Genomic DNA, 252,560 nt, shown 5'->3' with positions numbered 1-252,560 from the left:
TATCTGTCAAGCTAAGAAGTATTTTTAGTTTGGGCTTATTTGAAGAAGCAAAATCAAGACACATTCTTACACCAAATGAAGCGAATGAAAAAGTAAAATTATTTAGAGGGGAAAAGGCAAAATGTTGACACTGTGGTTACTGATGATGCTTCTGTTTGATGACTTAAGTCAAATGGGTTGCGCTGCTTATCAGATGCAAGTGTGATTGATTCATTGGCTGAACACACAGCTTTGCAGGCCGTAGTCTGCGTTAGAAAGTCCTCGACTCCGGACTCGGTCGCCGTGCTCCTGAATAGGTCGTCTGTCTGTATCTTTGGCTGAGGACTCCGTCAGATGTTTGTGTGGCTGTTGGATGCTTTTGGATACTTACAAACACAAGGAAGTTTGTTGAGAGGTTGTAGTGTGTGCATCGCATACATTATCACTTCCCCAGAAAATCCCAGTGTTCCAGGCTCTGTGTTTTTTCACCTTCATCAGGCAAGAGTTTTAGTTGTTCTTTGCTAGGGAGAAAATATTTAAAGATCCTTGCACAAATACTGGAAAGAATGTCAAAATTAACATAATTTGAAACTATTTAAAATTATTTGGTCAGTTCTGTGCTTCTTCTTCTCCTTCTTTTTTTAAAGCCACCAGCAGGGCTAACCTCATCAAAGCTCTAGTGGTGGTGAGAGAAGTGTTTGAGTAGTGCATGTTTTCATGTATGTACATAAGTGCACTGCTATGGCAGGCACATTTACTGCAGTGATGTAGAAATGAAGTTTGTTTGACAACTTGAAAAAGGAAGTGATGTCAGGTGACTGAGCCAGCAGTTATTCAGTTGTACTGATCAGTCCTGTCACAGATTGTACACATTGTCTAGGAAGAATGCTGCAGTTTGTAGTTTGGTAGTGTGGTAATGCACTAGCTGTGTGCAGAGGTCACTCAAACTGCAATATTTTATATTATCGAACAATTTTGGTCTGCTGCACAGGATTCAGTAGCAGACAAGATTAGCAAACATTCATAGGAGGAAAGAGCAATATGACCACATTTTAGTAGTTAATCTTTAGTACAACATAGCAGGCACGTGCAGGGGGGGAGGGGGGAGGGGCTTGAGCACCCGCCCCTTTCCTGATGGGTGCCCAAAGTGCCCTTTTGTTGAGGCAACTTTTAAAAAAATATTATTTATTTATTTATTTTTTATGTGTGTGGGCGTGCGGAGTCCTGTCTGTGCCCCTCAACAATAATATATACTATTAATCACAGTTTTGCTAAATAAAAGGATCTGGCTTGCATCAGTCACATGATCACATTTAACCAATGATCGCCCTTGACGGCAGAACGCGCTGGTTACGAGCCGGGAACGAGCTCACAAAGAGCACGCGCATTTTTTGCAGTCCGGAGCTGTAGGAGAAACACAAGTTAACTCAGAGACACAGACTGATGCGACAAAACCAGTAAGTAGGTGTACAGCGTACACTGTAGTGTATAGCACACAGGAGTATTGGCTTATTACGTACACGTTGGTAAGTTGTCTTGTGGCATCTGACAAACTGAAACAAATGAGCGTGCTGTGTGTGCAACAGCGCGACAAACATTACCTGTCCTTTTATTAACTGCACATGTAGTGCTGGTCGTAGCTGCTAGCTCACTGGGAAAGGCTGTCATGGGTCTGTAGCTCTGTCCACCGTTTTAGGGAACATATTTAGTTTTAAAGTAAGTTACAGGGCTTTTCCTGCCTTTCTGGAGGGATTATATTTCACTAAAAAACGATCTAATATGCTTGTCCACATATTATTTTAAAGAACATACATTAAGAAGCAGATTATATTAGATTTATATTTTAAATAAGACAAAATTTGGATTCTACAGCAGTAAAATTATTGTATCTCTACAGTTTAAAAATGTAATAAGCTTTGCCCTGCACAGAGTGGATAGTGAAACAAATGGAATCATCATAAATACATTATTTCATATTTATTACTTCCCCCTCCTCATTGCTTTATTATTGTAGCTCTAGTAATAAATAATAATATAAGGATTCTGAATCAGCACCATAATGCCCATAGTATATACAGAATTCTGAAGAATACTGTGTGTGCGTGCATGTGTTTGTTTTATGTATATGGATTTTTTTAAAATTATTAATCATGATATAACATTGTCCAGACATGCCTGGTAAGGGCATGAGGAGGGAACAGTAGAGCTGTGTGAGGCTACTAAAGGCAGTGCTATAACATTTTTCTGTCATCATTTTATGATAGATTAAGTGCAAGAGTTGTTAGGTGTGGATAATTAGATTATAGTTTATTGCAATAGCAAGTTGTGCCTTGTTCTCACATAGACAGCAGGTGGAGAGTGATATATGAAATGATGGGATGGAAGGAAGAAGAGAAGCAAAGAGTGATTCACAGGCAGAGCCGAGTTTATTTCTCACAGTTTTTTGTTGCCTTATGGTTCCAAGCGCTGTCACCAATCTTTGCATTTTGTTATTATCTCATGATACTTGTTTAATCAGCTACCATCTCTCCTATGGACCTTTTACTGTCTACAGTCTCAGATCAACACAGCCCTGCCCTCCAGCACTATCAGCAGCAGGAGCAGCAGAAACCCCTCAACAGCAACATTGTACCCATCAGGTAAAACATCGGCTACGTTTGCTTTGCCTTGTCGCCACCTCACAACAGTGATATAGTATGATGCGATCCCATATTAGATTCTTGATGAATGTGTGTTGTTGTTATTCAGCCTGGTTCAATGTGCCCCTTTTTAACCTTGAGCACCCGCCCCTTTAAACGTCTCTGCATGGCCCTGCAACATAGACAGTGAACATCTCGTCACCTGGCAGATAACGAAGTTCCATCTTGAAGCCTTAAGTGGACCATTTTGGCCATCATCATTTTGGTGCTTTGAAGCTGGCTATGATCCGTGAAAGGTGGATCTGACTGAGGCTACGTCCACCCTAGCCCGGATAAATTTGAAAACGGTGTTTTTGTCTGAAAACGCTCCGTGTCCACACCATTGGTCCACACTATCGTTTTCAGTCGTTTTCACAGAGTTGTGCTTCCACATTGAAGCGGCCGAAAACGCTTACGTTCCAGAACTGCGTATGTGTGAAACGCAAGACGATTCGACCGTTTGCTCTTTGAAACATCCCGGCAAAATGTCGAGGGAAAGCACCGAGTTTTAAAATGGACTGATAATGAGGTGGAGTTGTTGTTGCGAGTAATACAAAAGTACAAAGTTGCAAAAGCGAGTGAGAATTAAAGAATTTGAAGAAAAGCTATCTGGAGCATGAACAGACTGATATTAATCTTTAATAGGGCTGTCAAATTTGAGAGCAAAGAAAACAACTGCTGTATAATGCCTCCGCTACCTTAGTTTAATTGGTCACATGACTGCATCACATAACTAAAATGTGTCATCGTTTTCAAGGCTCCGGGTTCGATGTCCACAATGTGACACAAAAACTGTGTTTTCAAATCTATCCGCTTTGGAGAGCGTTTTCAAAACGCTGCGTTTTCCTTGACCGAAAACACAGTCTCAGGTTACGTCCACACGTACACGGGTATTTTTGAAAACGGAGATTTTCCGTTTTTGTTTTTTAAAAAAGTCCCGTCCACACGTAAAAGTCAGAAACGAAGGAAAACGCTGCTAGGAACATGCCCAAACAGCAGGTGGCGATATATTCCTATCCGTGTAGAAATGTTGGCCAATCAGAAGTCTAGAAGCCTCGGTGGGAAAAAGTAAACAAAGTTGGGGCATAAAAGCAGAACCGAGTTGTATGTGTGGAGGGACAGTAACTGTGTGTGTATATGTAAGCATTTAAACACTGCAGAGAGTAAAATTAACAGTAATAGTATTGTAGAAATTCATTTCACCGAAACAATAACGTGGTGCACAGTGTGACGTCAAAAAAGGCGCACACCTTTGACGGTGCGTTTTCTCCTTTTTCATGTCCACACGTAAATGCAAAAATGGAGTTTTAGAAAATATCCACCCTGGCCGGAGTTTTTAGAAATCTCCGTTTTCAGTGACCGAAAACGCCGTTTACGTGTGGACGAAAGGTGCAAACGCATAGAAAAATCTGCGTTTTCAAAAATACCCGGGTACGTGTGGACGTAGCCTCAGTGTAGATGGGAGGCCAAAACGGAGAGAAAACGATGTGTTTTCAAACAAAAATGTATTAGTGTGGACATGGCCTGACTCTGACTCAAGCATCCTTTCCTTTAATGTTGGTTTAATGGCCATGAATTCCAACATGAACAATAATGATGCTGCCAATGAGATAGCATGAACTCATTAAAAAAGCATGTACTGAGGTCACAGTGTAGGTCAAGTGAGAAGTATGTTCATTTTCCTGCGAGACAATCAAACTTCTTTTTGAATCCGGAGGAGGCACCAATGCTCTCCCTGGCTTGAGTTCAATAAAGACTAAATATCAAAAGGGCCACAAATGCAGTGTCTACTGTAGAGCCGTTGCACTGGTTTGCACGAGCTGTAGTTACAGGTGTGGAATGAATCGGCAATGCATTGTCAAAAGAAGAAGCCTAAGGGGATGGATCACTCTGAATCTATTTAATCTGGGTTTTGTCAAGCCTATCCCAAGCCCTTTCACCAACCACAACATTTTTCAATTAAAGCAAGGAAAGAAAGTTTGTATGTAACTGTAGCTGTGTCCATTTTGATGGGATGTGACACTTAACAAATATTTGTTTTCACTCGATTCTGGTTGCTGGGGTTTGGATCTTTTGTGTCTCTAATGGTCAGTGTTTGATTTTTCAACAGGTAAAATTAAATATATGTTACAGACAGTTTTCTGCCTTTAAATATGGCAGCATTTCGGTGTTATTACAGCAAATTGCAACCACAACTCCAGCTTGACATACGTACATTGTTTCTCTTTTCTTTTTCTTTTTTTTTAACATTTATCTCTTGGATCGTTTTCAGACTGCAGCTCAGCCAAAAGTGGCCCAGTCTGTCTGTGAAACTGCTAATCCCGACTGGCTGTCTGACTGGCATGTCTCTTTGGAGAGAGCAATGCTGGTTTACTCACAGACAAATATTTCATTACATAAAAAAGCAGTTAGGGGGTCTTCATTAACAGAGACAGAAGGATTTGTTTTACAGGATTACCCCATTTGCATTTTTTTAATTACAGCACATGCCCACAGAACCACCTGGTTTGGGATGATAAAGGAGGCGAAGAGGAGAAACTGAGGCTGATTAGACCAGGATTCAGGATTTGTGAATATATTAAATTACATTTGGGGTGAGATCCAGCAAAGTCCTAATCACAACAGGAAGACTGTAGGGTTTCACATCTGGCTTCAAAGACTTTGACTGAAATTTCTGTTGGCATATAAACAGAAGGAAACATGGCTATTACCTGTGGAAGGGTTAAACCAAAACCATCTTTGAAGCTTTCTTCTGTGAGGTTACACAGCTACATATATACAAAATGGTGTTCTGGTAGAGTAGGTGCCTCGGTGCGTGGGAACTAGAAAATACAGCAAATGGATTTTGTCATGCTGTGTAAATAAAGCCAAAGCCAGATTCAGTTAATGGAGCATACACTGCAATCACCAAGCACGGGTGTTGGTAACACAAAGATATTTACAGTGAAAGACTGAAAACAATAAAAGCTTCATATAACACTGGAGTCGTGGTCCACCAGTACAGGACGACAGCTGGACATATAAACAGATCCATCCTCAAGCGATACTCAGGCTTCCATAAGGTTATAAGGAAATCTGCTCATGTGTGATGCAGAATGATTGTAGTTCATTCTTTAAGTGTAGGATGTGGATACAAGTAGAAAGGACTTGTTTGCTGGGTGACAGATGAAAGGGGAAACGCTTTGACAGCATGGCAAAGAGTTAAGGTTGCTCTGTTTTCCCACTGAAAAACAACACCGAGCGCCTCACCCTTCGAAGGAGACTGATTTCAGCTGCTTGGATCTGTGACGTGACACTAACTAGAGCTCGTGACCATAGTTGAGGGTAGGAATGTTGATAACTTTTGTCCTTTCTATCTAACATTGTAATCCTGGCCGGAGTATTCTCTTTCAGGATGGGACTGGCACCAAATACAGGACGCAGGGTGTTGCTGGATGATTTGATGAGTATTAAAAAATGATCTGAATAAAATGCTCTTTAAAGTCACCAGATCTGAACCCATTGAAAACACAGCTCAACCAGAGATACATATCAGATGCTGGGCTGACATGTCAGTTGGTGCAAGGGCAAAGCAAAAGGATCAGCGGGGAAGAAGATTACACATCGATGCTGGTCTCCTGTAATCTGTGAGCTTCCTGGCAAATCACAGACAACTCTAGAAATCCACAAACTACATTTTGTACTTTGTTTTTTTGTATAATCTACTTTAGAATTCCTGTTTTTGAAGATTTTTACTTTAAAAGAGGCAAATATGTCTCTTCTGCTTGCAGTACATCTGTTTAGTAAAGCTAACCCGCTTCTATCTGTGGATTAATTTACCATAAAAACATGAAAGTGGTGTTAATCTTTTTTAATCTTAATCTCCATAGGAAAGCTAATATGTATTTCCTAATATACTCCAATATTTTTGCCAGTGTTGCAGTTTTTGTTCATCCGAAGGCGGAGTCCCATTAAACTAACCAGATGACTGAAACGCAGAAGACATTAGGCAGGTAATAAATTAAATAAAATGAATTTGCATCGCGATTTTTCATTTTTGCTCCGGTTGGAGCAGCAGGAGACGCCTCCACAAAGATCTCTTTGATGAAGCAAGTCTAATTTAATTTTGACAGTAATTTGGCTGTAATAACAATCAGCATAAGCATCCCCCACCCCTCAAAAAAAATGTAATCATGAAATATGTAAATTAACACTGATGCAGCATCAACCTTATTTTACTAGTCATGGTAAGGTGACTTATGGGAGGTATGAGGCTGCATGTCAGTGGTTGTGTTACATTGCATGAGTGTCCTTACCGCAGCGCTCTTCCCAGCTGGCCCTGGGTCGCCTCAAACCACTTGGAGGGAATGTTTTGGGTACAGCTGCTCCTCATACTCCTCTTTGCTTCAGACGACAGCATCATCGTGTTAAGGAAAAAAGAAATCATCATTTATCTGATGTTTAGGTCTCATCAGAAAGATGAAGGGAGCGGGAGTGTTTCAGGATTGGTGCTAACTTCCAGTTCAACTTATGACATACTGTGGCTCATATTTAGGCTCATAATTTAACTGTGGAAACAGTCAGTAATTAGCACAATAGGACCATTGTAAGACAAAATGTGACACTTGATACTACTTTCTCAAGAACTCTAAGCACCAATTACATTTGATAACATGGAAGTGCAGAGGAGAGATCCTCCACGACTAACCTGATTTTCTGTCTCGATGACCATGGCGCCGAGGTGATTACTCAATTGTAAAAACAGAAGTAATTTTAGACATAAATAACCTCTGAGTTCCAGCTGACATGAACTCATTGGCAGCTTCTGAGCTTGAGCCTCGGAGTCTCTGGGCAGCCATCCATCAGCAGACAGGAAACGCTCCAGGGACAAACTAGCTAGACCCAGTTCTTTTTTAATGCATGACAGACCCCTGCGCTTCACGAGGCCACGAAAGGAGGCCGGAGCAGAGAGAAATGAGTCAAACAAGCAGAAAGGATCACATTGTTCTGGGGGGTCTCAGAAGGACATTATGTTTGTATGACCTCGAAACCTGGGTGTATTATAACCATTGACCTTTATGATAGAAATATTTAAAAAAATCCTCTGACAAGAAACACAAAACAAAAAAAGAAAAGAAAAAAAGAGAAATCTCTACTGTTGGATAATTTTCATATTGAACTGAGAATATAAACAGCAAGTGAAACATGATTAAAAGCTCATATGAACAATGCCTGGCACACACAAAAAAAGACCCAATGTAAATGTTTAGCTCAGGAAATCTTTATTTGATTGTAGTTTATAGCTCTTAATTGACAGATGGATTCACACAAGTTTTGGTTTGCACAATCTAGGGTCATAACTTTGATTAAACTGCAATAAAACTGCAGTTTAAAGCGATCAACAATCAATATTTCTAAACATTCCAAAATTTAAAAACAAAAGTGGAACTACTGAAGACCTGGAGGAAGGTCGTGGGTTTGAATCCACTGGCTTCCAGAGGCTTTTTTGTGTGAAGGTTAGTCGTAAAGGTTCTTACAAGTTCTCTGCCTGGTCCTCCGGTTTCCTCCCACAGTCCAAAGACGTTTGTGTTTGGTTAACTGGTGATTCTAAATTGGTCGTAGGTGTGAATGTGAGCATGAATGGTTGCCTGTCCCTCCGAGTTAGACTGGTGGACCGCCTCTCGCCCCATGAAAGCTGGGATGGGCTCCAGCCACCATGTGATCCTCAGTTGGATAAGTGGAAGAAAACTGACAGATGGCCAAGTCTGCTTTTACCTTGAGCCTTACATCTTTGATCGACTGCACCAGAGCTGGCCAGAGGTGGTTAGATGGTTAGATTTGCACAAAGGTATGAAAAGTTGTTGCCATAGTACTTGTTTTTAGGTACCACAAATACTATTGATAAAGGAAATACTGGACAATAACTACAATATTAAGTATGTGTGGGTGAAAACAGCCTGCTGTGACTTGTGAAAATAAAAAGTAAATGTAGATATTCTTTGTGCTTGAGTCAGAGAAGCAGGGAAAAGTTGGAAAACAACAAAAACACCCATTTAAATGGGACATTTAGAGGTGAGCAAGTTTTCACCGTTAACTTCATACCAACAATATCATGACGAAATCCCAAGATAGCAATTATATTACCATTATTGTAATATGTTACTTACTGTTGCAAAGCTGTATATTAGTTGGGTGGGGGGTTAGTTGTATATTACTGCAGTTGCTTTGATAAAAGGTGTATTTGATTAAAAGCTAAATTACCGGAGAAATCAAGTGCTTGTGACTGCTTTGCAAGCAAATTCATGGCAGTTTAATCCGTTCAGATATTGCTATCTGAATCAATAAGTCGGACCGACTATTTCACAGAGCAACAAATAAAAATCCAGATATTACAAATTTATAAAAGACTAGTATGTGAAAATAACATCATCAAAGCAGATCACATAAACAGAAATTATAATGGAAGGTCTCGTAGCGCTTTATCCGTGAAAGGATGAAGATGTAGCCTGTGCCTAAAAACCTGCCTGACAGTCAATGGAAAACCAGCAAGACCACAAAACTTCATCTGACAAACACGAAAAAGGAAAATAGCCCGACTGGGAGATGGATCTGATTACGAATGGAATTTAAGATCCAGCGGCTATGAAGTGATGGCACGTCAAATTATAGGGAACAAGCCCCAAACATCAATCCAGAGAGACATGAAGAGGCCAACTCCACTACCATCAGATAAGACTAAACCAATCATTTCACACAGGGAAACTGAAGCGTTGGCTGCTAACCCTATCGGGTTTTAATTAGCTGCAGTGGTCCCCGTCACTGAACACATCAATGTGATCTCGGCCGGACAGCAGCAGCGTCCACGGACGAAAAGTGAGGGATGGAGCAGAAAGAGGAATGATTAGGATGTGAGTCTGCACACACTCCTCGGCTGACATCAATTTTTATGAATACATTTATTACATTTCTCTGTGTGTATGTATGTGTGTGTGTGTTTGAGGATGGGGGCGCTGGGCGGGTGGGGTGGGGCTTTAAAGCAGGCACCATGCTGTTACCATGGCAACATGAGTCTTTGAAGTTTTTGCCCCCCCTCTTTTTTTTTCTTTTTTTTACAGCTGGATATAACAACCAGATCTGCTCTGTTCTCCTCTCAGCTTCTATCCCCTCGCTCACCCCTCTCCCACCGTCACTCCTATTGCACCATCAAAATTTTTTCTCTTTGAAGACTTAAGCCGATTCCAAGTCAAACCCAATGCTATTTCTGGCTCTATTCAAGACTGAGGCTGTGGCTTTGTGCAGTGCAGTTTTTGACATGTGAGTGCGCGAAAGATGGCAAGAAAAGGAAAAGGAAAAAAAAGAAATGAAAGACAAACATGACTCGGTGTGCTGGTGTAAGAGAGAAAACCCTGAAGACAGAGACGTATGAATGTGTGCAGAACAACAAACAAAAACAAATAGTTTAATTACAAAGCTGCCAGCTGGTCGGGACCGATAATGAGACATGTTGTTTCACTGAATGTATGACTGTGACTGTGCGTGCTGCATGCGAGTACAGACACAGACCTTTAAAAAAAGGATATCAAAAGAAAAGGAGGGGAGAGAGAGAGCAGGGAATGGAAAGAAGACGGCGGGAGCAGAGGGAGAGAAGAAGAGATGAAAGGAGGACAGGAAGAGGCGAGAGACAGGAAGAGGAAGACAGGAGGAGGCAGTAAAAACATGGCATGTTGCCTCATCATTATTTCAGATCTGTGTCGTACATAGGTAAGGATAAAATATTAATTACAACTTTTACTTTCTGCTTATACCAAACTCCATGCATGCAAGTCAGTATTCACTCCTGGATCAGTTTTATGCTAAAAACAGCTTTTTGTGGGTTTTGAGGCTTGAGTGGCCAGTGAGGGAAAAAAGCACATATGGCTTTGATTTAACAGACTTTGTTCCATTTTTTTTCAAAACATGCTCTTATGTAGATTATTACACAAGAATTTTTGTTATATATGAACGCTGACATCAGTGGATATCAGGGCAGATGTACAGGTTATTTGTATAACAAACTTATTAGACCACCTGTTACAAGAACAGGAAAACAAATATTTTTGAAATATGTCAAAAGCTTGTTTAAAATTGCAAAAATATATTGCGAGGGAATACATAATAATAGATTTAGCACAGGCAAAAAAGTATTTTAAGGACATAAAATTTGGGCAAACAGCTGGGGTGTGGGGGAGGGAGAGGCTCTACAGCCCCCCTGTAGATCTGCTCCTGATTTAGCAACAAAAGTAAGGAAATTTGTGTTTGATTAATTATTTCTTTGTTGCTTATTGGCAATAAACCTTGGAAAGGAAAACAAAGTTTGTGGGTTGCATCTATGAAAAACTTGCCAAATCTTCTATTGACTCTTGTTTTGAGCTTCTGGTGCCCCAGGTGCTGACAATCGGGGGTCTGATTGTGAGCCTGTACCGTCCTATCTAGCAAGTCCCAAATAAATTCAGCAAATAAACAGCAGTCTTGTTTTCATACCTATACTTGAGCTGGTACACTCGACCTGTCTGTAAGAAATTAATATTCAAATTAACATTTGAAATAACATCAAATGCCATTGATAATAAAATATCATTCAACCAATGAAATTAATTTATCTGTTAATGAATGCATGTAAATAGCTAATTTGGCATATTCATGGAAAAATAATAATTTGTGTTATTATTTAGTTTTAGTGTTTTTTTAAAATAGCAAATTAATAACAGAAATCTATCTATCTATCTATCTATCTATCTATCTACTAGATTAACTATTAAAGAAACATGATTACTAAAAAAATGATTTAAACATGAATGGATGGGCATTGGGTAGAAGTCTTTAAATTTGTTAGGCTCTGTGGTTTTAATATATTTATTTAAACATTCAAAAATTAATTAAAATTAATTTTAAAAAAATACATGTAAAATTTCCTTGTAATTTTGTTACACAAGTACATATACAAGATTAAGTCTGCTCAAATGGACAGGAATCTTTTTAAATGACATTGTATAAAACAAAAACATGGAAACAATTGCTGTTTTCACTGCTGCCTGCATCTAAATGATAAATTTACAGATTGGTGGCCAGCTTACAAAATGCATTAACGATGTTAATGATAAATATATATTTCACTGTGATGCAGTGGTTAGAACTGTCACACCACAGCAAGAAAATCCTGGGTTTGAATCTAGTGGCCGCCTGGGCTCCCTCTGTGTGAAGCGTGCATGTTCTCCCTGTGTCTGCACAGGCTCTCACTGAATTCAAACACGTGTATGTTAGATTAACTGGTGATTCAGGATGTAACCTGCCTCTTATCCTATGCTAGATTTTAATTTTGACCTTTTAATGTTAAGTTTATCATAGCTTTCAGGCTTCATGAACTGTAGGTGTTTAAGTAAACTGCATATATTTACTTACATATGTTTGATGTGCACGCCAGACAGAATTACACTATGACTTTACGGTCGCTGCCAAATATGATCATATCCAGTTTAAAAGACAAATCCCCCCCAAAATTGTTTAGCATTTTGACCAAAATGCCAAACTAGAGGCTTTAAACTTCCATCATTTATATACAGTATACGGTAAAGCCATCCCATCACTTACATAACTCGGGTTGCGGGGGAGCCTATTCCCCTATTCATCGCTAACAGGCCCCTACTGTGCAGACACAATTTCCCAAAATGTCAAACTGTTTCTTTTAGAATCAAGAAAAAAAGAGGCCAGACATCCATTCAAGCCTTTATCTCCAGGAAAAGGGAGACCTATCATAATCACACATCTGATCTCCACGGTGATCCTGGACATTCGGCTCAAGGTCCCTTTCAAGTCCAATGTACCCAAAACGCACTCGTTGCTTTTAATCCAAACCAAGGCTTTTCCACAAAGCAGTTTTGTTGGGACTGCAGTAATGCGTTTGTCACTGATGCAAGAACAGATAAAAAAAAGGAGCGTTTTCCAGAACACTGAGCTGTACAGTTGTATCACACCCAGACATGCTAACCATACAAACATGCATATTTTTTGTTGCCACACATTTTCACCTGACATAAAAACACCTACTGCCCACTGTTTTTCTTTTGGAATGAAGGCTAATGTTGCAGCCCAGACAATGGTGTTGCAAATAACACATTTACAGTCTCTGACTGAAGTTTTGCTACACAGCTAGAAATCTGAGGAAGAGCTAAAACTGCTTTCAATATTATGGTGAGTGTTCCCTTTTATGGCACTTGCATTGCTCCACCATGATTACATGCTGCTGAAGCATAAAATATCCCCACAGAGAGTGGATTGATTTCTGTGCAATCAGACTTTAAGAAAAATACTGGGTGGTCTATCCCATGGTCAAATGATTCATTGCACATGTCAGGGGTATCACACATAAGAATCGGAATCAGCCTGGCAAACACTCTAATCCGGCTCACTGGTTGGCTTTGGAAAATGGGAAGGAAGACATGAATTTTGGACATTTAACTGTGTATTTTCAAAACAGGTTTTACAGTTTTTCTTACTGATAAAGACCTCCTCTATAGCCATCTTTACTACACCAAAGTAATTAAAGTAATAGATACACAATTAAACGACAGAACTGTTAATGGCTTTTAATTGTATACTATAGAAATTTCTGTTTTGTTTAGTTTTTTTACAAAGTAGTATATTTTCTGTGAATATAATCAAAACTTTTGTGTTGTGTAGGATTTCTTTATCATGTTGACAAACTGAAATGTACTGCAGAAATTGTGCTCCTTTATCGCCGAGATAACATGCGTAGTTAAACTTCTTTATGACGACAAAAATTGGAAATCTCACTGGTCCAGCCCACTAGAGATCAAAGTGCGCGGTGTCTGGACCTACGATGTCAAACGGGTTTTACATCCCTGGTATGTGTCAATTTAAGACCGTTTTAGTCCAGATATAAATGAACATTAAAAAGTGGTTTTCAGATGGTCCCTGTGATAGATGGGTCACCCATGCAGGACTTAACCCGCTTTTTTTCGAATGACAGCGGGATGAGTCGATGAGGAAACAATGGTGGAATGGGTTTTCAGATGCTGTTCATTGTATTATAAATCATTCATTTTTTTATTCTAACATTATGGCTAACTGATGGCTTATTTAATCAGTAAAACGTCATATAATAGAAGAAAGAAATCTCATCACATCTTCAAATTGTCTAACCAAAATGTCAGAGGTGCTGTAGTGAAAACTCATGACTATGATACAAAATGACAGCAAATCAGTACCTTTTGAAGTGCTGGAAATAGAGTTTGTTTAAAATTTTTTACTTTTTACAGTAAACCCTTTCATGCATGAATTATGACAACCTCAATCAGGATTTTCTCTTAAGTATTCGTACTCATCTTCAGGCATGAAAAAAAGATTTTTGAACTTCATTTTTTTAAACATGTGCTTTTCAAAGAGTTTGTTACAACAGACATTTTGACTTATGAATTTGACACACAAATAAATAATATGCACAGTGTAAAAACTATAAAATAACAAATATATATATATTTTTAAATATGACAATATAATAGTCTCTGACTATATAAACTATAACACACTGATGTTATAGTTTAACATCAGTCACTGCCACCCACTGGCTGTCCAGTGGGTGGCAGTGACACATCAGTGTCCAATGTAGTAGTTTATGTGCAAGTATACCGTCAACACTGAGACAAAGACAAGAAAACAGCCTTTGAATAGCTGTCCACTGTAGTGACCACTATGCATGACAAGGTTAAAGTTACAATCCTCCATCTAACAACTGATTAATTATTTTGTTCATGCACGTTTGTAAAAATATTCTGAGAACACAACGTTCTGTTCCCTCAATAAGAGCACAGTCAAAATAACATCTGACACATTCACAATCACAGAGACACGAATCCCCAGAAGAAGACAGAAAAAGGGCGAGTCGCTGTCATTTCTTCCTGTAGACATACAGCACCTGTGGACAGTACTGTTTTTGGATCATCTGTTTTATACATTTTACATACATATAAAATACGTTTTATATATAGAATTTGATGCCCAGCAAAAAGCTTTTTTTTCTTTTCCTATTAGGGTGATTTAAAACAAGTTGGACAATCTCTTTACCAAATTAACCTCTATGCCTTTGCCTTATGTAAATATGTAAATATGTAAATGTTATTTTGTTTTTTTTTTCCCAGTCTGCAAAAGCAGAAAAGATGCAGCATTAAGTTGAATATGTAGCTTGTGCTCTACAGATATTTTTTTTTTTTTTTAAAGCTCTTATTTTGCTTCTCATCAGCCTATTAATAGTCGTGTATGTTTATGCAGGTTTGGAAAGAAATGAATCGTTTCAAAGTGACCCAGAATCTGCAGGATCCAGGGGCCCGACCAGCCTCCCCCTGCTGCCTCAGGCCAGGAGGGGCCCCAGCGTGGAGTGGGATCTTAGACTTCAGGGCTGAGTGGAACCAGACAGGGTTTTGTCAGAAAGGAGTTGAAGTGGAGATGGGAGGGGTGGGCGGGGTGAATAGGCAAAGAGTGGCAGGCCTTGCCCTTGGAGCCCCACAACTGATACACACAGATGGAAAGCATTAGCCCTCCATTCGAGCACAAAGATGGATGGATTATTAGATAGAAAGTCTGAGTGGAGTTGGAGAGGAGAGAAGGAGAAGAAGGGGGGAAAGGGGTGGGAGTGTAGGCCAAGAGACTGAGAGGAGATGATGCATTCACATGTAAAAATGTCGAAGAACTCTGACATGTAAACATGATAATTAAAAAACCCAACACATATGAGGAGGAAGGAGGAAGACCATATAGAGACCGGATCTTAGTAGAAACGGTTTGTGCTGATTCAGTTTAGACATGCTTTGATCAAGTCAACATATACAATGCATTTGTCCAGGATATTTATTCAGTAATCAAAGTCCACATATGTAACACAGGTGATGGAGTGCTTTTCCACTGATACTGAATTTTTATAGGTGAGGCACCTTTCCCCACCAAAGTGGATCAGTTTTATTCCAGCCTTTCTTGCAGTGTCACCTACAATCTGGAATCTGTATCATCCTTTTCCAACCTTTTATTAAAGCTACGAGATATTCAAGACTGAGACGCCACAAATGATTTTTTTTAAATGAACATAACTTTCTAAAATATCTCTTAGTTATAAATGCTTTGTTGTTTGAAGTCTTTACCATCACTTTCATCACGGAGGACTTACAGCCAGATCTTCTAAGCAGGTACAGTATGTGGCTTAAAAAAGATCTTTCACAGAAACATGCATGCATAAATCTGTCTTTGTGTGCATTTGTATACATTGTAAGTGAGTCACTCGCTAAAGGCTGTGACCTTAATCCCAGAGCTATTTATGCACTCTGTCTCTGCACATAAACATAGGCGTTCTCTTTACTTTTACATGCTGTGTGTGTGAAGATACCGATCTCTTAACCTCTAACAGATGTTTCTTCACTAAATCTGAGCGTAGCATTTAATACACACCTAGTTTAATTATCCACTTGGTCTACCTTAGTCATTTAAATCTCATTATTTTTTATTTATTTTTTATTTTTTTGGTTTGACCAAACAATCATACTTACTCAAAACATTTTAAGTGTAAACTAAAGGTGTAGAGATGATTATCATGTCATTACTAGAACAAATAAGTGAAAAAACAGCATGAAATGGGTTTTGCTACAAAAAATAAATAAATAAAAAACCTGGGAAAGCTAATTGCATGCTCTCAAAGTCCTGTGCTGTAAGTCCTGCCTCAATCATTGTCTTGATTAGCAAGGAGGGACATAGCAAGATTTTGTGATTAAAACTCAATAACATTACATTTGGACTGTGAACAATCAATGATATAAGTACACACGATGGGGAGGACCCAAGCCCTAAAATGCTGAGGCAGGCGAGGTAATAAAATTTAAACTTTAAACAGGAATCCAGAAACCAAGCATGAGGAACAACACACAGGGAGCACAAACAGAAAAACAGCTTGGAGCAGGGCAAAGGTGATGAGACAATAAAGATTGAATAAAAAAGGAGGGGTAAAAGCCAGAAGTGAAACTAAAACAAGGCACAGGAGGAAAAAGTAAAGCGGGACTAGTACGCCAAGACTAGTACTAAACCGAATAGGGGAACATGGATTGACAAATCTACTTATGCACGGAGGAACTCAAGACAGGGAATAACGAGGAGAGCAGAAACACCAGAAGCATCATCAGAAGAGGAACCAACATTTAAAAAAAGAAATCACACTTTAAAGCAGAAAACAGTATCTGGAGACTGGCTGGTTTATTTAAGTGCCCAGTCACCCAGACTGCATCAATGACCAGACTGTTATGTTTAAACTTGTAAACTTTTATTGATTTTGACAATCATTTCTCACAGAGCAAACTGTTCTTTCGTTCAAGATACAGTTAGTTGTTTCTTGAGATTACATGATAGATGAAAGGGTGTTGTACCTACAGATATACTTCATCCTACAGATTGATTAGTGTGTAATTATATCATACAACAAATTATTAATTATATATTCTCATAAACTATGAGAACATAAACTGTATCTATGAAGTGCCTTGAGGCGACTTTTGTTGTGATTTGGCGCCATATAAATAAAATTGAATTGAATTGAATAAACTTAGAGTTAAACCAATAAAAATACATAGTGGGAGGTTTCTGTAAGCTCCCACATTGCTGCCTTCTCCATTCTGCCTAATCACACTTTATGTATGTGGCTGAAGATCAAACACAGACATAGCACGCCAAAGGCGGAGGATATAAAAAGTCTTTGGCATTCATGTGCAGGAGAGGCAAATTTTAATTAATGCCTGCACCTTCAATCTCAAGATACAGTCCTGATCAAAAGTTTAAAATGTTTTGTCTCACTCCAATTTCTTCTTGAGGCACATTGAAGCGCTACTTGGAACCTTGTTAAGATCCAACAATGCAAAATATGATTTCTTTTTTTTAACCATTTTTCAAATGGTCTTAAACTTTTGATCGGGACTGTATATGAGTATCTGTATCACAATAAGGACTGTTTATTTTTAAAAATGACTGAACAGTGAGTGCTTCAGATGATGTTACTAACAGCAAGGTAGATAGCTTCATGGACATACAATTGCAGTGGTGGTTAAATTAATAGTTTGAACACACCTATCCCTTTACTCTCTCATCTTGACCCTCCCAGTGCGATGAGATGATGCTAGATTCCATCCTGGAAAACCAAAAGAAAAATAAAAGGCCCTCTTGACTCACTGTTCACATGCTGTCTCCATAGGAATCTTATGGTAAAGCAGACACACCTTGATCTCTCTGCTGCAATGCTGTTAAGCCAGACATTACCTCAAGAGCCATTCACTGCACTTTGCCTGTATCCCTTGCTTCCCTACCCTTTCTATTCATCTTGCTTTTCTTCTAAGACTAATACACACCTCTTCTCTTCTTTATCTTCAAAGCCCATTGCAGCCCATTTCATTCTGAAATAAAGGGGCTAAATGAGGCTTCTTTAGCAGAAAACACCCTCAGGGCTCACCTTTCTTTGGTAACGAAGGGAGTGGTCATCCTTAGTTACACAGCCTGGCTGCAGGAAGCTGCTTCTCTGGCTTTGAACCAAAGAGATTTAAGCATCAGGGCAAGTCGCACGCATCAGCTACACTTGTTTGTGTTTATTTAGACATGTTCTTGTCTGCATAGCTGTGGCAGATAATAGCTATAAATCAAACATCTGGTTTTTTAACTGAATTTTGAGGTTTGTTGCACTTCTACTCTGCTACATGTCAGATAAAAATATTATACTCTTTATATTGTCTTTTAGGTCTGTCGCCATACTGAATTTACTTGTCGCTTTTAAGATTCTGATTACATTAAACTATGGGAAAAAAAGATGTTGAAATAAAATAAAATAAAAGTTTAAAACTATTTCCCTAAACCCTTCAAAATATTTTCCATCCATCGTCTTCACTTCAACAGAAACCATAGTTCCTTGAAAAGCCACTTGAGGCTGGCTCCAATCTCACTTCCCAGAGATTCCAAAGGAACCTCCAGAGCTGAAAACTTAAGCCAGTACAGAAGGGCCACTACAGCAGTTTCGCACCAAAAGGGTGTCAGTCCCAGTTCATACAATAGATTAGAGCCCTGCACTGGGACCAGACGGTTAAAAATAGACAGCATGTCCCGAGATTGTTAGCTGGGTGGAGAGTATAACTGATCTTACTAATTATGTGATATTACTATGTGTTAATATGCAAGAGGTCCGCCCCCTAGTGTCAGATCTCTCATATGACTCTGCGGCTCAGCTCATCTTAACACAGCAGTGTTTTTGCCAAAGCACGCTGCTGTTTGCAATTAAAATGCTTCTTACGTTCACCAAACAGCAGCTTCTTTATAGAAAAGCTAATGAAGATGTGGAATATTTAGCATCTAAATATCCAGATGTTTTCCTCCAGAATCACAAAGAAGCTTAAAAAAATAGTGAATAATAGACTGAATTCAACAGATTGCCAGAAATCTGGCTGCAGATTTCTCATATTTTGAGATTGTTTTACCTTCCCACAAATGGCCAAAATAAAATTCATTCAGACACAATATTAAACAGCTTTTTAGAATTTAAGGAAAGAAAAGACGGTGAAAAGATTCAAATTGAAGGTTAACTGATTAGGGGTTTTTTTTTTTCCTAATCAGCTTGTGAGATAAAATTCAACACTCCATAAGAAGATTACATTTGCGTATTAGGTAGGAAAAGTCTGCCCAATAGAACATTATTTTTATTTTGATATTTTATGTTTCTTAACCATGATTCTAAATCACCCATGAATGTTAGCAAGAACGGTTACATGTCCACATGGTACTCTGCCCTACGGCAAATGTTGATTGAACTTCCTGACAATTCTGCATTAGCTGCAAACTTCCCCCAAAAAACTAATGGATGGAAAATAACCCTTGCTTGCACCTATAATATAGTCACCCAGAAGCTATTAAACAGGATTTTATTAAAGGACTAGGAATTAAAAAGGGTGCATTTGATACCAACATCAGTTGCTCAGTCAGCAAGCACATGGTGTATCAGTACTGGATGTACAAATTGGTTTTCTGGATGACACGATGCTGGCATCTCCCATCAGCGCAGATGTTGGTTTCTATCAAATACAGATGCCTCCTTTCTTCTCTTTTGTTTCCTGTGCACTCCTCTCTTTGGTTGCACTTGCATGCGTAGCAAATGGTTTTGGTTGATGCCTTGGGAGAAATTACATTAAATGGTGTCAGAGCGCGGAGTCTCTGATGTAGGAGTCGTGAGGGTTTACTGCTGTGCTACCGCTGCTCACAGAACACAATCACAAAACAAACTGTTCCAGACCGGCAGCAGAAAATGTTTTGAGCAGTCTGAAAGTCTGCATTGCTGCTAATGACCGACTGTCTTCTCCTCTTTTGCTGTGAACACTCGCAGGCTCATGCTTAAAGGGGTGAAGAAAGGACACCTGCACTGCAAAATGGAGCTTCAGTTTTGTTTGTTTTTTTGCATGACTAGTTCATTCAAATGACAGAATACTTATTTAGTTTGTTGGTAATTATATCTTATCTCTGCAAAAGGGAAGAAAAACATTACTAAATATTCTGATAGCATTTTCTGGTCCATGAGTTCATTAACCCTTTCAGGCCTTTAAAGGCAATGAAGCAAAACACCTAGATCAGAACTGAGCTCCTGGACAGTCTGAGGTTCAACCTGCAGCGTTGAATGGACCAAAACATAAAGTCCTAGAGGTGTTCTAGAACATTTAGGTTAGGTAAGTGTGAAGTGTCAATGATATCAATTGATCCTGGTACCTAATGGCATTCAGAGTCCTGTTGTCTAGGTTGAGCCTGTTGAGGTCATGGATATGCCTCCACAGACCATCACTGACCCACCAGCAAACCGGTTATGCTGAACAATGTTACAGGCAGCATAACATTCTCCACAACTTCTCCAAGCTCTTTCATGTATGTCACATGTGCTCAGGGTGAACCTGCTCTCATCTGTGAAAAGCAATAGATGTGGACCTGCCAATTCAGGTATTCTGTGGCAAATGCTAATCAGACTCCTCTGTGCTAGCAGTGAGCAAAGGGCCCACTAGATGATGTCTGGCCTTCAGATGTCTGTTTCTGATGTCTGGTCAGAGACATCAACACCAGCGGCCTGCTGGAGGTCAGCTCTGGCAGTTCTCTTCCCTCCTTAAACAGAGGAGCAGATACTGCGCCTGCTGATGGAATAACGATCTTGTGCAGGTCTCATAGAGTAGCCTCCTTTCTCCTGGAATGTCCTCCATGCTCGTATGACTTTACTGGCAGACACAGTCTGTATGTCTGTATATGTAGAACATTACATCTGTTATGACATTCATATGCTGGATGACAGTCACTCTGGTTCACTTATTTTTTTTCCCCAATTCAAGGTGAAAGATCTGAATTTGAGCCTGAAAGAAATGAAGTGAAGCAGACAAACACACAGCCGGAAAGGCTACACAGGAGCCATTTTTTCATCTTTGACTATTATTTCCAACTGTTTCCAGTTGTGACTACAGTAATCAAACAGCTAAAGGGCCCCACCACTTGGCCAACAGTGGTCACTGCAATTACAAGGCAAAGACGTTCAAAACTGTTCTCAGAAATGGTGATTTGGTGGCCCCCAGTGGATTCACAATGCTATTACAAGTCTGTATTCTTAAAACGCATCGATCGTAGAACAGAAGCAGCGGGATTTACCAAACATTATTTAATAAATGATTTTGCAATACAAAACATCTGTGCAAAAATATTCAGACAAAATACAAAGCCAAGGCCTCTCTTGATCAATATGCATGTAAACCTGTTATGGGTACACTGACATTGAAATATACATATACTTTTGTTTCTTCTTACCAATAAAAGACAAAAAAAAGGCACTATAATGAATTTTTGCCAAATACAAAAATACCTAAACTTGATTAAGATTCACAGTCTTGTGTACAAGTGGTTTGTGCACTGCTATATTAGTACATAGACTACATAAAAAAAGATGACTGTAGCCACAATGACGGCACCCATTGGTTGAAACCTTCACTTGAGCATTTTCACTTTTATTATTTTATTCTATTAGACTCTGTACACTCATACGGTAGCCATGCCTTATACCATTCTCTGCCTTATTAGCAATTTTGCTGTCAGTGACAGCATCCTTAACAAAATGAGAAACGTCCTGCATTAAATAAGACTTCACTGATGTCAAAAATCAAGTGAGAAGTGGACTGGACTGGAGGAGTCGCCCCCTGTTGGCCATCAGTGCAGACTGCGTTGGCCTTGCTTTTTTAAACCTGGAAGCAAAGTCCAGCTTGTATATACAGTCTATGTTAGTATTCGTACATCATTTACATTGCTGGGGCTCATGGGTAAAGATGCCTAGGTAGCTCACTCTGCTTTAGAAAAATAGAATCACAAAAACACAGAGAGAGGAAAGGCATTTGAAAAATACATCCTCAAATGATTTCAAATAGCATGGAAACAAGAGCACACCCTTCATGTTACTAATAACAGCCAACCAGCTTTACTACTGACTCACTTGAATGCTGAGGAAAACTAAAGAGCAGTAGGATTTATAAAGACAACTGAATTTGATTTTGATGCCATTTTTGCAGCTACTTTTTTCTTGTTGCTACATTTCACGTGTCCACTCACTTTACAACTCAGAAATGCACTTTATTCTCTGCATGTCCTCAGTAAAAACAACCCGGATGTGTTATTGCTGTAGTTAAAACATGTACTCAGGAACATTCGCACGATGTCACCCATAGACTGTTGACTTGACACATTACTGCTGGTTTTCTGACTTTTGTTTTGAGGGAATGAAAGAAGCTTCATATTTGGCCTCTCATAAACCCTCGTGGAAGGCTGAGGCATAGTTTGTGCGGCTACGAAACTGAGACTCACCAAACACACACGTCGTCATCCTTCACTGGGAAACAGACAAAACGGTCAGAATTGTTTTTCAGGTTGTACTTTTTCTGTTAAAAGCTGCACGTGCTGAGCTACAGAATCCTGTACATGTTAATACAGTCGCCACTTGGTGTGTTAAAAACAAGTTGCAATAATATCGCAGCACACCTAATTTGCAGTATCCTTATTTAGATAGGCAACATTCTTCTGTCTATGTACATGGCTGAGATCTCATAAGCACCTAACTATTATAAGCATTATGCATTTTAACCCTTTTACTTTTATTATTCTTCCATGTTTTGCTTCTTTTGCTTTTTTCATTTTTTTTTCTTTTTGCACAATACAGACGTATAAATACAAAGAAGGGAACAGAACAGGACGAGGTATCCAAATTAAATTTTGACTTTCCCATCTCCAAAATGAAATCCGTAAAAACTTTCGGAAAAAACATAAAAGACTGTATCCAATCAATTATGCGGCGAATGAAGTGTTTGCCCTGAGAACGGTTGGAAGGAAGCGAGTGCTTTGTGATGTCTTTTGTTCATCTGCAGAGGGCCCTCTTGCCAGCTCTGAAGTTAGATGCGATGTCTCCGGAGAAACAAAACTGGGGGGAAGGATGATGAAAGAAATGATACTTAAAGGGAGGCCGATCAGATAAACTTCCAGCTTTACTGTGTCCGGTGTTCTTGTTGCAGACGTCTCAGATAGCGTGATGAAGTTGGAAAATAAAAAAAAACAAAAAAAACAAAAACAAAACACACATTCAGCTGTCATTCTCAAAGGGACTTCTTAGCACCTGCATTAGTACTTTCATAGCTGTTGGCAGCATGGGTATTATGCATGCTAACATAAATGTTACTGATTAGTTTATGAGGGTCAAGGAGGCATCATTTATTGGAGCAGGCCACTGTTGATTGTTTTTATAAAGTTACTCGCCGTTTCAATTCGCGCTCCCTTGGATATTTGATTTTTTGTGTTGACAAGCAAGCCAATGAACTAGTTTAGAAAAAAAGGCACCTGAAAGTCATCACATGAATATCCATGTCTGCCTGACATCCTGTAGGAAAAAAGTCCATCGAGTGGGAATTGTTTCGTTTTTTTTTTGTCTGATTGGAACACAAACCGCTGAATAAGGCCACGGGAAGAATGTTTTCACCTTTAAAGTGTTTTACTTAATAAAAAGTTCATTTGAATATATATCTTTGTATTTCATTCATTCATTCAGGACCTATGTACTGTATTTACACAGAGGTTAAAATAACATTTTCAAACCATGATAGTAAGTATGCCTCCTGTAAACAGTAAGGCATGAGTCAGACAGCTGCTTATATAGCCTGCTTAGTGTTTCTTGGATACCCAGATGTGTGGCACGCTCCATCTCTGTTGGGTCTCGGTAAGACCAGAGAAGAACTGTGACGCTGCGCCACTGGCTGAAGCGCTAAACGTCTCATATCTGGGTTCTAAGCTCAAAGAGGTTGAATATTTACAGGTCTGCAGTGATGACTGAGTCGTTATACATCAGCACATCAGAGTCAGGGGTGAGCAGTGCTGACGTCTGAGACACGTGGTCCACCATCCCCTTTTGGGAGATTTGTCCGTACACCTGAGCCGACCCTCCGCCGCTCCCCGGCATGATGCAGTGGGACAGCAGCGGCGTGTTGGCGTCATGGTTGGAGCCCGTAGTGGAGGGCACGCCGCTAACGTGACCCGTGCTGGTGGAGCCGCTAGCGCTGCTGGGGGAGCGGCTTTTGGGAGGGGGCAGGTGGTGCTGGATTACCCTAGTAGGCGGAGCTGGGGGTGCAAAGTGAGCTGGGAATGCTGCGTATCCTGGCGGGATTGGGTATCCGTTGACTGGGATAAAGCGCTGGTGGGTTTGGGTCACGGCCATGGGCGTCCATGCTGGAACTGCACCCATTTGTCCCGGCGCGGGAATAGCCTGGGCTGGGTAGAGGTACCCCGCGGCGGCGGCAGCAGCGGCAGCATAGCGTGGGTTGCTAAGGTTGCTGACGGGGCTGGCGCTGAGCGAGGTGGTCTGAGTGGTGGCGTTGCCTCCTCCAGAGGGCGTGCTGGAGCTGGCGTGGGACGACAACCCCTCCCAAGCTCGCAGGCGGGCGTGAATATCCTTGAAGCGCGGCCGACGTGCTGGTCCTTCCTGCCAGCACTCTGTCATCAGACCATAAAACCTAAAAGCCAACAGAGTTATTTCATTACCACAAACAGCAACAATCAGACTGCTTCTAAAACTATTTGAATTGAATACTCTAAACTAACCCTAATACCAGAGTCCAATAAAGACACTTGCACACTTGGGTTTCACCATTAGCTGGATGCACTATCTTCTTGTATGCTTCTCATATTGCACCGGTAATTGCAACATACCTTGGTGGGCAGTCTTCGGGGCAGGGCAGCAGCTGCCTCTTTCTCACCATCTCCATCACTTCCTGGTTCGAGAAACCATAGTAGGGCTGTAGCCCGTAGCTGAAGACCTCCCACAGCACAACTCCAAATGACCAGATGTCCGAGTCTGTGGTGAACTTTCCCGAAGCGATGGCCTCAGGGGGCATCCAGCGGATGGGCAGCACAATTTTAGGCTGGAGGCAGTAGTAGTCTGAGGAGTAGATCTCTCTGGAGAGACCCAGGTCAGAAATCTTGACGTGGAGCTGCTCGCCTACCAAAATGTTCCGAGCTGCGAGGTCCTTGTGAACGTAGAAGTGGCTGGCCAAGTACTCCATCCCAGCAGCCACCTGGTTCACAATATTTAGAAGGTGTTTGAAGGAGCAGTGAAAGGTAGACATTAAAACACTGATTTTAATTCAAAGTTTCTACATGAGCGATTGAGATCCGTACATCAACATTTCGTGTAAATGGTTCGTGTTTAAATGGAAGGCACAACAGTACTTCTTCCACTACGCTTGTAGCCAACGACGAGGATGTTTTTAGATCATACCTGTATGGCCATATGCAGAAAATCTCCATGATCCAGGCTGGATTTCACCGTGCCGTCCTCGTCGCTGCTACAGCCGACGTCTGAGTGTGGCGAACGCATGATGAGGAACTCGTGGAGGTCACCTTGGGGCAGAAACTCAAACAGCATGCAGACCGGCTGCTCCTGGGTAACCACACCCACCAGGCACACCAAGTTGGGGTGCTGAAGCTCGGTCAGCACTGCGGCCTCCTTTGATGAAGTCGGATAAATAATGGTGAATTTCAAAGAAACAAACAAACAAAAAAAAGGTGGCCGGCAGGTTGATTTCAAAATTTACTGGAAAAGTGGATATTTACAAAAGACGTGGGAGTTTAATGGAGGAACTGAGTCTGAAACTGTGTGGCTTTGAAAGGCGATTATAAGAAGATCACCCAAGCTGGTTTCACAAAACTCATTGATCACTTTTGAAATTGAGTCGATGGCAGTACCACTTTAAAACGTGGGCACAGTTCAGGTCTGCCTCGCTTTCTGTAAATGGAAAGTGAGGATTACGTCTAACACATGCCGACTGCCTCAATCCGCCGTCACATCTAAATTTATCTGGACAACCTTCCACCAAGTTACAGTTTATTTTGGGAGCTATTTCCAGAGAACTCATCTACAGTTGAGCGGTTCAGCCGTCTCCAATCTTTCACCGCGTCTACCTTCTATAGACATACAACAAGCCGTGCTTGAAATCTTGTGGGCCTAGACGCCTTTCCTCTAAGAAAGCAGCCACATATAGTTTTTAGCAATAGGATATTTTAGTGGTACATTTCACTTTCCAACTCTACACAAAGACGACTGATGTGGCTTCATTATTGTATATATATATATATATTTTTTATGTCTGTTGTAAAAATGGTTAATTTAGAAACATTTCTTACTTGCTGGAAGTCAGCCCACTGCTGGGCATTGGAAATGTCTTTGAGGGTCTTTATGGCCACAAGCTGGGCCTGGTCCATGCCCGGCAGATACAGATGACCTTTGTAGATCTTCCCTAGAGTACATTCTCCGAGCTCCTCCATGAAACGGACAGCTGATAAGGGAAGCTCCTTGGCCTTGCTCTACAGAAAGAAGAAGGAGGAAAAAAAACACATTCAACAAAAATGAAATCATTACTTTCTTTGTCAGGTCAGCAGCCTTTCATCACCGCTGTCCTTGTAGGGAAAAGAAAACATGATGTCGCTGCTTTCAATCTGATGTAGGCGAACTGCCTAATATAACACCAAATCTGTGTTTGAATTGTAGAAGAAAAATAAAACTATAGCTCAGAGCTGATAATTCCCGCAATCAGACTCGGCCCATTACATCAGCCCCCTAATCGCCCCCTTCACGCCTCTGGAAAGCGATGTGGGAAAATTGCGAAATCTGGCAACATGTCGCAGCTTAAAAATGTCATGTGGCTGACAGGTTAAGCAAAATTTGGGAAGATGAGGCAATTAATTCTCTTGCCAGTAAACCAATCAGCTGCAACAATAGCAGAAAACAACGTAGCGCTCCCTGTGAGGGATGACTTTGCTTTTTCATCTTTTGGAACTCACTGAGGAGTGCTCTGACTGGAATGCTGGGTTACAGCACATCTAAATACAACAGGAATGAGCTGGGCTGTGGGGTTAGGAGAAGGTCAGGCACGTTTTGGAATTCATTTAAAGTAAATTGCAGTCAATTAAACTCATTTCCTCATTAAGATAAAGAAAACGAATGATTCAAATGGAGAAAATGCAGTTCAGCAGTTCCCCACAAACACCACAGCATATACACTGTGTAAATGCCATCTGTTAGAAATTAGTCACCTTAATAAGTATATTTAGTGTCAGATTTCTGTGTAAAATAGTTGAGAGGAAAGCAGATCGCTTGTTTAAGAATTCATGAGGATTGTTCATCAGATGCCCCCCCACCTTACCATCTCTCAAAAAAACCCTGAAATCCAGGGAAAATGGCCTTCTTCAAAGGAAAGTTTATAAGAATTTATTTTTTATATTTTATGAGTGATTATTTTTTTATTTTTTAGGGGGCAAAGTCTGTGAGCTACACTTCTGAAAGTGTGAGCACAGACTTTCAAACTTCAGCTCAAGTTAATCCAATTTGGATGTCCGATCTCTACCAGCAGCTTGGGAGGCCTGTAGAGGAGATGGGACCCACATTTTGTTTACAGCTTCACATGTGCAAAGCACGTAATAGACTTTAAAATGGAGCAAATCAGCTGAACACTTCACAGATATTAAAGCCTGATTATGGGGGAAAAACACATTTTCATCCATCTTCAGTGTGATAAGTCCCAGGTATGATGCCATAACGTTTTTTGAGTCTCTTATCCAAAATTTGTGACGGTATTTTCATTTCTCAGTATGAATTTTTTCTTTCTTTATTTTTTTTACATAACGTCTTATTTAGGAATGCACCGATACCGATACTGGTATCGGGTATCGGGGCCGTACTGTAAAATGTGTGTGTACTCATACTCCGTTAACCGCTACCATGAACCGATACTAACTTATTTCATTAATCAGGGGTGGCTTGTCATTTCTGTTGTAGTTTTTTAGATTGGCCACTAGGGGGACATCCCACACTAAACAGGCACAGGGTTAGGTGAGTGAGACTGAGTGAGCTCCAGATAAAAAAGAGAAACTGGAGGCTGCTGTAGCTAGACTAAACAAAATGTCAGCAGTGTGGACCGGAACAGCCAACTTTAACTCAGGTTTTGGAAAAGCGATGAAAAATGTCAAGAGAAAATCCACGGGCAGTTAAAATAACAGAGGCTCTGACTCATTTTATCGCTCTGGATGACCAGCCACTGCCGGTCGTGGAAAATCAGGGAGAAAATGGTGCCAAAACTTTCTGAAGAGGTAAAGACAAGCAGTGTGTGGGCGATGTCAGTTCTTGGTTTAACGGCACAGTGGACCGATGATCCACGGGCAGATGAGGAGTTTGTTCGTCAATGCCGAATACTTAAGTTATTTTGTTTGTTTGTTTACATTATGGACACTCTGCAATGTTTATTTTATTCTCAAACCTAATTTGTATTTATTTTATTCCAAACAGAAGTGTTTATTTATTATTCTGAAAGCTCGAGACAGTGACAATAGTTCAGTGATATTTTGTTAAATTACATTGTGGAGACTCTGCAATAATTTAACAGAAGTGCTTATTTTTCACTTGAAATTTTTTTGTGGTCATTTTTATTAAGATTTTATTTTTTATCGGCAGAGAATAAAATAAAACCTGTCTTCCAATTCATTGTATTTGTGTGTGCGTGTGTGTGCGTGTGTGGTAGAAGTATCGGTTTTTGTACTCTGTATCGGCAAGTACTTAGATCCAAGTATCGGTATCGTATCGGTTTGAAAAAATTGGTATCGTTGCATCCCTAGTCTTATTACAATGTGTTTCTTTCCCCTGATTTTTTCTTCAGGCAAATCTGTGATGTCAGGTTTCTGTGTGTGTCTTCTTTTTTTTTATTTTCATCATTAAGATTAGTCTTCTTTGCAACCAGAGCATGACCACGGTTGATAATCATACCGACCAATCTCATTAGAACAGCACCAACAGATGACGGTGGGGATGTTGGGGACTGAATATTTTTTATATAAAGTCGATGGTGCCAAACTGCCACTCGTGTCTATGCTTGGGAAGAGATAAAAGGTGCAGAAAGGTTGGCAGAGATTTCCAGATTCCAGGAACTTTGAGATGAATAATGAAATTCCTCTGTGAGGACACATGCGCTCACACACTCACACATGCACACTGTCTGTACGAGCTCTGAGGGGGGTGGTGAGAGTGTGTGTTGTGCATGATGTGAGACACAGATGTTTTTAGTTATGGGTTTTTTCCCCCTGTCTTTCCTCCCCACACCCAAACCCTCAGATCCTCCTCGCACCACCACAGATTTCTATGTGTGTGTCTAAATGGGCTGTCATAGGCAGTAACCCTTGGGTGACCCCCTGCATGCAAAGCCTGTTAGGTAGCAGCTTAATCCAAGACAAAGCTGCAGATAATGAAAACAGGAAAGAAAGACATTTGACTTAGTAAAACGTCTAAAAGTCAGAATATTTAGCCCATATAAAAACGTTTTTAAAAGACAGAAATCACACAGCCGCTCCCTTTTATTACAATTTTCTTGTAGATCTGTAAAATTTAGCTACAAGGTTGAATGGACGCATGAGGGCGGGGCTTTGGTAATCTTTCAGCTGATGGTTATGCAGTCTGCTATATTTCAGAACCAAGTTGGCAACAAAGACCATTTAAAATCAACTGTATAATCCCATGACTGCACGGCTGTCACTCTCCTGTAAACGTAAGTCTTTGCAGACACAAGGTCTTCATGTAAACAGCAAGGAGAGACTCCCTTTTTAGGTCAGTGAAACATTTATTCCAGTCCCCCTCCCAAAAAACCCTCAGAAACAAAATAAAGCAAAGATATTAATGGATTCTGACGCTTCTGTGACATCTGCGATTCTCTCCGTGGCTCTTCGCTGTAATACTATACGCCTTACCTTGAGCATCAGCTCAAGTGTGCCCAGCAATACATGCTGTCTAGATAAACCCCCAACCCTCCGCCCTCAACCACCAAAATTATGTGGAAAAAAAGATGTGCTTACATGATATGACAGAGTGTGCAACCTTGAAGGCAACATGATACTCATGCTGATGTGAGCTGTGTGTTTTACTGGGAGACCATGATATACATTACAAAAAAGAAAAAAGCTCCAGTGGGATTAGGATGGACAGAAGCATAGCAATGCAAAAAAAGATGGATTAAGTGAGAGGACCAAGGATAAGGAGAAGTGTAAGGGAAGGGTGCGGAAAAAGAGACAGTGAGAGATAAACAGGAGGGAGGTGGTGGGCTGCAGTTGAACATTCCTGAACCTGCTGAGCTCTGATGACAGATCTGATGCTTTGTCTGAGACAGGTCGTTTCTACACACACTCAAGCCAGTAACCCCGGCATGCCGTGACATATCCCTAATGACACACAGAGGGCTGTGCCAGTGTTTTGACTCCTTCTGCAGTCTGTTTGCATGCCAAATGACGGCCTCTTTACAGTCATTACACAACAGCGTGATGATGCACTTAGTGTCCACTTCAAAATCGTGAAGGCCACTTCCCCTACCAGTGGTAGACGCCCTCAGACATTGGTGCATTGGTGGGTCTTTGTGTCCGGGGGTGGGCGCCCAGGTACACACCGGGGCTCGCTCGGGCCACTTCGGGGGTGGGGTGCCCTCGGCCTCTCGGCCTGGGGCTCGGTCACTCTGGCGCATTGCAACCCCCCCTGGCTTCTGCTCCGCGGCTGCTAAGTGACCCCTCATCTGGGACTCTCCTCAGCTCTTTCTGGGATAGTGGCGCAGCTGCCCCTCTGTTGGTCTTCCTTGGTCTCTTGTGTTCTGGGGGCCTCTGGATGTCTGGAGTTTTGATCTCCTTCATACCTGCTTCATGCCCTGGTGGACGGGGCTGTGCCCCCCCTCCAAACCCTCTAGCAGATCATTACATGAAGGAACCTTTTAAATACAAGCGCATCCATGCTCACAGGTTTACACACGGGTGCTCACACACACAAACGACACCCTTTTTGGCTGCTACCTCAAAGCACACTGTGCGCTGTCGATCTTACGTGCTGCACAATAATGTTTAATGTTTAGTATTTACTGTCATATTCCCATATATCATTGCGATGTTGTTTATTGTATTGCTCTCGTTTTCTTCTGCTTGTTTTCTTTTTTCTTTCTCAACAGGTGATCCAGGTGATTGATATATGTATTTTTTTTGTCTGCTTATTTAGTTGGTTTTTGTTTTTTTGCCCTTTATCACCGTCCCTCTTCTCTGCTGTTTTTTTTCCCCCTCTTCCTTTCTCCCTTTTCTTTTCCTCATTCAAGTCTGTCCCGTATCTAGCAAGTGAAAATAAAAAAAAATTAAAAAAAATAAACAATAAAAGGTGAATCAAATAGACCATTATGGCAAGGCTGGGATGGTCAATTTGGTAAAGTAAATCCGTTGGGCATCTTTCCTCGCCTTTAGACAAAAAGTGTTCTATATCTGCAGAAATAAACGGTAATCTGCAGGATTACCAGGAAGGCCCTCCGTCATTTATTCCCCACCCTGAGTGCCATCTGCTGCGACTGTAACGCTCCCTACCTTAGGCTTGTATGGAGTCGCGAGCATGGACATCTCAACGTTCTGGCCGCGGACGGGTTTGGGTTGGCGCGTCACGGGAGGCCTGGAGGACTTCTGGTTGTTGCGGCACACGCAGATGAAGAAGAAGAGCAACGCAATGGCTAAGGGGATTACCACGCTGGGAACCAGGATGTACAGGATCTCAATGCCAGACTCCTTATGGTCTACACAGATGGAACATCGAGAGAGGGGAATCAATGTCATTTCACACGTCACACATGTGTCACAAAGGCAACATCGCAAACTACGATTTAAAACTAGCTTCTCACCACAGAGGGGTATGTCGCAGAGCTCCATTCTGACCCCCTCATCTAGTGTGAAGCACCAGGGGGCCTCGTGTTTGTTCCCTGGGTTGCGGCAGTACGAGTGGCCTCCGTTAAGCTCCGGGTAGCGCACAGCCTGGTAGTTGTGGCTGTGAGGATACTGGGAGTTCCACGGCTGACACTGACGCCCTGACTTGGTTATGCTTACCGTCCCTCTGTAGTCTACCCCACTGTTGTTATAACATTTGTGATCTGGTGGAATATAACAGACAATGACGTTTTAGCAGAGTCAACACAGTAAATCATTACAATTGCCACATGAGCATGTCTCACTCTTGTTAATAGGCTCTGTCATAGGGATCCCGATCCTCAGACAGTTGGCGGCCTCGGGGCTGTCGGAAGCAGCCAGGTCATCGCAGTTTGGCAGTTTCAGTCTCTTCAGTATTATCGGGTTGGAGCGGGCGATGATGTACTCGGTTTTACACAAGTCGTTCTCCAGGATCTCACATTCGTCCTTACAGAGGTCACGGGGTTTGTCGGACCCCGAGCTGCGGTCGCACGTCGGGAAGGCAAAGTGGCAGAGGGAAGGGATGGCGAACTGCGAGCAGCGGTCAGACAAATGGTTGGACGTCCCGATCATGGTGAAGGCCGCTGGGAACGAGAGGATTCAATTTCAGTTGCTTGAAAGTTGCTAAATAACGAAGAATTAGGAGACTGAATAAAAACAGAGAATTTCATACTTTAATTGACTCGCGCACAGCGATGCTGTTCACTTATTGCAAACGTGTGCATTGCTGCGGCTGTCATTATCACTACGGCGACTACGATGAAGAGGAGACGCGAATAAAAAGCGTCCAAGTGAACCTGACAACCATCCAAATGTTTCTCCAGCACATGTTGCTTGAGTAAAAAGGATCATAAAGATCAGTGAGTGTGACATTAAATTCAAGATGCTGAATCTGGACTCTGATATGATTTACAGTCCTACTGTTGGCCTGTTACGACTCTGTGGCGCCATAAATCTCAATTATCACTCGTCCTTGATGTTTCAGATCAGGCTCTGGATTCATGGCCTGCGTCATTCCCTGAACTGTTGCACGGATATAATCAATAATGACCTCTGAGGACAAACGCATGCATACGCATAAAACAAAAAGCACACACGCTGAGACACAGACGTGAAACAACGCTGGAAACAGTGTGTCAGCCACATGTGATTCATACTGAGTCAAACTCCCTTTGAACTCTCTAAGTGACGTTCTGATTCCTTCCTGGAGCATATTAATTATGATTACCTTCTGAAAAATCTGAATTTACACAAAGTTTTTATTGAATTACTACATTTTTTTTTATTTTTAGCAGCAAATTATGTCTCTAAAAGACATAAATGATGTCTCTAAAAGAAATAATTTGCTCCCATTTAATTAAATCTACCAAAAATGCAGGTGTCATCTGCCATCAAGAGCAAGGACAGAAGAAGAAGCGGCACGTATTCCAATTTTTCAAACAAAGCATAAAGAAATGACTTTTGGCTCAAGACTTTTGCACAGTACTGTATGCCCTTTGGTCATTGATTGTGTTCAGTTTTCTTTCTTGCATCTGCAGGAACTAAATATTTAGTAACATGGAATCATCTTCATCAAGTTAAGCCTGTACACACTAAGAAAAATCAGTGTATTTTAAATCGTTTGTCATGAATGAATATGTATTTATGATGGATGTAAAAGTAAATTTAATCTATTCTCAAAACATTAATTCGATTTGTGTTGGCTCGAAGGAGGTTTAGCCCGCTCAAACTCACCTGTGATCTGGGTCTCAATCTCCCCCTGCATCTGCAGCGAGTCGACAAAAATGCTGCGGTTGCCGATGAAGCGGGCGCAGGCTATGCCTCTGTACGGCTGGCAGAATCCATCTTCAGGAAACCCGTTGCTGAGAGGTCAGAGAGGCGAGAAAGAGAGGCTGCTTTTAAAGTTCGTCTGAACAACACGAATCAATTTCATCGACTCTTTCACAGGAAAACCACTAGAGGTCAGTCTACATTAGCATATCCCACAAGACCAACCAGTTCCACTTCTGTGGAGGGAAAGGCTGCTCCTTGGTTCCTTTGCTTGGCTACAGATCAGGTAAACTCAAAGGCACATATCTAATACACATAAATGTCCCTATTCACGGTAAACTGCTTTAAGAATTAATATCTCATGTCGGACTTTATTCGTGTTGCGTCAGAGAGTCGTCACTCTGAGCCACAATTTAAAACATATGAAAGGAGAAAGAGAGCAACCTTGTTTTTACAGCTATACAACTCCACTCAGTGAGCTTCTTTTGGGGCATTTCTTTTAATTTCCTCGTTAATGTAACGATTCTTATCCCGCTTAACACAGTCATCACCATCCTCTCCCCTTTCTGTCTCACTCTCTGTGCTTTTTTATTCTTTCTCCATACACACATGCACACTAACACACACACACACAAAGCCCACACTCACCGGCAGACCACTCGCTCAGTGTGAGATCACTTTGTCATGCGCTTTAAGTCATACCATATGGGACGTTAAGACCAGGCACAACCGCAATATGTGGTATAGGCGCGTCCATGATGCCACTGCATATATGAAGTATATCCTCATGGTGCAGACCTGCTGCCTGAGTAATGGCGAACAGAAGCAGCTAGACTATGACATTTTTAATATATTTAACTTAAAGTGCAGCCAATCACAGCTAAGACACAGGCCTCAGCTGTGATTGGCTGAACAATAACACCATCAAACATTTCGACTCTGATAGGTAAGGTGGCCCCGAGAGGTCGATCGGACCGCAGCTTATGAAAACACCAGCAAATAGAAAAATGCTGAAAAAGCACACAAAATAAAACTGAATAAAAAACCCAATAGAAATAGAAAAAAGTTGCTAATAATCACAAAACAACACACAAATGTTTTTGGGGAGACAATAATGTGACGGAAGAGTTGCACAAATGACAAGCCAACAGTAGATGGCCAATAGCAAACTACCTACAGTATTATATGAAGTGTGCAATTAAAACAACAATATACACATAACACTGATGAATCCTCAACTGCTTTTAATGACGCCTCCGTATTTTTTGATTTCTGTCTGTTCTGTGGCTGGTCCGTCACATTATTGTGTCCCCAGAAACATTTCTGGATTTTGTTTTTTCTACTTCTGTGTTTTATTCAACTCCCGTTGTGTTTTCTGCGCTTTGGCTGCATTTTTCTATTTACTTAGTGTTTCCTTAACTTGCAGTCTGTTTGACCTTTCAGGGCCACCATATATGGGGGTTTAAAAAACACTATTGTGTAGCAGCCTAGTGAGAATTTAACTGCTTCTCTACTTCTTTTGCACATCATTCTTTTATTACAGCTTCACAGAAACGTCACTTTTGCTAATGAGAGTTGGATGGTTTACAAGAGATGGTACAAAGTGCGAAAAGCACTAATTTTACTCCACAAGCTGTAAAAATCGCACACACATTCCCCCATCCTGGTTTGGTGTGAGTGTGAGGTCAGTAGGTTACCTCTCTCTGTGGAGTGTTAAGTGACTGAAGGGCCAAGGTCAGTTAACCCCCTTTCCCTGTCTGTGCAGATCTTAAATGGGCTTTCCAGACATGGACACACACACACACACTCACACACACACTAACAGACATGACTACCAGGGCAGCGGTCTGCATACTGCCGATTCCTCAGAGATAGGGTAACTTTACAACTTAATGCAAGTTTAAACAGATTTTATCCCCGGAATATGTAATTTCCTACTAAAATATGCGGTAATAATGACTTCATGCTTAGCACCCCTTTAACAAGCCGCAAATGCACAAACTGATACTCCTTTGGATGTTTTTCACCCTTTTGGGGAAGAGCTGCCTGTGTTTAGGTGAAAGCAATAAAGGGAGTGTCTGGTAATTGTAAGCAGTGATAATTGAATAATTTGAGAGACTTACAATTGGTTAGGTTCCTGCCATTTTTGAACGTAATAAAGCGGAACATAAAAAAAGGTAGCTCTGGCATGAGAAAACATACACAAACGGGATAAAGAGCGAGGGCTGGAGTGTGTCCAGGCAACCCAGAGGTTAGTTTGGTTGTGCGTCACAGAGAACGGTGGACACAAACATCCACACTAGCATGAAGCCACACACAGACAAGCAAATGACAAGGGAGAGGAGACGATCCACCGCAGTGCAGCCAGATCCCCGCGGGCAAATTATAACTACTGCAAGTCAGAACGCCCTAAACCAAAGCGGCACAGCTCGAATCCCAAGTCGCCCTCACTGGGCTTCCTGTATTTTAGCTTCTTTCACTGGTTTCCAAATCAACGTAGCTTCCAAGACCATGTCTAAGAAGATGATTAAAGCATCTCATCTGGTAGGGAAGGAATGGAGCATGTTCGAAGAGCGATAGACACATCTACGAAAACCTAATCACTGTGAGACATCTGAGGTTTTCCGAAAACCTCTCTCGGTGTTTTCGTGTCCATTTATTTTCTCATGTGTTTGTGTGTGTCAGTGTAAGCTATCCAGAGCAGGGGAAAGCCAAGCGCGGTTGCTATTTGTGTAAACAGTGAATAACTGTTCAGGCCTTTGATTTTACACACTAACGCCACGGGCCCTCTGTATAATGTTTTATAACAGTTAATTACAAAGGGAGCCTTCTCCGTTCCAGACTCGATCTATAATCCAGATATAAACAGAAAGACGAGCCTCACCACAGAGCCTAAACAAGGTGCTCAAGACACTGATGCATTGTCCAATTACATTTTTTCCGACCTCATTATTTATTCAGGGAAGAGCTTGCTGAGCAGCCATGGTCTTTTTCCACCCAACACCCAGGTTAACATCCACAGTATTAAATAGAGACTAGTATTTACCACACCTGTGTGCTAAATACATTTGCACAATAGGTGTGTAGAAAAGATATAGAGTTCAACTCATGCGATTTATATGTGATTCAAATATTTATTTACTTTTTTCATGCTCGAAATAAATAAATAGGGAGATGGATATAAATGGAACATCTAGCTCATGTGAGCTACATGAAGCAACCCTGAATTGGACAAATGGAGGACGTTGGTTGGATGGATGGTTGTTGAAGAATGAAAGTACAAAAGTACAAAAACACCTGCGTACATGTTGTTATTACCTGGTTGGACCCCATTATAACCGTCCTTTCAAAACAGCTTTAATTCTTGGTGGCACAGATTCAGCGAGGTGCTGAAAAAATCCCCTGAGATTTTATCCATACTGGCGTGAGAGCATGAAGCAGTTGGTGCAGATTTTGCTCCCCTTCCACCGCATGCCAAATTGGACTGAGATCTGACAGTGTTGTGTGTCAAAATCCCAGTATATCAGCAGTTTCAGCACATCTAGCACCAACAACCATGCCACAAGTCTTCGTTCAGCTTTCTTTTCCATTCCGATGCTTGGTTTGAATTTCTGCAGCTCATCTTGACCATGTCTGCATGGATAAGGGTTAGCTATTTGTTAATGACCGGTTGAGCAAGTGTACCTAATAAAGCGGGAGTTGAGTTTTATATAAATTTGAAAGCATCCAATAAGAGAACAAGACTGATCCTATCCATACTAACTATTTTGGCACTGTTATAAAAACCAAGCTAACACTGCTTTATGTTTTCAGGACGTCTCACTCAAAATCCCAAATGTAAATCCACACGGTGGTGCTAGGAGATTGTCAAATACATAATCTAACATCTGCATATTATTGCATGGTAATCCATCTAATAGGTGTTGAGATGTTTTAATTTGAACCAATGTGGTAAACCATTCCTCAGACTCAAACAGCAGCTCTGGAGTCATTCTGCAAACTAAAATTACGATTGTATCCTCATATGATCAGAAAGTATGACTGTACAAACACTACAAGGAAAAGAACATGGGCATATTTACAATATTGTGTCTTGAGCCACTTCAAATTTCTTTATGTTTTGCTAGCAAAATTGGAAATAGGTGCAGGGATATATTCAAACATGTGCAAACCTACATGGAAATAAAGTATAGAAAGCAAAAACAGAGTTTGTACAATTGTAGTGTGAGAGTCAATATTTGGTATTTGGCCACCTTTATTTTTCCTCACTGCCTGAATTCCCTTTGGCATCTTTCTTATAATTTCTTTAAGTAGTCTTCAGGAATAGTTTTCCTTGAAGGCCATTTAAGCTTTTTGTTTGATGTTGCTTCAACTAAATAAATGGGAACAATTGCTACAGGCTGCTAGCCCAAAGTTGCAATTTCAAATTGGTACCTTGCTAAGTTTTCGATTATGTTTTGACACAACACTGATTCATCATTTGAGTAAGGTGCCTTTTTATGCTTGAACAAGCCATAGGTCAGCAGTCAGTTGCTTGAACTGGTCAGGTGCACGGACTTCATTGTGAAAAAGCACCGAGAATCGTTGCTCAAGACCACTTTAATAAACATCACAAGAAAGTCTGGCTCCTAGAAGCAAATTCTAAAGAAATTAGGAGCGGCTCGAAACCTTTGCACTGTACATTTTCAGTTTTTCATAGGCAGAAACACACGTGCTTGGACAATGAAACATATGAACCACAAACTGATGATAGGATGGAGTGGGCTCGTTTTGATGTCTTCTCTCTGATCTCTTGACTAATACTGTGTCAGAACATCAGTACAATGACACAGACACGTTCCGGGATTTAAGGGCTGTGGTTTAACACAAACATAGAATTATCAGGAAAGGGAGAGTTTTCAGTTAAGGAAGAATGTTAAAAATGTTGAGTCAACTCTGAATATCTCTAATAAGTTGTTCAATCTGGCAAAACAGCTGGATTTTTTAAACCATATTCATCAAAACATCCAAAGTTCTCAGTATTTCCACAGATCCCGCAAACTCTCCCAGTTCCACTTTCCAATGTGATGACTCGTCTTCACTCTTATCTGCTTTAACTTTTCCGTGACGATTTTTATTCATCAGTGGGACACATGGCAGTGAAGATGTTCGACCAATGTACACAGAACATGAACACAGCTCAAAAAGGCTGTGACACGAATGAGCACACACTTTCTTTACTCCAGAATATGACAAGTGGCCTCGTCCTAGTCTCATCTGAGGATTAAACTTTGGTGTAGGGTTCTGATAATGAAAGAAACCTTTAAGCCTTGAGGATATAAGCTCGAGTGTTTCCGCATAAGAAGTCTGTGATGATGGGTTTGTGCTGAGTTGTGGGGTTAAAGGGATGTGAATCTCAATGCTCTTTGTTGGAGCATGCTATGGAAAGGAAAGGATTTGAGGATGATGAGAAGGGGGAGGGGAAATCCTGATGACATTTTAGATTTTAGGGTTTTGTTTCCATTAGCTGCTCCGGGTGCTGAGTGAAGAGGAGATGAGCTGCTAGCAACATGAGGTCACAGCTGTTGTATCCTGATTAGGGATGCCCCTAAACTAGTTTTTATTTAATCACTCTCATCCTGGTTTGACAGGAATAATAAATGCTTTGACAGAATCAGGAGGTCTAACATGACCAATAACTTTTTGCTGCTCTAAACCTGCAAATTTAGTTGATAATGTACCTTTTTGTTACCAGCCCATTATACATATTACGTTGCATAAATTCATAATTGTCATGTTATTGTGTAAAATGTAAAAGAAGCCAAAGTGCAATGATCATCTAAAGCCAAGTTTAAAAAAGTACATAACAAATTTTTGAGAGTCAGAAAAGAAGGTGACTGGTTGGATATGCCCAGTAAAGCTCATGAGTTGTATTGTATCACTTGAATACAACTGTTTGCAAATTTATGTATGTGTTAGACGCTATGTATGTTTGCAACAGATTAAAGATGCCCAACAACGAATCAGACGGCACTTGTGCATCTGGAGAGAGAGCTCTAAGTCTCAGTTTTTCAATTTGTCTGTGCAGCAGGTGGAATATACGCGCATTCGTCAGCAACGGCTGCAAGCTGGCGATTCACATGTTGGGCTCTCTCCATTGGTGTGCACTCGTGATTTCATTACCACAGTAGAGCTGTGTAATGATCTCTTACTGACAGGGAGCCAAAATGGCCACCAGAGGCTGAGGCTGACTGGGATCTGTGATTGCCAGTGGCCTGTGACCACACTGGGAATGAACAGCAAGTGAGGGCAAACTGAGGCACTGCATCAGGATACAATGGAGAAAGAAGGCCCTCTTGGTCATCATGTTACTGCTGCTCGCTGACTGCAACAATAGAGGCTTCTGTCAGAGAGAAGGAAACTAACAGAGCGCTAAGAGAAGAAGGATGTAAGAACAAACATGAGGGATTAATTTGAGCTGGTGTGCATTTTTTTAAAAAAGGGAAAAAAATAAGGAGGCTTCTCTGAAAACAAAATCAAAATCACAGTTTTTTTCCATCCAGCATAGCAAAACTTTGGTAGTATGGTCAAAACTGCCTGAATGCTAAGCTTGATTAATATAGCCATCAGTATGAGGGTTTATTGGGTGCCAAAACCATGAATGAAGCTTTATAATACTAGGAGGAAGAAGGTTTCTTCTTCTGTGGTTTTGTATCACAGTATTAATATAAACAGTAACGGGGTAAACAGTACAAATGGGGAATTCAGTGTCTGCCGTTTACAGATGATCCAGCTGTTATTTTACTGCCTGCCTGGCTACCCACTCAGTCTGGTATCATTTAAATAAATGGGGAGGCTGCACACAGACAGTGGGTCTAAGGCAAAGTGTATAAAACATGGATGTGTCACTGGTTTGGTTTGTGGACTACTGTTTTGGAGCCTCTATGGCCTTTTAAGAGACAAGTAAACAAACACTGGAGTGACCATATAAGCTATGAGCTAATGCTAGCTAGGTTAAACAGGATGATGCAGTGGAAACAGACACAGCTAATTATGTGCTAACATACAAAGAAAATCTCTCTCTCTCGATATTTATCTCACTGTGACTGTAACCAGGGTTTAGACATTAGAATTTCTCTCCTAATGAGTCATATTTAAGGTGTAGCATCTGTGCTCCACTGACCAGCAGAAAAGGCTACACTTCTGAAGAGACCAGGTGCCAAAGAATCAAACCACTTCACTTTGAAAAAATTTCCTCTTTTACAAGAGCAACTTTGTGTCAATAAATATGGAAGATGAGTGTTGTTTATATAAAACAATGAAATAAGACGACAAAATAGAGAATTATTCCTAAACAAAGTTACTTACTCAATGGCTTTGACCCTTTGAATATTTTTACTCTGGCTTCATTTTTCAGTCTCATTGCTTATCGCTTGGTCTGAACATAGTCTACAGTCGCAGTCTTTGTTTCTCTGCTAATGCCAAATATAGAATTCTTGCACATACTTCAACTGATTTTTACTGAAAAGCCAGTGCAGTGATTAGTGACTTTGAAAAATAAAAGCTAAAGCTTTCATTAAACTGTCTGTTTGAATAACTCTTGAATTGAGATAAAACCTAGAAAATTATTTTTGTAAACACTTCACTGAATGCAACTTAGATACTTATCTTATCTATAATAACGCAAAAATGATTCCCAGATATAGATGCTGGTGTTGCACTGCACTCTGCTATAAGACCCAGAAACGTTACAAGAGTTCAACATGCAGGAAAGGAACCGACATCAATCCCATCACTCCTCACAAAACTCCTGACGTGGTGACATCACTTTCCCAGAGGGCAGAAGGGACTCAGAGGTCCTGGAGGGTGGAGGGTTTGGGCAGTGAAGGTGTCAATCTGTCTGTCAATTAGGAGTATAGGAGGCAATATGTCTGCTTAAGCCTGACATAAACCCAGTGGTTTTTCGGCAGACGCGTACATACAAACAAACAGAGCTCAGGGGTCACAGAGTCGAATTTGCTGCCTGAGGAGGAGAGGGCTGGAGGGTTTTCGCTTGAATAGCCACTTGAATGCCTTAGCAAAAACTACAACCCAAAGCAAAGGAAAGATGAAGAAGAACATTAAAATGAGGGTCAAAGATTAATAAAATACAAAATACAAAGAACCTGGCAGCTTTGATATCTGAAAAATAGAAATGTTGATAATTTTCAGAACATCTAAAGTCGTTTAAGCAGGAAGGACCAGCAAAATGGGAAAAACAGCCTAATAATGTTTGACTTCCATGTAACAAAAAATTAGGGCTCTGAATTCCAAACTGTCAGTTGAGTATAACAAATACATCAGTTCGTAATTTATTTTCGTAAGAAGTCTTCTCCCCCCGGAGAGCTATTACAAATTTTATTCTTGTTTTCCATATCTCTGTTGCAAATAGATTCCTGACTTTATTTTTTTTCTGAATAGCATTCCTTGAACTGACTCCAGGCTGCCGGCAAACATCCGTGTGGAAACAATAATGATGAGAGAAGTAAGGAAAACAGGAAATAAAGAAGAGTGAAACAAGACTGCCAGGAGCAAACCTGCTTCTACCCCCCCCCCCCCCCCCCCCCCCCCCGCCCCCCGGACACACAGATATATACACACACACACTTTTGTGCATGATTTACGACAGCTTGTAGCCTAGATCACAGATCCCAATCTGAACACACAGAGACAGACACTTAAAAAAGACAGGAGGACACATGTTTTGGCTAACTGGCTACTGACGGTGCTTAAGGAACAAGAATGTGCATGTTTGAACACAAGCACGGCTTCCTGAGGAAACTGAAATAATCCTTGATGAGAGCGAGCAAGAATCACAAAAGACACGGAGAAAGGTAACGCTGTTGTGAAGCTCATAAATAATCCGTCGTTAAACACACTGGGGACTGTATGACAGAGAAAACACACAAAAAGACTCATGTTCAGTTTAAGGACATCCACCTTAAACGACATTCCTGTAACTAAACAAAGCTTCTAATGAACTGCTGACAGTATGTTCTGTATGCCTTTGTCCACTGGATACATTTTCTGCAATTCCCACGAAAAAAAAAGCATTACAAATGATAATACACTTTATTTATATAGCACCTTTAAAAGCAGTTTACAAAGTGATTTGCCAAAAGTGCAAAGCACTTTAGAAAGGTAGAAAGGTTTCAGGTGAAAAGGAAGGTGAAATCTATCTACTGCAATGTAAAAAAACCCAAACAAACCCTAACATCATTAACCCTTTCAAAAATACATTCAAAAACATATCACATGGCTCTTGGGATGCACTAGCGAAATGAAAATGTCAAGGAGCTATAACTGAACCTGTGACTTTAAACACTGTTCTGGGGGTTAGAAAGATAGTCTAAGACACCGGTCTCCAACCTTTTTTGCGCCACGGACCGGTTTATGCCCGACAATATTTTCATGGACCTTTAAGGTGTCGCGGATAAATACAACAAAATAAAACTAGTACCGGTACCGAAAAAAAGAAGATTTATTCATAACACACGTGAAAAGACCAAGGAAAACTGAGTTAACGATAAAAACAATAACAAAATAACGCTGAAAACCGATAAAAACCCTGAAAACTATACATTTCACACCTGAGCCTCAACTCTCGCGGCCCGGTACCAAACGACTCACAGACCGGTACCGGTCCGAGGCCCGGGGGTTGGGGACTGCTGGTCTAAGAAATAAATTTGAGAAAAGGGATACTCTTCAACTACATGTTGATAACAGATGTCATAAAATACATGTAGATTTTTTCTTTCTTTTCTTTTACAGCCTCTTTTTAATTTACTGCTTGATATATTCAGTCCGGGTGCGGTGTTGAATTTGGCTCTTTGTCCTTGTAGGAGGTGATAGAGTGAACAAAGCTGTAGCATGTTTGATTAACAATGAAAACCAGATCCTCTGTGCTAAAATCTGCAGTAAGAGCAGTTAAAAGGAAACAACAGTAAAAAGTGTCAGAAATCAATATGCAAAATACTGGATTTTGATCCCAGTCACTGAAAATATATCTTTGGTTCACTTTATAAATTCCTTTTTAGGATGAATGAACAATTGTTATCCAATGTGATCGGGTGGAAACCCCTTTCCTTTGCTATACACATCAGCCGTGTTGCTGTTTCTCGACACATTTTACATTCAGAGTATCCAGGCATTTTGTCTGGAGTTCCTGGGAACTACAGGCAAGTAGTAATATGTTGATGAAACTGAAGCACACAACCAAACTTAAGGAATGCGAATACAACAGAAAATATTTATTGGAATGCTCCAGAAATCACTGGCAGCTATAATAGTACAACATTCACCTGCTGTGTGACAACTGGTGTAAAGCACAAATCTTGACACAGACATAAGAACTTACAGGCACACTCAAAAATGGTTTTGCTGAAGGTATTTTAAGGGATATGACTTGTCTTCAAGGTCCAACCTTCCAATAATAAGATAAGTTAAGGCTCCTGCACTCGTGGAAACAAACACAACTATTCATTTGGTGAAAGCGCCAGGCAAACCCTCTCTCAGCTGTCGTATATATTTACAATGTGCTTGATATATGTGTACGTATGTGCAACTTTGTGTATGTTCACAGAACCTTTTTGTGATGGAGGAAACATTATAGTATTCCAACAAACCAAAAGGTTTCTGTGCATGCACGAACCTCGCCGACTCACATGAACTGCTTATCAGCCGAAGCTGCATTATAACAAAGTCAAAGTCCCTCTAGAAGCACGCCATCGCAGAACACCACTAGGCACATATTTGGGGAGTTATTCTGAAGCATTAGCTAAATTAACTTTCATTTGATTGTTTACTTAGACATGGAAATGGCATGTATGGAATCACAGGTCAAATCAGATGAAAACTGTTTAAAGTGTTTGCTGGCTTGGCTGCAAAAACAACCCTCCTTGCTGTTTGGGGGATTTCCCCATTAATTTAAAATAGGAATTCTGTGTTTATACCAAGAGACATGAAGTCAAAATGATCTCCTAATAGCAAAGAATTTTAGCTCTTATTGAGGCGGTCAAGTCCTCAAGATTTTCTGATTAACAAATGCAACTTTTTTTTAGATTCTAACATTTTATAAAAAAAAATGGATATCCTGATATATCTCTGCTTTTCCACATATTACTACATCGTGTATATAAAAAAAATCACTTAACACACTTAAAATAAATGTATTGAGTGGGTTAACTTTTGGAGGCTTTGTTTATTTTTTTATTTTTTTGGACTGACGATGATGTGAAAGTGTCAAAGTGTATCATTAGAATGTATCAAAGTGCTGCAGAAAGCATTATCAGTGGTCAGACAAAGCAATGGCAATGGGGAAGGGTGAAATCAAAAAGGTATGCGATCCCAGTTGTAATGCTTTTGGCAAATTCATTTGTGACTCATAAGACTCAGTTATGAACATGGGTGTCTGTGTGTCACACAGACTAAGAGTTTTCATGCTAAGACTGGGTCAGCAGCATTTTATAAAGTCCACTTTAAAATTGCTAAAGTGCAGGATCAGTGTAAACTCTAAGCATGCAATATATCTCTTACAGTCTTTACAAAAACAGAGCTGAACACAGGCTGGAAAAAGAAACCCAATTTAATCAGTTTTGTCACCGGGCTCCAGCAGCCCAAATTTGCTCATACTTGAGCTCACCCTATCCTGGCTCAACTAAGATGAGTTTGACATCATTTCACAGAAGTGAATGAATCTGATCAAAACAGAAAAACATACGTAATCTGGGCTCTCTGCCTCACACTGACACTAATAAAACTGTAGAATTGGTCCAGTGAGGTTGCGTTCATCTAGCTTTTCAAGAAAATCCAGAAAAGGAGACTTTATCAAAACCCTGAATGCCCTTCGTCTCACATGCATGCAATTTGGTGGGCGCCAGGACTAATAAATGCTAAACTGATTGATAAACTGACCTGAACTGATGGAAGATAATAACACTCTCAGCGCAAACTGCATTGATCACATTAAGTGCTGCATGCCATCTGGCTTTCGCTGGAAGGACAGCGACCTAAACTGCTAACAAAAGCCTCTATATAACCTCGAAATAGACACAACGTACACTGTGCCCATTTGTTTCTCTCACACACCACCAAGGCCAAAGAAAGAGCACTTTCTCTGCATACAGTTCCCTTTTTTTTCTGTGCAAAAGTGTATATGTGTGTGTGTGTTCATGGGAGGTTTAGGGCAGAGTTCAGGGAAAACCCAAATACCCTGTGTAGACCTTCTAACCCTCAGGGAGAAACTGTGATTCACAAAATCTCTCTCTCTCTCTCTCTCTCTCTCTCTCACACACACACACACACCTTAAAACACAGACTTTACCAGATCTGACCTTGACCAGACCTGCCAACGGGATCACCAACACACATACACAAGGAAACCTGGGAAACAGGAAACAGGAAGTGGGCCCTGTCCAAGCATGTGTGCGAAAGCTCCGTTAATAAAGAGTGGTGTATGAAAACTCATAATGTGTGTAAAGACAGACGTGTGTCGCGTCTAATGCCTAATAATGTAAATTGCTTTAATGGCTAAGGCCGTCTCCAATTTATGCCCCCCCCCTCCCCGTGTGTGTCGGGCAGCATTTAGGTGGGGCTTGTGGGAGGGAGGCTGTGGTGGGATCTCTGATTTCAAACAGCCGCTGGTGCTCTGGGACCAGGGCATGTCAAAAGGGCCCGTCCCCGATGAGCCATATTAGGGCCCTGATCCCCAATCAATCAGCACCACGCTAAAAAGAATCCCAAACAAGACGGCAATTAAGCCCCGCCGAGGACTTAACTAAACACGTGAGAGAGATAGGCTTTGTAAGAGTAACTCTGTGGGCACTTCTTTGACTCGGTTTGTGAGTGTGCATTTTTGCATTCCTACTTGTGGGGAAAAAGGTCCCAATCTATGCAAAGTACAGAGGTTCAAAATGTCCCTGCAGAACAACCTTTGTTTTTCAAAGTGGAACAGTAAACACACTCATATTTGAACACGAAGCATCAGAGCGCCTACTGATTATGTTTTGACAACTAGACTAGAAGCTGAGTCTGATATGCAAATGCAGGTAAAAAGGAGACCTTTAATATGCTATAACTTGCTTTTGACCATTGAACCTTTAACTATAATGCCCTTTTTTGAAAATTTCACCAGTGAATTATCAGAAAACACATATAACCATTATCTGGACCAGTGTTTGCTACAGTTATTCTCTGTTAGGGATCCCCGTGCCCTGTTTTACACCCCTGCTCTATGTCATAGACACTAAACTGAATGATAGAGTTCATGACTTTAATGGTCAACGTTTGTGAGAAATAAAAGCAGTTCTGAACAAATTTGGGATTTTGGTGTTGGTGTTTTTTAAGAAACCTAAAATGTGTTTGTGGCCTTGAAAAATTAACACAACCATCTGTATTTATAAAGCGTGGGAGCACAAATGCTGGATAAAAGGACACAATTTTTTTAGATGAGCTTAAAAGTTTAAGCTACTCCCTGAAGGCCTGTAACTCGGAAAAAATTAAACTAAACTAAATTCACTGTGTGCAAACACACACACGCACCCTCCTACACACACCAGCTTATTTTAATGGGGTCAGGCTGGAGGATTTGATTGGCTTTCATGGAATGACCCAAACATGGACAGAATACCTTTTTATAAATTTCGCCAAGAAAGTTTCCCCGCTTCATGTTCCACGTTTTGCAGATAAGCATAAGCAATATGAGGACTGTCCACCAGCTACGGCTCTTACCCCAATTAAACTGCAAGCAGGTTGAGAAAACTCACAGAGCCATTTGCGTGCAAGTCCGAATGGCAAGAAAAAAGACTTTCAGTGTGACAGATGTGCTCCCCCTACTCCTAAAATTAAAACAGAGAGAAGAGCCCCATGTGTTAGTCTGAAGCGCTGAAGAAAATCAGCATGTGGTCGAGAAGAAATGCATCCAAAAATTGAGAGGGCCTGTCATCCCCTCAGTCTGAATGGGTGCAATGCTTGTGGTGTAGAGCAAATCATAATCAGTCCTGGCCAGCATCAGAGAACCGCAGCCGTGTTGACACTGGCACCGAGGTGCGAAGAAGTGAAACCAAAATCCAGGGTTTCTCAATACAGCACACAAGTTCACAGTCTCAGTAAGAGTCTATTGTGACCAAAAACAGCACATGCACTATGCTGCGGGCTGGGGGGGTTTAATGGGCGAGTGGAGGAGAGGTTTTGAAATGGCAGGCCTGCATATGTCTCTGAACTAACAGGACACTTTTTTGTGCCTTGTTTCAGAGTTAGCATGCATTTGGGGGTTTGTTAATATCAAATAAGGCAACCAGTTAGCCAAACAGCATGTTCACCTTCTTCCTGAAGCTAAGAAATAAAGTTTGTATGCTGAATGCGACTCTATCGCCAGGGGTTGCTAGCATAATGACATAAATAAAGGAAGCAGCTACCCTGGCTTTGTCCAACACCACAGATTCACACTTTATATGTTGATTGTGTTATCTGTAAAACAGCTAAAGTGATTTAAAAAAACAAAACCCAGATTGTAGGGTTGCAGGAGGTTATGTGTGGTGCTTTCTGGGAGTCCTGAAGGCAGTTGATGCATTTCAGTGTTTTCAATGGACTAAACAAACAGTTTGGATTTTGTTTACTTTGGACAGCAGCAGGCTGGCTCATTCCCTGTTCTCAGTTTTGATGCTAAGCTATGTTAACCAGCTGGTGCACATTCACATTCAGCAGGCTGGTCTACTCATTGTAAGGCACCTTAGTAGCTGTGCAATAACAAGAGAGAGTTTTAAGGAAACTTGCCATATGTGGAAAAATTTAATTACCCAGAGTTTCACTGGAAGGCAGCAGATAAAATGTGAATGCACCACATAAAATACTGCAGTCAGTGTAAAAAAAGAAGCAGCTAGTAACCACAAAGACAATAGGTGAGCCTAAACTCAAAAGAAATGCTTACTGAGAAGATAACACCCTACAGAAACGGCCCTGTACTGATTAAACTATGTGACTGCGGTCTCTTGTTGCCTAAGAGCTGGAAGATCTTGAGAGGGAAATACAAGATACAGCCTTGAGCTGAAAATCTGTAATAGATTCCCTAAATAATTATTCAATTTAAAAGCTTAATTGTGGTTTAATTTTGCATGCTTTGCTGATCGTTGCCAGATTAAAAAACCCTCGACGGCATCGCTTTATCCTCCCCCCTGCTTGCAGAACACACCTAGAAGGCAGTTCTGTACATAAAGTGTGCAATTACAAGCCGTATTAATAAATCGGTGCCAATTACACAGATGTTGCAAGCACAAACATTTCATAACAGCTGCTCTACATGAGGAAGAAAAGACTTTTCAGGGTCTCGATCAGTCTGTTTTGATTACTGCAGGCGCACGAGCCTCGTCAAGCTACAGCGTCAACTTTGTGTGGCATCTTCAAGTCGTTACACGTTATGAAAACGACTTCCTCAAACTAATTTGTCAATCAGCCCCGGCACCGTGCAGGGCGGGACACACGCACGCCACGGTCCCATCTATACAAAGTCAAATTGTTCCTGGATTTTTTTTTAACCCTTTGATGCTTTGAGTGTACAACAGGATTGCCAGCAGGCTAAAAGGCGGAGCACGCCTCCGGGCCGTTGTCTCCTCAGCTCCAAGGTCGATTTAATCTAGTGTGTTGACAGCTGGCTAATTACAGAGTCTTACACAGTGTGTTGGTTGGTTTCTTGCCACACAGCCACATGCACACTGAGATACAGAGGACATATGTATATACACACACACACACACACACACACACACACACACACATACAGGAAAAGTTAAGACTGAATGTGCGTTTACACTATATTACAGTTAAACACACCTGATTGGAGCAATCACCTCAAGTCATCAAGTGACATGTAAACGAGAGATCGACCGGCAAATTAATCGCAAGCTTACAAAAAGTAAATAAAGATATTACACACACACACACATATATACACACTCACTACAACAGAAATTTTGATACAATAAAGACTTTCAGCTCTTGATGGACACTAATGATGAGTAAACCAGCACAGCGCGTCCTTCATCGAGCGCATTCAACCGCTCACTTCCTAAAAAAGGGGGATACGTCGAAGCGAGTGAAAGGAAGATTAAGTGTAAGCAATGAGCAGAAAGGTTAGAGCTCTGACCAAATAAAAAAAAAGGAGCCAGAGAAAACAGAGCTGAGAGAATCTGTTCTCTGTTAAACCTGCCTCTCTTTTATTCTTCGGCACAGAGTGGACTGAGGAGAAAGGAGGCACAGGAGAGGGAAAGGAGGAAATAAGAAAAAAAGAAAACAGCCATTTTTGTGATTTTCTTAACTTTTTTTTTTTCTTTTACCAGCGCCGAGAGAAAAGCAGCGGGGGAAAGTTTTGCGAAATTTAAACAGCCTCGACAGCCGGGGTGCAGTGTTATTAATCTTTTCAAACAGCGAGAAAACCCCTGTATTATAAACACAGACAGAGACTCGGGGATCGGCGGCTGTGTTGCGTAAAGTGTGTTTATTGCTTCTGTCAGATTAAAAATGTGTATATCCAGTAAGTCAACATCTTTATTTTGAGGGGGGGAAACATATATAAGCTGCTGTTTCTGAAAATCTGAAAAGGAACTAGGAAATAACCAATCTGTAGGAAGATGGAAAACACAGCAGACACAAAACACCGCCAGCATTTAACTTACGTTAGTTGTGTTTCTTGTCATCTAGTAAACGTATGATCAATATTATTATGGCTCTGCTTTTGGTCTCCACCAGTATTGAGGAAAAATATCTGGTCTGCTAGTTGCTAATCGCACCTGTGTGCCTTTCACTTCCATGCAGAAACTGTATTGTGGGTTTTGGGTCAAAGCTCTGCAGAACTAAAAGGAAATGTAGAGTTGGGTGATACCTCTGTGGGTTTGGCACCAACACAAAAATCTTTCAGGTTTTATATTTTACAGCTGCTTTAACCAAATGAATGATGCAAACTTCCAAGTCATGCATTCAGTGCCTCCCTTTAGTGTTTTAACATTATAATTCAAGTTAAAAAAGGCATTTAAAGATCAGGTTCAGCCTAATGTGAGTCTCGTTCGAATGCAGACAGAAAAAAAGAGTAAATAACTGCGTCTTCCACTGTTTTAGGCTGCTTTATCGCAGCGTGGGGACTTTAGATGCTAGCTTTTGTTGGGAGTATTTAACTGCCTCTGATGTGAGCTTACATCGGAATCTCACGCCGGCTCACGCGGCTAATCACACCTGAGCGCCCCCGACCCCGACCGGACTCTGGCATCAAAGAAAAACATGCAACTCCCAAATGTTAATGGTGCCATCATCCTCCTACTCTGCTAACAGTATTTGTCTTTCACTCCCTTCGCCCCACTCGCCGTGCATAGGCAGAAAAAAAGGGAATGAATAAAGTTGGGGCGCTCTAATTTTGGCAGGCGAGACTTTTCCCCCCTCTCCCTGTGTTTGTGCAGGCTCTGTGAAAACATCTCCAAGGTGGAGAGAAGATGGAGGAGAATGTCAAGCAGGAGCCCTGACACAGTAATCTGCTTCTTAATTATGGTAACTGCTGATATAATAGTGGACTGTGGACTGAATCAGCGCTTTGGATTTGATTCGAGTCAAAAGTAAGTCACAGCAATTAGGCGTTGAAGCTTAACTTGGACAGATGACAGGTTGACCTGAAGGCATATTTTCAGATATTAGAGGAAAATACACCATGCATGGCTGTAAATATAAAGCTACAATGTTTGTACAAGTGAAATGGCTTCGATCAAAGGCTGGAAACACGGACATAGGAAGCCTCAAAAATAACACTTTCAGCTTATCACTATAAAACAATTAAAAATACAGTTCATATTGTTGCGTTGCAATTTTATTGTTGGACAATAGTAAAGGATTTCTGGTCTGTACTCGGACAAGTTAGGCCCACACTTGTCTGTTGCGCCACAGGAGTCGCCCCCTGCTGGCCACCTGCACTGGCTGCATTGGCCGCAAGCTACGTCGACGTTTTACATCTAATTTCTAAAATTTAGAGCAGCGGCGCTTGCTTGCTTTGCTGGTGTATGAAAACACAACTGATTCGTGCAACATATCCATCACATAAGACTAAATAACATTACAGGCACTACCAATGAACACTAATTTACAGTAAGTTAATATTAAAAATGTACGTATACGCTGTGGTGGGGTGTGGTATGTGGCTCAGCTGTAGGCGAGGGGTGGTGTCAGGGGAAGGCTGACCGACACAGCTGATTTTCATCGTATAATTATGCCTTCCCTATTTGAGTGGGATGCCGGGACCTGACAGGAGAGCTGTGTGTACTACACTGGAGAGAGGCGGCTGTAAGGCTGCCTAACCGGAGTGGCTGCAAAGCAGTGTGCCGTGGGTCCTTCACATCATGTACACATAACTCATCTCATCCAACTCTTAGCAAAAGTATCCTAAAATGACAAAATTTGCGATTAAGAGGGTTGCATTACTGGTATAATGTTTCGGCTGTAACCTGAAAATTAAAACAATTTTCAGGTTTCCACTGTTCAATGCCTGGAACAACAGAAACAGAAAGAATAAGTAAAGAGACATGCCACGCATAGCCACATATCCATATTTAATTACTGACCATCTATTGGTGCTGCTCATTTTTAGCTGTTGGCATCTGGAAAGACAGAAGCCCTGAAATATCTTCATTTCACCAAACCTTTAACATTCCAAAATGCCACGCTTTAAACTTTAAGATGTCTCTTTCCCTCTTTCAATCATCTACGTGTCTTTCCCCTCCCTAATTTCAGACCTGCTTTACTGCACTTCCTTCCCCTGGTCTCAGGCAGCTCCATTCAACACAAACTGCTTGGATTGTGAGCTGAAACCTCGAGGCTCTCCGCACTAAAAACCAAACCCTCGGGACACGCACTGTAATCCTTTGCACACCACAGAGTGTATACTTTTTAGTTCGGCTCAGAGGGGATGGAAATCTCAGCCCAGGCTGAAGCAAAGACAGCACAGAGGACCTGAAGTTTACGTTCAGGTTCAACAAGGTGGGTGGCGAGAAATTTTCCCCAAAATTTATGAGCAATACTTGCGGATAATTCTTCCCTACAACACCGCTGTCACTTTCAGCTTCTTGGGAGCAGGAGGTGAAAGAAAAAAAAAAAACAGTGCAGGGTAAATGAATACAATTCACACAAACTGACACGCTTCTAAACCAGATGTCTTTCAGAAAACTCTAAAGGAGCAGACGTTTTGATTGTTGAACAGCTGTGGTATGAGGTAAGTGGCCAAAGGTCACCAAGTGTCATCATTAGGTGAACTTGTCTTCTTGATGGCTGCCACCCTAACTTTACAGCTAATAAGCTGGCCGTGACACTAATGATGAGCAGCAGCCCGCCGCCGCACCTCCACTGTTGTCAAAGGAGGCACCTGTCTATTTAAATGAAGGCTGTAATGACTGTAATGACTCGAGCTCGCGCTGCTTCCGCTTGACTGCAACCCTTTCCTTTAAAAGTCGACAGAAAAGAAAACAAGGTGAGGAGAAGGTAATTTCTTCCACACCCACGGCGTACAATGTGTCTAGTTTGTTAAAGGGCTATCTCGATGAGCTTTTCAAGGCTCAGGCTGATCACTGTGTTCTGCTGGAACACCAACTTTTATCACTAGTATAAAGCCTTTGAAAGCAGTTTATAAACGTTAACAAACATTACCATAAAATGATGTGTGACTATGATGCAAGAGCAGAAACCTCATGGTTTAAAATGACACTTTGACAGTGAAAATAAATGTTTTATAGATAGCATATGGATGTATTTTAACTAGAATGCTTGAAAATTGTGGTTTTGTGTGACAACTGGAATGTTTGGCAATGTCCCAGTTATAATAACATACACTTGTTCAAGTGCTAGTTTCAAACCAAGCATCCAAAAGGGGAAGAACGGTGACTTGAATGTGGCATGATTGAAAGAGTTGATCAGCTGGTGTTTTTGCACGCAATCATCTCTAGGGTTTACAGAGAATGGTCTGAAAATGACACACAAAAAAAGAAAATGCCTTATTGGTGTTAGAGGGCAGTGGAGAATGAGCTAATGGGAAGGAAGAACTAACACAAATAAGAAAAGATACTTACTTTGTGACTATAAGGTGACAATCAACCGACAACAAGGAATAAAAGTAGGTTTTAAAAAAATAAAAAGAACTATTTAAAAGAAACACCTGTTATACCCAAGATATGCAGAAGAGCATCTCTGATCACACAACACAAACCTTGAAGGGCTACAGCAGCAGAAGACCACAAAAGGTGCCACTGCTGTCAGCTAAAATCACAACTCACCAAAATGGGACGACAGGAGATTGGAAAAATGTTCAAAGGTCTGATGAGTCGCAACTACAACGCTCAGACTGCATGGTCAGAATTTTCTATCCTGCCTTGTACTAATGGTTCAAACTGCTGGTGGTGTTCTGGTTTTTCTTGGCACAAATTGGGTACCTTACCACCAATTAAGTATTGTTTAAACATCTCAGCCTGCCTTCATAGCATAGTTTTAGGAAGGCCATGGAAACATTCCTCAGAGATTTTTGTCCATATTGACGTGACAGCATCGTATAATCGACCATACTTAGACATAATAGTAATGCCTCCCTGGAACGACTGCAGGGTGTTCAGAATGCTGCTGCTAGGCTTCTGACAAAGCATCACAAATACTCCCATGCCACTCCCCTGCTGATTCAACTGCATTGGCTCCCTGTCAAGTTCAGGGTCCAATTTAAGATCATAATCATGACTTATAGGGCCCTGCACGGTGTAGCTCCAACTTACTTAAGTGATCTTCTTCTTTTCTATCACCCCAGCAGGTCCCTGAGGTCTTGTGACCAGGGGTTGCTGGCTGTCCCGCATACAAGGTTAAAAACAAAAGGTGACAGAGCGTTTGTATCAGTGGCTCCCAGACTCTGGAACTCACTCCCTTTGAGTTTGAGATCTGTGGACTCAGTCATGTCTTTTAAAAAGCAGTTAAAAACCTATCTGTTTAAACTCGCTTTTGGTTGATTTTGTTTTGTTTTAGATTTTAATGTCTGTTTTCTGCCTCTGTAAAGCACTTTGTGATTTTATCTTGAAAGGTACTATATAAATAAAATTTTATTTATTTATTTACTTTGCTCATCAAGAATTAAAGCAGTTCTGAAAGCAAAAGAGAGTCCGATCAAACTCTAGTAAAGTGTATCTAATGAAGTGGCTGGTGATTAAATGTCAGTATGTAGCAGCAGGAGGCTAAAATCTCTTCCTCCTACTTGAAATCTCATTCAATTTTCCATTTCAGTTTATTTCCAGCACGACCGTACTGCAAAGCCAAAAGTCTCTTTGAAATTTCTTCTTTTTATTGGCGTTTCCCTTGAGAAAGTGCGTTGTGATTCTTTTGTGAACCAACTGCATCATCTGTGAAAGCTGTAATTTGGCTGCACAGGAAGACGTCAAAAAAACATGTAAACAAAAAGAAACGGCAGAAACAGATGTTTTAAGAGGGAGCGGGGCGCGTGTGCACGAGGCCGTGCATGAGGCCGCGCTCATGCCAGCGTGTGACTGGATATACTAAGTGTCTGACATGCGTTTTGTGCCAGCAGTTTTGATTCACAGGACGCCGCATGGAACATGGCAGCGAGCCTCGCCATAATGTCATTGGGGAAAATCATCCAGCTTCGTCTCTTTTGATCCTGCAAGAATCAAACGAACTGAAAAAAACTTCATAGAGGTTTTATCCAATAACCGGGGAGACGTTAAAACAAAACGAAGGAAGCATGCCAGACACAAAGAAAATTTTGATTCATGCCAGACACTAAGAAAATTTTGATTTGGGCACCATTAGAGTGCCAAGAACATGAAAATGTTTTATGGAACGTATTTTGATGCTGTCTAAAAGAATTTTGTAGAACTTGGTTTTTATTTGCCACTTAAGGCCTCCTTTAATTTTATTTGCATGTTCATATTAGAGGATTGGCATTGTGGGTGCTTTTGCTGCTGATATCAAATTAGGTGACTTTAAAGTATCATTTAACAAAAACCACTTACAAAATATGCAAGTCTTTTTAGACAGCGTTATTTAAGGGAGAGTTCAAGTAATCGACTAAGGTCACGAGAAGACAGAATTCATTCACGCTTTATACTCCTGGATCTGCTCTTTTCTGAACTCAGCTGTTTCTGTCAAATTTTAAGGCCCACTTACAAGACAGAATGACTGTAATCAGACGTTAGTGAAGGTGGGCTCTGATTATGCAGCTACCATCCATCCATCCTCATCCGCTTTATCCGAGGCCGGGTTGCGGGGGCAGCAGCCTAAGCAGAGAGGCCCAGACCTCCCTCTCCCCAGCCACCTCCTCCAGCTTATCCGGGGGAACACCAAGGCGTTCCCAGGCCAGCCGAGAGATATAATCTCTCCAGCGTGTCCTGGGTCTGCCCCTGGGCTTTCTCCCGGTGGGACATGCCCGGAACACCTCACCCAGGAGGCGCCCAGGAGGCATCCTTGTGAGATGCCCAAACCACCTCAGCTGGCTCCTTTCGATGTGGAGGAGCAGCGGTTCTACTCTGAGCCCCTCCCAGATGGCCGAACTTCTCACCCTATCTCTAAGGGAGAGGCCAGCCACCCTTCGGAGGAAGCCCATTTCTGCCGCTTGTATCCGCGATCTCGTTCTTTCGGTCACTACCCACAGCTTGTGGCCATAGGTGAGGGTAGGGACGTAGATCGACCGGTAAATTGAGAGCTTCGCTTTTACACTCAGCTCCCTCTTCACCACGACGGACCGGTGCAGCGTCCGCATTACTGCAGCTGCAGCCCCAACCCGTCTGTCGATCTCCGGCTCCCTTCTCCCATCACTCGCGAACAAGACCCTGAGATACTTGAACTCCTCCACTTGGGGCAGGAACTCATCCCTGACCCAGAGTGGGCACTCCACCCTTTTCCGGCTGAGAACCATGGCCTCAGATTTGGAGGTGCTGATCCTCATTCCCGCTGCTTCACACTCGGCTGCGAACCGTTCCGGAGAGGTATGCAGCTACCTTTGGAAACTATTCTTATAGTTGTCAAACACCATTGTTATTGATGTATATACTGAGGGGGGAGGTTGTCAAACGTCGTCTTTCTAACTTAATTATAGACTAGAAATCAGATCAATGCTTTCAATGCATTTTGTCTGTCAACACAAAAAAACAGCAGGTCCAATTTCATGAAACTGGTGGAGGGATGCACTGTGGGCATTCTGTTATGGATCTGGATCATTTTTATTCGCTTTCCTCTAAAACTGAATGAATGGCACAGGTTTCGCATTTGTTAACATTATGAACCATTATGTTTGCTGATTAAAGTTGTTGTGTGTGTAAGTAAAGTAACCCAATTTCTCCAATATGAGCATCAGTGTATTGGATGCTATATAGAGACAAAGCACTGTGTGCATCAGTGTCTGCTTTGGGCCCCAAACTGTGCGCGCATGTGTGTGTGTGTGTGTGTGACGGCCCAACAGTCCACATTCCACACCGTGGACTGAAATATTCAAATATGGACCATGTGCGTGTCTACAGTTGGGTGGAAAAGCTTTCTAGAACAAGAGAGATCTGAGCTTTAAAGGCTCATATTAAATATTCATTTAGTTCCCCATGAGACCTGTACCAATAAAATGGAAAATTACAGACCAGGCCTTGTTATAAAGTGAGTGATTACTCAATGAATATGCTTTATAGGACGTCTTAGGGTAGCTCTTTGCAAACCAGCATTGAATTGCTGTAGCTAGACACACAAATCATCGCTGTGTTTTCCACTTTCAAAACGGCATGTGCAGACTTCAGTATAAAGTAGGAATGCTCCATACACCAATACGTGTCTTTAGTTAAAATAATTATCAGAGTAAATATTAAACAAAATTACAGTGTATATTATCTCTTTGGTTTATAAGACCTGCAAGTTGCATGTTTTACTAACCTAAACCGATGAGGTGCTTGTGACCCATGCACGAGCAGGTCTTTCTTTAGTTTTAAAGCTCCAGTAATATGTAAAATGCAATTCTCTCATAATCTGCCATTTGTGTGTGGGATCTGCTCACAAATGAACTTATCTGAAGCTGTCCCTTGTATTGTGGTAATGAATAGACTGACAGAGAGAAAAATGGTTAGAGGAAAAGCGACTTACGTGGGCTCTTTTGGCAGAGACGTAGGGAGCGGATCTGGATCTGGAAAAGAAGACAAGGGGATTTTTTTACTACAGGATAAACAATATTGTTTCCAGATTTTTCTCTGTGGAAGCTGCCAGCTACAAGAGGAATCAGCTGAGATGAGTGCTGCTATGAGGAACCAGATCTCTAGGAAAAGAAATAGAAATAGGTGGGGGGGAAATGGACGGCAGTAAGTTTTTAAAAGTTTGGCTGTTTTATCAGTTTGAGATTTACAGATGCTTAGATGCTACTGGTAACAAAGTCTTCTCACCGAACTTGACAAACAGCACGCCCGTGGTGGAAACAGAGCCCTGGATGTTGGTGGCCACACACTGGAAGTATCCCGTGTCAGTAGTGTCCAGGCTGCGGATGCGGAGGCGTGATCCAAACAGCGTGGACCTGTAGGAGACCCGCCGCGGCTCCTGTACCACAGGAGCGTCGTTCTTAAACCAGCGCACAGTGGGTGGCGGGTTTCCGGAGACACGACACAAAAGCTCGGCCGTCTGGCCCACGGAGGTGGTTATGTTGTTCATGGGAGCGTCAAGGCGGATGAAGTGAGGTCCTGGTAGGCAGTGTAGGTAGGATAAAAGAAAAGAATACAAGAGAGAGAAAGAAGAGACAGATGGTGATCATGTGCATGCATTCTTTACAGATTATGAAATGTATGTATTTTCAACGGATTAATTTAGTTTTCTTTGTTCTTTTTAAATGTACTTAAAGATGTTTGTAGTGCAGTAAAAACAACTGCAAAGTGCAGTTTTTTTTTTTTGCCCTGTTGAAACCAAAACCAATTTATTATACCTGATACACACGTACACACACACACACACACACACACACATATATATATATATATATATATATATATATATATATATATATATGTATGTTTCCAGATTTATATATATATATGTATATGTATATATATATATGTATATGTGTGTGCGTGTGTGTGCGTGTGTGTGTGTGTGTATGTACGAACTAGACCATGAATGAAGAAAATCAAGAAAACTGTACTACACAGCCCAAGAACGATGACATAAATCAAACAACACTTACTATACTACCTCAGAGCCAGATATTAAATAAAACATGCTGCTGTGTGAAAAAGAAATGCGGTAAAACAAACTCCGTGTTTTCAGACACACATATTCAGAGCCTGGTTTCACAAGTTATTTTGCGGTTGCCACTGTTGTGACACCTAATTTCTCTTTTCATCATGGCTGTATGATGCCAGAGGGTTTCCCCCTCAGATTTATGTGTCTGAGCTCATGAGGCAATATCACCTGCGTTGCGGTCTTCGAAAAAAAGAAGAATCAAATTTAAAATGACTGGTTCCCAGTGTTTCGTGCCTGTTTTCATACAGTCAAAACAAACAGCTCTTGATTACTGTTATGAATGAGAGGAATGATTACAGCGAGCAAAAAGTGCCTCGCCATGGAAACCAATTCATGAAGGGTAATGCTATTAGAACACACTGCAATACAAAGATGAACTAAATCGTGATTCCCTCCAGAACCGTATTTTTCCCCTTAAGCTGGTCAGTAAAAAAAAAACTATCTGGAGGGCCACCTAAGAGTTTAATGTGCAGGAAAAACATTGGTCTTAATGTCATGAAAAACCTCTGGAAAGTTCTCTCAACCCCAAAACCTGTGTTAGGTATGCAGAAATGCTCCTGGTTACACAAACTGGCCAAGACAAACAAATGAGGAAAAACACATACAGAAGAATCTCAAATACCAGTCAAATGAAAAATGAATGTGTGTGAATAGAGAGGTTGATGGGTATAAATAGAGGCGCACACTTACTTGTGCGAGTACACCGGCACTCAGATTTTTACTACTGTATTCCATGCAAGATTAACTTCAAGGTTTTCCAAGGAATGTTAACAGAAAATTAACCGTATCAACATCGACATCTATGGAGGCGAACATGCTGATGATAGAAGAACTGCATAAAACAGCGCTCATTCATATTACAGCCTCGTTTGAATAAACTTTCCTTGGGTTGGAGTGCGGGTCAGCTTTCTTTCACTGTGAGCATCCCATGTTGTGGTTGGTGGAATGATTCATGCAGTGTCTGTACAAAAGTTGGAGGGGCAGTCAGGCAGAAGAATGTGTAGTGTAACTTAGTAAAACGTCTACAATGTAAGACGAAAAACTGCAATCAAGCAAAAGGTGTCCACCTACATATTGAGCTTCATCGTGGGCAGTCTTTGTTTAAGGCTTTTGTAAAAGAAGAGAGAAGTCATCGGAAAAAATGGAACATGTGTGTACTTTATGTTCTTTGAGTGTATGGTGTAAAAACCTGAGCACATGGCCTCTATCTCAGTGCATGTGCTTGGCAGGTTGTAGAACACACACTCACAGCTTCTTCCATAAAGACTGAGGGCTTAACACAGCACTGTGGTACTAACAAGTACCGCCCCACCACCATCTCCTCTCCCCATTTTTCACCAACCTTAATATGACCTCTTTTCTCCATGTGCTTTACACAGTCCTGTATCTCAACATTACAGCAGCGAGATCAAACCCTTCAGGAGGTCGATGCTTTTAAAGTCAGCTGGAACAATGACTGTAAACCTTCATCCAATTTTCCTTTTTATTTACTCCTCCACTCCACCGCTGATGTGTGCACTTCGTTTCCACACATAAAAACTGGAAATGCTTTAGCATGACATCACGTAGACACAATGTATGCGTCACAGGGCTTTGCCGAAAGCTGTGAACCTGTTTCACATTTATCTATGACAACGACACACACAAACAGAAAATATTCCCCGAGTGAAGCCGTCTCCGCGTGCCACTTGTTGGTTTTCATAACTTGTTTATCCAGCTGTTTTGCTACTTTGTGTTTTGTTTTACTTTTAAATTGAATTTGTCCAATCCGATTATGTTACTGTTTCTAACGATCTTAAAAGTCACGAGACGACCATAAACATACCGAGATCGGTGGCGAGATTACGTTCCGTGTCTGTTAAGTCCAGTTTCACGCACATTAGGCAATGATATTTTCTTATTTAACTTCACTGTGGAGCACTGTGTATACTCAATTTGTCGCATTAACCCTCTCGCGGCTGCAAAAAAGGTAAAAAATGTGCTCTGACCTCAAGTCTGGTGCAATCTATCACTGCCGGTCAGTCAAAATGCACTGGAAGTCCAGAAATCAGTTAAAGAGAAGAAAACGCTCTGGAATTTGTTGCTGATTTGTTTCTCAAAAGTAATTATGAGTCTGAAAGCATTCATTAAAGCAGTTAGACAGCTTTTAAACTTAAGGAGTAATAACTACGCTATTGGCATAATGTGCCTATTTCCTGATACTTGGTTTGCTTCGGGCTCTGTTTCTCTCCGTCGTTTACATTATACTGCAATTTTTATGATTTCTGTCTGTACTGAATGTTGGAATGTCAGTAATCTGGTACTTCAGGGATGTCAAATCCCGGGTCTCATACAACCCACTTAGATCTCAAGTGGGCTGGGCCACTCAAGTTTCCCCTTTCAGTCAGTGTGAACAAGTTTAACACCTCAGATATCTTAATATGAGACAAAGAAGTATAATTTTAACAGCTAGAAAATATTCTGGTAGCTCACTGCTCAGCTTTACTGTTGAGTCAAAGAAAATGTCCAATATTTTTCCATTTTAATTTTAAATTGAAATTGGAACTTTTCTGTCATTTAATTTTTTATCTATAACTTTATTACTTAGTTGTTGTATGAATGCCCTTGGAGAGGAAAGACTTTCAAATGTATGAAAACACAGTTAAAAGTCAAGTTTATGCCCTCCTTCAAAATGTCCAAAGGCATCCACTGGGCCTGATCGGAGTCTTTGGTGGGCCAATTCTGGCACCCAGGCCTTATGCTTGGCAACCCTGTTTTAGTGAGTGGACTACGTCGTATTACTGCTTTTCCATTGACAAGAGGCTGGTGCCTAATGTACAACTGCTTCCATGAATTTTCATTAGTTGAGTTGATGGAAAACAAAAATGCTCTTTGGAGCGGCGTGCCTGCACACTTCATTAGCTGTTCTAATAACTCATAATAAAGCAGCAGGGAGCAGAACGAAGAGCGAAAAAAGAAAAAGAGACAAGAGGAGAAGACAAAAGAAGAGAGGTCAAGAGGAAAAAAGAGAAGGAGGAGAAAGATGTCCCGCCAATGCCTGTGTAACAAAGCCACTCTGTATGTAATTGTCCCGTGGTGAGTGTTGTGGTATTTGGCACAAGGAGGATGCTGAAACTCAAACCCTTTCTGCGGACTGTCCCTTTAATGTGGCAGGGGAGCTAAACGGTGTCCTGTCATCAGCCTGCATTTTCCTTGCAGTAGTTTTTGCACAATCAAACGCTCACATGCAGGCACATATATGTAAACAGCCGCACACCCACACAACCGCCAAGTAGACAAACTATACGTGCTCGAAAACTGCACACATTACTCAATACCTTTTCACGACATTGTATTCTATATGGTTTCAGTGAACATACATACAGTAGGGGTGTGACCGTCGGGCTCCTGTCAACAAAACGCAGGTTCAGAAACACGAGTGGCTGCAAAGCTAACTAAACATATTCAACAGATACACTGAGGGCCTCGCACTATAGTGCTTCCAGCTTCCAGCTGTGGGTAAAGATGAAGTTAATTAAAGCTGGGTCACTATCCAGCAAAGCAACAGAGGAAAGGAAGTAAGTAAAGAAAAAAAATGGGTACAAAATGAAACAAAGAAACAGAGAGCAATAATGAAAGAAAGCCTGCAGGGAAATGAGTTCAGTAAACTATCATCACCCCTGATTTCAGCCCAGTAATGAGCCTCTTTCAGCACGATAACTTCCTGCTACTGATGCATACTGATAGAGCCACGCTACCTGAATTGTGTCTGTTTGGTCAATCAAAACCATCCCCGCCTGCAGACAAAACAAGGGGTGCAATCACCCTCCATCCATCAGATAAGAAACAGATGTAAGCACAGGAGGGCTGAGCACTAAATGACAAACACATACACATATACTTTACGTTTATAGGTTTTCATATTTGATGATGTGGAAAAATAAAGCTCTCTGGATGATTTGTTTGGATCTCATTATATTTATGACTGTTTTTGAAAAATCCTTGATTGGTCAACATAATCATAATATCTTCACTAAACTGCTCAGTCTTGTCCAGAAACTGGTGTGTGTCTGCTTTTGTGTACACAGAATTTTCTGTGGGAACGAAGCTGTGGGAGAGTTGGCGTTTCAAGAGATGAATTAAGCAAACCAGACGAAATGAGAGAGCCAAACTAAGGTTCGAGTTAAATACAAACTTTAAGTTGAGCATTTTCCAGTCAGTGTTTCTTTGTGAGAGGCAGATGTTTGCTCTTTTAGCCAAAGATAAACTGTGGAGAGGGGGTGCAATTTAACGGATACATATGGGCAACGACGTTGAGAAAGTACCCAGAAACGTATTGCATCCCACATACATCATACTTACTGATAAGTTTGTTCTCTTGCAAAAGCATTAGACTTGTCATTGAACACATGAATCCAGGGCAGCAATTCACCAGCGTCTTTACCAGCACATGTCTAGAGACCAGTTTGTGACTGCCTGGAAATTCATTCTCAGGTGAAAAATGAGTATTCCCTTATGGGTTGTAAGTGATTGCTGGAGATTTCTTGCGGGAGGTTGCTTGCTGTTGCTAGGTGAAATTAGTTCCCAAGAGGTAGACGGTGCGAAAGCGTTCTTGCGATGGCTTTGGTTGCTAGTAAATTACAGGGTCCTTACAGTGGAGCACAATGACTTGTCTGAAGTGATTGAATGACTTTGAAACTGCTGCTGCTTTTGAAGTCAAAATGGGAAAAGTGAAAGTTGTGCATTCTGATATGTGTTAGCTTCAGATGGGAAATGTTCTCCATTTCTGGTTTGCGATGCAGTTTTTCAAGTATTGCTTTAGTTCAGAGAGCAAAATGATTGTGTATGTAGACAAGTCAGCACCTTCCATGCTATCTGCAAGCAGCTAAAGCAATCATGTGGAGGTTTTTTTTCTGGGAGTTACGAGGAGACCTTTTATTTTAAAATGTTCTTCATATCAGCAGTACAGGAATCAGAATAATGGAAATGGAAATAAAGGAATAATGTTTATTTGGAGAGAAAAAATCTAAGTAACCAAGGAAGGAAGACATTCTGGTGAAGCTCAGTTCCATGCTTAAGACGATTGCTTAGAAAGAAAAATCAGAGACAAGTGAGGGAATCAGAGTCCAACTCTGTTTATATAATGTCAATAATCTGCGTTTATGAAATGAAAACTGTGCAAATCAAACACGAGAGGACTGTGGAGTACACTGATTATGCAGTGCAGAACCACAAGAGTTACTGTGCTGTTCCTCTGTGAAGCCAAGTGTTTTGGCCAGCTCTAACAAACAAGCCCACCCAGGGCTCCATATATGCTTGAAGCTAAAGACGCAACAAAGAATAAAATGGATGCTGTGCAAAGAGAAATTAAGTCATATGTTGTCCTTAACTCCATCCCTATATTTTGGAGAAAAAACAAACACAGGCATTTTTTCCACAAAAAAACTGAATAGATTTGATGCATGTCATTTGGGCTGATTGTTCTCTTTGTTCCCAGATTGCCAAGACTTTGTGGAACAATTTAATATAAAGGAAAAAAAAACATATTCTGATTGTTGAGGGTTAGGGTTAGGACTGGGCTCATTGCGATGAAAACTTAAGACCTCAGAAGTACTCAAGTGCATGTCCAGAGCCCACAAATGTTGGTAAAAACATGAGGTCAAAATGCGAAGTTTAAGAAGATGTACTAAAAGCAGCAGCACCTTGGAGACTACACTGGTATTTTCCACTTAAGAAAGAGTATATCAGAGAAAGAGAAATACAATGCTCCTGTGGCTGTATTTCCATATGTTGAGTAGATCAATGTGCAATTTGTTCTGTCAATTATCTGCTCTGGTGCCTTACACTACAGTGGGCGTCTGGGTTGCTGAAGTCAACCATGTGGAGGATGTGTAATTTTTAACACTTCATTTAAAGTAATTTCAACAGCACATGTGGGGTTACAGTTCAACACTGCGTGTGTTAATTTGAACTATGAACATGTCATCATCATGTTGTCTCTAACAGATGTGCTCATAGTTTTGCCAGAGTGAGCTTTGTTAAGAACGTCATGCATGGGTTATCTGTGGTGTGTGTGTGTGTGTGTGGTGTGGTGTGCATTTACCATCGCTAGAGGTGTTCCACACAGTGGCAGCTTGCATACTGGGATCTTGGGGGAACTCAGATCCTGTGAAGAGAGGAAATGAAAAGTAGAAAAGCAAAACTTTTATTTTTAAATGCTTAAACATTAAATGCTTTAAAAGGTTGAAGAATTGATGTCTTGCATATATTTTCCACTAGCAAAATGATGATGATGTTGATGTTAATGCTAACTACCAGTTAGCATTAACATGGGTTGTATCTGATGCTTTTGTGTGTTTTTAGTATTTATGACATAGACAATTTATTTATGGTCGGAGACTCAACAAACTGCAGTGGAGTCCACCTACTCCACTGATAAAACCACTGGTTGCAAGCAAAATGTTTGTATTCCCCAACTGGTGGGTGAGTCCTTATTGGAGGTTCCTGACTGTTGCTAGGTGATATTGGTCACAAAGAGGGTGCTACACTAAAAACTTCAAGAGGCTGATTTGCCTGCAAACACTACTGTTTTGCTGTATGTAGCGATACTCAAAAAGTAGATCACAAAGTGGAAGTAGAGGACATCTACCCAAATCAGAAATGGCACATGCCTTCTTATAGAGTGAAAACTGGGCTTCAGCACTGCAGCCAACATGTTTCAAAAAAACTTTTATTTTGAAAGCGAGTCTCTCAGTTTCCGGTTTGTGCCACACTTTTTACAATTTCCCTCCTTTTTAGAGAGTAGCTGGCGAGTGCTTGGGCCCAAGTTATCATGTTTCATGCAAACCACAATTTCCTAGTAACCAAAGCAATTGCAAAGATGTTTTTGCCAGCCGCTTGGGGATTGCACTTTTTTCTCTATCAACCTGTGGTTGCCACTGGATGACTGACCATTCTCTAGGCATATGTCACTGGGGCTTTATCAATGGATTTCCCAGAGACTGTCATCAACCTCCAGCAACCACTCACCAATAGTCGGGGAACACACGACTGGTGGTCAGCAGATGGTCATGGACGAGTCTCTAGGCCTGTGTGGCTGGGCCTTATTCACTTGACCCTACATTGTCACCATTATTGTCATGTTCCTGCAAAACATCAAGGTAACTTGACTTGTGTTTAAAACAGCTAGTTTAAAACGACAAAAACAATCAGCTTTACAGCTGCATTCTTTACACCTGAAAGCTATATCCAAATGTAATCCACATCGTTGTGACAAAGTAAAAAGAGGGTCACAGACTCAAACTTTCTGAGCCAGTGGCATGGACCTACATTTAAACAATGCTTAACCACAATTCTGGAGAAACTTTTCTATATAAAATACTGTGTACAGACACAAACGCACTGCTTCTTAAATGTAAAATAACAGTGGTGATAACGCTGTACATTTGCTAGTGCAGATCAAAGGTTTGTGTGTACAACAGGGAGCCTATCAACAAGCCGTGTGGACCTAATGCGCTCTTATTACCAGCTGAAGACAGAGCTGCTCTCTGCTTTTCATTACTGGGGAGAAGAGACAGAAGATCGGCTTCAGAGCGCAGTGCTGCAGGTCATAGGTGATTCCTAACAAATTAAACAGCCAAAAATGAAGGACTGGCGAAAAACTCTAAGCTGTTTTACCTTCACTGATTCTCAGGGCACCAGACCGCTGACAAACTTTCAGTTCACATACAACATCCCACAGTTCTAGCCGGCTACAACAGTGTGTGAGTCTGTGTGTTTTGGTGCAGGCTGGGATAGTTTAGCATGATGAATAGGCAAATGGTTGCCATCCAACTTTGGGAAAGTAACCAAAAGTCACAAACGGATGTGGAAATGCAAGCATGTGCATGGACACAGCTGAGAATTGGCTGCAAACTTAACTATACTCATGGTGCATTTGTTTTACACATACACACAAAAAATACAGAATTCCTAAACTAAAATGTCATAAATATTTTTGAATTAACAACTTGAAAACTGACAGTGCGTGGCATGCAGGGTGACAGTCAAGGAGAGAAAGTCTGCAGACAAACAGCACCAGGAGCCTGGTGACACAGGGTCACGCTAATTGGGTGATAATGTGTCAAGATGGTAACGACTATGTGGTGGTGCTTGTGAAATGAACTGTGTTAATGAGCAGCGCTTTGGGCCTCAGCACCTGTTAGTGAAGAGTCTGGAAGCTTGGCAAAAGGCTCACAACAACAGGCTCACAGTTATGGGTGTTATGTTCATGACTGTTAGAGATATGTAGCAAACCCAGAGGGCAGAAATAGAGTCAAAATGTGTCTCTTCACTAAATTAGTAGTTCTTCTGTAATGCTACCTGATTCCACAAGCTATTCTGCACTTTTGGAGTTAGAATGACTTGCTGGTTTCTTCCAGGAGGCTACTAACAGTGTCTTATGGCATGTCCCGGCCCCACGGTGAGTCTAAATTTACTCTGTGTTCTCTACTGTTAGACTAAGAAGTCTGGAGCTCTGTGCTTTACAAAGGACAGAGGAGAGTGGACGTCGCAGCTCACTAGCTTCACCGACACAAAGCTAGCCAAGGGCAGCCAGGTGAGAGTTCAATAGAAGTGGATGGTCATGGGAATATAATGAGGGAAGGGGGAGGAGGACGAAGTGCTCGTTTATGAAAAAGAAGGCACAACTGTGTACTTCTGAGAAAAAAAATGTTATCATTCCAGAAAGATTTGAAGTTTATAATTTTGTTCAAAAACAAACACTTGTGCACAGCGATTTTGCTGTTATGTCTAAGGTCTGCTTACTTCCTGTGTTTCATTTTTTTCCCACATTGTGTGCCCTTTAAAGAGAACACATCTGTTCTCTTTCATTAAGACAATCATCTGAAATATCTAGGAGAAAATGCAGAGCAATTTTGAGATTAGCTTTCTAATGTTTCTCAGCAGTGGAGGGGAGCTGTTGTATTAGATCTGTTTGTTAAAAAGGACCTAAAAATAGATCCCAGGTTTCATCAGCTGTGGTTCTGGCCATTGATTGACTCACGATATGGATACTGACTGCAAGACCCATATGTACCTCTGTACTGAATCCCTGTCTGTCAATATGAATAACCAAAAAAGAACAAAAGCATTGCTTGCATTATAATATAGGGAGGAAGAAAGCATGCACATATGTGTACCAGTCAAGTCTTTCAACCATGAACAGGCTGTTTCCAGTAACACTGTCTCAGAGTTGCCAAAATTTTAAATTACTGAGGTGACAGATCAGAAAATAGTGATGAGAAGGGAAACAGAGATAAGGAGTTTCAACAAATTCAACCTATTTTTTGCATCAGGAAATATCACATGAACATATATATCAGATAAAGGTACCTGTGTTAGCACAAATATATAATCAGCCAATCACATGACAGAAAACCCCACCCACATTTAGGCATGTACACATGCCCAAGACAACCTGCTGAAGTTCAAACCGAGCATCAGAATGGGGAAGAAAGGTGATTTAAATGACTTTGAATGCAGCATGGTTGTTGGTACCAGACAGGCTGATCTGACTATTTTTGAAATTGCTGATCTACTGGGATTTTTCCACAGAACCATCTCTAGGATTTACAGAGAATGGTCAGAAAAAGAGAAAATATCCAGTGAGCAGCAGTTCTCTGGGCAGAAATTTGTTGATGCCAGTGGTCAGGAGAATGGCCAGACTGGTTGGCGCAGATAGGAAAGCAACAGTAACTTGTAACAAACAAGGTATTTAGACGAATCTATCTGAGTGCCTGCGTCAAACGTCAAGCGTCAAGACTCTGACGGAAGCAGCTGGAGTACAGCCAGGTGCTCCTGTTATCAGCTAAGAGTAAGAAACTGAGGATACAGTTCACATGGATTCAGCATAACTGGATAACAGAAGATGGAAAAATGTTGTCCGGTCTAATGAGTCTTGATTTCTGCTACAAAATTCGGATGGTATGATGAGAATTTGGAATATCCTATCCTATCCTGCCTTCTATCAAGAGTTAAAGCTCATCTTCCCAGTTTCTGATTGCTGCTTCTAGTAGAACAAAATGCTGTTTCACAACGCTAAAATCATCTCAAACTGCTTTCTTGAACGTGACAGTGAGTTTGCTGTACTCAAATGGCCTCTACAGTCATCAGATTTCAGTCCAACAGAGATTCATATCATAGATGTGCACCACGCAAATCTGCAGCAAATGTGTGACGCTATCATGTAAATATGAACCAAAATCTTGGAGAAATGTTTCCAGCAGCAGATTGAATCTATGCCTTGAAGAATTTTCAAAGTCAAAATCAGGTTCAACCCAGACCTAGCAATGTGTACCTATCAAAGTGATCTAAGGAGCTTGGAAACAAAAGCAACTGGACTTCTTTAAGTTTCTCAAAAATAGCTCACCTCTCGTCTGAGAAGCTTGGTGGAGAGTCCAAGGTATTTAAGGCTCAGTTGGAGTTGTCCCTTAAGTGGGAAATTGACCTAGTATTGATCATGTGCCTCTTTAAACTGAGCCAAGATGTGAAAAAGGCTATTGGTCATTATCAGCAGAGGTTTTGTGTGAAGCCGTTGCGTTTATGAAGTGGCTCAGCCACTCCAAAAATGCATGGCACAACACAGAAGAGACACCTCAACAGGATAAAGGTCACATTTTGATAATATTTTTACCATTCACATTTAGGCATCTGAAATAGGGATAAGATCAGGATGCAAGTTTTGTACTACAAGAGTCCAGCTAACTTTAAGCTGTGCTTCTGTAGTTTCAAATAATTTTCATTTCAAAAGTCACAAGTTACTTTTCCAGATTTTCCAGATTTCCATATCTTCCCATTGGTTTTTATTATAGTGATGATTATCACAACTATTAAATTTTTTTTTACCTCTAAGTACTTTTGAAGGCAAGCAATTGGACTTCACTTGGAAAAATAAAACTGTGAACATATTTTCCATAGCATGTCAGAAGTGACACTTTTAAAAATTCAATTCTGGTATGGCAGTGAACGCCCATCAAAATTCTGGATACGTGACATTCTTTATTAGAGTATCATGTTCCCTTCTTGGCTGCTTTGTCATACTTTATTCCCGTTAAAGCTTTGGAACGTCCTCTTTCATTTGCAGCTGAGTGCCACTCCTAGTAGCAAAATATGCAGTAAATGGTTAACGTGAAGGTGCCTCTGAGAAGTCCAGACATCAAATCTCCACACAGAAAATTCCATGAGAGCAGCCTCTGATCCCCGTCCAGCTGTATTTGGCTTACGATGATAAAAATCAGGCAGGGACACGAGCTTAACCCCCATAAAGCTCTCCGAAATTGGTGTGACTTTACTGTCGCAGCAGTGTATGGCAATTAGTGCAAATCTTCAAACTCGAAGGCTTGGAAATGAGGAAAAGGAAGGAGTTAACAGAGAGCTAAGAAGAAAATGAGACACTAGGTTCCTCACAGGGTAAAGCTTAACCAAATCAGAAATGTTCAATTTGAGCAGTTATGCGTAGCAACTAATATGCTGTTATATGGTCTGGGGGGCTGTGTTTGGAGCCAGGGTGGTTGGTGTGGTGAGTGAGACTGATGTATGAGCTCTCCCACTCTGTTATTAGGGCCTCTCCCAAGGCCCCCTTCCATCCCTATTAGCTGGAAAACTGACCTAACTCAGGGGTTAACTGGAAGAATGGGAAACCAACCATTTTCACAGTGCAACTATGAAATATTTCTGCCTTTAAGAGATGAAAGCTACAGATGAGGAATTATAATTATTTCTTTCTACAATTTGTCTTCATCAAGTCTCTGTTTCCATTCAGCAAGTTTCTATTCCTGTTCTGTCTCTGTGATGTCAAAGAGAGAGGATGTCCTTAATGTGGTCTTCTTGAACACACCGCTACAGCTGTGGAAACAGAAGCCCCACCAACCTGCCGGTCAAGTCTTCTGTTTAAGAGGCAACAAAAAGAAGGAAGGAAAGCAGCTAGTCTCAGATACTGAATCAACGTGTAATGTAACCCCAGTTACAAAAAAGCACGATGCAATGATGCAATGATGCAATGCAATGCAAATCTCACAAACCCGTGTTTTATTCATACTAAACATATATGTGAATTGTTGAAAATTAGACATTTTAGTGAAATTTCGTGAAAAATATAAATACCCGTCTCTAAGAAAATTAGGATGGGGGCAACAGAAGGCTGGAAATGTAAGTTATACTGAAACAAAAAAAAGTGGAGGTTAACTAGAAACAGATCGGTAACATGCTTGGGTATAAAAAGAGCTTCATAGAGAGTTTCTCAGAATTAAAGATGGGAAAGGTTCACCATCATCTATAAAAACTGTATCTTTATAGTAAGATGATGCAGAAATACGGTGATCTCTGACCTAAAGATAATTTGGATGGAATCATTTGGAATCATTTGGAATCATTTGGAATTGAGAGATTAGTTTGATATGTTTCCTATGTTCTAAAATATGGGCAGATGACTGGGATTTGTTTTTATCTGTATTTAACACGGAATTGGGGTTTTAGATTAGTTGAATTCTAAATTGTGCAAAGTTTCTCTCTTAGGAAAAAACAAACAAACACAAAGCTAGTACTGAGCACGTCTCCTTTAAATGGTAAATGGCCTGTATTTATATAGCGCTTTACTAGTCCTTAAGGACCCCAAAGCGCTTTACACATCCAGTCATCCACGCACACATTCACACACTGGTGATGGCAAGCTACATTGTAGCCACAGCCACCCTGGGGCGCACTGACAGAGGTTGTGTTGCCGGACACTGGCGCCACCGGGCCCTCTGACCACCACCAGTAGGCAACGGGTGAAGCGTCTTGACCAAGGACACAACGACCGAGACTGTCCAAGCCGGGGCTCGAACCAGCAACCTTCCAATTACAAGGCAAACTCCCAACTCTTGAGCCACGATCGCCCCCATGCTCTAATGCTTCCTTACATGAAGGAAGTAGCTGTGAAATTTTTATGTCATCTACTCTTCAAAAATGTGAAGTTTTAGACAATGTAAAGTTTGAATAAAACAGCTAATATTCCAGTAATCCTTAATGAATTATTAGCCTCATACTCTCAGACTGGAAAATGAATGAAAAGTTACAATCACTAAATGGCAACAGGCAGTGAAGAAAAAGAGTGTTGAGAAGTGAGGGAGAGAGGAAAAGTGAGGGACTACAAGGCAATTACAGATAAATTGAGTGAAGATGATTTGGAAAATGTGAGTGCAGAGAAACGACAGAAAGAGAGGAAATAAAAAAGGAGAACCCTAAAAAAAAACAAAAAAAAACCCCTCAGTAAAAGAGCCGCTCGTAAAATCGACTTTTTAAGGAGTGGGCTTCTGTCCCACTGAGCAGAGTGAGGGTTTATGTTGGCTGGAGAGTTTAGAAACCACAGTGAAAAACTGTTGACATCTAAGAATCTGGTAACCTGAGCAAAGAAAGCAAAAGGCAACACAAACAAGTAGTGGGTAATGGTAACTCAAGTGGACACGTTTCAGGTTAAGCCCTCAGTTACTTACAGCAGGGTTGTACTCACAACACTGTTCAAAATATCCAGGCGCTTATGTGGTCTGCATTGTGTTGAACTTGTCCTCTACCCATGTAAGAGAAGAGTAAAGTAATCCTTCATGCAGAGTTGAATTTGCAGACATTTATATGCAATGTAAAGTTTATAAAAGCTGGAATACATGATGTTGGTAAAGTCATTTTAGAATTTTTATTACAAATGGAAGTAACGGTATGACCAAAATCATAATAATCCTAAAATAAGGTGAAACTGATTCCATTAGAAAGAGATGGGGAGGGAGTGTGTGTGTGTGTGAACGTGTGTGTGTGTGTGTGTGCTTGTATAGCTGCACCTGGGTGCTTGTGTGCAGGTGTTTGTTCCCAAGCTCGACTAAAGCGTACAAAGATATAAAAGCAGGCCTGTTTAGGAAGCATTTACTGAAGACATTATGGGGCCAAGAGCACAGGAACTACTTACTCTCTCTCTCTCTCTCTCTCTCTCTCTCTCACACACACACACACACAAACACACACACACCTGCATTGCATTTGAAAGTACTGCGCTGTAACCTTATATGAGCAAAGACAGGGGTGAGACACACAAGAGAGAGGAAAAGCAAGCTAGGCTTGGGAAGGGAGGTTTTGAGGAGGTAGATGACAGGAGGCAGCATGACAGAGGCCTTTTTGGATCAGAACAATAGGCAACAACAGGAAGGGCTCATGTTGCAGCAGACATTTGCTCCAACATGTAAAAAATTGCGGAGAAAAAAAAGGCACATTGCTTCCCATCAAAAAAAGACAAAGTGCTAAACAGGGAAAATGGTTTAATTCAAGTTAAGAATACTAAAAGTGGAATTACTGCTTTGGCTGATAGGACATTCATAATAAATTTTGGGTAAAGGTTAATTTCTTCGTTTATTTGGGTGAATTATAAATAATTTCTGAGATCATGTACAATTTACTTCACTTATTTCAAGTGAGAGTAATGTGATCACTTCTCCAGGGCCAAGATGTATTTGTATTTGCACACATAACAGTCACCAGCTCTGATTTGTACGTTATTAAAATAACATCAAATTTGCAGGCAGCACAGTAGCGCACTGCCTCCTAGAAGCTAAAAGATTCAACACTGGTCTTACATGTGAACGTGAGCGTGAATCATAGTTTGTCTCTCTGTGTGTTGACCCTGTGATAGATTGGTATGTCTCACTTATGACCAATTTCAAGCACACCGTAAATAAGCTGAAAGTTACACATATGAACAAGTAAAAGTGCTCAAGATGTCAGTTCTGCAAAAAATGATCTGGCAGTGTGAAGCTCACATCAACAGTTGTCACTTGGTAGAAAAAGGTTTGTGGATGAAGCTGAGTAAACTGTGATGCAACATTCTTAAGACAGATGCTCTTTTGAACCTGCTGGAGAAACTGAACTTTGAACTCTCTGCAGGTGAAAAGCAAAACAGGAATTTAAACCGTTAGCTGGAATTATCTAGTTGTGGTTTTAATCTAAACCAGCGATTCAACATGATTAAGTTCTTCAGGACTCCTCTGTCTAACCCCACAAAAGTTAAGCAGACTACACTGCATGCAGCTTCCCTCCAAGAATAAAAAAAAAGCAAAACAACCAAGTGCAAGAAGACCATATAATGTATACTGATAGTATTTTGCAGTAATATTAAGGGCAGGATATACAGGAAAGCTGGAGGGATGGTGGCAGCTTGCAAATGTGCATTTTCGCCATAACTAGCACTTGTGACTAAGTACATTATTGGAATTATATTTTTTTGACAGTAATATACTTTTTATGTGGTAATTCTGCAATCAGTGTACATATTTGACACAGAGCAACATCAAAAAAGTACTAATCTCTTAAAGTGTTCAGAATTGTGACCCAACACACCAGACTACTGCTGCCAGTCTTTGAAATAGGATAGGCAACTCAAAAAGGTCGAGGAAAAACCCGCAACATGTAAACTTGACACAGAAAGGCCAGCTGCGCAAAGCATCTTTTATATTCTACTGTTTTGTCATAAAAGAAACCTTTTAAGTAGCGCCGTGCTGTGCTGATGGTTCTGCAGAGGTCCTTCCCCACGGATTAAACAGGCCGACGCGAGAGCCCCCGCTGTCCCTGTAACGGAAACCATGCTGATCTTTAAGGCCCGGTTAGTCCATTTTGGGCGAGGCTCCCCCAAGCTCCTGTTACCAGCGATGTAAGCAGACTAGCGAGGAATGCGCATGAGCATGTTACCACCTACTGTGAGGCTCATCTGTTTTCACCTGGCAGAGCTGACACAAGTGTGTGCACAAGAGCTCAGCTTTCTGGAAAAAGTGATCGCCTTCAAGCAGATAGACAGAGCGCTGCGACCCTGACGTAATCCGTCTGCTCATCTCTTCGCGGAATGTGAACAGAGACATCACACGCTGTGCAGAAAGAGCACCGAAATGCAGATATGAAACATAAATGGACGGACATAAAGCACAAATGCTCATGTATGTTTTATATCCATTTTTGAAGCGTCTGTCAAGGGTCATGAGCGGAATCTAAGATTTAAGACCTAAAGCCAGTCGGGCTGTCTGCATGCAGGACATGAATACAGACGTCTCACTTGGCTTTTGAATGTGACTTTTCTGCTAAGAGTGCATCATGTGTGCCAACAGTCTGAATGGTGCGAATAATAGCCATGCCATTTTACATGCCAGCCTCTACAAATGGGTGGGGGGCTGGGGGTGATTTGTATGAGTGCTCAGGTGAAGCCAGGCAAACACACACACACACACACACACTCCATGAGCTCACTGACAGCAGTCCTAAATTCCTTCAGGATGACAAATTTGAAAGGAGAGGCCAGTGCAGATGGAATCTGGGAAGAACAGGATGATGCCGTCAGATTTCAAACGTGACTCAGATTTAGACATCATGTGACAACAGTTGGGCCGGGCGCCATTCCAAAAAACTGTTCTTCATGTCTGTCTGTACCTCCTCACTCGTGTTTTAGTCATCGTTTCAAAAACTCGGGGACCCGAATAGTGCACTTATTTGCATTTCTCAGTTTGTAACTACTCACATCATTGTATGTGCTTTTTAAAAGGAAACCACCAATTTTACACACCGGATTCTTTCAGGCATGTTTTCCCTTTCCAGAATCTGAAAGCTCTGTCATTTTTCGTAAAAGTCGCAACACCTCTCATCCAAGAAGCCTTTTCAGTTCTAAAATAACTAGCAGAGCGTCCCAAATATTTAACCCCTAGTTTACACGAGGTTGTGAGGGTCGTTGACTCACTTGAACGAGAGGCAAAACGTCTTCATAAACCTAAAGACGGACGTTTATCTTCTTTTTAAGCACAACCAGACAGCAATCCTGCTTGCTGCAGTCGTGTGGACAGGCAAGTACAAGATTACAATTTCCGCTTTTGAATGACAGTCTGTGACTCCGCATGTCTATCTGCTGCAAGTGCAGACAGACACACCGGCACAAGCAAAACATTTCCAGCATGTGCTGATATATCAATTCAGCGAGGGCACATTAGATTAAAGATGAAAGCTGAAGTTTTGGTTTATTCAAGCTGTTTTTACTTTTCCCTTTTCCTGCAGTTTACACCTATTATTACAAACATGCTGCATCAGTTCCATCTGCAAGTGTCTCCAAAACAAAAAGGGCCATACATCTTCAGTTAAGTTACAAAAAATGTATTAGCAGCACAAAGCTGCAATTGATTTTTATTTTATGGTGAGTCAAGTTCAATTTCAATTCAATTCAATTTTATTTATATAGCGCCAAATCACAACAAAAGTCACCTCAAGGCGCTTCATAGATACAGAGAAAAACCCAACAATCATATGACCCCCTATGAGCAAGCACTTTGGCGACAGTGGGAAGGAAAAACTCCCTTTTAACAGGAAGAAACCTCCGGCAGAACCAGGCTCAGGGAGGGGCGGGGCCATCTGCTGCGACCGGTTGGGGTGAGAGAAGGAAGACAGGAAAGGAGGAAGAACGCCATCCTCTTCATCTACTCCAGACTGGATGTCAACAACTTCCTCAGGCCTGAGAATCAGAATCTGTGTGTGCACGAATGCATTGCCATACCTGCATATTCAATGCAACTTAAAACTTAAACCCAAATTACGCTGTTTGTTGTCATGCTTGTATGCATGTATTGATTTTCAGTGTTGTGCATATGGAAATATTACATGGCTTCTACTGTCACTGTTGTGGGTATGAATGAAAGGTGAGGTACTTAAAATTAAAACTGGCCCACGTGAATGCCAGAATGCTGGCAGTGTTACAGATCCCACATCTGAAAGGGGCTGAAAAAACCCGTCTGATTATATTACGTAGAATGATTTCTTTATGGTTGCATATGCCCCATAATGTTAAATATCATGCTAGGCTTCATTTCTGTACTCTAGTCATCTACCTGTGGCCTGGGAATTTTCTTTTTAACACTACTGTGCTCAATATGGACTGTTTGATACACAGGCCACTGCGTGCCTGCTTCTGACTGCACAGATAAACTGTGCTTAGTAATTCTTGGATGCCTGTGGGAAACTGGGTGTGAGGCTTGTCTCCATCAACTTATAACTGAGTCAGCTCCCAGTAACTGACGCTCGAGGAGATACTCTGCCGCAAAAAACCTGACTGCAAGCCAGAAACAAAGTATGACAAGGAAAGGAGGGAAAATGAAAACAACAAGTAGTGGCAAAGAGGCGGCAAGAGATGAAAGTGTGAGGAAAAACATCAAGCGCGCAAGAAATATTCATTCCAGTGAAAATGTCCAGTGTTATTCTTATTTCTTGGTTTTCCAGCTCTATATTAAAGACTGACTTTTGGCAGCCAACAGTGAGAGTCTGAGGCAAACAGAGAACCTCTGAGCGTTTCCAGCACGCTTCTCTGTCAATCATGCAGATCCTCTATAGGAACTCTCTGCTTGTTGTAGGTTACAAAAATAAACACCAGCATTCTTCCACTTGTTTAGATGAAAAGGTAGCCAGCTAATGAGGAAGACACGAGGACGGAAAGGAGAAAAAAAGGGACAGCATAAAAAGATGAGTGGTGAAAAGGAGATGGGGAAAGATCTGAAGAAAGAAAGAACTGAAAGCATGCCGGAGAGACAAACGCTCCGCTACTGTGGTAAAATCATTTTGAGCTGGGGGACTAAACTGCAAACCATAACATAAAAAACAGATTACACATACATCTAAGATGTAAAACAACAAGCCTCGACTGTCCTACCATGGTAACTGGACACTTATAATATTCAATTCAGTCTATTCAGTTCAATTTATGGCATAACAAATCACAGCAACAGTTGCCCCAGGATGCTTTGTGGTACTAATAAATAAATCTTATCTTATCTTATCTTATCTTATCTTATCGTTGCACTGGCATGCCCCAAATTGATGCAATCCTGTAAAAGTTTCTGGCTTATTTTCACATAGTGACTGCCAGCAACCACCAGCAACCAGTTGCCAACCGGTCAAGGAATGCTTGTATTTTGTGGTTTTCCATAACTTTCATGCAAAACTTATCATATAAAAATAGAGAAAAAAATTGGATCATCAAAAGTTCTTAACATTTTTTTTAAATGAGACTAAATAAATAATCCTTATCATTACTACCAAGCTGGGATTGAAATAAAACCAGAATGTCAATGACATAGTAGTTCGTCCTGCTCAGATTATTGTCCATAAAAATACAAATGTGGCTCTGAACTTGAGCACAGTCGAGATAAAGACCCATTATGTAATTACTGTAGGCAAGTTTTACTAAAATCTAACCAATACTCCTGGAGGAGTAGCGAATCTTATGAATTATGGACAGATTGACTGTCTCCATGAGGCCATTGGTCATTTGGCCAGATGGGCTAAAAAATAATTTTTCCAAAGCAAAATCCCAACACACACAAATATTAGAAAACACCTCCCCAGTGTATTTCCGTGTTTTTAAAGGAAATCTATGGGCCAGAGGATCAGACTATGGATCTGTCAGTTGGTCCTTTTTCCAAACCCATGGTTTCCAAACCATAAGGTATCACTAGAATCCAATTTCAGCTAAAAACTAGTATATGATTTTAATTTTCACAACTGTGACATGAAACTAAATTACCAAACATGTAAAAGAGAAAAAAAAAAGACATTTTAAAAGAGAGGATTTAGGTAGGGGGCTTTAACGGGGAGGATTTGTCAAAATGGATTCTTCTGTGATGAAATCTACCATCATGCACACACGTACAAAAAACCAGATGGACAAAGTGTGTGTTTATGTGATCATACACTATGTGTTAGAGAAAGAGAGACCCTGTTTTTTGATTCCCTTTTGTCTCATTTCTGATGTCAGACAGAGAGGTGAAGACACCTGCTCCGGATTTGCTCAGATCCAGTGGGGGTGGGGAAGGGGGGGGCAACAAAATGTGAAGAAGAAGAACAAAGCAGAAATTTCAAGCAGATGTAAGTGACGAAAACTGTAAAGATGGAATAAGGTAAAGCTGACAATGTGGAAAACTCATGGAATTGGAAACGTATACCGGAAGATTTTTCAAAAGCAAGTAGCAATCGGGGGGAAAAGAAGGAGAGGCTTTATAAGGTAACATAGCAGAGACAGTTGTGGGGTAGACGGTGCCAAATGCAGCATGGAAAAGTACAATTTATGCAATGATAATGGATAATGCACAGGGCCTTGAAGACACAACTGACACAACTGAAAAACAGCAACTGATGTTGGGTGGAATCTTGATGTAGTATTTTTATTGGATGCAACTGTGCACTGACTAAAAAAAACACTTCCACTCAAGTAATCCTTGTGGATGAAACACAGGGTTTAAATAAATCCAGGCTTTCCAAATCCATTCCCATACCTACCACCTACATTTTTTTCTTAAAAGAAATCAGAAGAGAAGCTAAAGTGCCAAAGAAAGACATACAAAATCTGCCACAAGAGACAAAGATGAGCATCAACTCCGACATTTCCAAAGCTTGTCATAATTTCCATCTCGTTCCACTAAATGACTGGTGCGGGGGCTGACTAAGCACATCTCGTAAAGCATCCCAGTTTGCTTCTCCAAAGACAGTCTCACCCCACCTCCCATGAACTGTTTTCTCAAACAAACACACTTCATAAGTGATCCACCTCCACCCTAGACGATGGCAAGGAGTATAGGGAGATGGCGGCACTGGGGAAAAAGGTGTTTAAGGAGCACTACAGGCATAAAGATGTATTTTGTATTACACCATTTCCTGTTCAGATCTCCCAGGCTCCAAAGACTAAATTCTTCTTCATCTGAGAAATGGGCCGAGCTGATTGCTATGTACCTTATTTCCAACACAGACTCATTGCAGTTCCTAAAACTGTCACAAAATGTATTCTTTTACTGTTTGTTCAGGGACATGAATGGAAACTAATCATTTTTGTGTGGTTGTGTCTCTGCGTGTTTAAGTACATGGGCACAAAAACATCTGGAACACAATATGATGGCACATAATTCGTTCCCATGTCTTCAGCCGAATCTATCAAAAAATGTCAAAGATAGTGCATTTTAAAATGCAGAAGCTAGTATTTTTACACCAACAAAGTGAAAAGAAAAATAATCCAGCAAAGATTTGACACAGGAGATTCAATTTCAATTTTCAATTATACATCACAACAACAGGCGCCTCAAGGCGCTTTATATTGTAAGGTAGACCCTACAATAATACATACAGAGGAAAACCCAACAATCATATGACCCCCTATGAGCAAGCACTTTGGCGACAGTGGGAAGGAAAAACTCCCTTTTAACAGGAAGAAACCTCCGGCAGAACCATACTCAGGGAGGGGCGGGGCCATCTGCTGCGACCGGTTGGGGTGAGAGAAGGAAGACAGGATGAAAGAGATGCTGTGGAAGATTAATGACAGGTATAATTCAATGCAGAGAAGTCTATTAACAAATAGTGAGTGAAAAAGGTGGCTGAAGAAGAAACACTCAGTGCATCATGGGAATCCCCCAGCAGTCTACGCCCATTGCAGCATAACTAAGGGAGGATTCAGGGTCACCTGATTTAGCCCTAAATATATACTTTAGCAAACACGAAAGGTTTAAGCCTAAGCAATCCCTAACCTAAATTAGAGATGTATCTGACCTTTAGGTCCATCTACTCTTCACTGAAGCCTCATCAGGAATGGTCTCAGTGGAAGGATGGTTGTCAAGAAGCCATTTAATGACAGGAAACAGAGAAAAGGCTGAGGTATGCCAAATTACACAAGAACTGAACTAAAAATCAGAGGCAACAGAGCTGATGGAGTGATGAATCCAGAGTTGAAATTCTTGGTTTAAATCAATGTCAAAATGTACAGAGGACAGAAGAGTGAAAATCAAATGGTTTATGGCTCCATTTGAGTCAAAACTGAAGGAGTTATGATTACAGAAGTCCATCAGACGCACATTTCTATATAATCAGATTTGCAGTACCATCTGTTAAGCTTCCAAGTGGCAACAACTTCAAGACTGTCTTCACGATAATGATCCCAAACACACTCCCAATGCATTATGCATTATCTATCAGAAATTATACTACTGAAGCAGTGTGGGATGATATTGACAGAGAATGAAAAGGCAGCCAACATCCAAAGAAGAGCTTTAAATGTCCTTCAAGAAGCCTGGAGAACTATTCCTAAAGACGACTTTAAATGACAAGAAAGTTTGCCTAATGACATCAACAGCACTGGACAGTTTTCATTCTATCATGTACTGTTCTCATTAGAAAAGTTAGGAAATTATAGCATTTGAAGATAATTCCAGAAAATAACAGCAACAGGAACTTTCCTCAATGTGTAAAAGGATGTGGGTTCCTAATGGTTATTACTGCTGTGTTGACATGAGAGAATATAGTTAAGTAGCTAATTAAGTTCAACAGGAATGCACCATTAAATAAAGAAGCAAGAGATGCTAAAGTTGGTGATTTACTTATAACAACTTAATAAAAATGGGCACTCAAGTAAAATTAATGGACTTTGGAAAGATGGTGCTTTTACTCAATCTTTCCATAGTCTCATATGTCTGCTCTACATTTCCCTGCAACTTCTTGGAGAGGACAGTAATCAACTTAATCAACTGTGCTATTATATGAGACTGCTATTTATTTGTAGCCCTTTCATACAGATTCAGTCGTTATCCAACTAAAGATAAAGATCTGATTTTACTTATTTATGAAACGTAGTAGAACATTGCGTTTGAATTGAATGCACTTAGGTTGATGGATTAAAGTAAAAGGTTACCCTTTAAAGGCAGAGTAACAAAGATGGAAGTCTCCATCCCACACTTATCCACACCATTTGGAGTATTTATTGACTTTTGTGATACTACTGAAGAGGCAAGAAGAAAATATGTGCAATATATAGAGGAACTGTGTGACGGCTCTTGTCATCTGCACAATCATGTGCGCCTGAGAAAGTTCTTGCATGTGCAGTGTCCGTGTGTTAGAATTGGCAGCAGGTTGGTGTATTCTGGCCTTGATTACGCGTCTCTTTTCCGTCCACCAGTCGCCAAGTGGAGCAGTGAATTACCCTGCCATCTCCGCGGCGTAATTGGGGACACATGCAGCCTTAAACCTTTCATCCCTCCCTACCCTCCCTCCATCCATTCGTAGGTCAAAGTAGCAATGAGATCAAATGCTCTCCTTGGTGGAGAATTCCTCAATAAAACAACAAGTGGGCAGGAAGGGCTGAGAAGAGTAAGATGGGAAATCAAAAGAGACAGAAAGGGTAAAAGAAGGAAAAAAAATGCAGAGATATTGAGAGCATATGGAACATGTTTCGAGTAAAATCGCTGGCCCCGATGTTATTGTGGTGCTTCATTTAACGGACAAAAACATCTTTTTGCTTTTTTGCTTTTGTTTCTCACTTTTCCACACTTTTCAGGAGAAACACTCCTGCACTTTCTGAATTTATTCCCTTTTAAAGGATCTCATTTTTTTCAAGGATGTCCCACAAGAACTCGGTCCGTGACTAAGGGCGTAATACCCCTGTAATAAAATGGAATTTCAAAGTATTAGAAATAACAATTGAATTATATTTGCATAGAAATAACTAAACATATGAACGCTAGTACAGGTAATTTTAAATAGTTACTAATTCTGGGTATTTTGCATTATTGTAAATAATTGTAAGTGTTGTGTAATTTTTCTTGCAAATTTTTTTTGGAAACAGAAACAACATTACCCCAACTTACATAGTACACTTTGGGCATGTGCCGTATTATGGCGCGGCTTAACATTCCCCAACTTTCAGGTATTTTACAAGAAAGGCAACAATCCTTTCCTCCACACTCTTTTTGAGAATTATGTTTGAACAGTGATGCAAATGTGCAGATTTTGATGCCATTTCTTTTTTTTTCTTGTAACTTGATGAAAGGGAACAGTCCTTATCACATATATATTGGTAAAATTGAATAATACAACCTCTATTGTGTACTAAATGAACATGTAATGAAAATAAGTTGAATTGATCCACTCCATATTATGGGAGATTTTAATGGGGATTTTTATTTTTCAATTAATTACATGAAATTTCAACTAAAATAAAATATTACAGAGGATTTACATCCGTAGTCAGAGGTTGTATTATAAAGTGTTACCAAGCAGCCAATATACTGTCCTCATTGTCTCTCTTGTATATACATTACGCAGTGTCCAGGGTCCTTTTTAAAGAAATAGAGCTATGATGGGCTCAGGTCTGGTTCACACTAACATAAACAATCCTCCCTCCTCTTCCAACAGCAAGGAGCAACAGAGTCTGAGAAATGAGAAAAGAAATACCAAGTGTCCACTCATTTGTGATCTGCGGTGACAAATGTAGGCACAAAAATAGTCTGGATCAAAGCAAATGCATAGCTAGCTTTTAAGACTACAAAACAGTTTATCATCAGTTTCGGACAGAGATGAAGGAATTTTTCCCAGCGGTCTCCAAGTCTTTGATGATACAGTGTAGAGCACAATGACGCACACAGTCCTACGCTGTCAGAATGATTTCACTAGTTACTAAGCTGTTTTATGAAAGGCGTAAAACTGATGTGTGGGATTGAAGAGAACCGTTTAGGGGATAAACTGAACGCAGGCTGAGATGTGCTTGGATGGGTAGTTAAAGCAGGAAAAAAAAAGAGAGAAGACGTGAAAGCAATAAAATTTTAATGCTGTCTTTACTAGGCCACTATTATAAATAAAAATTAGTTCATAATTGCTTGGCTGGTTAAATACAATTTAAGCTCCCCATGATGAAGTGCAGCCTTGTGTCTGAGTGTATATACATGTAGTGTATTGTATAGCTGCAGGCTGCAGACAGACAGCACAGACACTGGAGTGTGTCATGCTTCACATCTGGTGGATGGGCTCTGTCAGCTCCGTTCGTCTGCCTATTATTATATAGGCATGAAGCCTTTGAACTGAGCAGCCACTGCTGACAATCACCAGACTCCAAAAAGGCACGGGTGCGTTTCTTTCTCAGTAAGTGTTTTTCATGCTGTAAAGAGATCATACAGTAGAGTCCTTTTCCTCAGACAACGTGACAGCCAGGTGTTTGGGCAAAGGAAGAGGCACAGAAACCTTGAAGGAGAAAATTCTCATACTGTATTGCACCATTTAAGGTAATGCACAGCTTGCGGATGTTAGAGATTTAACTGGTGGAGAAATGACTAATGATTCCTTATCCTTCGATCAAAACAGGCTACAATATTCAGCTCAAGTGTTTCCTAAAAAGTGGAGTTCCTGAGACAAAAAAAAAAGTCCCAATTTTTTTTTCTGCACAAAAATCTGCAGTCCTGTTTTTAAACGTGCAGATGTCATCACCTTTTATGGACTGGTCTTGATATAGATGAAGTGCCTGAACACGTGCAAAAGACCTCCATAAGTCTTCCACAATAGGGAAGTAAATTTTGGAAGCTTGGTGTTTCCTGAAGTTGTGGGCAGTATGCTGAAAGGTAAGCTTCTTCAGTTGTCTTCAATAGCAGTTTAGGCAACTGTGGGGCGATCGTGGCTCAAGAGTTGCGCGTTCGCCTTGTAATCGGAAGGTTGCCGGTTCGAGCCCCGGCTTGGACAGTCTCTGTCATTGTGTCCTTGGGCAAGACGCTTCACCCGTTGCCTACTGGTGGTGGTCAGAGGGCCCGGTGGCGCCAGTGTCCGGCAGCCTCGCCTCTGTCAGTGCACCCCAGGGTGGCTGTGGCTACAATGTAGCTGCCATCACCTGTGTGTGAATGGGTGGATGACTGGATATGTAAAGCGCTTTGGGGTCCTTAGGGACTAGTAAAGCGCTATATAAATACAGGCCATTTACCAATGTTGTAGTGATTTGAACCCCAGCAAGCATATTTTAAATACACTAAAAATAATTATTTTAAAGATGTGTGCTTATGTGCACAGGGAAACCTAGCTGAGTCTACGTCATTACAAAGATAACTTCAGCTTTAATCCTAGGTTTGCAGGGTTGGAACGGTGGCTGACTTCTTACTGGGGTGCTTTATCCAAACTGAAGCAAACCCACCTCATGTTTTAGTTTAACTCAAGCCAACATAGTGAAACTGGTTGACCCTCTGATGCGTTCCTTTTTACCTCCACACGCATGTGCATCCCACTGCCTCCACATCTGCACCTGCAAACTTAATAGAGGCTCCAGCTGGAGGACACGAACGCTTGTCGTTTTGAAATGGCCTCCATGGTGAACAAACACCAGCTCTCAGGTGACCATCCTTCACCATCACCTCAGCAGAGTGAGCCCAGAGTGAAGTGAAGATGGTGTTCTGCAAAGCATCAGACTTTTTTTTTTTAAACTGCCTGTTCTTCAACTAAATGAGGCCATTATAAGCTAACATGAAAGTTTGTAGCATTTGTACTGGACAAAGAAAAATTCCAGTAAAAAAACAAAACAGCTGTTTTAGCACTTTTACACTCTGCTTTTGGGTACAGCTGAGCTTTATATGCTACGTTACCATCCTGACACAGTGTATATGGATTAACATGAACTCAAATACACAAACAAGACGCAATAACAAAAGATTTGGAAAAACTTTTCCATTCAGCGTGTCATTTGCATACAACATAGGAGCGGGAATAAACTGTATTATTTCCACATGTGAAGGGAAGAGTCTGAACAGAATTAAACTGAAATCTGAAAACAGTTTTCTTGTCACATATCACCAGCTGCAATTTTGCACAGTTCGTTGCAAGGCGGCGTGTGTGCGTGTGTTTATTTGTGCATGAGCGCATTCACACATGCGCGCATACACACAGTTACCCGACCCAATCTAAGAAACCACATGTTGCAAGTGAAACGAGCACATGCAAAGACACAACCACACACACGCTCGATCATACAAATTTCTCTCATATGACTGATTCAGCCTCTGCTTGCATTTTACTGCTTACCCCGTGCATGTCTACGAGCACCGACGACAAATACCGCACTGTATTGTTAGGCCCCTGATTTTAAATCACTTGCAGGCTAGGTTTTCTCCAAAATTGTCTTCCTTTTGTTTGACTGAAACGTGATTTAAGCTCGAGCCTTTTAAATTCTTTCATTACTCTCCAGTCAGCACACAAGCATGCCAGACTGACTCTATCATCCACACTCCACTTACTTTGATTGTTTTTGGTAGAAATTTCTGTTCTGGCTGGCACTCTGCAGCACATGCCTGGGGCTGGCTAAGTGGGAGCGTCTGCGCATGTGGTGCCCCCCCACACACACACATACATACATCACAGTTGCCTGCTGAAAACCACCTCAGATTTGTCTCATTTACAAAAAAAAAAAACAATCTTAAAAATGTCACGCTTCTCTTATTCAACAATATTTAATCAAATTGTTAACCGTAAAACTGACATGTTGTGCTTTTTAAGCTACACAGCGATGACACAGGGAAGCAGTTTGGCACACCCCTTTTGGTCCAGACTCATTTATGAATGATTGAACTGAATTTCTACAAAGCTTTGTGCATTCAGTTATCCAGCGAAATAATACATCTACTGGATAATCTACTGCATAGCCTCGGATCGACTGAGAGCCTCCTCAGCTTAAGCGATCCTTTCTGTTTCTATCTGGTGACGTAATCTGTTTGAGTCGTGTCCAATACTTTGACAGGAGCACAGAAGGAGTAAAGAACGGCTTCCAGATTGTACAATCCTTTAAATCCTATGAATCCAACCTTATTGCATGTGTTTATCAACCCTGCCATGTATATTTGTGTTTGAAAATGCACAACGATGACATCAACATCACAGCAGTGGAGCTTCTGCATATCTGAGCCACATCAAAGTGTTTTTTTCTCAACTCTGTTTCTTCAATAGACTTTCGGCCAGTGTACTACACGCCCAGCGGCATGCCTGGTGTAAGCTGAACTCCCGCCAGACCCAAGTACTAAGTATGAATCTGTGGACTTTTCAATCCACCCAGATCGGAAACCAATAAGGGAACTAAGAGCCTAAATGCGAGCAGAATCCATAGAGGTACTGCTAACAGTAAAATCTCAAAAACTAGTGCTTCAGTCTGCCCCAGGGCAGCTGTGGCTACAACTGTAGCTTGCCTCGACCAGTGTGTGAATGTGTGTGTGAATGGGTGGATGACTGGGTGTGTAAAGCGCTTTGGGGTCCCTAGTGGGGACTAGTAAAAGCGCTATACAAATACAGGCCATTTACCATTTACCATAGTATTTGACTAAATCAGTCTCAGCTGTGCTCTGTGTTCTGAAATGAGCTGGCTCCGTATCACGTCCTGAAACAGAACATTTCTGATAAATAATCGGGGCTAATAAGCTATTTCCAAACATATGTGGCAAATGGCTCTTACATAGTGCTTTTCTACTCTATGTGAGCACTCAGTGCTTTAACATCTCTTATTCAGCCATTCATACAAACACTTTTTTCTACATCGAAGTGCTTTCTGTCTAATGCTCACTCACATTCACACTCACATGAACGCATTGGAGTGCAACTTGGCGATCAGTATCTTGCCCAAGTATTCCTGGCACGCAAACTAGAGCAGTCAAGCATTGCACCACCAACCTTCTAAATAGTGCTCTACCTCCTGAGCTACAACCACCCTAATATCAGTGTGTTTGTCATGGTGTAAATGATAACAAATCCAAAGGAAAAAAAAGACACCACACAAAAAAAAATCATGTTTAATATCTACCAATATAATCATTCTCTGATTTTTTAAAGATATGAATCAATGACCAATATCTTTAGTAAAGCTCTTTGTAAGCATGCTATATCAGCTGCACTCACGCTCATATTAATGAGAAAGGCTTGTGGAAATTTTTAGATCTAAATTTCTCATTGAAAGATCAAAGCCAGGCTAATTCTTGCACCACAGCAGTAATATTGAGCATATGTGCAATAAAAGTATTCACCTCGTTCTTCATTTAGATGGCGGGCCCTCACCGTAACCTTTATGACGTCCAGCTGGACTGGAAGTCACCGCAAGGACAAGCCGCTAGATATTAAGATCTGATGATCTGTTTTTGCTTGCAGAGCAGATGGCATAGGAGGCGATAGAGCTGTTGCCCGTAAAGTTACAATAGAAGCGACTGTACCGTCCGTGACTAGCTGACCTTTCATTAGAACTGGAGTGACAGTGAGACAAGGCTAGGCAGGAATGAGAAAATGAGCAGTCACTCAGGCTATGAATAGACCTTTGTGTCATCTTCTCTGTCTAGAAGAGAGGAGAGGAAAATAAGGTTGATGATGACTGGGGGGGAAAATGAAAAAAAAAACAGAGGGGAGGAAAAGGAAGAGTATTAAAAAAAGAGTGGATAGTGTGGAAAAGCAGAAAAGTGAACAAAAAGCATAGACGTGGATGGTGTTAGCAGGTACCAAAGAAAGCTCTCGAGGGTAACAGTTAGCCAGTTGGGATCTGAGGAATCCTCACTGCTATAAATCCACTAGAATTCTGAGCGTGCCCGCTGCCTGGAAAACAAAGCTCATGTTTTCTTTTGGTCCTGTTGTTTAATCACTTGCACATGAGGGGAGGAACAACAAAGCTGGAACAGCGGAGGCTGAAAGACAGAAAAAGAAGGGAAGCGCTGGGATGAGTGGAGGCGGCCACTCGGGGCCAAAGCCTTTGATGCCCTCGCTTGTCTTTGAAGCTTTCCAACAGTTGTGGAGGACTGAGAAGACAAGCAGAGCAGGCGCATAGCAAGAACAGAAGGACCAAACAAGGAAAGGATTGTGCAAAGAGACAATGAGGGATAACAATAAGAAAGTGAGGAAAACAAGAGGCGAGATTGGCATTGATTCTGTTTCTTGGATTGGAAAAGACCTCTGATCAGAAGCTTGAGAGATACTCTATAAAGACTACTCTATATGTCTATGAAACCCCCTCCACATGCTGCATGTTGCCCAAACCGATCATATTCTCACTCTGTCCTTATAATTCAGCTTTAAAAAAATAAAAGATTTCAGCTTGAGTATGTTACAGGATTGTGAAACCCAATCCTTCCTCATGCCCTTCCTTTACTCATCTGCAATCAATCTGACAACAGTCCATGTGCAAGGGTTAAACACAGCAAGCAATAAATCCATTTCCCCACAAGAGCTCTTTTTCTGTCCACCACATACAACTGCTGCTTCATATGTATAAATAACTCCTCTCTCCTAACGGTAATGGTGCAAAAAAGTATAAACTGAAAGGCAAAGCTGAGGCACTGTCACAAAAATTAGCATCATATTTCAAACTTGAAACTTCATTTCATCACATATTTAAAAACACATTATCTTGTTGTGCTTGTGGGCCATTTTTATCTCATGGTAGTTTGCTGTCTTTCAACGCGTTTACTTAAAACGTTTTAATCCGAAGCCAAATTTCTTTCTTTCTTCTTTTTTTTAAGATCTTCGCCGTGACAAAGTGGATTCATTTCATGAGAAACGTCTCAGAAGGATTGCGCTGTTTCTTTTGCGTTATTTTTAACTGCAGTTGAAGATGGGTCCACATTAGTTCAGATGTCTTTTCAGACCTGACAGTTGAGTTGACTCAGGCAGCTCACAACAAGCAAACTATGGCTCAGATTTAATGTGAAATTGCAAACAGGAAACAACTGCTTCCAGCTCTGAGCAGTGCTGAAAGCAGTGTGTATGAAATGGATATTTTAAAACCCTAAATGAGTGAGTATGCGCTACTGTAGTGTGAAATGAGTTTATAATACTGCAGTTAAAGGCCACTGATGTTGGAATGAGTTGAATATGACTGAGAATATTATATAGACTATATCGGCGAAAGTATTTACTTGTCTGCTTTCTAGTGCGTATGAATTTGAGTGACATCCTGTTCTTAATCCATGGGATTTAATATGGAGTTGGCCCATCCTTTACAGCTATGACAACTTCAACTCTCTGGAAAGGCTGTGAGTGTGCTTATGCGAATTTTTGACCATTCTTCCAAAAGTACATTTATGAGGTCACATGTTGAAGTTGGACAAGAAGGCCTGTCTCACTCTAGTTCCCACTCTAATTCATCCCAAAGGTGTTCAGTCAGGTTGAGGTGCAGGCCAGTCAAGTTGTTCCACACCAAACTTGCTCATCCATGTCTTTATGGACGTTGCTTTGTGGACTGATGCACATTCATGTTGGAACTAAGGGGCACTGAAAATAAGTGCTTTGCACCATTGCATCCACTGCTTTGCATCATGGTTGGTGATATATGCTTGGATGCAGCTCTTCGGCCATTGAAACCTATTCCATGAAGCTTTCTTTGCAGTGTTCTTGAGCTAATCTGAAGGCCATATGAATTTTGGAGTTCTGTAAAGACTGCAGAAAGTTGGCGACCTCATGTACTATGCCCTTCAGTATCTGCTGACCCCAATCTGTGATTTTACGTGACCTACCACTTCGTGGTTAAGTTGCTGTCATTCCCAATTGCTTTCACTTTGTTTTAATACCCAACAGCTGAGTGTGAAATATTTAGCAGCAAGGAAATTTCATAAATGACCTTGTTGCACAGGTGGCATGCTACCATGTTGAAATTTACTGAGCTCACCTTTCATGCTTCATTTCACATTTTATGTGTGTGTCTGCTGCGCTTCCTCCCATCTCAGCACACCAACCCATGTATGAGAAATCTGCTCTGTTTCATTTTTGTTATTGTTATTTTTTCATTAAACTGAACATTTCACTCGACACTCGAGAAACCTCAGTTCATCACCTCAATTCAAATTCTACAAATGCAAAACTATAACTCATGATAGGCAATCAAACATCAAGGCAGGAGCCAGGGTTATGCCCCCCGCAGGGTGGAAGTGGGTGGGTGAAAAACCAAACACATTGGCCGAGGCCCTGAAAATGATTTTCATGTTCTCCACACATGTACACACACAATATCCGAGACATTCAGCCCGAGCTTTCCACTGCACACACACACACACACACACACACATACACACAAACGAACACACACACGCACACTTTATTACTTTTCATTATCTTTGATGGCTATCTCTGCTGCCAAATCCAGTTCTGTGTTGTTCTTTTGGCAGTGCGGCTAACACTAATCCAGCATCTTGAAAGACAATTCTCCTGTGATTCAGCTGATACTTCAGCTTTTATTTCATTTTAAACTAAATGTTTATGCTCAGAAATACAGGCCAAAATTAAACTTAGAAAGAGTGCCTGGCTTTTCCCCCCTGCTCTTAATTTAACACTGGTGATGGGGGGAGGGGGTGGGGGGGGGGCTTTCTGAAATAATTAAAGCCTTGCTGCTCATTTTTCTTACCCCTGAAAGATGGCTTAATGGCAGTAAAATTTATCACCAGCACAGATTAATAAGAATCATTACATACGACTGAAACTGCAGAACGTCTTTTCCAACATTTAAAAGCGAATAAAAATTACCCCGTCTATGCATTTAATGCCCAGCTGAAACAAAAGTAGAGGTTTCCCAGCCAAGAGAAGTACAAGGCAGCCAAACAGCTCGCTTTGACCCCAATAGGAAAGTCTGACATCCCCGTTTCTTATGATAAGGAATTTTCATGAGAATCACTGAATAGGCATTGTGTTCCTCATGTTTGTCCTGGCATTCCTAAGCCTTGTGTTTATTTGGGTCTACTGTCTTTAAACCTGTAGGGGAATAAAAGCTATCCCTGTAATGCTGGCCACCTCAGATTCCCATCATACTCACCAAGGGGCCAAACCAGGCAACCCGCCAGTGCTGAGAACACCAGCCATAAAAATGCCGGACTCGCGCAATTAAAAGTCATCAAATGCAAAATGATGGCATGATGAATAAAGCAAACCTGTCGTGGAGTTTAGCCAGTGTTATTAGAAAGCAGTCCTCCTTCACCTCTGCCCTGTGGATCCTCTGTACTCTAGTCCACAGCTCTATTTATTCACTTTGCTGTGCTTGACCACAAGGCCTCGTTGTTCCCACTGCATTGTTCCATATCGCATTTGCTAAATTGCTCGCTTCCAAAACAAAAGATCCATTCAAATTTGTCCTACGGAGAAAATAATAAACACACATCTTCATACAGTTTGTGCTGACAATGAATGTGAATTATGGGTCTCTGAATCCTCTGGACTGATGTGCATTTAATGAAGCTTTATTTTGTTACATAAGTAAAAAGCTGGGGTCAAAGGTCAACAGAAAATTAGAAGTAAAAGATGTTTGGGAAAAATTTGGGGATGGGGTTGGGGTGTTATATCTTTTTCAGTGTTTATGTTAACAGTAACACTTGAAAGTTGAGCACTGATCTCACCGTTTATGTATCTCTGCCAGTGCCAGATGTTATATGGTCCTAAAGAAAATGCTTCAGCTCCCTATATGTTAGATAATATAGATTTGTGGCAGGCAAATGCAGGTAGTTGGGTCATTAAAATAGTCCACACTCTTCCAGAGTCTGGAACTGTAGAGCACACTATGGGCTGTTAATGCAGCTCAAAGGAGCTTTCAACCCTCCTGCTACCTCTTGAACAGGCCCGGGATATTTCCTGGTGTTGCTGGCAGGAGTATTAAAATTCATACACATTTGTCTTTGTTTGTGTGTAAGTGTCTGCCTTTATGATTTACTGCATCATATACTTCTTTCTTTACTTTAAATACAGAGTATGTGTGCATAAATATCACGAAGCTTTTCCAAGCTTTGGGGCACACCAGCTTTCTCATTTTTCCATTTCTCCCCCCTTACACAGAGAGGTGTGACAGCAACAAGCCCTGACGGCTGCTTCCAACAAGGACAGTCCCAGCTCTCAGTGCGAGTCCCATAAAGAGCAGGCTCCTAAATTTTTACAGGCTGACAACAGCCTGGCTTCCACTACCTGCAGAAATAATCCCAATCACTTTTCTGTGTGACAGTTTTAGCAGTAACTCGACCAAAATGCTGAAAATAAAGTTAAATTCTCAACAGGTTAAGTACCAGCAAGCATACTGCAATTGACATGGTGCTCTTAAGAAAAGCAAAGCATGGAACTATTCCTGCTTTCGGAATACCAGCTTAGCTACAGAAGTAAGTAGCAATTCAAAAGTACATCCAAGCATTGATGCATTCCTGAGCCTTTACTTTAACCGTCACTATGAAGTCCCGAGCCCCAACAGTAACTTGGACCAAATTAAAACTTTAACCTCCAAATAAGTCTTAACCCTCAAAAAGACCCTTCAGGGGTGTGAACAATAATGAGAGTGAAATCTAAAGTCCAGCATCTGGATGACAAAATAGCCAGACAAGACCATACAGATATAGAATTATAACTATTTAGTTACTATTTGTGAGATCCTGGCTACATGCCACGGAAGTGACCCTTCCTCGGAAGGGTGGTTGGCTGTCTGACCTGCCGAAGAGTGCCCGTTCTCTACCTTAGAGACAAGGTGCAGAGTGCAGTCATTCGAGGGGTCAGAATAGAGATGCTACTCATCAGGCAGTTGGGATGGTTTGGTGGATCCTGCAAGTATGAGGATCCACCCAGGATATAAATGAGACATATCTCTTGGCTTGGATAAGCGGAAGGTGGATGGATGGCTTTTGTAATTGTTTTGTATTTTTTGTAACTTTTTGGGCTTTTTTTGTAGTTTAATGAGCATTGACAGTTGCAGAAAGCTGCAATCTACAACCTGCCCATTCTGCACAGCTACAGCTAAGCATAATCACACACACACACACACACACACACACACACACACACACACATTAGATCCTTACAGCGTTCCTCTTATCAAAACAGCAACTTTATGATTGCTAGCATTCACCGGCAAATGTGAAGCATTTAGAGTACAGTTGTCAATTGTAGCCATATAAAAATAATCAGGGTTAATCTCTCTTTGAACGGGTTCTGCACTAGTATAAAGAAGATGCTCTTGGCATGTGAGTGTTGTACATGACAGACTTCATTCGTCAAACCGAATCATACTGTTTGGATAACCTGCTAATTCAGTTTCATAACACTGCACAAACTGTGAAATTACCATTGAGAGAGCATTAAGTGAAACCAGGCATCTGAGGCACCTACTGGAGTTAGACTGCAATGCACATAGAATACATATTAATTTTGAATGCCACTGCATGAAAGGCTACTTTACACTTTACACAGCCCTTGCTGAAAGGTAGTAATGATTGAAAATGTGTCATTCAAGTGCAAGAGTTATAAACACTTCTCTGTAGCCTAACTTACAGAAAAGAAACGTCCTTCACGCTGCTCTGTACCAGATTTGGCATCGCTCTCCACTCATCAGCTCATACATATAGTCTGGCAGAGCCGGGCAACATGAAGCCAGATCCGATTGCAGGGTTTAAGCATGTTACTAATATTGTCATTATCCCCGGAGACCTTCAGATCTGCTGTGCCCAGGAATAAGTGAAAATAATAGGCAAGAATAACTGAGAGCGGCTGGTCATTCCTGTGATGATTTATGAAGAGGGGTTGACAGTAAGCGTCATCTGATGGCGATTGTATGTCCGTATTTATGACTCTATTTTTCTTGCTGATCCGACACATGGGCTGTCTCTATCTCTCTCATCCTCTGGGGTAAAATCAAACTTGGCGTAACGCTTTGATGGGAGCTTTTCACATCATTTCAAGTAGCTTGTGACACGATCACTTTTAGTCCAGGCTGAGTGAATCATCTTGGCTTAATGGACCATCGAAAATAGGATCAGAGAATGGAGGCGATGGGAGGGGGTTCCCCCTAAACTGTAAAGCATATCAGGGGGTGGGTGTGGGGAGATAATGGAGGAGTTGAGGGATGAGAGAGTGGAGAGGGTAAAAGAAGAACAGAGGGTTATAATGATTAATCCAACCAAAACTACAGAGTGTGTCACAAAGTGCTTTCACTAGCACAGCAGGAGCAAAGTAAGGAGAGAGTGCAGCAAGAGGGGGACCAACGAGAGAGAGGAAAAAAGTTCAAGAAAGCTCATAAAAATAGCGTGCATCTTTTTTATTTTAGCACTCGCTGTGACTTTTACAAGCTACTGTGGCAGAGCTGGGGAAGCGGGTTAGCAGACAGGCAGGGGGGGGACCGGAGCGAGGCCCCCAGGCAGCACACGTCCTCCGGCTCTGGCTGCGATGAGATCACGGGTGCGGGCAGGCCCGTTCTTGAGCAAGAAGGATCCGATGGCAGCACCAGCATAAAAAGTGTGTGTCGTGTTGGTAAAAGAAAAAGGGCGACAGTGCTCTGACAACCTGAAGCACTACAAATGAAAGGGCACAAACAGGATCTACGAACAGGACACGCTTCTCCAATAAGCAGGCATCTGGGAGCTGAGTGTGCCGATGCTTGCAGCTGCGTGTGAGCAATGAGAGACAACACCTGTGGCGAGCTGTGTGGTATTTAAGGAGTTGGCATTATTACTTGATGAGCTGAAGTGCATTTGCACTCAGGTGTGTGTGTGTGTGCTCCAAGAAAATTGTGCCCTTTGTTATGGTGCTATTCATTTTTTTTTTTTAATGCTGACTCAGGAGTTCTTTTTCTTGCCTAACCCATAATCTTATGCTCCAATGATGAGATTAAGGAAGGGGTAATATTTCTTGATGGATGTGGAGTGTAAATACTTAAGAGAATAACAGCAAAATCTAACAGCAGTGTTTTTGGATAGCTACAAGTGTGAGACTACCCTTTTTGTGTGTGTGTGTGCGTGTGTGTGTGTGTGTGTGTGTGTGAGACAAGAGCCCCTTTAAGAAAAGAAGCCTTGAGGCTATTCAGAGCTAATAAATCTAAGCGTGTGTGTCTGTTGGTGGTGTGTGTTGATCCGAGGGCCCTTTGGTGGGTGGAGGACAAGAGACTGATGTCAAACATGATATGGTAACAGCTGGAAAGTTCACTTTACCTCCGCCCTCTGCACGCTTTCTCCCTCTCGCTCTTTCCCTTTACTCCTCCCTCAGGCAGTTGTTCTGGTTGGCATGTGGCTCATTTGGCTAAGTTCTACCCTCCGTCTGCTATTCTAGGAGTATACTCTGCATATTTCTGTATGCTTTTGGAGTTGTTTTTGCGTAAATTTATATTTATCATCCTAGTTTCTTTTTGCAAACAACTTTTGGCCCGGATCAGTGTGCATCTACCATCGGTAATAACCATTAAAACAGGTTCAAAGTGATGTTTTATGGAGTTGGCAGCATTGCGCTTTCACCAGGCTCCGGTCCAACATCCAAAATACAGTTTTTCTTAACAATGTATTCGGGCAGGTCAGGCATGATTTACAAGATAATTATCTCTTCTACACGAGATAACTTTGGATCTCCATTACCTCCCCGTGTTGCTTGTGCTCTGAACCTCCTGAGAGTAGTACGGGGAGATGCCAAGAGTATGACACAAGGCACCAAAAATGTTGGTCAGCTTGTGAAAACTGAGCTTTTTTATTTGATTTGCGTATGATAAAACCAAAGACAACCAATAAAAAAGCAAATAAAAAGAAAACCTTTGAGTTCATCCAGCAATATCTAGATACTTCTAGCATCCTTTGTTTGGTCAGTGAGCCTCTGAGCCAGGGGCCAGTGAAACTGTTACTTTGCCATCCTGCTGCTTCCTCTTACCACTTCCTGCTGCTACTTTGGTAAGTGTTGCAAAGGAAGTATCACCTGATTCCTTCCCATCTAAAACTGTCTTAGTGGGTCTTTTTTTCACTTGTTGTTTTGTTTTGTTTTTTGGCATACCGTTGTAAGAAAGTTTAGATGATCCTCTTCTCTCATCCCATAAACTATTCTTCTTTTGCATAAACTCAAACCAAATCTGACAGGCTGTTGCTTAACTATGTCCAACCTCTCTTTACACACGGAGCCATTATTCTGCTCCTCTTCACATCTTCCCCATCACTCCTCCTCTCTGTTTTCCCTTGGGGGGAACCCCGTCATTGTCATTACACCTCCCAGCCTGATGAAAACTTCCCAGGCTGGGATCCAACTGCACAGCGCAAAAAATTCCTTCTTTTACGGCCTTCACTCGACTAATAGCTCAAGCATTCAGCTGCCTTCAAATAAAGCCTCTGTCATTTTCACTCTGCCTGCTGCCGCCCTGAGAGCACATACACGGTGCAAATATAAGATGAATCGCACACCCCTTGCATTATCTGTCTGTTTATCCCCCCCTTCCATCTTTTTCTTGGCAATGCAAGCTTGTTATTAATTGTCGATCTGGGGTTTCTGTTTCTTCTAGACGCATGAAGAATGTACAAAAACAAGATGGTGTTTCACATCTGGGAGGTGGAGGAGTAATTCATAATGAAAAAAAACAATGGGCCTTCTTTACCAGCACACACACACACACAGGCTGGTGACGGCACGACTGGAGACTGATGTTGCTGAATGCAGTTTTTGTGATGTCATCTTAACTAATTGCATTAAGCTGATGGTCCAGCTAATGGATCATCAGATTCCAAGAACCCCAGTCTGTCCACTCACCCCGTCCGAACAATCTGTTCTTTAGCCTCTTCTTCATTGTCTGTTACTGGTGTGTCTCCAGTTTGTATTAAACACAGATGGAGGAACCATTTTGATACTTCTACATAGCTGCAACTGCCAACACCACCATATCTATGCCAATACTACCCTTACTATGGTCCAGACAGATATTTATTACAGTCATTACACTTGGTGTTACTAATTATTTCTTTTCCACTAGTAACAGTCTGTTATGTTGTGACAAAGACGGGAGCCCACAAAAACAGACAATAAAGCTAAACCACTAACCAACCCCAGTCACAGTGATTTCAGACTAGCAGACTCTGTCTAAATGGCAGGTTATAAGACGATTGTATCTGGATCATTTTGTTCTTTCCAGATGGCACGTACTGAGATCAGGTAAGCTCAGGTCACGCAGATGGCTTCGTCTCCCTGAAGTTTCTTCCTTCACACTGTCACCAAGTACTTGCTAATAATGGATCATTTGATTGGTGCAGTTTTATCTTCTTTCTCTCATCCTTCTCTCACCCAACCGGTCGCGGGAGATGGCCACCCCTCCCTGAGCCTGGTTCTGCCGGAGGTTTCTTCCCGTTAAAGGGAAGTTTTTTTCTTTCCCACTGTCGCCAAAGTGCTTGATCATATGATTGTTGGGGTTGTCTCTGTATGTTTTATTGTAGGGTCTACCTTACATTATAAGGCACCTTGCTGAGGTCATTTGGAGTCCAGGGAGCGCTTTTAAAGACCTTCTATGACTCTGTGGTGGCATCTGTCATTTTTTACAGTGTGGTATGTTGGAGCAGCAGTTTATCGGCAGCTGAGAGGAAGAGGTTGGATAAACTCATCAGGAAGGCCAGCTCTGTTCTGGGATGCACCCTGGACCCAGTGCAGGTGGTGGGAGACAGAAGGACTCTGGCCAAAATAACATCTCTGATGGACAGAGTCTCCCACCCCATGCATGTAGATGTTGCTGAACTGCAGAGCTCCTTCAGTGACAGACTGCTGCATCCTCGATGCATGAAGGAGCGTTTCCGCAGGTCCTTCCTCCCTGCAGCTGTCAGACTGTACAATCTGAACTGCTCCCAACAAACATAGATGTTTACATCAATGCTGTAACTGCAATAAGTTAGTTAATTAACCAATTCGCACTACAACCTGGTTTGCCTCTTACCTGTAATTATTTTTATTTAATTTAATAACTGTACAGTACTCTCTGTTTATAGTAACCATTGTCCTTAATGTAAATATGTAAGAAAAATTGTGTATGTTTCTGTTCCGTGTCCTGTGTACTGTTTGTAGTATATTTGTCTTTTTGGCTGCTGTTACAACCAAATTTCCCCTTGTGGGACAATTAAAGGATTATTCTATTCTATTCTATTCTTCTACCTTGAGGCGACTGCTGTTGTGATTTGGCGCTATATGAATAAAATTGAATTGAATTGAAAATTGAGTTGAATTATTATTATTATAGTATTGTACCATCTTTATTATTCAGCTTTGCACTGGCCCTTAACACACTCCCAATCCAGTAAAAGCATACCTGGTTAGAAAAAACACCATGGCCTCCTCGGAGCCTGAACCTCAACATTACTGAGGCAGTGTGGGATCAACAAAGAGTGAAACAAAGTTCAGAGTTCAGGTTTTGTTGACGAATAAATGTGGCCGTACCAAATATTGACTTTCAAGCTCATTAGAATTGTACAAACTCTGTTTATGCCTTGTATGCTTTTACATGCTTTCCTTCTGTGAGATGGACTACATGCACAAGATATCTTTTTACAGTGATAACCTTTTTTATGGTGATAAAGCCAACATTTAGAGGTTGGTTGCTAGTAAGGTTAATGACTGGTTAGGTTTGGGAAAATATCACAGTATAGCTCAGAATATAATATAGTTGATGCACATTGAAAAATGACACTTAGCAGTACAAGGCAGGTTTAAAGGTAATGCCATGGTGTCCCATATAAGCATCCATATGTGGCAAGTTAGGACTGTGAGAAGCATCTCACTGTGAGCCAACTAGAACCTTACTGATAATAAATTATTGGTTACAGACAAACTCTCAGTGATGGACAATTACTTTACCCACACTCTTATATGTGCTCTAGTTTAACAAATATATAATCTACCAACACTAAGTACAAAAACAAAACCTAACCACACTTTGAACCGCAACAAGAACCGCTCTTATTTACACTTACACCACTGCTGAATCACACATATCCTTGCATTACGCATAATCCTTAAGAGAGCCACCAAAGTGATTTTCTATTTCCTGGGTCACAAGCATACTGTAGTGCAAATGACAATGTTTCATTCTATAAAACACACTAATGCACACATTCATGCAAGACAAAGGGGCTTATTGAATGCAGAATGGTAACAGCCCTTCATAACAAAGGCAAGCTGGAGCACACTGAAGGAGAAAGCACATAACCGGGTCCAAAGTCTTCATCAAAGTGGACATTTGATAGCTGCTTGTGAGGCTGTTTGCATGAGATTCTGACATTGATACCTTCTAATAAAACAGCCGACTGCATCCGTGCATCCAGGCAGTGGAAAGGTCACTCCTAATAGGTCAACCTCGGACAGATGGGCAAGGACAGAGCGGGTGGTGTTTGTAGGTGCTTATTCCCAAAGAGCTATTTGGTTCCCTACACACTACATTACTGTCTTACTCTTTTGACTGATAATGCACAATAATATTAAAGGTCAAGCAAGAAGAGAATGAGTACAGAAACCACAGGTCCTTTCATCTGTGGAAAACAATAATGATATCAGCCTGTTAGGCTGAATACTGATGTTTGTGGCATGAAGAGGAGTTGTGTCTGTGAACATTTACTGCACATATGTGTTAGTTTCAGGACTTCTCTTGGCTCCCAAACACTCCTTTTACAGCATAACAAGTTTGGAGAGCATGCATTATGCTCATCCACTTCTCTTCTCCAAGTCCTGACAGCAAGGATCTATTATTCTGGATGAATATTCATGTAATCCTTTCACCAAAAACTCTTCAAAATGAGTTGAGATGTTGCTTTGATCCAAGAATCACACATCAAAAAAACTGCAACTCCTACATCAAAACATACATAACTAAAAGCCCGTGGCATATCTTTTACTTACGTCAAGGAAGAATGTACATTACCGAGAGAAGAAAAGGAGCAGCAGCTTTACATTCTTGCTGGAAAGGATGTTGATGGATCTAAGCTACAACTCAAAAACCAAACGGAGGACTGAGGTTATCATGCAACATGGTTCAAGGGCCAAATCTAAGCACACCTGAACCACGTTATTTGCTTTGGCTAGAAAGACAGGGTGCTCTGCCTCTCCCTCTCATCCTTTTCTTCCATTTGCCTTCTCCATCCAACTGAAGCAAAAATGAATGATATTGTAGTGGAAGCACAAGGGAGCGCATAGCAAATCTCATTTTAGGTGAAAAATCTGTCTGGAGTTTGGAAAGCAAAATTTTCACATGTAGAGAAACGGGGCCGATGTGAGGGAGTGTGTGATAGGTCAATATAATAAAAAGAAGGGAGGTAAAGAACGAGGACGTAGACAGCAATTTGTTTTTCCTTGGTAAATTAATCTAGAACTAGCAACCTGTGGCTGTATACTGGGCAGTCAGGTTGGAGTATTTGTTTCTGTTCATAAACATATGAAGTGATGTGAGACTTTGAAGGAACTCAATAAAATTGGTATTTAGAGTTATTTTCTATAAAGTGAAGGTTCAAAACTAAATGCTGCTGTAAAGAAGATACAAATACTAATACTTTCAAGGTGGTCAGCATCCAGACCAAACCATCAGAAAATGTTTCTGAAGAATGTGAACATGTAACAATCAAGTTTACCTTTGACCTTATGGATATGCACGATCTGATATCCTCGTGTTGGTGTTGTTCCCAGATCATCATACTAAAGGTTGTTCCAGGATCAACATTGCAAGTGACCAATCAGAATGTTGTGATGTCATACTTTTGCGACTTCGGGAAAAACCGGCGTAAAACAAAAAACTGTACTTAAGCTGCGAGAAACCGCCTTTGTCCGCCGATCAACAGACCCTAACCCTGACCCTAACCCTAACCCTTTAATAAACGCTAAGCAGAATTGATATTGTCCTTGCAACATTGGAATTTCATAAATGCACGAATGGGTTGGTGCGCAAAAGAATAACGTCACAATAATGTGATTGGTCACTTGCAATGTTGAACCTGGAACAACATTTTCATGATGATCTGGGAACAACACCAACACGACGATATCAGATCATCCCATCATCAATACAGATTGACATCCTATCTGTGAAATTTTGCCTGGGAATTTTTTATTTGTGGCACAAAACAAGATTTTTGACCCCTCAAAATCTAACCAGTTCATCCTTGAGTCCAAGTGAACGTGAATGTTTGTGGTATATTTGAAGAAATCCCTGTGCTCAGTTAACAAGAACCGAGTGGGAATCCTAAAAACATAATTCCTCTTTCTTAGAGGCATGAAACAGCTACACAGTTGCTCTCTTACATTTTCCTTCCAGAGTTCTCTTTTTCTCAGTGTAAATGTTTAAGACACAAGCTTTTCTGAATACTATCTTTCATTTTTAAGTTATAGAAAAAAGGTCAACACTTCTATCCATACTCCCGATCCTCCCTACTCCTGTAGAGGGTCATTAAAGCATTTCCCTAGGACAGATGTGGCGAGACAACGCTTTATCTTAAGGTTCATTGTGAGCAAAGATGGCTACGAAGATTAACACACATGCTTACTCTCCAGCTTTTGCTTCCTTACCTCAACCAGTCCAAGACTTTAGAGCCTGATTACCTCCGAGGTACGTCTAGAGGGATTATAAGGAAGCAGATAAGCAGAGGTTTGAACACAGCCACGGAGGTGAGGCCTTTCATCTCAGCATGCTGAGCAAGCTACTGTCAGTGGGTTTGTGCACAAATGTGGCATGAGTGTGTATGGTCAGTGCCACAATTCACTAGTTATTGTTTTATATTATTGTCTAATTATTACTTATAACATATGAAAACTGCACTTCATTATTTGGCTATCAAGACCTACAGCACTGTACTCGTGTCGCAAATCCATTCAGCAAACCTTTATTTAATCAGTGTAATTAAAACAAATCAGAAATTGCTGACAAGCCCTGATCCGTGCCAAAATATTGTATCATCACAATTACATTACTAGGTTGGGTCATCCTAAAGTTAAAGTTAAGTTATCCTAAACAGAATACAGACTGAACGTTAGGATCTATTAAAGCGTGTAACAAGTTCAAGCACGGGCCACTTACAGCATCATTTGGCTGGACAAAGCAGATGAGGAAATGAGTTCTTTTCTGTGCAGCTGGCTCTGCTCAGCAAGCATCTGGTTGCAAGGAGGCAGAAAAACAAGCCCTCTGAGAACTTGAATGAAGAAACTGTGTCCAATTAATTAAAGGATAATCGTCACCGGATCTCTCTCTCCCTCTCTCAGGCCAACATGTTTGGTGGTGAGGAAAAGCAAGAGAGCATGCAGCCAGGGGGCCGAATGAAGATGAGAGAAGAGTCGGTCAAGTTGTGAATGAAGTCGGTTGAAAGGGTTTTAGTAGGTTTCTAAACATTAATGGGGGAGCTTCCATATAAGTGCAGGACCACCAGCCGTGACAGAACTTCTCTCACATGTCCAGCTGCTTTAGTCCAGGTCAGGGCTTTAAAGCAGAGGTCAAACGTTTCCTTTAAAGACCTTGTGGAGAGCAAACTTGTACTTAAGCTTAAGCTACTTTATAGTGGATGGTGAAACCTCTTACTTACTGCTTCTTTATGTTTGATTGTCAGTCTTAAATGGAAAGCTTATATAATGCCATAACTGCAACACTGACTAGCAATAACCAAAAAAAGTCACTAAAGTGCTATCATCGAGAGGTCAAAGCATGACAGAAAAGACATAACACCATGCCATTTATTCACATAAGAGTCACGACAATTTTCAGCACACTGCTGGAGAGGAAAATAGGAACAAAGACTTGTAGACTAAGTACAAGCACAGGAGATAAAGACATTTCAAAGCTTTCATCTAGCAGGGCTGTTATCTGCCCCTCATATCACAGCCCAGAGCAGCAGGACAACTTCAATCACACACGTAGAGCTCTTCTTCCCTGCCTTGCATTCCTGTGTGTGTGTTGAGGTGAGATGTCTAGAAGTGAAAAGTGCCGTACTTTGCTTTTTGTCCAACTGCTACATCAACTCTAAAGGCGTCACACTTACAAATATTAAACACAGAAAGGCTGACAAATTTCACGTATATTGGCTCGTGTGCGCATTTTATAGATGAACAATTACGTAGGAGGAAGCTGTGTGTGGAAGCCAGAGAGGGATATACGCAGAGACTTGTCTGTTCCGCCTGTGAGATGGCACCTCGGGGTCGGATATGATTTCTTACTAACGCACAGGAGAACCTTTGATTTACTGCTCCGAGACAACTTTTACAGATTACACGAGCGATATATAAATCTTCCCTTAAGGTTTTTAAATAGGCCGACTTCAGTGAGTGGGAGGTGAAGACAACGTCGCAGCACTAAAAACCAAACATGAGAAACTAGAAGCTATGCAGGCGCCCCGGGAGAGGAACACATGTCAGAGATCTTAGAGAGAGAGAGAAAGTCAATGAACAAGCAGGTCATCGATTGGCACGTTGCATGTTGTCTCTTTATTAACTAATTTAGTTGCAATGTACTGAGTGCAGCCTGCATGATGGGCTTACTGGCCTAAAATACAAACATTTAAAAAGTAGAACTGGCCCAAAAAAAAGCCTCAATATTATCACTAAAACACACACATTGGTAATACCAACACAGTGCAAGTAAATTAATAATTCTCCACTAACTATGGAGAATTATAGGAAGCGGGGACAGGGAAACGTGTGGAGAATTTTTTTTATATAGTGCCAAATCACAGCCTCAAAGCGCTTTATATTGTAAGGTAAAGTCCTACAATAACAGAGCGAAAACCAAACAGGAAAGAATGAAGCAGCAAAAGTGAGGTGAAAGACGAAGGGAGATAAATTGTGGGGCTTTTGCTTAAAATAAAGTTTTTCCAGGCTACTTTTTTTCTTTTCTTTTTTCTTTCTTTTTTTTGCAACAGCAGTGTAAGGCATCCCTCTGTATAATCCTCTGGCGGTGACAGATGCTGAAAGATGGAGGGAGTGAGGGATGGCGGTGGAGGTTACGTGGCGGTACGCACACAATTCCACACTGTCAGTAGGGTCCATATGTCACTGTGTGCCTACTGCATGTCGATACTCTGCGTGCGTGCACGTTCATCATTTGGCAAGCCACGTATCCACCTCTGAGAGCAAAAATGTCCTTGTTCGCCTTCTTGCTGTCTTTCCATTACGCTGTAAAAGCCATTTGCTCTTCCTGTAAAACCTTCTGGGTCACCTTCAAGTTGTGCAGCTGCACAAATAGTTTAAATCACTTGCGACCATCAGCTTATTAAGTGAATTTTGGACATCTGAGGACGTCGTGGCAGGACGGACAAGGCTATTATATTCCAATGAATCTTCGAGACAGTTATAACTGCACCTTTTCAACCTTTGACAGACCAAATGGCGAGACCAGTTCGGATTCCAAGTGCTCATCAGAATCCAGTTTATTATATCGCTATTTATTCTGAATGGTCTCTTGTCTTCTAACAATAACACAACAGTGAAAGTGTTTCCATCCACCTGCTTTTCTTCCCAGAAGTTTGCACAAATGTGGAAAACAGCACGCTGAAGTGCATTGTGGTGACGCAATTAGGAAAAAGGGTATATTTATGTAATTAGTTTCACTTGACACTAAACTTTTACCAATTAATTAGTAAGTAAGTTAGAAGTAACTTCCCCTAACCCTGGCACAAGAACCACGAGTTTAATTTTGTCTATCCCTTGATCTTTCCGTTTCCCACAATTTATCAAGTAGTGCCAAAGTCTATTTTGTCTATCTCTGTCCTCTCCCTCGGGATACGTCAATCCCACAAAACAAAAAGTCCCCATTCACACACACGCACACACACACACACACACACACGCACAAACACACACACACACACACACACACACACAGGCAGTCCTTATTCATAGATTCTTTGCTGACTGTGACATGCAGCCTTGGTGGGTGAAAGATGCAACTGGCTTGCCGGAGGGAGCGCTTAGAGCAGGTTAGCCGGGGTCATCAAGACAAAATGTGAAAGAATTCTGGTTTTCAGGCCCTGGGGCATCTCGTCCCTCATGTGAAAGCTCCACATCTTCCCAGGGCCAGAGTGTTTCAGCAGGTGACAGGTACCTGTGGATGCTTGGGAAATTTCCATTTTTCCAACTCCTCCTACACTTAAGTTGAAAAAACAATTGAATGCTATTGGCGTGCAAACTAATTAATTTTGCTAGTTAACTATTGTCACCTGCTTTTTTACGGTGTGTGTGTGTGCGTGTGTGTGTGTGTGTGTGTGTGTGTGTGTGTGTGTGTGTGTGTGTGTGTGTGTGTGTGTGTGTGTGTAAGCGATTGAAAAGAAACCCTATTAATTGAAGACCCAGTAGTGTCGTTAATACAGTCATTGCATGTGCATGAATGACATATCAACAGCCTTTATTAATCCATACATAAATACACTTTTTATACATGGACATTAAAAGAATGAATAAATGACTGTGGAGACAGATGCTGGACTTCAGCTTCTCGGGTAACAGGATCATGGGAAAAGTCTCCATACCATATGTTTGTTTTTAAGTGTGTGCATGCGTGTCTACCTATTGGCAGCCTCTGTCTCCGTGTTTGAAGTCTAGCCAACAGGTGGTCTGGTATTCTTTAACATCAACAATGGTCAAGGAAAAGACAAAGAGTATAGACAAAGACCAGGGCAAGTGAAGGATTGGGAAATGTAAATTCAGGCAAACTGAATCCAAAAATGATTTGGAATCATCTATAGAACAAATAATGATACGTAATGGTAACTGTGTACTCGGGGTATTACATTGTCAGTAGCATTTCTGGTGTCTTTTCCCTCATGTGTCTCTCAGCAGGTGTGGAGAAAACTGCATCTCCATTAAGATCAGGATTTTTTTTTTCTGAATGGGATGAGGAGCTGTACAGGAGAGCAACATCAATCACTGACATGAGTGTGGAGGTCAGCGACAGTTCACCGGTTAGAGAAGACTGAGCAAGAGAAAAGGATGAGATAAAGAATGAGAGAGGGTGGGGGCATGAGACAGAGAGGATTAGAGTCTGAGTGTGTCAGAAAGAGACATGGTCTAAATACAGAAAGTAACATAATTAACATGACAGGACACGGAGGGCCATGAACCTACTTTAGACTTCTAAAGAGTACAATTGTTGAAAACTGATAAATTAAGTCGGCCTAAACCCCGAACACTGCCATCCTTGTACATCGCCCCTTCTCCTATTTACTGATTCATTTACTTCCCATGTGCACTATTCCCACCATCCTAAATGTACTTCACTCGCTGTGTGTGTGTGTGTTCGTGCATGTATGCATGTGGCACCCCTGCAAGTATTAAAACTTGAACGTGTTTGGTAACATTATACTTATATCCTGTGTTGGAGCAAAGGCTGCACACGTGCATGTGTTTAAGTGCACATAGATGCGTGTCTGTACTTACTTTACATGTCCAATATGTAAGAAAGGCTCTAAACCACATGGAGTCCGATACACCATGTAGCTCAGAAAGTCCTGAGCTACAGGACTCCCCCTCCCTGGTTTGTGATGAATTATCTCCCCACTGAGGTGTATTTATTTGTTGGTTTGTTCCCAGAGTTTTTTGTTTGTGGAGGTGGAATTGCACTCCCAGAGCAGGACTAAGGGTGTATTTACACAGCCTACAGTGATTTAAGGCAGGATAACAGGATGAAGTCCCCTTGTTAGCATAATTTACTATTTTCCAGAAACCTCTCCCTACTACTTTGCACCTTATTAAATGTTAGAGCAGAGCAGCGTCTGGCTTCGGGTGTTACTGTACAATGAAGGTCACTTGGGAGAACTTACGGGCTTGTGAGGAAAAGTTTTGTTTCCATTCTACTGTACAGTGCTCAAAGGTTACTGCCGGAGAAAAAACAGCCTGTACCTGGACCTTGTTTTAAACTTTGCGAGAATTGAAACGCGTACAATTCGGCCAATAGCTAGGTTCCCGCTCTTTGGCAATCCTCCCCTGAGTGTGACTGGATCGGTGGCCATAGCAGACTTCATGAGGCCAAAACGAGCAGACTATAACTTAAAACGGCGCACTGGGAATTCTCTGTTCAGTCTGAAAAATGGCAGGGATAAATAAAAGTGGATTTTGACATGTACGCCCACGTACACATGCACCGTGTAGTGGGCTGCACGGTCCATTGGTCTGTGCTGGATCAAATTAGGCTTTGAGCACATAGATTTATCAATGTACGAATCTTAAGGCATTTAAAGGAAAACTCTGAGAGCTATGTTCATCAACTGTTCCAGAGCCAGGTTCAACTGTGAGATGAGGAGCTTTCAGTAAAGGAAATGTCATAAATTATTTCCAGTGCAGAGGTAAGGTGGGAAAACACAGAAAAGACTCAAAAGGAAGGTGGAAAAAGCTAAATGCTTCACACTGGTTACCGAAGCACAGCCTCAAAACACACCCAAAATATCTGTATTTTAAAAGGCATATTCCTATGAGTGAAGTATCAAAAGTAGAAATACTAATATATGGAAATCAATCCTTGTCAGATTTATTGTTTCTACATCGATCGACTGACCAGGAGCTGGAATTCGCCAATTCAACTCTTCTTGACCCAGACCAGCTAGTCAGGCTTGCAAGTGAAGATGGTCCATTTTATGCATGAGTAACATGCAAAAACACCAGTGCAGGCAAGCAGTTGCATGCATATTCACAGCCTAATGCTAATGTTGGGTGGCTTTGGCTGTTAGCAAGTTCTTCAGAATAAGTGAAGAAGACCAAACTAACACGCAGGGGAAACATTTGTAACAACAGACCTAACAGAGACTTTAAAATCACCCACCCAGGTTAATATGCTCAGTTTGAAAAAACTAACAAAAGAGAAAGCGGCTAAAGCTATACAGAGCTGAAAGCCAGCTACAAGCCAGCAGCCTTGGTATGAGCAACAAAAAGAATGAAAAGAAAATCACAGAGACAAAAATACAGATTGCATATAAGCCTATAAGAACAGAGCTTCATTTGATCTCTTACTTCAATAAGAGATGTTCTTTTGGTAAATTATGGCCCTGTGTAGTCTTAAACAGTATCCTTTAGGGCAAGGGTACTTTGTAACTGACACTGTGCTACTGTTTAAACTTCCACCATCCTTGGTTTTTTAGTCAGATTGCTTGTGACAGCAGATTTTAAAATGTGAGATTTTAGAATGGCGGTCCACAAATCAATGGACATCGCGATGGTCATCTTTTATATACAGTCTATGGCTGTATTTATGCAAGATGATCTCTCTCAAATATGTCAGAGTAAGGACAGGCTGTAGCCCAAACACAAATGTCCAAGCCCAGCTACCTTACATTTCATAATAAAGTACAGTTCTTGGATAAATGTACTCGGCCGCTTTGCACCGCTGTATCACAGCGAGCCAAAAATGTCCGGAATAATGGATGAAGACAAAAATTTGACTGCACAAAAGAGGTTAACAATGACATGTCTTTAATTACAACAGTATAAATTAAGTAATCCTGCCATATTCGTTCACAGAATGTAAGACACACCTGCTCTTTGTTAATGGACCGAGTTCTGATAAATGACTGTGTGAAAAAGGGTGTTGCAGATGCTTCCTTAAAATAATGAAGAAATGGGGAAAGGATCACATATTTGATCTGGAGTGAATTAGTGGGAGATCAGGAAAGATGGGTGAGTGGTTTCGTGTGTGTGTGTACGTGTGTGTGTGTGTGTGTGTGTGTGTGTGTGTGTGTGGAGGGGGGGGGGCAGTGTTAGAGGCCAGTTGAGCCTGTTTGAGGCTTGGAGCATGGGGTTGACGAAGTGAGCAGAGCCCTGGAGAAGAGAATCTGGACGGCTGCAGTATGCAAAAGGCTGTAAAAGAGCCATAAAACGGGGTCGTGCAGAGGGGACACAGAGAGGTCTGGGAAAACACCCCCCGACACTCTCAGCATCCCTCACTCCCTTCTCCGCTCGTCCACTCATTCACGCACATTCCTGCAGCGTCTCTCAGTGCGTCGCTTTTCTCAAACCACCAAATCTATCATCATCTCATCCTTCTGCTCCAAAGCTGTATTCTTCTACACTCATTACTTCTGTTTTGCGATGCCAGAAGCCATATTAGTGTTTCCTTTATAGCTATTTAGATTTACCGTTTCCATGCAGATTTTTTTTCTCCTTTAAAAAAGTCTCTTCAATAAATACTGAATGCAAAAAATTGCAGTTTAGCAGTTTAGACGCCAATTTTCTCTCTCTACTCAAATTACAACGTAAGCTGGATAGAATACTATCAAGCATATGTGAAAACACTACTATTGTTCCTCTGGGAATTGTGATTGACTTTTTTTTAAAGAGCACACCAGATAAATGAATCTATGTGTAATCAACTAGTCTAAAGCTTAAAACATATATCATTTGATTAGCTGATCAAATTAAAATTTGTGGACAAATTCAGCAGAAAATGGATGAATGATTTCAATGTCCTAGCAAAACAGCAGAGCATCTGTAGCCTCTAGGTTTCAAACGTGAGAATCTGATGCTCTGGTTGTTCTAACATTAGCTCAGGATTAACTCACTGCTGAAGTTAAACATTTTTTCACTTGTAAAAACACTCCCAGAAAAAATGCTTCTGTAAAAAGGCCAAGCTTTATGGACTTGATGATTAATTACATAAATAAATAATCCGCAGGTGAATAATGACAAGCATCCTCTGCTGGAGTATTCACACTTCTACCACGTTTATATATAAATCTCACGGAGATGCAGCAAAGTTTTCGTTGGCTTGTTAAAACTGAGAAACAGCTCAGTGCGCTGAACCCTGACCTGTGTGTTGCAATGCTCACTCACCCATCATATTAGATGCCATCCCTCTTTCCCTGTATCCATCTCTCTGTCCTGTCCTCCCTCTCTCTCGTTCTCTGTCCTTCCATCCCATATGTAGATCCACAGACTGATAAATGCTGCTACTCTATTATCCTTGACAGCCCTTTTCCCCCCCTTTCATCCCTCCCTCCCTCCTGCATTCCTTTCCTGCACATCTTCGGTCTCTGTCTTGAGGCCTGCTCTGATTACCCATAATCCATCCCATTCCCTCCGCCTTCCAGATGATGTGTGGGCTGTGTTCAGCCAAGCGCTGTCTCAACTTTATGTTGATGAATGGTGATTTGACATCATATCAAGATAAGCAGGTAAAGAGATGCCAAAGGAGGGGTACAGTGGCTGACTCGAGCTTGTCTGACTGTCATCGTAGTTCTTGGCTAACAGCAAAAGGCTCGGGTGTACTTTTTCGAGAACAATTTACTGTATATGGTTAAATCATTCACCTGAGCAGCTCGCCATTGTATTTTTTTTCTCTTTGCTGGCTCATCTCTGTTTTACATTCCATTACACCACACAGCCAATATAAAGAGATCCCACATCATTAATAAACATTTATGATTCATCGTATCCGCCTTTAGGAGCTCATGTTTCAAAGATAAAAAAAAGTGTGGAGCTGTCCTTTCAGTAAAGACATTTTTACAGTCAAAAAGAAAACCTCCTAGTTCAGTTTAAAAAAAGGAAAACAGTTTTGAACAGTAGAGTTAAATTGCATCGTAAGTCCTTATACAAACCCTAAAACACAGGGTGGTCACACCATCAAATTGACAAGTGACAGATTGAAATTTAAAGCCTTTTCTTCACATATTTTGGGGTCTTTAAAAAATAGCACTAGTAGCTCCTTTAGGCAGTTCTGGGCCCACCTGAAATGACTGAAAAGTGACAACATAAAGCTTTAGATGAACTAATTTTAGATAAGTTTTAAAAAATACCAGTAGCGGAAAAAGGCTACAACACTCGATGGCTGTACTATACTACAATAGATACATGCTGATTTAGATTCAGTGTTAAATCCAAGTGGAAAATAAGAGGAAAAACACAGCGATACTGCCACTCTGCACTCTCACACTCATTTTGTTATTGCTTGCAGTTTCACTGTAATGTCAAAATGCATTAGTCAACTCACTGCATTCTAAGCTAAGCCTGAACAGAAGCTTACCGACTGATGTATTGCTACTGGTTATTTTTACCCCCTGACAAACCACAAGTAGGGTCTGGGATTACACGGGCAGTATGAAAATACTGGAGCCCCCTAAAGACAACAAAAAACCTACCCATGCAAGCTCACACAGGACACAGGTAGTGTCCTTATTTCATCATGTCATACATTCACACAGTGGGGTTTAAAAACTGCTACTAAGACATGTGCAGGCAAACTTTCAGAGAGACATGAACGTAAAGCTGAAAGCACACTGTAGCAGCAGAGGAAGGGTCTTAGAGGGACAAGATACTGTGACCATGTACGCTCACTTCCCACTTAACACTGAGGCCCAATACTCCCACGCAGCAACTCCCCAACCTTCGCCAGCTGGTCTTGACCGAGGCATGGCGTGTTCAGCGCGCAGTCTTTCTCTTTGCCACCTGCTTGTGGAATGTTCCATGTGTGCAGCTGTGTATGTATGAAGCTCTCTAATGCGCCAGCAGCAGCAGCTCAGGTTGGCTCGTTGAGAACTCTAATTGACTGCTGTACTGTCTCTGGCAGGGGTGACTGAAAAGCTCATTAGTCCCTGAGCACCACTGGCCCATGACCTGGCAGGGCCTCTCTGTCTGAACCACTGAGGTCTGAACACAACAGAAAAGAAAGTAAAAGTAAAAAATGTCAAAGTAAAATAGAGCACATCCCAAATGTTACTGAATTTCAGTCAGTTTTGAAACTCGCCATCCAACTTCCTGTTTCATAAAAATGTTTGACATGCTATAAGACGTCTAAGAGCTCAAACAACCCACAATATGATATTATCAGGATGCGATATTATTGAGATTGAGATTATTGAGTATTTCAGTAAAAGTAACCGCGATAAAAACATTAAACTTTGTCAAATATGTTTTATCCAAAAGATAAAGTTACCTCACTTCAGTTATTGTTTTGCTGCAAAATGAGATTTAACATCATACATGAATATAACCAATCCAATTGTGCTGATTAACAAAGAATCATTCACATTGATGGCAACATTTTGGCAGTCTGTCTGCACTGATAAATTAGACAGCAGTTATTTACAATCTGTCTGAGAGTGAAATATTGCAATGCTGTGCTGGATTGACACCCTAGTTTATGATGAATTTGGCAAAGAAAAGCATTTAGATTCAAGCTTCACCGAGAACCCAATGGCTATGAAAAGTCGCCTATAAGCACTGACACATATATTGGCATTTTAATATACAACTCCTCAGATGTCAGTCTGACTTGTGTTAATCATAAAGTGCTGAAGTATTGCATCTGCACCGAGCCTAGCTCTGCTAAATGGCCGAGAGTGTGAATGAGCCAACCATCGAGGAATGTGGGTCACACATGATGCAAGTCAGCATGCAGGCCTGGACTCTCTCTCTCTCACACACACACACACATGCACGCGTGCACACACACACACACACACACACACACAAACTTACATATTCACTTTATAGTCTTTTCACCAATCCCACAAACCCACAAGTGCTGTCAACCGCTTGATATACATGCGACTGTCTTCAGCTTATTTGTATTTGTTCTAAGCAGTTTGACATTTGTTTAGGACCCAATTTTTAAGCCATCCTGTTTTCAGCACTTTAAGTCTGACATGCTAACTAGATACTCTTACTGTCACTCTCCCTGCCAACAGGCAGTTGTAGAGAAGGACCAACCCACTGCCCGATTTAGAGTCATTAATGACAGCTGTTATGTGCACCATCAGCCGGGAAGAAGGAGGGAAAGAGATGTTGGTCAGCGAAGTTGGTGTAAGAAAAGAAATGTAAAAGCATTTTGAATATCAACCCTGTCCAGAGTCTGTTTCTTTATACCTTGGCATATAAAAAAAACACTCAAAAATTCATGTGTCTCCAGTGATTTAAGACAGGAAATTCTCATAATCTAATCCTGCGGAATACAAGCGGATAACTTAAAAAGCCAATTGCCTTTGGGCCTGGCGGTTTAGGTGTTGTGGGGCTTAAAGGAAGGTAGCGGTGTAGGAAGGTAACATTGGAGCACAGAGAGGGACAGCAAGCATGAATGAACACTTTGTGGAGCGTAGAGGAATGCAAATACAAGGTCCAGGCCACAAAATGAGAAAACAAATATCCTCCTTTTGCCGTGCTCCTACTTTAGCTGTCTGTCAATGTGTGTCTGTCCTGTTCCCTTAATAATCTATCACTGGACATGTCACATGGCAGGTAAGATGCCACTTGTAATCAAAGGAATGCCTGATGTCCCGTGGTTTAAAAGAAGTATCAAACAGGTTTAACGTTAAATGTGTTTTAAATTTGCACTTAAATTAATCAACTACGCCCTAAATTACTGATTGATCTTTCGCTACAGCCTCCTTTCATGAAGTCCTTCCAGAAAATGATCGATCAAGTGCCCAACCCTATTCAACACGGGCCATTTCTGTGGCACACTAACAATTTGGATTTGTTTTTAATGGACATTCTCGCTGACAGACAGCGGTTAAGAGCTTCTTATGGGGCTTCTGTTGGACAATGAGGGCATCTGTGTCCAACAGCGAGGAGGCCTCCGAAGGGCGGGAGGACAGATGACACCCCTGTCAACGCTACCGCCGCAAACACCATGAAAACATACAGCCGACTGTCCCGACCTCCGACAGCCTTTCCTCTCCTTTGCTCTGTGTTCAACATATGTGCTGTTTTGTGCCACGTTGAGCAAATACCATAAAAACAGATATGGAAGCGATTAAGAGCACTGAAACTGGATCTTGGGACTGTATTTTTTTCCACTGCAAAAAGGGCAAAACTTATCACAGCTCTACGTTTTACGATTTTATATTACACAGCGAGAGCAGCTGGGTCCAGAAACCTTTGCCAATGGTCTTTTTCGAACTATTTATTGAGGAACTGGAAAAGTGAGAGGAGGGGTGAATTAGTGGACTGTAAGAGCACCCAAGGGGGCCCCGTGGTTGCATTCAGTAAGAGACATGCAAGGATAGACAGGGTAACAGTAGCTTTTAACTCCAGCAATAGTGGATAGATGGCCTGTGCTGACAAACTGGTATCTGCACAATTATAAGATCACTGACACAATATGACTCACAAGAGGTTTTTTTCTTGAACCAATTATTTATTGATTTTTTTAATATTAAAAGAAAAAGGCAGTACAAATAAACTCTATGAATCTATTACTAAACTTCACACACAGCAATTTATTTTGCTGATAAATCTTTCAATACAGAACTTAAGAAGTTAGAGTTCTTAAACATAATAGAGTGAATAAGCACTTCTATCGAAATATGATTAGTGGTGTTGAGTTCCTGCCAGGTTCTCACCATGCTAAAGCAGTTTTTATCCTGTAATATGAGGGCTATTAAAAATTTTTTCAGTTCAAGACCAAGAGGAGACACTTAGTCTCTTGCCTCCGATCCAGAACCATGAAAGCATATTTCTGAGGGCAAAGGGACCCGAAACAGGTAGGCCTGTGGCCAAATGTGGCTCCCTAGCTCATAGTTTCAAACAACAACATTTAATACAATCCTGCATTTGTGAAGGGTTGAAGGAGAGCTTATAAAGACAAAGAGGTCCACTTTTGAGGCTTTATTTAAAAACATATTAGACTAACATGTCCAGATTTATTTAGAATTTCTTTGTCTTTATGATGAAAAATAAACTAGAAGAACTGTCTTGAGGCGACTTTTGTTGTGATTTGGCGCTATATAAATAAAATTGAATTTAATTGAATTGTCTGTGAAGGTTCTCAGTCATCCAGGTCATCGTAGTCAAAGGAGCTTGCAAAGAAAAGCGTCTGGATTTCTTTAAGTTGCTTGAAGACGTTTCACCTCTCATCCGAGAAGCTTCTTCAGTTCTAAGGTCAAATGGTGGGGAGTCCCAGATTTAAACCTAGTGGGAGTGTCCCCCCACAGAGGGTCAAAAGGGCCCCTGATAATCCTCTAATCGCCTGAGCCAAGGTGTGAATATGGGTGTGGGTCCCAATCAGCCAGGGTTTCGGGTGAGCACATTGTGGCTCTTCTATTCTAGATGGCTCTTCTATTCTAGAAGAGCCACCTCCACAGGACAAGACTCAGCAGTCCATCTGCATCTTAAGGATAAAGGTCACTCTTTCGAGGATGCCAATGTTCACATTTTGGACAGAGAGGAAAGAGGAGTGAAAGAAGCCATTTATGTCCACTGTGAGCGACCATCTTTGAAAAGAGGCGGTGGTTTACGACACCAACTCTCTGCCATCTATAATCCAGTTTTGAGTTCCCTCCCCAGACGCCTAACGCCCACTCACATCCTGGGCCATCTGACCTCACGAAATCACATGATAAGGTGGGGCCAGGTCTCACAATGAGCTCACCCGAAACCCTGGCTGATTGGGACCCACGCCCAGTTTCACACCTTGGCTCAGGCGATTAGAGGATCATCAGGGGGTCCTTTGGTCCCTCTGTGGGGGGAAACTCCCACTAGGTTTATATCTGGGACTCTCCACCATTTGACCTTAGAACTGAAGAAGCTTCTCGGATGAGAGGTGAAACGTCTTTAAGCAACTTAAATAAGTCCAGACACTTTTCTTTGCAAGCTCCTTTGACTAGAAGAACTGCTCTATACTGTGCAGCAATCCATGTCAACAGATGTTGTGTTTTATGCTGGATGATCTGGATTTTCATTACTTCTTTCAAGCTCTTGTTGTTGATAAGTGGCAAAAAACATCTTCAGTCTTCTCATCTGCCATTATTCAATGTTATTATTGTTAGTCCCACCTGTGTGGTTTGAAAAGAGAAGCGACACTGATGTGTTTCATAGGATTTGTACAAAAACTAGACACTTTAAGTGCAAGAAACACTGCTATGGACATGGTATGCCATATTCTTACTAAATTATTTCTTTTAAAAAAATCAGGAGATTAAAAACTTAAAAACATACACTACTGTGACAAAGTAATTAAAAAACAAATGCCAGCAGGATCTTGTGGGTTGGTGTGAAGTTAAGCTATAATAAGCTTTCCCTACTGTGGCTTGCCACAAAGGTATAATAATAATAATAAAAAAAAATATTACAGTCACACTGGGAAAACCAGTGCAATGAACTTGCATTTGTTTGCTTTGCACATGGGAACCGGTTCTTGTAGTCAGTTGCCTTCTTCAAAGCGACTTTGGTGTGTGAAGGCTGTTGCTGCCTGCTATTAGTTTGGGACTGAATGGGGTCAAGTTGGTAATTACGTGCAATCTGTTAGTGACATTACGGCAATTAACTGGGATAAATTGGGGAAAATTGCAAATCTGCTAGCATCTATTAAAACTCTGCTGGTATCTACATACGCAGAAATTTACATTACATTCAGAGTCCTACCAGAACCCCAAGGAACTGAAACACAAATTTAGAAATTCCTCCACAAATAGTGACGCAGTTGCTGCAGGACAATGGTTTAACTGCAAAATAACACTCGATACTTGGCAACCTAGTTTTATATAGGAATATAACCAGAATACAAGTAGTTGGCAAGTCCACTATTGAAAGACCTGGATTGCAGATAAATTGTCCTAACTGGTGGAAAAAAAATCACTGCAATCACCGAGCAATGACAGATTTTTTCTTGTTGCAAATAGGTTGCCATCCTGTTTTTACGCTACTGTGACTGAGCCATAAAAGGTTAAATGTTGAGGGTCAATCAGTGATGTAAATCACCAATTGCACAATGTAGTCAACTGAAGTCTGTTTTCCTGTTTCTCGGCTCGTAATGCTCTGTGTCCTTTATGAAATTTTGAATTGTGCCGTTGTTTCGAGCTGTAGTTCCCACAGGCAGAAGAGATTTCCAAACGTTCTGTTCTCTCATGTGAGGATAGCATTAGAGGTTAGTTTCCCAGCATCCTGCACTCCTCTCATTAACAACCCATCCATCAAATGGGCCGCTGTCATCCTGTGCTGCCACCCTGTCATTTAGCTCGCTGCAGAGAAACAACATACTCACATTACTCATTACTTTCCTTACCAAAGTCTGAAAAGTGAACATGCATTTTTGGACAGGGGTTGTTTTTTTTCTTCTTCTTTCAAATCACAGCTTGTGAATGTATCCATGTGGAATTTGTGTACGTGTGGTTTCTAAAACATACATTCGTTCGCATTACAAACCCTTGCGATGATAATCTAAATGTTGGGGCGCTTAACCAAAAACAATGGGATGGGAAAGGAAACACACACATTATTTTAAAACTACTGCTTGTATGTAGCACAAATCATAACATCAAATCCCTGGAGAATGTGAGCAATTTTGAAGTGGCTTGTGAAAGTGGTCATGTGTAGTTTTATGTGAGCGAGTCTGCTTTCCCCTGCAAAGGTTAACGTTTAAGGGGGAAAAGATGCCGAGGTCAAATCCATGTTTTAATCTCTATCACATTCCTGTGTCAAATCTGTTACTCTCCATCACACTAAATCTGATGAAACACAACAAAAAACACACTTTTCTCTGACTAATGCCTTGCAGAACCTTCGGCCCTGCACAGCATGTAGGCCCCATGTGAGCATGAGGGTGTCTCCATGACTAAGCTGTGAGTGAAATGAAACAGAATGCTACAGTGATAAATTAATGCCGGTCTTATTTTTCGACAGCACTCTGGCCAACAAGCAAGTGAAAGTATCACCAGTGGGAGACCCCGATATGCTTTCTAACTGAGATAGGACCGGGTATCTGGGAAATCACACGGACAAATGCATACTCTCTCAACTTCTCTCCCAAACAATACTCAGGGGCACAATGCACCTGGTCTCTCGCCATGGCCGGAATGACACTCTGCAGGTCCCAGATTCCAGAGTCCAAGAAAAACAGCAGAGTGTGTTTGCAGTACACTGCGCTCTGAGAGGCATGCACAGAAATGTCAATAAACTGAGACCATGCGAAGCGAAACAGAGAGAGCTCAGACTGAATCTGCAGATTGGTGCGTCGCCTACTTTAAGAAAAAAAATGTCACAGGACTGGGTTTCTTCATAATGTCAATCCTCAGGCCACAACACCCACTATCACATTTTCTGACGCCAGAACAGTAGGAAGGCTAGTGACACATTACATGACGCAGTGTTTATGAAAAATACTGCATGCAGGCTATGTTTTAGTTGGGGTTAAACATTCTCTACTGTTTTGTTTTTCTTTACGTAATGTGTGTAGAAGGCAGGAATACTGCGCTCTTATTCTGAAAGGCCCAGGCTTTATTATGTGTTATGTGTTATGTGCTCTAACCCTTCAATGTTAAAGCGCATATCATAAAATAATGTTGCCCATTTTCTTCCTGGGTGTTCATGGGGAATAATGCCAAACATATATTGCAGAAAGTGAAACTTTGGTTGGTAATCAGCTACATGCAGGTACATGCTGGTACATGTCATGTATGCATTGCTGAGAGTAACACAGTCACACGCTCTTCCAAAGTCCCAATAAAACCTGACTTGACCTGTCCTTAAATGGCCCTCCACATACACGTCAGTGGGCAAGCCATAATTACTTTTGCGATATTCATCCATTGGCATCCACTCTTAACCACTTGAAAGTCTTAAGAGGAGTAACAGTATGAGTAACACTCTTTTCTAAAGGCAAAATACACACTATGTATATTTATGAGTACAATAATTCTTTTTCTCTGTCATACTTTTATAAAAAATGCAAAGCACAGTTCTGTGAGTTCCTGTAGCACCCTGTACGATAAAATCATCACCGATACAGAAAACAAATCATCGAAATATTTGAGGGAATGGATCCGACCTTTAAAAAAACAACAAAAGAAAGCACAACTATACTAGATTAGGATTAATGAGGCTGATACAACATGTTGAATGGTGTTTAAAATGGACTCATTCCACTACTTTGAAGACGTTCCCGAAATAGTAAAACCACGGAGAAAAGAACAACGAACTTTAGTCTAGGGACTGAAGTCACCGCATGCTGTCAACGTGAATTATTTCTTTTGATTACAAAAACAGAGGGGAGAGAGAGAGAAAGAGAAATTCATTTAGCCATGTGTGAAACATCTGCAAATTAACACAGTTTTCTGTAATGTGAAAAATCCTTTGTTTCCCTTTTTCGCTGGGATAGTTTGACAGTTCTCTCCCACAGGTCTCAACAAATGTTCAGCTTGATGGAGGGAATAACTTCCTTCTGAAACACGAACATGACGCCTCTCCAATTGGAAACAGCGATGTATTTGGAATACACTTGACCGGCTTGTGTTGAAAATCTTTTTATTCCTTTTAATGCCAAAGCCAAACCCCCCAGTCTTTTTCTCCCCCGCCCCATCCCTTCGCTCATGGTTTAAATTAGCCAAAGATGCCTGCATTTGATTAGGGCTTCAACGTCAATAACGCCTGTTTGGAAAAACACCCTCAAAGGGCCCTAGAACGAGGATCAAGAGGAGGGCGACTGGTTGATAGGGCCGACCAAAGGAGGGATTATTTGGAAGCAAGAGGAAACATGATAAGGTATTGTGACTTCATGTGCAGTCCACATGTTACTGTATCGTGTTTGTGCATCCATCAGTGCGATGATATGACAGCTCCGCTTGACTGCTTAAAACACAAATCTTTAATAAGTATAACCGTGGAAACAGGAGGAGACAGAAAGAACAAAGCAGAACCAAAAATCCGAGTGAAGGAAGAACATCGATGATGGATGAATAGGAGACGTACAAAGCACCTCAGTTTACAGATGTGGTGCAAAAGCTGCACGGACAGAAGAAGCTGAATTTTACTGCTCCTCTCTCTTCCCTCTGGTGATTTTTTTTCCCTTTTCCTTCCACAGGAACCTAATTGTGGCTAATTTGGGGTTTTTGTGATACTAACTGTGAGGTCAAATAAATGTTTGCTCATGTGTGTAAGGGAGACAATAACGCTACAAGCCCTTTCCATTCTTCCACTGGAGATACAGGGCAACTGGGGAGCAGCTGGAAGCCAGGATGGCAGTAAAATTAATTAAAACCTTTTATATATCTTGTACGCTGCACAAGGCCAAGGTTAATATTCCAAATTTTTATGAAGTAATTCTACGAAAGTGCAAAATTTATTTAAAATTAGTTAAGGTATGTCACTTATGTGACCTGAAGCTTTGTTTGAATCAAGTTAAAAGTGCACCAGGGTGATGATGGGTAGATCACAAAAGGTGCGTGAGCCGATTACGTGACAGTTATGCAGTATACTTCAACATATATTCTATATATAAAGTATAATCAATGCATATGAATAATTAGCATTTTTTAATGTAGGCAGAGTCATGTTAAAAGTAGCTCACTAGCCGAAGAAATGTATGCACCCCTGCCTTAGCGGGTTAAATCTATTTTATTTGGTGAGTGTTGAAATACAAAAAAGTAACCAGCTCAACTAAATTATAATGAACATGGGGGGAAAAGGCCACACACGATTAAATGATAGAGAAAATACTGGGTGGATTAATCAATGATGGAAAAACTTAGTAGCTGCACAGCTCCATTCAAAATCCAAAGAGAAAAAAATGGTAATCCTGATTTGGCAGCACTGCTTTGTGATATTAGAACATTTGCTTTTTACTTCTTTTTTTTCTAGCAGTGAAATAATTACAAAATCACAGCACACCCTCAAACAAAACACCCTCTGTGTTTTTGTGAGATTTAAGTGAAATTTTGGTGATGGGTGAATGCTCAGTGGTTAATATGCACGGGAAACCGCATGCATTCATGCATGTAGGGTCATGCTGCAGCACCGTGTACTTGGTGCTTGCTCTGCCAACAGTGGGTAAGCCAAGCAGTCGCTAGGAATCACCAGTCGAATGGTTGACAAACATGGAACAAAGTGCTTATATAATATTGTATATGTGAGCATATTTGGGTTTAACGTGTCGTGTACGTGTGAAAAGACACGCTGCGTGTGTTTCCGCATAGACAGGACACACTGCCTGCCTTTTCGGGGCATGAATACTTGCCTAAATTAATGCCACAGTGGAGGTGTGTGTGTACATTAGCGCCAGAAGAGAAAATCCTTTGCATGGCCCCTTATGAGTGGCTAAGATAGACAGAGTGTATGACTAGACTATGGGTGGTCCTTTTCCTACCTCCAATTACTTTGAGAAAAACAAAACTTCTCTAAACCAGTTGGAAAACCTCGAGAAAAATCATATGATGCAGCCATCAAACTGTTTTTTCTTTGCTGTTCGAAGAAAAAGACAAACCTGCTTGTTCTTTAAATGTTGCGTATGTTCCTTGCACGCATGTGTTTGGAACTTTAAACGCGCACCTTTGTGGATTCAGTTTATTATTTTCTCAGTGCTAGAAAAAAAAAACATGCAGTGCATGGACCTCCACTTTAAGTTCAGCACACGTCATGACAGGCGTTCACCCTCGAACTAAACATCTGCAAACATGCGGCACTCTAAACCAAGCCCGCAACCTCCAAATACACTCGTGGCTGGCTTTGAGTTTGGTTTTTTTTCATACCACTACTAAAAAAAATACTTTCTGAGGAGCCGGGCAGCAGCTACACAGCTCATCCACATCTTAGCACCGCAATTAATTGAAATTAGAGCTAAACAACGAAAAGTAACAGTGTTATTGGTTCAAAGGAGCGAGATTTGGAATAATATTCCCAGCTATAATAAGAGTACGCACTCCCTTCAATGTATTTAAGACTCATTTCAAGTGATGTCTATTTAATGCTTTTAATGCTGTGTGCTTTCATATTTATTTGTTGTCTTGTGTTTTCTTATTACACTGTCAGATTGTATTATTTATATTTCTTAATTAGCACAAGTGGAGTTTCGATTAGTCCTTTAACCAGATGCAAAAACAACTTAGCAGCCCCAAGCTGCTATTGGAGACTGCTTTATATGTTAAAAATGTGGCACATTAGGATGGATTAGAGATATGTAATAAGAAAAGCAAGATTTATTTAATGAAAGGCAACAAACTTCTGCTGGATCTTTGCAAACAGAAACCATCCCCTCGCTCCATTTCACAGCACCAAGCATTAAATATAGCAGCGACAACTCATGGCCTTATATACACAAATATATAAGCACTCACGCAAACATATATATGCAGTGGCGGGAGAGGTAGAGGTGTAACACCCCGTGTCACCTCCAATAACATACCAAATCCATCAAAGCGCCCCAGCGTGCAGAACTGAAGGCTGCAACTGCTGGAAGCACAGATGGTTTAATAAAACAGCACTGGGGCAAATGAAGGCTTTGTAGATTACGGCACATAGTGTGCCATTCACGTCATGGGCTTGACCCGTGATTATCATATATAATCCCATTACTGCCACATACTCTTTCATCCAAATATTTAGTACAAGTGCCAGCCTCTCTGACAGTCGGTGTACATTTGAAATGGAAAGCATTGAAAGTTCACAGGCAAGTTTTGCATCATGGAAAAGCATTTCATATTCCAACTACAAGATATGATGGAGGGAAACTTCAGTTGATGCAATAAAAACAACTTTGCCCACTGCTTGAGGATCAATAGTCACAGCCATCATTGTGCAGAAGAGACATTTCACTTTTAATATAATCTTCTGCCTATAATGATTGTAAAATGTGTATGTATATATGTCTCTAAGTACCCTATCTCCTCCTTAATGGGTGGTTCAATCTTTTCAAAATGTTGCACAAACATCGTCACATATACGGTGATTATTAACATCTGCATTATAAATCTCAGATCTTTTGATTTTCATATTTGTTATCTTAATTTCATCATCTCCCTGCAAATGCCATGTTACACTGTCCATTCGCACGCGCCATATGCATCCGAAAAATTAACGGTCACAAAGATTTGCACCTGTAACGCAATTTGATTTAATTCCCCATGAAAGCCTGGCAAAAACAAAACGCAAACCCACTGATTAAAAACAAACTACTAAATGTCAGCTCAGTTCTTGTAATGTGACTTAAATCTGCAGTTTCAGGCCTACTGAACACAGAACTGCAAAACAATGGGCTCCGATTGGAATTAGTCTTTGGACTAATTAATGTAAGGTAAGGTTGAGTGTCTTTTTAGAATGTGGAAATATATGAGGACAATGATTCCTTGTCAAGAATTCCTTTGTAATAATTCCTTGGTTGATAACCAAGCTATCGTCACACGCCCAGACAGTCTCATACTGACTGCACTAGTCCAAGAAAAAAACGGATTCTCTTTGTATCATAATCATCTTTTCTTTGTTTTTTCATAATAGACTAACATTCAATAACATTCAACAGCTGCAGCTGGCCTTTTGTTCTCTCTGGAAAAAGGAAATAGTTAGATGACTGTAAAAGCTTCCAGTAAACATTTCAACACACTGGATTAGATTTGTTTTTCTTTCAATTTATTCTGGTTGCCAGTGAGGAAAAAGAAGTCTGCTTTAACATTTCCTACAGTCACCTTGATCACACCCTGCATCTGACTTGTGCTCCACTATGACGCTTGGACACATGCAGCAATTCTAACACCCCCCCATGTGCCAATCAGCCCACTGTCCATCAACAGTCTCATACACAAACTCACCCAACTACTGTGAAAAAAACCTTTTAAACCACAAAGGAGAAGGGCTAGTTTGCCAAAGCACAAACCCAGACATTACACACACATGCACGCACACACTCGTGCACACACCACAGCGTCCGACCTGCCCGCCTGTCAGCACACCAAAAGGCTTCTTTGTCCTTTGATAACCCTCGTCCAGCCGTCTCTACAGGAGGCTGTCTTTCTAACAAGTCTGCCCATGCAGGAGCTCTGAGCCGGGGGCAGAGAGCAGAACAATGCCCTCTCTCGTGGAGGACGGCTGCTCACGCGGGGAAGTATAATGAAATCCATGTCCCACCAGCCTTTCCCAAACTAACAACAAATTCCTCCAAAGAATTCAGTGATTTAAAAAAAAAACCCAAAAAACTATATCTAGAGCTGTGGCCAAGGCACCCTCAAAGGTCTCTCCAAACTCCCTCTCTCTATTATTTTTAGTAGCTGCAAGCAATAAAAGTACATTATCCCAAACAAGCATCAGGACTAAAGTGGGGACAGGAATCTGATGTTCTGGATTTGGGTACAGACACGTTAGCCAAAACAGAAGCCTGGAACTAATAAGAGTGGGAGAAATCAAAAAAGGTGCATACAAAAGAGGAAGAAGTAAAGCAGAGGCAGCAGGGACATGGAAATGCTGACCTCTGTTGTGTGTGAGATGGGCTGTGAGGAGTGAAAAGTGGTGGGGCTCATAAAAATCCTGTCTTCAGTTTGCAGTCGCTGTGGAAATCCCGTCTGGACCAGTCACCACAACAAACACTGAACTGTCCATGAATCACATCTCTCTACTTTCCCCTCTCAGTTTCCCCTTTTAAACATCTCGTCTTGCAGTCAGTGGGAGCTAAATGGGGGGGATAAATGTTAAATTGTAAAATGCTCTGCCATACAGACCATGTTATCATTAATGGATTATTGTTAGTGGCATTGACACATCTCCCCTTTAAACAGGCCTATATGTCTTACAGATGTTACCTCATCCCAAACACAACTTTTCCCCATTTTTACCTTTTGAAGACTTTTCTTGATTTTGTTTTGTTTTTTCGCTGATATGAACTCACCTTTGTCCCAAAACTACTTGTCTGAGCCTTTTGTGTTTAATGTTTCTGTCAACACTTTAAAGGAGTTGGCGGCTTTGTGAAAAATGAGCCAGAGCACATAGTAAAGGGAGGTGATTTCCCCTGAGCCGCTTGTAATTGCTTCAAGCTTGGACCAGACAGGACAAAACCAGGAGGCCTGGTGCAGGAAGTAGGACAGGAAATGGTTTGTATTCAGCCACCGAGGCAGCACGTTGGCTCCTCCTAAGAAGTGGACTGGGCATATGTGTCATGACGTCGTCATCATTCATGGTTTCTGTAAGATTATACTGGTTTTAGACATATGCAAGGCTGAAATGCAAACTAAATTGCACATCTTCTGACGTCCAATCAGACTTAACCACCAGCATCTTTGTCCCAGTGTTGGCATGCCATTGATTTTTCTAGGCCATTTTAAGTCTTAGTCCATGTTCCCTAAGCTCTCGTGGTCTGGTTCCTATCTGGGGGGTCAATCTGATGCTGCAGTCTTTGCCAACATTCATACAGAGGCTTTGAAGATCTGCTTTAAATCAAAAGGCTCAGACTGTCTCTTCTCATGCTCAGATTGAAAACATAACTTGCTTGCGCGCCTTACTGTGTCAGCAGTATAACTTACTACAAATGAGTTCAGAAAATCTTTCTGTGCCCACATGCAGGAAAAATGGGCAAAGATTTCCAGAGAAGGACAAACATGAATCTGAGATCTGGACAGTATGTGGAATTCTGAGCACACTTCACTAAATACGCACAGGGAGCCTTTATTGATTTAATGACTAAAGAGGTCTGATCTAATCTAAAAATCATCCAAGTGGCCATAAACAAAAGCAGGCCATGGTAGGCGTTTGTTTCTATATAAATGGCCCTTGAGGGTGAGAGTGGCATTACTCACTCCCCTCGGGACTAAAAGGACCAGTGAGTGCTGGGCCATGCAGACTGAGCAGAGCTGATCTAAAGGACTTCACCTCTAAAATAGTACAGCTGTCTCATTAACTCCAAATGCCTCGATAACTGAACAGAGACCAGTTGGACCACCAGCGGTAAAGAGAACACCCCGGAGCAATGGAGAGAAAGCAGGTGAAAGTTAGAATGAAACTGGTGAATGGGAAGAGGATTTTTTTCTCTCTTTTCTCAAGCGATCCTTTTCCATTTCTGCCTCCCAAAGAAAAACCCTGGGACCTTCCTTTGCCATCTTTTCATCTCCTCCCTCTCTCTCTCCCTCGCTTTCCACATTTTCTTCTTTCTTCGAGCTAGGATTAGCTCAGCAGGACACCGGCATTCCATCCCCACTGGCAGCCTTTGTCTTGACATTCCCACTCCTCCCAGTGTCCTCTGCAGCCCTGCGCCTTACCAAGGAAACCAATATACTGGCAACAGCTTTCACTTTTTTTTCTCCCCCCCTCTGAAAATGGCAACCAGTTTTACATCAATGTAATACAAGTATTAAAGGGCAAAGTGATTCCTTAAGGAACCACAGGTCAAAGTGTTGGATAGGTCTACAAACAAAAATATACTGTACACTAACATTTAGACAGGGTCGTGCCCACGGTGTTGCACTCCTCTTCACTTCTGACTCGAGGTTGGGGGTGGCCTTGCAGTGACTTTGATCTGGGGTCAGTTATGCACTCGTCGACTACCTGGTGTGAGGTTTTGTACGGGGGTGGGGGCGGGAGGGGTTGAGATAACGGATACGCAGTCAGAAACAGGGCGTAGCTGTGCCCTGCACTGCTGCGCCCCTCCAGGAAAGGTCAGTATACTGTTGCAGACATGTGTTAATCCTATTACTCCAATTTCTGTGTTTGAGAATCAAAACGTAGGTAACGTGGTGCTTCTTTTGCAAAGTTTCAACCCACTGCTATCTTCAATAGCCACCAACCAGAGGAGCTCTGTGGTTTTTAATAAAACTACAGCATCTGCATGCAACAATATTAATAAGCAATAAAAGCCGGTTTAATAGTCCAACAACATTCCCTCCTGACAATCTTATCTGACCTAGGAAATAAACACTGATGGCCTCTAAAAAACATACCCTGCTCAGTGAGCTGCCAGAAGATATCATTTTACTTCCCATTATTTTCATCGTAGATTTAGGCCTTTCTGCATTTTGGCTGCAATGAAGCCATCAAATGTTTTCCTTTTCACCTTGGCAAAGAAGCTGTCTAAGCTAGCCAAACTGTGTAATATTTGAGGTCTTTGTAAGTCCGAGGCTGAGAGCCGAGACCCAAGAAAACTTTATTTCAGGGGTATCTGGTTTTCTACATGCATAATACGGTGATATTTTCCAGATTTTTGAATGGTTAGACTACTGTAACCCAGCTTTTCTTCACTTTCATTCTATTTGCTGGTTGTTGTACACAGTTCAATCGATCACAAAAAGATTCAAGCTATCTGTCAACTAGTTTTAAAAGTAAAATAAAAAATAAATAAAAAATGAGTATTAATGATCTGCCAGTGTTAAGGTCAGTGCATCTAAGCTGCTTGACCTTAGCACACAAACCTTTTATACCTGTATATTGCCTGTACAGATACAGGTGTCAAGCAACCAGCAGATGCTACCTAGACACAACTAGCGAGGTTCGGATGAGGCAGGATTTATTGCTGCGCAGGGAATATGGGGAGACCAGGGGTTTAAGAACCGGCTGCTTTCAAGGAAGAAGCTGCATTATAGCAATATGACAGCTGTCAGCAATGATTTACCAACCATAAGATACTCACACACAAACCTGAAAAGCACATGTTGGGTTTTGGTTTTATATTCTGATCCAGGTTGAAATCAGCGCATGGAAGATACTTGACCTTAACACATAAAACAGACAAGGACAGCAGGAGAAAGGAAACTAGAGTTACTGCCTCGTGGTTGAATGCCAGCGAGGCAAGCTACAGTTTGAATGACGTGCCTTTTCAAACCTGAAAATGTGTATTTTTTTTATTATAATATTGCTGTGGTTGCCCATAAATTGTATGAAAGATGGCAACTTGTCTGCAAACAACCGCCAACTACTCTCTGACCAGTAGTGAAATGGTGACAAGTGCGCCACCAACTGGAATGTTTGCTTTCCAAGTAAAAGCTGAACCTTTTGCAATGTGTTATCTTCAGTGCTTTTACTTTGAAGGCAAACCGTCCCCATCTCTGGTTTGTGTCACACTTTTTCTACCACTCAGCCAGTAGTTTGCAAGCATCTACACCAAGTCTGACAAGACTTCAACCAATACGAAGCGGTTGCTGACCAGTCCCTTGGCCTGTGTAACTGAGCCCTTAGACTCAATTTGAATGAGTTCATCGTTGAATTTGTGGCAGAATTCCATCTAGGCACACATAGTATTACATTCACAAAATGGCACAGAAGTGAGATCACAGTAACTTTGTCTATGTGGCCCCCAAAACCCATTCATCCTTGAGTCTCTCCGAATGTTTGTGCCAAATCTTAAGTTGAGAATGGGACAGAGTAACAAAAAAACAGTTTGCATAAAGATGGTCACGATGAGAAAAGATAGAAAGATAAACATCCTTTGAAGACAACAGGAAACCTGTGATTACATGCTCTGGAAAACACACAAACCTCTATACTGCTGATAAAGATAAGCCTGGTGCACTGTTAGTATACATACAAAAGTAGACGTGTTTTATTGTTAGTTAGCTCACTAGTTTTATTAGCAATGCTCATGTCTTCCCTTTTAATTTCTATAATGAGTGAATCAGTGAGAACACAGTGCCCTCAGTGTGTTTGTTAATTACACAGATGGGATTTTTCATACGATGTCCAGGTCCCAAAAGGTCCCGTGTGTGTGTGTGTGTGAGAGAGCACTGCTCTCAAGCCGCTAGCTTAGTTTACACAAAAAGGTCATTTTAATCAGGTGAATACCAGGACGCCAAATCATTGCCTGAGCATAAACAGAGGATATCCCTGGGCTCAGCCGGGATCACATACCTGGAGTCATGGAAAAGTCATTTCTGGAACAGACTGGAGCAATCCAGTAACCTCCTGCCCTCCTGCTCAGCTTTCTCTCCCTTCAGACTCTGTATCTGAATCATCTCGGGTACGAGCGTTCATCCTCACGTCTCCTCACGACTCCCCCTCTCTCTCTCGCTTGCTTCCCTTAGCTCCCAGATCCTTTTGACTAGTATTATTGTATGGCTTAGCAGCCGGCCCACGAGACCACGGGGTCAAATTGACACAAATGTACAAAAATAAAAACATCATTACTTACACAAGCATGTTCACATGCTTGAAGTTACACATTTGCACAAGTGCATCACATTCAGGATCACAAAGACATGCACAGAAGATACACCGGTCAGGCCAAAAACCTCTTAAAAACAACCCTCATCAGGCTTATGATAGTAAATACATGACGTCTGTTTGTTGAATGAAAACTCACTCCTGGTGTCTATGTCTCCTTTGTCTCTCGTTACTGTCAACAAGCCATTATTATTTCTTAGGCATATATTTTGTTTCCAATCACAAAAAATAAAGAAAATAAATATGAATTACAACTCATGAGGCGTTCACTATTTCGGTTTTAAACATGGGAATTTTGCCACACACAAGTAAAAGCCTAACAATGTAATAAAAAAGTCTTAATTTAATAAACTTTAATGCTAAACAGTGATTAGATATATTACTTTGGTTGTGCAGTTCAACATACACCCTGGGCTCTGGGCAAATATGGGGGTCTCAAGCCAAAGTCAATTCAAACTTTTTGGATAACTCGGGCCTTTATTAGTGATGAGTGAAACAATGAAATATCTAACTGAATCCGAGGTAGCTGCTTGTAATGTGTACAGGAATTTGCAGCCTCCCCTTTCCTCTCTCTCTGCTGCCGTCTGGCATTGCCTCTCTTCCTGTGGGTGATAACGTACCGATAAGGTCTGGCTCTTTATCGTAAATGGACACCAGTTAAGGTAATGCGGCAGCCATAAAGTGGTGACCTTGTTATCGCAGTCTGATTTGTGTTAGAGTAGATAGACATTTTGTCTTGACCGTGTGTGTGTGTGAGAAACAGAGATAGAAAGAAAGCCCTGCAAAACTTCACAGCATGATAGGAAGCTCTATATCTCTCAGATAATTATCACACGGTAATAGAGTAATCAATATTAAATCAGCTGGTAATCACGGCTTTGAACCACTTATCAGATATAGCTTTACAGCGTCAGCACATTAACACAACAACAGCACACGCTTGCAGCAGACAGACCTTGCTGACTATGGGAAACTCTACACTGGTACTGATTAAAGACTTAAAAAAAGAACAGTGAATTGTTGTGGTCGCTTCTATTCTGAGGCTGCCTCTTATCCATTTGCCTCTATCAGTAGCGCTCACTTGTGGAGGGCACTGGAGCCTCTGAAAGGCCTGGATCATTAAGAAACCACTCATTCACTTGACATGTGTTTCTCTAAGTGGTTGTTGCTTGAGCACATTCTTAACTGACTGAAAAGCATCTGAACAGAAACATCAGTTGATGTCTCGTAAGATTCAATTCATTTTAATTTATACAGCTCCAAATCACAACAACAGTCACCTCAATGCTTTAAACTACATTGCAACAATATAGGAAGAAGCGCAACAATCAGATGAGCCCATGTGAGCAAGCACTTGGCGACAGTGGGAAGGAAAAATCCTTCCCACTGTCCCCCAAAAAAAGGAAGAATCCTCCAGCAAAACCAGGGTGAAGTAAAATGAATGCGTACCATCATGGCATGGAGGTTATAAGAGAAAGTGAGAGAACGAGATCCAGAAATGCGACTCATCCTCAAGTCATTCATTGTGGGAGGTGAAGTGTGAGAGTGTGTGCATGGACGATGATCGTACAGACCAAAGAGAAAAAATAAAAGCAGCAGCAGGTTTTTTCTTCCAGATGTTTTACCGAAACTGACTGCTGTCTGAATTTGCTCAAGGCCACAACAATAAGAATCACTCAGCGTGGGATAAGAGCCAACCGTTTATTAAAGAATAAAACATCATCATTCTGTCTGCACTGACAGACACGCACATTATGTTTTAACATGAACAAAAAGATGCACACAACTTCTAGGCGTTCCAGTTCCACTAAATACGCCTGCACAATATTCACACAATGGAGGCACTGTGAGTCATGCTTTAAAGGGGTCAAATGGGTGGCTTCTGCTATTAAAACTCCCTCCTGGATCGTCTGTGCTGACTTTATATGTCACCTTAGTACAGGACTTTGTTGTTAGAAACCTCCACACAAGCTTTTAAGATCTTATGAGTAGGGGAATAAATTATTATAATACTGAAATCCACATGATAGAATTATGCATAATTTAGGTTTCCAGCAGGTAATGGCAGAGGTTTTATCTGATTTAAATAAGCGTAAAACCTTTTGCCAACCCCTTTGAAAGCAACACACATCATTCATACACCGTTTCCTCTAAATCCAGTCACTGAAGTCCAAAGTATTGTGTGTGACAGGTGAAGCGAGGCCACTCTCGGAAAAACCAGAAAACGGGTCACCTTAATCATGAAGCACTCCAAGGAAATGGCACAACCAACCCAAGAAACTGCGATAGCGCCATGCCAAAAAACCTGAAAGCCACTGGAAGGGATGCTGACTGCATTACACTCAAAACGGGAAAAATGTATAATCGCAGACTGATTTAATTCCATTTAACAAAATTACAAAATGACATCAATCATGCACTCCCTGTTTTTCCAGCAATCAAAACGGGATTTGTGTACTATTCTGCTCAAATCCTGAGCTGGATTTTAATAACCCCTGGAACATGATGAGAAAGAGCATGATCCAGTCTAAATTAATTTACCAGCTGGGTTGGGCAGTGCTGAGCAGTGGGAAAGCTGTCTATCTCCTTAAAGAAACAGGAGTTTTATGCGATTTCAAACCACAGAGCCAGGTGGTCCTGGAGCAATGGGCAAAAAGCACACAGGGGAGCATGGAAAGAAACATGGGATAAAAGGAGAAGGGAGCAATTTGGTGGAAAAGATTAGATCAGAAGGATAAGGTGGTTGGATAAGGGCAAACAAAAGAAGGTAAAAGAGAGAGAGAGAGGGAAGTGACTAACAAGTGTCTGTTCTTGGGCTAGTTTTCTGAACTCTCAGTGGACCACTGTTGGAGGAGTGGGCTGGGGCAAAAGAAAGAAGAGGTGGGGGTTGTAAGGTTTGTCACTGAACACCTGCCTCCACTTAACCCCTTTCCCTCTCTTTCTGCTTGAGCTGCCTCTTTCAGCCATCTCCTTTCCACCTACCCGGGCACCCCCTTCTTCCCCGTCATTCATGCGCAGGGCATCCTACGGGCTCACAGGCCAAAGGCTCCTTCTTTTCCCAAACATGGGAGGTCCCTCACAGCAAGGCAGGGGGACTTAGCCAGCCATGCATTCAGCTAGTAAGCAGAGATTTCTTAAAGCTCTAGAAAGCAGTATTGATATTACCACTGACTTGAATATACTGTTGTACAGTGAAAGGAAGTCTGTTACTTTCACATGTATTTTTCTAGCTTTATGCTCGTTCCTCTGGTTCACAAGTCTGTGTGCTTTTATCCCAGTGGCGCTTCATTTAGCACAGACTGATTGTATGCAACCTTTGCATTTACAATAAATTAGCTGTGGAAAAAAAGTGTGAGGGCCTTTTCCTGAGGAGCTGATTAGCAGAATCAGGGCTTAAACCATTTGATTTCAATTGATGCTATGTTGGTTGCGAAGTAGGGAATTATATTCTTATATATTCTACACTCTTTGGAAACTGTGTTAGGTACACCTGTTCAATTGCTCCTTAAGCAAATATCTAATTGCCCAATGTTGACTTGGTCAAGTCGATCTGGTGAAGTTCAAACAGAGCATCAGAACTGGGAAGAGAGGTGATTCAAGTGACTTTGAGTGTGGCATGGCTATGGTAATTAAAGGGCTGTCTAAATATTTCGTAAACTGCTGATCGGCTGACATTCTCCAACGCAACCATCTCTAGGGTTTACAGAGGATGCTCCAAAAAGGAGAAAATATAGAGTGAGTGGCAGTTCTCTGGGTGAAAATACCTTGATGATGGCAGAGGTCAGAAGAGAATGGCCACATCATTTCAAGCTTACTGGAAGGCAACTCAAATAACCACTTGTTGCAAACAAAATACGCAGAAGAGCATCTCTGAACTCAAAACACATCCTATCTTGACCACACTAAATGCCAACAGAAGATTGGAGTCTCGATTTTCTGCTGAATATAACAATGAGTTCGCTGAACCCACATTGCCTCCACAGTCAATCCAGTGAAGCACCTCTAGGTACATGATGGTCGACACCTCTGCAGTAACTGCATGATGCTATCACGTCAATAATAGCATCATGCAGTCTCTTTCCAAAATCTCTGAGGAAAGTTTCCAGTAACTTTCTGAATCTATGCACGGAGCAATAGGGCACAGAAGGTCAAAGGTCATTGAATCCAGCACTAGTACTACATACCTATTGAAGTGTCCAGTGAGTGTACATTGGAGCATACCAATTCAGATTTCAGACTCTCTGCACTAAGAACTTAACAATTGCAATCATTTATTCTACCCCGATCACCATTAAGAAGTATATATACTTTTAATTACACTGGCCTTACTTGAATTATGTTGGGCTAAACATCTAAAGCGGATAAAATTTCAACACCATACCATAAACACACGTTCAAGAGCACTTTACACCACCACGACAGAATGTGCGCATTTTCTCACTTTCCCACGATGCAACCATCCCGGCACTCCATCCCAACTGGTGGTTACACCAATTAAAAGCCTGTGTCAGGTCAGGAGTTATTCATTTAACATTAAAGAGAACACGGGGTCCTTCTATTCAGACCCACCACAGGCATCAACTCCCCCTCTCTCCTCCTTTCACCCCATTTTCCATGCCTCATAAAAGATCTGCCCTTCTCTCTTTCACTCTCTTGTTTGCCCAGTGTCCCTCCTTCATTCACTCGGTCCTTTCCTCTCTTTAGCTCTTCAATTAACCACCTCTCAACAGCCATCCGTCCCTAATCTGGTGGGCATCGGTGAAGGTTATGGTCAACAACAGATGAAACAATCCAGGTTTTAAATGATTACCAATAATCGTCTTGTTTGTTTTTTGTTTTTAGCTTGCTGACCTAGCCTGGACACATCATCGTTGCTCCAATAACACACGAGGCAGACATGACACGAGCTGCAGGGGTCACTAAGCTTAAAGAGGGTGTTATACAGTAGGTATCCCAAAGGTGCTTTATTCAGAAACAAGAAGATGCTTTGCTGTTTGAATGCGTCACTGCCTGCCTGACAGTTGAGCAGCTTTTTAATGTCCTGTGAACCTCACATTAAACACACGCAGACAAAAATCGCAGCTGTGCAGACAAAATTTGGTGGGAGCCGGGAGAGCCGTAAATAAATGTTGGAAATAGAGACGCCAAGTCAAGTCAGATCAAGACATTTTCACATGAAAATACAGCAGATAAACGTGGTCAGCTCACTCAAAGAGCAACACAATATGCACTTTTTCAAAAATTTTAATACATCAAAAGAATATAACATATCAAAAACCAATATACGATAAGTCAAATGGAAATTTCTGTGTCCAACAGAGATTGCGAGAATTGAAAATTGACTGGAATTTAAAAAAACAAAACAAAAAAGCGGACTGTTTATTTTTAATGGAAACCTAGTCTGACGGCAGGTCTGACTGCATTCTTGGAGGTCCGGCGGCACCTTTGGGACTAGGCTGAGTCTGATTTTTGAGGAAGTGTACTGATTTGCATGAGTTACTTTACAGATCCTTCCCCTTTTCATTTCTCCGACTGTACTGAAGCATCAGGGTTCAGGGTCACTTAATGAAGAGCTCTCCGAGGGCTTGCAAGTGCTGTTCATGGGTACACTTGAAGGGCATGGCTGCTACTATAATTGACTTCAAACTCCAACCAGGCGGCTCAAAAACATATTTAAAGCAGAAGACTTGCAGAAGCCTTTCGGTAACAGCTGTGACATTTAAATCAAAGTCGAGAGCAGCTCTTCACGCAGCTTTTTGCAAACAGTGTGAATAAATCCTTTAAATCTGAAATATTAAATGCGATGACTGTAAATAAGAATTGCATACTGTAAGCAAGATGTCGGTTTATGCGCTGTATATACAAGGAGCTCGTGGGATTACACTGTTGTCCAAATCCTGTCTACCTCTTGGTGTAGCTGTAATTTGTCTGCTGCAACTTTGTGTCCTTGTTTACCCAAAGTCTAACTAGTGTGAAACCTGAAAATCCTGAAATGACGGGTTAAGAGTGAAAGGCAGCAATCCCACTAAATCTCAGCTGTGAGCCTCGCTTTGATAGACACTGTGCTTAGAACGACTGAGCTCCCTGCCTGGGTAAGAGAAAGAGTGGTGAAGGGAAAACACGACAGTTGTGGTAAATGGGAAAAAAAAGAGTAGTGAGATGATGAAAACAAGTGGACAGATCAAATACAACTAAACCCTCCCCAGAAAAAGGAAGAAAAAGAACAAAGAATGAGTATGACAGTCAGGAAGAGTACGCACTGTGAATTTAAGAAGATCCACTTTCAATTAAACTTATACCAAGATGCTCCACTGAGGTGATGGCACTTCTCTAGTGGTCAAAGAGACAGCTAAGCTAGGTGAAAATAACGTAGCTAGCAAGAAAGTGTCATTTCTTGGCCGCTGAAGAAGAAGCTCTGAAGACTGATGTTTTTGTGGCTACAAGCAGTGTCCAAAAAGATCTATGGAGGAAGTGAAGTCTAAGCAGGTCTGGGTGCTACTTATTATCATTCAGTTAAAAGGAAATGGATATTTAGAGCAACTAACTGTGTGGCTAATGTGAGCGATGCTAACAGCTTTCTTCCCCAGCATGTACCACACATGTGCATAGCTGCTACATCCGTTACTGTAATCACTCGTCTCATCAGTCAATGCACCATTAATCCACAATGTAAAATGCGTGCAGATTTATATGACAGCTAAAGCTAGAGTAAGTATTTCTACTTTTCATTTCAGGTCTTTGATCTTGCCGATTTTCTTTCCCCTCCCTTCACATGCTCGCCTGTGTTTCTAGTTACGAGGTATAGTTTATGATTTGCTGATAGAGCGGGCAGGCGGAGGTCTTCGGTGGGTCGCTCGAGACAAAAGCTGCTTTTTAGCTCTCGAGGCTGATATCTCCCAGCTCCGCTCCCTTCTGATAGCCGAAGTATGCCGGCTGGGGTGTGGGGGTGGTGGAGTGGTGGTGTTTGAGGTAAAGGGCGGGAGGGGTGGATGCTTCTCCTGGCCTCCTCTCCCTGCGGAGGCTGCAGTGAAAATGACTTTACCATGTGATGTGCTGTGGTCGCTCCCACCACGCATGTAACCCAGTCAAACTGTTCTCGTCTTAATCTGATTACTCGGGTTATGCTGGGACGCCATGTACAGAATATCTTATGTAAAAAGCATATTCATGTTTCTGGCCAAATTGTGCACAAGATTTCATGCTTGTACCCCAACCCAATCTCCAACCCCCTTGAGGTGGGCTAGACCCCCCCCCCCCCCCCCCCCCAAAAAAAAAAAAAGAGAAGGCATATTCAGATAGTTTCTGTAAAAGAAAGAGAGGAAAAGAAGGCAAACTACTCAAAGCGCTTTTAATAACGTATCCATATCTACGTGCATGTTTTGCATGGAGCGATGGGAAAAACAAAGTGTGAGAGAGTAAACAAGGACACCAACACCAGGTGAGCTTTCCTGAGGGCAGCTGGGAGTATTTTTCTCCTCATTTAGCAGTTCATGAAAAAAAACCACAGGCTGCCAGATGTGACAGAGGGCATGCACCCTGCTCGCACACACCATAGAGACATGCAGTTACACACGCACACACCAAAAAAAAGGGAAAATCTGACAGAGAAACAGGCCTCAGTCTAACCCAAAGTAAATGTGTGTGGCACAGATTTACTGTATTTCTAACTAAAGTTAGCGGCAGATCTCTATCGCGAGAATCTCCGTCTCATTAAAAGAAATGTCAGATGAAGGAAACCGAGGGTGAAGACATCAAAGGGGTCTGCAGGGAGCTGAAGAAATCTGGCTTTTAACTTGTTATAAACCCACCGACGGCAGGAATTCTCACTATCAATTCCTACGAGAATCCGTCGTCATGCATCCTCATGCACGTGCACTGAAGTATAACACCTATCGATTTATTTACATACGTGACCTCTTAACTCACCAAGCAGTTCCTAATTGTTACTGACCAACAGGCCACTGTAGTTTGACGTGCCTACTCACGGGTCCACACTGAGTACCTGTGGCTCAGTGGTGACCTACATTCCCCTTTTGTTATTCCACGCATATCGGCACTGTGTAAAACCGCTGGCTGCTAATTGCTTTCACATTACAGAGCAGCCGGGTGATCTTGGTGGCTTTCCAAGACCACCAACACTGGGACAGGGGGTGTGCACGTTTGCAAAGGCATACCACCAATCACGCAAAGGCTGCATTACTGTGCAAGCACAGAGTAAAAAACACGTGGGCTGCTATCTGCCGGCAGTAAAACACCTTTCGTCTATTGTCTTGGAAACTCTTTAACTACTGTTTTTCTTCTAGTTTTATAAGACTCGAGCCAGGAAAGCTTTTAAAAAAATCAGAATGACTAACTGTCACATTTAAAGGAAGGAGTCTTCTCTGCAAATTTCTGGAGACATTTTTTTGCACACTGAGTGATGGTATTTGACAATCAACCAGAGTCCTAGGACGTCCGAAACACGTTTACAAGCTTACAGTAAATTCATTAGCAATGAGCTATTTGTCCCAATTAAACATGGAAGGGCAGCTGGCAGGAAAATTACAGCTTCCTTAAATAAACTCGCAGGTCTACAGCAAGCACAGAGGCCATTTCTAAATATATCACCTCGCCATAGTCCTACCCTTCAACTCGGTCCAAGTGCACTCTGCTTATCTCGTTTTGATGTGCCTAACATGTTTCAGCCTAATGCAGTTCAGCAAAAGTATCAAACAGAAATCAAAGAGCCCATTTATCAAGTGCAGGGACATCGGCTTTTTGCACTTGTGAGCAACAGTAAGGACTCTGAGGCACTAAATCTTCTGTTTGTCACGACTCGGGGAAGCATGATCACACAGACGTCATTTGGCCGTCAGTGGAACGCTGTTTTTATCACCAAAATGAGTGGAAGAGTGTCGGCTGTTTGCAGCGGTCATAAAGGGGTGCTCAGTTGCCTGGAAATTCAATGTTTGGAGGGGCCGTGTGCCCTCCATGCACGCAAGAACACATATCGAGACAAAAACACAATGTCCACTCCTGCTCAGGGCCATCATGAGTGTTGGTTGGGGGGGGTTTAGCTAGCCAGCTGGCTGGAGTTAAATCAGGTTTGAATTAAAGGGTAAATGGACTAACAAATCCCAGGGAGTGCAAAGCGAGGGCAGTGAGGAGGAGGGAGGGGGGCAGCGGGTCACCGCCGTCTGACTGAGGACACAGAGGATTGAAAAGAAATGAAAATAAAAAGTGAGGAGAGCAGAACACAGTCCAGATCTGAAATAACTATATCTTAGATCAGTTTTCACAGCAAACTGTCTGCTTTGGAAATCTTTTTTTTTTTTTAACTCAATTTTTATTATAATTTACAACATTGCAATGCTTTGGAAATCTTAATAAGTATCGGGGGGCTGGGGGCATTAAGGTGCTGACAAAGAGTAGGAGAAAACTGAAGGAGGAGAAGGAGGGTTTAGACAAGACGTTGCTCTGCCAAACTCCATCGCAAGTCCCTGCCATGAGTTGTCCAAACTGTTGAATGGTACCAGGAGGGGAAACTTCTAAACCGAATCCATTACTGTTTAAAACTCCCACTCAAACAGTCGTGAATCATCGCTGCGGCGATCTGTCTCGATCCAAATTATCAGCCCTGGCCCATTTAAGATCAGCACGCCAGCCGGGCACGTCAGAAATAATAAGCTCCAATGTCCACAGCAGAGATGTCTTAATATATCTTTCCCATGTTTAACTATAGAGGTCTGCATACATCTACAGCGACGGGCCGAGAGCCTCGTTGCAAAACATCATTACACAATGCATGCACGGTATAAACAGCTGTACATTTCAACGAAAAGGCCAATAAATATTCTATTTAAGCGCACCGGGGGCCGTGGGTAAACGTCTGGAAAGATGCTGACGCTGTGCCATCTCTTCTTTGCTCCAATTATGGTTGCAACGACATGACAGGTTTTATGTGCCATTAGAGCTTGCTGCGGGACGGTGAAATGCTGGGAATCTGTTTTTTGCTCTGTTAGGAAATAATGCCGCCTCCATGCATTGCTCAACAATTCCAAATTTAATCCTCGGTTGGCTTTTTGTTTTTTGTTTTTTTAAGACACAAGTGCTGACATGGCATGAGATCACATCATATTTTAGTGTAAAGGGTTTAACGACGTTCATAATCAGGAGCACTTAAACCTGTGTTCCAACTGCTACAATGGCTCAATGAAGTCGAGATAGAGAGCTGAGAGGTAATGAGCTCTTTGCGGGCAAAGCTTAGTGCTGCTGAGGCAGCCACGCAGAGGTTAGACAAACAGGCAGTGGGATCACAAGGGCCTAAGCCTCTTATATAGGCCCCTCTTGTGGAGAAGATCACTGACTTCTGGTGGAGGGATGAAGGTCAGGAGTTTTCAAAGATTGCGAAGGCCTCTGCTCCTCTTTATACGAAGGCCCCTACCGACATTGCTGCTCGGAGGCTGTTTGTTTCAGTTTAACGGGTCGGATCATTCAGATTCTTGACTGATAGGACTTAGCTGGGAGTTAATTTAAGCCTGCTGTCAGTCAAACACCTCTAGGAAAATATTTTCCCGTCTCAATAACATTCGTAGCCTGCTCAGATTTCTCCGTGCCGAGACAGTTCCATCCCGATCCTCACTCACCTCCTCGTGCTTTAAATCTTTTAATCCCTTTCTGCAGAGAGAAAGAAAACCTCCACTAGTTTTGGACTCCTTTTGCTTCATGAACCTCTTCCTCTTTCCCTCCCCAGGTCCCTTCTCTCCTGCTGGGAGTCACAGGGCAATGTAGTTTCATTTCCTGCCCTGCTGAAATCAATGCTCTCTGAAGACAAGCAGGGGTTAGAGACTTAGAGGGAAGACGGAGACAGATGTATAGAGAGACAGGAGAAGAGAGCAGAGCTAGGTGTGAGAAGACTGCTGGCATGCGGGACACAGCCGTACCAGCACATAACCTTAAAGTGGGGTTGCTTCCAAGTCGGCGTCAACTTTGATAAACATCTACCGGGAAGTAAAACAACCGTTCAAAGCAGAAATATGAAAAACAGGAGGGCAGCTTTAATGGGTAAACTCAATTTTCCCCTCAACACTCCCCATCATTTTTTATTCGCCTCAAAGACGGATGGGGGAAAAAAGAAAAGCATTCGGCGTCCCACAGGATAAATGTATGAATTCCTGGTCAGGAGCGAGCCAGCTGATGAGATCCCTCTCCAGCTTATGCCAGGTTCGATACAAACACGAGTTGAGCGAACACAAAAAGAAGAGAAGTGGAGGAGATAACATACATTTTGTCACTTTTAAAACAAAGAGATTCCTGCTCCATGACTGTAACGGATTTTCTTTCATAAGCATTTCTGCAGATCTGACCACGAAACCCACGGGCCGCTCAGACTTCAAACACAGGACTGCCTCCATCATTCTAAGCTCTGGTTAATGCATCCGGACAGTCAGAAGCACATAACCTTCGGTCCTGCTGTTATTTTCACTCATTTGCTACAAAACAGAGACACACTCTGGATAGTTAGGCAACAAAGGAATCAATAACTTTTCACCTTGGTGGGAAAAAAAGTTGCCTTATAGTGAGGCCATCAAGCCAAAAGGGATATGAGTATGGTAACAGCTATTCCTCACCACAATAAAGGGATCTTTGAAGGCTTGCCCAAACTCTTAAGAGTTAAGCATGCCATAATTTGCTAAAATCATGCTACCACCATGTTTCTTGAGCAAAAGACAAAGTGGAAAATTAGAATCTTAAAGTGAGATTTTTTTTTAAATATGCATCGTCGAACATTTTTCCTCTTTCACCAAATCCGATCGATGACAGAAGACTTGATCGCACAGGGACAGCAGTTTCCTGGTGGTGCTAAATCAGCCAGATGCCTGGGCAGCAGTGGTTTGGTAGATGGACATTTAACTGCAGTGACTGCATTTCAGACTCACATCCAAATGAGACCTTTAACTCCAGATTCCTCGGTGAATGCGGTCGACACAGGATTAGAATGGATAGAAAGGGGATTTCCATTTAAGTCAAATTTCTTATGGTCATTTGTGCCTTTTTTCCCCTCTATTCATGCTAAGTCACTGTTAGATTTATAGTTGCGTGCTTGCATCTAAATTTTGCCCCTTAAATCTGGTGTCACAATTCACAGGGCGCACATGCAAACAGACCTGTTTTTACCACAAAATGCTGACTTGGCGCCGTTTGTCAGCCTCATGGAAAAAAATGTGCGAGATCAGTCGGACAACGGGACTGTGCTGCCACTTCAAGGCGCAGCCTCGCTCGAGTCTTTTTGTGTGAATCAAGTGGCTGGGTAAACACTGGCTGCTGGTTAAACAGGGCGCCTGCACAGAGAACAAGGTGACGAGGCTTTGGTTAAACAAACACACTAAGGCCATGTCTCCACTAATGCTAATACAAAGACATTTGCTGAAGGTGACTACGCTGCACTGAAAACACGCTGGATTTAGTAATATTACCCCCTACTTGTTTAGTTATGTTGGATTGTATTTCTTTAATATATGTATGGACCAAAAGTCTTCACACTAGAGCCAGATGGATGTTTTGGGAGTAAAAAATTGAAATGCTGATATTTTGGCACTTTCCGCCAATGTGTTTCACACACTCTGCCAGATGTGCTGCCGACAGCGCTCAGAGTCGATCCTCTGCTGAACCAACCAGGTGCTGACAATGTTTCTAAATGACTGACTTTCCTTTCCTTCTGTACTGTATTGTTTTTATATATATTGCATTACTTGAGTTACATCGTAATACCAATATATCCATAGAATATAGACTCTGCTTATGAATGCACAATGCACAGCCACGACCCACAGCAAACCAGATCCTTTGATGGGAAAAAGTGGGTGAGCTTAATCTGCGATTTTGAAAATAATTTGTCAGATATGCAGATGATGTGGTTTCTGTTTGTTTATTTAGTTTTTATTGTTTTTTTTATTGTCATTTATTACTCAAATTCATTGACTAAATCAGCAGATGTTGTGATGAGGTGAAATAAGATGAAAATAGTGGCAAAGTAAGTTCAAAGTAAGCAAAGTAAGTTCAATTCAATTTAGTTCTATTTGTATAGTTCCAAATCTCAACAATAATTGCTTCAAGGAAATACTAGAATGAAACCTATGAGCAAGCATTCGGTGACAGTGGAAAGGAAAAACTCCCTTTTAACAGGAATAAACCTCAAACAGAAAAAGGCTCAGGGAGGTGATATGCGACTGTGAGGTCTTTAAGATACGATGGGGCTTGATTCAAGACCTTGTTTGTAAGGAGAAGGCTTTTGAATTAAATTCTGCAATTAACAGGGAGCCAATAAAGAGAAGCCAATATAGCAGAAATGTGTTTCTCTTTCAGTCAGTTTGAGAGCTCAAAGCCTGCTGATTGGAGCATTTTTATTCCCCAATAACAAACACAACACATAAATAAAGTGAAAGGAGCTGGTGTTGTTTTAGCAGATCCCTAAACCTGTTTAGTGGCCAAATCGACTTGTTAAACTGGCAGCTTTACACTAAAAACCTGTTTAATCCCCAAAAAGGAAAAATGCCTCAGCTTCTGGCAACGACAAGATTACAGTTTCTGTGGCCACTAAATGTAATCACAAAGCAATGACAGGCCAAAGACACAGGAAAACACTTCTCTCTGCATCTTATACAAACATAAAAACCTCCTGAGTGGCTGCACGAGAGCCTAAACAGACACGCACACATTCAACAAGGAAGCGCACAGTTTATTCAAGCCGAACACAAATCATACGATGCTCCGTAAAATCAAATTTCCTGAAGCCCAAACGTGTCTGGTTTAAGTATTTTGCAAGCAGGCTGAAGTCTATATGCCGAGCACTTTCGGCGTGTGCTACGGCTTCGCTCCAGAGGCATGAAATAAAATCAGAGAGAGAGAAAAAGTAAGAAAAACAAAGATTTGAGCGAAGGATCTGCTGGGAATGATTTTGGAAATTGTGAGAAAAACGCATGTGATACGGTTCTATTAATAACTGTGGAGTGATAAGTTTATACAAATGCCACTGTGGAGCTGATGGTCCAGTGCTTCTTTTGCCGCGTAACCACTGCGTTCTGAAAAGATTACCCACAGAGCCTCAAAGACGCATCAAGAGTTGCGTTGATCACGGAAAAATCTGGCTAAAGATCCCTCTCATGATCTCGCCATGGCTGCAATGAATCAATTGAAAGAATGAAGTGTTTTTGCGTCAGCCGACAGCACAAGATGCCGCTCCATCTCAGCTCTAGTATGAGAAGCCGCGTACTGGCAAACAATCCTGCCAGAAAGCCTGCACGAGTCGTTATCTTTGTTTCCCTGAAGAGCGTAGGAACTGCTGTGGAGCCACCCTGCTCTCAGTTATTGTTGAGTAAACACAAGCAGCTCAGCCAAAAGCAGCATGTCAGTCAACCAGGCAAAGAAAGGAGAAAAAGTTGAGGAGCCACTCAGAAACTGAAGAGAAGGAGAGGGAGCAAAAGAGACAGTGTGTGTTTGAGAGAGAGAGGACGCAGCCAGGAAAGTGAGAAAGTACAGAAAAGAAAATTAAAAGGGAAAGAATGCCAGCATTAGCATGTGATTGCTAGCCAGATAGGAACAGTGCCAATGAGTTTTGATGTCATGCTGATGGTTTTGAAGGGTAGCAAAGGGGTTGACTATTTTCTGATTCTCATCATGCGGGGAAAAAACGTCTGTGTGTCCCCATGAAAACATGCAATGACAGGCACGGCTTTTCTAAAGAATGCAGATCATCTGCAACCACGAACACTGTGTACTTGTTTAATGCTTTCGACCATTCCTCCAGTGTCACCTATCAAAGTGAACACTACTCCTTAGGCTGGTTAACCCTCACACACAGAGAGAAAAAGATCACGGCAATCAACCTACACAGAGGCTTGTGTGAAGTCCTCCAAGCAGCTAAACAGACATTATGCTGTGCGTAAGTCAAGCGCTCAACAAGTAGGCCTAAACAGGAAAGGGAATTATCCAAGTTGTGTCCACCACGAAGAGGAAGAATGAAAAAACGAAACAAATAAAGGTCGTAGAACCACCGAGGAGAAATCAGTGAAAAAGTCTGTCATCTGTCTTCTCTGAGACACAAGTTAAATGTTAACCCTTTAAGACCTACCATAGAACCAAGTCTGCCAGAGCTTATATTATATGTTTACATGCTGTGGAGCCATTTTTGGGAGCATTTCAAGTTGCTATACATCAATACAACCATTATAGCCCAGATTTTAATAATATGTCTGCATTAAGTGCATAGTAATTACATAAATTGCAAGAAAGTGCAATAAACTACAAAAAAATTGAAAATCGTTTTTGTTTTTTTAACATATATTTCTAGTTAGAGAAATTTAAGAGGCTTATCCCTCAAAACTGTAAATACAAAAAAGTTGCACAAAATAGTTTCCCACCACAGAAAATTTATTTTGAGTGTCTTCATAGTTTTATTTTTGAAATACATCAATTTTTATACACTGCAGGAAAAATGAAAATAAATATTCTAATGCAAATTTGCAAAAAAGCAGCATATGCATGAAAATAAACTATTTCCAGCAGTGCAATATGAGTCCTAAGCATCCCAGAAACCACACAGAAAGTAATAAAGTCAAACATAACTTTTAAAAACACCAGTATAGGCTCATTGAGGCCCTGATGGTAAAAAACTACATTTCCGCGAAAATGACGTCACATCCGGTTTCGGGCAGGTCATGGCGGACATGTGATAGTTCACGCTGATGGACGTAGGAAGTGTTATGAACAGCTGATCGGATCGGCAAAGCGTGTTTCTGGAATATTATGTTTTTGTTGCTGCAAGTGCTTTTTATGCAGTTTTTGCAAAGCTATATGTGGAAGGAAACTGTGACCGAGGACAAGCTGATGGCATAAGATGTAAGTACAACTCCTCTGGTTTCATATGCAAAAAAAATTATTGTGCTAGCTCATGTGGTTGCAGAGCTACCGGGATTTAAAAATAGTTACACAAAACGGAGCGTGCCGCTCTGACCGGCTTTAAAGGGTTAAAGGACCCACATCGACACAAATATGGACAACCCATAATCAGTTGTTCCACATATTTTTGACACTGCCCCCAAGTGGAAGTTTGCAGCTACCACAGATGTGGGTCTGAGGTCTTCAGTCCAGCTGCTGTGACCAGATGATGAGTTGATTTAGTGCAAAATGCTGCAAATTTTGTGGTTAAAGCATCACAACTCTGATGACTTTCTGCATTTCTCTCTTTTAGATCTTTGTATTCTTTGGATTTTGAAGCTTTAGCCATAGAAAGCTTATCTCAGACTCAAGTGTTATGGACTAACATATAACAAAATAGCAGATTAAAAGAGAATGCCAAACCCTATACTTAAACAGCTGTGAAGAAAGGACACGCATATTTCTAGTTTTGCACACAAATATGACAGTGCCATCTCTCGTAATAATCCATAAAGTGAACATATCTTTCATGGAAAACAAATATTGATTTTTTTTGGCAGTGACGCCCATTAAATTGGGGGTATTTCATTCCCTTGGTGGGAGCGTGGTGTTATACAAAGATTTAATTGTGGCTGAACTGAGATCTGCCCGTCTGCTTCCAGTAGGAGTTTCTGAAGTCCTTAATGCTAGGCAAACAGGGCTTAAAAAGATTTACTCTGGCACATACAGGAGAATTTAAAAAGCCATGTTTCATCCGAACCCCTTATTAGATGAAATGTAGCATGATCTCCACATGTTAAGCACAGGCTGTGAAGGACACTTGCAAAGCAGTAATTTGATAAAACTCGAACAAGGAGTGGGGCTTCAGTGACATTTAGAGCTCTTTAAAGCAGCGCCCTTTCCCCACGGTCCACAACACGAAACCATGCCAAGTCCGTATGGAAAGTTGATATGCAGTATGTGTGGCTCATTCTATTAGACTCATTAAAGTGTCACTTTGTCATCAGCACGGTCTCTCTCTTAAAGCCTACCTTACAACTGCAGCAAAGGACTCATTGTGTTGTGTGTATAAAATACAGCACAGAGCTTTTTTTTTTTCCTTTTCTTTTTTTAATGTGGCAGGAGTAATTTGTCTTCCAGGCAGCAGCCAAAAGACATCAACACAGAAAGTATCAAATGGAAGGTATAGAAAGCAAGTTCATTTGCGGTTGGACGTATACGGTACAGGTCAGTCGGCGGGAGCGGGAAAATATGGCCAATTAATGCTCTGCTCTGGAGAACGCCACCCTAATGCAGCTTATTTCCCTGCTCAGTCTAGACTCTCACTCTGCTAAAATCATTCAAGTGCCATCTACACACTGGCTCCTCAACTGCAGCACCAAAGCCTGAACCGATGTTGTTTCTCCTTTTTTCTTAATCCAGACCGCAGTTCCCTGAACCCTGTAGAGCTTTTTTCCTTTCTAACAGGCTGACCTCCTGTGCAGACAGTAAATTGCAGGAAAAAGGTTTTCACGCTTGGCTACAGTTTGTAGTGGCAGAAACTTTATCAAACGTCTCCAAAGAGGATCTGAGTGCAGCGCTTTTAGCCTCTGATTAAACGCAGCCTCTCCAAGGAAAACCTTGCCACTAAAACACCACCCCGCTCCACTGAGCCCGATTTGTGGAAATGGGAGCATTTTTCTTTCTCTCTTTTTTTTTTTTGGTCTCTGCCAGCATTGAGCAAATGCAGGAAATTTACACTTCTCGTCGCTCACAAAAAAAAGGCTTTTGCCTCACTGCAGAGCAGATATACAAAAGAAAGGAAACTCAAATCTGGCTCTCCTTTTTAAAAAATTCCTTTGACAACCCAACTACTGACGGCATATTATCAGGACATTCCAGCCAAGCAACATAAGGAAAGTTCTTCTGAATCTCCTATTATGTGAATACTGTAATTGTCGGTCTTATTAGGGAAAAAAAAACAACCAAAAAAGTTGCACTCAAAGAGTCATTTGATATCTTTTTATTATCATTTGGAAGCAAATTACCTGCTGGCTCTACATCATTTAAACAATTATCACACAATATTCTCCAAAACAGTTTGCCCCGTGGCAGCACTGAGGCACGCCGAGCCTCGGCAAACACATGTGCCTAATAACGAGTGGGAAGTAGGTAATTGCCAGTGCACGACATAGTTTACACACCGGCGCTTTAAATCAGTGACATAAAACAGAGTTTGAGCTTATGATTTACAGCCGTGTGCTGATTAAATTAACGTCTATGCTTTCTCTCCCGGTTTCGCACACTCAGAACTGAGTCAAGCTGCCTCAAAATATGTAGATGTGTGTGTGTTTAAAAAAAAGACATACATCTCTTTCACACACACGCTTCCTGCCACATTCTTTTGCGTCTGCCAAAAGCTTTTAGAGATGCTCGGCAGTTGATGCCTGACTTAGTGTAATGTGCAATGTCAAGAGCGGAGGAGTGGAGTTTTAGACGCAGCCGGGTCATCGATCTTAAAGAGATGCACCACTCGAGACCGAGCCAAACATTTCCCAGAGCATCTGGATAAAACGCTGAATAATTTGAAATAGGCACTCTCAAAGTGAGAAACAGCAGCAAGTAGCCATCACATGCACTGCACAGCTTAAAAAATACAAAATAAAAATCAGCAGAAGGAGTGGCTGATATGTAAAAATTTTTAACAAGTCCTCATAAAAGAAACGAAACCACAAATTCTGAGCTTTCTTTTTCACTTCATGTGGTCTGTTCCCCCAAATAAGAGTCTAAGAAAACACCAGGAGACATAAAACAGTCCAGATAGGCATGTCAGTGGCAGACGCACCAGGACAAGCTCCTACACACTCAGCCTGTAAGACCAATTGGATTTTCCAGGGGTGAAGTGCCTTTATTGTCAACAGTGTGTCCCGCTGAAAACTGTACCGCGTCAGTTCCACCCGGCATGATTTATAGCCTTCCCAAGTGTTATTAAACGGCTAAATGCAATTCTAAACACATTTCCCATAGTCCCTGCCCCGCACTGGACCTTTTCATGCCCAGAGGTGAATGTCCCACATTCAGGAACATTTACACAGTTTACGTGGATTTAAAACATTTTTTGTCCATTCGGTTTTAGGAATTTGTCATAAGATTATCACTGAGCTGACAGATGACTGCTTATCTCGATGTTTAAATAAAAAGGTGGGACTTTTTAGCATGGCTGCTTTTAGCTGAAATCTGATTTCCACCCGGGTTCAAACTCAGGTGATTCAAACAAAAAAAAAAGCCCTGCTGGCACAGCAAAAATAAATAAATAAAATAAAATCATGTTTGGACAAAAAATAAAAAGCCCTGTTAAACTTTAGGTGGGCTTTTTTTTTGTCCCCCACTCTGCACAAATGCATGGCAGTAACATTTGTGATTTACAAGTGAAGCAGTGCCTATAAGAATAAAATCTCACGATCTGTTGGTTTTAGCACCCTGAGGGCTGATAGTGATGGATAAACTGCTTTTGGCAAGTAGAGGGAATCCACGGGGAAAATCATCAAATTTCCTACAATCAGCCAATGGTGTACATTAACTGACATTTTCTAATCCTGCAAATGAAGGAAGTATTCCCTTAGGTTTAAAATGTTTTCTGAAAGGGTGCACAGATTTTTAACCGCTAATTTGCACACCCTTTTGCATGTCCACCATATAAAACAAAATCCTTCCCTGCGGCCGGGGAAACGCCTGACCTTTCCTGGAAATGCTCGCATTTAAACTACAGTGACAGACTTGTGACCTCCGACCTCTTCAATGGAAGCACGCAGCCTGCCCAGCGCACCAGACGGCGCAAATAAAGACAACAACGACCACACTTTAAAGATTCCTCTTTGTCCCGTTTGCTCAGTTGCAACCACAGTACAGCTCCTGATCACTTTGTCCGGAATTATTGTCTTAACATTTGATTACAGTGAAACCGCACTGTTGTTCCTCTCTGACTCTCCCCATTACAGCGAACTGCCGAAAAAGACAGCATTGTCACAAACATATCCTAGAGCTGCTGTGATTAAGGGATAAAAAAAAAAGCTTGTAAATGAGTGTCATTAATGTGCAGCACACCAGTAAGTTTCATCATAAAGTGACATTCATTTAAATGGAGAGAAAATCAGAATGAAAGTCACTGGAAGCAGCAGCTGCCGATTATCTCTGGGAGAAAAGGAGACTGAAGCTTTTTTTGTTTATAGATGATATTAGTTGAAGAGAGTACCCTGGGAGTATTAGTATTTGAAACTTAATTATCAGAGTATTTTCCCCTCTGGATCGTATGTGGTTGGGTGGGAAACACAGTCATTTCCACTTGTCTCTTTACAGATATGAAGTATCTAAAGGACCAGGGGGTTTGGCTCCTCTCCACTTCATATTCAACCATTAAACTCCATTTGAGGAATAATTTATAGCTAACTCATCCACTTAAGTAATGTGAATTAACATTCCTCCCTGCCTCAGAACAAAAACAAGAGAGGACGGAGGATACAGAGAGGAAAGAGAGAGAGAGAAAAAAGACAGGCTTTGGTGAAATGCTTGATGCCCAATACAGGAAATGCTGCACACCTTCACTGTAAATAACAGTTGAAAAGGCATTTATGGAGGACGGGGATAATCCAAGCAAACCCCGGAGACAATTCATCACCACTGGTCTGGATGGGGAGGATTGTTTCATATACTATAAACAATTAAAAGCCAGGACAAAGGAAGAAAATGCCTTCCAGGAGCAGCTTCGTAAACAATTCAAACTCAATTCAAACTCAGTTCAATCACACTTATGTGAATCAGTCACAGGCCACTCGCATTTGCTATCAGGTTATCTTTAACTTGGCTCTGTGCAGTGCAAACAGCAGTGAGGGAGTCTGGACACACAAATCAACTATAATAGAGATTTATTTAAATGTCTGTGTTGCAGGATACACGTATAGGTAAACTGAATCCTGTTTCCAAGAGGCCACAGGCTTCTGGAGCCCATGCATGCATCCCCATCTTACTACCTTAATCAGCGATAACCCCTCCCGCCATCAACCTAACCTAACACTACATGCAGTGGCTGTTTGCCTTTTAAATAAGCCTTCACACATTCCTTATCTTTAACTCTCAGATTTTTGAGGGGCGTGGTTAGAGTGGGCACAATGGGCATCCAGCTGACTCGTTAAGAGCCCCCCTATTGTCCGCCACTGGAGTGGAGTATTTCCCCGTGCCGAGCCTTCAGAATGACAATGGGACGATAATCTAAAAAACCAAAGATCATTTGCATGAGAAGAGAGGCTGAACGATGGCCGGCAGTATGGGGTCACTTAACAGATGATTTCAGGAGCCACAGACAAAAAGTCGGCCTAAAATATACAAGCAAAATGTAAACATGGGGATGGATGACTTGAACCATCTTTACAGCACGTTAAAATAAAAGAAGCGCAACGCCGCAGCGGAGCGCGTTGGGAACATGTTGGAAGCCCTTGCAGGAGTTTTTTGTCAAGGCTGACAGATTAGAAAGTTGAATGTGAGGAGAGGAGAGTAGGAAAATGGATGATTTTAGAAGTGAAGGCTAAGGAAAAAAGTTTTTGGAGACTCACCAGACGCGCTCAGGTCCAGGACACTTTGGAGGAGCAGGGCGATCCAGAGCGCGCATGGTGGACATCTCCAGAGTCGCTGGTTCGCCGCTGCCCGGTTTAGATACATTCCTTCGGTTGTGTGTTAAACCTTTCCACGCTTTTCACATCCACCACACACAATAATCAATTTCGAGTCCGTCCCCCTACAAAAAAGGTGATATAACCCCAACAATAATAATAATAACCACTCTAAGCTCAGCGTTTTGATCAGTTCTAAGTCGTTTCGGCAGTTTTTTCAAAGCCCACCAAAACTCTCCCTAGGATTAAAACAAATTGGTGCTTCTTGAAGAAAGCTGTCTCCGTCTGTCCGGGCTTCTGCGCCTTTCCTCTTCGCTCGAGCCCAGCTCCGCTTTGCCTCCTCTCAGTCTGTCTCTCTCTCTCCCTCTCCGACTGAGCGCAATCCTTCCAGCAAACTTCATCGGGAGAAGTTGTGCCCACAGAAGCCACATGGCTCTGATTAGCCAAGTGTCGCCATCGTGCGTGCACTACAGGAACTGTCCGGAGGGCGGTCAGAGTCTACCTCGTGTGTTTTTTTCATCTGTGAGTGAAATATTTGAGTATTCAGTTTTTAGATGGAGACGAGACCCCGCATTTGTGCTTCCTGCTTTAATTCAGTCACCAAGACGCTTAATAGAAGAGATCAATGATTCAAATTTCAGCCGTAAAATTCCCGACAACTGAATTTGTGCATCCTATAAACTTAAAAAACCAACGTATTTGTTATTCTTTTTTAAAATTTGCATATTGGTTGCATAGTTTTATATATTGACCCATTTTATATTTGTTATGTACAATTTGGGGCTTTTCCAGATAAATAAAGTATAGCAATTAATATAAAAAAATATCAACAATTAAAAGAAGACAGCATTCCCTCTAAGCCATGTCTAAACAGATTCCCTGGATCCAGAAGTCATATTTTCTTGAGAACATCAAATCAAAGTCTACCAGTTGTTTTTTCCTTTTTAATCTGACATGTGATTGTAAAGATACTGCAAGATCTGTGCATCTTTGTACCCAATTTCACCATGGTGAAGAGTCCTTTCAAAAGTTCCTGGATCCAGATTCAGATCGGCTGCACCTTTGGTAAAAAATGTTCATGCAAATCCATTTTTTTTAGTGCAACCAAACCAAACCAATCCCATAACTTCCTTGGTGGAGGTAATTAAATAACCAAAGAAAGCTTCTCAGTTCCCTGCAGGCTGAGAGGCACTAAACAGCCTTTTTGTTCGAGCTGTCACTGGTACACATGATTTATAAGGTCCAGTGGTTACAAGAAGGAAAATATTCTCTAATGAAAAAAATACACGCTAAATACACTTATAAGAAATTCAAGGAGTGTGAACTGAAGTTACCCTTATGATTGTGCTTTATTGCACTAATGATGTTTAAGGGAACGGTTAGGTTTTCCAACAAAGTGTAGAACCTTCACAATTTTTGTTTTTCTTTGATATTTTTAATTAGATGAATAATGTAACGTACTAAAAAAACCATATGCAAATGTTTAACTCATTTTACATGCATTAAATGTATAAAACAGATGAAAGCTGGAAAATTACAAAAAGAAAGAAAAGACAATGTTCTCTTGTGCCTGGCTGCACACACACACACACACACACACACACACACACACACACGCACACACACACACACACACACACACACACACACACACACACACACACCTCAGTATAACTATTCAGACGTTTACAATACGACTGACCAAATTCACTTCTCCTCTGTAAATCCACATCCTGTTTAATTTCACTCTGCTGACTTCTGGATTCTGATACATGCATCGTCTCTGCAGGTGTGTGTGTGTGTACACGGAGGATTTTGCAAGCCATTTTGGGGAGCAGTTATGATTTTTTGATTTAGCTGTTACAGAATAAAGGAACAGTGTGCATAAATAATGCTCGACACTGAATTATTTGCCAGACTCGAGAGACGAACATGAAGTGGGTTGCTCGCAAGCAGCAGTACTTTACCCTGCACAGTTATCCCTGCTCTTTGTCAGCCCCGAGAGTCCAGAACATGTCATGCCTGTCTCATGATCCTCTTTCCCTTTCTTAAACCCATATGGACTCAAAGTCATCCCAGAGTACAGGGACAACACGCTTCTAACCCACTGTAAACCCTGGTGCATTCAGAGGTCAGTGCACTGCAACATAGAAAACACACAAATAAACAGAAACAGACACAAGAAAATTAACTAAAGTCCTTAAAGCTGACTTGGTCTGCTTTTATTATTATTATTTAATCTGTTATAGTAATAGATGGATCACATTAAACATGAACAAAGTTTCAATAATAATCTCATCATATGTGCAAAGTAACCCATATGAGCCAAACGTTCTCAGGGGTTCAGACTTCCCTAAATGCTCATCTTCAGGTCGATATCCCTAATATGGCCATCTCAGGCTCACAGCACTGGTTGTGGGAACAGAAGCCCCACCCACATGCTTTTCAAACCTTCTGTCTACAAGAGGCAGCCAGTCAAATTTAAAGATAGGTGAAATGGAGCTAAAAAGGTCTGTTTCTGTCAGTGGGCGAACTGAGTGGCTGCACAGAGGCCCAGTGTGACAAATAAGGATTGTTTGGAATTGTTAAGCACACAAAGATACTCCAGCAGAACCTGACAATTAAAAACATGGAGCTGGCAGTTAGTATGACAAGTGCCCTTTAGACACATTATTCTCCACGGTGTGACTCTGTTCACTCTGTAGCCAAAACTTTAATTGCTGATCCTTACAAGTACCTGGGGATTTAATTTGACTGACTTATACTGAACACCTTTAAATAAACAAGATTCTTGTCTCGAATTGAAAGATTGCTGTCTTTTTCCAACTACAAAACCAGTCTTCACGTTTTCCTGAGATATCCCCGGACATTGGAAAAACTGTTTTCAGTTACCTTAAACTTGAAATGGGATGAATTGTAAGCTGTCCTAAAATGAATTACAACCCCTTGGTGTTCTCAAAGCGTCATTGTTGCACGCTTTATGATTCCTGCAACTGTTTTTATTCATTTCTTGTATTGTTTATTTATGTTATTTCCATCTGCTAGCTGCATTCTTGTAATTGTTATTGTTCTCAAGTGTCTCTTGTAATGACAGATTAAAGGAAGTTTCAGTTAAAACCATCAAATACTCACAAACAAGCAAATCCAGAAACTTTAAGCTCTCTCAAGACTGTTCTGTGTTAAATTTCTTTAATGCTGTGGATTGTTTATCAGCACACTTTTGCAGTGTCCTTGATCTGCAACTACTGGAGTAGCTGAGGAAATTAGGAATACATTGATTACGATGGTTGAGAGATATAAAGCAGCCGACTGAAACAGCTGCCTGATCCTCTGATCGAAACCAGGGCTGCGGTCAGTTCATGTAAATAAATATGGCAATTCATGACAAATGAGTGTTCAGCTGCACTTTAACACGTTACATGTAAAAAGTCTTTCATACCTGAGTTTAAAGCTGGCAAGAGGGAATTTTCTTTTAAAGATATACTTCTGCTTAAGTAAATTTATGGTGGAGGAGTGGTGAATTTTGGACACTGAAATATGTCAGGTTGCCACTTTGAGAACTTCTGGTGGAGTGTCTTGGGGACCCAAGACCTTTATTGCATCTGCATGATTTCACATAAGCAACAAAGGTCTTTTGTTCTCCAGCGATATCACACGGAGAGCAAATTCAAACTAAATAACCCTAAATAACTGTCAAACCAGAAGAAATTGGGCATGACTGATTGCAGTCTGCAGAAAAGTGTGAGATGACGTGCACCATCTGTAAACCCCGTTTCCCCCTCTGCGAAGCACCTTTTGAGATTTTCAGTTTAAGCAGCCGGATGAGTGTTTAGGTTTTCTCCACAGTAGGGAGACTCGGCAGGGTGGAGGAGGCTTTGGAGGGGGGAAGACCTCACTATTGCACTAACCAAGTATTGAGTTTACATCTGATATTGGCATGTTTTTCTTTTTCCCTGATGTCTGTCGACTTCATTTTGACCAAAGCAGGACAAGATTATTAAAATTGCAACCATGCATGCTGAAATCCTCGAACTTTCATGTCGGAGTGGAGCGGGGTTCTAAAGGGCTCTTTGAAGAGCAGATCCCTTGGGCTTTCTGCTGTGGCCACAGCAGTCGGACAGGGAGGCTCTTTGTTAAAAACCAGGCGATGATGTCTCAGTCAATAAAAGAGCATGAAAGTTGATGATAGCGATAATGATAGGCCTTAAAAATGGCCTTCCTACATCTTCTCACTATGTTCTCTCTTTCTTTATATCCTAATAACACTAACAGCATGCACTTTTACTTGACGTTCCTTGCAATAACGCTGAAAATGTGTTAGCACTTTGCGCATTCTTCGAGCGGCGGATAACTGAGGACAGTTTTCACCACAGTTTAGACATCTTTAGACAGACTGTCTGGCCTCACTGCGTCGTCTGTGTTCACCCCCCAAAACAAAATGTAACATCATAAGGAACACACAAAAATCTGTGCTGATACAACAGCATGCATCATGCAGAACTGCAGGGGCCTCTTTCCCTCTGTCAGTTCTTCACTGTGAGCAGGCAGCACCTTTGTGATATACAATTAGGAACTGCAAAGATATCAAATTTCCTACAAGAGAAACTCAAGGAAATAGGTCAGTGTATGCAACGGTGCCAAGGCAACGCTTTATTGTCCTTTTCCTGTCTCTACAAGGTCCTAAATCAGGTGAAGTTTTAGTGAGCAGGCCAGTAAAGGGCTGCAGTTGATTGTTGTGTACATCTTCTTTGTTTTGTTTGTATTTGTATATGGAGTGGGAATAAATGGAGCGATGCGAGAATGACTTTTTTTTGTCTCGTCTGCAACGGTATATTTTAGCTTGTTGATTTGTGGTAAAGCCTCAGCACCCACGTTTCTTTCATCTTAAATTCTGACACGGTTCCCCCATAGCCCCTTCATCAAACACACACTCCACAGGACAATGGGCCGCATAAGTGTGGTGTCTCCTGGAGTATTTGTTGACTTATTGCCTGCAGAGCCAGAGGAAGAGTTGGAAGGGATTCTAACTGGACCACATCCAGGCTCCGTGCAATGTTTGGTAAGACTGTGTGGTCAGAACTCATCTTGTCCCAGTTTTTATAGCCTCACACATCATCCTGTACACTTCAGCTCCACACCCGGAAAGTTGAGAGTGTAAAGATGGCGATGACTCATGCGGTGCCTCTACATCCATCAATGCCATTTTTTTTAGGGTGTCTAAGACATTTTTAAAATCACACACTGAGCTCAAACTTGTTCACATCTAGAAAATGAACTAGAACATCAAATAAAAACACACTCTATGTTTTTCCAGTCTTTAGATTAAAAATATATAATATACAATATAGTGTCATTTACATTATATAAGTAGAGCAAAGACTTTTCATTGGGACTGTGGAACCAATGGAACAGCATGAGCAAAAGACAGATCAAAGTGCCCATCCTAACCTCTGCTCATTGCTTAAAGGGCCTATAATGGGCAGATGTGGTTCAAAACTGGGTCATCTGTTTCCGTGGTCTTGGATCCTGAGACCACAGAATACCTTCAAAGGTCTCTTGAACCATGCCTATTCTGAGCTGGGGGGGTTTGTGCTGATTTTTGTTTTTTGTTTTTTGGCTTATTGCTGTACAGTGAGTAATTAAAAAGAAGGCCAGCACATGAGAGATGCTCCACAGCAGCCATGGAAGGACGTGTTTTTATGAGAAGTAACATTCATCTGCTCTTTGTACCAAATGAAAACAAAAGCAGGATGCACAATGCAGGAACAGCGAGTGCACACAAATCCACCTTAAAATGCATATAAACAGAGCACACAGAATGCAAATGCAGTTCATATGCAATGAGCCATACAGTAACTTGTACACAGACACAGACATGGAAGGATTGGTGTTGAAAACGTCTTGAAATGTTACATTTCTTCAGTTGTTGTATTCAGTGTAATGGGTATTAAATTTTTAGATAAAGCATCAGCAGACTTAAAATATAATAACGACAATCAGCTTTATTGACCAAGTATGTCTACACATACACAAGGAACTGAGCTGGATGGATGGATAAGATAAGATAAAACAAAACGGTATATACAGTACACTTTGATGGTGGATATTTTAGGTACAGACGCTGTGTGAGTGTCATTAGTGTCCATCAGAGTGACTACCTGTGGAAAAACACTGTACAGATATCTGCTTGCTGTGCTGTAGAGTGGTCTGGAGTGGCTACCAGAGGGGAGGACTTGGAACGGGGTGTGATGGGTCTTGCACTGATGTTGCCTGCTTGTTTCTGTATTTTGAATTGATGGGAAGTTGGCACCAGTGAATTTTATCTACAGACCTCACTGTTCATGGTCGTCTGTTCTTGTCCTGTTTGGTGGCTGATCTGAACCATACAGTGATGGATGAGCAGAGAACAGGCTGGATTGTTGAAGATCTCCTGAGGCAGGTTGAACGTCCTCTGCTGGGCCTTTTTGACGATTGTGTCTATATTGGGTGACCACTTCTGGATGGAGGAAGGTTCCTCCTGAAATCCATTGTCATCTCTACAGTGTTGAGCGTATTGAGCTCTAGGTTGTTCCGATTGCACCACAGGACCAGCTGTTCAACCCCATGTTTGTATGCAGACTCATCGCCATCCTTGATGAGTTTGATAACCGTCACGTCATCTGCTTCCTGTCTGTCAGTAAGTTTGTAATCCACAGACAGATGGATGCTAGGAGTGGAAGACTTGAGGGATGATGGTGTTAAGAGCTGAAGTGAAGTCTATAAACAGAATTCTAGCATTTGTGCCAGGGCAGTCATGATGTAGTGCAACACTATGTTGACATAATCCACCGAACCGTTGGACCAGCAGGTAAATTGCAGGGGGTCCAGCAGGGGACATGTGATGTCCTGCATCTAGGTCACAACCAATCTCTCAAAAGATTTCATGACTAGAGACATCCGGGCAACAAGCCTGTGGTCTTTTAACCCAGTGATAGAGGGTTTGAGCTGTAGCTGTAGCTACAGGTGGTAGAGCAGGTCAGCTGCTAACCGGAAGGTTGGTGGTTCAATCCCAGTCTGCATGCCAAATATCCTTGGGCAAGATACTAACCCCTCCGATGCATCCATCAGAGTGTGAATGTGTATGAATGTTAGATAGGCACTAACAGTTTAGAAAAAAAAAGTGCTTGTGTGAATGGATTAGTTGTGTAAAGCGCTTTGAGTGCTCAGATAGCGTAGAAAAGCGCCATATAAGAACCAGTCCATTTCTTGGGGACTGGGATAATTGTTTATATGACAGCCATCCTTCCACTGAGACCAATTCTGATGATGCTTTAATAAATTGATCAACTGAAGGGTCAGAGACCTCTCTCAGGTCCCATCAGACTTTTGCTGGATGTTTTTCCCTGATTTTTAAAGCCATTACTTTCAGATACTATTCATCTACTGTAATGTCTGTGTTATCTTTGGCATTTTTTGAAGACTCAACAAAAAAATAGGAAGAAATGTGTTTTTTGTTACAGGGTGGTAGCAAAAAAGAGACAATTTAAAACAAAAGGCAGATTTCACAATCAGATCTCCAACAAATGCTTCATCTTTAGGAGGAGAGAGCCCACGTAGGCACGAGGAGAAGATGCAAACTCCACACAGAACGGTCCCAGTCACCCTGAGGATTCAAACCCATGATCCTCTTGTTGTGAGGTGATAGTGCTAACCGAAGCATCACCATGCCATGTATGCATTACACAGAGTGCAGCAGAAGAGCTGCTCATTTTTGCACATGACAGTCAAAACTACCTCAGAATCTGATTACGATGTAATCCTAACATTCAGCATTCTCAAACTACCTAGAAAATGAAGGTCAGTCCTTGAATTGTGATACAGATGACTGAGTAAAAGGATCTCATGTATTTAAGTGTTACTAAAACTATTTTTTACTTTACTTCAAATACTTTATATTAACATGACTAGAGAGCAAAAAGCCTTTGAGAACAGTGTCTTTGTCTGCCACATCGCCCTCTTCTTGTATGAAAGCAATGAACAGGCTGCTCTTAAAAAAAAAAACCCACACGGCACCATGCCAGCGACAGAGAAAGCCATTTGGATATCTAATAGCTTTGGACCAGGTCAGCTTAATGTAAGCCTTATTGCGATTACCTGATGTAATGACAGCCAATCCAAATAGAGCCTGTAAGCCATTATGAGCCAAACAAGGGGAACACATTATGCTTTGCGCTATGTCAGCCTGACAGGGTCTGAACAATGCAGCATGAAAACGTTTCCACCCAGTTACTGCGACTCCTAAGGGGATGGAGAGGAACTGTTTAGGGCAGTTATACGTCCCAAACGTACCTTTGAAGACTAGCAATCAGCCTTAAAACCCCCTATCTGCAATCTTAACGTAAACAAGAGATGAAAGATTTGAAACATTTATTCAGAAATGGCTCTTAATAGAAAACAGCGTCACGCGAAATGTTTTAAAGCTGTTTTAAAAAATAACATTAAAAAAAAAGAAAAACAATCACAGGAAATGTGTATTAACAGTCAGTTGTAACATAATGTCATCAAACAAGAAACTCTTTAGACAGCCGCGAGAAAATACAACTTGATTGGACAGTTAAGTGCAGCTCAGGAGCTTTAATTACTTGCTATAGGCTTTGGAGGCATTTGTGCAAACAGGTAGAGCTGTTTGTGTTTAGAGTGAAGAGGAATGCCACCAACTTCAAATGTGTATCATGTAAAAAGGACAAAGTTCCCACTAATACAGTACCTAACTTCTCCTGATCTACACCCCCCCTAAAAAAAAAAAAAAATCCATTTGCTGTTACATAGTTTTGGATCCTTTAACTTCTTGACACTATAACTAATTGGCAGGATTACAGAGACCATTGCTAAAACAAGAAGACTTGCGAGGGAGGGAGAGAACGCATCAGTTTATATTTCGCTTTCCTCAGGAATGTCTTTGGAGAGGCATCGTCGTCTTGGAAGCACTTCAGGCTCGTCCTACAGTTTGGCTCGCGCTCTGCTGGAAAAGATCTCAGCGTTTACATAGAATAACTTTCAAACTGAACAAAAAGCAATCACTACACAACCCTACACTTTCACATTTGCCTTTTGAATGCTTTGTTTTCTTAATCCGTTTCTGTGCAGTTACCACTTCTCTAATTACCTGCTGTTTTCAAGAAGTAAAGGTACAGTGCTGCTCCATATTTGTGAGAATATGACAGATGAATGAATGACAAGAATTTATTAGACAAACATTTTTTTAAAAAACAGAACAAAGAAACAGGACTACAGCCCTTTTATGTAAGGTTCTTTTATTCACTGGTGGACGTGTTGGTTTAACAGTAACTGTGGTTTGGTGTATCTCATTAGGCTAATGTGGTGGTTTTGGAGATCAGGAGGAGGAGAAGGCACCAGGTCAGTATGGGGGTGGGGAGTGGAGGGAATGGGGTGAGGTTTCCCCTAACTGCTCAGTTTGGCACTTTTTCAGTTTTATGATATACAGTTTAGGAACAGAGCAGGACAACAACATTATTATTCCTGACATTACATTAAGCACATTTTTTCTTGAAATGAACACAGAGCATGTTACTGAAGCAAACTTGTTTCTAAAGTCCAATCTTTTCTTCATAACGTCGGAACATAAGCTAATGCATTTATGTCATTTTATGCTTACAGGACAAGATCAGAACCCTCAGGCAGATTTCAAAGAAAACACCATTAAAGCTCACTGGGTACTAGCACTAGAGAAAGGAAATGGAGGACTTTAAGCAAAAATTAAGAGCTGCTCATGTATTCACCCTGCATGTTATTGTCCAGCTCTATTTCTTTAAAAAGAGCCAGGAACTGAAGCCAAGACAGCATTCAAGGGCAGCGTCACCCCAGACAGAGTGTCAGTATCCTGTTGCTGAGCATGAGCGGAGGCAGTGTGGCAACGGAATCATGTGATCACAGTCGGGCCGGAGCGTCCAGTCCTCTCGTGGAGCTGGGAGAGCTTGAGGGCGATGTCTACCAGAGGAGCCAGGATCGCCTAGACGAGATACATAAAGAACAATGAACGTCGGACTTCCTGTTCAGGTCAGTTTATAGAAGTCCTTCAGTACAAAGCAGCTTCTTCTGGTTCTGTATTGCTAAGCTGCCGTTAACGCCGCCAGTATCAGAGCTATGAGCAGAAACCTCAACTAGCAAGGCCCAACTGAAGAGCTGCCAAAATAAAACTAGTTTGGTCCAAAATATGCTAAGCCCCTTTTTAAGAAGCTCAGTTTTAAGTGGACAAATTCTTTGCTTTGAGAAACTTGTGTTGCTTTTGCAGTACGCTTTGGGCGGTTATCCATTTGCACTGCAAAGCTCTGTCTGTTTGCAGCTTTTAAATGAATCTGAGCAGAGACTACAGTCACCCTGCTACTTCTATCAGCAGTCACATCATCAATAAGCACTAGTAATCCAGTTCCAATGGCAGCCACAACATCGGGATTATGAGTCGTTTCTCCTTACTTTTCTCTTCCCATCATTGTAAAAGTTCGTCTTGATTTCATCTCTCCACTTTTTTCCCCACAAACTGTGCAGACTTTCTGAACTTCATGGTCCTCAATCCAAATCTAATTTAAAAACAACAACCACCAGTGGTTTGCAGCTACTTGTAAACCTGCATTTCCATTCATTAAGGTGTCTCTCAATTATTATGATTACCAACTTCTTAACAGGCCTCACCTGGCCATCAAACTGCTTGTCAATATAGTTATTTGTGAGTTGGAAATCTGCACTTCTATCACAGAGTGATGACTGATTGATGTCAAATCCATTTCGGTGGTCTACAGAGGCAAAACTACAAAAAGTGTGGCCTTGCCCAACAAACTATGGGCTCAACTCTATATTCTTACATCTACTATTTTTTAAGAACGATTAAATTAGAAGAATCTATAAAACATGACCAACATCGAACACGATTAACTGTGACAAAACACGACGCAGCGGATTCATAAAATAAGCGCTTTTTGTATCACAGTTTTGTGTGAGGTACTTTCTTTTCTTCTCTAAATCCACACAGAAAGGAGGTCACCCCATGGGTGTGTAAATCAAACCCACCAAAGTCAGCCAACTGAACCATTAACCTGCTGGCCATTTATCTGTCAAGCTCTGATTCTGAAGCAGTATGTTTCTGCTTATCTGTTCATTCATAGTGTCCAAGTGCTGAAAAGGATAAAGAGCTGGAGCAGAACTTTTTTCTTTCTTGTACTACATCACCTCCCTGTCTGCACCATTCAAAATTATTTTATGAAGTGTGTGTAGTTGGAACTTGCACTCTTCATTTTTTCTTACCAGTGCAGATAAGGTGCCATAAGTCAAAACTTGGCCAAACATCTCCATCATCTCATCTCCCATGTTGAATAAAATCTCTCAAACTGTGTTTTTGTTTTTTGAGGCCTCCACCCAGTGCTAGCTGGCCATCGTACACGTTACTGATCATTCCAGGCAACCCAAAAGGTTGAGAAGCCCATGTGAATATTAAACTGCTGTGATGTAGATGGATAATGGGGTGACAACCTTTATAAATATCTTTCTTTTCCCCCCTCCCTCCTAAACGATTATTCACACGCACGCAAAAAAAAAAAAAGATTCGTGAAAAAAGAAAAAAAACTTTGTAACTGTTTATTTTCCTATCTGATGACTTCATTGTCTAATCTTTTTCCTCCCTGGATCCAACCAGCTGGGATTACTCCTCTCTGTCCTCACCTGTGGATCCTGGTAAATTTTCTGCACGTCCTTCTCGTAGCTGTCTATGTAGAGCCTGATGGTTGCTCCAGCACTGCCTGTACCGCTGAGACGGAAAATGACCCTCGAACCGTCGGAGAAGATGATTCGGAGGCCCTGGGAGAGCGAAAGAGAAACAAAGATGTAAGAGATGGTGACAAATTCAAATATCGACTGAGCAGTAACATGTGGTTATATAATGTACGAGGTGGGAGTTATTCCATGTGTGTATGCACAGGGGTATGACCTCATCAGGTATTTTGCCAGCTTTTGAAACGCATCATTAGCAGGTCTGATTTTAATAAGGAATCTCTGTTTTAAATTGGATACAGACTCTTAGTAGCATCTGAAGTGGAAAAAAAAACAACAACTCTAAAACATGAAGCAAGCAGAGCACTGTTGCAGGATATTGTGTAAATTGTGGACTGCAAATATTAATGGGGTCTGTCTTGCAGGCTGCTCACCTGGTTTTTGGAAACACTCCCATCGACAGGGTCTGTATAGGCAAAATTGTCAGCGATGGCCACCTCGTAGGTCTTATCGCCCGATGAGAACTTCTTTCCTTTAAAGGACGGATCGAACATTGCCGCCTCCAGATCCTTCATCATCTTATTGGCAGCATCTGAGTCAACTTCCTCATAGTCGTACCTGGAAGTGAAGTTAGACCAAGATTTTAAAAATATACATAGGAACTCATTTTCAACTACTTTCGATAATGACACATTTTTAATCTGAAGAGACAAAAGTAAAGAAAGTTTAATTTTAACTGTTGCACTCCACTTGTGCTGCATTTCTCCAATTTGCCACTGAAAGGCGCCATTCCTGCATAGTCTCAAGTAGAGTTTTTTTTTAAAATGTTTTGACAGTGGTGTTTAAAAATTCTTAACACTGTCAACAGTGTTTAAAAAACCCTCATCTTTTAGGATTCAAACTCTCATTTCATAAATCGTAATGCAGGCATCTCCTCTGACCTGGTGAAAAAGTTCCTGCCAAACTTCTGCCAGTGATCTTTCATTATCTCCTCCACGCTCTGTTTCCTGGTGGCTAAGATTGACAGCCACGCAAGCACCGCCCACAAGCCGTCCTTCTCACGGATGTGATCTGAGCCTGTTTATTAGCATAGAGAGATGTGATTGGGTGAGGGGCAATTCTTACTGGTGTCACAGCTAAAAAAAAGAAAAATGTGATGACCGAGTCTCACCAGTGCCAAAGCTCTCCTCTCCACACAGAGAGAGTTTACCAGCATCCATCAAATTCCCAAAGAACTTCCAGCCAGTTGGAGTCTCATACAGGTCCATCTGCAGCGTTTTAGCCACACTGAAACACACAGATTACATCATATAAGGAAAAAAAAAAAGATTCCTGATTTGCACTTTTTCCAATTTACCCAAAAATATAAAAACTGTTTTGGTTTTTACTTGTCCAAGGCTCCACTGGTAGGCATGCTACGGGCCAGTCCTTTGACGCCGGTCTTCTGGAAGTACGGGATGCTTTTGATGTTGGCAGCAATGACAGCCACAGAGTCCGAGGGGTTCACAAAGAAGCCATGTTTACCCAGCACCATGTTGCGATCCTGAAGAGGGGACAAAAAGATGGCAATCCTGAGCTGTGATATTACTTTATTCATCTACACTGTAAACACTGCAATAGTTACATCCTTTTTGCACACACCCTTTTTCTAATGTTGCTGTCAATTTTCTTGATATATTTTTTTTTTATAATCACACCTGTCAACCCTGGATATTTATTATTTGGTGATTTGTATATATTGTGCTATTCCTTATATCTTAACATATTGTACTGTTAAATAGTCTAGTCTGTTTATGTTAATGTTACTGTACTGGAGCAACGGTAACCCACATAATTTCCCTAGGGATTAATAAAGTACGCTGATTCTGATTTGGTAATCGGCAGCAGATCGGTTTAGTGTCAGTACTTCCTGAAAAAAAGCTTTTAAAACCCTTCAAATCCCAAAGTATATAAGTTTTGTAAAACATTTCTTAGATTATATTGATAATTTTGAAGACAAGTTGACCAAATATTTCTTGTGATTTCTTTCTGTTAAGCATTTGGTCTGTTCCTTTCATGAAACACGATAGCTGTCAGGAGGAAGGGCGAGGAAAACGGCTAACTAAAAACATTCAACATTAAGTGCTGTTCCAAAATTCAATCTCACTCTGGGAAGTAGGCCTAAAATTTTGATTGACTCTCATGTAACAAAGAAAATATAAACTTTGAATGAAAACTTATTAGATTAAATATATTCTGAGTGATTTAATATCACAGATTGATATCCAGGTCCACACTTCATAACTCTGCCGCCCAGCTCTTGCCAATACAGCTGTTAAATGATCCTTTATTAGGGGAATGCTGAAGAACTTACACCATCACCATCAAATGCAGCTCCAAAGTCATATTCTCCACCTTTCATGGTTTTGACCAGGTCAGCAGCATAGGTCAAGTTGGGGTCAGGGTGGTGACCACCAAAGTCTTCCTGGGGGATACAATTGACTGCAGAGTTTGCTGGAGAGCCCAGCTCTTCACACACTATCTTCTTTACATAAGGACCAACCACTAGAGGGAGTAAGAGCGCCATTAATAAAGGACATCACATGCTGCCATGGTCACTAACGGAACAAACTTTCCTTTACACTGTGATGCACAAAGATTATTTCCGTTTGTGTTGCCTGTTGGTAATTTATTCAATTTAGGAACTAGCATCCACTGTTTGAATGACCGATTTAATACATGCTCATCCCTACCTCCATGCATGGCATCCAGTCTGACATTAATGTGATTGGCTCCTGAAAGAAGCTCCTTCAATGCAGCAAAGTCAAAGATCCCCCTTAGCATCTCTGCATAGTCATCAACTGAGTCCACAATCTCCACTGAGATAAATCAAGAGGGAAAAGCAAAGTTGGCACACAAGTCCTGGTACAAATCACAGCAGTACATGAAATTACAAAGCAACATGCATTCAAGATTTGAATAGACTAGAACATATGTTTACAAAGAGAAGAGAGTTCAAGACGTTGGTATTAATTTAACACATTTTTCATCTTTCAGTTAAAGATAGGATTCTGCATCCGTGGGTCTGTTACCTGTGAAGGGCTTGAAAGTGTCCACTTCAAAGGTCTGCTTGCCAATCTTAGACAAATCCACTTTGAGGTCTGGGCAGATGTGATACTCCTGCAGGCTTTTGCTGATCTCAAATATTTTATTTGTGATGCCCTCTGGAGCAGGTCCTACGGACAAAGTTAAACACTGGTTAGAAACCAGGCAATGCCCAAATATGGAACATTGAGCAAACTATGACTTGGACTATAGTGATTAGAGAAACAGTGGGTCTGTGCACTTGTCTCACCTCCGCTGGAAATGTTGTACTTGATGCCAAAGTCTCCATTGGGGCCTCCGGGGTTGTGACTGGCTGTGAGGATGATGCCACCCACTGCTTTCCTCTTGCGGATCACACAGGAGACTGCTGGGGTGGACATGATGCCATTGTGACCAATCACGAGGTGATTTATCTGCAGGCAGGAACAGATGCACACGCGCAAATTAATGGACACAGGCAAAAGTGTGTGTTTGTTCACACCTCCAACCATAATGTAGAAGTAATAATGGTACTGATGCTCCATGCAAAAGACTAAATTAAACACCTTTTCCATTGACTAACCTTGAGAAGGTTATCCACACCTTCCTCCAACATCCATCCTGAATTATTCCAGTTTTTTTTTTGTTGTTGTTGTTTTTTTCTCTTCTTTTTTTTTTAAATATGTCAGATTTTGCAAATCATTGTTGGAGCTAACCCAAAATACTGCTGCTGGATGACAGCTTGAACTTATTTCACCCATCTTTGCACCATTATACTGGGTAGCTGTGCATTTTATATTTCATTATAAATTTTGTTTACATGCAAGAGCTTGCATGTGCTCGCCCCTGACTATGTTATTAAACTTTCTACAATAGTATTGCCCAATACCAAGTGGGTAGATCAGCTGAACAGCAGCTGTGAGTAGCACCAGACTGGCTCTTACAGCCAATGTTAGGTCCTCTAACACACTAAGGGTATTCAAATCTGAACTCCCGAGCCGTGTACCAGTTTATTAATGAGTGATGAGTCTACCCTATAATGAAACTCAGGGTTGACAAAACTGCAAGATGAGCTGACGAGTTCTATTTGCTTCTTTCAGCTGGCTGTAAAAGTTTGTCCCTGTAAGACCCTCAAAGTGAGAGATATGTGTGCATTTATATATGTTTTAAATCCAGTAAGTGCAAATCTACAGTGGCCCTGAGAGGTCAAACACACTGCTACTTGAGAAAATATCAGCAAATAGGAAAAAACACTGCAAAAGTTCACAAAACACCACAGGAGTGATTAAGAGGAGACAATAATGTGCATGACAAGTTGCTCTAAACACCTAACAGAAAACATATATGCAGTATTAAATGAATCATGCGATTGAAAGACATTAGCTCGAGTCTTTTTTCCAAAGCACAACATAGATGAATCCTCAACTTCTTTTAAGTTCATCTCGGTACATTCCTTCACATGTTTCAGTTTTCTGTCACCTCCGTTGTTTTTTTATTCAACTTCTATTGTGTTTTGTGTACTTTTGCAGCATTTTTTTTTTTTTTAGATTTGTATTGTGTTTATAAGCTGCAGTGCATTTGACCTCTCAGGGCCACCATACAAATCACATTTGTTTATAGCCAGCTATATTATGACCTGAGCTGGCCCTGCTGCCCAGTGCTTTACAAGTGCTGTAGAATAGGTTATATTTTGACTCCTTTTATAGTTTTGAAATCATGGCATTATCGCGGTCTATTTAACCACACAATGGTTTGCTTTGTGCAATCACATGGGCAGTAGTGCATCTCTCTGTAACTTATGATACAATTTCACCCAGATTTCCTAATATAGACCCAGAATTACAAATGCCCACCAAGATTTGCCATCTTTGTGCAACTTACACCTACTTTCATTAGAGGAACCCTCCATTTAGCAATGCGTCTTTGCATTAGCTACAAGAAGGACAGAGGCCATCTAATGAGAAGGAAGGTCACAGATCTACAATGAATATGTCCTCTCAGAGAGTGATGAGGTTACCTTGCAAATAAATAAGAAGGTAATAGGGTTTGATAATATGTTGATGCATTCTCACTGTGCATTTCTCATTTTTGCACAAGACATATGCAGAGCAACGTGACCGGCTGCAGACCACGCCCCTCGATGGCCTAAAATCGTTTGAGTAACATCAGAGTGGAGGCAGCCAGTAACCACACATTAAATGAAACACCACAACGTTGGCTTATCGTGCCTTCTTTCCCAACATCTAAACCCGTTTTGTTCCCTTTTAGAGAGTTGGGCAAGACGGACCAAGAGCCTAAAAAAAATATCCAATGATTGAAAAACGCCGAGTCAGGGTGTACATGTCAGAGGTAAGGGTCTGACATGCAAGCGACCTCCTTCGTGCACTTTATCCAAAAGATCACCACGGTCAAGCAGGCTACCGGAGACAGCGCATGGAAATCCAGAGGGGGGATGGCGATACGTGCCAAAGGTTCACTGACTGCGTTGGACCTTATGGAACAGTCAAGTAGTTTTCCATAAACACAGTTTGAATGAACTGGGGCCAATATCAAGGCGCAGATACAGGCAGGAATGTCATTCAGGATTCAGCGCTGGTTAGGAGAGCTTGGAAGAGCACGTATGGCTGATTAGCCACCCCAACTGTAGTCATTGACTTTAAAGCATTGCATAACTTTACATGAACCCATTTAATATAGAACTGAACAGCACCAACATTTTAACATGCAGAACGTAACCCATGTTTAAATACGTATATTTATGCTAGCAAGTTAATAATACATGACCTGACAGTAAATATTTTGAGCATTTGGTCGTTCTCTCGGTTAGCATTAAGCTACTTAAGTTACTCTAGCTTTCTAGATAGCAAACTTTTATTTTTTAAACTAACCAAATAATGTCAAACTAGTCAACAGACTAGTTATTTAGGAATACATCTGATATACTTGACAACTAGCTTGATGTGAACCTGCTAGCTTACAAGCTATTCTATAGGAACAGACTCAGTGAGCTACACACACACATACAGCAAGGACAGCAAAGGTGAACAACATGTCGTTCTGCTACTGACCCCGTTGGCAGCTGAAATCTGGACGATCAGCTGAATAGCGTCTTTCATGAAAAACCTGCCATCCCCTCCCACCACCAGAGTGGCCGTCTGGCGCTCGGCAGGCTCGATGACAGAGATAATGCTCTGAATGAAGTTTTCCGCATAGTGCTGGTTCTGCTGAAACACCGTCACCCTCTTCCTCAGACCGCTAGTCCCGGGCTTCTGGTCCGTGTACGGCTTGGTCTTCACTGTCGTAATTTTCACCATTTTTGACCCCCAGCGAGCACCAATGGTCACCCCCGTGTAATCCGCAGTCCGGTCCGACAAGCAGGCGACAGCAGTGTCAGAGCAGCCACACGTACACACCGGGCAACTCCCCCCTTCAAACACCCGCCCTCCCGGTTTAAAGAGAAAGGAGGGATCAAGGAAGAGTTCTTCACTCTCAACACCAGCGCAAACAGAAAGGTAGAAAAGTCAAAATTCATACAGCTTTTCAGCCATTCTTGGATATTGCTTAAAAATTAATTTATATAACTGCAATATGTGGGAAAATGTCCACAGGGCTGTAGGCAAAATTCTAGAAACCGTAGAGATACGCCCCCCCACCAACATTAAGATAAAGTTACTGATGAAACGCTCTAATCACAACTCAGGAGCTCATGCTGGATATCAAATAATACAAAAATATGTTATTTGTGTTGTTTTATTTGCACTATATTTTTAAAGGTCACACACCCAGCTTTTTGATTAATGGTCTGATTTATTGAAATCTCATCCATCCCCTAAGTGTCTGAGATCTATTAGCCACTAACACCAAAAACAATAGTATTTGCATTTTTTAAAAGATCGAAATAGTGTTATACATACATTTTCATAACATTATTGAATACAGAATTATGGTAGACTCTTTATTCGTAAAGTGATCATTTTCGGTGGTTTAAAGTGGTCAAATTTAAACACTGAGTGAGAATACAAATCTTCCCTACAGTTCATCCACTGTATGAAACAAGCAGTTTCTATTGTGTGAGAACGAAGTCACACCTGCAATACTCACAGAAAAAGATGTATCGGTTTATTTGCAGGGTAACGCTTGCGACATAGCCAGTTTCGACCCATTGCTGTTTGCCTTTTGCTTCACAGTGTTTGATCAACATAAGTAGAACAAAGTTTACCATCAGATCTGTTAAAACAGAAGGTTGTCCTTATGTAAGTACAGAAGTACTGTGCAAAATCTTTAAACTGCCCCTTATTTCTTCATATTGTGCTGAGAAATGGAAAATAGGTGCAACAATTTATGGAAACATGTGCAAACTTAAACATAAATACAGCACTGCTACAATAATGTTGAGGTCCAGTCTATGACTGATAGTATTCCATTGTGTCTTCTTCTATCTAGGTATGCTTTCACTGAATTGTGTTTGGGATCAGACTACAAAAACAGAGGCTCCATATGTTTTGCATATGGCTGTGGGCTCACTGTTGCACCTCTCTCCTGATCTTTTTTCTGTAAATACTGCTGATGATTTGAACTAAAAATCTCAGATTTGGATTAATTGCTCAGTCAGACCTGTTGCCACTGATTTTCAGTCCTTTTCTTGTGTAATTTGGCATACCTCAGCCTTTTCTCCCCGTTTCCATTGATTACCGAGACCATTTCTGATGAGGCTTCAGTGAACAGTAGATGAATTAACTGAAGGTTGATCATTTCTCTGGTGCCGTGTCTGGATTTTTTTTTCCCCGTTTCTTAAAAATATGACTTTCAGATACTGTTCATCTGCTGTAGTCTGTTTTTTCAGGACTGACATTTCTTCTTTTGTCCTCAACTTGCCCAATTTCCTTTAAGGACATTGCACACCATGCTGAGATATTCCAAGTTTTCAACTATTAGCTATTTTCAGAGTTATATTGTTGGTGCATACATACTATTTAAAGCCTGTCAAACTGTTTTATTTTTGGGATTTCATAGACTCAACAAAACAAAAATGGAACAAATTGGGTTTTTCCAACAAGCTGCTAGTTTTTTGCTGTGTTGTCTGTTATGTGCAAACACAACACTGGGTCATCTCTTGAGTTAGGTACCTTCTTATACTTAAACTGTTCACGTCAGTGTTAACTGACATGAACAGCATTGACTAATGCTATATACAAAAAAAGAGCGGTAACATTTTTGTACACTACTATATACATATATAATATGCATATTAACAGTTGCAGGAAAAAAGTTTCAGACTATAACATTATAACACAAATCTGAACCCAATTAATTTCATTGAGAAAAACAAACCAGTATTACAAGAAATATGAACTTCTGGGATTAGCAGTAAATATCAATGTGTGAGTGGGTTCCTGGTTTTAAAGAACAGGGATCTGTTCTTCACAAGAAATGTTTCTGGAAGTGTATCAAGGGATGAACAAAAGTATGTGAGGAAAAAGAATTAAAGATGTTAATCAGACTGTTACAAAAACAATTGTTAAAGAGTTTGCAACCCACGAATCGCACAGATTGCATGCAAGTGAAGGATTTCCATTATTGTAACTAGCAACACACAAAAAAAGAAACTAAATCTCTTGTAAAACACACATAACGGAGAAGTCGTTTTGCAAAGCCACTGTCCAACTGCAAGCAGCTGAATGACACCAAACCCCTATGTTGGGAAAAGAAGAGCAGACAGGGGCCTGAAACATTAAATACATCTCACATGTCATGTGACATTTAGTGAGGTGGCTCTACTGTTTCAGTAGAGAAAGTCAAAGGTCAAATAATGGCCTGAGAGGTATAAATAGAAGGTCAACACTGTACTCGACTAGAAAGGCCAAGGACAAATAAAGTTTAGACCCGAGTGCAATGCAAAGGAATGCATTTCACTGCCAACCCCCAAATCCCCAACCCCTCCATACCCTGTAAAGAGTATGGATGAATAGCTGCACGGTTGTATAGTCTGCAAAGCTTGAATGAAAGTTTAGGCACAATTCTTGGTTACATTCAACAAACATCCACAGCATTTAAACTGCTGCAGTTCAGTGTGAACAACTTCTAAGTGCATGCTAGGATCCGTTTTTGTCTTCTTCACAATTGGAATTGAAAATCTGCTTTTCACAACTGTTATCTGAACTGTTATCTGTGCCTAAAATCATTCTGGTTATTTATAAGTATTCTTGAACTGCAAGAATATGTAACACAATTAATGACTTCAGTGATGGCCACAATCAGCTAAACATGTACTTACAAGTGTCTCTAATTCCAGGAGACAATGTTGGAACCAGAATGACATTCCTGTGTTTATGGAAAACTTGCTGATAATTCTCTAAGGTCAAATTTAATGAATCCTTGACAGGAATTTTCAATATTGCTGTAAGAGATTTTTTTTTTCAAATAATTAGTATTACTAATTTTCAAACACATTTATGTGAACAGAAGGACTTTTGTTCTTTTCCTTTAATTTTCTTATCTGTTCTGTCGAAACAAGATGGTAATGACATTCAGCAATATTAACATAAGTAAAATCCACCATTACATGACAAGAGTGATAAAAAAAAAAAACCCCAAACATAATAAAGTGTTGTCTTAGCTTTAATAATGACATAACACTCTATTGTGACATGATAATAATGACATGATTTTCTAAATGTTAGAAATTAAACCCTTAATCTTCAATCCTTGATTCTATGTATCACAGTAATAACAAGGTAACAAAGTAACAAAGACAAATTCAACAGAGAGAAATAATAAAGATAATAACAACAATAATAAAACAACAGAAGGAAAAAGAAAGCGACTTAAAAACAGCAGGAAAATTGTTAACCGTCTCCATTACAACCAGATGTTACACAAAACTCATCGACTACCTACAAATTCAATATTACAGGCCAGGCAACAAGTCAGGCAGCTGAAATGATTAGGCGCTCAGCCATTTCTCACAGTAACAAAATACACATAATCATTAAAGCAGAGCTAGAACAACTTGTGATAATTCACATTCATGATATAATGCCAGTGGATATAGAACAAATCGCTCTTTAGTGCCCACATTTAAAACCTTGACGAATACATTTTAGCCAGAATATAAAGAGCTGTCCATTCAGGCTGGACTTTACATTCCGGGTAGTATGGTCTCCACACAGCTGTAGATCCAGTCCTGTTTTTCATTGATGGGCAGAACATGTTGGCACACCTAAAGGAAATCATCAATATCCTGCATCATGCTTTTTACATGGAGTGAATAACTTAAAGTGTCTTTTTTCTTCTAATAAAATAATAATGATTATAAATTCATTATACTATTAGCAAAGCAGCATTGTTACCATGCCTACTTACCATTTTAGTTCTGGCTGGCACTTCTACAGCAAACACTGTCATGCCTCTGCTACTGCAGCAGTTCCTGCTCTGCTCGTTGTTCACATGCACAGTCACTCTCTGGTTTGTCTGCAATCAAAGCAGTCAGTGTGCAACTGATTATTACACAGAATAAAGCTAAACATTCTCATGATAACCAGGTGCACTCTTATAAAGTAGCTGCTTTGCTTCACTGGATCGTTCTTTTAGAGTCGCTCTCGTTGCTATGAGAATGGACACTGCTGCTGCATGACAATTACAAATGAATAGTGCGTCTCTATAGCAGTTGACTGTATTAAGACAGTAAGGTTTGGGTAGTGCTATCCACTGCAGATGTTTGGCAAATACAAATATCAATCACGTCGATGCTCTAAACGAACACCATTTTTATTTAAGGGATCATCTGTGACTTTCTTATGATTCCGCCTACGCAAATTTTGTACTCTACCTTGTTGGTAATGAGGGAGGAAATCCTGTGCTCCCCTTTGTAGGTGTAGATGAACACATTGTCGTGTCCCCTCAGTGCTTTGGCCCCTGTTCTAGCTGTGATGGACTTCTGGAGCGCCTGGTTCAGAAGCTTGGGCCCTGAATCCATGCTGAGGGGCTGGATGGATGGCTGAGTGCTTTCACAGTATACGTCTATCTGGAATGGGCAGGCCTGGTGGAGCGGGAGGGAGGGTTTATGTAGTAAGTAGTCATGATGTGTGCCTGATATCAGGCTATTGCATGTATGCCAAGGATGCATGTTTATGTATTCTGACTAAAACCATATATGCAAACCTCTACTAGCTCCAGCATACGGTTGTAACCCATAGCTTCCAGCGTGACCCACATGTCTGCAGGGTCTCCATCTTTCTCAGTGGCCTCCATCAGGTTCAGCTCCATGAATCCCTGTCGTGTCAGCTGGTTCTTTCTCATATCAAAGTTTTCTGTTCCCACAAGGAGGTAGAAGACAGCTTTAATATCACCGTAATATCAATATAATACTGTAATAGCGCCTTCTCCCCCAATTAATTTCATATTAATTTCATAATTTTTACCTTTGCAGACGGCCCAGGCATCCTTGTCACACTTCTCTCCGCTAGTCCTGAGCTCAAAGAAATTGTACTCCTCCAGGCTGAGCAAACCATTGCCGTCAAGGTCTATAATCTCAAAAATATCAGACAGCACCTCCCTGTGGCAGAAACAGAGCAACACAGAAATATCAGCAGGACTGCAGGCAGCCAACTTCAACTTTTTCAGATGTCCTCATCATTCAGGTCCTGTGAGAAGAACAGAGGTAGCAAAGCACGGCACACTTTTATCCCGGTGTGGATCCACTGAGCTTTATAAACATTTTATAGATTAGTAAACACTGAAATTCTCACCAGTCAAACACTGTAAAACTGAGGCAGCCTCACCTGAACTCCCTGGTCAGGTCTAGTTCTTCTGTGTCAGTCCTGTAGACCAACTCCACGGGTTTACTAGAAGGGCTCTTCCTGCTCCTTTTCTTTAACCTGCAGCCACTGGTGAAGGGAAGCAGGTGGTATGTCCCAGCATTCAGTTCCCCTTTCCAAATATACTTCTACAGAGATTGAAAAGAAAAAGAGGTTGCACAGTAAACAAACAACACCAAAAATATCCTGGCATACAATATTATCACATTTCAGCTTCCCAAATGATTCCAGCTTTTATGATCACAGTGGATCTGGGTCTGGCTTTTATATCAATCAAGTCCCAATGGGACTGATTTAATAATACTGACCTGTTAAGACAGCCAAACTTACTTCTTTGTCTTTTGACTCAGTGAAACACACTAAATTTGTGTCTTCTTTAGTTTCACCAGCTGACATGACAAAAAGTGCTGTGTCCACTGTCATCCATGCTGAGGACTTGTCTGAAAACATGAATGCATAAAGATTTTACACAGGACTTTAACATTTTAGCTCTACAGACTATTTAATTCAGCACAGATTTTTACCCTACAAGCAATAAGGGAGCGTTCAAAGAAGATCAACTTACCCAAGATTTTCAACGTTTTTTTCTGATTGTACAAAATGAAAAAGGACCGATGAGATTTTACATTCCTCGAAGACTTTTTGCAGCCCACATTAATCTAGTCAGTCTACTAGAGGTGGGAATCACCATACATCCCACGATACGATATTATTGCAATTTTTTAAAATATTTTGCGATATTCAGATTCTGTACATAAAGGTAAACTTCATCAATATTCATTTTATCTAATATCAAAGTCTCACACTCAGTCTTTCTCTCATTTCAGTCAGTTTTATTGTTGACAAACTGAACAGTTTGTATTACAGTCTAGTCCAACTTAACTGAACGCAACCATCTGGTACAATTATAGCTATTCTGAACTATGCAATTTATGAAAACTATGCAGCCCCTTCAGCAACTGAAGAATTTGAAAGTAAATTAAAACAAAATATAATTTTACATTAAATAAAAAAGTTTTAAACTTAATTAAAATAAAACATGTCTTAAATTAAAATAAGTCAACTGTCATGTTTATTGCTGCCAAAAAAAGTTAAACACATTTGGACAGTGAAGGAATGTCAGGATTCTTGCTCAGAAAAAGGATCAACATGCTCTGAAGTCAGAGCATGTTCCAGTCCACAAAAACTTTTTTTGTAACAAAATATCGATTTCTGCTGTCCCTGTATCGATACATTATTAGCAAACAAAATATCACTATACTACACAGTATCGATTTTTCCCCCCACCCCTACAGTCTACTGATTGAGCCAAAACAAATAGACTGATGTGCGCCTTCCTAATAAATGATCTTCCACTGAGCTGTAATTCAGTCTGACCTGATGCTACACCATGTAACAGATTGTTAAACAGCAAAAGGAAAGTAAATCTTCTTTGTGATTTCTATTCTAAAATACTTTATGTTACAGCATCACATGGAACATCTAAAACCTCTCAGCTCAAACAGTGGTTCTCAAACACTGTTCAATAATGTACACCCCCTTTGAAATGTTTCTTTACCCAGTTAAAGTCGTCTGAAAAATAAAGTACAACCTCTTTCAGTCCTACGTTTTTATATATCGGGATAATAAAAATGAGGTAAATACAACCTCAGATGAACTACAAAACATGACATTATGTTGTTATGCCCTGCATTACTTCAAAGTACCATCGGGGTATTCCAGTGAGAGACTTTCAGGGGTGGCTGTAGCTCAGGAGGTAGAGCAGGTCACCTACTGATCGGAAGGTTGGTGGTTCGATCCTTGGCTCCTCCAGTCTGTATGTCAAGTATCCTTGGGCAAGATACTAACCCCAAGTTGCTCTCCGATGCGTCCATCGGAGTGTGAATGTAATTAGATAGCACTAAGTATAGATAAAGTGCTTGTGAGAATGGGTGTGATTGGGTGAATGTGGCATGTTGTATAGAGCGCTTTGAGTACTCCGAGAGAGTAGAAAAGCGCTATATAAGAATCAGTCCATTTACCATTTACCAAATCACTGTGAACATAGTTCACTATGCCATCTACAAACACAGGTTAAACTGGCACCATCGATGCTGAAAAGCTGATTTTAGAGCAACGCATGCGCCCATCCTGACATCTTTTTCAGAGAAAGCATCACATATTCCAGCAACAAAATGGTAATCCACAAACTGCTTCTATTACAACAGCACGGCTTCACAGTAGAAGAACCCAGGTGTGGAACTGGCCTGTCTGCAGTCCAGACTTTTCACCAAGTGAAAACATTTGGGGCATCATGAAAGAAAAAAAATATTTCTACAAAAAGACTCAGGACTGTTGCACAGCTAGAATCCTAAATAAGAGAAGATGGGACGACATCCTCTCCTAAAAGTCCAGCAGCTGCTCTGCTTAGTTCCTGCATGTTTACAAACTGTTGTTAAAAGAAGAGGTGATGCTACACAGCGGTAAACAGATCCCTGCTCCAGCTTTTTGAGATCAAATTCAAAATGAGCCAATATTTTCTCTAAAAAGATACATTTCCTCTGTATCTGCAGTTTAAGTACCAACCAGGTCTGTGGCTGAGGCCGAGTGGTTGGATGGTCAGGTAGACGGTTGTCGTGTGGGGGATGTGGAGCTGGTACTGCATAGCGCTGATACTCCCGTCGTCTTCCAAAAAGAAGCAGCCTTTCATAAAACTGTGATTCCAACCCTAGAAAAATGGAAAATATTCCTGTTCTGACTCAGACATTAATATAATATTGAGGAAACAGTGAGGAATAACAGTTGTTACAGTTGCATAAATACTATGTATACAGTTTTCCTTAGTTACTTGTATGCTATTAAGTTTTACTATGTGTGACCCCATCTTAGATCTCAACACAATCTGTGCACAGTTTTCCTGTTTGACAAGAAAACACATTCATTCAGCAGAAACCAAAACTAATGTGCAGCTCCTGTTTAAAAGGAGGACTGATCTCGTGGTAGGGACAAAGTGAATAAAGCAGTCAGTCATAACAGTTAACCAGCTCGCTTGATTAACAGAAAGTGCCATTGAGATAATTACCACTCCAATCTTCATGGGGGCATATCCATTATTACCCAGCTAATGTCAGCTCGGCAGCATGAAAACACACGTTATACACGCGCTGGTCCAGAGGAGGGCAGCAGAGTCCCACTGCCTTTCTGCCGCAGCCTCAACTAAATCTTCCTCTAGGACTTGATATGGCAAATTGGAGTCCATTTAACTTTGATAAATACAGACTTTTCAATCTTGGGCCAGCGGTCATTCAAAACTATCAAGAGGCTACTTTGGCAAAATTTATGAATCCTAATATTTCTCTCCTTTTGAAATCCTGTTGTTCTTATTTCTGGCAGCACAACCGAAATGAGGTCATAATTTGAAATTGAACAGGAACATCAGCGCGAGGAAGTTTTCATTCCACTCATTGGAGACACATTAAATGAAAACACAGTTGGTGTGGACACACGGTAAGAGGGCATTGAGGGCCAACCGCGTCTGGAATAGGCTATATATCCTTTTAGTGGACAAATAAATCACCAAGTTAAACAAAGAAAGTACCATAAAGACGGAGCATGTCACTCCTTTAGAGAAAAGCTATTTTCTCAAAGTATTTATCTTGGGCTGAGAGGCATAAAAGATCAAACCATAACACTTCAGAGGTTTGTCCAGACAATATTAAATGAGGGGAAATGCCACAGGCTCCCATCCACTGCTTAAAGACATCAGAATTAATGCCCCCATAGAGAGAGGGTCAGCCTGCAGACTAATACAGGCGCTGTCACCTGCTCCGGCCACAGGGCTGATTTACTGTTTCACACAGGGTCACAGGACACCGAACCAGCCACAAACACAACCACACACACATACACACACGAGCATTTAAACTGCAGCCTTCTCATTTTGTTACACTTGTAACCTGTACATAAACACAAACACTCAGAATAAGTAAGAATAATCCTTACTGGCTGGGTTTCTATTCATGAAGACATATTTGCATCCCACACACACACACCCACACACACACACATTCACACAGTTACAAAAACACATCCTACCCTCCACCCACCACCTCCCAGTCATCAGCCTGTGGCAATATAAAAGCCAATATGGCGAGCAGAACTTCCCCTCAGAGGTAATCTCTGGACAACCATTCTTTTACCTCGAGGTTGTCTGGCCCTTTCCAATCTCAACACCGTGCTCGCACCTGAGAGATGGAGCAGGGGGTTGTTAGTTTTATTTATATATTTACTCCCCACCCCCACTGCCCCTTTTGCTGTAAAGCAAACCAGCTGAGGTTAAGCCAGAAAGAGTGAAAACAAAGAGTGTGAGATCAATACAGTGTATATCTGTCTGCCCTGGGCTAAATTTGCCCATCAAAAATACTGCATGACACCAGGCAACGCTGTAGAGCTTCTTATAATGGGGTCCCTCGCACAAGGGCTCCACGCACTTAAAATTTCCAGTTTGGTCTGTGATTCAAACTTAACAGCAATGCATAAACTCTAAATCATCTATAGATATTGTTCATTTTCTCATTAAATTAAGTTTTCTCTAATTAAATGCTGGTAAAAATGTTAGCAAAAAAAGCTCAGGTGTGATCCTTGAACAGTGATGATTTCATTTAAGATATGAATGTGGTTTTAAAACAGTGATATCAACGGATGGACTCTTATTTAAAGCACAAACTGATTGATGATGACTTTCATTATTACTTAATTATTTCATTTGGTTAAATTAAACACAAATGTACGCTCTTCTCTGGTTCCAAGTGTACAAGCCAGTGTAATAGACTGAGAGGCTCTGGGAAAAACTGACAGGTTAACCAATAATGAAGTTATTCATTAGATGTAGCTATGAAGTCAAAACGACTGAAGGGGGTTACCTGTAAACCTGAAGGCTCTGGGAATTTGTTGGCTTTAGTGCTGCTGGATGTCATCGTGATTGAGCTTGACAGAGACGAACGTCTGCTGCGAGCTGAAGAAGGCCGGGAGGATGAGCGGTTGTCTGCAACACACACAGGCCAGACACGTGAAAATTCTCATGGACAAACACACACACACACACAAACAGCGTCTTTTACTGACAAGTAAATTAAGCCAGCCTGTGCCTTCCCTAATTCTTATCCAAAATCTATTTCCAAGTTCATGTGAACATGGCTACCTTGCATTTGGCTTCTGGCAAAGTGTGGTCTTGAGTTCAAGCTCAGTTGAATTAATTACAGACCCATTTGAAAGCACAAGTGGTGTAACGGCTCCTTTTCAAATCTATTTCTCTCGCAACTTTTTTTTTCTTCCTCGAGGACTAATTGAAGCTCGAAAATGTCAATTTGCTAATGAGTGGTCTGATTGTTTCGAAGTCTGGGAAATCGAGATGTGAAGGAATGAGACGGACTTATGAGCAAATTACCGTAGCAAAGAAATAAACAGACCCACTGTCATGGTGTTTGTCACAGATCTATTTCGCTGGGACTATTCTAGGCGGTGTACAGATGCACTAAAACGTAACCCCCCAACAAAAGCTTCCATGTGAGCGCATATTGAATGTTGGGGTAGTTTTTTTCTTCAGCAGAGTGAACAGATAATCATCTCTCAGCAGTTCTTGGTAAAGAGAAAAAAAATATGTCAAAATGACCCATGTCTGATATGATTAAAATGTATATCTTGGGGCAGTTCTGGTTTCTACTGACAAATCTAAGACCAAATGAGCAGTCCAAATTGTTTTCGAGCTGGAAGAATAACCCATTCAACATGTGCGATCACGTAGCATCTTGTGTCAGAGCCTTGTTAAAATGTAACGCGTATAAATCAATACATGGGAGAGGCGCAATAATGTGATAATCCCGACTACTATCTGGAAGCTCATTTGTTTTTGCAGCAGTGGTGGACCGGGCCTCCTCTCTAATCCCTCATCATCTCCCCAGTGAGAAGTGGTGGAATCCTCCAAATCAATAACATGAACATGGACTGACCACTTAAATCAACCCCATCTATCTTCCCACTGTGAGCCTGTCCTTGGCTCGCTCATCCTGGACCTCGGTTCTTTTCGACACAGTGCTTCCAAAGTGAAAAAGTGAGCGTTTAACATCCACTTAATAAAAAAAAAAGTGGCTGGAGAAGCACACATTTCTCATGTTTGTAAGAAATAGTAGTTTAGCAAGTTGGAAATTACCAACTTCGAAAAAAAGAAAAGAAAAGAAAAAAAAATCACGTAGGATTTCAAAAGTGATTGAACGCCTGGAGTTTTCCTCAGAGTTGACAGAGCCAATGTCAATCTCTTAATGGCAGAAATGATTACTCAAATCAAAACACTTTACAGTCTCCTCCCTCCAAACAGGCCACCCTAATTGTGTGGCTATTATGATGTATGGACTGTCTTAATGAGGTGATTTGTCATGGAGTGAGTGAAAAATCGATCAGTAACAGAGCGAATGGGAAATCTGTGTGTATGGGTGTGCATCCAAATATATGATGTTTTTTTTTTTAAACCAAAATTTTGATATCCTTTTTTTCTTTTAGCTCTCGCTAGAAGGTCAAATCCTGCACCTTTCTTTGGTGTCGTGTCCAAGTCCACCCGCTGAGTTGCTGATGATGCTGATGACACGGAGCTCTTTGGCGGGCTGTATGATTGACTGCCAAAGTTCAGTCTCTTCAGCTTGGCATCAGCCTCAAGTCTCTCCAAAGCAGCTGTTTGACACTGCTCTACTGTAGACGCAAACAATCTGCAGAACTGACAGCAGCAGGAAAGCAAGAGTAAGAGGATGATGCATGAGCAATACTTTGAAGCAACAAGCAGCGGCATGAATGTTTACAGTCTGGTGTTAGGCAGTGTTAAGAATGAGTAGAAGACGTATTAAATAAACACGAATGTGGAACAAATATGAGGAAGAATTAGAATTTTGTGTTACTCATTAATGTTCTGAGTAAATGGCATATTAAGATATAGCGTATCCATAACAAAAGTCCAGTGTAAACAAGCAATAACAATAATGATGGAAGACTGAAAATTCAGTATAAACCTGATAACTTCAATGTTTCTTTAAGGCTGCACGACTGCACTGTACAGTATGTGTGTACAATATGTGTGTACAATATGTGATACAGGAAACAGGGACAAGGGCTTTTAAGATAAGCTGTTTATAAAGTATAATTACATAAAAACCAGCAAAAGTCATTTCATATGTCTACACTTACTTCTGCGTAGTGCAGTTTGCCATCCTTGTTGATGTCAGCCAGTGAGAAGATAGCATTCACCTCCTCTTTTGTCATTTTCTCTCCTCTCTAGAAGAGCAAGCAAATATGCTTCAGTTTGTTTGCCATGTGATTTGCTAGTAAGATATTTGAGGTAACGAGTAGCTGAACAGTTGTACCTAATGTCTTGATGCATCCTCAACCATCCAGGTATGTAAATCCCAAAAGGTTGATTCTGTTCAGTCTCTAGAAGTCACTTGGATGAGTGACGAAACATTTCTCCCACTGAAAACGCTACTTCCAGGTGAACAGAATCAACCTTTTGGGAGTTGTACCTAATGAAGTGGCCAGTTAGCTCAAAAATGACATCTATAACAAACTTATATAACCATATACCATACCATATTCACTTTATATAACTAAAGTATAACCACTTGATGAAAATCTAATCCAAAGTGTTAGGCTACTCACAGTGATTAAGGCCTTCTCCAGTTCACTGTGTGTGATGTAGCCGTCACCGTTCACATCCATCTTTTTAAAAACTCTCATCAGCTCACTTTCCTCAGTTTTCTCCTCGTGCTTGAGAATCTCAAAAAAGTCATCAAAGTTCAGCTTAGATGTTGTAGCAGTCCAGTATTTATTAAGAGTGGCACTGGATGGATTTCTACCAGCCTGTTGAAGAACTGAATGGAGGAATAGGAAACAAATGTTTACATAAATAAATAAATGAAAAAAAACCCCACAACCCCCCCCCCCCCCCCCCCCCCCCCCCAGCATCCACACAAGGAAATCGTTCAGATGAATAGAACCGACAGTATTTTACAGTGAGATATGCAACCTTTTACCTCAAAAAATTTGATGCCAACTCAACTTATAAAAATTATAATTAAATTCAACACTTAAGGTGAATTTTCTTTTCAAATTTGGCCATCCCTCCAAATAGGATGAGCAGATGTCCTTCTTTAAGTGGAAATGCCACAGCATTTCTGTTCCCTGACCCCCTGTCCCATATTTTAACTGGTTCTATAGGACATGCACTTTTCTCCATACTGGATTTTACCAAATGCACATGAATGGAAGGGTTGTTTTTTTTATAGTCAGAAGGTTAGCCAGTATACTGCCATACTTATCAATGAGTTACAAGTTTCAATTCACCAAAAATAAAAACATAAAAAAAAAAAATCACAGCTTTGGTTGAATTTTCAGTTTGAACAGAGGGAGAAATATGGTGTGAAGTCACAGAGAATATGTGTGTCATAATTGGTAATTATTGCTAAAAACTGGGCAGCACGGTGGCACAGTGGTTAGCACCTGAATTCAATTCCATCATTAGGCCAGGGTCTTTCTGTGTGGCATTTGCATGATCTCCTGTTGTTTGCATGGGATCTCTCCGGTTACTCCGACTTCCTCCCATAGTCCAAAGACATGCAGTACCCTGCCTCTTGCCCTAAGACAGCTGGGATAGGCTTCAGCCCCCCCACCCCCCGCAACAGAAGAGAATGGATATAATTGCTAAAATTTGTCTAAAGAAATAAGTGTGCCAGTTTATAGATGCTTCCCTAATAAAATATTAGAGTGTATATAAAGACTGTCGAATGAGGCTATAAGAGCAAATTTTACTTAAGAGAACTGCAAACACAATTGGCCTTTATATGGCAAACACCAATCCTGCATTTTTTTTTATCTTTAAATTAGAGTAATGTTTGCCCCACATTTAGGTTGTTGGGATATGGTCACCCTGGTCTCAGTTTGGGGGAAATTCCCATTTTCTACTTTCAATCATTTCTATTCATAGTATAAGTATAGAACACAGAGAAAAGTGGCCCATTATAGTGAAACTCAGCGATAAATACTTGTTACTTACTACACATTACAATCACAATGAACTGCTTACAAAGGTTTATTTGTTGCTAGCTAACAATCAGTGAGATGTCTTCGCTTACCACGGCATAAGTGCTGTTTCGAAGTGATATTTGTCAAACTAGATCTGAACACAGCCAGGTACGCGGCTCTGCACTGCATGTAGAAAGCCTCATCCTCTTCAGAAGGACGGGGGGACTCCTGAAAAGACATCTTTCGAAGAACAGATCGACCTGCTTACCCTTAGCTAAGTCTCGCCAGCTTAGAAAAAAAACGGTAGCCGGATATGGCAGCTTTTACCTCATTATCAAGCTGTGACCGTCATGTTTAACCAGCTAAATGCAGTGTATTGAATAAGATTACTATGAAACAATGACACTTATCGTCACACATCATTACTGGTACATCTAGGCTGTTGCTATGTAAACAAAAAAATCCAACGGTACGCATGAAAACGGACACGGAAGAAACACAAGTTAAACGTTCCGGTTGCTTTTAAAACGGACGTGAAGAGGTGCTTGACCTGCCGAGGTGATTAAAAACAATATGTATAATTAAAAACATCACATTTAAAACGTTGTTTGAGTCTTTGTTTTTAAGAAAATGTATTTTAGGAAGTTCGTATATAGCAAAACATAAAAACTACAAATGCGATCGCATAGTAAGCTGTTCCTGAAGGCTTTAAACTTAAAAAGACAAAAAAAGCTCAAGTATTCTTCCGTGAAAATTTTGGTAGCTCTTTATTACTTTAGGTCGTATGATGATTTTTGATTTTATGATTTTTTCCATATCATCTATGTTAACATCAAAGAATATGTACATAACAACAATTCAGGCTGTGAACACTCATTAAAGTCATTAGTATTACCTGTTTAAGTAACTGTGGGCAATGCAGCCCTACATGAACTACACCAATGGTTTTTTGCTGCATTATTGTTAACTTAAGTTGCAACAAGTTTTAAAAAAAACAAACAAAGATAGTTTAGAGGTTTTAATTATACTTGTAATTTATATTCACATTTTTCACAAGACTTTTTCACATATATAGAAGTTCTTAAAGGTCTGCTGATAATGTATTCACAGCTACAGTCCCCCATTCTCAGAGGTCAAATAAGTTGACAAACAATCATAATTTTAAATATAAGTATTCTTTCAATACTTAAATGAAAATCCTTTCCTCTCAGTGAGTGCCTTAAGTCTAGACATCACCAGAGAGCGTTTTTCATTTGCTGCTTTTCAGAGGGTGTCTTTGCATTCATTTTCATAAACTGACAATTTAGAATGTACAATTGAAAAGTTGCTCTGTTGGCTCGGTGAATACTTCAGGCAGCAAAAACCCAAGAAAGAGGAGCCAAAATGGAAGGACAGGCCCCTGCACGGTATGTACTTCTGGCAGATAGAGGAGGTTGTTGACATGCAGAAATCCTGCCATCCTACTAGTGGCTGGACTGAAAGACAGAATAGAAACAAGCTTTAAATGCAAGATCCATAGAGACAGGGGTCTACCACTCCAGGAAAGACCCCAGGTGCAGACTGTGTAAAGATGCCCCTGAGACAATCCAGCACATAACAGCAGGGTGCAAGTTGCTAGGAGGCAGGGGAAACATGGAACGCTATAATCAAGTGGCCGACACCGTATACAGACACATCGGTGCCGAATATGGACCGGAAGTCCCGAGGTCATAATGGGAGACACCCTCTAGGGTGGTCGAGAATGACCGAGCTAAGATCCTGTGGGACTTCCAGATACAGGCGGACAAAATGGTGATGGACCGGACATAGTGGTGGTGGACAAGCAGAGGAAAATGACTGTAGTGATAGACATGGCTTTATCGAATGACAGCAACATCAGGAAGGAGGAACAAGAAAAGTTGGAGAAGTACCAGGGGCTAAGAGACAAGCTTGAGAAGATGTGGAGAATGATGGTAACAGTGGGTGGTCCCAGTGGTAATCTGGGCGCTAGGTGCAGTGACTCCCAAGCTAGGCAAGTAGCTCCAGCGGATCCCAGGAAAAACATCTGAGATCTCTGTCCAGTAGACCGTAGTCCTAGGAACAGCTAAGATACTGCGCAGGACCCTCAAGCTCCCAGGCTGTTAGGATGCCTGGGTCGTTGACCCAGAGTTTTGAGTTTATTATATTATTTATCATTTATAGTCTTTGGTTTCTTTGTTAGAGTTCTGTCTTATGGTTTACGTCTCTGTTCCCTCTGTTGCAGTGCCTGCCTGTGAGTCTGTGTCTTTAAGTTCAGTCTGTGTTATGTTTCCTGTTTTACTTTGGAGGTGCATGTCTTATGTTAATGTATCTGGTTTTGCTTCCCCTGTTTCGTTAGGCCTGATTTGCCCCAGCTGTGTGTCCCTCCTGTTGCCCATTCCCTGATTGCTCCCTCTATGTATTTAAGCCCTGTGTTTCATTTTGTCGGTGTCGCGATCTACCCTTATCTTGCTGTGTGTTCTGTCTGTGTAAGTTTACCTTGGAGTCTCAGTTTTGTTACTTCTTTGGAATTCAGCATTAAAGCTGTATTTAAGTTCACCTTTTGTCTCCGAGTGTTTTTTGGGTCCTTTTCCTGCCTGCACACAGCCGTTTCATAACGAGCTCAAAGGATAGACCTCCCACAGGGGTGAGGTGAGAATTAAAACATAATCAATATATTGTGGCATGCAGAGGAATCTTTACAAAGAAGACCACAGAGAGAGATTGAGCTTGTTATTCAACCCTAAGTTGGTAGGGGGAGCTCTTTATTAAAACCCTTGCTGGTGCTACAATGTGCCTCAAGCTTCAACAACAGCACAACAGAAGTCCCTCATGGTACAGCACTCTCTCTACAAAACAACAACTTTCTGTGACTTTGCACCACAGCATAAATACAACATTCAAGATAACAGTTATAAGTAACGTAACCATAAACAATACAAAAAGAACATCTAAACAGCAGCACATGTCCCAAGGCATGATGGGAGAGAACTAGCTGTTCCCCCAACAGCCACAATATATTCAATATCTTATTTAATTGCCTCGAGAAATTCTTGGGATGCTTTCGCAGTATGATTTGTGTCATTACCCATTTGCACTGTGAAGCACTGTGTGATCAGTTTTGGAGTTTCAAGCAGACAAGCAGATTCATGGCCAAGTGAGATTCATTTTCTTGTTATTTTATGACAAATCGGGCATGTATAATATCTGTAGCTGATTTCAAATTAATTTCAAATTAAATATGATGCTCAAAGAGATGCCAATGAGGAAGCCCATCATTAAACTGCAAAAACAAAATAAACCTATTAGAGAAAAAGGAGAAACTTCAGGAGTGGCCAAATCCACAATCTGGTGCGTTCTTGAAAGGAATGAATGTTATGACAAACTATGACACAACACCAAAAAGCCTGACAGAGAACAGTAGACAACTAAAGTGGATGATGACAGAATTATTTCCATGGTTAAGAAAATCAACTTCACAACATTTAACCAAGTCATAAATACTATCAAGGAGGCAAAAGACACCTTTGTGAATAGAGATACAGAGGGTAGAAAAGAGAGTTCATGATCTGATGCATACCACATCATTGAATGACAGAATATCATCAGTATGTTTACAGGACTGTACGCTCTGTTCAGATTCTGCTAAATGCTGCGAAACTGATCAGACAGCGCTTCACAGTGAAAATGGATAATGACCCAAAGCATGAGCAACCCAAGAGCTCTCAAGGCAAAGAAGTTGGGTATTCCAAAAGCGGCCAAGACTGTCACCTGATCTCAATCCAACAGAGTGTGCTTTTCAGTTATTAAATACAAGACTGAATTCAGAGAGACCCACAAACAAGAAGTAACTGACGTTGGCTCCAGTAAAGGCAAGAAGAGAATATCAAAGCAGGAAACAGCATTTGGTGAAGTTCATGGGTTCCAGATGTCAGGCAGTCAAAACAATCTTTATTTTTTAAATTATGTTACTTTGTCCAGTCATGATTGAGCTTCTAACAATTGTGAACTATGTATAAAAATGTCTGTAAACAGTTTCTGCAAAGGTTTTGTTAAACCCCCTAAATTAAAGCTGAAAGTCTGCACTTCAATCACATATTGATTAATACAGGTTTGTTTTTTTTTTAACTTATGGACCAAGTTATAACGAACAATTCTTTCCTGAGAAAGAGAGAAATAGATTCCAGCTTCTTTCATTGTACAAAACCTGCCATCCTTGACTGGGACTGCAAGTTCTTAAGCCGATGTGTTGACAATGGTCCACGCATTGCTCTGCAGAGACACCAACAATACTCACAGGTGTCTCTGCAGAGACACTTTAAGCATGAAGTATGCGTGCAAAATTCTTATCAGCCCATTAGCCCACATTTTGTTAATTCTGTCCAGACAAATGTAGGGGTTCCACCGATTGTATCAAAGATAGCACCAATATATGTCTCCTTTTTTAACACATAGACAGAGCCATCTTAGAAGATCTGTTTTGGACTGAGGAGTGTATAATCTGGGTGTAGAATGATTGGAATCACTGCCTGCATGTACTTACAAGATATATCTGTATGTTTGTGACTTTGTTCTGCATAAACAATCACTTAGTAATCTCTATGTGGGCAGCATTTACTGGACTATATTGCGCATGTCAGTGCAATCGAGATTGTGTTATTAAGTATGTGGGGCTTACTTATACAGCAAGTGTAGAGTTAGTTTATCTTGGAAAAAGTTGGAAAAGTGACTACCTAATTCACAGCTTTTGCCATATTTTTTAAGATTTTTTTTTTTATTAATCAGTCAATAAAAATTGTAGGCTGCAAATTATGATTTTTTTCACTGCTTTCACATTAAGTACTAAAGTCTGTACAAAGCTACAGAGAACTCGGTTTTATGAGTTGCTATATTTCAGTTGTCACAGTTGCCTGATGGTCATAATGACATATCAGAATTTAATGACAGGAGGCACAGAATGACGGAGATCCATCACTGGCCAAATTATCGGTGATTTACATAGCACTAAAAATAGTTGTATAAGAGTCACTTAACACAAGGGCCATTTCCTTTGCCAAGGCAGACATTTGGTATTGGGCCCATCCATCAAGACAAGCATTAGTTTTTAATTTTACATTGCTGTCACTAATGTGTTACACGAGCTCAGTTTACAGTACATTCATAACACTCACTTGATTATGTCACATGGGGTTTGGGGGGGGGGGGGGGGGGGGGGTGTCACCAGTTACTTAACTTATTATAAATTACCAAGCAAATGTAATATCATTTGGGGAAATCAAACCCACATTCCCAGATAAAACCAGTTACACTTTTAAGCCAATAAAACAGTACAGTAAATCACAATAAAGTGAATTTAAATAGCCAAATGAAGATTAAATCAATGGCTGATTGACAGCAGGGTTTTAAGATGATCAACTGTTTACAGTTACAGACAATTTTTTAGCTCATAGACAATCAACAAATTGAAAAAATATATAATTTTTGCGAGTTTTCTATAAGTGTTCTGATCTATTGTTCTGTTGTAGTGCACCATAGTGCTGAATAATCCTAGCCTAGTCAGTATACTGTATGATAGATGTATACACAGTAGGAGGATTGTGATATAAAGACTTTGTTGTCTCTCTCTCTCTCTTGCAGGACTCCATGCAGTCTAAACCAGAAAAATCAGTGGACGCATTCATCAGAACCAGCAAAGAGCTGGAGGAAATATTCGTGAGAGAGACACTTTTTCTTTGGTCCTAAATCTTTAGAACAGGCGGAAATGGCTCAGCTTCCATCATATCTTCAGATTGAGAGATGATGCTTTTTATTACTTACTGAATATTCACTCCTGACATGGCTTTTCCTTTCAGAATCGCCGCTTGCGTGGGCCGCGCAGTATTTCTTTGCTCATTTACTTCCAGTGGGGGCTTTTCCTCCTTTATCTGCTATCTGTGTTTGTGTTGTTTGTTTGTTTTCTGTGTTTTAATTAGTCAGCAGAGGGCAGCAATGAACAATGCTCATTTGAAGGCTTTACTCAAGAGAAATATAGAAAGTCGAGTAAGGACACAAGGAGTTTTGTTTTCAGAAAGTCACTGACCCAACTTAATGTGAAATAGCTTGAAATACTTGGTTTATATCTACAATATCTTTGAGCCAGAAGCTGCATAAAATAAGAGTACAGATTTTACGTCCCGTGTTTGAAGTCATACTCATGACATTTTATTCCCATTTACGTAGTGCAACAATAATTAAATGGAACACTCTGAATTAGATCAAAAAGCTTTTTACTGCTTAGCATTCGTGTGCAATTAGGCTTTTATGCCGTCAATTACTGTATATCACTGGAGTTTTGTAACGCTAATTATCAAAAAGACTTTATGGCCACGTGGTAATCAAGGCTAAAGGTTAAATAATATCACAAGATTTACTGGAGATTAAATCTGCCACATGTTCAAAGATAAATATAGAAAGCAACACTTATTTTCTTAAAGGCAACATTTAGTTTGAACTGTTTGACAACTTGTATATTTATTACTTTCTTGGTTCTTCCTGACCCAAAAAGCTCTGTGCAGGTTACATACTTTGTCAGAATAACTGATCAAAGTATAACTGAAGTACTTTACTGTTATATTTTCTAGTGACCGCTTTGGCCAAATGACTCCATTCAGATTGTTTTGATTGTATTTTTTGGTCTTTAAATGACTCAAAGAAAACATTTTGGCTCCAATTGTTTGGTTGACTTTGCAATGATAAGGAAAACAAACATAGTCACAAGGCTGTTTGATTCCCAAGGTCATGCCCATTCTGGGTACTTCACTATTTGATTCGCTCCCCCTGGATCTTCTTTGCTGTTCAACATTAACAGCATCAATTGATCCTTGTTTAAGATGCTCACACAATTGTGTGCTCTGTGACCTTTGGAGAAAAACAACATTTTGTTATGGTTACACAAACGAGTCAATAAGCAGCTTTCCGAGGGAAAGAATTAATTTGATTATTTTAGGCACATATTGTGCCTGCAGCAGAGCAATTCTTGTGATTCAATCGCACAATGAGCATTTGTGGAAAATGAATAGCAGGCATTGTCAGGAAGCGAGCTTGTTTTCCGATAAGGTTGTTAGAAATTATTTTAATTAGTTCCGGTGAGCGAGCTGAACATACATGATACATTGTGGATCCACACCTCAGGAATGTCACATTTTTTGTCACATGGTGGTGCCGTGAAATTTATCAGCTTTGCATAAACCTCCTTACAACAACAGACTTCACAATGTCAAGGCAGATAGCTGTGGGAGAGAATTGGCCCTCTATGTGCACCGAGACACACATTTTTAAGCAAACAAACTGTTATTCAAAGATTGAATAACAGTTAAAAAGACTAAAAGCTTTGTCTACATCTACATCTAAAAAGCTTTGTCTACATCTGCTGGGAGCATGAAATCCAGACAGATGATGCTGACGGTATCTCGAGCATAATTCAGCTCTGGTGTAAAATGTTTGTTCAGATACACTGATATGACATTTACATCCTATTGGCTCCTGTGCTGAATACAAAGGTGCAAAGCGTCCCACACACACTGTAAAAGGCTGAGTGCTTAGCAGATGTAGGATTATTATGTAGGATTATCTATCCAATACATTTTTATTTGCCCTGTTGTGCATTATTATGTAAGTATTTATTAGCACGTAGTCAGCATATGGAGTAAATACTGGTTCAGGGACAGTTGTGATAGACTGTTTTCCACTAACAGACTCAGTACCTATTGTATCCAGATACAGATTTTAAATTGGACTGCACTATCATCACTGGAAAATAAGGGATCCAGGACATTTGACTTAAGTGAACGATCATTAGTTCATTCATTGTACGTGCTTTATTCAAGTCTTTAGAAAACAGAGATTGGAGATCTTTTCTGTCTGTAAAGATGAAAGATCAAAAAGTTTTGAATGAAATCTGATTAAACTTTGCAGGGGTGTAGAGTGGGGTCATGTTAGCAATCCATTAATTTTGGCTTAAATTCATTAAAGTCTTCAAGGTCAGCTCAATGATTTATTATTCAAAAATGGGCAAAAAGCCTTATAATTCAATAGATTAATCTATTGAATTATAAGAACAATTCAAAACTCTGTTTTAACTGCTGTTGTTTGTAGTGAAAACATATAGACATATAGGGAATGATACATGGGGAGCCTAAATATCACTTTACTTTGGACCTCTGACCTCTTCTTTGAGGTGAAATCAGGTCAAACTTTAATAAAATTTTCTTTGTCTTACCAGAAAGCCTGCAGCTATCTTGGTAAGGTCAGGAACACAGTGAGGTCTGACTTAGTAAAGGTAGTAAAGATATGCATGGACTTTTCTTATCTATTTCTTAAAAGTTACATATTCCTACTTTTACAACTGCCTGTTAGTAGCTTTGTATAATGTCTGCATGTCAGAGTATTGCATGGCATAGCAAACACATTAAAACCAGCCCTTTCTTCATGGTTAGACTCTGCACCCATGCACACTTACCTTGTTCCCAGCTCAAGCCCGTAGCACCTCCACCACCTATATTTAAACCTTTGTTTCTTCCCTTCCTTTGGCTACTTGTTTCTTTCTTTTGGTCCTTTTGTCATTTCCTGCCTGACTGCAGTGATAAACTACTTTGTTCCTCACACAAAAAGTACAGCACTAAGAAGCGCTTACGACTGTCCTTTAAGGTTAACAAAAGTTTCAGTAAGCATTCTAAAGAAGTCACATTCGGTAAGCAATCAGGCTTGAGGCGGGCATAAATCCTCTGGGCCCAGTCGCGGCATTACAAATACCCGCAGCGCCTGTATGTGCTGATGACTACAAAATTGAAAAAGAAAGGCCCTAATAATTCTGAGGCAAGTTTCCCTCTGCAGTAGGTATTGATTATTTGTGTGTGGTGAGAGATTTGGAAAATTCAATTAAAGGAGTTGTGCAAAGGATTCATAAATTCAGCCCCTCCAACCCGTATCGAGACACGGTTATGTTCTAAATCAATGCTGCACTTCACAATATATTTTCTTAGCCACATAAAAATAAATAACATTTAAACAGTTCTGCTTACTGCAGAAACAAATTTTATTTTCTCCCAAGATTTTCAGTAACAGTCAGGTACTGACTTGTGCACATCTTCGGTGTGGTGACGTATTTTTATTGCACTTTTTCCCCATAAGGAAGTCCTATATAATATGAATTTTGAGATGACAAAATGAGGGGGAAAGGGTGCAGCTCAGCAGTGTAAAAATTGATCAGACCGTAGATGGGGCCACACCGGGTGGGGGGTGGGGGTGGGGGGAAAGATTTGTATGTCGGCAGTAATGGGCTGTATTAAAAAGAAGATTCCTTAAGATGTCATAAAAACGATGGGGGCTGTGTCGCAGGTCGCGGGCCGCTCCCAAGCTGTGGCACATCAGTCAGCTCATGGACAGATGCCACCTACCCACCAGGAGTTTTATGCTTTCTGATTGAACACATGCTTGCAATCAAAGAGGGAGAGTTGTATATTAGACTGTTTTGGCCCAACCGAAGCCGGTGGTCTTCGATCGACACCTTGGATTGCAGAGTATGCAATTTTATCCGATGCGATTCCTGATTTAGTAAGTGCCATTGCCATTTTATCTCAGGAAGCAAAAAGCAAAAATACACTTCCATGCTTCTGTGAAATATATAAAGGCCGAGGAAGCGGTCCTTTTCATCATCATAGATGAGTATAATGCTCAGGGGATGGCGAGTTACCATCAATTAACGACTTCCAGTTATGGTTTTCTTGAGGTTATTTTTGTGTTTGCTCTTTCAGATCTTCACACCGGTGGTATAGCCTCAGTTACAGCTCAGATTACTGAAAAATTGGCATCTAATTGTAAACTTTTACCCATCTGTAAATGTTTGATTTCAGATTTAATCACTTCTCCTTTCAGTTTTATGACAAGATGAGAGATTGCTCCTACATTTTTAGGAAATCAGCTATGTCCCAGCATACACTAATCCCCCTTCAACTCTAATTTTGGATGTAATGTAAAAGCTGACAGAACCACGGCCATGTGTACATCTTGGTTTGTTAACCGATAGCATTGGGAATGCAAAACACACCACCTGGTAAACTCTCTTCTTTGTGAACATTCAGTTTTGACAGCGACTGTTACATTGTGTGCAATATCACTGAGTGCCAGAGGGGTTACAATCATGTTTTCCTCTCCCATACTCCCCAGGTTTTTGTTAGCGAGGCATCTCGGCTGTTGACAGCTAATGGAATTGCTCTTCACCTCTTGTGCGTATGATCCCACGGAGATAAGGCAGGAGATGAATGTGGAATCTGCGCTGTCAGTTGTGTGGCTGAGATGTCTTGGAAGCCGTCATTCATTTGTGGGAGAGTGTCTGGAACGGTAGGAGCGAATCCTTTGACATGTTAGACCACCCCCCCCCACCCCCCCCCCACCCCGTCTCTCCTCCGGAGCCTCTGTCTGGCAGCTGACAAATGTTGATCCTACATTAACCACAATGCTGCAATGCTGTGCAAATAATGTTCTTCAGATGGCAACCCTCATCCCCTTTATGGGTAAAACTATGTATGCAATCCTCCACACCTGCGCAGTTTAACACCTTTGAAAAGTAAATGTGGCGAGGGGGGGTAGAGGGTGGAGGAGGGCAAACTGTCTTACACAGCACAGTAGTCTCTTTATTTGGCAGTGCCTGGGAAGGCCGAGGCCTCTCGCTGCCCGAGCCGACCTAAGCAACAGCTGGTGCTCGCAGCAACATTTCCTATTTCTGCCTAAGGTGGATCGTGTAACTCTCACTTTATCACCCATAGAGGCCACGTGAAGGACAAAGCCAGCACGCCCATAAACAAAACTAATGTTTTCACACAGGCCCCTTTGGAGATTGGTAGAAGGATCTGTGGTGCTTTGAATACCCCCCTACCAGTCCTGACACATTACAAACAATCTCATACCTGTACTATTTCTCACTGAAGGTGGGGCACTTGAAACTGTGAGCTCCTCTTTTGACAAGGTTAAAAAATTGATGTTAGATCTAAAGGGAGATATTTTTTTAAATTTCACAACACAAAGCTTGACATCTATTGCATGCCACACTAAAAGTCAAAGCCACACTAAAAGGGTAAAGAGTATTCTGGATACGTATTCAATAACATGATGATGATAGAGACCTTATTTTTTACTGTGGCTTGAAAATACTTACTACTGTGTATTTGAACTTTTTGAAACGCTGGGAGAACCTGAACTTAAATCCCGTCTCGCAGTCTGAAATTGTCGAATGCGATATTTGTGCGTGACTTTACAAGCGCAAACTAAATCTGTCTCAAAGGAGTTGCAAGAGTCGCACAAGACAGCCGGTTGATGCAGTGAGAGTTATATTTCATTATTACCGCTTGTTACTGGGAATACGATCACCTATAGTGCAGTGTGTTTACAAGAGCAAATCTGCGAATGATAGATGGCTTGATCTCCAAAACAGAAAGTACTGTGTGGTGTTCTCGGCACGCAGCGGTCAGTACTGCTGAACTGGACCATGAAACAATGTGAGAAGATGTATTTCATTTTACAGCATGTGGACAGCTCTGTGTGTGTCATCTACCTGGGTAAGACTGCAATATCGAGCCGGGACATTTTAGGTCCTGGCATGTATGACAGTGGCCTCTCTGAGCTCATTACACTGCAAAATCTGTAAAGGAATCGTCTGAGTAACGTATCAAAGAAGCTCAGAGTTGCTTTGGCCTCCGCTTCCCCTTTATCACAGTCCAAGTAAGCATCTACGGGATGATCTGTAAAAGAAAGTGCAACCCAAGAAGGCAACACTTCAAAACTTTCAGTAATTAAAATATCTGGGTAACCACAGGACACCCAAAGACAATTTGTGGAGACTTTCCGGGCTAGAGCTCGTTAAGCATGAGGTGGACAATATTCAGCAGGTGGTTTTATTTTTGTCTTTTTTTCCACAGAGAAGCAAGAATTTTAGGTTTAGGTTTTTGCTTGGTGGATGAGCTAATCATTTAAATGAAGTATCAGAGTTATCATAACAAAATGAAGTTGACCTGCAGATCCAGTCGCTCTATTTGATTAAACTCAATTCATCTTAATAAATGAAACTGAAACGGTTCTGAATGAGCCGTTTTGTTGAAATGTATTTTACTTACAATTCTGTTTATCTGTTACGATAATATTAACTTACTTATCCAATATTCTTCATATCTACTTTGCCAGACTCCATCAATACCAGAATAATTTTTTTGTGCCAAGCTTTTATTTGGTTTTCCTTGTCTTGTTGTTATTGTGATTGCTTGAGTGTTTGTTCTTTGTTTCTTATTCTTTGGGCTTTGGGGGAAAGAAGAATGATTCTTTTTAAATAATTTAAAAAAATAAGCAAATGTTATAAAAAAGAGCAAGCCAACACCTTTCACACCACCACTAATTGGCCCCTTGTGTTCACGCCCCATTGTAGTAACTATTAACTCAGATCTTGGGCTCCTATTTGTCCCTGCAGCCCTTTATTGGCCGCCAGCCCGGAGCCTCAGATGCACAGGCAACCCTGGCTGACCTGATAACATTTATAGTTGTAATGGATTTTTTTATGCCCGTCATTAACTGGCAGAGAGATTGGATATAGAAATTGCTTGTACCTTTTTCTGTGGTATTTCAACTTTATAGCATTATGTTCAGATATGTCACCTTCCATCATCCTTATTTTAAGGCCTCTCCCGTCACTGGTTTTGTTTTAAATGTACGGGTCTTTTGTGCAGGACACTTGTAGTATCAAGGGCTCGTAATGAATATTTAATGATGTTGAGTAAAGGCTCAGAAAGATATAATTTCTGTCCAATAATTGGTTCTCTCTCTGCCAAACCTTTAGGGGTGATTTAGCACGCAACATGCTTAATGTAGACAGTTTATACGAAGCGGCTTTGAATCAAGTCATTGAACACTGTGGCAATAAAGCGGATGTTCATTTTTAGGATGCTGGTAAATTTGATTTATTTTCGCAAAAACTACATTTGTACAAAACAGCTTTAATGTTAGGCAAAAATGTACAGTGAAAAAACAGTTCGATGAACTTCAATAAAAAGTTCACATGAATGGGTGGATATCAGCATTGGCAGGCCTGAGTGCAGCACATCAGGTGCATCTTTACCACCACCTCAAGGACATAATGTGGATAAAATAACAGAAACTGTTCATAATATGATTACACATGACCACAAACTTTGGTGTCAATAGTTGCCATAAAATTAGACCAACACTTCTGGTCCCCAAGGAAACATTACAACAGGTGTTTATGTTATTGTGCCTACCTCCTGTGGCCAAGGCATACAGGCCTATAAGTCAGTATAGGCCATACAATGCCAGGGTAGCCAGGAAATGTGTATTTCTTTTTAATTTATGAGTAGTCTGAGCAAATAATTCAACAAGGTAGGTTAATTAACATGAACCTACATCATTTTTAGCCAAATTACATTTCGGGACCTTGACAACATGGAAGATTTGTCTTTGCATTGCACTAAATTCATTGGTCCACATTGAAAAATACCACAATTTCCTTTCATTTCATGTCACAATTCTTCTGAAATGCCATTTATCCAACTCTTTAATAAGCACTTGTGTTACTTTGTATTTTGTACACAAAGGCATGGGTAAAAGGCCTCATGCACTTTAAAAGCAGATATACCTCAGTGTGTAAGGTTGACTTCACTGGTGTAAAATCAGATCAATGCCTTCACCTGTGGTGTGACTTAGTTGCTCTTCTTCTGGCTCTTTCTGCTGGGAGGCTCACTGAACTGAACCACGTTGAAATGTATAAAAGTTCCCAAAAAATGCAGGAAAGCTGTAGTAGATACTAAGACTGGGAACAAGTCGGGCAGATGGGGCGGAGCGACCAGAACTGCGGCCGCGATGCTCAGGCCAACCATGGCTGCAATGCTGATGTAGAACTGTAAGAGATAAAGGCAGTGTGATTGTTGGCTCATTGAAATGAGACTGGGAGTCACAAGACCGTGCAAAATGCTGATATCATAATAAACAGCACAGAGGCTCAGAAAAAACTGTGGATTACGTATTGCTTTACAACATAAAAGGAAGCATCTCATGCTAGTCTAACAAAACAAGTTCACCTACTAAGTTAGTTACTTAGCCAGTGCCTTCATTTACACTGAAAACCTCTTTCAAGGTCATTTATATTGTAAGGTAAAGACCCTACAATATTAGAGTATATGATGAGTCTCTGTGAGCAAGCATTTGGAGACAGTGGGAAGGAAAAACTCCCTTTTAACAGGAAGAAACCTCCAGCAGAACCAAGCAGGGGCAGCCATGTGTTGGGACCAGTTGGGGGGCCGGGGGAGGGAAACAGGACAAAAGACACTTATGTGAGGAAACAAGCGTAACTTTGTGCCTTTGGTCAAAAATGGGATCTCTGTGGCAGATAAGCAAAAATTTAAGAACTGATCAAAATGTTTGGAAAACATTTGTGTAGCTTGGCTTAAAAATATATCGCTGTGACACAAATATATTTTATAACTGTATTCATCAAAATAACAGCCTTTAGTCAAAATCTTTTATGCCGAGAATTCTTAAAATAAATTTAATGAATTAATTTTTTCATTTAGAAACTTGTAAAAACTGATTACCCCGGGCTATAAACAAACTGTTGACTTTACCCTTAACACTAACTATGCACATAACATCAAACTAGTAATTTAATTTAAAATAGAGCTCATATGACATTGAATATTTATAACTAAGTGACAGACATCAAATTAGTCACTTGAGAGGTGCTATAAAGAAACGAGGCCTGCAATATCATATTACAGCAAATTTGATTTTTTTTCTTCAAGGTACGGTCACTACTTTTTATCTCGTTACAGATTTGCAAACAGATGTGATGGTGAGCGTCACATCATTCATCTATCTGCTTGCGGTTTATGACCCAAAGATCAGTCTGTGAGGTGCAGGAAGCACCTCGTGCCTGCCAACCGCCCAGCCGCCCAAAACCCATGAAACCTTATCCCCATCATTGGGGCTCGCTATTTATGCTGCTTGTGTAAATAAATATATCTAGGCAAACCTGTGTTAATGACACGTGCTATAAAAAGACACCTTCTCCTAATCTCTGACACCCCACCAGTGCCCCTGTCGCTAAGGGGTCGGCAGAGAAGCCACTTCGGACGCTATGGAAACTTAAATAAGCGATAAATAATTCTTTGGTTGGCAGCAGCGTTCATCCCTGGACAGCTTACACAGCTTACACCAGCACATGATATTTATTTATACAGTCGGGCATGTCTTCTCACACAGTTGCAATTTAGGTCTAGTGCCACTGGGACCCTGATATCAGCACTCTTCTTACTACAAATGTATCATCTGTACATCCTCCACCCACTATGTAACAGAGAAAACATGTCTTTGTCTTTGTTTGCCAGCTGCAAAGCCGAGCCCTTATTATAAGCAAGCACACAACATGAACGAAACCACACTTAAAAGATAAAGCATTAAATCCAGCTAATGAAAAATAGTTCATATTAGGGTCGTGCTGGAGTTATACCTGCTTTTTCTTGTGCGAAGTCTGTATTTGGGTCAAAGTCTAATTTAATTTGAATGACCTTTAATAACCTTTATTAGCAACAAACTAAAACAGCAGCCATAATTATAAACGCTAACCCCATCTGTGGGACAGCACCACACACAGCCAAAATCAATGCTGTTTGACTTAACAAACTGACATTTACTAACTTTGATTTAATGTCTGGATTTTAATTCTTCACACTACTATTTAGTGCAACTGGTAACAGCGAATCATATTTTAATGAAATAAGTGCATTCAAGCGATTTGTAACTATAACTGAAATGTGTGAGTGTGAAATATGTAGTGAACTAGAAGGTTGAAGAATCTTATTGGGATTTATGCTTCAGTGAGAAATCTGCACTGTAGCTACGTTACTGCAAACCGCTCTGAAACCCTCAGTGTAACCTGACATGCACTTGATATGGAAATGTAACTACACGTCACGTTGATGGAGCAGGCACCTATTTTGATTGACCTGTTCAGTACGATCAATTCCTCCAGTGCATTTCCGCATACGCAGTTTTTTTAAAAATTAGCAAAAGCATAACAATCATCGTCTCAATATAAGGAATAAGGACTGTCGCCATAGATGTGAGGGAATGTAGAAAGAAATGGAAAAACCTGAAAGAAAAATATGTCTACCTATCAAAGAAAATGGCCATAACAAATTGTCAAGACCCAGGAGGGGAAAAAGCTCCAGCAGTTCATTTCTTTCTATTGGCTGGTAGAAACAAATGGACTGGACACGCTCACATGCTAATTAACACATCACATTGCACAAACATAAATGCTGGCAACGATGTCAGTTATATTGTAGACTGCTTCGCAGGCTTTACAAAGATTCCCTACAGGGGCCATCTAAATCAGGCCTTACACTGGAAGAACCCCTAAGCGTACTCAAGTACAGTTCTTGAGTAAATGTGAAACAGTTACAAGATTTCATAGATGCATGGTTTCTTTTGATGCGCAAACAAACAAATCAGTGAATATTTGGAACTATAATGTAAATTATTATAACAGCACTTCAATACCGACCTTCCATCTCACTATAAAGGCCAGGTCCATCTTCGGTACCCAATAAAACAGCTTGTTGTAAGCTCCCAGTCTCAGTTTATCCTCTGAACAGTGATCCAGTGCAGACAGTAAATAAATGCTGAAGAAAAGGAAGCCCAAAGAGGTCACAATGTAGGGCACCAGCAGGCCGTCCTTCAGGAACAAAGGAAGCATGCTGCACACAGAGACAGGAAAAGGACAAGCATAGCAGATTTTATTACATTTTAAGCCTGTCTGTGTGTTGTCATGGCAGAATCAGTTTCAACTACTGCAGCAGGACCTACTGCACACATAGCAATAGCAAAATATAGCTATGAAAATTCACAGGTGTGTAGTTCAGACCAAAATGAGCATCATGTCTCTCGATGGTCCTGCTCCAATACACGGATACAAAGTGAAGAGCACCAAAAGCACCCCCCAGTCTCACATTCTTTTTCATTCTTGGCATCTTTGTATCTCTACAAAGAAAAATATTTGCACCTGTATAAAGACAAAAAAGTTCTGGGGATGGGCATGAACTCACGCTGATGTCTTTGGTTAGTTCAATGTGATATAGCCCCAAAAGCAAGAATCACATGTGATTCTTATATCATGAAGATATTACAGCTATTGCAGTATTGCCTTTACATGCAAGGTACAGCTGGACATTTATACACATTGGTACAGTGTGTCTTTTGTCCCGTCTTCCTCCTCTCACCCCGAACCAGTCGTGGCAGATGCTTGGCCCACCCTGAGCCTGGTTGTGCTGGAGGTTCCTTCCTGTTAAAAGGGAGCTTTTCCTTCCCACAGTCACCAAGCGCTTGCTCGTAGCGTTCATCTGAGTCTTGGGGTTTTCTCTGTATTATGGTGACCTTACAATACAAAGCAACTGTTCTTGTAAATTTGGTGCTATAGAAATAAAATGCAATTAAATTAAAGTAAATTAAATTAAACTGAACTGAAATGAAAAGGGACAACATTCAGATTTTTAAATGATTGTTGGAAATAAATCAAGTTTGATCCTACAGCTGATGGAGAGCACGATAGAGTTTCACACCCATCAACATCATTTAGTCGAGTGCAAAGTTTGTTAAGTGCAGCAGTAAGCCAAACAGTTTTTATCCTGCAGGCCTGTATGTGCATGCATCTCCCAGGGAGAGATGGCTCTGTAATTCACGAGGAGCTTATCTTAGTTTAGTAGAGGAGCATGGGCAAGAACAACAGTTGACTCACAGTGAATCACACAACGCCCCAGCTTATAAAAACCTTTCCCCAGACAAAAAACGACTTATTCAGATTTGGACTCAAACAAAAAAACTTCTATTCAGTAGATAAATGTTTAACACTTCCTCCATTTACACTGACTGGCTGCATTCAGTGGCCGTAAAGTGGTCATGCTTGACCATCCATTCAGCCAATTCTGCTAACAAAAGATGTATTTTCTTTCTTTTTTAAATTAGTCTGGAGAGGATGCAGATAATGTGAAAGTCCAAGGCAGACTGTACAGGGGAGCAGCTACAGAATGACCTCCTGTCCCTACACAACACACACTTAGACAGCAGGCATGCAGACTATGCAGTGTAATCCCCAGATATCCTTATACTAAACCACACGCACAACAATTAGTGCTGCCGGAAGAATTTAACAACAGCTGGTGAAAGTTAGATGGAGCATTTGCAGCACTACTTGTGTTTTCCATTCATGGTGCTTAGCTCCAACCCACACAGCACACCATTTAACTTTTCAGGTTAATTTTTTTATGTTTCTCATTAAATAAGAAATAGAAAACAAAGTAAAAGAAATGAAGGAGACACAGCACCCAACAGCGGGACACCAGATTTAAACGCAAGCAAATCAAACGGGACATTTTAAAGCAATTATAATTGCTGAACTTTTTCCCATCATAAAAATAACTATAATTGCTTAACTCTATTATTCTATTATCCAAGTTGCAGTAAATAAGATTTAGAAACAAATCTAACAACAGATAGCCTGTTTTTATTTGTTAATCTTCCAACTTTTGTGTGTTGTCAGTGATTTCAAAAGACTTCTTACCTGAATGTCGAGGCCTGTAGGAACCAAAGGGCCATCAAGGGGAGGTCATTCAGCAGGAGACAGGCAGGCCTAGAAAAAGAAATTCAGATGTACTCAATATTAAATAGACTGCCGTGACTTTTGCGATTAGACAAGACTAGAGTGAAAAGAATATTAAAGCTAGTGAGCTGATCAAACATCCACTTACAAGTATTTACAAGCCTTTGCTGTACCACATTATTTCATTCGAGAATACATCTTTTACACTTTAGCTAAGTTATCTATTTTCATTTGAAGAACTGCCAATGTTTTGCCAAGAAGTTGCAATGATACATTTATGACCGCATGTGTCACATGTGCGTGCATCTGTGTTCATATGCGTTTAAGCCTGCTGCTAATTGAACTTGCTAGCTCGCTTCAGTGCAAGTTGTACACTCTGCTCAAAGGGGGGCACTTTCCATCAGTCCCCGATCCCATAATTACGTCAGTGCTCTTCGGTGATCCTGTTACAGCCCAATAATTGATCCTGCGCAAACAACACCCCGAGCTGCCGCCTACCATTCTTTCCTAATCCCTGGACATGTATTACTGATTGATTCAGGAGGACAGGTGGGAGATATAACTCAATAGTTAATAAAGCAACAATCTACCCTAATCTAGATTAATAGATGAGCCCAGATCTAGGAACCAAATCCCTCGCTGTCAAATCTATCCCAGGCTTTTCACCCCACCTACAGCTTTCTACATATGGAGGTAAATGATAATGAAGCACGCACACACACACACATCTCACTTCTTTTAGTGCTACTTTCACCCTGTTAAATATGACCCAGCTCTGACACAGCACAAATCATGGCAGTGGAAGCAGGGTTTCTATCTGTGATGACAGAGGTGAATAACTTCTCGGTACTTAAAAAGAAATCTGGGGGTACAGCAGGAGGATGACGTCATTTTTACAAAGCGAACATGATTTGAAACCATTAGAATTCTGTACGACATAATCTGAGATTTGACAAGGCGAATGGCTCCTTTGTGAGTAGAAATTAAATCTATACTCATGAATATTTCAGATATCGCTACAGAGACAGAGAAAGTACCATTTACATTTGTCACCCAATGAGACAAACCTCAAGAAGTTACAATTATCTTCTTTGTACTTACAAGGCAGCCAAAAGGATGGACTTCTCGTGGACTTGAAAGGAGAAGAGGAAGAACGCCAGGGATGAATTGACCTTAAAGTGACATTGGGGCTATCAGTAAAACTGCTATATTTAATATTACACTTTTTATTACAAAGGGAAGGAAGAGAAACATATTCGAGATCGTCTTCTCAAAAAAGAAACTGGGTTTGTTAAATTAAACATGATACTTATGTATGATAAATCTCACTGGCTTAAAAATGCTGAATGCCAAAAACACTCACCAAAGCCAGTTTAAAGTGCCAGAAGGTTGGTTTTGTTAATAGCCTGATACAGGAAGGTAGAACCGCCAGGAGAGTGCAGGCAAGACTGAAAAACAAATGAAGATGGAAGATGAAGTTACTGAAAGAAAAAACAAAACAGTATCACCTGTGCTATGTAGGCAATGTTATTCTCAATTGCATTTGCATGACATTTCGAGGTTTGTATGCAAGTCTTATGAACTGAGTGGACATGGATGCATGGAAAAGTTTTTCATCAAGACTTTCCTAATACATTATTTTACCAAGGCAGCAAAATACATAAAAACAGCATGATTTGTATGAATATCAGCATTTAACTCTCAGTTCATGCCACAGTTCTTTTTAGACAGCCCTCTGATCTGTAACCAAGTTGTGTGCAGTGCTGTAATGGACCAAAATAATGGCCCCTGCTGAGGGTTACCAGGCAGTAACCCTCAATTGTCACCTTCTGGGGGTAGAAGTGTGAGAAAACAAACGTGTTGGAGTCAGTGTGTATAAATGTGCTGAAAGGTCAGGCTGGGAGTTAGTTTGAGGTGTCAACTAACTAAACTACAAATCATAGAAGACAGAAAGAAGTGTACATGTACAATATACACAAGAGTAATGGCAGACCTGTAAGTGGATATTTATTGTGTATGAAAGCAAGTGTGCTACTCGTGTGTTATGTGTAGGGCATTTGCTGTCTGGATGGAGCTGTAGGACTTTACACAGCTGATTCATTTTATGTACACCCACAGCAGAGCATTTAGCAATCCACCCTGTGCGCCATAAAGACAGCACTGTTTTTCATTTGTTTCAAATGCACGACAGTAAAAGAAGTCTAACTTGATCCCCAGACTTAGCAGTCTGGCAGAAACGTGTCCATGCTGCGAACGCAGGACTCCTAAATTTAGCGTGCTGGGTTATTTAAGCAGGCTCCACCACGATGCAACTGTTGCAAAAGGTTTTTCTAAGCGTGGCTGCACAGGACCCCAACTTTTGGTCAAGATAACTTCTAATGTATGCGGAGAATCAGCTTCTCTTTCATACCTACATTAGAATTACATTTGCACACAAGATCCATAATTATGCTAAAACAAACAAAAAATAAAACCTCGCCGTCACGTCGACTGAGTCGGACATTTTTCTTTTCAATATTCCTCGTGTGTTTGTCACCACACAAAGAGATCAATGACTTTATGTTCAAAAGTTCCTCATGAGATGTAAGTGATGACCTTACTTCCAACCACTGGATCACTGTCTTTAAGCTTGTTTTTTTCAGGAAATGACAGGAGTGAGGAAAAAAATCAAACAAAGGGAGAGAGAGAGAGAGAGAGAGAGGAACTGTGTGTGTGTGTGTGTGTGTGTGTGTGTGTGTGTGTGTGTGTGTGTGGTGGTGGTGGTGGTGGGGGGGGGGGGTATAGCACAATACAACAGAGAAAAGAAAACAAAGTGAAACTTGTTAAACAGATAGAGGGATCACCTGAGGTAGAGCTGAGAGTCACCTGACAGAATGGATCTGATCTTTATCAGGGTGTTCAGGCTGCACCATGTGTTGGCCACTTTATCCTGTACACACACACACACACACACCTTGGTCAAATAGAAAATGGCAGGAAACACAAAGAATTAATTGTTCTAAGAAATTATTCCTTCTCAGAAAGTGTAACAACATTTCTCTGTGGGATGACGTTTATTCATAACCCTCCATCATACATTTTCTCTCCTGTCAGGAAAAGCATGGTGCTTATTTGTAACCTTGGGGTTTTGGGATCAAGTTCGATGAAGTCGATATATTGGGAAAAAAGTCAATAACTTTCTTTGAATTCTATTTTCTGACAATAGCCGTTATCTTTTTGATTTGTTGCTTTGCTGATAAATGTCAGGCATTGGTAAAGTGAAGACATAATTTCAAGCATGAATGGATGTTTTTAAACTATAATCCAAAATACGGCTATCAAATGTAATATATATATATCTGAAACAAAAAAGAAGTAGCAAATTCTCATTGTTGGGAGGCTGAATCCAGAGGATGTTATGGAAAAAATAAGCATATAAACATTTATATTATTTACTATTATCATTATTAATCAAAAGTCGTGCAATTTCTTATATTAGTGTCACTTTTGTATTGTTAATAATGTGCCTCATTTCTAAGATGACTGAAATTAGATATACGATACAGTACACGGTATGCGTGAAGCTTCCTCTTTAATACCAGCTGAAAAGTACTTGCGGTTTAAAGCTGATATCAGATCATTGTGTGTGCTTCAGCTGATTTAAGTGCTTAAGCAGTTGTGCAGGGATATCGAGGCCAAAGCCACCAGTGTGCGCCATGATATCACACATCACAGAGGCTGTGGATGTTTTCACTGTGTGATTCTATCTAGAAAATCTATTTCTGGCCTCTTCCCTCTCTTCTGTTCTACAGCTGCTGGCTGCACAGCTGTGCCGATCTTAATGGCAACGTAGTCAGCAGCACAGGGCCGTCCAGTGCTGTGTTTTCTCAGCCCAATCCCTCTGTCCTTCCTTTCTGGCTCATTGCTCCAAATAACTGTTACAGCAGTGCAGCAGGCAACACATGAATGTCAGGGTGGGCTGAGCGAGAGCGGTGCAGCCCCCTTCACCTATAAACTAGCATGGAATTTCACAGGGAGAAGCATTTGGTGCCATTTTTGTGTGCAGGCAGCAATGTGAGACGCCAGAATGCAGCTCAGTGGGTAAACTTACAACTGCTCCCTCCCAGAAGCCACCGGGACCACCAGTCACCAGCCCTCTTCTTCCCCACCGCCCCTTCTCGCCCCGTCCCCTTGTCCGAGGCGTCTGCTTACGTGCACAATTTTACAATTAGTTCAGGACAACTTGCCCCCAGCAGCCCCCTTCGTGCTGTCGTCACAGGCGAGCATAGTGTCTCTCACACCCTGTGTATTATGTTTGAACCATTTCGTTGAACAAATACTGCCGCGGTGCTCGATGCCAGCCGCTCCCCCGGCAGAATTTTCAATTACTTCTCACATCCGTGACACCTTGTGGTGGGTTCCACCTCGGGAACCGGGACAAGAGGGGGTTACAGGGTTTCAGAAACGAGAGCCGCAAAGCTTGGCCTCCGAGCTGTCAGTCACACGCACGCAGTTACTTCAACTCAGCAGCTTTCATCACTGTGACTGTGGAGGTGTTTCAAGTATTCTTATTTGCCATCATCACTTTACTTTTTTAATTAATATCATATTCCAGTGACCAGGCTATAAGTGGGTGACCACGGTATATCAAACATGTACGTTTGTTCTTGCAAAACAGTCAAACATACGCTTATGTGTCTGTTTTCCGAAGACGTAGTCAGTAGGTGAAAGCAGCTGTCCGACGTGCTCTGATATGCCTTCAAGTGTTGCGTCCACCAGACTCCTTGGTTCGTATGGCTAGAACATGGCTGTGCTACGAGGTGGCGAAAACAACCGGGTCATAAATTAGTGAGATTTATCTCTATCCCTCTACTGTACACCCCAAACCCCAACACCTCCCGGAGATAGACTGAAACTGATCTCCTGACCTTTCACAGTTTTATTCCACTGTTTTCTTTGATCCTGCAGGGTATCTGTTTCCAAGCGGCTAAGCGCTAGTGGATGGAAGGGTATTTCGCCATGCTGTGAGTATGGAACCAGTGCAATAGCGGAGTAGTGCCGTGTGTGTTGTTTCTAACATTGGTAACAGTTTAATGCTCGAAACAGTAGAACACCATGAAATTAGGTTTCTTAGAAAAGATGTCACTCCTTAGAAAACGCAGAATCTTGACTGATTGCACTCAAGCAGGGATAAACAAAACATCTGACCAGTAAATCCTTTAATAGGAAACAAAGAGTAGTCGTTTACCAGTGATCATAAGATGTGAAGTTGCTGATATTGATCACAGTAATTTGATTTGATAAAACAGAAACATATATGCATCCACGCTGGCTTAACCCACAATGGAAAATTTTAAAGTCAAAATACATCATTTTTTATTACATGTCACTGGTTGTACTTGGAATTGTATTATACTTGATTAAAATAATTGCTGTCTTCCCATTTTTAGTTAAAAAACTCAATTCAAGATTAACACGGCTCGTATTAGTTTCAGCTCTATATTATTTATATAGTGCAAAATCACAACAACAGTAACCTCCCTACAATAATACTATTTTGGATAAATGTTAAAGGGATTTTTTTTAGAACCAACCAATAATAAATGCATAAACTAGGTTTTCAGCATCACTCTGTGACAGTATGTTTCAAATTTTAGAGATATTTTTGCAAAAATGCAAGAAAGCAGTCCTAAATAATTTTTAGTATGCTCATTGAAGGACATATCTGGGTGAAAAACAGCTCCAAGATTTCTCATAGTGTTATTTCAGACCAAGGTAATACCGTCCACACTAGTTAGAAACCAAGTCTCTAAGATTTTTAGTAAAATAACCTCAGTTTTATCTGAATTTATAAGCAGAAATCTTTATGGATTTAAGATGTTCCTGCAGTTTAACGAATTAATGTGAGTTCTGGCTTGGATAGATAAAGTCAGGTATCATCTGCATAGCAATGAAAATGTATGCTATCATTTCTAATAACACTGCTTAAGAGAAGCAGGTATAGTGTAAATAGAATGCAGATGTTGTTATGACAAACGCATACATGTTTTCTTTTTAATATTATGCTTGTCAGATGTGTTTTTTTGGTAAACCTTTGATTTAAGGAACTACACGTTACCTCAAACAGACCCCGAGCCACGGGAAAAATCCTCCTGACCACCTGCATGGCCTGGCTGGGTTCAGCCAGGAAGGGCAACCAGCAGAGGGCAAAAGTCGCCAACACTGTTACACCAACCCTCACCAGCAAGAAAAGCCTACATGAAAGGAGAGTAAATAAACACGTGTCATAAATAAGGAACTAATGAAAACAAGCAATTACTAATACACTTCCTATAATCACTTTCCCCCAGATGCTTTAGTAATTTACTTTAAAATTGTCTGTGAAAACAGTTCACACATACTGTGTGCAAGTCCTAAATTTGGGCTTTGACCCTTGTGTTGAGGAATGCAGTGAAAGCCATGCATCAGCTGAAAGTGTTCAGTGTAGGTCAGGATATCTTGTCAGCTGTAACTGTGAAGCTGCTGGTTAAGTTGCACACACAGGCATAGCTGAGGAGTTTGGGCATGGCCAGAGTGTCATCTGGACATATCTTCCCCCCGGGCCTTCTAATCCAGCTCTCCATTTGCTACTAAATGCCCTTGGTACATTGTTACTAGATAAACAGACACTGGACACACTAGTAACAGCATCCAATCTGATTACCTCAGTCATTCTGTGACACTCCTGAGGACACTGCTATCTTATACACTGACATTACATATCTAGTGTGGGCATTCTGTTGAAACATGTGTGCACAGTGATCACAGAGTACAAGCAACAAATGTAGACTTGAACATTCAGGATTTCACAGTCATCACTAAAAGTCCTCCTGAGACATTTTGCGTTTGGCTCTAGTGAAGGGCATCACTGATCGCAGCGTGTGGGGGAAAGGCAAGTATGCACACATATATATAAACGTGATCCATCTGTAAACTGGAAAGCCAAAGAGTCTTCTGTGTTACCTTATTTGATTGCTTTTTAAGTTTAATGAACAAAAGTACAGTGCTCAACAAATTTATTAAATCACCTGTTTAAAACTAAAAGAAATATATTGTTACTTATTAGGAAAACAACAAACTACATACAGGTTTTTATACCCAAATTTGAGCCGGCACATTGAACTTCTCTAAGAATTTAGAAATTAATCAAGTGTAACATTCAAAAACTGAAACTTATCTTTCTCGTGAGTAATGTCAATGAGTAAGTGTAATTTGGCATATTAATCAAAAAACAATAATGTGCTTTTTCTGCTTTTTTGTTAAACAGTAAATTTAAAAAATTCATGGATAAAAACACTAATTATAGCATAATATAGCATTTAAAATATAATTTCATTTAAAGGGCTTGCACGTGTTCTAGAGAAAAAAAATGTTTTGGTAATTACCAATACTGTTAATTTTGGGCAGCTATGACATAAACCTTACATCTAAAAAAAATTTGTTAAGCACCGTAAATACAATCCCAGTAAACAATATTGGGTTTTTTTGTTTGTTTGTTTTTAAATGCTGTTGCTTTTCTTCCACATAGTAGCACTGTGAACTTTATGTTACCACCAGCACGCTAAAAGGCTTACCAGTGCTTAAAATTGATTGTCTTCCAAAAAGTAATTTACGATATTTGACATAAAACCATTCCCCATAACTGCTGTAAATAACTTGTTGGGCTATGATCTGTCAAACATATCACTTATTAATAATATCAAGCCATTTTGAGCCAGAAAGAACAGTCTCATTACAAGATAGAAGCTAAAATCAGTTTCACCCTTAAATGAGAATAGGAAAGAAAAGTATGTCTTTGTGCCCCCTTTTCCCTGTTCATGCCCTATCGGCCCCCCTGGCTAAACTTTGCCAGATCCGCCCCTGCACAGTTACCAGCCGTCAGCTACGTAGAAAAAGATCGTGGTGTACAAAGTAATATTAAATAAATTCTAACAACAGATTATCAAGCTTAAACGTGCTGCTGTTGTTCAGCTGCTGGTTTCCTCTATCTGGCGCGAAGTGGGCAATAGACGAACAAGAGAGACGGACTCGCGACAGAAAAGCTGATCAGCTGATCATTAAATATTTTTTAAGAGAGATCTGGCCAAGAGGGCAGCAGATACTGCAACAAAAATAACACCACAGCTCTACCGAGACATTTTAAGTGGCCCAAAAAGACTGGACTGATTATAATGCAGGTACAAAAATTAAAAGTCATAAGTATACCCGTACAAAACAGGACATTTCTTTATTCTATATGTAACCCTTTCAGAAAATCCTGTTGATAACAGGCTGTTTACCAACATAAGGAAATGTATTACACATTGAAAACACCTAAAAATATTGGAAATTGCTTTAATGCACAACACTGGGATTCGTTAAGTAACCATCCTCATCATTTTAGCTTACAGTATTTGAATCATACTATTATCTTCTTTTTTTTTGCCTGTCCTGTCTGGCACTGTAGCAATCAGAATTATTGTCTGAAGGCCAAGAAAAATGGACCCCAAGTAGACCCTTGAATCATACTAAGAATCATACTATTATCTAATCAGTGCTAAAATTGTGGGTGAGGTTGGAGATGAACATCTGGACTATGCGTCAATGCAAAAAACAATCATCTTCATTATGGAAGGAAATAATAAGACTCACCCTCGGCCCATCAGGCCCGTTTTGATGCACTTTCCCAGAAGGTAACAGAAGAAAGGCAAAGCATGGTACAGCTCCATCTGTTTGTAGTTGAGAGCGAGAGAAAAAGCCATGGAGCCCAACACATCCCAGCCCAGACCCAAAGCCAGAATCCCCCACAGGGCCAAACCCAGGCTCACTCCGTTGTACCTGATACTGTTAAGGTTAATTTTAGTCTGGAAGGGCAAGTTTTCTGGAGCTAAACAACTTAATGTTGCAGATGCATAACAAGCAGTGTTGGGGAGTAACGGAATACATGTACCGCCGTTACGTATTTAAAATACAAAATATGAGTAACTGTATTCCGTTACAGTTACCGTTTAAAAAGGTGGTATTTAGAATACAGTTACTTTGTTGAAATAAATGGATTACACGGCGGTACTTCCCTGTTTCATATTGTGGCGGGTCAGGCCTGTTTGGGTTTTGTTTGACAGCTTCTGTTGTTCCAGGTGGCAGCGTTACGGTTGCCATGGTTACAGGGTGACGCTCTCTCTCTCTGCGTGTTTCCTGGGTGAGAGAGCGCCTGTTGTTGTTGTGCTAAGCTAATAGGCAGAATGCTACAGGTATAGCTCTAAAGAATGTAGCATCATAGGCAGTGTAGTCCGTGCTGCAGGGAGAATGGACTGCCATACACGTTATGTGTCTGTGAGCGAGGGAGGGAGAAAAAGGAAAAGTACGAGCTGTCATCGAACAAAAACGGGAGCTGGAAGCATGTAAATATAATAATAACCACTGCAGCCAAGAAGAGTGCCTGACGAGCCCAGTTGTAAGTAAGCTATTAAGACTCGACTGTATGCTGTGTTCGTGTTTTCCTCCAAAAACAATAAGTTCTGTTGGAGCAGCCTTTCAATGCCTCTCTCTGTCTCCTGCTAGCAAAGTTGACCCAGACAACAAAGTAAAGCTATTTTTCGGCTACGAGCCCGACACAGAACCCACCGTATTAGCCAGAGGTCCCTTTACTACGGTTCAGAGCCGCGGACCTTCAGTAACAGTAATAAATCACAGCAATAATACATTCACGCAGTTGTAAACAGCATGATAATATATTAAGTAATCCAAAGTATTCAGAATACGTTACTCTCATTGAGTAACGTAACGGAATACGTTACAGAATACATTTTGGGACATGTATTCTGTATTCTGTAATGGAATACATTTTAAAAGTAACCTTCCCAACACTGATAACAAGTGATCCAGAAAATAGCTGCTGATCCCAAGGTCAGTTCTGCTGCATAGTGTGCACATCGTCAGCTTTTCATTGTTTATTTAGCGGTGGCTGAATAACAATAATAACAGCCTGGTTAGCTGGTGCGCTCTTCATCTCTTCAAACAGTTTTTGTAAATCTATTGTTATAAGACAGAACAACAAATGTTTTTAATCCTATTGAACCTACTGTATGTAGGAAATCGGAATAGTAAAGAATGCAGAAATTCCACATCCATCCTAGGATCAGCTGTTAAGCGTTTCCATAGATATGCTGTGGTGCTAAATCTGCCCCATGGGACAAGCTGTGGTTTTTTTTGTCTTTTTTTTTTTAAGTTGTGTTACGTAAGTCAGTAAAATAAATGTATATTTTTATGTTGTTAAAATATTTTAAATGCTTACATCTCTGCTTCTCAGTGAACTAAACTCAAAAGATGCTGCAAATATATACAGTGCTAAAAAATGAAAGAAACACTTTTTAATCAGAGTACAGCATCAAATCAGTTAAACTTCTGGGATATTGATCTGGTCAGTTAAGTAGAAGAGGGATTGTTAATTCAGCTGCTTTAGTGTTAATGAAATTAACAACAGGTGCACTAGAGGGGCAACAATGAGACAACCCCCAAAACAGGAAAGGTTTTACAGGTCACTGAGATTATTTTTTCCCCCCTAGTTTTGTATGTGCCTAGGAACAGTATCACTACTTGCAGCATGAGGTGATACCTGGACCCTACAGAGGTTGCACAAGTAGTCCAAGTCCTACAGGACAGCACATCAAGATGCCATAAGGTTTGCTGTCTCCCAGCACAGTCTCAAGAGCATGGAGGAGATTCCAGGAGACAAGCAGTTACTCTAGGAGAGCTGGACAGCACCGTAGGTCCTTAACCGACCAGCAGGGCCAGTGTATGCTCCTTTGTGCAAGGAGCACAAATTTCACTCCTAACACATGACCCAGTCCATATCAGTTATAGATATCCAGCATGATTTTTTCCCATTGAGATTTGATCTGTTTTAGTGTTCCTTTAATTGTTTTGAGCAGTGCATTTAAATATAACTCACTACACTTTATTATGATTGGAGCTTTCAAGTGTGCTACCTTTGTAGGTCATTATTTCATATTACATTCAATTTAATTACATTCAGGACAACCTTAATGGTACATATAATATACAAGAATACAATTTATAGTAGGAATGCACGTGTGCATAAAGGATACTGGAAATGTCCGTAGTCAATGAGAATTAATCCTGGGTACAGTAGGAAGCAGAACATAACGGAAACCTAAAAAGGGAAAAGGGCAGACATTTTAATTCAACGCAGCAGTAAAAACACAACCTTTTAAAATCAAATCCTGTGAGAAGCTTGTTTAACTACTATTCCTCTTTCACTGTTTGATAATATAAGACACCGTCAAAACATTAGAAATGATCCCTTCAAATTGACTGCACTGTAAATGAAGACCAGCTGTAATAACTTCTTGGAAATGTAATAACATCATATAACCAGATTAACTTACAATAATGACGCCATAATTTTCCAATTTGGAGGTCTAGTGCTGTAATCTGTTTTAATAAGGGTGGGTTCCCAGACTGAGAGAAAATGGGCTGGTCTGGGTTTTTAACTGAAAACTAATCATTTCATGCTCAGCTCGTCTCTGACCTTTTTCTTAGAGGATCCATCAGTCAGGTATAAACAGTATAAAACCACCGCAGGGATGTATATCAACAAATCTGCAACTAACACTGAAACAAAAAGAAAAAAATACAGACTGCATGATCTCAAATTTACGTTATACAAAGTAACAGAAAAGGTCCATGGGTATACAATGATGTGAATGATTACAGTGATTTGGGCATAATATCTAAGCAGGTATAACCACAAACATTGCTGTAAATATGAAGTAGACGTGGATTATGAATGCTTTTCTTTTTCTTCCACCTCTCATAGTTACAGTACCTGTAGTTCTCATGAATAGCTTGTGCTGTGTACTTTCATAACCTCTGGACTTGTGGAGTTCCACCCATTCAGGGTTTATTGTTTTGGCTCTGCAAAAACAACAAAGCATATATTTAGATTTTTTTTTTCTTTTTCCTCACAGAAAATGTACAAATACTTAACTTTATTAGTTCCTAAAAGTGGGCAGCTGTGTTATTACATCACTATATCTTAACATTTCTCCCATGGTATGCTCACTCTTGTTCTGTCTCTCTCCTAAATAAACATTCAAATATTATGTGAAAGATCCTATTTAAATAATCCAAATGGCTTACATATAAGCACAGATCCAGCTGTGGTAAGCAGTGAGGGGAGGATAGTCAAGACCCCAGTAGTTCAAGTCATTGTTTGTAGTATTGAAGTACCTGGGGGAGCAGAAAGGTCACATAGTTTCATCAACAAAACTGTTTCATACAACATAAGCAATGTAGCGCGTACTGTATATAGGAAAAACTGTTGTTGATGTTATCCGTATTTAATATTTCGCACATCAATCCATCTCAAACTTGTAGTAAGCTGGACACAAGAGCAGGGACAGCACATGTCAGTAATGTGCGTCTTGAGTGTCACAGTACATTTCTCAAATTCATGACCTGTAATAAGACCCAGTTACTACAAACAGGTCCTGTGAATAAACACCTGGAGGTGCTAGACTGACCATTCCTGAATGGGGAGGTTGTAGGTCACTTCTTGCCAGTGCCTCTGAGCTTCATAATCGCCGAACATGGGAGGTTTCCCCGCCCCTGGTGGAAAATCATTGAGCCGTCAGAGTGAATACCATGAAGCTTGCATCATGAACGAATGGCCACCACACAACACACTCGCGCTAACACGTTTTTAAATCACTGAGTGGACGCTAACTACCGAAAGAGTCACTCTGATACGGTTAAAACAAATTGAAAGCATTGTTTTGACTAGTATAAACAGCACTGTACCAAGGGAAAGTAGTGTTTAAACGCCGACCTCCACAATTTTCCTACCTGAATATGAATTTAGCGAAACTCCCCATCTCGCAATAATGGCAAGCAACACGCAAATTGATACGAGACTCCACGTCTGCATAGCTTTACTCGGTAAAATGAGGATTTGTGGAAGAAATAAACAATATAAATCGGAACATTGAAACACTTTTGAAATCTGTTTCGCTTCCTGTATACGTCACTCACCAAGTCTTCGTTTCAAATACTCATTGGTCGCTGGATTTCTGACGTTGCGACCGACAGTTATGATGCGTTCACGAATACTATGGAAATAATTGACATCTTCACTTTTGTCGATCATTCGTTCAGTTGTTGCAGTAATCAAACGCGTTTTAATAATACAATTGCAGATCATTCAAGACCTTTTTTAACATGTGACAGGAAGTTTTATTGGTATACTACTCTCACAGTTACAAGTCGAATAATGTAATCTAAATTTCCCAGGCACAGTGAAGGCATCTCTGGTTGAAATAAGATTTATGATGGGTATTATGCATTATTAAAGGTTTATTTCTTCCGTATTTTCGCATTTATTTTTTTTGCAGCTGATGCTGAATTTGGAGGTTAGAGGCCGCCTGGTAATAAATGAACATTCCTAAGATTGCTTAATAATGTGGGGGGGGGGGGGGGGGGGGGGGGAGAGGAGGTTGACTGCATAGTCCAGACCAGGGGTAGGAAACTCCAGGCCTCGAGTGCTGGTGTCCTGCAGGTTTTAGATGTGTCCATTATCCAATACAGCTAATTCAAATTGCTAAACATGTCTTGAAGTTCTCCAGAGGCCTGGTAATGATCTGGTAATCATCTCTTTTCTATGTGTTTTCCCGTTTCTTTTCATTTCAGGAATAACAATGATAATCAGGAATATGAATTTGTCAATTCCAATAGTCTACAATATCCACATAACATGATTACATTTATAATGAAAAACATTTTAAAATTTCTTATCAATATAAATATGACTATGAAACATTTTTGAAATCTCAAATTATATCCAAGAAAGTAAAAACATTATAATACTATACAGTTTATAATTTTAGTTGTTTTCTGCAAATTTGGAGGTATGTGGAAGCAGAACAAACAAATTGGCAGATAAAATGGATGCACATGGAATCAATAAGTCTGGACATTAAAGAAGCAAGCATCCATGCCAAACTGGAAATTGTTGCTGTCATAACAAATGCTTAATTCTAAGTCTTTGCAAATAGCTCAGGAACAGCTGATTTCACAAAATTTATATCAAAGTGACTGAAAAAAATCCACTATATAATCAGCAGCAGAGGGGCGGCAGTCTAACTAATGTATTAGTTTGTGTTAATCTTCTGTACACAGATGTAGATATGGGTATCACATCCTTTCCTTGTCTTCCCTGTACACTGTGGGCTAAATCCAAGCCAGAGGGCGTTTTTCTCTTTGTGACCTTTTCTTTTGTTGACACCATCATCTTTGTTCTCAAGGTGTTAGGGTTTGTTGGATGAGACATATTCCTTGTGGTTCTGGCATCAATTATGCATAAATAATAATAACCTCGGACAACTGCTGATTTGCAATGACACTTTCATTACAACAGCAGCAGCCTATAACTCACTGGTACCCATTAGTTATTAATGCCCAGCCACGCCAGCTTTACTTTGTCATTTATTGCTTCATCTCTATGCCTTTTTAAATATTCAGCAACTGCTGTACCTACATTTACTGTCTGTAATCTCCGCCCAGGAGAAGGCTATAGCTTGTGGTGCAGGATGACCTAGTTATTATTAAAGGCCTAGGCCTTGCTTCCCAATGTCACTAAAGTCTATCATGTCAACAGTCATGTTTGCTACAGCAAGTCAAGCCGGATCAATAAATCCAGAACTTCATAGAGATTTCTCCTATTATGTCTTATTTGGGAATTGTGATGATAACGAAGTCCTGCACTTTTTCAGATTCATTCTTGAGTGCATAATTAATTGGCATTTGGAAAAATCCTGCACTATTTGTGTGCACTTAATAGCATTTCATTTCTGTGCTAGGCTTTGAAAGCCTACATCCAGAGGGTGTTGTGTCACTCTGGTTCAGTCTTTCAGTTATACTTGGCATCCTCTCTCTGAAACAAAGGTCAAGGTCAGCTTACTTTGAACAATATCATCACCCAGATGTTTAATGTTCTGCATGGATCAGAGACTTCTCTGGTTTGTTGAAGACACACTATCCACCCCCATAGGGTCCTGCAAAATGTGGAATTTTGGCTTCTGAGATTGCAGCATCATTACACTCTTAAACACTAAATTTGTGTACTTGGACAAGACAGATAAAAACTAAATGCAAATGAAGTTCAACAGCCATTTTTGCCTTTCGATGGGACAGAAAGGAGGATTTAAATGGGCTCATGAGCTCTACCAAGCCTCACTGCAAGTGGACAAATCACTATTATATATTCCTGTGCAACTGTTTACTTGGGTTTCAGTGAATGGACAAATTGAGATATTTTTCATGCATCATTGTTTGCAGTGATGTCATTTCCCAACCTGCTACAGGATGTTTTTGTTTTACTTTAGCAGGCCACAGTTTGTGCGTGGGCTTGAGTCCCAAACCTGAAAGCTAAAACTTATACAGAGTTACAGATTACTATACACTGCTCTAGCAGCTAATATTGATCACACATACTAAGCAGCATACTGTAACATCAGTCATTGTAAGTTTTTGGTTTTAAAGGTTGTACTGTGAAAAATAAAGTGCATTATGTTGGATATTAATTCAATTTCTCTATAAAATATTCCTTCTTAATCTACCTCACGCACTTTGAACTTAAGAGTTGTAGCAACTTCAACGGGCAGTGATAATTTCTCCCTTTCAGTTTTCTGTGTATAGCTCTTCAGAAATTTCCCTTTCACTTTTACGTTTTTTTTTGTTCACACAGGACAGCACAAACGTATGTCTAACACAAAAGAGATCCAAGTAAAAATAAAAATACACACAGTTAGAATAAAGTAGGGAATGACTATGTTTGACACTGAATCCCTGGAATATTTCCACTTTAAAGTTGGAAACTTGCAGGTTTTGTGTGTTATGTTTTGTTTTTTGTTTTTCCCAATAATCTAATTTTAGGTTCAAAAAGAGCTGTGACCTCTTTTTATATCACGAATGCTGACTGGACACATTTATGCATTGATAATATACTAAAAAGGATTTGTTACCTATCATAGCCGCAAGCACAATCAGCACTAAAAAACAAAACAAAACAAAAATACAAAAAAGAGCTGTATTTACAGATTGTGCTTGGAGACTAATATAGCCTGTCTGGTGGAGCTGTGGGAACTACAACCCAGGCTTTTCTCCACCTGTGCACGAGCACGTGCAGCTGCATGACTCATTATCGTGTGCGCCCGTGCGGGCGGGCGCGCGAGCGTCTATAAATGAGCGTCTTCGTTCGTTCAGCAAATTGTGCGCCATAATTTGCACCATAATTACACGAAACTGCGCTTGGTTTTGATGAAACAACAAGTAAGAAATAACTTTTAGCTAACGCAGCATAATTTTAATAATAGTAATAATAATATTAATAATATTCATTAACTCTGTTATTGTTATTATTGCACTAGCTTAGCCTTTAAGTAGGCCCGTGCTGCTAAAGCAGCTGTTTTAACCCATGTTAAAATCTTGTTCATGCCTGTATTTTCAGCACTGCAGCTTCGGTTCAGGAATTTAGTGCTCTGTCGTTACCAAAAGCATTGCTTTCGGTGTTTCCTCTCTGTGTTGTATCTTAAATATGAACACAATTAACGTTACCAATTTTAGCTTAAAGGAAAAAAAAAAACACTTGCAGATACTCTGCTACAATGTTACTACAAACTTAAAAAAACAATGGTAAAACATCACTTAATATCTAAAATCAAATTTGCAGTTAGATTACTCGGATAAATTTGTTCAGCAGGAAGTGTGTGTACAAAGAAGAAAGAAAATTAGGTGGGAAATGTTGATGTATTATTTCAGGTTTTCACAAATATTTATTTTATTTATGATCACCCTAATTAAGAGCCGCAGGTGTATGTTGACGCCCCCTAGCGGCATGGATGTCACGGCCTCGAGGTGTTGTCAGCCTGCAACATCGCTCCTGTTGCAAGATCTCACACCGGGGCTTCACACTGCAACACTGCAAGTGTAATTATAGATGCTCGCATCCTATAAGACAGACACGCGAGACTGGTTTAATGTTGCTTTGTGGAGTCTGAATCCCCGCTCGTAGCCATGTACACACCTCACACAAGAAATAAATTAGAGGTTTAAATAAACAGGTTCAACAAGTGCAAGTTTGAGTCTTTTTGGTATTTAAAATTTGATGCTTTCTCTGAGTATTTGTGCATCCCCCAAAATTTCACTCACCTTTCTCTAACTGTACTCTTTAGCCATCACTTCATTTTAGAGCCTGCTATATTTAATGCCTTGTCATTTTAGAATCGTATAATCGAATGGCAAGGAAAAATGGCAGAAATGATCAGAAATCTATTACGGGCAGTGCAATGCAGACAATGTCTCACATTTTAATTTATATATTATTTTTATGTTTCAGTAGACAAATAATCAAAGACTGGCTGGGTCTTTAAAATAATAACATCACAGTCACTGCTGTAGGTAATTTGAATAATATCAATAGTCTGAATAATAATGAATTTAGTAAGTAGAAATGTCACGGTGACATTGGAGAAGACTTTTGCATCATCAGCACCTTCTTCGGTGTCTGAAAGTGAATTGGAGCGGAGAGAGAGGCCTCTTTCTCTTTCCCATGGGGATCAGATAAATATAGCCCCTAAAACCCCTCGCGCTCACCCTCTTTCTCTCTGTCTCTCTCGCCCTCTCTCACACACACACACACATTTACACATTCACACTCTCGCTTTCATATGCACACACGCACACCACTTGCTGTTTGTGTAAAAGTGATTAGCCAGACACAACTGCGAAATTGTTACCTTTATAGGAGCCAAGCCGCAGAATATCGCGCAAAAGCATACAGCGTGTGATGTGATGGTGAACCTGTGGTCTAAACTGTAACCTCCTGTCAGGGAGCATTGTCAGGAAATTCCAGGGTAAATACTTTAATAAACAGCTACACTGATTTGTGATCAATATTCACCTCTTTATGCCACATCCCATCATCTGAAATATGATACAAATTAGATTTATGCCTTCCTGCAAAAAGCCTAAATATAAGGTAGGCTATACGCGCAAATTTTCAGGATTGAATTTACTCTATAGCAAGCTAATCTCAAAGCTTTTACAAGTTTTTTTTATTTTTATTTTAAAATTTACGATTACATATTATTCATACACCTTTGTCAGTATTTTTAGTTATTTTTATTAGCATACTATTGTTAAATTGTAACTTTAAATATGTTTTTAAACGCTACCACGTCAATCGCAACAGCAGTAAAAAAAACAACAATTTTTAAAATTCTAATCCTTAGGAAGTGTTGCCCTAAAGTATAACTCATTTTTTTCTATTTCAATTTCTAAATAATGAAATACTTTGAATTATGCTGATAAAATGAAAAATTGAAAGTAATGTTAAAAACATATGTTATATTATTATTATTAATATTTTATATATTCGATATTTTTAAGCCTGAAAATAGACAACAAAATAAGAGAGCTTCGATTTTTTTTTATGTAGGAATATTAATAATGTATGCTTTACACGAACTGTAAAGTTATTCAAATTAAATGTACTATTTTTTTTACCGTGAAAAATGTTCCCTGGAAATAATGCTATTTTTTTCTCAAATCACGTGTCAAAAATGTTAAGAATGTTAATAATGAAAATTGATTTTTTTTAATTCTTTCTTAGATTTATTTACAAATAAATTCAGTTTACAACACAATATAGCTACATAGAATTACATATATTTGTATTTTTTTAAAATTATTATTATAAACAGTCTCTTTTTTTCCAGAGGTTTTGTGTCTTGTATGAAAAAGAAGCCAAAGTAACTATGTCCAGTTGAGCTTCTGTTACAAAAAGAAAGGAGAAAAAAACGTAAAATAATTACCACAGATCTCAAACAGGAACAAAGGGGAGAAAGGAACAGGTAAAAGTCAAACTGGCAAAATCATTTGTCTTTTTTTTTATACAAATATTTACAAATATTACCTGTACAGAAAAAAATCTTCTTTTTCGTTTTTTGTTCTCTGTTTTTCAACAGTCTTTACATGGCTTTACAGTCCAGTGCTGCCTATAAATTTGTGCTTTTCACACTTCCCAGTAATAATGTCTCTATATAAAAATAAGAGTTTGCTTTCTCTTCGGTTTGAAGTCATTGTGAAGGCCATTTGGACACTGCCGCCGCCGTCGCTGAGGGTAAAACGTGTCCAGAAATAATATTTGAAGGTACACTGAGGATGGGCGCGATAGCGGCTGAGGTCCGGGTCAGAGAGAGGGACTGCGCGCTCAGCAGGGCCGACTGAACGGTGACAGGAGGCCGCAGGAAAGCCTGAGCTGCGCCCGGCGAGGAAGAGGAGGCACTGGACACCCCGATTATATTTTCTATACTGAATGAAGGTCTGTTTGAAGGCTCTGATTTGATCATAGACGCCGTGCTGAGACTACTGAGTTGAAGCTGAAGGCTCGGGCTGAGCTGAGAGTTGAACGCTTTTCTGTTTAGCTCCGCCGAGGGCAGGAGAGGGACGCCCGGGGGCAGCATGGGACCTACAGGGGGGATGTACGGGTACTGCAAAGCAGCCGGATGGGAATACGCCGCCGGGTGGATACCGTAGTGTCTCCCGTAGGGCCCTCCAAGACTGTACGCCCCGAAACTTTGCATCATGAGAGCAGTCTGGTCCCTGAGCACATCTGGCTGAACTCTCTTGAACCTTTTCCTCCTCCTGAGGAAGCTGCCGTTGTCGAACATGTCCTCTGAAGCGGGGTCCATGGTCCAGTAGTTGCCCTTGCCGGGGTTACCAGGTTCCCGGGGGATTTTTATGAAGCAGTCGTTGAGAGACAAGTTGTGACGGATGGAGTTTTGCCACGCCGGGAACTTCTCACGGTAATAAGGGAAGCGGTTGCTGATGAACTCGCAGATCCCGCTGAGGGTGAGCTTTTTCTGCGGGCTCTGCAGGATAGCCATGGTGATAAGTGCGATGTAGGAGTAAGGCGGCTTTACCAGGCTACTCTTGGGTTTCTGGATCGCACCTGGCGCTGCGCTCTGGTCGTGACCCTCTCCTTTTCCGGTGCCTGATTCTGCCTCCCCTGCGCTCTCGCAGCACGGACTCCCTACCCCGGACCTCATCTCCTCTTTCTCCACCTCGATCTCGTCTTCCACCTCCTCGTCTCCCGTTTCCCCCCGGAGGTCGTGCAAGATGCCGTCTCCTGGGCTGTCGCAGTCGCTGTCCACCCTCTCCATGCCCTCCTCATCTCCCTCGCCCACTACGTCAATATCCACGTCCTCGGCTGTGAGCACAGTTTGGCCGGACATGTCGCTGGCTCGTTCGCTGCCTCCAGACAGGGTCATCTCACGTCTTACTGACACCGTTTTATTTTATTTTTTTTTTTATTAAAAAAAGTCTCACTGCAGCCGAAAAAGACAGAGCAGCCGCGCGATCAGTGCGCTCGCGCTGCTAATTGTCAACAGATCGGATGCTTTCCCCTCCCCAAAAATCTAAATGTGATCGAACCGGACGCCTGCCAGTCCAGCCGACAAGGAACTTCAAACTTCTACAAATATTTCTCCACTCGGTCAGTGAGCAGGCCCGCGGAGCAGCGCGTCTCGCCTCGAAGTTGTTTTGCAGACAGCGCGACTTTTGCGCTCCGACGTCCCTTCTCGGTGCTTAGATTTCCTGGACGAGCGATATTTGGAGAACCGAGCCGAGATGACACATGCTGCTCTTAAAAAGGCCGGGGCTTTTAACAAGACTGTCTGATAGATTACTTTCCCTCCCCACTATAAGATATACTATCAGCGCTGGACACGTGGTTTGGTGACGACAGACGCCCCCCTGTCCTCTCTCCACTCTCCTCTCCTCTCCTCCCTCCACCCACCTCTCCTCTCCTCTCTGTTAAACCATGCAAACTGGAGTTGTTTCATGGATTTGTCAACAATGGGACATCAGCAGTGCTGCTTTCCGCTTATTTTTGTGTTCGTCCGTCATAGACCATTTAACGGTGGCAGAGGGAGGAGGAAGAGGAGGAGGGGGAGAAAATTGGCTCGCGTGATTGAAAGATCTGACGCGCAATAATGTGACCGCGTTAAAAAACAAACCAAAGCTTTAACTTTGCTAACGCGAACTCTGCTGACAGCTGCAGAATGAAAACGACAACAGCTAAGTTAACGGAATCTTCCTTCAAGTTCATGAATGTCTTGACTTCTATATATTTATAGAAACTGTTTAATTGTGCATGCGTAGTTTATTTTTAATCTCCACACTTTATTTTAGCGTAGCATGTAACTCTCCTCGAAAGGATACGTTAGACATGTTTTTTATTATTGATATTTTTGCTTGCTCTGTTCATTCGGTGCTGGAATTGCATGCCTCGGTGCTCCCAGCTTTAAAGCCCGGTTGCGTAAATCCAAGCAGCGAATGCAAAGCATGAATTCCAGTCTATTTATTCCCGCAGGATTTAGCCGAGGTGGGAAGAATATTGAAGAAGCGGCAGCAGCGACGATGAATGGGACGAATGCAGAATTTCCTTCAGAGTTTGGAAGAGGTGCTAACGACCCCCCCCCCCCTCCCCCGTGTCCGAGTCACCCCGAGTTTTTGCATTTGAAAAAAAAAAGTAGGAAATGCGGGCAGCGGGTGAGTGCAAAGAGAACGTTTATTCACAAAAGCGTGAAGGTGAGCGGTGCAGGCTGAGCTCTGACAGAGGGGGCACGTCAGGTCCTTTACACAAGGCTTCCTGCGTCGCGTGCGAAAATCTGGGACTGATTGGAAAGCACGAGCTGCTGTATTTAGGCCGTTTGTCAAAGCGGCTTATCTTAACGTTTGTGTGTTAAAATAAAAACAGCAATTTAGACATTTTCGAGCTTGACATAGGCGCCTTGAACGTACACCCGTTTTCTGGAACCTCTCAGGAGGAAATACCTAAAAATCAGCACGAGCCAGGTACTTAATGTCAGGGCTTTGTTCAAATAAAATTAACGATACAACACTGAATTATTATTATTATTATTGTTAATATTATTGTACTTAATTTGTATAATTTGGGGGGGTAAATTTGATCCCTTAAGTGCCTTCTGCAGTTCACAGCGCCTCTTCTCCGGCACCTGAGCTGGCGAAGCTAAAAGTGGGATTAAATTAAAACACTATCATTAATAATGCCTGTGTGTTCGGGTCAAAAGGACGGAATCGTGGATTCCGATCGGACTGGCTCCGCGTTAATCTCTCGTTGACCCGCGCGATCTGGAGGTCCGTCAATACCGGGGCTACTTAGGAGATGAATCCAGAGGCTCGCGTCAACTTTCATCCTGTTCATCCGCGCGGCGAGAGTGTATTTAAGGAATCGCTTATTTGCTTTGTGGATTTGTCAGATTAAAAACAATTTTTTAAAAGATATATAGTTGCGTTTTAATTGACAGATTTTTTTCACTATATTTTTTTTCTTTTTAAAAGGAAAACTTTCTCCATCAAAGTTCGTTCTTTTCTTTCTTTCTTTACATTCGGGCGTTTAACAGCAGAATAACTCATGTTGGGCCCAATCAAGAATCCTCCTTTTCTTTGTCTTCTTACGGAAGAAATCTTTTACAGGAGCAAAATAAGAGACACGTGGGTATAGCAGATGTTTGGGTTTATTTATTTATTTATTTTTACAGTTTTCTTATATTTTTGTTTTACTTTAAAGAATCAGATGATCGCAGAACAACTGTCCTAACCCCCCTCTTTGAGGAAAGGCAGGTGCAGCAAGCCTTCATTAAAAATAAAAAATAAAAAATCCCGGAGTTGCAGTGTTGTGTGAAAGGCGGCGTAACTGCTGATATAACCTGACTGCAAAAGCACCGAGAGGGGGTTTCAAACCCGTCCTTCCTGTGATCTTTTGAAGCCTCATAAATCCGCTTTTATACCTCCGCAGTTTGTTAATGAAAAGTACGTTTTAAGCACGCATGCACGGCTTAGCGCGACAAAACCTTTTAGTGTAATAAGCCATCTCGTTCCTGCATGAAACCAACGAGTGCAAGCAGGAGTGTGGGGGTGGCTGGGTGGAGGTGGGAAGAGGAGATGGCGGTGGAGCAGCAGAAGCGGCGGCGGTTGAGGCAGCACAGGTGATGGAGAGGAAAGAGCCAGCACATGTGATGAGTGCACGCTCTACCAGCAAGGTCACCGAACAAATAATTGTCATCATAATAAGGCATTATGCTCCCGCGATTCCTGCTTTCTGCCCCGTCCTCGTGCGTCTATCCCTGGGTTCAGAGGTCACCTGCAGAAGCTGGGAGGTTGGAGGAGTGCGTTGCTCAGAGACACTCTGGCGAGGCTAACGCCTCAGACTGCTACAGAGCTGATTTTGTCTGAATGAATAAAGGTGACAGGAGACGCTTATTATCAAAATTTGGTGGCGAGGGGAAAAAAAGGTGAAGATATGTGACTCATAATTTATTTTTATTTAGTCTACCAGATTGGACAGCATGCTTATTTTGTGATGGATAATACTAATACTAATACTAATAATAATAATGAAGGGGTGAATTATTTTAAAAATAGTTGTAATTTTCTGGTATACAAAGTATTTGTAAGTTGTATAAATATATACAAATTATATGTTTATATAAATGTATTAATATAAATATTTAAAAGTATGGCCGTATTATATTTTTAATTTTCGATCATTTCCTGACACAGGCGTCAGGGCTTTTTAGAGCAGAAAACCACTGGAGGTTTTTTGGAAGTGCTGTCCTAATAACATCCCAACTGGCACACAAAAACATTCGGAGTACAAACAGCTTTGTAACAGCTTTTCCTGTAAAACTCTCAAAAGTAACTTTGGCGTAAAACCTCGCGTGCGCACTGGTGAAACCAGGATCTTTATTTCCCTGCAAAATATGCTTAAGACATCTATACATTTGTAAAATGTTATTTTATATAATTATTCATTTGCATGTCTTGAGGGCGTCTTTGGAAGAATAAAACGTTGTGCATGATGCAAACATGACAATATTAATGCTCAAAAATGCAACTTTACATTGAAGCGGGCTAAATAATTCACATTCTTGCACGGATTTACCGCAAAACCAGATCTTTAAGGGCAGCTCACTGATCAGGTGACAGAGTGCATCTCTAGGGGCAGCATGCGACCCCCAATGTGACGATAAACTGATACATTCTTATTACCATTATGTTAATTATTTCACAGCAGTCAGTCAGATCTTTGGATTGTCACATTAAATAAAAAACGAAATAGCTCAATATTAGAATATCACAACAAAACTTTACACATTCTTCTTCCCCAGAACTGGATTTTTTTCACATTTTAGTCGTAAAATCCAGAAGGCAGGTATGACAGCTTTTCACCTCCCCTCCTCTTTTTTGTGTTCGTTTCTTCCTCTTCTCTTTTGGAAATCACCATTTTCAGCCCTTCTCAGAATCCACTCTATCAACCTGCGAGTTTCTGTCAAACAATATGATGGAGCTCATTTTTTAACCCTCCCTCCTGCTGGATCGGCCGCAGCCAAATCTCTCACATGTCACGTCAAAAGCAAGAAAAAAGGACCTAGAATGGAAGCCAAAGATCCGAGCGTGTATGCTGTCTCTCTCTCACTGTGTGTGTGTGTGTTTGTGTTTTGTTGGACGTCCCATCTGTTTGACGCGTCTGTATAAAGACACATTTCAACAGGTCAGGCTGCGCAGTTGCAGCAGGTGATCCATGAAACGTCGTGCCTTTACTCACTTTACCATTTACAGCTCATTCACGGGCCGTTTTTGGATGCTAATGCGATTTTATATTTTTAATGGGGATCGATTGAGCGATAATATCACGTTTAAGGGGACACACCCCACGCCTTTCTATTGATTTCCCAGTCTCAAGTTTAGGTCTCCTTCTTACAGCCACTGTTTTCCATCTTCCCTTTAATAGTTTCCCCCCAGATCAGCTGCTTGTGTTGCCGGTAGGAAAAGAAAAAAATATTTCAACTCATTTCTTTCATTCTTTGAAAAAAAAAATTGGGGGGATTGCACTCTTAGTGGACACTGGGGCGATATCTGGGTCAAGCGGAGAGCAGAAATAAACTCATGCACAGCTTAAACAGCGGTCTGTCACTAGAATAAGTCGAAGACCTTTTTTTCTAGCCGGATGATTTTCGTGTTGTGACGTAAAAGATAATTTGAAATAAATCAAGAAAACACGAGAAACAACAATAAAATATGAAAAATCGGAAACGTGGAAAAAAAATCAAAATATTTTATTCCCGTAAGAGATGTGTGTCTGGTTACAAAGAAGCACACGTTACTTTATTGTCGCTTTGAATTAATATTGACGGATCATTTTCACGTCCTTTAATGTACACAAACCACATTTTTTCATTTGTTTTTACATAAATTTGTTTTACAATCTAATATCAAATATTTTAACTCGTAAACACGCCGGCCTTCGCCCCTGTCCCACCCCTACGGCTGCCCGTGAGTGAGAAGCCCCCAGGAGGAGGCTGGTTGCGTGGAAACTCGCAGGTGCTGGTGGGAAAGTGACACCTTCAGTTAAATGCAGCCGGATTACCATGCCATTGTGTGCTTGTTAAATACGCGCGGTGTCATCCTATTTGTAGGTTCATTGTCATTCAGATTAAGGACTGAATCGGAATATCACTGTGTCGCGAGAGCGCAACGATTCAAGCCGTAAACAGTGCAAATTGGCCCAATTGCGGCATTTAGCGCGGTGCCAAAACACGCGCAACTCGTCTTTGAACTGAATCACTGAAAGAACAGTAAACGATGTGCTAATAGTCACAGCCAAAGATGTCAAATGATAAAGAAAGCATCTCAGAAATACCTATAAATATAGCGCTCACAGGCTCATCTCCACGTTTTTAACCAGTGTGTAAGTTTCAGAATAAAAAGTGAGGAAATCAGTGCATTTAATAAACGTTTCACTGGATATTGATTGTATTGGCCCTTTGTTTTCAGGAGTACACTTGATTTGAGGTTATTTGTCATTGCAAAAATTCTTGAAATGCAGAACAATAAAAAAAAAAACCCTTATCTCACATTTCTTTGATTTCACAGTGAAAATCTTCACGCGCCAGTATTAATGTTTGCACGCAAAGCACCTTTTCCCCATAAGCATGAAAGAGAACTCTCATTCAGCTCGACCCCTGAACTAAATATCCTCCTGCCTATTGATGCATATATATAAATAAATGTAACATCACAGTAAATTACCTCCTACATCCCGCCTGCCCTACACATAATAATACACCTTCACATAATCTGTCAAGTTCTTCACAGAGACACTTTACCTCTTCACGAACCCAATTATTGTGGGAGAAAAAAAATGAGATAATGAGACAAAAGCTTTCGGTCGGAGAGGAATGGTGTTTTCATTGTATGATTGACCGAAATGTGTGTTTGTGTTTAAAACGTATGTGTGGTGTGACTTACAAAGATGTTTAAAAATGATCTATAAAAAGGTCTAAGATCACATTAGTATCACTTGTCTATAACGTGCTTGTTCTCTTGCAGGCTTAATATTATTCCTTTAATCTCCAAACATAATATTTTACATTTAATGTATGGCTTCCCCTATTTGCTTTATTTAAAAAAAATGTCCTTGCCTGTTATTCCTGCGGGGAAGTGCATATCACACATCCTAATCAAAGTCCTGGTTCTGTCCGTTGAAATTAAGGACTGCACCTTTAAATTGTCAATTACTCTGAGGTTAAGTGGACTGAATAGACCCAGTGATTCAAATCAGGTGTTCCACCTGATCGCACATTGCTATCTGACTTCATTTCATTTTTACCCCAGATGGCGAAGTGCATTTCACACACAAAGAAAACATGAACTTACTTTGTTTCAGCAAACCTATTTTTACCCCCCTCCCAGTATTCATTTAAATACATTTAAACTGGTCATGAACACCTAAAAGTGCCTGAGTAAATGTTGCAGCCTTTAAGCTATGCTTCAGTTCTCTTTCACACTAAATGCAGCAACAGAACTATAGCAGTAAAAATACACAAAACCTTTATATAAAACACAAGATAAAACCATCTAAAATTATTGCAACAGTGTTGCATTACAATATTTGCTTTTAGGTAGAACGTCTGCAGATAATAAAGCAAACAGCATAGCGGGGTTAACGACAAAGTTATCTCCCTTGCATCCATGCAGGGAGTCCAAAGTAAGCATCAATATTTTACAATCCCTCCAGAATCCTCTTCAAAGATGTAATCAATGCCTCCTATTCATTATCCATGTGTATGTCTTCTAGGTATGGCCTTTGTCATTAAGCAATAATTCTCTTCGCCACAGTCCCACATTACTCTGCAGCTCCATACTTTTACAAATGCCTCGGGGCTATAAATACTAATGAAATCTCTTTGCTTAATTTGATTTTGCTGGTACACTTGCAGTTATGGCTGAACTTTCCCACGAGAGAGGCTGATTGAACACTTTCAAGTCCTTATGGAAGCAGGAAAACATTCCAAAGAGCTGGGGAGATCATTTCCATAATTACCCCGATTGGCAGCCTAATGACCTTCTGTGACAATAAAAAGATCTCTTGTTAATTCCATTTCTGTCGCTGACATTCAAGAGATTCCTATCTTACATGTTTGAGGGTTCACAAGATAACAAGTGTACTTTTTTTTCTCCCTGTCGTTTTTCAGCGAGCAAAAGAGCAGCCCCATTCAGTTTGGCTCCCCCCAACACACTGCAGCGATGTGCCTCCGCCTAGCTCTGAAAGGGATCTGCTTGTGCCTGCATGGCTCGTCCACCCTGCCCAAAAGTTGGATAATTTATGGGCCTGGGGGAGATTATAAAGATGGATCTTTGAGGCAATCAATTCTCATGTTGCGTTTTGAATGGTGGGATAGAAATGAAGTGCAGAATAATTAAAAAGATCACAAGTCCCCCCTCGCATGTAATAATGAGTAGCTCCAGAGGCAGTGGGCTCTGCCACAGTGCCGGAGGAAGCGCCTTTGATTTGACTAAGAGGACACCCGGCCTGGTCCAACACTCTGCTGCACAAAAGGGGGGATTTCACCCACCGCCACACACTGAGGCAGCCTTGAGGACTGTGTGCTTGTCCACCAGCGAGATCATAAGCAGATACTGTTGTCACAGGAAGCGGTGGCGGGGGGGAGGGGGGGGGGTTGTTGCTTGGATGTCAGAGTGACTCCGAGCTGGCATGAAAAGTGACGGAGGCGGCTGTTTGGAATATGTTTCACAATGCTCAGTGTTATGGGATTTTAAAATAAAATCCATGCGCCCTTTGCATATGAATTCGTGTCAAAATGTACCATCAGGCCTCTGCATGCACAACTGTGAGTTGTTGTGTCCTGATGTAGTCAAATACAGCCTTTTTTATACTTCTGAATGCATTAGGCCAAATGTGAGACTTGTGTTTGTTGGTTGGCTTTTGGAAAATAACAAGTTTCTGAGGAAATGTCTAGGTCCAGTCAGGCTTTGTTGCATGAGTACACTCAAAGATTGATAGAGGTTCATTTTTTACACGCACACACCACAGCTTCTCAATATGATCACAAAATAAGGCAAAAAGGACACTGTTATGAGCTTGGGAGGGTATCTTAGAAACAGATGTCTGCGTGTGTGGCTGCTTTTCTCTGCTGGATGGGGGGGGAAATGTAATGACACCTGGCAGCAGGCTCACACTGAATATCATTTTTCTGGTCACTTGGTCAACTCAATGTTGGCGAACTGCACACACTTTGAGAGTAGAACACAGCTGCAGGCAGCAGTTAGAGTAGATTTTCCTTGTAAAAAGGTGTTAACATGTGTTAAGTGATAACCTTGCATAGTTCTTTTATGTAGTCGTAATCAAGTGTACGTGCAGGACTCGTGATTCATCCTCCTGATGGTTCTGAAAAATGCATTTTTGGTGTGGAGTTTTCTAATGCACTGAACAAATAGAATACCAGTGTTGCAAATCTCAACGAATGAGCTAGGGCATGATGATAAAGTTGCAATGTTAATATCTGGAAGCATTGGGGATGATTGAGTGTTGCTGCACTGTAAAATCTAATTAGTTCCCAGAACTCAAACAAATTTAGGAAACTCGTTGCCTCAAAAAAATTGAGTAAAGCTTAGCTAAAATTACTAAATTAGGACAACTTAATTATTTTGAGTACTCTGTACAAGCTCATTTGTTCCCAGAACTCAAGAAAATTGGATCAAGTTTACGTAAGATGACCAAGTTAGGGCAACTTACTCATTTTGAGTACACTGTACAGCCTTGTTAGTTCCCAGAACTCAAAAAAATTTAGGAAACTCGTTGCCTCAAAAAAACTAAGTAAAGCTTACTTAAGATGACTGTTAGGACAACTTACACATTGCAAGTCTGCAGTATTAAGAATAACTTGATATTTCTGACCGTACAATACTAATTGTTTACTACTGACAAACATTTCAAGTTCAACTAAATGAAAAAACAATTTGTGGTAACCTGAATATGATTAAAAATAATTAACAACACTTTTTGTAATGATGTTAAAATGAGCCCAACTTTTATTTTCAAACACAACAAAGTATAACAGCCAACATACTGGACACTGTTCTGCTGAACAACAAATAATTATATTGCCATCACTGTTATAATCTTACAATAAAACAAAGTCTCAGATGTAATTATTCTGAAAATAAGTTTAGGCCTACCACAAGTTGGTTTTGTACTTACATTACTTATATAATCAAAATAAAATATTTGTTGTTCTGTCACAAGTGCACTCTGTGATTTAAACAACACATTTGTTTTGCATTTCAACACATGAGCTGGAATGTTGTAATATTTTAAGGATGGCTTGTTTCCAGTCCAGGCATTACTGCCTCAATGACTGTCATGGATCGAGGTGATCCAAATGTAGGTGCAGAAGAAAGTCTTTAACTTCCCTTAAGTACAGTGGCAGTGGATGTGGGTTGGAGATGCAATGAGCTTGAACCTGCAGGCGACCATCTTCACTGACCACACCATCTGTGACGGAGGACTCATCTCTCCTGTTGTCCTGCAAGCAAACAATCATATTTTTTTGGAACATGAACTTAATTGCTTTCTTAAAACATTTTTTTCTGCATTTGGTATAAAACAGACTCCAATTTAGACAATCTCAGACTCCCTCCCCACCGGAGAGGTGACATTCAACGTCCCACTTGTCAGTCTGTATAGCCATGACCACCACCCAACATACAATAATGTCACGAAAGCATCATTTTAAAAAGGGCTATGCAAACATGGCCAATAACTTTCATTCTAATGATGTGCAAAATGATTTGGGCACAAAACAAATTTTGCTGTTAGAAAACTTGCAGACGTCACTATATACAGTGTAGACCCTCTAAACTAAGTTTGGGGGATGTGATCTTTCAAGAAATGCAAACCAAACTGTTGTTGTTTGTTTACTTACACAGCATGTCTTGTAGAATTAACTGGAGTCACCAGCAACAGCAACTTCCCCAAACCAAAGCACAAATAAAACAATAAGTAAAACAGGCTGATCTAAAGTATGATTAAAGTTCAGCCTGATTAATATAAATGTCACTGACAGTTGCTAATATATTGGAAAACCAAAATACTTACCACTGAGTTGATGTCTTTCTGTCTAACAACATGAGTGCTGGTCCAGAGCCTCAAAGACAGTAAGAAGCAAGCAGAGGGAGAAAAAACAGAACATTTTTCAGAAACTGATTTGATCCTTAATGGCTGTGCAATTATTGTAACATAGAGATTGCTTATGTTGTTAAATAAAGGCTAGATTTGACATTAATAGATGCCACAGATGTTCAAAAGCTGCCACAAAGCAAGAAAAAAAAAAATGGAGGTCTCCGAAAACGTAGGAGCATTTTTGCAAATATGTGATGTCTTGTCTCTAAATTGAGCAGATATTTGAACTTTACACAGCTACATTCTCGCCTGAAAGTATGTTAAAAGTTTATTTTGTGACCCAGAAAAAGTAATAAGGTTTTTAGCCGCGCTCCTCCGCCATCGCCGAGCTTACAAGTACACAGGCTCCAACAACCGCAGCTGACAAATGAGATCCTCCTTTTCCCCAGACTACCCTTTCTGGGTCACAAAATAACCTTTTAAGATATTTTCAGGCGAGAATGTAGCTGTGTAATGCTCAAATATCTACTTAATTTATCAAAATATCACATACTTGCAAAAGTGCTTCCATGTTTTCAGAGAGCTCTGTTATCCACCAGCGTGATAGCTGACCGGGAGGTCAAGGCTCGATAGAGTCCTGGAGCACAGCTAACTCCTGGCTTATTGTTTTCAACCCCCCTGCACTCTTTTGCTACTCAGGTTAAACATGATATATATAATTAGTTAGTTAGTTAGTTAGTTAGTTATGGCTATGGATTGAAAATACCCCCCACACCCTACCCCTAATGGCTGCACCTCCCGAAGAATTTTGTCTGGGCTCTTATCTCACTTTTTTATTTCAAACAATCAACAGAAAATTTCACCGACATATTTTTATGTAAGGTTTTTAAGGCTGTGTTAATTTTTAAGTAACATGAGCCCAGCGGCAGCAGCAACGCTAGGCTAACACTAACTAGCTAGCAAGATTATAAACCTGGTGCTAAACTAAGAGAAGCCACAAAATCAGTTTGAATAAGAGTAAACATTTACTCACCAAGTCAGTGTATCAGGTAAAGATCCACAGCAATGACAATAATCTCTTGAGCTGACGCTTCTCCAGGTTTGCTCAACATATTGCATAACAAATGCACCATGAACATGCGGACTGAGGGACTCCGCAAGGGAGGAGGACGGTAGTCACGTGGCATTTTCAAAACACATCTTTCATCCTTCCGCACAGAGAAGCAAACCTTCCAGCTTACTTAGTTTTTCTAAGTTAAGACAACTCAAATAAATTGAGTTTATCGGCATTTTTGCATAAAAAGTACTGGTAACTTATTTAAATCGAGTTCTAATAACAAATTGTTAAAAATTGAGTTCAGCCTATTTAATATTTTTAATTAAACACAATATTACATTTTACAGTGTGGGCAGCTACAGTTGTTTACTTAAAAAGATCAATGGACACAGTTTTGTTCTTGAGCCAATATAAAAAGTGACAAAATGTAACAGAAAATGTGAAAAATTCCAACAACGTTCAGGAGATGTGGGTCAAAACTGCTTTTTTTTTTTACATTTCTTTTTGACACATTGAGAGTCCAGATTCAAGATTTTAAAGCTTTTGATCAGTACTTGTGTAGTATTGGTGGTATTACCATAATGATAAATGATGTACGTAGCTTCAAAATCATGTGTCTGAGTATTTGTGCAATTTGTGCATAATGCTGAGATTTGATGTTTTTGTGTCATGTGAAACCAAAATCTGTGTGGTTTTGCAATTGAAAGGATGATTTAAAAAACAGTGAAGAAGGACCTAAGATTCAGCACATTATATGATTCTCTTTGAGAGGCAGCTTTTGCTCTAAATATGACTTTACATAGTCCTTTTATTCAGTTGGGACCATATGCAATGGCAGCCTCTGAAGAAAACAACTTTATGCCTGTTACTCTGTGCACATACCATCGTCCTGTTGAGGGCACAGTTTCATGCCATCTGTTGGCTAGAACAGGTAATAAGAGCAGTTGTGAGTTTATGCACAGGATGTGTGCCTTGGTGTAAACTGTACTCTACCCACTAACTTAATGGATGTGATAAGCTGTGTAACAAGTCCTTAGAGCTCACCCTTAAGTTGCTTCAAAAAGAGAAAAAAAAACAGCCGAGTGAAGCTTTTGTACCTCTTAATCTGCTTGTTGATAATCCAGGCATTCATTTTTATATGTTTTTCCTCTAATTCGAAACAAAAACATCTGGTTTCTCACTAATCTTTATTCCCCCTCAAGCCGTTTCTGGTTCAGGAACTTTTGGAAAATCAGATCAACCAGTTCATTTAAACATGTTACAGAATCATCAAAGATCTGCAGTTAATAGTGATTTGGCTGGCTTCTTCTTGGCCTGCAATGTTACAACTCAAGAACCAAAGGAGAAGCTAAATGGCTAATGGGGCCATGTGACTGGACTTGAGAAAGCAACTCAGAACAGAAAATCCAATTATCATGTTAGAATTCTGCATGAATGGACTGGTTCTTATATAGCGCTTTTCTACTCTTCTGAGCACTCAAAGCGCTTTACACAACTTGTGCATTCACCCATTCACACCCATTCGCACAAGCACATTTCTCTAGGTGCTTTCTAGATAACATTCACACACATTCATACTCCGATGGATGCATCGGAGAGCAATTTGGGGTTAGTATCTTGCCCAAGGATATTTGGCATGCAGACTAGGGGAAGCCAGGAATCGAACCACCAACCTTCCGATCAGTAGATGACCTGCTCTACCACCTGAGCTACAGCCACCCCATGAAAACAGTCTATACTAGAAATTAGAGGTATTCCAGTCAGATGACTCCTGTTAGTGTGGCTAATGTCATTTGAAAGCGCCTTACGCCTTCTTTGAATGTTATTAAATGTTTACAAATGAGTATAATGTGCTAAAATGCGATCAGAAAATGGTCTGGTTATTCAGTGTAGGCATTCAGTTTGAGCAGTCACTTCCTAAGATGGTTTAGTGATGCATTATGGGTAACAAAAACATTGAGTTGAAGCCCCATAGAAACACAAGAAATATAAATGAAATATTAAACAGATTTTTAGGGATCCAGCAGTGTCCTTTTATGTTTATTGGAGAGCAAGCATGTCAGTTAGGACTGGGGACCGAGAGAAATGAGCGGTCCCCAGCTGAACCTGAAACTTAACCACCAGGACTAAATGATTCTGCAGCGTGCAATCCTACTGAAACATTGCTAAAACAGTGTTTTGCAAAGTTACTTGAAATTATGGGCTCCAAAGAGGATGCTTTGTGCTTAAAAAAAATTGCTTCTCCATCCCAGATGTTTGATTAGATGGAAGATCATGAAACATCTCTTTGTTTTATTTCACCCAGATGGAATCTCTGCAGCAGACTTCATTGTGCTGCTACAGCAGAAATGACAAATGACCTTCATTTCTCTATTCAGCTGTAAAAGATAATATCATGGACATTAAATAATAATGATGATATATATGTAAAATCCCAAACACATATATGTGTTCTGCACCCTCATATAAGAATCACCTTGCTAAGAAAGTGACCCGAGTCACTCAGAGCTCGAGCGTATGTACATTCTACCAGTCGCACTTTAGTTTGCACTTCTTTTGTTCCCTAGATATTAACAGTTTGTGGCACTTATGTAATGATTACCCATTTTATTTCCCCTACAGGGACTTGTCGTCTTGGGTCAGGTTTTGCTGCATCCTGCGAGGGGCTTTCAAACTTTCTCACAAAGGCCCCATTCTCCTCTGTGTTGCTCTTCTTCATCACCCAGCTCCAGGGCATGGCAGAGCTGCTCAAACCCCTGTATTGTCTGGGCAAAACCACATATTAAATTTGCCCTGCATAAGCCATTTCATTGAGCTGCTGCAGGAATTCCTTTGCTGGGTCATCTATCTGTGTACATGGTTTGGACACACATTTGAAACAAAGCGAGCCAGTCAAGGATAATATTGAGGAAGCTACATACATTTCAAGTTTTGCAGCATATGTCATTTCTGTTTCATGCTCTTTTGGCATTAGAGCGGTTGGTGCAGATCCATGCAACGGGAACACTGCAAAGCTGTAGCTGCGAGCGATCCAAAATTTCTCCTTGCATATGTAATGTTTTGAACTTCATTATGAATTCTGGATTTTCCCCCCATCAGGAATGTCAACTGAATAGAAAAAGAAAGACGCTAAGAGAGCTCTCTATGCACTGCTAACAATTCACAATGAATAATAAAGAGAAGGAAATCTGATTCAACGCGACCAGTTGCACTGTGGATAAATTATCCACTCTGTTTTGGAACCATACATGAACGTATCCCGCCTTTTCTTTCTCATTTGTGTTGAGAAGTTGCAGATTCCATATTTGTAGCGTCATCTCCAGAGCAGCACAGCAAGTATTAGCTTAATACTTTATGACCACATTAATGATTTATTTTGGTTATCGTTAACATAATCACGAGTATAGATTTATTAGTCATGAAAAACGCAATGTTATCAAGCACAAAATGGAAAGCCTGTCTCGGTAAAAACACAGAAAGCAAACTTGTGATGGTGATAAGATATGGGTCTAAGAGCCTGATATGTAGTGAATTTCAGTTTTATGTTTTTGTGGTCTTACGGGACATTGCTCTGTATTACTCTGTTTAAAAGAGAAAAAAAGCAGAACAAGAAAGTCTCTTTTTGTTTTTCCATGCACATAAACCAAAACTGGTTCAATTCTGGATCAACCGTTAATCTCTGTGTATGTGCAGCTTTTCATGCCTATCTTGAGAGACATTAAGATGTAGTAGAAACTCAGTGGGTGTTCTGCAGGTGATCTGAGTGACTGCGTTATTATATTGGGGCCAATTCAGATGACTGGTAATCTCATTTTTGGGTTCTTTTCTGTGAATGTTCCTTAGCAAATTAAAAAAAATCAACCAGATGTTTTTGTTAGCCATAAAAAAATCTCCTGGCATAATTCTGGCTGGATAATTGACCACGCTTCTTTTCAGAACTTCATCAAAATTGGTTGGTTTCCTGGCAGAGATCGGCTCTACAAGTTTTCAATGGGGTTGTGGTCAGGAAAGATCACTGCAGAAACTTGATGTCAGCCTGCTTTATCTCTTCCACAACCTGTTAACTCAAAGAATTTGGAGGTAGTCCTCCTTCTTTATTATTAGATCTACTTCGTAAAGTACCAGTACCACTGGTAGCAAAACTGCCGCATAGCATGATGCTGCCACCTCCATGCTTGGCAGCTGATACAGTGTTCTAAGGATTGAAAACGTATATATTATATATACTCTAAATACCATATATTCTATTTCTGTCATTAAAGATGTATTCTGTACAATCATTCCACCCTGAGAAAAGAAGAGTTCAAAAAAAATAATTAAACTCACCAAATTACCATGATATTCTCGCCCATATTGAGGTTAGATAAACTTCTGAACACAACTGTATATTACTGTAGTGATCACTGTTTAAATGAAACACACAAGAGTGAAGATTTAGAAGATTCTCATCAATGTTGTAACCAAGTAAGAGTGATTGTGGTGCAGCTGAAACAACTTTAAGAATGTTAAATCAGACAAAATATAGTTTAAAACTATTAAAAAACAAAACAAAGGCTGCAGACAGACTTAAAACTGAGGTTCTGATCTTTACTTTTTGGTTACACTGGTGAATTTTGGAGCTGTAGCCCATTGCACATGCTTAACTCAACTGGGGGTGGGGGTGGAGCAAACCAGTTTCCCATCTCAAGGTTAATCAGGAACAGACTCAAACTTTGTTAAAGCGTCTTTCTGGGACAGACCTTTATTCTCTGCCCAAGTAGACTGATTAGTAGTTGGGATCACAGGTTATGCTGGCTGGCTGTTTTTGTTGTTTTCTCATTGAGGTTTCCTTGGATGGTAATTAACTGGCAATCTTCAGAGTAGAATGTGACATGGTGCACAGGAAAGGCGAGGTCTGCTGGAAACATCACCCAACACTCATCAGTGTAATTCCTTCCCTCCTTGTGTAGTACTTTTATTTTCACTTTCTGAAAAATCGTAGCAGGCTCATTTAAACCTCTTACTGTCCTCCATATTATTGTCTTCGTCCCCTCCTCTTAGATCCTCCATGTAGAAACTCACTCATGATAGATGGAACATACAGACTTTCCTTAGATCTAAATAATAAAGGAAGTTTTAACTTCGATACTGGATCACTAAAATAGTAATCCACAAAGCATATAATGCATGGACCGTGTTGGTGTGAGTCATGAAATGCGTGTAGATTACACACACAACTGTCCTAGCAACTCGTGTCTGTGTATATGTATTACCACAGGTAGATATAGCATTGGCACTGAGCTTTGCTGCCTATATGCTCCATTGGATCCACACGGTACTGCAAAAATAAACAAACCAATATACCAAAAATAAAAAAATAAAAAAATCAAGATCTCTAAAACCATTTTTTCTTCACACTGGTAATATAAAAATATGATATGAAATATGACAGGATCTCTTAAGTGTAACATCATTTTTGATTATTTACTTTTCCATACTGACTTTTATTTGCATGTCATCGCTATCATACTGTACAATCTACAGGCTGTCAGGTAAGGGGCGGTTGTTGCCGACAGGAAAAACACTATTGTATATGTGGAGTGGAACACAAACTTGGAAGTTAGAAAACTATGTGTTTGGCTAAAGCCAGATTCACGATCCTAAATTTGTGTCTGTCAGAGTAACCCTTTGGCTACACAAGGAGAAGGTTTATGGGAATTCAACTAAGAAGTCATCCCTCAACAGCAATGGTGCTATGCGTAGGCCAATGGAAAATTGTGCAAACATGAACAACAATAGTCGACATTACAAGTTGTTCCACATATTTTTGACAACATGTATGTGTGTCTGACAAATCAGAGCTTTGCAGAACTTGGAGTACCATTATTGTACTACGGGGTGCACTTCATTAGTTCAGTTGGCAATTTAGAGGTCAAATATCCAGTTCTTACAGTGTATAGACACACATTTGCATGTACTTATCAAGTGTTGGCGTAAATCTTGCCTAATCGCTAAGTTTCTAAAACAAATTGATGTAGATGGTGCACAGATAACACCCCAGATTCCTCAGACAACCAGTAAAAGTGCAAGACTTCAATGTTGTTCATTTATCTGTCCAAATGAAAATAGTGGTATAAAACATCAGCAGGCTAAATCAAAAACCTTCGCTGTGCTGCTCACAGCAAACCCAGTGTGCTTACACTTACATGACCCTTTGTTATTGTCCCAAGATTCCCTCAATTTAGCAGATGAATTGCTCTGTAAACATCCGATTTATTTCAAAGACGCTTCCAGTTACCTTAAATTGTGTTTGTCGGAAACTTAAGTCATCTGACAGGAATTCCTCTATATGCTACTGCTGCAGTCCAAACACAACTCTGGTTCAATCTAATTATCTTAGCAGCATAACATCTGAGAGGTGAGCTGCTGTGGCGGATCATTATCGTCTCAAATGATGGGCAACCTGTTGTGTTTGTAGATCAGTAGCATGTTACAATAATGCATTAATAAATTCAAGACCCAATTTATTTATAACTGTCCAAGAAGTAAAGGAAATGCAATTACACTGGCTGAGGCTAAACTTAGAGAAATCAAATAAGAGCTGTTACAGGCTACAAAAACCCTACAGTTTCAGAGGCCAGCTTTATTTCTCTGTGCTGTGTTGACAGACTATTTTTTGACCAAAGCATTTTAAGTTAAATTAAATCTAAAGAAGTCTTTTCCAGACCAGCTGCTAAATTTACCAGTAAAGAGATAAGAAACCTACCCTAACACAAACTGCTAATTAATAGTGTGTGTTACACACATTGTGAAATTAGCAGAGTGTATGTCTAATTCCTGGTTAAACTGCCAAGTGTTGATAAACCGGCTGTGTGGACGTCTGACAGGAACCAAGGAGCATACACGGTCTACCTGCACTCACAATCTTACACGCCAATATGGCAACCACATCTGTAGCTTTCATTTGAGTGTTCAGGTAAAAACCTTAGACTTTCTGAACGAAAGTTCTTTGTTGATGCCTGATATCAAAGGAGAATGGCCAGAGTGCTTCATGCTAACAGGAAGGTAACAGTAGATCAAACCAACCACCAAGATATGCAACGAAACATCTCTGAATGCACGTGTTTAACCTTAAAGAAGCTGTTCATTAGCAGCAGAGAACAGGAAACAGAGGCTACAGTTCATACCTGTGGCTCACCAAAACCGGATAGCGGAAGATCGGGAAATCATTGCCTGTTCCTGATGAGTCTCAACTTCTGCTGCGACATTTGCTTGCCTGTAAATAACAGGCAAGCATGGGTTCATTGTACCTGGTTTAGGCTACTGCTGCTGCTGGTGTAATGGTGGGGAAGATATTTTATTGACACAGCGTGGGTCCCTTAGTGCCAACTGAGTATCATTTAAAAACCACAGCTACCTGAATATTATTGCTGTTAATCATGGCTATATTTTTATCGGTACACTATGCCTGAAAACTCAAATAATCTCACAATAATTGTTTGAACATGTCAATGAGTTCGCTGTACTCAAATGAGCTGATCTCAACAGTCACCACAATTCAATCCAATAGAGCGGCTTTGGGTTGTGGTGGAACGGTAGATTCTTATTGTGGGTGTGTAGACGGCATGTCTGTCATATGCCATCAAGTCAATATGAACTAAAATCTCTGAGGAATGTTTCCAGCACTTTGTTGAATTTGAGCCACAAAGAATTAAACCAGTTCTCAAGGCAAAGGGACCCAAGCCAGTATTAGCATAAAGTGGCCAGTGAGTGGGTTTTTTTGTAGTGTGTGCCACATTTTACAGGCAACTAGTTGTATAGATTTTTAAACAGTGGACCAATGAAGCACATGTTGTACATTTCTGTCGGCTTCTATCTAGGGCATAATTTCCAGGGGGGTTAGGGTGGTTATGACCCCCCCAATAATCAGACTCAGCCAGTATACCCCCACCCCCCCAATAAAATTATGAATTATCTTGCATAAATAGGCTGTTGATTTTGTTTACTCATTTCAGGTATTACCAACAAAATAGTTGCATGTTTAACCATCTGGGAATGAACCCAGATTTATTTACTTATTTAGACAGAGATCTTGACCCCACAATGTTCAACACAAAGTTACGCCGATGGCTTCTATAGTCCCTTAAAAAATACTGAGAGTGATATCTTATTCGAGCAACACTTCTAAAGAACAGAGCTGGAGCTAGTGACCCACCTTGTGTCAATGCCCTGTTCTCTTGTAGTATCCACTGGGGACTCATATGTCCTCCCACTAGTCACACCAACACGGTCCATTCAGTTGGCATTTGCCCCATGATCCCTCAGAGCCACTAAGTTCAGCCTCTGCTTGTGTCTGTCAGGTGTATGCCATCATCCACACCACTATTATACATTTATAAATACCTGTCACTGTGTGTGTTTGTACACATCATGTAGTTATCGTTCCATTTACACGCACAAATTTCAGTGTTTTTTTCATTTTCCTTTTTGCATGTGTGCGTGCGTGTGTTGTGTGTGTGCGGTATCATCTCCCCAGTGTATTCTAGGCCTCTTACTCAACTCTCACATGAGGATGACACGGGGCTTCTGGTTTCACAGTAAAATTAGGTTGACATCGATAGAGTCACAAATGTCACCATGTGGCTACTCTGCTCTTCACTACAATACACTGAAGTTACTGTAAAAAGACTTGACTGAAGCCTTTCTCCTCTCTTCTTTTTGTCTGTCAGCCTGTGTCATCTGCCAAAATATGTGAGGTTTACCACATTATAACCTCCTTTCATATTAATCATAAATTTGAATGATTTACTTGAACTTTATTTGACAGTTAAAGCTGCCATTCAAAGATTTCTGTCGCTGCTCCAACCCGAGGTCATATGTCACTAAGGGAAAACTCAGTATTTAGTCACAGAAGTCTAAAAGATGTTCTACACGTGAACATCTTTTAGATGTTTTCTTAGGGCTTGCTTTAAGAGCAGCGGTCCCCAACCTTTTTTGCGCCACGGACCGGTTTATGCCCGACAATATTTTCATGGACCGGCCTTTAAGGTGTCGCAGATAAATACAACAAAATAAAACTAGTACCGGTACTGAAAAAAAGAAGATTTATTCATAACACACGTGAAAAGACCAAGGAAAACTGAGTTAACGATAAAAACGATAACAAAATAACGCTGAAAACCGCTGAAAACCGCTAAAACCCCTGAAAACCATACATTTCACACCTGAGCCTCTACACTTGCGGCCCGGTACCAAACGACTCACGGACCGGTACCGGTCCGAGGCCCGGGGATTGGGGACCGCTGCTTTAAGACACGTAAAGTTATGTTTATAAATTTGTCTGGGTCATGTGAACGCATAAATGTTTCACAGTTTCTCTCAGTGGTCAGTTTATAGTGTCTATCCTATTTTATCTGTTAAATAATTTCATTTTCATAATTCCACTAATTTGAGGTATCTGGTACTGGTGACCGGGGTATTTAGCACTGACTTCTGCCTCGTATACTGTTAAGTTACGTTGAATATGACACGTGAAACAAATGGTAATGGAGAATGTAATGTCTCATTCGCAGAGGGAAGATTAATATAAAAATCAAGAGTTTCATACAGATCGGGCAAATGTTAAGAGGGGAGATAGGGTGCATACACATATATCCTACAATATTTAACGTGAGAAGACTTTTACTCCTAACTTAAAGAATGTATTTGATGGCCTTGTCTGTATGTTTGCGTGGCCATGACGCAGTTATACACCTGCAGGTGTTGGAAATCTTTATCATCTTCTGATGAGATTTTGAATTAATTGCTTTCTTAATCTTAATGCATTGCATCAGATTTTGCTACTAGCTAATTTTCATCCACAATCCCTAGGCAGGTGAATCCAGTCCTGCACATTTATTTCTACTAGATAGTTTATTGGCATCAGGTACCTACATAAGACTCAGCAGGTCAACTGGAAAGTTGATTCAGTAGCCTGTCTTTGAATGCTAGCTAGCTTAGCGTATATGCTAGTCACAATTTTTAATTGATCTTTCGAAACTGGCAGTTGCCAGCTACACGTTTATCTCAGTCATAATAGTGATTTCTGTGATTTAAAGCATTTCAGTGTAAGGCTGGGCCAACCTTTGACAATAATATGATTGTAAAGCGCACTTGGGTGTTGAGCTAATCTTTTTTTGACCTGCAAGTCTTCTAGTGTAGTCCTAGTCATGGATTAGCAGATGGACTTCTAAAAACTGGGATACTAACAGGTTTCAAATCCACTCCAATGCAAAGTAAACCCCAGAAGCTGAGTAGTTTTGCAGTGCTGGCTGTGAGTTGTTGCCCCTCCCCAGCCAGACCATTTGTTTCCAATGGCTGAAGGTCTCTGTTGCCCAGTCTGTGGCAGGACCAAATTAAGAGGTGCATCCAGGATGGATGAGAGCAGAGCGAATGAAAGATTGGCGGGCAGACTGAGATTTCTTCTATTTTCTCTCCCTTTTCTTCTTTTTCTTTTGCTGCCTTCTGTCAGATAGATGATGTGAGAGGGAAATATTATTTGTTCTGTTTTCACTGTTGATTCTCTTGTCCTCCTCAGTATCGCTATCTCAATTTTGATGACAGAACTGAGAGATGAAGCCAAAATAAAAGACCTGCTTAAACGCTTTCTGTACTCCTACGGCGTTACGCTCCAGAGGAAATATTTACAGTTTCATTTTAGGGTGATGACATTATTCCCCTTGATTAGGTTCAGATTCCCTTAATGTATGTCTGACCAAGTCTATTTCTATATTGCTTGCTTTATTCATGAGTGCATGAATTACATAGTTTCCTTAGGGATTAATAAAGTATTCTGATTCTAAGTGAGTGACCTATGCATGAATGATCTGCCTAATTTATCCTTATTTGATTTGTTGAATATCTAGTGTTTGACTGCTGTTGCACATCCACAACAAGTCTGATATACTTCAAGCTACAAAGTTAACACTTCAGCAATTAAGCTGAAAGTCTGCTTCTTTATAATTTGTCAAATAAAAAAAGGAAAGAAAAAAATCTCCTGAAATTCCTAAATTACCTGCAAGTTCCAGCCTCCGGGCAACATAGACACTGTGTTTGCACTCTACCACTGCAAAAGGCAAAGAACAACAGAGAAAAGCAGTAGGCGTCAGCTCCCAGCAACCTTGTGACAAGTGCAACAACTTCCAGTTAGTGTTTATTGCTCTGGAGCTCTGGGCACTGTGGAGTGAAGATGCCTTTGCCGCACTCAAGGTCAGAGGTTACACTTCGGTCCAGATGAGCTGCTTCATAGCTTTTAGATTTCCTGCTTGGACAGGCAGAGAGGTTAGGTCAGCAAACATATATCGATCTGACTGTTGTGCGCTACGAAGAAAAGAAAAAAAAAGTGTTTTAGACTATTTTGAGTGCTGTCCTGATATAAGACTCATAATTTCACATTTATTGAAAGTACACAGACTTTAAACCTGAGAAACAAAACACCTTGATGATATTGCAGGTAACAGTTTTACATTATTAAATCATTAAAATGTTCTGCACCAATTAAAATGTTGTTGTTAATTGTAAATATGTAATGGAAACTACTCACCCCACAAGCAAGTAGATGATCTGCAGGTTTTAACCACAATACATGATGCCAACATGAACCCAAAATGAGGCAGCAAAGCAGGGAGCTATCACAGACAAACTGACAAAGAAGAAGAGGAGGACAGGACCGGATTTACTTTAGTTGGGGATCAGAAACGGGAGGGGGAGGAGACACAGGTACACAGACAGGAGGTAAACACTATCAAATTAAAACAGGAAATTACAAACAAACAAATACTAAACATTCTTCATTCTTACACTAAACATGGCATAAAAAGTAACCCTGCTAATTCAATAATATGGTTTTTCTGAACAGCTCTTTCAAAAGTAAAGAAAGTAAAAATGAATCCAAAATTTAAGCAAATACAGAAAAAGTCTTTGGGCACCCGAAATATGAACATGAATGTTGGAAAAACCACAATCAGTTTGGGAGAATTGTGTGAAATGCATGAATGAAAACTGCAGAACAGCTAATAAATGGACCTGGATGTGATTATTTGGTCAGTCAATCCAAATGACTGATAACGTCTGTCATGAATCAAAACATTTTATAGTTATAGCTAAAATAATGAAAATGTGGTATATAAAATTTACCGTTCTTGTTAACAACGGAAAATATTGAAGATGAATGGGAATGAAATCATCTCAAATTTCCCAGAAGGTGTGAGCTGTATATAAAGCCTGGCATGTTCTTCTGAGAAATAGTGACAGAAACAGTCACTTGACTGTGTTGTTGATGGTGGACTGAGTCAGTTGCTGACTATGAGATCATCCTATAGTGAACGACTGTACCGTGAATGGGATATGTGTTGTATTTACTGCTATACAGCCACTGAATTTGTGTGTTTCTTCTCAGTGTGTAGTCTACTTTTTCAATCATCTACTACTATCATTATCCTCCTCTCTACCACTAACCTTAACAGTGAGAAGCATACCTCTTAACGACCAATTAAATGCCTCGATTTTAGCCAAAATGGCATGGCAAGGAATTACTTAACAGTGCTGGCTGGGTTACTTATCTGTAAATGGGGGTTTCTTAGCATTTGGTGGCATTTGGGGGGCCTAATAACAGGATAACTGCAGGTCATTTGTATGTTAATGACAATGTAGTTAAGTTACGTGTTTAGCTGAATGCCTGACTCGAGCAGAGAGTAGCAGTGATACAGTCAGAGCAATAGAATAGAATAGAATACTGGTTGATAAAATAATCTCTCTTTAAGGTTCATTTAGCGAGTCTTCTGGATCTTTCAGACATATCCTACGGACATCATCAGCTGATGGATTTAACATTTGGTGCTAATTCAACACTGATGAAACAAATTCTACCCGCTGAGAATTGTGTGACATCGCCAGAGCTCCTAAAAAACATTCTACATAGAGAAAACTTAATCTGAGGCATTAAATAATTGCTTGTTGATATGTTGTTTCATGGCTGGGCAACATGTTTGTCTTTGGATTTCTCCACAACCAAAGCTATTTAATTATTTAACAATGTAGGGCAACATTAGAGGACACGCAAAGGTCATGCATTTCGCAAGTATAAATCCATGGTACTTTCAATTGCATATTTTGAAAGAAAAGGAGAAATATTAATTGTGGGATATTTTAATATTCTTTAATAAACATGTGATTTCAGCAGCAGTATAGATTTCCTACTACTAACCACAAAGGTCGTGGTGGAGGTCAGAAGGTCAAATAGGGATAGTAAGATCTGAATTTTGACAACTGTATTTCATATTTGATTAAATTCCAATACAAACCTGATTTCATCAAAACTGGATGAATGGTTTAGAAAGAATGGCCATCTGAAAATTTGGACCTAGCCCCTTCAGAATGCATTTCGGTCATTTTGAGTTTCAGTGAAGAGCTTTATGTCTCATGAAAACTGGAGCCAACGGACACTTTTAACATGTCTCAGTGAACTGAAATGATTAAAGTTTGACTACATTCATTACCAAAGCATTACAGATGTAGCATGGTGGCTACCCAGATTGTTTTTGTCCTTTTGTTTTTAGTCTCTCGCTAGTTTTAGGCACCTTCTTTGTGGTATATTCTTCAAGTTTCTCTGTTATGGGTTCAGGAAAGTATCACGGTTTGGATTGAATTATTTCCTTTTAGGACATTAACTTTCAGCTGCTCCCTTTTTTCCTAAAGGGTCGCCTCAGCGGATAGATCCACATTTTGATTCCGGACACGTTTTAAGCCGGATGCTCCTCCTGAGGTGACCCTCCCGTTGTCCGGGCTTGCGACTCCCAGTTCTTGTGAACTGGGAATCTTTAAAATGTAAGTTGAATGGGTTAACAACTGCTCCCTGGAGCCTCTCATGACATTAACACCATGGTAAAAATACCAAGTCTACACTAAACCTTTTCCCCCATTGTCGCCCAATACTAGCAAGAAAAACTTAATATCCACTTTAAAATTAAATATGTTCAAAATCTCCTAAAAAAACAGGTTCTGTTTGGGATGCTATACCTCTTCATTTCTTTACCTTTTCGCTTTAATAGGATGTAACTTCAGTTTATCTAACTTTACAAGTTTATCTATCTTTTCCATTCTCTTTTTCACAAACAGATATTATTAAGCTAAGTAACATTTCTACAAACACAATCTATCACCCTATAAATGTTATACAGCAATGATAACAAATATAAAAATAAGTCACTTTTTTGTCCAAAACTGTCTCAATAAAGAAATATACCTTGTTAGCCAACTCCTTGATACAGATGAGTTGTTACTGTCAAATTCAGAGTTTATATCTGCTCCCAGACTGCACACCATTGTTCGATTCAAACACCTTTTATACTGAGTCTGACAAAAAGCACCTAACAAAATGATCAGAAACATCATTCTCAGAAACTCTATCACCTCTCCATTCTGTGTCTGCTTGTAGAACAATACATTTGGAAACAATAACTGGAAATGGTCATCTGGAAAGTTCCTAAAGATCAACAAAGTAAGACGTTGGTTTATAGCTGTTACTTTACTATTATGATACTATTTTGCATAGACAAAAGTGTTCTTAAGAGTTCTTAATTTATTCTTGATTCATGGTAAATATCGCATCGATCCCAGCAAGTTTTGTGTGTTTTACATATGTTGCACTAAAAAGTAAGCATTTTGTAATTCAAGTTTTAGGGCATAAATATAGGCTGTCTGCACTATATGACTTAAACTGTCATATTTGTATGTTTCCTGTTTTTTTCCTCTGCATATTAATTGTGAACAAATAAAGGCAGCAGAGAACATCTGACTAATAGCAGCTATTTCTGCCAAGCAGACTTTAACTGGATGTTGCAGAGCGACACTAAAGGGTTAATTACGGCTTTAAAACGTGACACCATTCAGGAAATTGCAATTATGTGTTTGTTTGTTTTTCACGACGCAGACTAGTGTCATCCCGCTGCAGAAATGTTTTAATGCAGGGAGAGTAATTTGTGAAAACATCATCACACACATTTGTCAAGAGCGTTTTAAAATTGTTTTTATTACTGCAAAATGCAATACAGTGTTTTCCGCTTAAGGAATAAATTGACACCTAATTTTGTAATCAGTCCGACTTTGTTTGCTGTTACCTAACAATATAAGATAAACAGTTTGTCGGGGAGAACTGTGGCACTGTTTTTTATTCCAAACAATTCCCATACGTAATTTAACATAGTGCGGGCCTCTTTCAATAAGCGCCGCTACTTTTGCTCTCTCCTTGCTTCTGCAGCGCTCGCTCGCTCCCGAACAGAAAGCAGAAAGTTGTGTGAATGTTCTATGCAAATGTTTAGTGTATTAGCATACACAGTTGTAATTAAAGCATAATTAGAGAAACAAATGGTGCTGTGAAGCTCTGCGCCTTGGCTCCAGAGTCTGTTTATCAGCAACCTCTTGTTCAGTCGGCTAAAACAGGTTTATATGAAACAAGCGCCGCCAACTGCTGCATTAATTGTTATCATTGCCTTGGAAAGCAAATAGGTGCCATAGCGCTGCGGACTGTGAGAGCAGAGAGCTGGAGAGGGACCGGGACAAATTAGTGTGGAAAATGAGAGTGTCGAAATTGGAGAGGGATTAGCACAGACGATAATGAAGCAATTAAAGAGTAAGCGCTCAGCACTCAGGTGCCTTTACTGAGCTGGTTCACTCCAGCTGCTTTCAGACGCTCCAATGCAAATATATCCCCAACGGTGAGGGGAGGTAACACTCTGTCCTAATACATCACCGATATGGACTGAGACGAGAGAGCACAACACGACATGCTGTAGTATAATGCTGCGCGACAAAGTGCAACCCAGTCTGACACAATAGGACATGACATGATAGACAACGGGAAATTACATTATACACCTCATACAAAGCAGCACACGAACATGTGACAGGGCCACATCGCGAGGTAATGAAAAACTACTCATATTGTTATGCAGCATCGTAATGAATTACACATGTTTAATACGACCGTGCACCCAAAGATCTTCTTGTAGGGTGGCTTCTTGTATTTATTGTGTGAGAACTTTGGTTTTAGCTCTAAAATTGCAAAGATATGTCATTTTGCAGTTTTGTGTAGTCAGTTAATGACATGGCGATAGAAACCATTGTTGCTATGTTGCAGCACATTAGCCATATTCACACACAACAAAACAAATGTCTTAAAGCTTTCCAGAGAACTGAAGGTTACTTTAGTCCTACATTTCCAAGACTAAAGGCTGACAAATGTTTGGCAAAAGGGGGCAGTCACTTGTTTTAAAAAGCAACAGCTAAATTATTACTATACGCAGTCACTTGATTATTAGGATTTTCTGTAATACTGTAGTGTCTTTGCCTTACAGTATAAATTGTAACTGTTGTTGTGAATTGTTGCTATATAAGTTATAAAGTTTAATTGAATTGGATTTAAACATAACATAAAAAAATAATGAAATTTTGTGGTAGGTCTCATTGTAGTTTTACCATCTTAAATTATCCTGGATTTCCTTTTCTCTGGAAGGCTGAGGTTTCAGCTATGGTTGTACGGGACGCTGTCCCCTTTTCACATGTACACACAACATGAGTTGTCCTGACTACTGGTTGAAAAAGGCCTCCTTGATCTGTAGAACAGTGGTGGTGCTTGGATGGTGTAGTACATATAGTGTCCACAATTGTCCTTACATTTACCTGTAAGTTACATAGATTTTGTTTATGCTACACCTTGTAATGCCATTTAACAATATGAATGTGTGTGTGTAATTTTTATACCTATCACGTACATGCTCATACTGTGATGCTTTGATTTCAGGGTCTTACCCAGAGTCACTCTGACACGTGGACTGGAGGAGCTGGAGTTTGTGAACCAACAATCTGCCAAGTGGTAGCCATACGCAAAGAGAGTAAAGTAAGTAAGTAAGTAAAGCGTCTTAGAGATGAGAACATATAACTGAGAACATCTGCAGGGCATTGTATGAAGCACAATGAAGGAAAACAAGAGAAAATAGTGTCAGGATTTTCTTTAATAGCAAAACAAGGAGGCACAGCTAGCTAGCTAGCTAGCTAGCATACCTGACATACCTATAAATATACCCTGCCAAAAAAGTTCAGAAAAAAGACCTTCCAGGTATGGACTTTTTCTTTTTCTTTTCTTTTTCTTCTTTCCTTTCTTTCTTTTTTCTTTTTTACAATAAAACAATCTCCATGGACCTTCAGTTATATGCTGAGAAATTCCGTACAACTAAAAAGGCTGTTAAAGTCCAGGCAAGGTTTCTGCAATAGACACTGTCTTTTGATAGTTTACTGTGCATTCTCATAACAATTCAGAGGGTTTTTAAACACACTGGATGAGAAATCCTCAAAGAATGGAACAAAAACCTATCATATGAAAGAGAAACAGGACACACCAGAGGGTGACTGAAGACTGCATCGTGGTAGCCATGAGCTGTTATTTTACGTCAGGATAAAAATCTTGCTAATATACGGACAGTCAACTCACTGCCGCCTAACCACTGGAGGAAAAAGCAGCAGCAGCCATAGGAAGAAGAAAAAAGTGAGCGAAGAGAAGAAGGGAAGGGGCTGTCTATAGCAATGCTAGACATCCATGGTTAGAGGTTATAAAGCCCCTCTCAAAGTCAACAGTTCAGAAACTCCTTTGTCCTCCTAAAAGAGCGTTTAATTTTTAACGTAAACTTGCACTTAGGTATGCATGAACTTTGGTAAAATCCTGAGACATGTGTATAAAAGGGTTTAATAGATGACGGTCATGTGCTCTGCTGCCGGGTAATGATGTCAGCCCCTCGATCTCATTCCCTCTCTGCTTCTCTTTTGGCTTCTTTGATAGAGGAGGGCCTAATGTAAATTTAATTTGGAGTGATGTATGGCAAGGATGGGTGAGTGAGTGAGAGTGGGGTTTTGGGTTTTGGGTGGTGCGGGGGGGTGGCGGGCGGTGGCGGAGGGGAGTGATGGAAAATTAAGCCTGCGAGCAAAGGTGGAGAAGGCTGAACTGATGGTTACGGAGGGGTGAGGAGGTGGGTTGAATGAGCGGGTGACTAGCAGGAAGGGAGGGAGCGTGCTCGGGTGGGGGTCATATAGGGTGTCTGATGTGTCTCTGCGGGGGGAGCAGCTGGATTGGGGTGCTGCCACTCTGCCAACACTGTCTTCTTTAAGCAGGATTAATGACGGTGTACGCATCCATGAATGTGCCGGCCTCCTCATAGTGCACACACACATGCACACGCTCCCATCGCCTCACACAATCTCCATGTCTGATTTATACAGACATGCTCAGCCCCTGCTATGCCACATTTACCCTCAACAATGTGGAGGGGAGGGACGGTTGCTTTTGGTTTCCAACAAGAGGGTGACATCTGAATGGGAGGAGGCTAAACACTCCCTGATCTCGCCTCTTCAAAGACCCCTCTGGTCCTTGTCGCCCCCTTGTCTCACTTTAAATGAAGTGGACAAATGCTAAATCAATGTTTTTAGTGTTTCTCATCACCATCTTTACCCCCCTTTCTTTCACTGTTTCCCGGCAGATTGAGAGGGTATTGATGACCATGACTGTCACGACTGTGGCTATCAAGGTTTTTCGCCTCTTC

General features: G+C 40.8%; 5 protein-coding genes across 8 annotated transcripts; all 5 read right to left on the bottom strand.

Moving 5' to 3' along the window:
* Window positions 1–21,420: 21,420 nt before the first annotated feature.
* On the bottom strand, window positions 21,421–151,307 carry ror1 (receptor tyrosine kinase-like orphan receptor 1). The gene is made up of 12 exons (XM_006808132.3): window positions 150,896–151,307; window positions 65,176–65,238; window positions 58,247–58,537; window positions 57,954–57,993; window positions 33,771–33,898; window positions 32,303–32,620; window positions 31,976–32,221; window positions 31,668–31,870; window positions 26,427–26,606; window positions 25,522–25,749; window positions 24,954–25,318; window positions 21,421–24,757 (listed from the first exon to the last, which is right to left on the bottom strand). The coding sequence occupies exons 1-12, from the start codon at window positions 150,999–151,001 to the stop codon at window positions 24,058–24,060; spliced, it is 2,868 nt and encodes a 955-aa protein (XP_006808195.2). The 5' UTR covers window positions 151,002–151,307; the 3' UTR covers window positions 21,421–24,057.
* Window positions 151,308–160,228: 8,921 nt separating this feature from the next.
* pgm1 (phosphoglucomutase 1) lies at window positions 160,229–169,194 on the bottom strand. 2 transcript variants are annotated; one of them, XM_087830506.1, is made up of 12 exons: window positions 168,844–169,194; window positions 166,184–166,209; window positions 166,047–166,126; window positions 165,784–165,927; window positions 165,445–165,570; window positions 165,066–165,256; window positions 164,101–164,255; window positions 163,884–163,999; window positions 163,654–163,789; window positions 163,147–163,330; window positions 162,665–162,799; window positions 160,229–160,961 (listed from the first exon to the last, which is right to left on the bottom strand). In XM_087830506.1, the coding sequence occupies exons 1-12, from the start codon at window positions 169,087–169,089 to the stop codon at window positions 160,872–160,874; spliced, it is 1,629 nt and encodes a 542-aa protein (XP_087686632.1). In that variant the 5' UTR covers window positions 169,090–169,194; the 3' UTR covers window positions 160,229–160,871. The 2 variants fall into 2 exon arrangements, with proteins under 2 accessions (XP_087686632.1, XP_006808193.1); XM_006808130.3 differs by having other exon boundaries at window positions 166,047–166,209; window positions 168,844–169,192.
* A 3,181-nt stretch (window positions 169,195–172,375) lies between these two features.
* efcab7 (EF-hand calcium binding domain 7) lies at window positions 172,376–192,141 on the bottom strand. Of its 3 annotated transcripts, none has more exons than XM_087830844.1 (14): window positions 192,125–192,141; window positions 183,741–183,870; window positions 182,269–182,480; window positions 181,801–181,887; window positions 181,153–181,336; window positions 179,493–179,614; window positions 177,157–177,298; window positions 174,922–175,031; window positions 174,556–174,719; window positions 174,196–174,329; window positions 173,936–174,084; window positions 173,604–173,813; window positions 173,138–173,245; window positions 172,376–172,994 (listed from the first exon to the last, which is right to left on the bottom strand). In XM_087830844.1, exons 2-14 carry the CDS (start codon window positions 183,868–183,870, stop codon window positions 172,914–172,916), a joined length of 1,833 nt encoding a protein of 610 aa, XP_087686970.1. In that variant the 5' UTR covers window positions 192,125–192,141; the 3' UTR covers window positions 172,376–172,913. The 3 variants fall into 3 exon arrangements, with proteins under 3 accessions (XP_087686970.1, XP_006804036.1, XP_087686969.1); XM_006803973.1 differs by lacking the exon at window positions 192,125–192,141 and adding an exon at window positions 183,958–184,097; XM_087830843.1 differs by lacking the exon at window positions 192,125–192,141 and having other exon boundaries at window positions 183,741–184,097.
* A 4,453-nt stretch (window positions 192,142–196,594) lies between these two features.
* alg6 (ALG6 alpha-1,3-glucosyltransferase) lies at window positions 196,595–215,351 on the bottom strand. Its single transcript, XM_006803974.3, has 14 exons — window positions 215,180–215,351; window positions 214,858–214,942; window positions 214,475–214,564; window positions 214,161–214,249; window positions 213,864–213,946; window positions 213,421–213,485; window positions 210,965–211,150; window positions 208,413–208,548; window positions 205,159–205,244; window positions 203,679–203,763; window positions 203,417–203,487; window positions 202,277–202,345; window positions 200,225–200,417; window positions 196,595–197,561 (listed from the first exon to the last, which is right to left on the bottom strand). The coding sequence occupies exons 1-14, from the start codon at window positions 215,259–215,261 to the stop codon at window positions 197,364–197,366; spliced, it is 1,518 nt and encodes a 505-aa protein (XP_006804037.1). The 5' UTR covers window positions 215,262–215,351; the 3' UTR covers window positions 196,595–197,363.
* Window positions 215,352–220,997: 5,646 nt separating this feature from the next.
* Window positions 220,998–223,056, bottom strand: foxd3 (forkhead box D3). The gene has a single exon (XM_006803975.3). It carries the CDS (start codon window positions 222,658–222,660, stop codon window positions 221,467–221,469), a length of 1,194 nt encoding a protein of 397 aa, XP_006804038.1. The 5' UTR covers window positions 222,661–223,056; the 3' UTR covers window positions 220,998–221,466.
* Window positions 223,057–252,560: the final 29,504 nt, after the last annotated feature.

The sequence above is a fragment of the Neolamprologus brichardi genome, chromosome 17 (assembly GCF_056152115.1).
Source record: "Neolamprologus brichardi isolate AB-2024 chromosome 17, ASM5615211v1, whole genome shotgun sequence".
NCBI lineage: Eukaryota > Metazoa > Chordata > Actinopteri > Cichliformes > Cichlidae > Neolamprologus > Neolamprologus brichardi.
Note: the sequence above shows the minus strand (reverse complement) of the source record. Positions and strands in the feature narration are given on the sequence as shown.

What these genes read in the sequence shown, in the direction of transcription:
- efcab7 (XM_087830844.1), bottom strand. Translation starts at nt 183,870, where the DNA reads ATGTCTTTTCAGGAGTCCCCCCGTCCTTCTGAAGAGGATGAGGCTTTC. An exon ending in TGGAGAAGGCCTTAATCACT is followed by an intron (nt 181,888 to 182,268) that starts GTGAGTAGCCTA and finishes TTGCTCTTCTAG; the next exon opens with AGAGGAGAGAAAATGACAAA. An exon ending in CGGCCTCAGCCACAGACCTG is followed by an intron (nt 175,032 to 177,156) that starts GTTGGTACTTAA and finishes TCATGTTTTCAG; the next exon opens with ACAAGTCCTCAGCATGGATG.
- ror1 (XM_006808132.3), bottom strand. Translation starts at nt 151,001, where the DNA reads ATGTATCTAAACCGGGCAGCGGCGAACCAGCGACTCTGGAGATGTCCA. An exon ending in GTGGAACACCTCTAGCGATG is followed by an intron (nt 58,538 to 65,175) that starts GTAAATGCACAC and finishes ACTGCCTACCAG; the next exon opens with GACCTCACTTCATCCGCCTT. An exon ending in GACAGAGCCTATTAACAAGA is followed by an intron (nt 32,222 to 32,302) that starts GTGAGACATGCT and finishes ATATTCCACCAG; the next exon opens with ATCACAAATGTTATAACAAC.
- foxd3 (XM_006803975.3), bottom strand. Translation starts at nt 222,660, where the DNA reads ATGACCCTGTCTGGAGGCAGCGAACGAGCCAGCGACATGTCCGGCCAA.
- alg6 (XM_006803974.3), bottom strand. Translation starts at nt 215,261, where the DNA reads ATGCAGACGTGGAGTCTCGTATCAATTTGCGTGTTGCTTGCCATTATT. An exon ending in GCTATTCATGAGAACTACAG is followed by an intron (nt 213,947 to 214,160) that starts GTACTGTAACTA and finishes TTTTTGTTTCAG; the next exon opens with TGTTAGTTGCAGATTTGTTG. An exon ending in TCCATCCTTTTGGCTGCCTT is followed by an intron (nt 202,346 to 203,416) that starts GTAAGTACAAAG and finishes TTCTTTTTCTAG; the next exon opens with GCCTGCCTGTCTCCTGCTGA.
- pgm1 (XM_006808130.3), bottom strand. Translation starts at nt 169,089, where the DNA reads ATGGTGAAAATTACGACAGTGAAGACCAAGCCGTACACGGACCAGAAG. An exon ending in ACTGGATGCCATGCATGGAG is followed by an intron (nt 165,257 to 165,444) that starts GTAGGGATGAGC and finishes TACTCCCTCTAG; the next exon opens with TGGTTGGTCCTTATGTAAAG. An exon ending in ACCAGTGGAGCCTTGGACAA is followed by an intron (nt 164,000 to 164,100) that starts GTAAAAACCAAA and finishes TGTGTGTTTCAG; the next exon opens with TGTGGCTAAAACGCTGCAGA.